Source organism: Rhinoderma darwinii, chromosome 6, assembly GCF_050947455.1.
Source record: "Rhinoderma darwinii isolate aRhiDar2 chromosome 6, aRhiDar2.hap1, whole genome shotgun sequence".
Taxonomy (NCBI): Eukaryota; Metazoa; Chordata; class Amphibia; order Anura; family Rhinodermatidae; genus Rhinoderma; species Rhinoderma darwinii.
In genome coordinates, this window is record NC_134692.1 from 134,829,169 (window position 1) to 135,092,650 (window position 263,482).

The 263,482-nt window shown below is 42.9% G+C and overlaps 4 protein-coding genes and 1 long non-coding RNA gene across 10 annotated transcripts in view; 2 read left to right on the forward strand and 3 right to left on the reverse strand.

Annotated features, from left to right (window-relative positions):
• The first annotated feature begins 6,808 nt into the window (after positions 1-6,808).
• LOC142655869 (uncharacterized) lies at positions 6,809-42,441 on the forward strand. The gene is made up of 10 exons (XM_075830511.1): positions 6,809-7,160; positions 21,390-24,899; positions 27,174-27,265; positions 27,353-27,411; positions 28,270-28,427; positions 30,138-30,300; positions 30,966-31,157; positions 32,714-32,944; positions 39,826-39,967; positions 42,038-42,441. Exons 1-10 carry the CDS (start codon positions 7,118-7,120, stop codon positions 42,110-42,112), a joined length of 4,665 nt encoding a protein of 1,554 aa, XP_075686626.1. The 5' UTR covers positions 6,809-7,117; the 3' UTR covers positions 42,113-42,441.
• A 782-nt stretch (positions 42,442-43,223) lies between these two features.
• Positions 43,224-104,936, reverse strand: TNRC6A (trinucleotide repeat containing adaptor 6A). 3 transcript variants are annotated; one of them, XM_075830505.1, is made up of 25 exons: positions 104,794-104,936; positions 100,802-100,849; positions 86,768-86,855; positions 84,171-84,192; positions 72,654-72,965; positions 66,540-66,587; positions 59,413-61,968; positions 59,089-59,253; positions 58,681-58,844; positions 58,035-58,115; positions 57,897-57,948; positions 56,273-56,409; positions 55,100-55,246; positions 53,983-54,111; positions 53,687-53,824; positions 52,775-52,855; positions 51,865-52,063; positions 51,629-51,754; positions 51,319-51,477; positions 50,482-50,622; positions 50,288-50,395; positions 49,955-50,176; positions 49,630-49,700; positions 49,399-49,538; positions 43,224-48,149 (listed from the first exon to the last, which is right to left on the reverse strand). In XM_075830505.1, the coding sequence occupies exons 1-25, from the start codon at positions 104,796-104,798 to the stop codon at positions 47,783-47,785; spliced, it is 5,706 nt and encodes a 1,901-aa protein (XP_075686620.1). In that variant the 5' UTR covers positions 104,799-104,936; the 3' UTR covers positions 43,224-47,782. The 3 variants fall into 3 exon arrangements, with proteins under 3 accessions (XP_075686620.1, XP_075686621.1, XP_075686622.1); XM_075830506.1 differs by lacking the exon at positions 66,540-66,587; XM_075830507.1 differs by lacking the exon at positions 55,100-55,246.
• On the forward strand, positions 104,817-172,228 carry LOC142655870 (uncharacterized). Of its 2 annotated transcripts, XR_012849563.1 has the most exons (4): positions 104,817-105,056; positions 107,270-107,435; positions 165,525-165,620; positions 171,777-172,228. It is a non-coding gene; the product is annotated as an uncharacterized LOC142655870 (long non-coding RNA). The 2 variants fall into 2 exon arrangements; XR_012849564.1 differs by lacking the exon at positions 165,525-165,620 and having other exon boundaries at positions 104,822-105,056.
• On the reverse strand, positions 149,860-192,356 carry RBBP6 (RB binding protein 6, ubiquitin ligase). Of its 3 annotated transcripts, XM_075830508.1 has the most exons (17): positions 191,442-192,356; positions 179,988-180,087; positions 176,971-177,007; positions 166,407-166,451; positions 162,658-162,746; positions 162,460-162,556; positions 162,024-162,163; positions 161,763-161,935; positions 161,101-161,201; positions 160,341-160,678; positions 160,098-160,191; positions 159,939-159,999; positions 158,523-158,586; positions 157,594-157,959; positions 156,553-156,654; positions 154,513-156,246; positions 149,860-153,401 (listed from the first exon to the last, which is right to left on the reverse strand). In XM_075830508.1, exons 1-17 carry the CDS (start codon positions 191,605-191,607, stop codon positions 151,646-151,648), a joined length of 5,463 nt encoding a protein of 1,820 aa, XP_075686623.1. In that variant the 5' UTR covers positions 191,608-192,356; the 3' UTR covers positions 149,860-151,645. The 3 variants fall into 3 exon arrangements, with proteins under 3 accessions (XP_075686623.1, XP_075686624.1, XP_075686625.1); XM_075830509.1 differs by lacking the exon at positions 156,553-156,654 and having other exon boundaries at positions 191,442-192,355; XM_075830510.1 differs by lacking the exons at positions 149,860-153,401; positions 154,513-156,246; positions 156,553-156,654; ... (9 more) ...; positions 162,658-162,746; positions 166,407-166,451 and having other exon boundaries at positions 176,618-177,007; positions 191,442-192,343.
• Positions 192,357-231,617: 39,261 nt separating this feature from the next.
• Positions 231,618-263,482, reverse strand: part of CACNG3 (calcium voltage-gated channel auxiliary subunit gamma 3) — a 57,363-nt gene continuing 25,498 nt past the window's right edge. Inside the window, exons 2-4 of the mRNA XM_075830513.1 lie at positions 238,083-238,166; positions 234,219-234,359; positions 231,618-233,480 (exon numbers count right to left, since the gene is read on the reverse strand). Coding sequence (XP_075686628.1) covers positions 232,963-233,480; positions 234,219-234,359; positions 238,083-238,166 — 743 coding nt within the window. The 3' untranslated portion in view covers positions 231,618-232,962. The remainder of the gene's footprint in view (positions 233,481-234,218; positions 234,360-238,082; positions 238,167-263,482) is intronic.

Sequence of the window (263,482 nt, forward strand, 5' to 3'; positions counted from 1 at the left end):
TCTAGAACGGGGCCCCCTAAACCCCATTCTAGCTTACTCTGCTCGCTTTCGCTGCCTCCCGGCCACTTCCATAGAAGTAGATGGGAGTTACGGAAACAGCGTAGCACGGCGAGCTATGCTGTTTCCTTGGTTACCAAGTTCCGGAAGCAGCGTAGCTGTTCAGGAACTTCTATGGGACCTACGGAAACAGCGTAGCTCAGCGAGCACCCGGCTATTTCCGTAACTCTCGAACATCTAACCAGGAAGTGGCTGGGAGGCAGCGGGGCTGAGGAAGCTAGAACGGGGTTTAGGTGGCCCCGTTCTAGAGATAGGTACGGGTTGCAGAGGCGGGATCCGCATCAATTGGTCTCTTATGGGATATCCTGTGGATATGCCATATATGTCCAAGATGGGAAAACCCCTTTTAAGCTTTAGCCATATTAGTCACCTGAAACTGGCCTCAGTCTCCAGTCGGCTGCAATGCGGATGTATTTTGGTGTGTCTATCACTGCTGCAAAATCAGGACTCCCACAGTTTGCGTTATCCAAACTCAGATCACCATAGGGTTTGATAGTCATCTAAGTTTGGTCCTCTTGAACTACAGGGGGGGGTCTAAGTATTTCTCCCATTATATGGGTGCATTGTGGCTGTCTGAATGTGGTCAATGAAATGGTGATAAGAGTGAAGACTGTAACACTTGGACTTATTGGGCGTATGAATTCTAGAGGTAATCACAGATGGCGAACTAGATTGGGTTATTGCACAGATTCCAGTACCGGAGGGGTATCCCAGCCAAAGTTACCCTAACTTGAAGAATGTACAAGCTCGGCGCAGATGTCATCCCAATATTGGAAGTCAGAACGCCAAGTCCCGTTCACCAGCATGAAACCTATCCGACCAGCACTCCTGGATGTGTACTGCTATTATAGTAACGTTTCAATTAGAACTTTGTATGGCTTTAGTACAAGTTTCGAGAACAGCGCCCTCTATCTGTGCACACTAAAAGGGCCACATTTGAATGGCACGGAGCCTGTTTTACTCAATAAACGTAGTCTACGATGGGCAAACCTCCAGTGCGAAGAGCAGAACTGGCTAATAGGTTGACGTATTTATATATATATATATATATATATATATATATATATATATATATACCACAAGAGCATTTACATAGGGGTGTGTAAAAATGACGACCCCCTCGTAATTATGCATGCCAGAAATTTGCTTTGTGGGTGTTAGCCCGTAAGGTGGGACCCCCCCCACCCATTGCATGCCCTTGTGGATCACATACCTCATTGGGTTTTAATGGGCAAGCTAAAATCCCGGAGCATGAAACCCCAAAGAATCCTGGGCCTGTTTATGCGATTGATGGGAGTCTCAGCTCACGGGCCCTCCTTAATGCAACTTTTTAAAATCTCAGTAACTAAGAACATAGTTTAATGGACTTCCCCTTTAAGAAGGGGTTAATTCTGTAAGGTCTGTTTTATTTCTGACTACATTGTGTGAATTTCAGAAGTAGACAAGGACTTTGCGCGTGGTAGACGGTTTGTCTTTTTCTTGCATGTTGTACATTTTTGTTCCGCAGCTTCATGTAAACACTACCGCGCCGGCGCTCGTATCCATACACGGAGGTGTTACACCAGCTTCCCCGGATGTGCTAGACCTTGACTTGAGAAGTCACACCATGCAGCTCTGATTATCTCACTGCTGGTAACGCCGTTACATTAGCAGGTTTTTGTTTTGTTTTTGTGGAAAATGAACAGAAGGATAAAGAGTCTAAAGACGCGTTTTACGCGTAGAAACTACTGCAATGCAAAAGCGACCGCACGTAACGAGAATGCTCAGAATGATAAACCACAAAATGATATATATTTTTATTCCTGACACTGTATACAATATCTCCTGACACAACCCCTGTTCATATGCCCTATTAGTCCATCAGGATGTAATACATTAACGGGGTCTTTCTCTGTATTTTCACCCATACCCTAAAATTGTCCTATTACTAAACCAGAAGTTAGAGCAGCAGTCCGTTAATGCCTCATGCACATGGAGCGTTGGCGGGGTCCTGTCCGTGATCCGTGGAAAGAGAGGACCTGTCCTCTCTTTCCACTGTACGGAGAATCTGGTCAGGTTTCACAGACCTGATTCACCCGCTGAAGTGAATGGGTCTGAAAACGGGTGCTACTCGGATGCCGTGAAAAAAAGTCATTGTATACTAGATAAATAGTAGTTTTGTTTTTTTTACTTTTTGTGGCGGAACAGGAAGTGCAGCCTTATTGGTTTTCATCTTTGACTTAGCTTCGTAAATTGTCACTTTTGTTTTTGATAGAGCGTGCTGATAAAATAACCATCAAATTCTGAAATACAAATTTAATCCACGCCCTATCAAGAAGGCGCCATGCACACGAACGTGCTTTTGCGGCCGCAATTCCCCCGAAAATCCACGGGAGAGTTGCGGCCCCATTCATTCCTATGGGCCATGCACACAACCGCATGTCTTATTACGGCCGTGTTCTGCGGTCCAGGCTCATAGGAAATAATGGACGCGGCCATGTGCATGTCCTGCGATTTGCGGGTGACACTCCGCCCCTGGCCGACCCGAACATCACGGCCGTGCACATGGCTACGGTCGTGTGCATAAGGCTTAACAAAAGTGAGAATTTACTAAGCTAATTCAAAGGTGAAAAACAATATGGCTGCACTTCCTGTTTATTGTCTTGCGTCTTGAACATTTCGTTACACAATGTGAGACCACTAATAATTTGAAGATTGTTAATACTTGGCAAGATATTAATCACTAGACATGATGTATGTTTCTGTAGCTATTCGGAAGGGCGTAGTGAGAAAAATGGGAAAACTGAGGATAAAGATGTAGACTGGCCGTGTTGCCGATAGCAACCAATCACAGTGCAGCTTTAATTTTCCCAGAGCTGTTCCGAAGATGAAAGCTGAGCTCTGGTTGCTATGGGCAACAGACTTTTTTCTCAGACAGTTGTGATACAGGAGGCATATCGGCGATAAAAGCATTTTCGCAGTCCGTTCATTAGAAGGGTTGTACAGGATTAGAAAAACATGGCTGCTCTCTTCCAGAAACAGCCACGCAACCAGTCGACAGGTTGTGTCTGATATTGCATCTCCTCTCCAACGAAGATTAGCTAAAATACCACACACAACCTGTGGACAGGTGTGGCACAGTTTTTTGAAAATAGCAGACATGTTTTTCTAATCCTGGACAACCTTTTTAACATTGAGGGTATGTTCACACGGCGGGGGTCCGTAACGGCTGAAATTACGGGGATGTTTCAGCCTGAAAACATCCCCGTAATTTCAGCCGTACCGGCATGTGCAGGCACTTGAACGCTGCGTCAATTACGGCCGTAATTAGCGCTGCTATTCATTGGAGTCAATGAATAGCGGCTCCAATTACGGCCAAAGAAGTGACAGGTCACTTCTTCTACGCGGGCGTCTATTTACGCGCCGTCATTTGACAGCGGCGTGTAAATATACGCCTCGTGTGAACAGACAAACGTCTGCCCATTGCTTTCAATGGGCAGATGTTTGTCAGCGCTATTGAGGCGCTATTTTCAGACGTAATTCGGGGCAAAAACGCCCGAATTACGTCCGTAAATAGGCCGTGTGAACATACCCTGAGTGTGAGGAAACACATATTGGCGGCCAAAGAGCACGCATACGTGCTGTGGGTGGGGATTACAAATTGTTAGTAAATGGCCACATGATGGTGCCCGCATTTATCAAAGACTCTGGTAGTCTGGCCTTGTTGCCCATGTCAGCCAATCACAGAGCAGCTTTAAATTTTCTAGACCGGTTTAAGAGATGAAAGCTGAGCTGTGATTGGTTGCTATGGGTAACAATGCTACTATTGATAAATGAGGCCCAATGTGCTTAGTTCTATGCAGGGCCCCAACCAGGGTACAGTTGGGTGTGTTTGGGGAGCCAGCAATCGGGCCTTCTGCAAGTGCCTCTCGACCAATCGGGTTGTGAAATTGGCATACAGCGCTTACTTCTGATTGGCGCTCCGAACGCTTTTATTTCTGTTTATAAACTGACGTCCGAATTGATCGTGAGGGATCTTTCAGACGTTTCTTAAGTATATCTAATTCTGAGAAAGCTGGGTAACAGCCAATAAACTGCTGATATGCGCCATTCCTATATTATTATTTTTTTCTACAAAAATGACAATTGTGCAAACGCAATCTTATGCCTTATTCACACAAACGTATTTCCATTCAATGGGGCTTTTTCACGGAGCATGTATCTATTGCGTGAAACTCCCCGCATGTCTTATTCTGGTCTGTTTTTGGGTATCACGGACGTCTGTGTTTTGTCCGTTTTTCACACATCAGTTGGTAAAGAAACGCAGAGGGGAAAAAAAAAATAGGCAGTGCTTGCAGAGGAGAAACAAGGACGAGAAAAAAGGATGACACGCTGTCGCAACACGGACAGCTATATGCATGAAAAACTGGCCTTTTTTTGTGGACGCAAATCGGACACGCTAGTGTGAATAACGCCTTACAGTCACCAGAGGGATCATCACTCAGCTTTCCCAGGCTCCTGTGTGTCAAATTAGTCTAGTCATGTAGTGATACATCCCCTGCTCCCGTATTACCACATAACTAGGCACAGTTCATGATAGATAATAACTACTGTGGTATCAGTAATGGCGGTCATAACGCTTAATATCCAGCTTTGACAGGAGCAGAGTCATGGTTTTGTAACTAGTGATTATTTTATTTTGAGGGAAATGTTCCTTTAACTGGTCAGCGGCCATTGTTGACGGCTGTATAATGACAGGATTTGGTCTGCCAGTCAGGTGTTTCTGACATTTTATTCTTGTCAGCTCTTAAATGGTGGATCCGCTATACAGGTATTCTCTCCTGAAAGGTTTTTAGCCTCCATTTTAATCAACTTCCCCTGGTAGTATCTGTTGCCATGGTAACCAGGGCTCGCTCGCTGGATGTGAGTGACAGTGTCCATTATATTTTTCCCAGTGTGGAATTTGTTGTATAAAATATCATCGCCACAGTCCCCAAAATGTAATCTGGGTCAAGCTGCGCCTGGTGACAGATGGTCCTCAATAATCACGGTGCAAGATGCCAAGGTTGATGCAGCGTTCACCTACTAACCCACCTACACCGGCACCTCCGAGTAGAGGCGGCTATATATAGCCTGAGCGATTCTTATTTCTAACCTGTTCCTTCCATCTCAAAGTCGGAGGCGGCTGTTAACCCCTTCACTGCCATCTGTTGCAGATTAGAAAAATCCACAGAAACCGAGGGATTGCTGTATTATTTATGTATTTGATACGCGGATGGAGTCTTCATAAGCTTTAAAACAAAAAAAAAATCACTGTCCTCAAAATAATTTAACCTCCTCACTGCCAGATGTTGAAATTCCACATTATATTAGTTCTGTGCTAGAAACGGATTGTGGATTATCAAATGATGGATTAAAGGAATCTCACTGTAGTTGCAATAGTTAATAGGTTTCTTAAGCCTTTTACACCGATCTCGAAAACTAGGGGATCATCACCCATTGACGTGGGCCCAAAGGTTTCTCTATGTCCTATTCAATTCAATATAGAGTCTTCAAGCATGCACGACTACCTGTCCACCAAGGATGGGGCTCAGGATCCTTTCATTCTTGGGATCATGGGGGACCAAGTGGTTGAACCCCATTAATCACAGCTTTAAACTTGACCTACATGGCGACTAAAAGTTGTGGTGTGCAAAACGCAATAAAATTTGACATCAATAATCCATTTCACCCATATACTGATAGTCTTTGAGAACTGATGCTACCTGGAGTTTGTCATCAAGCTGCTGTTGACGGATCTTTAATCCTCCTTCTTTACTATTATTAAGTACTTTGAATGCCAATGCAAGTATTATGTGTCATAAGTTAATCAGGGCCTTTGGATTGTCCTAATAAACCTCACATATTATTGAACTGAGGTGGGCAAAGAACAGAAATAACGTCATAATAAGATCCATCCACAGCAGCTAGCCTTCTTGTTTATGGTTTCCAGATGCACAAATAAAAGGAAACTTAAATTGAAAACCACTGTATCCCCAGATCCGAAACCTCAAATCAGCTACCCCACCTCTTTGCCATATATTGCAGATGCTTGCAAAAAAATTATTGCATTTTGCTTTGCCCGGTTTAACCAAATATTGTCCACAGTAGACAGATGACAAATGGCCAAAAAACTGATGTGACCGATGATGTCATCAGGCGCATCAGTTTTTCTATCTCTTGTCCCATTCACTTCATGGGATAGAGAAAACATTATATTCAGTTTATCCATTCGTGTTTTCCATTGCGGACATAAAATTAATTTGACGGGTTGATGGTTAAAGTCGTGTTACATTTTACATGCCTTCACCGCGGCAGCGGCGGAAACATCAGACACATTGGACGTGAATTTCAAGATATATTTCTACGTCTTGGAAGAAGACGAAAGGAATGCAGATCCTAAGCATGCGTATCACGCACCCCAAGGATTTTACAACACATATTAACCCCCTCACTGCCAGCTGTTGCCTGTCTTTGCAAAAACCGGTCGATTTTTACCAATGTTTTACCATATACAGTCATGTCAAAAAATAAATTGCCTAGACTTGGAGAAGTTTTCTCTCCTCATTTGCCAATATTAGGTCTGTGCAGGCTTTGAAGATGTTACTAAACATAATACATAAGGTTTCTATTAAATGCAGAGTGTGTGTAACAGCTAGGGGTGGTGATGTGCAGCCTGTGGGGGGTGACACTGCTATGTAATGCAGGAGGAGGAGGAGGAGGAGAGGAGGAGAGGACAGCTACAAGTGACAGCAGCAGAGAATAGAGACATCCAGTATATGAGAGTGAGTGAGCAGAGCTGGGGAGCAGCAGGGTGACCTGAACATGTGCTGCTGCTCTGCACCGCCCCCTGGCGGACGTGCCCCCCACATTACACTGGGGGAGCAGAGTGGGGCTCTAGCAGCAGCGGTAGTCGTGGGGTGCAGGGGGGCTGTATACTGGGGGATCTGACGCTGAGCAGCATCGTTGTACCCTCCACGTCTGGCACTGATCGCAAACCACAGCTTGGCATCACCCTGCATCTGAGCTCCATGGCCCCAGGATGATCCGCTTCCTTCTGCTGCTTTTGCTGCTACCCGGGGCCGGTGAGTACCCGCTGTGCCCGGTGCTGATAAAAAAAATAAAAAAATCAGGGGGTTGGGCAAGGTCATAGGCATGCATGCACTGAGTATATATCAGCTCTGGCTGTATACTGGGGTGACTAGACAATGTATATATATAGAGAGATACAATGTATCCGTGCACAGCCCCCACTCCATGAATATGGAACATTTGACATACTCTGTATCATCAGCAGCATCTGGGCATCATCCTGTATACTGCAGTATATACTGTACCCACATGTAATGATATATGATGTCTGGCACACATGGGGCAGCTGTTGAATGCTACTGACATGTATATTACTAGATGTCTTCTGGGTTGTATTGCATATATATTGCCTTTTTTTTAATATGTCTGTAGCGTGTTTGCATATGTAGCTTTGTCAATGTGTGCGTGTGTATGTAGGTATATATTATATATGTGTGTATACCGTCTGTGCGTGTTTTTATAGTGGTTTTTGTATGTTTGAACACTGTATTTGTAGGCGTTTGTAGAGGAGTGTGTCTTATAATATGTATATAGATGAAAATGGTATATTATATATATATGTGGGTATGTATATTTGGACGTACATATGCATAAATATATATATACTCAGGCATATAGACTGTTTGGTTGTACACTGACTTCGTACATCTCTCTACAACGTGTGCCACGGTATGGTGCCTCCGTAAAGCACCGTATTAGAGACATATTTAGTCCTAGAAGCTTTACTTGTAGAGGAGAATAGCTCTGTAATATGGCATCTGTATGAATCCGAAAAAAAGAACAGCCTCTATATGTCTCCATATGGGATCGAAGGCATACGGAGGTACAGTATGACCACATAGACTTCTATGGGTGCTGTATTAAGGTTCCCCACACATATATGCAACTCACAACCTACATATAGTATATATACAACTCCCAACCTACATATAGGATATATACAACTCCCAACCTACATATAGGATAAATTCAACTCACAACCTACATATAGTATATATACAACCCACAACCTACATATAGGATATTTACAACTCACAACCTACATATAGTATATATACAACTCCCAACCTACATATAGGATATATACAACTCACAACCTACACATAGTATATAAACAACTCCCAACCTACATATAGGATATATACAACTCACAACCTACATATGTGATATATACAACTCACAACCTACATATAGGATATATACAACTCACAACCTACATATAGGATATATACAACTCACAACCTACATATAGGATAAATTCAACTCACAACCTACATATAGTATATATACAACCCACAACCTACATATAGGATATATACAACTCACAACCTACATATAGTATATATACAACTCACAACCTACATATAGAATATATACAACTCACAACCTACATATAGTATATATACAACTCACAACCTACATATAGTATATATACAACTCACAACTTACATATAGGATATATACAACTCACAACCTACATATAGGATATATACAACTCACAACCTACACATAGTATATAAACAACTCACAACCTAGATATAATATATATACACAACTCACAACCTACATATAGTATATATACAACTCACAACCTACATATAGTATATATACAACTCACAACCTACATATAGGATATATACAACTCACAACCTACATACAGGATATATACAACCTACATATAGGATATATACAACCCACAACCTACATATAGGATATCTACAACTCACAACCTACATATAGTATATATACAACTCACAACCTACATATAGGATATATACAACCCACAACCTACATATAGGATATCTACAACTCACAACCTACATATAGGATATAAAATATATATACACACACTATATGGACAAATGTATTAGGACACCTACACATTACACCTACCAGAGCTTTTATGACATCCCATTCTAAATCCGTAGACATTAATATGGAGTTGTTCCCCCTTTGCAGCGAAAACATCTTTCACTCTTCCCGGCTTTCTACAAGATTTTGGTGGGTCTGTGGCAATTTTTGCCCATTATCCAGTAGGGCATTTGTGAGGGTAGACACTGATGTTGGGGGAGGGGGCCTGGCTTGTAATCTCTGTTCTAATTTACCCCATCGGTGTTGGATGGGGTTGAGTTCAGGACTCTCTTCTGCCACACCAAACTCCCCCAACCATGTCTTTATGGACCTTGTGTACTGGGGCGCGGTCATGCTGGAACAGAAAAGGGCCGAACCCCAAACTGTTCCCACAAAGTTGGAAGCTACAATTGTCCAAAATGTCTTGGTATGCCCAAAAATTAAGATTTCCCTTCAATAGAACTAAGAGGCCTAGAGCGAGCCCTGAAAAACAACCCCATATCACTATCCTCCTTCACCACCAAACTTTACAGTTGGCACAATGCAGTCAAGTAGGTAACGTTCTCCTGGCATTCGCCAGACCCAGACTCGTCCATCAGACGGCCATAGAGAAGTGTTAGGCTATGTTCACACGGAGTATTTTGGGGGAGGAATATCTGCCTCAAAATTCCGTTTGGAACTTTGAGGCAGATATTCCTCTCCCTGCACGCCGATTTCCGCGGCAATTATCGCGCCGTTTTTCGCCCGCGGCCATTGAGCGCCGCGGGCATAAAACAGCGAGATATACGCTTTCTCCTGCCTCCCATTGAAGTCAATGGGAGGTCGGAGGCGGAAGCGCCCGAAGATAGGGCATGTCGCTTCTTTTTCCCGCGAGGCAGTTTTACTGCTCGCGGGAAAAAGACGCCGACGCCTCCCATTGAAATCAATGGGAGGCGTTCTCGGGCCGTTTCTGCCGAGTTTTGCGACGCGGTTTCCGCGTCAAAAAACTCGGCAAAAGACCCCGTGTGAACATAGCCTAATTATTCCTTCCACAGAACACGTTTCCATAGTTTTTGTGCTGATGTTAATACCAGAGGAGGTCTGTATTCTGCAGTTATTGAGTCAGCAGCGCGTTGACGACTTTTATGCACTATACGCCTCAGCACTCGGCGACCTCACTCTGTAACTTTACGTGGTCGCCACTTCGTGGCTGAGGTTCCTAAACGCTTCCACATTGTAATAATATCACTTACAGGTGATGGTGGTAAATCTAGGAGGGAAGAAATTTCAGGAACTGACTCGTTACATCGGTGACGTCCTATTACAGGAGCACGCTGAGATTCAGTGATCTCTTTACATCGACCCATTCTAAGGCCTCATGCACATGGCCGTGCCCGTAATCATGGCCAGCGATTGCAAGCACGGCCGACTGGGAGGACGGCCCGTAAAAATTGAAAAGTAGGACATGCTCCATAATTCCCGGCACGGTTCTACGGCACGGACACCCTTCCGTAGCAGTACGGAAAGGTGTCCGGGGCCAATAGAACCGGGCGGGTCCGTAATTGCGGATCGTATTGCGGTCCGCAATTCCGGAGTTTTTTTTACGTCGTGTGCATGGGGCCTTACACAAATGTTTGTGAAAACGACTGCATGGCTGATGCTGGATTTTATACACCTGGCGGTATGGGACTGAATGTAACACCTGATTTCAATGATTAAGAGGTGTGTCCCAATACTTTTGTCCATATACCGTGTGTGTGTGTGTATATATATATATATATATATATATGTATTATTTCTCTCCCCGTCCTGTACCTGGCGTCCTCCGGACGGATACACACCACTGTGGGTTTCCAGGCTCCGTTCTTAGTACTGACGCCAGCTGAGGGGGTGTTGTTGTAACTAGACTGGTTAATTGTATGTGCCATGGTTCTTCCAGCCTTGATAGAGCGTTTTATCAGTAAATATGATCCACAATATCAGGGGGGAGGGCTCAGTGTTTGGATGTGGATGATGGTGGTTGTAGTTAGTCTGCCCTTGCTTGTTTGAAGGGGTCACTGAACTGGTAAATGGCAATGCACTGGTGTATGGAAATGAACTGGTATTTATCAATGAACTGGTATATGGAAATGAACTGGTATATGGCTATGAACTGGTATATGGCTATGAACTGGTATATGGAAATGAACTGGTTACTGGCTATGAACTGGTATATGGAAATGAACAGGTATCTGGAAATGAACTGGTATATGGAAATGAACTGGTATATGGCAATGAACTGGTATATGGCTATGAATTAGTATTTGGCTATGAACTGGTATATGGATATGAACTGGTATATGGCTATGAATTAGTATTTGGCTATGAACTGGTATATGGATATGAACTGGTATATGGCTATGAATTAGTATATGGCTATGAATTAGTATTTGGCTATGAACTGGTATATGGCTATGAACTGGTATATGGAAATTAACTGGTATATAGCAATGAACTGGTATATGGCTATGAACTGGTATATGGCAATGAACTGGTATATGGCTATGAACTGGTATATGGCTATGAACTGGTATATGGCTATGAACTGGTATATGGAAATTAACTGGTATATAGCAATGAACTGGTATATGGCTATGAACTGGTATATGGCTATGAACTGGTATATGGCTATGAACTGGTATATGGCTATGAACTGGTATATGGCTATGAATTGGTATATGGCTATGAACTGGTATATTACAACGAACTGGTATATGGAAATGAACTGGTATATGGCAATGAACTGGTATATGGCTATGAACTGGTATATGGCTATGAACTGGTATATGGCTATGAACTGGTATATGGCAATGAACTGGTATATGGCTATGAACTGGTATTTGGAAATTAACTGGTATATGACTATAAACTGGTATATGGATATGAACTGGTATATGGCAATGAACTGGTATATGGCAATGAACTGGTATATGGCAATGAATTGGTATTTGGAAATGAACTGGTATATGGCAATAAACTGGTATATGGCAATAAACTGGTATATGGCAATAAACTGGTATATGGCTATAAACTGGTCTACGGCAATGAACTGGTGTATGGTATATGTTGGAATATATACAAGCTGCTCTATAAACATATATGTGAAGAATTACCCATTGAAATCATTAGGGGTTTATTACTTTCAATGACCTCATCTATTTGCCTATAGGATATATGGAAAGGGGGTGTCAAAACTATTTGTAGGATTTATAGTTATTTGACAATAAGGGTATGTTCACACGGCCTATTTACGGACGTAATTCGGGCGTTTTTGCCCCGATTTACGCCCGAAAATAGCGCCTCAATAGCGCTGACAAACATCTGCCCATTGAAAGCAATGGGCAGACGTTTGTCTGTTCACACGAGGCGTATATTTACGCGCCGCTGTCAAATGACGGCGCGTAAATAGACGCCCGCGTCAAAGAAGTGACCTGTCACTTCTTTGGCCGTAATTGGAGCCGTTCTTCATTCACTCCAATGAATAGCAGCGCCAATTACGGCCGTAATTGACGCGGCGTTCAAGCGCCTGCACATGCCGGTACGGCTGAAATTACGGGGATGTTTTCAGGCTGAAACATCCCCGTAATTTCAGCCGTTACGGACGCCCTCGTGTGAACATACCCTAAGCCGTCGTCCTTATAACTCAATTTATTTGCAACCTACTGTGAGGCCATGGGCTGTGGACTGATCAGATTTGTTTCAGCCCTTCCAATAAATTCAGTTTGTCAATGACCGATAATGTATTTTTGTGGTGCTTTGCGTCCAACTTGGTGCATGGGACGAATTTTTCACCAAGTCTTTGGATGTTTAGTCTGAGCCTGGGCCCACAGATGCCATAAAACACAGAAACAAACATAATAATAAAAAAAAACACAAGAGACTCAGGGCCTGTTCACATCCGCGTTGCGTTTCCGTTGAGGGGTTCCGTCGAGGGAACCCCTCAACGGAAAGGCAAACGGAACCATAGCTTCCGTTTGCATCACCATTGATCTCAATGGTGACAGAGACTTTGCTAATGGTTTCCGTTTGTCACCGCTCCGTAAGGGTTTCGTTTTTTTGACTATGTATTGTACGTGTGAATGATATGAGCAGCTAGTTGTATATCCGCCCACTCCCCACCCTATATTTCATGATTTCGCCATATTACATTTTACCGTCCGTATCAGTTTCATTCCAGCTCTGTCGCTCTCAGATATCGCGGTTTTGTTGACTGCAGGCATTTACTGGATAAACTAAAAATGGCTGCGCAGATCTGCTGGTAATTAAATGTTACGGTTGAAATCGGATTAGGGTTTCAGCTGACTTCATCTAATTTTCAGTCCTATCATCTGCTGACTGTTAGATCTGTCAACATCTTAAAGTGACCCTGACACCTAAAATAGTTATATCGCAGCAAAATGGCGTAGTTATTGCCGCGGTTTGCAGCAGTAACCACGACGTGTAAGCACAGCCTCAATGGAAAGTTCCCAGGAGGATGTAAACAAGCCACAATGCTGCAGACCTATCATTTATGAGGGGGGGACGGACTGCTTAGTATAAGGCTGCGTTCACACTGCGTGTTTTTGGTGCCTTTTTGGCATTTCATTCATTTTTTTTTTTTTTTTTGAGGATAAACTTCCATGTATCTCAATGGGAGTACATCAACCCAAAACAAAACAAAAATCATGCCAAAAATGCACAGTGTGAACCCAAATCTATAATTGCACACAGATAAGTCTTCTATAATGTGCCAGTCGCACTGTTACGTGTAGTGCACCATTCTGGGTTAGGGATTCCGTCACAAAATTACGCCTCCCATTCATTTCAATGGGAGTCAGAGGCTTCTTTTTACCGCTAGCGGTAAGTTCAGCCAGCGAGAAAAAGAAGCGTCCTGCTCGATCTTCTGGCGGATTCCGCCTGAACCTCCCATTGATGTCAATGGGAGGGAGGAATCTTCCTGCCGACGGCAGGAATAGTTCCGCGGGGGATTTTGCGGCGGAAACCGCTACGCAAAATCTGCCGTGTGATCTAGCCTTTACACACTATTCTCCCCCAACATTACAAGGCTCCTGCAAAAATAATCATGATAAACATGAGGTAATAGTTTATATTTTGGCCAAAATAGGCTTGCGACCTACGTCAAGGGTCATCACGTCTAGCAAGTTCCTACACTCATATTAAAAACAAATCACTGAAAATGGAAGTAAATTTTCTTAAAATCACAGAAAAAGGCCATACTTAGGGTATGTTCACACGGCAGCGTCCATTACGGCTGAAATTACGGAGCTGTTTTCAGGAGAAAACAGCTCGGGAATTAATACGTAATGGCATGTGCAGGCACTTTTCGCTGCGTCCATTACGGACGTAATTGGAGCTGTTTTTCTATGGTGTCAATGGAAAACGGCTCCATTTACGTCTCAAGAAGTGACAGCCACTTCTTTGACGCGGGCGTCTTTTTTACGCGCCGTCTTTTGACAGCTGCGCGTAAAAAAAATGACCGTCGGCACAGAACATCGTAAAACCCATTCAAATGAATGGGCAGATGTGTGCCGACACTTTGGTGCCGTATTTTCGGACGTAATTCGAGGCTAAAACGCCCGAATTACGTCCGTAAATAGGGTGTGTGAACCCAGCCTTAGGGTCCATTCACACGTTGCGGTTAGAACCGCATTGAAAAACGCATTAAAAAAAAACAGGCATTTTTAACCGCGATTTGGTGCACTTTTCTATGGTAAAATTGCAACCGCATTGATAAAGAGGACCAAATCGCCGTAACAACGCATGTGGTTCTCTCAATGTGGTTCTAACTGCACCATAACTGCAACATGTGAACGGACCCTCACTAATAATACAAGGGCAGGGTAAAACACCAGGTCTCAGCAGGATGCAAACAAGCCACAATGCCACATGGAGGGAGATCGCACAGGTGTAAAATACTGATGAACATCCCCTCACACACCTGTGCAGTCTCCCTCCATGTGGCATTGTGCCTTGTCTGCATCCTGCTGGAAACTGCTGCTTTGCCGGCCCTTGTATTGGTAAGTATGGCCTTTTTCTGTGATTTTATGTTGTTTATGTGGCATAAAGTGGTAACCCCAGACACGAGTGCACTATTCATGAGGTGAGGTGAGAATTTTGCCTCAGGTTGCACCCTACCCTGATTAGGTGGGCAGTATTTTGGCAGACATACTGTCCTTCCATGAGGCTGGCATTATGGTCATTATTATGACTCTGGGAGTGGCTGGCACTGTGGGGTCTACCATGAGGTTGGCATTATCGTAATTTCAATGACACATTGGTACTATGTGGACTACCATGAGGTTTGCATTATGGGAATTACTTTGAGGCTGGTACAATGAACTACCATGCTGCTTGTACAATGGGCCTTCATATGAGGCTGGCACTTTGAGAATACTATAAGGCTGGGTTCACACAGGGCAGATTTGCTGCAGATTTTGCATGCGGTTTTTTTTTTAAGCCAAAACCAGAAACTGAACCTAAACCTAACAACTATATAATGAAAGGCCTTGTAGGTCTCCTCTCCTGGATCCAATTCTGGTTTTGGCTTAAAAAAAAACCTGCATGCAAAATCTGCAGCAAATCTGCACTGTGGGAACCCAGCCTAAGGATAGCACCCTGACTGCAAATAGGGCGCATTTTGGCAGACATGCCATCCTTCCATGAACCTGGCACTGATGGGTCTACGCTAAGGCTGACTATATGGGCATTTTTATGGTGCTGGCACTCTGTGACTACTAAAAGTCTGTCAGGCTGGCACTCTGGAAACTACCAGGAGAAGCCATGTTGTCTTCAGAGTGGTTTAGTAGGTATAACAGAGTATCGAGCAGTGTTCACACCTGAAACCGCATGCCACAACAGGCTTTGTTCACCATTTGCCTACATTTTGAATTTGAGGAGTCGCCATTTTACTTTCTTCCTGAGGGAGCAGAATGGCTGGGATGATCCTTGACTCCACGTGTCAGAGAATTGGATTTCTCCTATTTGGGATTTCTGGATAATAAGATAAACACTTTTTTTTTTTTTTTTTTAACTTTTTTTTGAAGAATAATTGAATACACCCATTTGGACAATGTTCTCACTTGCTTTGGATTGTGAATTACGTATTTCGGCTCTGTGTGTGGACTTGTCTTGATTCTGTAAGCCAAGACACACCAGATGTGTAAATTCCAGACCAATAAGCATTGTTGTTTAATGATTCCCTATAGACTATAACAAGAACGTCCTCGGACAAGCATGACACATAACACGTGGCGTAAACGCCGAAACACGTGTACAGCGCAGCCTCTAAGGACGGCCGCTATCCTTATTGTTAGAAGCTCCGATCGTATTTGTTTTACAGCAATTGCAGAGAAAAGATGATGCTGTTGCCCCTAGCAACCGATCAGTGGCCAGTTTTCTAGTGTACTGTTGGAAAGTGAAAGCAATGACCTGATTGGTTGCTATGGGCAACGTCTCCACCCTTCACATGCACTACTGACCATTACAGATTTTCCAAATGGAGAGCTTACAGTACTTAAAGGGAATGCCCGCACTTAGCTGATTCGTTTGTTAGGGTATGTTCACATGGCTTATTTTTGGCCGAAAAATCGGAAGCAGAACGCCTCCAAACATCTGCTCATTGATTTCAATGGGAAAAACGGCGTTCTGTTCCGACGGGGCGTTTTTTTATGTGGCCGTTTTTAAAAAAAGGCAGCATAAAAAAAACGCCCGCGAAAAAGAAGTTGGAGACCTTTTTTATTGACGCAATAGAAAAACAGCTCCAAAAACGGCCATAAAAAACGCCACGACAAACGCTAGTTAATTAAAAAACGGCTGAAAATCAGGAGCTGTTTTCGCCTGAAAACAGCTTCCGTATTTTCAGAAATTTTTTAGTAAGCGTTTTTCGCTGCCGTTTTTGGAGCTGTTTTCAATAGTCAATGAAAAACGGCTCCAAAAACGTCCCAAGAAGTGTCCTGCACTTTTTCGCAGCCGTTCTTTTACGCGGCCATCGGAACAGAACGCTTTTCCCATTGCAATCAATGAGCAGATGTTTGGAGGCGTTTCAATTGGCAGATGTTTCTGCTTCCAATTTTTCGGCCGTGTGAACATACCCTAACAGCAAAATGGATTAGATTTGAACAAGTCTCATTTACACGGTATAGAAAAAAAAAATCATAAATACATAAAATGACCTTCGGTGCGTATTTTTTATTTATTTATATTTTTTTTAATCCGCAGCGTGTTTTTGCCGCGGGAGCGTTGCACTTTTGTTGCAGGTTTTTCCCCATTGAATTCAATAGGGAGGTATAAGTCGCAAAAAAATGGCACATTTTGCGATTTATTTATTTATTTATTTTTGCAGCATAAAAGCGGACCCGCCTGGTTCTATTGGCCGCGGACACTTTTCCGTATCGCTACAGAAGGGTGTCCGGCACGTGCCGTAGAACCGTGCCAGGAATTATGGAGCATGTCCTACTTTTTCAATTTTTACGGGCCGTGCTCCCATACTTTGTAGCACGGCATGAAAATGCGGCCCTCGGCGGCCGGCCGTGCTCCCAATCACAGTTTTTTTTTTTTTAATGGTCGCGTGCATGGGGCCTTATTCTCGCCCTCCGTTCCTGAGACACGCGGCTCATAAAGTCGGGTGTGTGCAGATTATCATTCCCCGTTTACAGAATATTGAAATATGCGACAACAAATCGAAAACATTGTAGAAGGTGAATGTTTTCAGGGTGTGAATTACTTTGGCGATCAGGGAATATTTTTTTACTGGTTTATCTACAAATCGCAAACTCTCGATCACCAAGTGGTTCCTATGGAGTGAATGGCCTTCCCCTCGGGAATCTGTGCCTCTACCACCGTCCCCCTCCCCTTGATTCCTCCATCTTATCGGGACAGGTCTTCCGGCTGATAAGGTCGTAGTCCTGTGTCCAGGGGGATCTGCGGAAACAGAACAGGAATCCTATCCGGCCTCAGGAAACAGAAGGACAGGATGCTCCGGCCTCTCGCTATCCAGCTCTTTATGAACATCAGCTTGAGAAGTCATCAAACTTTCACTTACAATGTACTCAATGCCAAAACCTCTCCGGGAGTCTGGGCTCTCTACGAATAACCCGTGATAATAATGCAGGGCGTACGTTCTCCTGCGCACCCTCTGGTTGCCAAACTGTTCAGGTTTCCTTAATAAAGGTCACTAGATGTTCCCACAGCCAGAAGTCCGCTGCTTCTTGGAGGCATCTTTGAAATGCTGTCAAGAAAAGTAGAAAATGAAAAATGGGCAGAGCAATTACTGCGTCCTCCGGTGTCCTATAAAGCGTGGCCTCGGATATCACTTCTGGCTTCCTGTCTTCCCGCGGGTCACACAACGCAGCTTTCCCTCCTTGTAGCAAATTCTTTAGGTTGGTAGTAAACTTGACTACTAGTTTTTTTTTTATTGGTAGCAGGAGTGAATGTGGGGTGTTCAAGCAATTCTACAGCTTTTCTTCATTACTACCGTATATTCTTGGTTAAACAGGTCCATTTATAGGATTTGTACGTATTACAAGTCATCGTGACGGCATTACAACCTTGAAAAAATACTAAAATAAAAAAAAAAATAGACAAAACTCTAAGGCTTCGTTCACATCTGCCCCAGGGTCCCGTTCCGTAGGAGCTTTCCGTTGGAACGGGGCCCTGACTGATACACAGGTTTCAGTTTCCATCACCATTGATTTCAATGTTGACGGATCCGGTTCTAATGGTTTCTGTAGTTAAAACGATGGAAACCTTGCACAACGGAGACAAATGGAAACCATTGGCACCGAATCCGTCACCATTGAAATCAACGGGGATGGAAACGGAAACCTATGGTTTCCGTTTATGTCAGTCAGGGCTCCATTCCGACGGAATGCTCCGATGTTCTGTTGGAACGGAGCCCTGGCGCAGATGTGAACGAAGCCTAAGTTTAATTTAAAAAAATCTGCATTTAATTTCTAAACTTTTATGCACCCTACTGCCAATCTTACACCAAAAATGTCACCATCAAAGTTTTTTAAAACTTTTTTTAAAAATGAACTAAATGCTGTTTTCTCATTGTGCAGATGTTTACGTTTTTCGAGGCGTAAACGGCACAAAATACGCCTGAAAACACTGCGTGTGAACATACCCTAAGGTGTTTTTCTCCTGCTCGTTTTTGCTTCCATCTTGATGGTAATATAGGAAGCTTTAGGTGGTTCTCTATCGGAAAAAGTGGTTACGGCACAGGGAACAATGGGGGGGTTGGAGCAAAGCCATGGAGTAATACTAGCATGATAATACGTATGAAAATATGTGTTTATGGTATTTTTCTCCCCGTTCTTCTATTCGGTCATACAGATCACACATGACTGCGACCCCTCCTAAGCCATGACAGTCTTTATAGGGAGATGTTAAATTTGCAGGGTCCTCTTGCTGTCTTCTCTGCAGAGTCACAACCTATGCAGCTGTTTTTTGTAGCTGCTCCTGTAGCATTGCCCTGGGTACTGTCATTATACCCATTCCCTGCAGATAAATGAGTTCTGCAGCGTGCTCTGAACTGTTGCCTCCCTTTTTACACAGCTGGCTGGAATAGGATTTTGTAGACCCCAAAAATATCTTACCGGTTAGTGCCTACAGCTCCTATGCAGACCTATGTGTCTCCATGGTTACAGACTACAAACAAACCCTGTGGAGCCTAATCCTGCTGTCATACTCCCATCCATTTGTCCCCTACTTTTACTTACATACTAAGTGTAACAGATAGATGGAAAGAAGTATGACTACAAGATCAGACTACACCTGGTTTGTTTGTAGTCTGTAACCATGGAGACACATAGGTCTGCATAGGAGCTGTAGACACCAAACGGTAAGATATTTTTGGTCTGCATGGGAGCTGTATACACAACGTTTTGTTTTTTTACTATTTGCAAAGTTACTTTTTCTTTAAGGTGCAGTGAAAGGATAATATGGTTGAAAAAGTATACATAAAAAAATCTGTGCCCTCCAGCTGTTGTGAAGTTACAACTCCTAGCTGGGATAAATAATATTTTTTCTAGGCCTATTTGCAATTTACGACGCCACTTAGCCTCACCCCTTTTTATATACCCTTACTTGAAATATTTTGTGTAACGAGTTGTAGGCTGCGATCTTACCAGTACAAACAGATAGATATGAACATGAAAAAACTTTTCGTAGATTATCAAAATGGAAAAAAATGAGGGGAAAAAATTGGAAATTTATGCAACATTGACTCTTAAACACCCACTGCGGTATAAAGCCAATTTCTGTTTTTATAATTAGCAAAGGGAGCCAAACATTTATACAATATCGTATAAAATACAGGGATACTGTGTCTGTATTATGTGATGGTCTACTCTACATCTACTCATGTGCCTCCAAGTTTCTGGCCCAGTGGGTAACTAAACGTTCAACAAACTTCTGACATGTCTTAGTGACATGTCAGACGTTTTGATTGGTGGGGGTCCGAGCACTGACATTTCAGAAGTTTAGTTACCCTTTAAACACATGGTATGGTTATACGTATGCAGTGCACACAAACATACTAGACGCCTGTGTCCTTATTATAAAGGGGAAATACTGTCACCATGCAGTGTACATAGATAATGCTGCCATATTGTACACATAACTAATGCCACTGTACAGTACACATAAATAACACTGCCATACTGTACAAATAAATACTGCTATATAGTGCACAAATAACATGCCTATATATAACGACAGCCAAAATGCCCCCAATGACAACATCACCATACCCCCATTAATAGTGCCATCATAGACAGCAGAAGGCCCCCATATACAGTGCCAGACTAGTGTCCCATCAATACAGTAGTATCAGCTGTCACTGTTTATAGGGGACAATCTGCTGAGTGTCACCCATACACTATAGTTCCAGCCTAGTATAGTAGTGTAATATGTGACGATCTTGTATACAGTAAATTGGTTAATGTGTACATCCCTAGCAGTCTGATGTGGTTAGTGCCATTGTTATTTAGTTCTATTCATTTAAATCGATCCAAATTTCTGTGCTGACTACTCTTATAATTTATATTTCTAAGGGTCAGAGCTCTCTCTAAATCATCTTCCTACCTAGAGGGATTGGCCCATGAAAACCATTTAAAATTATTTATCACATGATAAAATTCGGGCTACTTACAGGTGCCACTAGAGGGAGCTCACTGCATATGGATGTATACAAATGTATGAATATATATGTGTCCTGCTCTTACTAACGTACAGGCATTCTGCAAAGATTGAGAAGTGAATGGATGCGGGGGGCGGGGGGGGGGGGGGTAGGTGACAATGACAGACGGTTTGGTGTTCCGTTAAATGATTCCCTTCCTTTTTGTACCTTCTAGAGCTTATTGCCAATGATACTTATGAAGTTGAAACTGTCACAACTACTTTGGGGTCTCAGTTTAACATGGCTGTGACTACTCAGACCACCCTCCTCCGAAAGCCATCTTTATCCCGTGCACCCACCAAGAAAACAACTGTGCACGCTACAGCTCCCAAAAATGGAGAAATGCTCCATCCTCCCCCGATGGATTCTTCTGTAACGACTGACAAAGCCCAACCGGTACAAGGGGGCGGAATAATGAACACCACTAGTTGGAAACACAAAAATTCCACCCATGTATACTCCACACAAAATATTACTGAATGGCATCCAACCAAAATACCTGTTACTTCCAAGAGCCATTCACAGAGCGAGTCCTCTATAAGGAAACCCATCATCAAGAAAGTGACAACTCCTCCTAGCAAGATGAAAAGTGTGAAAAACCCATCTGCCAGGTATCAAAGCCCACCACACGTCCATCATAAGAATGCTACAATGAAACCTGGAATGGGACATTTTCATCACTCAAATACTAGTGCTGGTGCAGCAGAACTGTCGAAATCCCATCGAGCTGTAACACCACCATTGAGAAACAGTCTAAAACTGGGTCAAAGGGAGGTCTCACCAGTAGGCAATAGAGTAAAACATCTCCCATTGGGTTCCCAGCTCCACAAACAGCTGAAAGACAAAGCAAATAGCACTTCAGAATGGCTTAGTACTGTAATAAACAATAGTTCTAAGTCAGACACTCATAATATCAACCATATTACTCACCCTTTTCCAAATTCCAGTTTTGTACATGGGAAAAAGACCATTTTGTATGAACTGAATTCTCTGAATACATCGGAACATGTATGGAGCGCGCAAAACATGTCCATGGTACCTCAAATCGATAGACGAAAACACTTCTCAACACCTGGGTTATTGAAAGGTGTAAACTTGCCAGGAGTACGACAATCCAGAGTAACGCAAGAGTTTAACGCAGAAGTAAATATAAGGGTACCAGATAGGGATGTCCTCTATAACCATACAAAACAAAACTCGAGAGACACCACACAACTTTCTGGACTTGGTCAAGATGGGACAATTCGCCTACAACCAGATAAAAATATTCCGGTCGGTTTTACTGAGCCTGTAGGCATGGGCATAATGGTCCACAACGGGACCAAAATAACTTCTAATACACAAAGCAGTCGAAATATTCAGTCACGTGTGGGGGCAGCTGCGCAGGTTCAGACTCAAGTATGGACAACAACCCAGTCCGAAATACCAGCGCATAATAACGTGGAGCAGCAACACCAGCCAAAGACAGAATTGACAACAGGTGGACACATTCATCACAACCAGACACATATTCATAGGCATCATAAACACTCTGAACATCAAAAATCTGATAACACTGTGTCTCAGCATACGGTAACATCTCTGGGAAGGTTAAGTGGTACTAATAGACACCATCTTAAACATCTACACAACTTCACACATCGACATGAGCATAATGAGCACTGGGTGCAACATCAGAGAAGTTCTACTCAAGTCTCCTTAGATCAGCTAAGCAGACAGGGGCATCCAAGCCCATCGCCAATACAAGGAGAGGAGACAAGCTTCCGTGAAGGTCAAGCAACTGTTTTGAATGGATCAGATGTACTGAGCACCCAGTCTCACCTAAGAGAGAACATTTCTGAGCCTGAAACCACCACACAAAGTCCTTTAAAACCTTTCGCAACAATAGAACCAAAATTGACTACCCAAAGTTTACAGAACCGAAATACTGAAAGTCGGTTTCAACGAACATCGCAGACCCAACGGGGGCTCACAACTCTTCATGAACCGTTAACCGATAATAACTCAAGTCCACACGATCCCAAGGAGAAACATTTTACAACACCATCAACCCCGTATAATACAACCGAAGAGTTTCAGACGGAACTTGACACTCAAACACAGCCAAAGTTGACCTCACATCAGAAGACGGAGGTTACGGGACACAGCAGTCAGGAAGTTGCCACATTAATGGAGTTAACTACACAATCACTGCTTAAATTAGTTAAAGAGACCCAAACCGGGGAACCTACAAAGAGCCAGCCAGATCTGACCACACGCATCTCACCATATCTGTCCACACAGACCTATCCAGATCTGCACACAGAGACCCAGTCTATAAACATCAGGACAGGAGCATCTACAGAGCCTTTGTCTGACTCCGTAAGAAATAATCTATTGAGCCCAACCATAGAGACTCACAAAGTGACCGAACCTCCGTTGACCACACGTAGCCCACCAGACCTTGTAACATCAAAAAACTTTGATGAAACGCAAAAACAAACATTCTCATATAATCAGTACAATGAAAGTGAGCCAAGCACAGCTCCACGTAGTAGGACAGAAACTTCCAAGCAAACAGAACAAACGAGAAATGGCAGCAAAGAGTCACTGACGCAAAAAGATTCAACCACACAAACTGATCCAATCGTAAAAGGCATCTCCGAATCATCCACCCCTATTACTAGCATAGAACCAATCAGAAGGAGGCAAACAGAGTTGTTCTCTCAAAAAGAACCAACTACAAAAGAAAAGACCGAACCAATTACTCACGAAGAATCAATCACACGAACAGAGTTAATCACAAAGACCACTACCGGTTGGCTTGAAAAGACTGAAACTGTATCACCGTTTCAAACTGAACCAACTACAACCAACAGCAACTCAACATTACCAATACAAAAAGAAATGACCACAGAAAGTTATACAGATCTACCCACAAAAACAGAACATATCAGAAAGGGTACAACAGAGCCAACTAGCGAGCCTATAAGAGTGACTATCGCTCCTAGCAGGAGAGTCCCCAAGAATGAGACAGAATCTGCTACATATATGGAATCAATAACAACAAAACATGTACTACTTAACCAAACCACTACAATGGGATATGGTAGGGATGAAAGAGAATCCACCAAGCAAGCCGAACCAACTTCTAAGGTTCCTCTAAACCCAAGTACAACCTATGGTCACGTATCACCAACTCATAAAGTTCAATCAAAGTCAACTCAAACACAACCCGATCTGGGAGCTCGGACATATACTCAACACGCCACAAGGGCTAAGTCAGAGTTTACTCCTACAGGAGATCCTGACATGCAAACCGCAAAAAAACCTCTAACTTCACTACCGGAGATACCAGGCGATATCCATTTTAGGTCACACACCATAGCAGGACCTCGGAGTGCACTATCTAACCCATCATTGACTGGTGGGCATCAAAGTCAAGATGGTTTAGGGTACTCGGGAACAACTTTGTCTTCGACTGTGCAAACATTTTACCCCACAACAAGCCATACGTCAGAAGAAGACCATGTCAATTGGCTTACAACCGTGAGAATCTCGGAAAATGAAGCTTCTCTATCAACCAAGACGGTAACATCACCACAATCAAACACGCTCACCACCCAGACCCTTAGTGAGCTGATGTCAGTGCAACCTGGAAGAGACAGGATCTTCATTGTAGACGAGCAGCAACCAGTCTATAAAGGTCAGTCTTGAATGATCGCTAGACTAGAATAACGTCTTCGTCTTGGTAGACCTTGTTTTCCTCTTGATTTGTCTGTAAATGTTTCTTAAAGTATTCTAGAGGCAGCACTCGCTGATTGACCTTTTCAGAAAGAAAAAAAGATCGCTCATAAAGATATCAAGGTGAATTTTCTGCTACTGCCTTAATACAAAATCCAGGGTATCAAAAGATCAAAGGCCTGAAAATTGGTATGCTACATCGTTGAGGCAAAATACACCGTTGAATTTTGTCTTGGTGAGCAAAGGGGTTAATAAGATCTCAGGTTATTTATGCTAACATGTCTACTCCTGGATATAACTAAATAAATAAATTGAGGCCTTGCTCCTGGGACAGACCATACCCATGCCCGGTCTTACTAAAAACCTAGAACCTATTTTACATTAGAAACTAAGTTCTTATGATGAAAAAATTATATACATATTATAAAAGAATTTCAATCTGGCATCTATGAAAGTTGACAGGTTCTAGATCTTTCTATTATAGGGCATAGAGTAGAAAAAAATAACATAAAAACCCAATGTCCACCCTTGAAATTTTTTACAAAAAAATCGAATTGAGCCAAACTTTTGTGCTGATTTTTCTTTTCTTTATAGGGTACGGAGCTCAGTATTTCTGCTGCCTGCAGCCACCCCTATGGGGCGCTTAGGAACTTACTGCATACGATGTATACGGTAAGCTCCTAAGCTCCCTCTAGTGGTGACTATAGGCAGCTAGGACTTTATTATTTGGTCTATGCAAGGGATTTGGAGCACTGTATTAGTGAAAACCGAACTCCAACCACTAATGAGAAAGTAATCAGCACAGAATGATGGACCTAAAAAACAACATGATGTTAAAAGGTTCACGTTTACTTTAAAGATACCAGTGGGTCCCGTAATTGGCTTCTGGCCCTTGGAGGACTATAGGCTTCCATTATATCCTGGATACCAATTAATTTCAGTGGACACCCTGCAATACCTCCTTTTCATTTAGGTATTTTTATTGTATTTGACTCGGAGATAATATTTCTTAGGCGGGATTCACACGGGGATTCCGCTCCTTCAAGGAGCTAAAGTGCGGCTAGCACATAGCAGAGCGGGGAGATACCTCCCCGCTCTGCTATAGTGGCGTCGCTGCAGTAGTAGCAGCCGCAGCAGCTGCTGCTACTAGCGGCGCCATCTAAGGTGTCGCCGAGCCAGGGTGCTTTTAACAAGCAGGGGAAGGGAGCCAGCGCAGCGCTCCCTCCACCTGCTGTACACCCCGGCCCTGCAACACAGTGTGCAGCGATGCCATTCGTCAGAATGGCATCAACTCCTCCTCCTCACATGCACTCTGCGCTGTGAGGAGGAGGAGATAGAGCGCAACCGCCGGGAAACCCGGCCATCACTCGGAACACATTCCGGTGATGGCCGTGTAATACCCGGCCCCATAGACTTCTATGGGAGCCGGGCGGCCGGGTGCCCGGGCAAAGATAGAGCATGTCCTATTTTTTGACGGCCGGATTTTCCGGCCGTCAAAAAATCGGTCGTGTGAATAGCCCCATTAGGGGACTATCATTCCTCATGCAGCCGGGTGCCGGCCGATTTATGAACGGCCGGCACCCGGACGGGAAACCCTGCCGTGTGAATGAGGCCTTACACTATAGTATTGGTGACAGCCACTATAATGAAATATACCTCCTCTATAACCTAATGGCTATTTTTCATATTCTTTAATATGGTTTCCAGAGGCAGTGTAAGCCATTTTTGCTTTTAGATAGGGACAGTCAGAGTGGCAAAAGGAGTCTTGTTTCACAAAGGGTAGAGGTAATTGTATTGATCTATGTTCCTGTCTTGACAACCTGCTCCTCCTTGAATGGAGAACCATTGGGTAACTCTGCAAAACAGAAGGATTTGGGCGTCCTTTTTAATGATAAAATATTATAGCACTCAATGCCAGTCTGCTGCAACAAATGCTAACAAGATCCTGGTATCTAGAGAAGAAGGTATTATTGTACCACTTTATAAAGCGCTGGTTCGCTCTTTACTTTCCCCTGGATGAAATGGGGCTTGTGGCTATAGAGGGTTGAACTTGAAGGTCTGTTTTTATCCCATTACTATGTATTTATGTAGGTATTGCCAAAATCTACGACTAGAATAACATTCATTTGAAAGCTTCTCACCTGTTTTACAAAGAGATGTTTATTTACGTATACATTTTCAGTCTTTACGGCATATCTTTCCCAAATATAATAATCTTAATTGTCTCTTCCATCAGTGCAAACCATTAATGTCACTTACAAAATGATCATGACCCATCACGCAGCATGTGAACGGCTGGACTCCTGCAAACCACTTCTCCTACAAGAGGTCAGTGTCCCTGCATGGGACCAGTTCGGGATTTGCAGTCTGCTTGTTCATATAAAGCATGTCCTGACTTGTTCTGTTCTCTTTCAGTTGACTTCTGCTTACAAGTCTACCCCGGGATTTGATAAAATTGAGATTCTGAATGTGACGTAAGTGACGCAACCACGGCTGGGACACGGTCCTTGTTAGGTGGATAGGATGACGTGTGAAAGCGTGACCGGCACAACTGTGTCTAGGATGGATAGGTTGACAAAGTAATATGGACGTCACTAATATAATACACCACTATGGAACATACATTGTACACAGTTTCTATGTTACTTAGTAACCACTTGACTTCCTGTCTGGGTGACCACCATTTAAGTACATATTGCTAACTGTACAGAAGTGGTCACAGGAAGTTCTGTCTGCTATACAACGTACTGCCTCTCCAAGCTACACAGGCTTGTTATAGGTTCCTCTAACAGGAAGCTTCAGGATAAAAACCGACAAGGACAGGAACAACGTGAAGAACAACATGAAGACCGCGTCTTTTGCTAATAAAGTGACTGGCAATCAGGTGATCACTGTGGCAGGAGCATAGCTGGGGCTGGCTACTAGGGCATGTATGTCAGGTGCCAATGGGGCTGCCAACAAGCTACTTTGTCTCAGCCAGGGTATTTAGATACAGGGCTAGGGTAGCAAACAAAATCTTTGTCCTCCGGCGAAGGAAAGCCCAGCTATGGCTCTGCACATCCGGTCTGACTTGAGAAACAGCCGGTGATCATCAGTTATTGCCCGGTGAAGCATCAGCGGAGGATGTTCCTGCCAGTCACGGCATCAGAGAGCCATATCACCTGCCATGTGCACCCCTACCCCTGCCCCTTCCCCCATTATTATTTATACAATCTCACCTGCTTAGTATGCTCGATTCAGAATAGGTTTTCAACCCTTTAGTATTGCAGGATATTTTTAATGCAGTTAGTAAATCTGGCGTCCTGGCAATAGCCTCTCGATTGTCGTTTCAGGGTGGCTGGCACTGCCTTGGAATACAAAGTGCTGTTCAGCGTTCGCCCAGGGAGCCTGATGTCTGCTGCACAGGAACTTATCCTTTCCAAGCCATCTATGCTTTTCGGGTCCTCGGAGAACCCCTTTGCCTATAGACTTCTTAACATATCCCTGACAGGTGAGGAGACCCCTGGTAAGACCGCAGACGTTGCGTATTGCGGCAGTCGGGATGATTGGAACTTTGATCTGTTCTCTGGTTACATGTGACTCGGGGTTGGTGAAATCTTTTCTTCCTGTAATAAATAGGTATTACTCTGCAGGGAGGTGACCCGGTGACCCAGTGACCCGTCCCATGATCTGTGCCTCTCCCTCCCACGGCTTCCTCTATAAACGCCACTAACAATAATCCGTACATTCTACCCGTCACATTTGATGCGCCCTAAATATAAGTTGCACAATGTCATTTATTGACGTCAGGCGTATCCCATCTGTTTCTCTGCAGAGCCAGATAGAAATGGTGTAGTCCCTCCCGCTTCATAGACTGAATGTTGGCCTATTGCTTTATGTTATCAATACACTAAACTAAACCAGTCTTCAGGCCAAAAGGAGGTGTTGACCAGTGAGTTCAAGGTTTTATCTGCCGGTGTTACTTTTAGGGTATGTGCACACACACTAATTACGTCCGTAATTGACGGACGTATTTTGGCCGCAAGTCCCGGACCGAACACAGTGCAGGGAGCCGGGCTCCTAGCATCATACTTATGTACGATGCTAGGAGTCCCTGCCTCTCTGCAGGACAACTGTCACGTACTGTAATCATGTTTTCAGTACGGGACAGTAGTTCCACGGAAAGGCAGGGACTCCTAGCGTCGTACATAAGTATGATGCTAGGAGCCCGGCTCCCTGCACTGTGTTCGGTCCACTACTTGGGGCCGAAATACGTCCATCAATTACGTACGTAATTAGTGTGTGTGCACATACCCTTATTGTCCAAGTCCCTGGTATCTAGTGGTTTGTGCCCAAATCCCATGGTCCAGTAACTTCATTCTCCAGTCTCTAGTAAATAGTATTTTCTGTGTCCTCACCCTTGGTTCACTGTTCTAGAACTCCAGTCTATGGTATCTATTAGTTTTAGTGCCCCAGTTTTGGCACCGCTAGTGATTTGGTGCCAAAGTTACTGATTTGCAACAGTTTAGTGTCCCAGTCCATGTTACCCAGTGTTACAGTGCCCCAGTCTCTTGTTGCCTCTGGAAATTAGTGCTGCCCCAGTCATTTGTGCCCTTGGTTGTAGTGCCCCAGTCATTTGTGCCCTTGGTTGTAGTACCCAAGTCCTTTGTGCCATTGTTTGTGGTGCCCCAGTCCCGGCATACTAGTAGTTTAATGCCACAGTTCCTGGCTTCTAATGGCTTAGTGTATCAGTCCCTGTTGTAATGGAGGTTAGTGCCCCAGTCCCTGATGTCCATTGACTTAATTTTGTGTTCCCTAGTGTCCTCATTTAATGCCCTTGTCTCTTGTATCCAGCGGTTTAATATGCCAGTCCCTGGTGTCCAGCGGTTTAATATGCCAGTCCCTGGTGTCCAGCGGTTTAATATGCCAGTCCCTGGTGTCCAGCGGTTTAATATGCCAGTCCCTGGTGTCCAGCGGTTTAATATGCCAGTCCCTGGTGTCCAGCGGTTTAATATGCCAGTCCCTGGTGTCCAGCGGTTTAATATGCCAGTCCCTGGTGTCCAGCGGTTTAATATTCCAGTCCCTGGTGTCCAGTGGTTTAATATTCCAGTCCCTGGTGTCCAGTGGTTTAGTGCTCCATGTTTGGCATCCTGGTCCCTGGATTTAGGATGTGTTAAGAATTTAGTGTCATCTATCGCACTTCGATATCTCCTCTCCACAGACAACCATGCCGATCCATGTTCAGACTGGTTCGCTTGTCCTCGGAGTTTCCAGTGTGTGCCTCTACGGATGTTTAGCGCCCTCTGTTTATCACCTTGCCACAGTATCTTCTGCCACAATAACGGCATCTGCATCCACCGGAGAGGGCAGGACCCTGAATGCCAGTGAGTAGAACTGCTTGTATTTTCATACGCCATGGTAACAATAGAAGTGCAAAGGATGTTCATTTATAAAAGCGTGGGAGTTGTCCAGTCTTCTTTAAATAAAGCTTAATCATTGTATAATAAAAAGTTCTGCAACTGACAAACTTTGTGTTTCAATTTCCTACCGGGGTAAAGAGATCTGCTTGCTGGCATCGTTTACATTCAAAAGCTAAAAACCTGTAGAGACAGAATAGTTGCATGGCTCGTTACAGTGTGTCAGAGCACTTTATTTCACAATAAACAGAACACCTGTGGAAGTTGGATATGATCAGGGCGGGTTTTCAGCCTCTGGATGTAGGCAAAAATGCTTCCACTGGCTGACAGCAAGCAGACGTCTTGAAACATAAAATATATTAGAAAGTTGCAGAACTTTTCATTATACAATGATTGAGCTTTATTTACAAAAGACTGGGAAAAACTTTTACATTGTAATTTCAGAAAAGAATAGCATCCAGTGTCGCTCCTTCTACAAGATCCAGCAACCCTCAGCTGGTAGTGTATACTGAGACTTATAGTTCTTCAGCGGCTGTGGACTCATTATTTGCTCGTTTACTGTTAGAATTGGATAGGTTTCCTGTCAATCACCATGGATTGTGCTCAGTTTGTATCTGTCCTGACCCCATCAGGTGCCCAATTGGCAGAGATTTTTGGTACATGGGACAAACCTGTGACTACAGAATGACTCATCATCGCCTTGCCGCCATCGCCTGCGCTGTCGTTTTTTGCATTATCATTTGTGCCGCAGCCGCTGTTTTCGTCCTGGTTCGGAGGTTTCAGACACAGATCCTCCAACAGAAAGTGGCTCAGACTCAAAGCAGGTAAAAAGTATATAACTTGCGGTGTCTTCATCATTAGGGGGTGATGTACAAAAGGGTCCGTGTTACAAAACGGGGGAACTGAAGTTAACGCCTCATGCACCCTTAAATATTACCATTATCTATGTTGTACAGCACCTGTAGAAATATATGGACCCATACTTTACCTCTGTGCTCCTTTTGATTTTATGCAGATTTTTTTTTTTCATGTATTGATCGAAAATCTGTGGAAAAAAATAATTTGTGGCATATTCCACGGCATGCCCTAATACTCTATTTTAGGGTATAATATGGTGCCGTACAGAGGCATCACACTTCACACAGTCCCTACAGCTGTTATCCAGAACTGTTGGGACTCTATAGTGCCTCCTATTCAGGCTCCGGAGCATTAGCATGCAGCCTTAGAAAAAAACTGCATTGTTCAACTCCTCTGTTGTTCCTCATGGAAGTGTAAGACTAAATAGACAACTGGGTGTTTCCGTTCCCCTTGTGCCGGTCCCAACACTGTCCTCACTATTTAGACTGTGTAGGGACAGACGCTATTGACAAAGGGAATCGTAACACCCAGTTGTCAATTCAGTCATATATTTCCAGGAGGTATAACAGAGGGACCTCACAATGCAGAGTTCTAATAAAAGATGCTCCAGTAATGTTATTTTGTAGGAAATACAAATATTTAGTACAATAAACATGTCAGGAGAGGTGATCAGTCCTTGTTCTGTGATATGCACCAAGATTTATTCATGGAGGGTTTTCATACTCTAAAGAGTTCATGTCACCAGGACAGATTATAGTGACCCATATTTACTAATGACCATCCACGACGGCTCCCCTTCCCTCTCTGAGGCCTTTTGCCAGTCACCCCTTTTGTTCTCTTGGGGGAAATTCACAAATTCGGCCAAAAAGAAAAACTGGTCTTTGTTGCCCATAGCAACCAATCACCGCACAGCTTTCATTTCTTATTGTGCCTTTGGAAAATGAAAGCTGTGGTGTGATTAGTTGCTACGGGCAACACAGACCGTTTTCATGTATTGTATTTCTAGGACGTCATGGGGGCAGGAATGATACCTCAGACTCCCCCACACTTTGGCGGGCTTAGTGGGTACGGTTGTGTCCATTATAATAGGGACCTTGTCCTGTTTAATGCTGCCAGCAATCTTTAGTAGTGCGGCCTCCGCTCTCACCATAGCATTGATCCTGTCCTCGGACTTCGCGTTCACTGCTCGCCTCCTGCCGGCTGGGAAAGACTTAGACACTTGCTCAGGTTGCGAGGAGGAAGGCGGCCGTGGAAGCGGCCCGGGTATCTGTTGCCATGGTAACCAGAAATGAGAGTTGATATTCGCAATCATTTAATAGGGTTTCTTGAATTTCATGCAATTGACATGAGACCCTCTCCCGCTTTAGGATGTTTAGACGCAGCAACAAGACAAAATAGAAAATGTATTGTATAAAAAAAAAGCTGATGTGTAAAGTGTCGGTGGTAGAAATTACCCATATATATATATATAATCTATTACACCATACAGATGCCACTTTAACAGCAAATTTCCTGCCCTTAGTTACAGGAGGTTTAGCCGCTTTGACGATGTCCCCACTCATTTCTGGTGTCCTTCTCAAACATGGCTGACAGCCTCGGCGTCCCTCAATTCCCTGGATAACCCGGCATTCAGCAGCTCTGAAGAGGTGTTTCCCCTGCAGGCCCTGGGGAGCTGCGTGTGCGGCTGTCAGGACGGTGTGCGGAAGGGCCCCCAAACAAACCAGCCCCAGCAGCCCGCCGGGGCGCCACCCAGGTAACGGAAGCTGATCTGGAAATAGCGCTAAGGCTTTTACTATGATGATTTCAAGTATTGGGAATCTCATTCACTAAAATATGAGATCAATCATTACATACATTTTTTTCTGAGATTTTTAAAAAAAAATTGTTTGCTATTTGACAATTTTTTTTCTCTGCATAATTTCATTTTTGGGTTAAAAATATGGTTAATGTAGCCATAGCAAGGCTTAACTTTAGTGACAATTCTGCCCTGAGCTGAAGGTCCGAGTAATCGGAGATTGACTGGTTGCTGGGGATGTGCTTCCTGACAACCCATTGTAAAGACTCTGGTTGTTAGGCAGTGTGTCCCTAGCAACCAGGCTGTCAGACATGACTCAAATCCAAGCCGGATTAGCGTTGTGCCAACAGTGGAGAATAGGAAAATCAGCTTGGCAGTAGTCATTGGCTGCGATATTAATTCAAGTTTCTAGACATTTGGGTGAGGAACCCCTATACAATAGCAGTAAAGAAAATCCTGGATTGAGCATTGCCAAGCCTCCTTGCGCTCGTATTAGTGCTGGTTCCCCTTCATTATTCTCACTGCTCGTACTGCGAATCGCCGACACACTTGTTGCGCCAGTTCACAGTATTACTGCCTTATACCATTCACTTGGAAGGGAGAATGTTGTAATACTGTGAACCGCTGCTACAAGTGTGTCGGCGATTCCCAGTATGAGCAGTGACTGGAATGATCAATGTTTTATGACTTCTTTAACGTTACTCTCCACCTATTATCATGTTGCTTTTGAGGTCCAACATGCTGATATCTACATGATGTTTTTCTGATACAGAGCTACAAATTTGTGCATGGACAAAGAGTTACAAGATAAAATTCTGTCTACCTGCAGCCACCACTAGGGGGAGTTTAATGTATAACAGTATGCAGTGAGCTCCCTCTAGTGGTGACTGCAGGGAGCCAGAAATGTAGCTTTTAACTCTATGATTTTGCAGTGCATTTGGCGCTCTGTATCAGAAAACTGGGCCCCCTGACTCCTTTAAGGACCCATTATGAAATGAATCCGTACAGAATATTGGACCCATTCAAGGTTAGACATTCACTTTAAGGCCTCATTCACACGACCGTAAGGGTTTTTACAGTCCGCAAATATGGATCCGATGGCTACGGTTACACATCCGTGGACGTGCCCATAGACTTAGGAGAGTCCGTGCCGCGATCGCAGACAAAAATAGGACATGTTCTATATTTTACAGATCATTTCTACGGCACAGACACATATACGTAAATATACAGAAAGGTGTCCGTGGCCAATAGAAAGGACATTGTGCCTGCCTCTGTTATTCCTCCTAGAAAATAATGAATGAATTAACATCTGGGTGTTACTAGTTGGGGAGGGCGTGTCCCAACACAGACTGACAATGTCCAATCAGTGCTGACACCGAGACTGTGTAGGGACACGCCTCTCTGACAAGGGGAATGGTAACACCCAGTTGTCAATTTATTCATACATTTCTAGGAGGAATAACAGAGGAATGACACCATGCAGAGTTCTATGAAAGAATGTTTCAGAATTGTTATTTCAATCGGGAAGTATTTACTAAAATCCACACGTCAGGGGAGTGTACAGGTCCAATCGGATTAATCTCTATAGAGAACTTCTATAGTCCTGACATCTCCCCCTAGTCCAGAATAATACATGGGGGGTCACATAATTGTCTTTGTGAATGCCATAAATCTACCCATGCCTGTAAATCATTACGTCTATGGCGCTTAAACAATCACGTATGCTCATTAGAAGTCTATTATATTACACATTAGTGTTGCTCATTGATCACTCTTGTATAATTATGGCGTGTATTTTGGGGCCATTAGCAATTGCTGATACTGTAGGGTTAAAATATTTTGGGTGGCACAGCCAGACAGAGACGGGTGATTTGCATGTCTGTCTATAATCGGGCACTTGCGCACATAGGACGTCTGGAGAACATGCAGTGAATATCTAATCAGGCGGTTACTCGTATATGATTGCATCTCTCCCACCGCTCCAGCACTGCAGGGGTTACTTAAATCCTGGAGCAGCTCCGAGACCCCATTACCTTAGCCGTGAAGGTATTTGGAACGTGAAGAATGCAGAGCTGTGATTGGGCGAGCTGTTGTCATGGTTACACTGGTCTGTGCACTGGGAGGGCGTCGGTGGCTGCCGCAGGGAGGACGCTGTGGGCAGGATTACCAGGGAGCAGGACAGGGCAATTAGTGTGGCGGGCATCACAGTGAGTGGACACGTGTAGTCCCCTCCGCACACTATAGTGTGAGGTAACGGGCACAGGCCGGGCATTATCCTCCATGGTGTTAATAATAAGGGGAGAATCCCGACTAAATAAAGCTACGTCATTGTATAATGAATAATTCTGCAACTTTCTAATAAACTTTGTTTTAATAATTCACCATTTTCAAGATCTCTGTCTGCTGTCAGTGAATGGGAACATTTACAGACCGAAGTTGAAACGCCTAGAGACCTAATACTTCTCACAGCTGAGGGTTTGCTACAATCGTATCCAGTCTAGACAATCGTAAAATCCGGACTCATACATTTGTCGCCTCTCCTGACATGTCTGTTTTAGTTTATAATTGGATTCCCCATTAAATAATAATTCTGGAACATTGTTTTTTAGAACTCTATTTGGTGCCGTTCCTCCGTTATTCCTCCTAGAAACGTATGAATAAATTCACAACTGGGTGTTACCAGTTGGGGGGGGGGTGTCTTTACACAGATTGGCACTGTCCAATCAGTGCACGACTGTGTAGGGACACGCCCCTTTGACAAGGGGAATGGTAACACCCACTTGTCAATTTATTCATACATTTCTAGGAGGAATAACAGAGGAATGGTACAACAGATTTCTCTGAAAATATGTGTAAGAATTGGTATTTCAAAGGGGAATACAAGTCTTTAGTAAAATAGACATGTCAGGAGAGATGAGGTCCTCTTTAATACTGATACAGTGTAGCAAACCAAACCAGAAAAAAGACACACAGAAAAAAACATATAACAGTTATACATAATAAAATACCATAGACCCTCAAACAGAAACAGAATCCGAACATAAAAGCAGAGTGGCCCCCCAGATGTACAAATGGTCCAATACCTCCTATACATGGCTAAAGTGCATACATATAGATTACTGAGCAGGTGCTAGGCGTGGTACGCCCTGCACAGATGGACACATAAGTGCAATATAAAAAAGTATATATAAAGTGCAGTCCTAAGTATACATAACATGCAAGGCAATATAGTATACTTACACCTACGTAGCAGGAGATGAAAATAGGAGACCAGGACCGGGAGAGGGGACCTCTGCTTAACCCCTCTCCCGGTGACTCCTAGCATCGTACATAACTATGATGCCAGGAGCCCGGCTCCCTGCAGTGTGTTCGGTCCGGGACTTGCGGCCGAAATACGTTCCGTCCATTACGGACGTAACATGCTCGTGTGAACCCAGCCTTAGTAGACTACGGTCACGCCGCGGTGTCACCTGTAATTCTCAGTCAGTAGACTTGTTCTACGGTCACACCGCGGTGTCACCTGTGCACTCACATTTAACCTATTAGCAGCAGACACAGATCGTTAGAAATAATGAATAGACTATTTTTGGGGGAGGGGTGGCGGTGGTAACTCTGGTCTCTGCAATGCGTCCCTGGCAGAGGTTGGTGTAATGGACTGCTGTGACTCTTACTGGTTAATTAAAGGTTCATTTCCCTGCTGTGTTTTTCCATCCTGTGCTCCATTAAGCAGACATCATGGAATCAGGACGAGCGTCTGATCATGGAAGCAAACAAATCAATCAGCACTCCGCATGCAGCGCCCTGGACCATGTGCGGCCGTGGAACCCCTCAGGCCTTGTGTTGTGACAAGGTGACACAGAGGATAGCTGATGTATTTATCTCAAGGAGGAAAGTACATTATTCTCGTAACTTAAAGGGGCCCTTTCCTATTCGGGCATATGGATGTAATAGAGAGCCACTCCACTCGCTCTGCCCTGTTTTCACCCAAAATGGAGAGACACTGCAAAGCAGCTTATTGCCCTGGAGGGCCCAGCCCCTTCGCGTATTTTGTAGACCTCCATTATAGTTACATGTATATTTTCTGTTTCAATATGTCTTTATGAAACAGTTGAGACATCAGAAAATATATGTCAACAGTTCTACACGCAGGTAGTAAATAGTTAGTCTTAAATAATAATTAAATCGTTAATTCCTATGAGTTTTAACATTTTGAGAAAATGGGATTCAAAATAATATGGATAATAATATAGTAATACTATACTTTACCTGTAGTGGCCGCTGCAGGGTAAATGAATGACATTGTAGCTTACCCCAGTAATTAACGGCTAACCGCTGAAAGTCGGATCCCTCAATGATCGGCTGATCACTGGGTCGGCTTCAATCAGATACATAATTAAAATGAGATTGATGGGGAGCCCATTCCCTGCTTTCTGTAAAAAGGTTGCCAAACAATTGAGGGTTCTTCTCCACTTATCAATAGGGGGTTGTAGAAACCTGAAAATAGAGAATGGGTCCCCTTCAGCTCAAGATAAGGGAGGGTCCTTTAACTGCAACAGTTTGAAGTTTCCCAGTATAGACTGAAGGACAGGGACAATCCCTGAACTATGAATGCAGCCCTCGTTACACTGGGCCGAGGGATTAACTCCATGAATTGTGATGGAAAAGTGCAGACTTCATGTGTTACTATAGAAAGTTGCAGTAGACCTGGTCACTTCTCTATTATGTATCGCTGGGCAAGTGGCACAACACACTCACCTGCCCTGTAAGGCTATGTTCACACGCAGTGACCAAAAACGTCTGAAAACACGGAGCTGTTTTCAAGGGAAAACAGCTCCTGATTTTCAGATGTTTTTGAAGCCACTCGCAATTTCCACTGTTTTTTACGGCCGTTTTGAACTTTTTTTTCGCTAGTCAATGAAAAACGGCTCCAAAAACGTCCCAAGAAGTGACCTGCACTTTTTTCACGGCCGTTGTTTTACGCGTAAAAAAACGCCGCGAAAAACGCTCTGTCGGAACAGAACGCCGTTTTCCCATTGAAATCAATGGGCAGATGTTTGGAGGCGTTCTACTTCCGATTTTTCAGCCGTTTTTTGGGCGTTTACGGCCCGAAAATAGGTCGTTTGAGTATAAAGGTATGTTCAGTGCCCCTCAGATTTATTACCTTACCAAACTTTGCCCCTTCCAGTAGACCCGTCACCCCACAGAACGCACGGGAGTGAATTACAAAGAGGATTCACCTTAGGAGCAACTTTCAATGCCACACTCTCGTGGGGTGTCCACAGTATAGAGCTACTTTACCTGTCCATGTCAATTAATTATTTACAATCTCTACCTGTAATCCTAGTGTTAGACACAAGGGGGCAGCAGTCTCACAGAGATCACTTCACTAAAAGGGGTTTTTACACAGGGCGATTATCGGGCAGACAAGCGTGCATATAACGCTCCGATCAGCAAATGAACGAGCAAACGCTCAATATCTGCTGGTCGCATCGTTTTAAAAAAGTAAAATATTATCGTTGTCGGCAGCGCATGTGTAAACGGAGCCGCACTGCCGACATGATGATAATGTATGGGGACGAGTGATCTGAATAACCACCGCTCGTCCCATCCATAGCTCCGTGTGACAGGAGCAAATGAGCGCCGATCAACTTGTATTTTCAAGGGAAAACAGCTCCTGATTTTCAGCCGTTTTTTAAGCAAGCTCACGTTTTTTTATGGCCGCTCCAAAACCGGCTCAAGAAGCGACATGCACTTTTTCGTAGGCATTTTTGTATGCGGCCGTTTTTAAAGTAACGGCCTGTCGGAACAGGATGCCGTTTTTCCCATTGAAATCAATGGGCAGATGTTTGGAGATGTTATGCTTCCGTTTTGTCGGCTGTTTACGGCCTGAAAAACGGCTGAAAATAAGCCGTGTGAACATACCCTAAGAAGTAAGGGGACAGGAAGGGAGTATGACAACACGATCTACACACCAGGCTTGCTTGTAATCATGGAGAGACAGTTCTGCATTGGAGCTGTGTACGCAAAACGGCACATTTTTTCATTTTAAGACTTTGCAAAATGACTTTTTCTTTTAGATTCAATGGAGCAATAAAATTGCTGTGAAGGCGGACACAGCCTTTAATTTTTATTTGTCGTAATCTAGATAGAGACACAAGCTGGTAGCCAGACTGCAGTTCGTGACATTACGAGGGGAGGGGGGGGGGGGGCGGACACTCTTGGACGCAGGGTTTGGTTGCGGTTTTCTCGCTGATTCAGCGTTGTGCTACATATCACATATCTCTGATCAGCAGGAGCGTGTTTAGCAGCCAGTAGACTAGGGCCTGGTTGGGATCTAGAATTATCTATAACCAGTGCTTGATGAGTTATACTTGGGGCTTATTCAGATGAACGTACACGTAGTCCATGCGCTGGATGTTTGTTTTCCTTTTTTTTTATGACCGTCACACAGACTGATATATTTCTATGGGGCTGTTCAAGCGGCTGTTTTAACGGACCGCGTGCAGGGCCCGTGAAAAAAAGGACATGTCCTATTTTTGTCCGTTTTCACGGGTCCCCCAACAGACAAGTCTGAGGGATCTGTGAAAACCGGTGCGACACAGTTTACACTCGTTCATCTGAATAAAGCCCTACAGTAATTTTTTTTTCAGTCCATTGTAAACCTGAAACCGGCAAGAAACGGAACAGTTGCCCATCACAGCCCAGTAAAGGACGTTCTACCCAGCTTAAAATTTAAAGCAGTGATCTGATTGGTTGTCACCCCTTCCAGGTTTCATATTCTGCTTGTAGAGCCCCTTTACGTACCGGACCAGTGATAACTTGTTTTGGTCTTCTAGGCTGGAGACAAGTTGCAGCAGTGTCAACGACTTGATGATCGACTCTGGGAAAGCAAGCGACGTGTCTGTGTGCAGCTGGCCTATGGAACCGATCCACTGGACTCCCTTCCCCATCCTACACCAGCTGTCCCTGCAGTCTCCGGTAAGCGTGAGTTTGTTGGGCTATGTTCATACTGCTGCGCTATCCTTCTACTTGGTCATGGAAACCCTTTAATAGCCGAGATTCACATGAGCGTGTCGTTTTGCAGGCATAAAAAACACATTTTTACTGCATTGCAGTTCCGTATGGCATCAGTGTACGGTGCGTGTCTGCATTTTTTTTATGCACGTATGTCACGCGTTTTGTTTTGGAGGGGTTTTATTTTTTTAATCAGTTTCTTTAGCAACTGGTGTGTGAAAATCACGGACAGCACACGTTAGTGTGCTGGCAGTTTGTTTTTTTTCCACGCACCCATTTACTTCAATGGCTGCGTGGTGCGCAAAAACACTGCATGTCCTATTTTGGTGCGAGTTCCATGCAACGGACACACGCTGCATGGAACACAACGCATGTCTGAATAGCCCCATTGATTTTCATAGGTCCGCGTGGTGCTTGTGAAAAAAAAACGGACAGCACACAGATGTGAAAAACGCTCGTCTGAATAAGGCCTAATGCCTCATGCACATGACCGTTGTGCCACTCGGGGCGTTTTTGACGGCATCCGAGTGGCACCCGATAGTCTTCACGGACCCATGCGCTTTAGCTGGTGAATAGAGTCCGTGAAAAATGGTCCGAGTCTCCGATCCGAGGAAACATAGGACATGTCCTATCTTTCCTCGAATCACCGACAAGACAGCACGGCACACTCGGTCGTGTGCATGAAGCGCAAGTCAATGGAGTCTGTTGGGTGCCAGAGGCTTTCTATTCCAACTATAGAAACCTTGCCAGCACCCATTAAAAGTAGATCCGAGTCAGTCGGGTGCGGAATCTGGCAGAGCATTGATGCTTCCATTAGGGTGCATTCACACATGCAGATTTTTGAGGCAGTTTTTGAAGCCAAAGCTAAGTGTGGATCATAAAGGGAGAGAAGGTATCAAGGACACTTACTGATCTTCCCTTGAATCCACTGCTGGTTTTAGCTTTAACCAAACTGATCCAAACCTGCACGTATGAATACATCCTTATGAACAAAAATTACAGCGCAAAAAACCTTAGGTCTAATGTACACGACCGTGTGTGCTGCCTGAGTCCTGTCCATGGAAAGATAGGACTGTCCTATCTTTTCGCGGATCGGAGAGTCTGGTCCATTTTCACAGACCCGATTCACCCGCTAAAGTGAATGGGTCTCTGAAAACCATGGGGTGCCACTCTGATGCTGTGAAAAACAGCACTCGTGTGCAACTGGCCTTAGATCCCAGCATTATAGGCAGAGCTGTTGGCCAAAAGCAACCTTTACCTAGGAAAACAGCCATGGATATTAAACAGGCCTTGTCAATAGCAACCAATCACAGTGCAAGAAATTAAAGTGGCGCTCTGATTGGTTGCTATGGGCAACAAGGCCAGCTTTCCTCTTAAACAGTTTTGATAAATGAGGCCTGATGTTTTAGTGCAGGGCCTGAGGGGACGGGACATGATTGGTGTACGTTGAATCCCTCTGAGAGAAACAGTCATGCTTCTTCTTCCTTGGACCCTGCACTAGATATAACAGTATCAGTTTGTACTGCAGTGTTTCTTTAAAACATGGTTCTCAAAACGCAATCTCAGGGACTGCAACTTGACGAATGAAGTAGTTTTACACATGCTGGTACATATTGATATTAAAAGGAGCTGTATGGGTTAAAAAAATATGGCGGCTGCTTTCTTCCAGAAACAGCGCCACACTTGTCCATGGGCTGTGTCTGGTATTGCAGCTCAGCTCTATTCAAGAAGATACTGTAATACCAGATGCAGCCTATGGTCAAGAGTGGCGCTGTTTCTAGAAAGCAGAAATGCTTCTCTTTTTATACAACTCCCTTTAAATAACCTTGCGAGCTGGTATCCGGACAAATGACGACCATGTAGTACATCCCCCCCCCCCCCCCCCTCTCTGCTGTCCATAGGGCATATGGACAGGGGTTGCCCAATTAGAACAACTTACTAGACTTAAAAGGAGCACGAATATAAAATATCTAAATACAAATTTGTGGTCTCCCATTAGTAAAAACTTTAAACTAGCGATTTTTTTTTTTTCAGTTTCACGCTCGCAGACCTCATTCATACTTTGAAGGGATGGAGCTGGTCAACACAGAGAGGAGCTGGACTGCGTAGCCATTGCCATTCTGACGGGAGAACCTTTCAAGAAGGGCTAGTGAACGCCATCTTATCAAGGACACTTATGACAGTGCCTACAACGTACAGAACTTGTCAGTCCCACAAGACGTGGGTCAGGAAACGGACCGTGCACAGACTATATACTGCGTGTAGCACTTGTGTGTGGTGTTCATCATCCCATGTGATTGCAGAAACTCCCATGTCGACGGCTCTGGACATCTACATCACATCATGGTCATCTGACTTCATCTACTACTGTCTTGCGGATTGATTCTCGCAACAGATAAACCACTTAAGGTATTACCAATAATAAAGTGTTGCTCTGCCGGGGACTACAAATTACTTGAGGGATCCAAGACATTGTGGCTTATATATAATGAGAACTGCGCAGGTTATGACTCAATCCCTGCTCCATTGTAGGGCACAGCAATGTCACTCGCGATACCAGTCATGACTTCAGTGTTTCGGGAAAAGATGTCGCCGACCACCATTGCAAAGTTGCCTCCTATTGGGCGATCTTTACGATCTTCATAGTCATAAGCTGCCGTTCTGTAGCTGGGCCTGACTTTCTATCTCTGAGTCCACCATTGGAAATAGGGGTATTTTAGAATCTGTAACTTGGCCGCAATACCTGGACCTCTTTTGGTTGGACCATCATAGGATCATGTCCGGTTTAGTAGAACTGTAAGAGGTCAGGGAATTGCGATCAATATATGGAGGCGGTGATGTACGTAGTTAACCCTTCCTATTAGATTACATTGGTGCTATAAATCGATGTGTGTTAAATTGCCTAAACAGATTATTGCACTTTTAGGGATTGTGCACAGGGCGGATTTTCCGTTTCCCACCGCAAATTCCGCCGCGGAACTATTTCTGCCGACAGCAGGAAGATTCCTCCCTCCCATGGAAATCAATGGGAGGTTCGGGCGAAATCCGCCTGAAGATTGAGCAGGACGCTTCTTTTTCCCGTTAGCCAAAATAATCAGCGGGGAAAAGAAGCGTCAGACTCGCATTGAAAATAACAGGAGGTGGAATCCGCTGCAAAATTCCTACGTGTGAACATATTAAAAAAACACACAAAAACAAAACAAAAACCACATGAGCGGAGTTAAGAGCAAACGTACTTTATTACATAACAAGCTTCATAAAACAAAAATAAAACAGGAAGCATTCAAGCATTGGAACAATACAATAAGAGGCTGTAAAAGAATCGCTCCATTCAAGTGTTTGGAGGGCAGCTAAACATTGAGATACTTTATACCTTCTCCTGGGAAGCGTCACAAAGCTAGCTTTGGTAGTTTTTTTTTTTTTTCCTTTTTATGATTTTTTTTTTTGTTACTAATTAAGCCCCCAGAAAGTGTGCGAGGCCCGACAATACATCTTATTAGAGAGAGAGGCCTCCCGACACGTTGGGGGGGGGGGGGGGGGGGGAGGTAGGGCGGTGGGTCCTGCAACACATTGTGTAATAATACCATGCAGGTGACCCCCCCCCCCCCTGCCCCCACCTTCAATAAGAGCGGGGCCAGGATTCACTACAGTACTGTTTGTAATAAGTTACAGATAAAGTGTTTGTCTTATTGAAATACAGAAGGCGGACTTGAAATGACTACCGTACGAGGATCACAGCGCACTCATTGGCAGATTAGACCAACTTGTCTAGCTACACAATACAAAACACCATTGTGCTAGTAAAGCACCGGGGGGGGGGGGGGGGGGGTAAATGCAAGACGAATGTGCTAGGTACAAAGAAAATACAATGCTATTTAGTCACTGCTGGGTGTTTCTTTAACTGAGGTATAAAGGCGGTAAAAAGCATACTCAAGTGTTAATATCAAATGTCATTTCCAAGCGGCTGTGTCCTGTATATATATATTTTTTTCAAGTTATAAGTTTAGTGCAGGATAGTACAGTTAGAAACATATTCTGGCGGAGTCCTCCTTAAAGCAGACCCATATCTCGCAGTGGCGGCAGCCATTTTACAGATGGAGCAGAGCTGAGTTTGTCATTTAGAAATGTATTTTGTGCATCGCGATCGCTCAGTGGGAAACCACAGATGACACGTTGTCGTATCCGCGTAGCAATAACCTGTGTAAATGGCTGCCCGCGCTGCACAAAAGGTGTCGGGCCGCTTTAAGGTTTTCCCAGATAAACTAAGGCTATATGTTTATATACCAGGAACAAACGCTGAAGTGTTTGCCTCGTACATTACGAATATTACACTTCTCCTCTGATTATTCAACACGTTTCACACCACTAAAATGCAGTCCGACCCACGTTTCGAGGTTTCTATTAAAATCGGACTGCACAAAAAAAAACAAAAAAAAAAAACAACAACAACATTAACGAAGGCTAAGCAGCGAGAAGTACATGGTTCACTAATCTCAAACTTCATCAATCAAAAAAATTGTAAAATGTACAATCATTTTCTATTTGTAAACAGTTAAAAAGCCACAAGTTTGATCTGTATCGTCTGACACAAAACAATCAGAGTCAAGGCAATGAGCAAATGGCAATGTGTGCAGAGTGTAACGGGCCGCGGGGTTAATAGTAGGGACACGAAGCTGCGCCAGTTTTGGGGGGTATAAACCTGGAATTGGTTGAAATATTAATGCACCACGTGTTCGATTTTTTTTCCGTCTCTTTCATCAATTAAACAAAAAAAAAATAATACATAAAACTGGCTTTGGTTGTCCCAAGTATTTATAGAGCCCACAGTAAATCCTGCTCCGATCATCCCCGCCAGCAGTGGCTGGATTAAGTGTTATCCCACAGGCGGGTGGGGTTATAAACATATGGGCTCATATTAGTGGTTTGTATTCCTGGCAGATGCTTGGCATAAGGTGTATACATATATACACTTAGCAGAGGCAGCCACTTTCTGGACTGATGTGCAGAGGAATGCCGGCAATCCAATTACTTAAGATGTTAAAGGGGCCGCGTTGGTTTGGAAACACATGGCTACTCAACCCCATTCAATTGAATCAGAGTGCACTGCAATACCACATAAAACCTATGGACAGGAGGGGCAGTGTTTCTGGAAATAGCCATGTCTTTCTAATCTCCTACAACCACCTTTAAAAAGGCTCGTAATGAACCAATCACAGTGATCGCCCGAATGAATTGCTGCATTCTCAAGAAGGTAATAATGAGCGGATAAAAGTGGCTGCTTCATTGATGTAGTTATGGTGACAATTCATACAGTAACACTTAGGTGCTTAAAGTAGAACTTTTAATATATGTCAGAAGTTTTGATTGGCTGGGGCCCGAGCACGGTGACCCTCACCGATGGCTAAAACGAAATCAGCAGAAGCGCTGAGCCTCTTAGTTTCTGATCAGATTTCCTCAGCACGGAGTATGGGCTCAAAAGAAAGTCTATGGGTCCGTACACCGCTCGCTCAGCTTTCCGAAAGAAATCGGAAACTAAGCAGCACAGCGCTCACCAGAGCGCTTCTGTTTCGTTTTAGCGATCGGTGGGGGTCTCCGTGCTCGGACCCCAACAAATCAAAACTACTGACATGTCAAAAGTTTTTTTAAAAAAAGTTTAGTTACTCTTTAAATTATTTGGCGAGCGTCAAAACAGGAAAATAAGGGGCCTGTACTGCAAGAAACGGACTTACGTGCCGCATCATCCATTAATATGAGACGCGCAGCATATGTTTACCTTGGACCCAGCAATCCAGTATTGATGCACTCCTGGCTGTTGTGGGAAGGACAGGAGCAGGCTTGCTGTACCTCCCCTGGAAGAGGAAAGAAACCTAGGGAGAAGAGGCAGGAGAGTAACTGCTGGTAACCCCTGTCCCCCACTATAATGTGCGGTGGAAGGGTCAAAAGGTCAGGATTTACACTTCAATATATATATATTTTTTTACCCTTGTTCAGTGTTTTTTTTTTTTTTAATTCTTTCACCAAACAAGCAGAATACCATTTATGGCAACAACATATTATGTAACTTGTTCCTTTTGCAATTTAAGTTTTTTTGCAATCATAATAAGTCTAAACATTTAAAAAAAAAAAAAAAATATATTTTTTTTTTCCATTTTTTGTTGTTTGCGCAATATACAAAGAAATTGATCAGCCCAGTACTCGGTTACAATGTGCATAAATGTGCATAGTTACTAAATAATCGGCTTAAAAAACAAACACATTGCAAAACATTAATAAAACACTGTCACAAGCAAAGACACATAATTAAAGTAACATAAAAAAAAAAAAAAAGGAAAAACTCGTTATATCAGCAAATCTCCAGACTACTCACTAAAAGACACGGCATCAAAAGCAAAACCATCTCTTTATCTTGGCTTTAGAAAGCTAGAAAAGAGCTGGGGGAGGGGGATTGTTTTTGGCAGAGAGGAAAAGTCTTTGAGAAATTAGCACAGTTGGTGCTAAAAAAAAATAAATTGCATTTTCTAGTGATTTTCTTTCGTTATATCGGGGAGGAGGAACGCTTACCTATCTTATTCCTGAGAGTCACGATGTTTTCCCCATTTTTGATTTAAGAATTCAAGAATCAAAAAAAACAAACACACACACGAACACAATTGGACTCCCAGAGATAAAAGCATCTTCAGCATATTTTCTCTATTTTTTTTTTTTAGAATTTTTTCTTAATCTAATGGAAGAGTAAACATTTGAAAAAATAATAAAAAAAAAATAATTCCCTCCCACCCTCCCAAAAATATCGACTTTCCCAAAAGGGGGAGAAAAAAAAATAAAATAAAAAAAAAATTATGTAAACAAGAGGTTCCTGGTAAGTCACCTCTAACACAAAATGCAAAGCCTTTGAAAGTGCTGCCCCCTACTGGCACACATAGGGTGTATGTCACAGCTGTGGCCACTATTTTTTTTATTACTTTTTTTTCCATTTTTATTTTTTTTTGTACTTTTAATGTTATATATATTTTTTTTTTATTTATTAAAACCGTAGAGCTAAATTCTATTAGGTTTTAGTCATGAAAACCTGGTGCAATACTTTTCATTATTTTTTTTTAATTCTTAAAAACTAAGTTATAACCGTCAGTTATTTTAACCCCCTTCAGCGCTGGAGGCGCCAGTCTTAACGCATTGCTCTGCAACGGGCAGCTGTGCGTCACTCGGGAGCTAGAAGGCAGTTAAAAACGTAATACCACAATTACGTAGGTATGTCAAGGCATCTTAGAAATAACAAGCATTAAATCACTTATGTGTTGTCTTAAGTACACGCTAGAGTAAACAGTTACACTTGAGCCGTTTCTGATCGTTACAAGGTAAAACAAAATGTGACGCACAATTCAGTGCAACAGAGAAAACGGGGGGGGGGGGGGGGGGAGACGTAGGGCAGACGGGTAGATACCGAGCTTGGAAATTACAAACTGGGTTCAGGACATCGAGGGAAAAAAAAAAAATATAAAACTGGAATTGAAAACAGACAAAACAGCTCAATAGACGCAGTAAGTATCAATAGCACTAATGTGGAAGTGTAAATATAGATTATTTTTTTTTCTCTATTTCACATTATAATATTGGCCTGCATGATTCAAGTATTTCAAACTGATATGTTGTGGGCGAAAATAAAAAGTGGGAAGTGTGCAGAAGAGCTATCCCCGCAGTGCAGCCTGCAGAGGTTTCACACTAACAAGTCCAGCCAGGGGCTGATCAGTAACAATCATCTGAGGTCATGGGTGACGTAAGCTACATGGGCTCCCCATTTAAGTGATCGACAGGTAGAAAAGAGCCGACAGGCGATGAACTGCTCAGACCCCTGCTCTCGCTGCTTGGGTTACCCCATAAGCTTGTGGAATAGTTTGGAGTGCCCCACAGAGAAGTGCCATGAATATCTCCCGAGCTGGAGCCAGAAGCACCTGGGCTGTTCCAGTGATTGATATCTCCGCGGGTAGAGATGCTGTGTGGGCTATCCAGAGAACCTAGCCGGGAATGGGCAGAGCCCAGGGACTGCCAGCCCGAGGAAGGGGTCATTGACTGGCCTTGTGCAAAGAAACGACTTATCTCCTCTTCACTAGCAAACTCGGCAAGGATAGTAGTGTTCCCTAAAACACACCTGTGTGGGGGAAGGAAATAAGATGAATTAATAAGTCTGTACATCGCTGCAGAATAGGTTGGCACTATATGAGCAACACGAGAAAAAAAAATCCTGTGTGCGAGTTATAGAATCATGAAGTAACGTACGCAGCTAGAAATATTCTCTACCATTCGTAGGAGTTTGGTTCTCGAGATTGATTGTCGCATCATAGACCCTGGGGGCATATTGCTAATATACGCCACCAATGTCCAGTTGGCATAGGTCAGACAGCAGTAATACCTGCTAATCACTAGGATAAAGGGTCAGCGGTACTAAGAAACCGCCATGCCACTTCATTTTCTGCTGGCAACACTTTTTGCAGTCAGTTGCATGGACAGTCAAGGACTACAACGCTTTCATAGCATCGCTCTTCATTCTAGTGATCAGCGGGGGTCACAGCGGTTGAATCACTATCAATCAGACATTGGGAACATATCTTGGCAATAGCCTATGCCAGTGGTCCTCAACTGGCGGACCGCAATACGAATCCGGACAAATCTTGATGCAAGTAGCTCTACTAAGTTTGAGAAACTTTACCAAGACGATATCTTTACTGTTAGTGTTCAGTTTGGACATTGACCTGACCGTAAACCCAGGTAAGTGGACCTCTACTAAAACTAGTAAAGTAACCATGTCCTATGCCACCAATGTCTATGATGAGATAAGCCAAGCAGCCCACAGGAACAGCTTTGAGGATATTAAAGGGATTGTCCAACAAAACACATGCATGCTTACAAATCCGACCACTGGGACTCCCAGCGATGAGAAAGGGGGACCGAAAGTCCCACGAAGTGCTCCATGAGAGAAGCATAGGACATTTGGGGTCTGTGTCCGACAGCTCCATAGAAGTTAATGGAGTGCCAGTCGCACTTTGGAGCATGCGTGACCGGCACTCCATTCATTTCTATGGAGCTGCCAGACACAAGCCAGACACAGACCCCGGATGTCCCGAGCTTCTCATGGAGCACTTTGGGGGACTTTCGGTTCCTCGTTCTCCTGATTGCTGGAGGTCCCAGCGGTCGGACCCCCAGTGATCACACATGTATCCCCACTTATGTGAATAGGGGATACATGTGTTTTGTGGGACAACCCATTGAAACGTTTTCCATGCCTCTACAGCCATTATTTGCAGATCTGATCATTTCTACAGCAACCTTGCAGTATAAGGCACATTCTTAAGTTTAGTTAAGAGCCTAAACTAATGGGCCCCCAAGAGATCAATACTTACATGTGCAGAGACTTTTGTGCCTTTACTACCTCTTCCTTGGAACTGTAACGGACCAGAGCAGTACCATGGGGCAGGTTCAGATGGAATGTAATCAGTGGCCCGTGCTGCATGCACAGAGTACGCAGGGTGGAACCATCAATCTGAAGAAAAATACCAGCAGGTGAGTAAAAAAGGTATAAAATAGCAAAAAAATACACTATTAATAAATACAAATAAGATATCAATACTCACTTGAGGTGTTAAGTTTTTCAGTACTAGCCAATTTGTTATTCTCCCTGAGCTATTATCACTCCAAGTGGAACCTGAAAAACACGTCAGCAATATTAGAAATTAGTGAGGGCAGTGGTCTCCATCCTCAAAAATATCAGAAAAAATAACCAGCTTGTTCACCATCCCACTCACCTGCCAGGTGGTTGGGTGGTAACCATTTTGCTTGCCCTTGAAGAAGTGTTGATTCATACCCTGAACTGCTATTTCCAAGTTCACCACCAGGAGGCAGCAGCCAGCTATTAAATACTACAAGTGAACAAGACCTACCACAGTTGGGTTTTCTTACCTGGCGTGTATCTGGAATCAGAAGCTCCCCACCCACTACCGAGGCGCATGGAGCCGTTATCCCAGGCAGATAAAGGCGGCTTCTGTCCAGTGAGCCCGGGGGGAGGCCTGGACGGAGCACTGATGCTTTTAGATGGCAAAGGGACTTTCCACAGCTCATGAGCCAGGGAGGTGTTACCGACGGAACCAGGGGACCAAGTTGGTTTGGGATCACTATTTCTAACTGTACACAAGAAAGGAAAGGATTGAGTTAATTCAGTAATGATAAAAAATATAGCACGACTATGACTTGTCTACATTTCAAGCTCAGATGTTTGTTTTTAAATCGTCGTACCTGAAGTGCTTTGTGCGGTACTGCTGTGGGAGACATTGTAGTTGGAGGCACGAATGGATGACCAGGCACTATTTGAAGGCAGCGTGGTGTTCAAAGATGAGGATGACCCTGCAAAAGTCACGAATAACATCTCAATGACACGTTCGAGTCAGTCCCAGTGACAACCGTGTGAAAAAAAACGTAAAAATACCTACCACTGTTTCTGTCCCTGAGGTGGTCAACACCCCGCACAGTACTAATGGACAGATTATTGAGGACACTGCCAGGAGTGACATAGGGGTCAGTTTCTGGGTCAATGTTTGGATATCCTTTCCATGGCTCACCAGGGCGAAATTCTAAAACAAAACCATCAGAAGTCTTAAGGCAAGAGACAAACAAATACAAGAACAATCTTGCAAAGCTCCTATGAAGAACAGGCTCGTCACTCCACAACAGCGCTGTAATGCTGTACCCCATTATTAGTCATACACGTACTTCCCAACCATCATATCAAGTGTCAAATAAATTCACTCAGACAAGTGGCACAGGTCACCAATAGGGCACGCAGAGCTATAAAAGCTCCTATGGAATTGTAAATCTACAGATTACTCAACCATGCAGCTTATATCTACATGACTTCAGGGAGGCTGCTCCGCTGAGCTACAAGCATTAAAGCTCTAAACGTTTTTGCGACCTACACATCGCATGTTAACATTGGGAATAGGCATTTTAACCTGCCCTTGGATCGGTTTTATGTTAAGTGATATGCAAGTGAATTTTGATCCTTCTTTCAATGATTTGTTTTTCCTGTTGAAGTATTGATTTAAGGGGGTTCTCCAAGAATTAATGGGGTATGGCGCTGGCAGAAGTGCCGCAACCCCTTTATTGCGCTCATTGGTGGAGGTTGGATTTGCATGATCAAATAATAATGGCCTATAGAGAGGAGAGGCCATTGAGGTTAAGGTCCCAGAGAGCCCTTTTAACATTCTTTAACAACCACGGCCAAGACTTCATTAACTTAATACAGGGAGCAGCGGAACAACGTAACTCACCTGGTGGCCAGTTGACACTGCTGGAGCCATTTGGCGATTTGGCACTGGGCCAGCCATCCCCTATAGATCCTGGAGGGCTGGATGGAGAGTTACTGCTGTTCATGAAGTCATAAGAACCAAAAGGAGAGTCTTCAAGCCTAAAACCGCTTGATAAAGCACCTGTTCAGACAATAAAAAAGCTTTTGCATCAAAGACAAACAGCAGCAATGTCTTCTAGATCACACGACAATGAGAAATCATTCTATGCTGAATGTAAATTGTTAGCCGTCTGTTAATGTATAGGAGTAGCGATCAGCTGGAGGCCCATTACCATGTTTACTGGAATTCTGGTCCAGTGAATTATTGGGAGACATGTTATCAACTGTAGTCCACTTCCTCAGACGGGATTGTGGTTCCTTCATTCCCCCAAGATCCATATTTACATTCGAGGTCAAGCCTAAAAGAAAATAAAAGCTTAAAAAACGCTCCACGATAAATCAAACACCAGGTACCGTGACAGGTGACGAGATATTTACGGAGAGAACCAGAGAAAGGCAAATCACTCACCTAATGAAAAGCCATTGAAAGCATTGATGGGTGAAGGAACTTTTGGAAGTTCTGGGGTTGAGTGGGGGAGAACATTGTCTAGGTAAGACTTCGCAGGAGGCTGGTGAAGCATTTGCTGTTGAGAAGGAGGCATCGCTTGCTTCATTAGGAGATTGGGGTCGAGCTGGCGGGACTGCTGCTGCATACTAAGGGAGCGGGCCTTGAAATGAAAGACAAGATTTCATCAGTAAGTCACTACATACATCAAGAATACTCAAAATTAATTCCAAGAATAAAACTTGCTGCTGCAGGAAAAATGTAGTATTACATGGGGTCCATCCAAACGAACTGCTCACTATGTGATACCCTACAAAAAAGCTTTTTTTTTTTTTTATTAGTTCCCCCATTCTGGCTTACGGAGGGGGATCTCCTGTCTAGGACACACATATGCACTAACAGGGGATATGGAAAGGAGTGGTCTCCATGAGATCACCTGTTTAATATGAAGGAATATCTCAGATAAAAGTAACAATATTGGACCTGGTACAATATTGAATGTTTTAAAGGGGTTTTCCAGCAAGTATAGATTGATTGCCTATCCGCAGGCCATCAATAACCCTTGGGTCGGGGTCAGACTCCCGGGACCCCCACCGATCAGCTGTTTTGAAGGGGAGAAAAGGCTGCAATACCTGCGAATCATCGCGAAATGCGTGTCGAAAATTCACAGTGGGCAAGTAGAAATTAAGAGGAAGCAGCGCTCGTACGAGCGCTGCACCCGCTTCAAAGCAGCTGATCGGCATGGAGTCTTGGGAGTCGGACCCCAACCCATCAGCTATTGATGGCCTTTCCTGAGGATAGGCAATCAATTTTTACTGTCTGGAAAACCTCTTTAAGCCTACTAAAAATATAAAAATGCTGTATTTTTCCATACCTGCTGTTCCTGCTGCTGGCGTCCTCCTTGGGGCATTCCTCCCCTCTGGTTCTGCACTTTCTGTTGCTGAGCCAATAACCTCTGTGAAAAGGTAAAAGATATTTAAAAAACAGACCAACTAATTGTTGGTATAAACCTCTGGTGACTCAATTATACCAATGATCTTTGTTCAAACAAAAGGCACCTGAAAGATGGCGAATTGTACACAACTAGTCAGTCATTAAAAGCTTTATAACAACAGTAGCAGCTTCCAATGTACTTCAATACAATCACATGAAAAATACGTTTTGTGGGTGACTTTCAGTCTATAGTCACACAACAGATATGAGTCAATTAAAAATGTGTAATATGTTAAAGGGGTTGTCCAGGTTCGGGGCTGTTTTTTTTATACTGATGACCTATCCACAGGATGGGTCATCAGTATTTGATTGGTGGGGGTCAGACACCTAGACCCTACACTCATCAGCTGTTTTGACTGCCTCCAGGTGCTGGAAGATATGCAGTGGTTGGTGCCGGAAGCAGATGGCTTCATACACTGTATAGTGGCCTATACACTTGTATAGGAGCAGAGCTGCAGTACGACCACTATACTATAATCGGAGCCTTCTGCTTCCGGCAGCGACCACTGCATAGCTTCTGGTGCACGAAGGAAGCTGGGCTGATCAGTGTGGGGTCTGGGTGTTAGACACCCACCAATCATATACTGATGACCCATCCTGTGGATAGGCCATCAGTATAAAGAACAGCCCCCAAACTGGACAACCCCTTTAAGTGCAGAGTGACATAAGTACGGGCACTCAGTAAAGATTAATTTATAACATGACTGTGTATACGGCATTGACACAGTATCCACGTTAACATTCTTAATAACTACAAAGGTGGCCGTCCAAAGAGTTTTCCTATGTCACTTACCTGTAGCTGGGAGATTTGAGAGAGCTGTGAAAGTTGGGTAAGTTGAGAAAGTTGGTTCAACATGGCTACTTGCTGGGGACCAAACAATTGATTCAGGCCCGTATTATTAGGTGGATACTTCAGTAAGGAAGGAGGAACCTATTAAAATAAACATAGTATATACATTTAAAAAATTAAAATAAAAATAAATGATAAACCCCAACATAAGGGCATATAAACTAAGGATTAACAGGAAGCATTCATTGGCGGTCATTGTTTTTAAACAGGTATAAAGTTTCTGCTGCCCCTGAACATACCTGAGGGGGCATAATATTAGGAGGCACTTGCGCACGGAGATTAGACTGAGATGAGTGGATTGCTTGAGGCTGCTGTGCGCCCCGAGCTTGTGCTGAGTTGCCAACGCCATACATATTGGGATTGCCATTCTGTGAAGAGAAAAATAAATGATTAATGATAAAAAAAATTATACAATGCAATTAAAAGCTTCAAGATGCCCTTTGTAAAAACCTATTTTTATTGAGCACCTCCTTTTCCCCTATAACTTGGAAACTGACCAGGGAACAATTTAGCAAGTGCTCATTTTCCCTGAGGAAAGTGAAGCATTAATAAAATCAATGGGCGTCCCTAAAATCCCCCAAAGTGAGAGCTGCTCTTTGCAGCGGTTCTCTGTATTGGATAATAGAGGACTGTCCTGAATGGTGGATCCCCATATAATTACCACAAGTCCTAAAGAAGGCAACCCCTATAAAACCACATAAAACATGCAAGAAGAATAGTTTATGCTAGATTACGGTTAAAGGCTCAATGAACACAACGCGTATCACGTGGGGTTTTGCCGTGCGTATTTGCGTGCGGCAAATCCGCAGCGTAATACAGTACCAGCATAGTCAGATTGCAGGAAATCTCATGTACACGCAGTAGTATTTTTCAGGACGGAAAATGACCTGTGGTGCGGATTTCTAAATCTGCAGCATGTCAATTTATTTTGTGTTTCCGCTTGTAAATTCTATCTTCCTAGTGCAGAAGAAAATCGCACCAAGACCTGCAGCATGAAAACGAGCCGCGTTACGCATCAAAATGTAAAAACCATTAAGAAAACTGCATCGGAAAAAACCGCGCGATCTGGTGTGCGGATTTTACCTGCAAAGTTCTGCGGTTTTGGTGCGGATTTTCCGCAGCAAAATACGCAACGTGTGCATGTAGTATAAGAGTCATTTACATGTTCAAAGGACCCAAAATGTGGCCTAAACCAACATTCAGTCCAGTACGATCACAATATAACAAATCATCAAAATAGCAGACAAATCCATCTCACAGCAAAGTGCATAAAATAAAAAATAATGTCACTACAGTCCCCTGTGAGATTGTTCGATGCTAGGAGGGTTCAGTGATAAGGAGCCCTGGCTGACTCACCTGTCTAACAGAACTGACATTTGGCATGTTCAGCCCTGGGAAAGAACCAAGGGATTGAGTAGGTAGTGCACTATTTATAGGGGGAAGCTTCATGTTCTGATTGGCAATAAATTGCAGATTTTGTGACTCTTCTGCTACAATGCCATCCTGATGAGGGGGTGCAATAGGGAATTGGTATGCAGACCAGGAGAGAAGGATGTAGAGGCAAGACGATTTCAGGATCCCGCAGCAAAAGCACAGAAGAAAGCGGCGTAATGACAGCAAGGAGAGATACAGAAAACAATGGCAGTTAGTGCAAGTTGCAAAGCAAGTACCTCAAAATAAGTAGGGGGGGGGGGGGTGGACGACACAATTACTGCAAGGGCTCAATAAAAAAAATAAATCAATGATTGGGGGGGGGGGGGCGTAGGGATGCATTCTGTAATATGCCCAGAAAGCGAGGCTGGACAAAGGATCACTCCACAATAGGTCTATAAAAAAAGTGGACATAGAGATACTCCATTTTTAACTACAGGTAACCCTGGACCATTTTACGGCCTAAAGGAGGACAGACAAGGGGCCTCTGGACTCCACCCTATGGCTGGGCCAGAATTGGAAAGCTTCACAAGAAATAATTCACACATGAGAATTTTAGAAGTATAGAATAGCATTAGTAAGAGGGTACCGTAGTGTTATATATTAAAGAGGTTTACCATAATTCATATTTATCACCTATCTACAGGATCTGATCAGTGGGCGTCCAACTGCTGGTACCCCCCCATCGATCACAACAGCAGGTGTACTTTACCGTCCCGGTGAGCCCGATATGAATGGAGCGGTACTGCGCATGCACGGCCTCCGCTCCATTTGTTTCTATTGGGCTGCCGAAGATAGTGTTCAGCAGCCCCATATAAATAAATGGAGCAGTGGCCGAGCATTCCCACTACCGCTCCATTCATATGAGGCTCGCAGAAAAGCCCCTCCTCATGATCGATGGGGGTCCCAGCGGTCAGACTCCCACCGATCAGATATATATCACCTATTCTGTGGATAGGGGATAAATATCTATTATGGGAAACCCCCTTTAAGTTCGGAATAGAAGCCTTCAGGCACCTATATACTAGTACAAGTCCAGCAGCTTATGGAGATAGGAAGTCATTGTCTCATACGAATATCAACTATATGTGCACCAACCTTATCGAAGTAAGAATTGTGATCCATGGAAGACTCTTTGGAAAGGTGCCGAGGCCCAGGGCCTTTTCCAATCACCCGGCTGTAATCCCCAACAAGGCTTGATTTATCCAGATCCATCCGCTTGTCCGGTAACAACCCTGAGGACACAAAAGGTATCTAAAATTACACTGAAATATCAAGATCTGTTTTGACAAAGAGCAAGGTAAAAACAGTCTACATAAATAGTACACACCTAGAAAACACCAAGGATGCAAATGCAAAATAGATGTCCTATGTGTATATAAGATAAAAAGATATCTAGGGCCCGACATGCTGCAAATACTTGATTTATACTATAAAGATGGAAATGCTTGTGCCTAAAAGCATAACCGGGTGTGAGGAATCACGAGCCATTAAGTGTTAAGGGAATAACGTAGGTGTATCATATCTTAGATCAGGGCTAGGAAATCTTTTTCTACTTGGGTCATTGGTCGTAGTCCATGTAAAAGTATTCAAAATTACTTTAAAGGGACTCTGTCACCACATTATAAGTGCCCTGTCTCCTATATAAGGAGATCGGCGCTGTAATGTCGGTGACAGTAATGCTTTTTATTTAAAAAAAACGATCTATTTTCACAACGTTAGGAGCGATTTTGGTTTATGCTAATGAGCTTTCTTAATGCCCAAGTGGGCGCACTTTTACTTTCGACCAAGTGGGCGTTGTACAGAGGAGTGCATGACGCTGACCAATCGGCATCATGCACTCCTCTCCATTCATTTACACTGCACTAGCGATATAGTTATATCACTATGTACAGCCTCATACACAAGCCCTAACATTACTACAGTGTCCTGATAATGAATACACATGAAATCCAGCCTGGACGTCATGTGTACTCAGAATCCTGACACTTCTGAATCTTTTGTGAGATACCGGCAAGTGAAACCAAATCTCGTTTAGCTCCGTAATCTCGCGAGATTTCGTTTCCGTTGCTGTAAATCTCACAGAAAAGATTCAGAAGTGTCAGGATTCTGAGTACACATGACGTCCAGGCTGGATTTCATGTGTATTCGTTATCAGGACACTGTAGTAATGTTAGGGCTTGTGTATGAGGCTGCACATAGCGATATATCTATATCGCTAGTGCAGTGTAAATGAATGGAGAGGAGTGCATGATGCTGATTGGTCAGCGTCATGCACTCCTCTGTACAACGCCCACTTGGTCGAAAGTAAAAGTGCGCCCACTTGGGCATTAAGAAAGCTCATTAGCATAAACCAAAATCGCTCCTAACGTTGTGAAAAAATATCGTTTTTTTTAAATAAAAAGCATTACTGTCACCTACATTACAGCGCCGATCTCCTTATATAGGAGACAGGGCACTTATAATGGGGTGACAGAGTCTCTTTAATATATTTGGTCTCTGAACCCAGAACATTAAAAAAAGCACAAATCGGAGTCCGTAAAGGCGCTAAACCAAAGATGGGCGCAACCATAGAAAGGTCTGTGCAGAATATAAATCACTTCTGCCAAAACTGCCTCCCAGCATCTAAGGGGTCCTGATAGATAACACACGTCCATGGCAGGACTTCTCACACTGACAAGCCAGACTAAAACCTGCAAAAATGTCTATCTTTTTCACGCACCTCCAGAAATATCCATTTTATTGCTCTGTGAGGTGTCATCTGGCGACTCTCTCTGCGGGAAAAGAAGTGCAAGTATTAGAATCTAAAATTAGATGGTATAAAATGTAAATCCTGCAAAATTCAGAATATAAAACTTACTGAAAATCCCAATGAATTGAACTGCTTAACAAATGGGGTCATCCAGCTGTCCTCGTGTTTATTCCCGTTTTTCAAGTTTCCCTAAAGAAAATGAAGTTTGTGAATTTTTCATGGTTTATGAGAGATGAGCTGCAATACCAGACACTGCCCATGGACATCAGCAGCGTAGTTTCTGAACAAAAAAAGCAGACTTTGGGGGGGGGGGGGGGGGGGCAGCCACATTCAAGCCTTCATCCTATATTACGTTTGTACATAGAACAGCAGGGAGGGTGAGTGCGAGTAACTATCCTGACATATCCAGGCCTCCAGCAATACAATGATGCTGTCATTAAATCTACCTCCCTCAAATGATATGAGAGGACTCTCCTTATAGAGAATCTCAATAGTCAGGCTATTCTGTCCGCTCTAGTGGCTAGTGTGAGAACTGCAACATGTCAAGACATTTTTTTTTTTAAATATATATAAATCATTAAAAAATAAAACAAAAAAGGTCTGATCGCAACTGAGCACTAAATCGCTATAACATTAAGAAATGAATCTGTAAAAAATGTTAAACCTATCTTACAAAAAAATAATGTTCAGCTCGTGAGGTGACTAGAAAAAGGTGGACGCAAGCGAAGAAAGCCAAGTAAAGCAGTGAGCTAACCTTTGGAGGCATTTTCTTCATATATGGTGGCCAGTTTGTTTCCTGCGAGGAATTGCTGTTCCACATTCCTATTTCCACATCATCTTCATCCCATCCGCCGACACGGCCCCCAGTCCCAGTCATTTCGTCTCCACACCAGCCACCGTCTTGCATAGATTTAGGACCTGAAATTTTAGTAATGAATAAAATAAACTGAGGTTCAGAATTAGCATGCACATAACGAAATGAAGAATTATACTAGCTGCTGGCAAGTAGCTTCATCAAAAACCTGACAGATAATAATGGCGATCAGAGAGACCCCACCCAATCACGCAAGCGCAGAGGGCTTTTTTTTTTTTTGTGTAGATGAATTCAGTAATAAGGCCAAGTTTATGCAATGGAGGAATACAAAATCTGTAAAGTGCTTACCGGGTTTGCCTGGAACTGGTTGACCAATGGGAGTGTGGCTCCAACCAGATGACGCCACATCTGAATTTTGTTCCGCCCAGCCACCACCAGTATTTATGGCTTTTCCCCATGCAGCGGTACCGTTATCCACAGGAGCGGTGGGCTCTGGCCAAGATGTTCCCCAACCTAAAATATAACACAAAATAAGAAACAGTTTCAAAGTCACAGAAAATAGAAGGTGGTTACATATAAACAGGGCGTCTCCATAAAATGCCTACGGGGGCAGAGAGCCACTAAGCAGATGCCAAAACACATTTAACAACTGCACAATGCAATGCTACTTACCAGAGCCGCCGCCTCCACCGCTCTCCTTGTTTGGCACTGCACTCGTGGGGGAGGGCGGATGATGCACTTGGGTTGGATGCTCTGCCCCACTGGTGGCTGTATTAGATGTATTTTTATCCCACATATTCACATTCTTGTATTTGTACTTATTGGGATCTCCCCAGGCCGCAGTTCCATCATCTATTTCCATTTTGCGTCGAATAGACTCTGGAGAAGGCTCTTCCCAACCAGTTGGCTCCTCCTCTTTAGTCGGGGTCGCTGGGGGTCCACCAGACCAGCCGGATGGTTTATTGTTGGCTGATTGGCCACCCCATGACTCGCTCTCTGGCTTCTTCCCCCATTCTGAGGAGTTATTTGATTGCAGGTGATCACTCTCCATTTGAGATGGACCACATTTGGAAGCATCTCCACCTCCTTGGTTCAACTTGGTTGGTTCTACCCATCTTTGGCTTGCATTTGCTTTAGATGGTTCAACCCAACCAGAATTGTTATTGGCATTCCCACTACCCCAGGAGCTGGATCTTTTATCTCCCCATCCAGAGCCAGATTTGTCACTGTCACTGCTAGAACTAGACTTTGTTGCACCCCAATGATTATTTTTGGAATTTTCACCCAAACCATCATTACTGTGCCCACCCCAACCTTGTTTGACCTTTTGTGCATCGTTCCAAGTGGATTTGTCCTCTTTACCATTGCCCCATGATTGATTGCTCTTGACCGTTCCAGTAGTAGCAGCAAATTGATCCCCCCATTCCCCTTGGCTTACTGAGCCTTTGGCATCACCCCACCCTGTAGCAGGCTTTGGATCTCCCCACCCAGATACTGATGAGGTATCGTTGCTATTAGGGTTGGGTTTCTCCACCCATCCCCCTGAGTTAGAAGTCTTTGACACAGAGGCCCCCCAAGCTTCTGTTCCATTGTCAGTCTTTCTGTCGCCCCTGGACGACGCAGCTTTAAAGTCCCAGGCAGTGTTCTGTTTAATAGGAGTCTGTCCCCAGCCAGTGTTGCACAAGACCCGAGGGTCCAGGTCACCTCTATTTACAATACTTTGGAGTAACGTTTGTTGGTCCACTTTCCTTCTGTCGACAGGCTGTAGACCGTCGACCTGCTCACTCTGGCTTCCAGTGCTGTCTACGCTACCTTCACTTTCCCCTGTACCTGTAGTTTTGGCCCACACATTACTTGTCTCATTGCCCCTAGACCCTGTTGGATTTTGTCCTGCATTCTCTTCCTCGGCAGATTTCCAGGTGTTTGATGCTTTTCTGCCAATTTCTGAATTTTCGCCATCGTTGGAATGCTGATTATTAGAAGGTTTGTTCCAATCTCCATTTGATATATTAGTGCCAGTGTTTTGTGCTGGGTTTCCCCATCCTCTGTGATTCCCACCAGAAGTCCCTCCATTTCCACTTCCCCAATGCATATTTTGGGAGTTTACAGTCCCCGACTCCCATGATCCTCCTTTATTCCCATTGATTTTTAAGTTTGGGCCATTGGGCCCGTTCATACCCGGCTGCATTATTGTCGCATTCACAGTGTCATTAGCTTGCCCTTTAGGGACTGAACTTTTATCTCCGGAGTAATTTGAGCCGGAGGTACCCCATGTAGTACCGTATGATCCGCCATTTGTTTCCTCGCCATTGCTAACGTGAGGAATGGAAGTGCCGTTTGTAACTGAAGGGGTGTGAAGTGGAGAATGATTCAGGTTACTCACACTCCAAGCCCCATGCCCTGTAGAATGAGGCAGTTCATTTGTCTGCATTAAACCAGCAGAGTTTGGTAAACTAGAGGTCATAAAGTTAGTAGTGTTATTTGGTCCAGTCATTTCAGTGTTAAGGTTTTGAGGTTGTCCACTATAAGAAGCCTTCCGTGTACCATTGAGTTCACAATCTCCATTCTCCTGAATGTTTCCCCAGGAGCCAGGGTTAGAGCTTCCCATTATTTTAGGGTTAATACTCCGATTGCTAGACACCTGACCTATAGTACTACTTGGAACATTTGTGCCAGAATTATTAGACCCTTTATGGGTATGTCCATTGCTGTCCAACACAGGCCAGGCACCGTGGTTGCCATTCATGTTCAAAGTGCTTGGATTTAGAACTCCGTTCACTGAATTGTTGACGGTGCCCCAAGCGTTAATCTTGTTGTGCCTACTGTCTGATTTGCCATCGGGACCATCTTGGCATGTGCTTATCATGGGTCCATGAGTTACACCCCAAGGCCCATTAATACTTCCATTGCCTGCATTATTGCTGTTGCTGCCGACCAAAAGCTTGCTTTGAGAACTATGCCCAATGCCATTCCTTATGGTATCCATTTCCCCTACGTTGTCTCCAAATGGCACGATGTGGCTGTTTTCCAGCCCACAGATTGTGGTGGATTCAATATCCATACATTCTGACGCTAACTCTGGGCTGCTTCCTGTGATAGATGGCCACGCTTCTTTGTCTGTGCCGTCTACAATAACCTTATCCCAATTTGTGCCTGAATCACCGTTGGAAGAGACTGATCCCCAATGTGAACTTTCATAGTGAGATCCTAGACTACCGTGATTGATATCTGAGGAAACAGAAGCAGAAACCACGTACATCAGTATAGTCACCATAAATACATTTTTCATTGGCTTTGATCCATTTCTATAATTGATCACATGACACACAATATTCCCAGTTTCTGTGATGCATTAATGTTGACCTACGGCTATTCTAAAACCAAACTGGATCTTGGCACAATTTACAAAATAGAAAAGAGCACGGGTTATCACGTCAAAATTGCTACTGAAACCAAAGCATATGCAACGGGGATCGTGTAATGATGCCCTGATAGGATTACTGTGGCACCTGTCCAATTGGGTAGTGCTTTTCGTACGAGATTGACAACCATTGATGTTACTCAACGACTTCAGCTGTTTAGCACAAAGCATGTCGGTCCATTACGGTTACACAAGAGATGCTCGTTATTTAGATACATTATTCCTGGTCTTCTACTTGTATTGCATATAAAATAGATTAAAAAGGGTGAAAACAAAAAGTAGAATAAATGGGAGACATCAATACCGCGTTTACTGGAAGATGATGTGTCTTATTTATGCCTAGTACAGGGCTTGAAGGGGCGGTGCATGACAACCATAAGGGAGAGAATTCCGTTGTCATCCCGGGACATGCAGCAAGCAGAGCAGAGTTTTTCAGCTTTGTCCGGAGGGCTTTAACCCCGCAGTGCATTACTCTGTAGTATTGGAAACAACCAGTGACAACCAGTATGAGGACCCTGCCAAACACCCCCTCATAGGGTTGATGAGTATAACTGGGGAGAGATACCCAGGTTACTGTATTCACACTTTATTTTTTTTAAGTGCAGGTTTTATTATTAAAAGGGGTTTTCCCCACAAACATGTACCCCCTTTATCTACAGGATGGGGTATACATGTGCTCCACACCAGAACTCCATTTCAATGGAGCTGCCGGAGACAGGGGTTCTGAAGGTCCCATAGAAATAAATGGCGCTCCGGCCGAGCGTGCGCACAGGCGCTACGTTCTCTTGGATCACTTCGAAGGACTTTGTCCCCCATTCTTCTCAATGCTGCGGGTCCCAGCGGTCAGACCCCCAGCAATCACACATATATCCCATATCTTGTGGATGGGGGATACATGTGCTTTGTGGGAAAGGTACAGTCCAAAGCATTGGATGGAAAGCAAGCAAAACGAGGGTGAGCCACACTTATATTAACAAAAGATTGTGCTGAAAAGCTTTTTACATCTGCACTCAGGCCACGGATGGAAGAACATGGCGGTCCACAGAACGAACAAAGATTTCAAACAAAATACAAAGAGGACTAATGCTACCAAAGTATTAAATGAAAGCCATAGAAATCATAGCCCAAAATAAAGGATTTGACTGCCTATCTGCGCTCTCTAAATCTATAAGAGGAGGGAGGGGGGATGGGAGAGGAGGGGGAAGGGAGCGAGACGATTTCTCTGGAACAATCCGGAATGCGTACCTAGAAAAACATCCAAAAAGCTCCTAGCAACAGGTCTTAAACTGCAGTCGCCAGCTATTCATGTAACAAAACACAGATTCCAGCCGCACTAAATCATTGAGTAAAAATAAACCCGTATTGTAAACAGCAGCGGTGACGCAGGACGGAGAAGAGGGGAAGCGAGACGGCGGGCAGATTCATCCACAACTCCAGATCTCTGCTCTCCAAACTTCGAAGAAAGAAAACGAAGAAGAGGATGGCGCTAAATAAAAAACACACCATTGAAATAAGCTAGTGTTGTATAAAGGAAGCCATGAGATTTTAACCCTTTCCTTACGTATCAAACAACGACCGTCTGTTACAACAAGTTCTCCTTTTGGTTATTTTTTTAAAAAAAATTTTATGAGTCTTCCTACACTTTTCATCTGATCTTCAAAGAGATCCACAATTCTCCTCTCCAATGTTTTTCAAGCCTTTTTGCAATCGAAACGGCAGAATAAAAGGTCAGCCTGAAATGGCTGATAGAGGGGAACAATAGCTGTCACTCCAATGCACAGCACGCAGGATTACCAAGAATAATTTTACTCCTGTGGGACACAGGTCTGATGTGCTATGCAGTGGATTTGCCTGCAGTGTAGGTTTGATATTCACTAATGTGTCTACAGCAATAAGGAATCACTTTGCGCATACTGTAGACCGTCAAAACACAATTTATTAGAATGATGGGTTAAATCTCTCCTATGGGCTCATGCACACGTCTATTACAGCTCCATACAACCTGCGAGTTGTAATCCTGCACCTGTGTCAGTCTATGGGGCTGTACTGTACACCTCCATATGCCTCCGATGTCAGAGAAATGGTTTTTTCTGTGTGATTCATTTGGGATCCAACAGAAAAAATAAATTATGCCATTGTGCATTCATTGGATGCTGTATTGCAGAGCTATTCTCCCTCAGAGCAGAATCTCTCTGTAATATGGTCTGGGAGCTCTATACAGCAGCTCTGCCATGTGCTAAACTACTTCACGTATTTTCTACGCCGCTGTTCTTTGCCGTCTATTGTAAAATGCGTGGCTATGAGCACTGACCGTCCATATTGGTGACCCAATGTCTTATCACAAGCTATTTTTATTAGTGTCTGGTATTAAAGTCAATGAGCTGAAATACTAGACGCAGCCCATGGATAAGACGGTTGATGGAAGAGGCGGCTTTTTTTTTTTTCTTCATACTCTAAGACCCAGTAGACTGGTCGGCCTGCAGAACTGAAGACAAGACGTGTCAACATCTTCGGTGTCTTTAGGCGCTACTTAGGAAACGGACTGAGTAAGAAACCAACAAACCGCTCAAGAGGAAATGCCTAGCCACAAAATGAAGGTATCCATAAATGAAAAATATATGCACAACTCATAAACCCGGCTTGTACAAACAGGCCTGACTTCTGATAACCACAGTCACAGTTTCCTCAGAAACATGCACACACAGAGCCCAGAAACGGTCCCGGAAACTTTAACAAACCCAATGCCGAGTCTTGTTGTCAAGACGCTGCAAACAAGAAACATGCAAAGAAATGATAAAGATACTGTTAGGCTGGGTTTACACGACCATGTTACGTCCGTAATGAACGGAACGTATTTCGGCCGGAAGACCCGGACCGAACACAGTGCAGGGAGCCTGGCTCCTAGCATCATACTTATGTACGATGCTAGGAGTCCCTGCCGGACACCTGTCCCGTACTGTAATCATGTTTTCAGTACGGGACAGTAGTTCCACGGAGAGGCAGGGACTCCTAGCATTGTACATAACTATGATGCTAGGAGCCCGGCTCCCTGCACTGTTTTCGGTCCGGGACTTGCGGCCGAAATACGTTCCGTTCATTACGGACGTAACATGGTCGTGTGTACCCAGCCTTATGTTGTAATTTTTATCTATTAAAGCAACACTCCGGTCCCAGGACAAAATTATAAATAGGACGGGGTATATGGAGTAATATTAGCTGGGGCCCTCCAGTTGTGCCCCTCTGCTGTGGCTCCACCGCTTTGGTGTCCTCTCTGTGCTGCTCAAATATGGCCGCAGCGGTACACAGACTGTCTTAGACACACCCACTGTTCTCTGGATTGGCCAGAGCTGCTCACGTTAGCAGCTCTGGCCAATCTGAAATCAGTGGGAGTGTCTAAAACACAGTCTGTGTAGCGCTGTGGCCATTTTGGGCCGACGCAGAGGGGATCCCAAAGCGGCGGAGCTACGGAAGGGGGGCATCGGGTAATATTACTCCATATACCCGGTCATATTTAAAATGTTGTCGCGGGACCGGAGGGTCGCTTTAAAGGGAACAGCTCGATGACTTTGTGCTGCCCTCACTGGAGGTCACAGAACAGATAATCCCAAGATGAAATTCTACATTTTGAGTGAAATCATCTAAAGTAAAATCAGACACCAAGACAGACCCTGTTTTCAGATGCCATATAACCATGGACCATTGGGTGCAATGGCTCAAATGGCAAATAAGAAAGTTGGAATAAAGCGAGCTACATTTGCAATAAGTACATGTACTAGTCTTGTATAATCAGTAGCAAAGGATTTTTTTAGAAGAAATTTCCAAGAAAGCCTAGAACCAAGAAGGCACTCTGGCACCGAGAGGTTTTGTAAGAGAAACAGATAGCCACTGAATTTAAACGGATGCTGTAATGCTCCATTCCCCCTGTGGTGGTGCTACAGAAAAAACAAACACTTGCAGCTGAGTTCCCCTGCCGATCACTAGGGGTTCGGTCAGCAGGAAACGGATATGTGATCAGGTTATCAACGAGGGACCCTTCTGGTGAACAGGTATTGGCCAAAGCCCTTTAAAACCAGCATTAATACGTTAGCACTAGTTGTGCTCACCTCATTTACAGCAAGATATAAAAAAAAGGATTCTGCATTTCATTTACAAAAGCTACACCTGAATCACAATTTGCAAACCCAATGCTATTTGTAAAATGCGTACAGAAACATGCAAGCAATTTACAAGCCACAGGTAGCGGGGAGGCTGCTAGCACACAGGGCACACTGACGGCAAAAAAACAAGCAGCGATTCAACCACAAGCAAGCGGCGCACAAAAATTACTATAAAAAAATAAAAATAAAAAAACAGGCTTGAAAAATAAAAAAAAATTCACCTAGCTGATTAGGGGAGTGGCTGACCAAATCCCGAATGGGAGGCATGCCTATGGGAAAGCAAGAAATTAAAACAAAACATTATTTCTTTATCCAATCTGTGGAAGTGATACAACTACTATCACCTAATGAGAGACAGGGAGCTCTGTATTACATTACAGCGGAGGCGGCAGTGGCCTATACCATTACCAGGTCACTTACAAAACATGACAATCAGCAGCAAATACATGTATTGTTTTGCCGGGAAGTGGACGGTGCGTTATGCGCAAAATAAAACATAAGCCACGTTACTATTTCTGTATGAACCATGGTCACTGTATGGCCACTTACCTGACCAAGTCTTGGTACTAATGAATCTTTATGGTAATGTTTGAATGGGGCCAGTCTACGGCACAATCTACACATCCTCGGCAGGGGGGGGGGGGGGGGGGAGCGAAACCCTCTGCTTTTTACCATGGATGTGGCACACCAAAAAAAAAAAAAAAAAACGACGTGTATGTGAATTTGCCAATGGCAATCTGACCGGTTGAACGTAGCCTTAGGGTTCTTTTACAAAAACGAGCGCCGATCGAGACAGCTTGTTGATCAACGCACCTTTGCTTCTTTCACAAGGAGCCATGCTTGGTTATGTATGGGGGCGAGCGATTAGGCTGGGTTCACACACCCTATTTAATTCGGGCGTTTTAACCTCGAATTACGTCCGAAACTATGGCTCCAATGCGTCGGCAAACATCTGCCCATTCATTTGAATGGGTTTTACTATTTTCTGTGCCGACGGTCAAAAAAAGACGCCCGCGTCAAAGAAGTGCCTGTCACTTCTTGAGACGTAATTGTAGCCGTCTTCCATTGACTCCATAGAAAAACAGCTCCAATTACGTCCGTAATGGATGCAGCGAAAAGCACCTGCACATGCCATTACGTCTGAAATTCCAGAGTTGTTTTCTCCTGAAAACAGCTCCGTAATTTCAGCCGTAACGGAGGCTACCGTGTGAACATACCCTTACTCTGATCGCTCGTCCCTACATATTTCCATAAAGTCGAGCGTTGGTAGTCAAGTCGATTAGTAGTCAAGTTGGTACATTATGGCTTCATTAAAGGAGTTTTTCCACCAGGAACATTTTTTGACATATCTACAGGATATATCATAAATGTTCGATAGATGCGGTTCCCACCTCTGGGACTCGCACCTATCTCTAGAACGGGGTCCCCTAAACCCTGTTCTATCTTCTTCTGCTCTCGCTGCCTCCCGGTCACTTCCTGACTATGGTCTGGAGTTATGGAAACAGCGTAACTGAGCTACGCTGTTTCTGTAACTATTTAGTTCTATGGGTCTTACGGAGACCGCGTAGCTCACGCTGTTTCTTTCCTTATGGTCGTAATTCACCGGCTTCTGCCGCAATACAGAGCAGCAAAACGGGGTTTAGGGGGTCCCATTCTAGAGATAGTTGGGTGTCCCAGAGGTGGGACCTGCATCAGACATATCCTGTGGATATGTCATAAACGTCCCTGGTGGGAAAACCCCTTAAAGTAAACGTAGAACCATTTATTCTACAAAGAACAAGTTTCTGGTATACTTTCTTATTCAGTTCCCAAACGTTTTCAAAATATCCGTCAATCAATAGGAATCTTCATTGTTTACCTGTTCTGTCCTGGTTATGTGATGGACATACAGGCTCTTTACAGGACACAGCAACGAACTGTGCACCTGTGTGTCCATCACATGACCAGAACTGATCTTTATATAAACAATGAAGGTCGCTTTTGAATGACACCAAGAGGAGCTCTGGAAAACAGGAGAATATGATACAGAATGTATATTGGAAAATTGAATAAACTTTCATTATACAAAGAGCTTTTATTTGCAGAAACCCCTTTAACGACTTACAATCACGATGAGATGGGGAGGCAGTTTGCCAAAATGTGACAATCACAAGTCCGGCACATATCCTATCCCTTAGAGGCTGGAAAAATAAATTATCCCTGTATGAATTTAATATCCTACCCTCTATTACTTGCTTTAATGAATTTAGGGAAAAAAAATTTTTTAAAGAACGTGACGGCTCCGAAAAAAGAAACCAAACTACTCTCATGATTACAAGCTTCTGTAATATATGTAACGACCACTAACTGCACACCCACCGGAGAAAACGAGGCATTTTCTTAAACCGCTGGTATCCAATCTTATCCGCCGAGATAAAAAGCATTTCCAGGAGATGAGATGCCGTTTATTTCAGCTTCCGGGCACTACACAGATTACATGCCAAACTTGAAGCCTATATATTATTTAAATGTTCATTTAAGCTGCAACAAGCTCCCCTATGATGCCGGAATCTTGTACATCAGAGCAATGTTATATCTTATGGAAGAGGAGTCTCACCGGCTGATCGAACCTTCTGCCCACACTCTGAAGACCCTTGTAAAGAAAACCAGGCAACTACTTTGAGGTTGCCAGCAAGATGCGGAAGGCTTAAACCGATATCAAACATTGTCCTATTGGTATTGAAACTGCAAGAGATTGCCAAAATATATATTTATTTTTTTTGATTTTTGCAATGGGCACAAGTTTTCTTGTGGCTATGATAAAAAGTTGCATTACTGTAAACAGGCGGCGACTCCGTGTGGCCATGAAGCCCTAACCTTAGTATTTATCTTTCTGAATATTATGGCAGAAGCCTTATGTACCAAAGCGGTCTCAGATATCAAAAAGAAACTAAGAAATGGTCAAACAGCATTTAGAAACCTCCTTGAGGCCCAATTAGAATTCATGTTCCATTTCTACAAGCCGCTATGCACATTTATTTTTTTATTTATGGTTCTAGATAGAAGAACTTAATCCGGACTTGCCAGAGGCCCCTGCAAGATCAGGTGTTTAGTCTGCATCACTTAGAAAATACAGATTCTTCTTGGAGATCTTATTAAACTGATGACCTGACCACAGGATAGGTCATCAGTATATGATCGGTGGGGATCGACCATCTGGACCCCACACCAATGAGCCGCTACGGAAGTTTTGCAAGGGTCGGTGCCGGAGGCAGAAGGCTCCGTACACTGTATAGCGGCCGTTCTGCAGCTCTGCTTTTTTTCAAGTGAAGTCGAAACAGCTGATCAGTGTGGGGTCCGGGTGTCGGACCCCCACCAATCACATGCTGATGCCCTAGCCACAGGATAGGTTAACAGTATAAAAGAAAAACAGACCAAAAACCGGGTACTAAGCATCCAGTCGCTGCAGCACTTCTCAGCAATATTTTCAGCACTGGGTTTATCTACAAAGACCGGAACACAACCCCCTCCGGAAGTGAAAAACCCCTGGGATAAAAGGGGGTAGCATCTAATCACAGTACAATTGGTACTGCTTTACATAGTGTGAGGTGCACGTATTGCTTAAAGGAACAGTGTCACCACAATTTTTTTTTTTCATATGTTAAAGATGTTAGTGCTTTATTAAAAACGTTTGGATTAATTTGTGTGTTTGTGTGTTACTTTTTCTTATTTTTACACTTTTTCTTCCCTATGGGGGCTGCCATTTTTTTTTCCATTTCTGTATGTGTCGATTAACGACATATACAGACATGGAATACGGCAGCTCCAGTCCCATAGGGACTGCGAACAGGGCCCGTTCCATCCACTAACATGTACGCCGCTGTGTGGGAACGGCGCATGCGCCGCTCCCACACAGTTCAATTTGAAATGCGCGCCGTCCGGCGCCATTTTCCTGTGGACCGGAAGTTGCGGCCGGACAGTAAGATTACTACTTCCGGTCGCGGCTTCCGGACTTGTGCACATGGAGCAGCAGCAGCAGACGGAGCGGATGGACCGGCGGCGACTGGAGCAGGTAAGGGATTTCTATGTATGTTTGTGTTTCAGTGTGTTTACTACTGTATGTAAACCTTCTACACTGTGTGTTAGCTCAAAAAATGGCGACACACAGTGTAGGAGGTTAGACCGTTCAAACCCCTCGTTTCTCCCGGCACTAGCCAGGATAAATGAGGGGGGGATGCTGAGAGCTCACTAGAGCGAGGGCTTTTTACCCAATTTTGCAGCATAAAGCAATGTGGTTGCTTTACCACATGCAATGCTGCAATTTTGGGAATGGCTCCATCTAGTGACCAGCAATGGGAAATATTATAAATTGGATTCTAATTTATAATATTTCCTGACTCGTGAAAAAAAAAATAAAAAATTAGAACAATGTCTAATCACCTACACACTAATTGTTTAACTAAAAAATAAATAAAAAAATTGTTACATTGACCCTTGCACTAAACCAAATAAAGAAGAGGCCCATGGTGAAGTACCCGATCATGTGTCAGTGAGATCAATGATTGATACAGGATACACAAAAATGATGCCAATGCTGTTTACTTGTAAACCCGACTAAACAGGTATGCCATTTTTATGGAAGGAGATGAGCAGCTGTCACACATCTGATGCCGCTAATTTTATATGAAAAAATAGTAACGTTTAAATGTCCTATTACACCTGGCAATATGGGCCATGAAAATGAGCGCCAATCAAGAAGCTCGTTGATCGGTGGTCATTTGCTCCTTTCACAAGGAGCAATGATTATGTATGGGGATGAGCGATCGTTAGTCCCCATACACTTCCATCATGTTGGCAGCACATCGTTGTTTACACTGGGAGATGTGCTGCAGACAACGATAATATTTATTGCTGTGTAAACGATATGATCAGCTGATGAATGAGCGTCTGCTAGTTCATTGGCTGAGAGGTGCCCTTGTTTACACAGGAAATGATCATATGAACGCTCGTTTGCTTGATCACTGGCCTGTGTAAAAGGACCTTAAGATTTTCCCCATAGAGACACAGCAGCTCCAAATGGACCCAAAAATGACAATCTAAAGGTTTACATTGCTAACCAAATGGTGTGAATATCCAGGCAGGGAGGATCCAGATGTTTAAAGAGACTCTGTCACCACATTATAAGTGCCCTATCTCCTACATAATATGATCGGCGCTGTAATATAGGTGACAGCAGTGTTATTTATTTAGAAAAACGATCATTTTTTATGGAGTTATGACCTATATTAGCTTTATGCTAATGAGTTTCTTAATGCCCAACTGGGTGTCTTACTTTTTGACCAAGTTGGCATTGTGGAGTGAAGTGTATGACGCTGTCCAATCAGTGACCAATCAGTGTCATACACTTCTCTCCATTCATTTATTTTGCACATAGTGATCCTGCGTTGTTCACTATGTGCAGCCACATACACACACACATTAACGTTACTACAGTGTCCTGACAATGAATAGACATGACCTCCAGCCAGGACGGGATGTCTATTCAGAATCTTGACACTTCGCGAACGTTCGTGGTTGATTTACAGCACAGCAGGCGTAGTTTCCCGAGACTACGCTGTAAACTGTCATTTACAGCGAGACTACGCCTGCTGTGCTGTAAATCAACCACAAACGTTAGCGAAGTGTCAGGATTCTGAATACACATCCCGTTGTGGCTGGAGGTAATGTATATTCATTGTCAGGAAACTTGAGTAACGTTAATGTGTGCGTATGAGGCTGCACATAGTGATTTAGCTAGATCACTATGTGTAGAATAAATGAATGGAGAGAAGTGTATGACGCTGATTGGTCACTAATTGGTCAGCGTCATACACTCCACAACGCCCACTTGGTCAAAAGTAAAACACGCCCAGTTAGGCATTAAGAAACTAATTAGCATAAAGCTAAAATAGGTCATAACTCCGTAAAAAATGAGTTTTTCTAAATAAAAAACACTGCTGCAATCTACATTACAGCGTCGATCACATTATGTAGAAGATAGGGCACTTATAATGTGGTGACAGAGCCTCTTTAAGAGAGCAACCAAAAAACGACTTCTCTCTGAAATCATTATGTTAAAGGGGGAATTCCTGAAGAATCTTGCAAAATTGCATAAGGCTACTGCCAAGAATATAAAAATGACTTGGGTCTCAGGTAAAGGACTACAATATACAGTGAACTCCTATTGTACTGGACATTTTCCTTTTCTAATAGCACATCGAAATCCACAACACATCTTCCTATTCACACTGATGTACATGTAAAGTCAACAAACAAGAGCACTTTAGGCTCACAGGCTCGGTCATGTGATGCGTTACCTGGCTGGTTTTCAGGCGATGTGCGCTTCTGACACACTACAGTGCTGCTTTCTGATTCTTGGTTTAATACTTTAGTGGCTAAACCCAGACTGGCTGCTATGCCAGGAATCTGATGCCCACGCTTCACAAGAGGTTTCTGTTCCTGGTGTCGGAATCGCGGTGGTACTTCACGGGGAGGATAACGAGACGCCAGTTGCTGCTGTGGACTGAGTGCTGTGGGCCGCTTGGCATTATTATTCTGAATGCTGGTTACGGTGGAAATGCCACTGTTCCCGTTGACAGGCTGAGGCTGGCTTAGTATTTGTTCTGGCACTGCATGGAAAACAGATGAGGAAGGGTAAACAATTAGTGATCACACTGTACAATTATAACACTGTTAGGCATACAACTGTTTGGCTTGTTTATCGCATCAAAAATGTTAAACCTGTGGGGCCATACCCATTATTTGGCTGCATTCCCATGAATATTGCTCCTCTAGAATAAATAGCGGCGCGCACCGTCGAGCCGGCTTCTGGTTACACGGGACGTGGCTTTGGATTTAAAACAAGATGCTCAATTTCAAAGCACTACATCCACTTTACCGCCATCACGTAACATTTAGTCATTATATGGTCATCAGTTCTGACCGGTACGAGCATGTAAATAAATGGACGATAGTTCAGCACTCATCTCAAACTCAAACGAATTCCAGGGAATACTGCAGCAAAAAAAAGCGCGTCTGAATACAGCATGGGTGTAAACAAGCATACCGAGAGAAAAAGCCACAGACAGAAAACAAAGAGAGCGCCACACAATTATAAGCTGGAGGAGGGCCCGCAGGGCACGGCTACCCAGGATTCTGCGAGCTGAGAACCTATAGCTTCTCTCTACAGCTGATCAGACTCTCACTGGTCACCTCTGTGACAATTTCACAGCCGAGTGAGATCTAAAAAATGAAGTGTCCGGAAGGACATTACACTGACAGTCCATCAATAAGCCAGACGAACAAAACAAAAAGTGCAATTGACACTAAAATATTCAGTCTGGTATGTCAAATCCGATGCCTACCTTTATATATTTTAAGTTTTGGAGCCTACGAGTACATGGTATAATCAGAGTTGAACTGCACAAATAAGATTTCTCAAAGCACGCGAATTACGTGGTCTTATAGGCCAACACTGAAAGCACATTAATAGGACCGATTTAAAAAAAACAAAAAAAAAAAAAACCGTAAATTTGTGTCCATGCAATGCAGCCCCCACCTCCAAATACAGAACGGCCCAATACGAGGCATGGATAAACCGTTGCTTTGCAAATTTTTTTTATAATATACCCTTACATTGTTTACAAAAACTGCTTTAAAAAAAAAAAAAAAAGGAGCCGTCCAAGTTCATGCTGTGCAATACAACTCACAATTTATACCTAATGAACATATACCACAAACAAACCAACGTCATCCATGCCATGTTATATACCAGGCCTTTTGGCAGTGTGAGAGGAAACACTTTTTAGCTGCCATGACATATTCCAATATTCCTTCAGACAAACCAAACCGGACCCAAACCAAGACTGCCGAGAAAATTTACTATTGGGGGTTACATACATCATACAGCGGCTGCTTGTGTCTAGATAACTGGTTGCTATATGCTGACAACTGCTCATAACATGATTATTTTTATCTCTTTAAGGTCAAGTCAACGCCCAATAAATTTGGCAATATCAAAGTCCCCTGCTGTGTTAAAAAAATAATCAAGAAACCAAGTGTGACAAGTCCAACGTTGTACGTATATATAGAGCCACCATGTCATTGAATTAAGGATAGGGTGAATTGAACGCAGATTCAATGATGTGCAAGCCATTATGAAACTACAACTCCCAGCATGCCCTGACAGCAACGGGCTGAGGTTCCGATCTTATGATCGGCAAGCTGTGGCTCTTCAGCCGTCAGGGCATGCTGATAGTTGTAGTTTCACAACGGCTGAAAAGCCACAGCTTGCAGATCACTGCTGTACGGGGGCTGTAGGTAAACACCAAACTTTGTAAAGGCACTGAACTACTTGCAGCTAATTCAAGCCATACCGTAGAGTTTCCATATCCAGCCAATTATGAGTCACTGGACAGGCATGTACACAGCAAAAACTTATCTGAAGAAATAGTCCAGCATCACTCCCTGCTGTTAGGACTGGTGTACAATCTCCAGGAGCCATTTATCTGCATGTAAAACCTCATCACCCTGCAAAAACAAACACCCTAAAGCTCCACCATTCAACGTGGGGACATAAATCTACGACACAAGCAAAATCTAGCCGTTCCGTCTGTCGAAAAGCAGGCAAATCCCTTCACAACAGCACAAGCACAGCAAACAAGCTGCTCCCTGCGGAGTTTCCTATGTTACTGGGATATGCCATGCCAGCTAGGCTTTACCTTATGCAAATGAGAGAGAACAGTAAGACATTGGCAGCAGGACTGGCATTACGCAGCATTGCACAAAGAATAAATTACAACTTTACGGTTCCATAGGACGAGGCTGCCAATTACACCCTTATTATAATTACGCCTATAGACATGAGCACAGCGCCGGCAGCACCCGCCCACGATGCACATCGCTCGCAGCGTCTGCCTTGCCTCATTCTGGCGTTTTGTTTGCGTCCTGCCAAAAGCTTTGTGAACGGCATTCGTGCATTTGCTCCGGCAGCGCAGACAATCCAAGAAAGAAAAAAACCAAAAACAAATACAACTGAACGGAGACAGACAGAGGATAAGGGGAAACAGACACAAACCTGACGGAAGTCCAAAAAGGAAGCCTCTAAGACACTAAACAGCGGCGATCCAAGGAAAGACATTTCCAACTCCTGTTGCTTTCCCACTCTGCAGATTTCATGAGAAAATGGAGGAGAAGCATGGTGTCATTTTACGCCTGTGAAAGCCCTGTTTGCCAACTCCTCCTGATGGAGGGGCCCGTTTGGACAAATTCTCCCTCCCTTCTAATAAATAACGGCAGCTGTCTGAACATTAATACTGCTGGTAAAAAGAGCTCTATCAGGAATACGCAGGCGATGAGCACAAACTGCAGCAGACTCGCTGCGCTGTAACGCCACGCTCCTACATTCTGCCTTTAAAAAAAAAAAAAAAAAAGCGACGACGGTATAGGAATGCTGAAGGGCGCACGTAGGAAGTCTGGCTTTAAAGCAGACGCATGTAATCTGCTGCACTAGAAATTTCGCTGCAGAAAAAAATTAAATGGCAGCACCCCTGGTCCTAGCTCTCCGCTCTGGAAAATATCTTCGGTGCATGCCAAGTGATTAACTCGCTGAAGCCAGAACTACAGAGACGGTCTACAGGCGGCCATTGTCATGAATGTCGAGCGGTTTAGACCCATTTCCCGCAGACCACAGAGAGAATTTAACCCCGTGGCAGCCAAAGTAGCTAGTCGAGCATTTCAGAGTACATCACAGCTCGTGATGCTACGAGCGACGCTGACAATCCTGACTGCTCAGAGAATGCCACAATGGCCCAGGAGGCAATTAACTAGCGGCTCTTCATATGCCGAGTACTTAAATGTTTTACTACCGCTCTGTATTTCATAGGAAGACAAAAAGGTCAACAATCCTAAGTGCAGCAATCTCTACAAAGCAACAATGAGACACAAACCCAACAATAACTCGCCGAGTGGATGTATCAACTATTTACACTACATGTATTTTTCAACATCACCTTATGATACAATTGAAGTTCAAAGAGTTATTCCCATCTTATAAAGTATTTGCAGGAAGAAAAAAAATTGGTGGACCATATACGGGGCTGCTGGTAATAGCAGTGCCAGTGTATTGAAATACAAAAATAATTTATTGTATAAGATTACGCGTTTCAACGCTGAACCAGCGTCATCAGGCCTGAGGAGGATGCTGGTTCAGCGCTGAAACGCGTAATCTTTTACAATAATTTATTTTTGTATTTCAAAATACACTGGAACCGATTCTACCTTTATTACAATTGGTACACCAATTTTTTCTTCCTGAAAATACTTTACAGCGGTAACCACCTCCAGTTACCGGATAGGACCTGGCTGCAGCGGTCTAATGATACCTATTTCATTGTAAGCCTACAACAGCGTTGCGCCTGTGCTAGCACAACGCCAAGAGGTTCGCTCACTTGACCTTCCTCTGTTTTATTCTATTACTTTTGGTGATCTGCACAATGTGGCGCCGTGCGTTTTTTGCTTTCTTCTCCATCTTAAAAAGTGATGGCATATTCTATTCTAGCGATATGCAATCACTTTATGATCTGTGGGGGTGTCCGACCGCTGGGACCCCCACTGATCATGAAGGGGCCGCAGCAATTAGTGCTGTGTCCAATTTACAATTTTTCCCTGCAGTGCCCTGTGCTCAAATCCTAAAAGAAGACACCAAACTAAGGCAAACTCTTTGGGTTAACATGATCCAATGACCACTATACAACAAAATAACGGGTATCTAAAGACATCCTTTAGACCCCCTAAGAAATACAGTGAAACCTCTCCAAAACACCACTTTCATGAGAATACCACCCAAGACCTAATCTAGAACAGATTTCTCTGTGACAGGTTTTCAATTCCCTTATATCATATGTAAATGGACTCTTCTTTGATAGGACCACTTCTCTAGAACACTATTTTCACTGCAATTTTGGGTGGTCATCTCAGAGAGGTCCTAAGTGGCCCCCTGTTTGTCAGAACTGGTGAAAGTGTCACAAGTGTCAGTATGGAGGGAGTCGGGGGCGATCCATCAGAGTACTTGATCATCCCTGCTGATGTTTCCTCTTATCAGGTTTTGCCGGGAGGTTCTTCTGTAAACTTTGCTTTGCTTATTTGTTTTAAGGTTTTGAAACCGTGTAGGAAGGAAAACCTTATTTCAATATTATGTGGTCACCCACGCTTTTTATTTTCTTGCCTCACAACTCTATTTCCTAACTGACCTGTAAGTTGTTGACAACATCTGATGAGCAAACCACGCAGTGATCCTGGAAACTTTCATAGGACGGCTGGCTGCTCTAGACCACATTATTCCTGTAAAGTAGCTGCGGAATTAAAAATAGATTTTCCTAGAGAACAATAGCCAGAATGGCGGGACGAAGGAACAGCATTTAAGTCTAGGGGTCATGCTAGCAGCGCTCTGCATTTTTCGTAACTCTTATAGACTTGAATGGACGGTGAGGTGGGCAGATGCAGCCACCTCTCCAATGACTTCTATTGGAAGAGTGGTCAGCCTGTATTGGCGATCAGGGTTCACAGGTGAGGCTCCCAGGAGGGAATACACCTTTAAGGCCTTAGTAACATATGTATACTATGGGACTAACTACATTAGTCATTTATGATCATGCATGCAATTGCCAAGCATAGCTGTGTAAAGCGTAATCGCCACAAGTTGCTCGTACTTCAGAAAGCAAGTCTCTGTATTCGCAGTTCCATAGTTCAGTGTTCAGATCTCAAATCCAAGGAGATGCAAGAGCGGAAATACCTTATTGCAGTAACATCCTATCAATACATTTATCTGCATGAGGCACACTTACATGGTCAGCAACAAATTAACCTCACTCCCAAAACGGAAGTATTGCAGGACATTGGCCAAAGGCAGCAATATTCACTCCATTAATAAAACGCTGACAGCATCAAAATCTTCCCCCTCCCAGAGGAGTCTACTAAGACGTCTGTTTAGGGCCCTTTTATACGGGTAGATCCCTGCCCAGTAACAAGCGCCGATTGACAATAATGACATGTTGATCGGTGCTCGTTCGTTGGTCCATTTACATGGAGCAGTGATACCAGCGACTGTTTACACCGGGAGACGTGCTGCCGACAAATTATTATTTTTAAAGAGGCTCTGTCACCAGATTTTGCAACCCCTATCTCCTATTGCAGCAGATCGGCGCTGCAATGTAGATTACAGTAACGTTTTTATTTTTTAAAAACGAGCATTTTTGCCCAAGTTATGACCATTTTTGTATTTATGCAAATGAAGCTTGCAAAAGTCCAAGTGGGCGTGTTTAAAGTAAAAGTCCAACTGGGCGTGTATTATGTGCGTACATCGGGGCGTTTTTACTACTTTTACTAGCTGGGCGTTGTGTATAGAAGTATCATCCACTTCTCTTCAGAACGCCCAGCTTCTGGCAGTGCAGACGTCACTCACAGGTCCTGCATCGTGTCGGCACCAGAGGCTACATTGATTCTGCAGCAGCATCGGCGTTTGCAGGTAAGTAGCTACATCGACTTACCTGCAAACGCTGATGCTGCTGCAGAATCAACTGTAGCCTCTGGTGCCGATGTGTCCTCGCTCGTCCGACACGATGCAGGACCTGTGAGTGACGTCTGCACTGCCAGAAGCTGGGCGTTGTGAAGAGAAGTGGATGATACTTCTCGTCAGAACGCCCAGCTAGTAAAAGTAGTAAACACGCCCCGATGTACGCACATAATACACGCCCAGTTGGACTTTTACTTTTAAACACGCCCACTTGGACTTTTGCAAGCCGCATTTGCATAAATACAAAAATGGTCATAACTTAGCCAAAAATGCTCGTTTTTTAAAAATAAAAACGTTACTCTTATCTACATTGCAGCGCCGATCTGCTGCAATAGCAGATAGGGGTTGCAAAATCTGGTGACAGAGCCTCTTTAAGGCAGCGTTTGTCGGCTGATCGCTGGTCAGAAACGAGCGTTCCTAGGTCGATCATTTGGCCTATACACAAAATTTACAGGAAATAGACGACAGCTCAGATATCCGGACAAGGAAAGATACATTGGCTGTCAAACTGTACAAAGATAAGGCCATTTTACACAGGACAATTATTGGGCAAACGAGCGTTCATCGGCTGATTGTATCGTTTATGTTGCCAGAAAGTTTATCCTTGTCGGCATCACATCTCCCTGTGTTAACAGGTAGACGTACGGCCGACATGATAGAAATGTATGAGAACGAGCGATCGTAGAAACAAGCGTTTGTTCCCAAACATAGTTCCTTGTGAAAGGAGCAAACGAGCGACGATCAGCAAGCCGTCTCGTTGACTGGCACTCGTTTATACGGCCCATGTTGTGCTGTGTAATAGGACTTTTAGCGTGATCTTACACGTGGCAGAGTGATATTTTACAGTACAATAAACGTGGATGGTGTTTTTCGAAACCCCGGGAACATGCAGCAGAATAACTCCATGTGGATTTCAGGGGAATGCTGCGGATTTTCACAGCAGATTTGTCACACGGAGTATTTTGCAGGAGGAATATCTGCCTCAAAATTCCGTTTTGAAGTTTGAGGCAGACTTTCCTCTCCCTGCACGCCAATTTTCGCTGAGTTTTTCGCCTGTGGCCATTGAGCGCCGCGGGCATAAAACACCGTGAAATACGCTTTCTCTGCCTCCCATTGAAGTCAATGGGAGGTCAGAGGCGGAAGCGCCCGAAGATAGGGCATGTCGCTTCTTTTTCCCGCGAGGCAGTTTTACTGCTCGCGGGAAAAAGACGCCGACGCCTCCCATTGAAATCAATGGGAGGCATTTTCGGGCCATTTTGCAGAGTTTTGCGACGCGGTTTCAGTGTAAAAAAAAACTCTGCAAAATACTCCGTGTGAACATAGCCCTAACACTTCCCGATTTTGCCGAGGAAAATCTGCCACCTCTGGTCTTGGCCTAAAAGTGAACCGGTCACGTTCTACATGTTTCTCTCTGTAGTAACGGCTTATGGAGCAAAGGGAGCTGAATAGATGGATTACCCTGCTTCCTTTAGGCTTAACGATCCAGTGGACGGTCTTACTCCGTGATTGACAGAACAGGCACAAAGCAAAAGGTAATCAATCACCGAGTAGGACTGAAATCAATAAATTATACTGAATCTATTCCCACAAAATTATAAGTCAATCTGCTCCGTTAATGTTCTATAACATGATATCTGCAGATAGGACAATGTCACATTCTTTAAAGGGACAATAAACAAACAAGATCATATGAAGATGACAAAATGTGCAACAATAATTGTCCCACCTGTAAAGATCTAGGAGTATATATCTACCTATAGCTAACTACACACATTCATTTGTTACATGCGGACAGACCCAATAGTAATAAATGAGACATTGATTTCCATTATATATAACGGTTTACTTCTTACAACATTGTAACTGGATATTACAAGGCGTTGCACAAACAGGCATGGTTCTGATTTATTGCAAGCTCTTATTGTAACTAAAACCAATCTGTCATACCACAAACTAAAAGCCTTTCATGTAAAGTCAAATACAGTAAGCCTCGTACTATTATATAACACTATATAACACACAAGTTGTTTTTTTTTTTATGTATTACACAATAGGTGTCGTATTCTTTCATAGAAGACAAAGTATAATACAGTTAAGGTGGACATACCCAGTAGATGTATGTCGGCTAAATTTACCGATTTCAGTGGGACAGGCGGACCATCTAACGTGTATGGTGGAGTCTTATTTCTCAGGGGACGGTAGAGGTCAGGAAAGGGAAGGGTCGGCAATGTTAAAATGCCCGATCCTTTTGTTCGTTAGTAGATAAGGCTTCGTACACATCTGCGTCGGGACTCTGTTCGTGGGTTCCGTCTGAGCTTTCTGTCAGGGAAACCCATGAACGGAATCCAAACTGAAACAGGTTTTCGTATGCATCACCATTTATTTCAATGGTGACTGGTGCGGTGCAAATTGTTGTGTAAGGGTTCTGTCGTTTTGACAGAATGAATAGCGCAGTTGACTACGGTATTCACTCCGTCAAAACGACGGAACTTTTAAACAACGGTGACAAACGGAAACCATTTGCACCGGATCCGTCACTATTGAAATCAATGGTGATGCATACAAAGCTCTGACGGAACCCATGAACAGAGTCCCAACGCAGATGTGAACGCAGCCTAAGCTGCTGGAAGAGAAGTCTGGCAGTGGGTTTCTAACATCTCCCTACCGTCCGAGCATGCATGGGAAAGACCGCTATATTAAGTATATGGCCGGCTTTAGATTATCCCAGTCCATAAGCCGACCACAGATACACTGCTAATTCTGCAGTTACAAGAACGCAATGTGACGATTGTGTTTTTAAAAGCAATTACTATTGAATTATATTAGACATAACATTTGCTGATATTTTCTGAACACATTTTCATTAGTAAAAAAAAATATAAACATTGAAAAAAAATATGGTTCCAAAGAATATAAATTTAATTCACATGGTAACTTGAGTATATTTGTAAAAACATCACTTATCTTGTAAGGATTCAGGGTTACTGCCGGTATTGGGCTTCATTCACATCTGCGTCGGAGGCTTCGTTCGGAGCCTCCATCGCAGATCCTGCAGTGTTTACCGAGGATTACCGGAGACAATAGAGCAGTATGCTGCGCTATTGTGTCCGGTAAAATCACAGACACCCCGACATAATCTATTAAAGTCAATGGGTTCCATCGGCAACCGGCGGTGTCCGTTGTGCAACAGAACCATTGGTTCCGTTATCTCCTTGTTCTGCTCCTCTGACAGAGCAGAACAGAATGGCACAACGCAGGTGTGAATTAAGCCTTAAAGAGGCTCTGTAACCAGGTTATAAATGGTCCATCTCCTACATAATCTGATCGGCGCTGTAATGTAGATAACAGCAGTGGTTTTTATTTTGAAAAACGATCATTTTTGAGCAAGTTATGAGCAATTTTGGATTTATGCTAATTTGTTTCTTAATAGACAACTGGGTGTTTTATAACTTTTTACCAAGTGGGCGTTGTACAGAGGAGTGTATGACGCTGACCAATCAGTGACCAATCAGCTTCATACACTTTTCATTGTTCCAGCCCATTGTTACAGTGTGATTGTGCAGTGAAAGAAGCTGGGCAGGAACAATGAGAAGTGTATTATGCTGATTGGTCACTGATTGGTCAGCGTCATACACTCCTCTGTACAACACCCAGTTGGTAAAAAGTTATAAAACGCCCAGTTGTCTATTAAGAAACTAATTTGCATAAATCTAAAATTGCTCATAACTCGCTCAAAAATGATCATTTTTCAAAATAAAAACCACTGCTGTTATCTACATTACAGTGCCGATCAGATTATGTAGGAGACTTATAATCCGGAGACAGAGCCTCTAAACTGGATTTACACTGCGTATTTGTTGCAGATTTTGCAAGAAACGTGCTTGCGTGAATCCAGCTTTAAACTCCAGAGCCGCATTTACAATTCTGCTGGTTGTGATTGGAAAGTCTTTGTTTATAAGCAAAACATTAAAGGAAAGGATTAAGCTCTGTTCATATCTGCGTTAGGGGCCTCGGTCGCACAGGCGGCAGAGACTACCGAAAACGATAGCGCAATATGCTGCGCTATTGGTTCCAGTAAAATCACGGACACCCCGACGGAACCCATTAAAGTCAATGGGTTCCATCAGCCGTCGGTGGGATTCGTGGTGCAACGGAACCTTCGCTTGTAGTTCGCTCTTGTTCTGCTCCTTCGACTGAACAGACCAACGAAAACCCATGACGCAGACGTGAACAAGCCCTTAACTTTGCAAAATTTTTGTTCGCGACGACGGACTGCATTTTTATAAAACTATGTCAATCGCTGCATCACTCCATTTACTAGTTATAGATTTGAGAGTCGATAATGGGGAAGTGCAGGAGTAAAGATATCAAACGCCCCACAGTTACTCTCCACAGCTAAGGCTTCTTTCACACTATTGTTACTATACGTTTACCTCTCTTCCCTCAGAGGAAGAGAGGATCGAAAGATTAAATGGAAAGCAACGGTTCCGTTAGAATTACCATTGATTTCAATGGTAATTCTGTTTGTTTCTTTGTTTGTCTCCGTTTGCTACGTTTCAGTTTTGTTTTTCTCACGGAAGCAAAAGTGCAGTCTGAAGAACTTTTGTTTCTATTTTAAAAAAAACCAGAAACCTAGCGAAGACAAACGGAAAGAAACTGAAACAAAAGAATTACAATTGAAATCAATGGTAATTCTAACAGAACCGTTGTTTTCCGTTTAATCTTTCGATCCTCTCTTCCTCTGACTGGAGAAATAGACGTAGACCAATGTTAGTGTGAACTTAGCCTAACATGGTCATAAGAACCTCTCCTCTCAGAGAACACATGCACTGCAAATAGAACCTGAATTCGGCTGAGCACGCTAGGGACAGGAGGTGTGGGAAACTTTATTTACCCTATTACCTGCATTGCTCCCCATTATTATGGAATATGTATACATTAGGTGACTGCTATAAATGCAACAGCTTCGCTTTACAGCCAAGCTCCTATAATGGAATCTTCTGTGCAGAACTGCATTCTGGGAGAGTGCCTGCTCGAAGACTACAAGACTACACTACCCAGACGTTAAACAAGCAGGGAAATACAGGGTGATCTGAAGTCAGCAGCCTGCAGAATTGTGAATGCAGCTGTGGATGAGAATGGGCTAAGAACATGTAAATCAGGAAAAGCTTCTCACGTTTTCGACTGGATTAGAGATATATATATAAATTGTGATAATAATGGCACTCTAACAGAGTTTTGTAGTAGATGAAACAGGGCTTACCTTTGTTTTTTTGATCAGATGCCTGCAACAGAAAAAAAATACTAATTACAACTGGTAACAGAGAATGCTTGAGGAGTATCTACTAAAGGCCGGTTAAAGCAGTGTTCACATCTGCGTTAGGGGGCTCTAATGCAGATTTCACCAAAAATCCCAAACAAAAAAAACAAAAAGGACATGTGCGGGAAAAATGGATCTGTCACTGCTGTCAATTTTGTGGTCTTGCTATTATGACAACAGAAGAATGGGAAGATGTGAATGCAGATGTGAACATGGCCTTACAATTAAGGGATTAATATGCTTCCGATCGATTTTGAAACAATTATTAGATCATCAAAAAAACACACCACTGTCGTTCGTGGTTTCGGTAAATGTTGTTCGGCTGACATTAAAAATACAAACGCCTCTACAATATAACCGGTGTCAGAAAATGTACTGATAGAAATGTCCATCAGATAGTAAAGGGTTGTCCGGGCATGGGGCGATTATTCATACTGATGACCTATCCATAGGATAGGTCATCAGTATTTGATTGGTGGGTGTCCAAGACCGGAACCCGCACCCATCAACTGTTCCGGCTGCCTCTGGGCGTAGGAAACTATTCTGTGGTTGGTGCCAGAAACAGGTGACTCCGGTCACAGTATAGTGGCCGTGCTGCAGACAGCAGCTCTGCTCACATTTAAAGGGACTCTGTCACCACATTATAAGTGCCCTATCTCCTACATAAGGAGATCGGCGCTGTAATGTAGGTGACAGTAATGCTTTTTATTTAAAAAACGATCTTTTTTCACAAAGTTAGGAGCGATTTAAGTTTATGCTAATGAGCTTTCTTAATGCCCAAGTGGGCGTACTTTTACTTTCGACCAAGTGGGCGTTGTACAGAGGAGTGCATGACGCTGACCAATCGGCATCATGCACTCCTCTCCATTCATTTACACTGCACTAGCGATATAGATATATCACTATGTGCCGCCTCATACACAAACCCTAACATTACTACAGTGTCCTGATAATGAATACACATGAAATCCAGCCTGGACGTCATGTGTACTCAGAATCCTGACACTTCTGACTCTTTTTTTGTGAGATTCCGGCAAGTGAAAACAAATCTCGTTTAGCTCCGAGATCTCGCGAGAGTTCGTATCCGTTGCTGGAATCTCACAAAAAAGATTCAGAAGTGTCATTATTCTGAGTACACATGACGTCCAGGCTGGATTTCATGTGTATTCATTATCAGGACACTGTAGTAATGTTAGGGTTTGTGTATGAGGCTGTACATAGTGATATAACTATATCGCTAGTGCAGTGTAAATGAATGGAGAGGAGTGCATGATGCCGATTGGTCAGCGTCATGCACTCCTCTGTACAACGCCCACTTGGTCGAAAGTAAAAGTGCGCCCACTTGGGCATTAAGAAAGCTCATTAGCATAAACCAAAATCGCTCCTAACTTTGTGAAAAAAGATCGTTTTTTTAAATAAAAAGCATCACTGTCACCTACATTACAGCGCCAATCTCCTTATGTAGGAGACAGGGCACTTATAATGTGGTGACAGAGTCTCTTTAAGTGAATAGGAGAAAAGCTGCAGTAACCAGCACGGTCAATATACTGTGATCGGAGTCACCTGCTTCCAGCACCGACGACTGCATAGCTTCCAGCACCCAGAGAAAATGAACTCTGCCTGGACAACCCCTTTAAAACCAGCAATGAAGGCTTAGGTGGAATTTGGTCTCAAATCAAGGAATGATAATCTACAAAAAAAATAGAATGTGTTTTACACACAGGTAATAGTAGTCGGGATTGCAGGGAAGGGAGGAGGTATTGTCAGCAGAGTACGCAGCTGTCTAGAGCGCTATTGAATTCTTTAAAAAATTTAAAAAAGCTATTAATTTTTGTTTTTCCATTACCGCATTCCGATAGCCATAACTTTTCATTTTTCTGCTGACAGTCATAAAGGCCAGTCTTTTGCAAGTTGTAGTTTTTAATGTACCATGTAAAGTACTGGGAAACTGAAAAAACCACCAATTCCCCCGTTTTTATGGAATTCACCGAGCAGTAAAAACAACATATTGACTTTATTCTGCGGGTCAATCTGATTACATTTTGGGGTACATGTGACTTTTTGATCACTTTTTATTTCATTTCTTGTGGGAAGCGAGGTGACTAAAAAAACAGCAACGCTTGCATTGTGAGTTTTTTTTTCCCCCCCTACAACATTCACCCGCTGGGCTAAAGAACGTGATATAATAGTTCAGACTTTTACGAACGTGCCGATTTATCTGTGCTCTACTATTAAGCCTTGCCTTTGGCAAGGCTTATTAGATCACAGAAGGCAGACCTTGAGGCCGGGGGACAGTGTGAGGGTTTAAACAGCTTGGGTTGGTTGGAGTTCGCTCCTGAGCCCTCGCCATTTTGTGATGACATACACCTGACGTAACAGTACGTAGGATGTCGCCAAGTGCTTAATAAATTGTCGATCCGACAGCAATCATGCTGAACACTTTAATGACCAAGGGCTGAGAAGAGGAGCATTCTGAAAAACCTGCCATGGTCACGATGAGAGCTAGTCTTCTCGATGTGGGGGAGGAAACACCAGGTTACCTTCTTAGAGGCTTCCTTCTTTTTCTTATCGTTTTTTCGATTCTTCCTTTCTTCCATTAACCGTACTTCCTTCTCCTGTGCTGTACCCCTAAACAAACATTACAAGCATCATATACACTGTACACAAGGATAGCCAGATATTACATTAAAATAGGGACGTACAAATAACGGTAGATTATCTCATAAGAACCACTTGAAGTAGGAGGCAGCTTATCTAACCTTGGAAATCAGCGGCCACTGCAGAAGAAATGAATGACCAACCAACTATATAATGCGTGCACAGGCTGCGTCCGCCAGAGTGGGAGCTGTTCTCTCTTCTGGCTCAGAGGGGGCTCCCATCTATGACGTTCATGTGCCCCACTAGGGCATACGGAAAGGTTGTTTTTTTTCTCGTGAGACAGCCCCTTTAGGCTACATGCACATATCGCATAATTTGGTGCAGAAAATCCACATCAAAACTCCAGTTAATGCCGCACCTAATAGAATGTTTGTTTGTTTTTTTTATGCGTTTTTTACATTTTAAATCAGTAATGGGTGCGTTTTCATACGGCGGATTTTGGTGCATTTTTTCTATAAACGTGGCAGATACAATTTGCAGGCGGAAACGCAAGATAAGTTGACATGCTGCGGATTTTAAAATACGCACCGCAGGTCGATCATCGTGCAACATGTAGATATGAGATTACGTGAAATAATACGCATGGTGTGCACTTAGCCTTAGGGTGAATTTAAATGCTGCTGAACTTCTGTTGATCTTGGGTTTGGATTCCACAATTTATAGTACAGCGTGGATGATGTTTTACAATATTCACTGTAAGCTGCGGATTTTCAGAGCGCACACTCAAAAAAAGTCCACAACCTGCGTACCATAGTTCGATAACTTCCCAAGAAACAGTCTGAAATTTCTTATAACCCAGTCGCAAAATTTAAGTATAAAGGAAGTGGATTACAATAAAAACTGCGACCAATTGTAGACACAAACATAAATGTCCTGTTAAAGCTGCGGATAATTTCGGAGGAACTCCTCTACCACGTTTGCCTATTTTTCTATTCTTTGCTGCATTTGGCAGCATTTGCTATAGAAAGATCACAAAGAAAGCAAATGTCAGGGCAGGATTCACCCAAATTAGCACTTCCCTCCTGTGTCGGGGCTCCTGAGAGCTCGACAAACACAAGAGGATCTGTGCAGCTGAAATAATGACACGGTCTCCACTTCTCTGTACTGCAGATCTAATAAAATTCTCCCTTCTACTTATTTTGCAGTTAATAATAAAAGGAAAACATCTTCATTACACAGCCGAGCGCTCATAGGAGACCATTCCTCTTTAATTATGAGCTCCTCTAAATTGCCAGGCTCCAAAACCCAAATTGTAGAAAGATTAAGCGTGCCCTTTGATAATTCCCTCCCCTCCATTACCGGCCGGTCTCTGGACCACTACAATAAGACAATTGTTTCGTCGTTCCAGGCAGATCAGTGTAAATACTCGCATTTAACCACTTGCTGCAAACACTGCTCATGGGAGATTACAGTGGAATTACTGCACACGTCGCAGCCTGAAATAATTTGTATTGGATTTTCTACAGCCGGCCATAGACATTGGATGGAAGTCTGCCGTCAGATGGACGACCGTTCCAATATCCGAATTCTGCAAACATCAGATATATCCCTGGAGACAGAACAATAAGCTTTATTATAGCGTCCAATCGGCTACTATTGGATCCTATTTTCATAAACTTGAGATAAAAGGAGCATTCATACACGGTACAAAAAATAAATCATTCATGCTTGTAAAAGAAAAATAAAATAAATTCTAGGTACATTTTCCTGGAATAGTTTCTTTAAAAAGGCTGCAAATACGATCACGAAATAACCCGCAGCACAACCCACATTTTTTTACATGCAGTTTTGTCACTAGTTTATGCGGTTTCTCTTATGTGAGCGGGTAGGTATCCGGGCAGAATTACACCCCCCACTAACGCTCTCATACGGTGTCAGTCTTTACTGGAGTTCTCTCATTCTATTCATGAATCAGGAAGACTTTCATGAAAAGTGCTGCAGTGCATGGAAGTGCGAGATGAAAGTTTACACAGAAATTAAAGAGCTATACCTGGAAGCCTCCATAGAATGCAATTACATAATCAGCATGGCTTACTGATGCATATTATTATTATTTAAAGAGGCTCTGTCACCAAGATTATAAGTGCCCTATCTTGTACATAATGTGGTCGGCACTGTAGATTACAGAAGTTTTTTTATTTAGAAAACGATACATTTTGACGGAGTTATGACCCATTTTAGATTTATGATAATGACTTTAATGCCCATCTTGCGAGATCACACTTGCGGTCATTAAGTCCCACACAAACGTTACCGAAGGGTCGGGATTGTGAATAGACATCGCGTCCTGGCTGGTAGTGATGTCTATTCACTCTCAAGACACTTCAGTAACGTTAATGTGTCTGTATGTGACTGCACATCATGATCTAGCAAGATCACTATGTGCTGAGTAAATGAATGGAGAGAAGTGTATGACGCTGATTGGTCACTGATGGGTCAGCGTCATACACGTCTCTCTACAACGCCCACTTGGTCAAAAGGTAAAAACACGTCCAGTTGGGCATTAAGAAAGTCATTAGCATAAATCTAAAATAGGTCATAACTCCGTCAAAATTGATCATTTTTCTAAATAAAAACCACTGCCGTAATCTACATTACAGCGCCGACCACATTATGTAGAAGATAAGGGCACTTATAATGTGGTGACAGAGCCTATTTAAGGATGATGCTCCTATCTGTAAGGCCTCGTTCACATCTGTGCTGGAGGCTCCGTTAGGGATCTCCGCCGCAGATAAGGCCGAAAATACTGGAATCGACAGCGCTATTGTATCCAGTAAAACCATGGACACCGACTAAAACCTGATGGAACCCATTAAAGTGAATGGGTTCCATCGGCGATGTCCGTCATGCAACAGAACCAGCGCTTCCAATATTTCTGTTGCTTTGACGAAGCAGAACGGAAAGCCGAACGGAGACGTGAACCCACCATAACCTGCTATGGTTTTCCTTTTAGTATAAGATTTTAGACAGCGCTACTTGATTTTAGTTGTGTTCATGTTAGATGTATTTACACCCCCAGACAGCTCTTCAGCACAGCAGTCATATCACCCCCGCTATGCGCTCCCTCTTTGATGTCCAGAAACCTGGAGTCTTATCTGAATTCATGGTCACAAAATGCATCTCCCACAGTGTGATATAAATGGCATTGGCACTGTCAAAACCACCGGTCAGAGCTTAGCAAACACCAAAAAAATCAAGTGTGTAATTTGCTGTCATTTTCCATTTGACCTGCAACTTCCAGTCTTTGCTTCTCATCGGCGCGGTGTTAGCAGCCACATATCAGGATCAAAGCCTCAGCGCCTGCACGCTTCTCAGTGTGGTCTCCTGGTGTCAGATTTTGTTGTCTATGTCGGTTCTAAAGAGTCTAACAGGGCAAAAGGCCATAACAGCCTGTATTCCGGATCATAGACACAGTATATGCACTTGAATGGCAGTCACAACGTGAGTGAAGTCTTATAACTTTTCCTTCTCTGGAGAACAGCGTCACATGAAGTCTAGGGGTGCTATGTTGTAGGACCCTCAATGTTAGATATTGGTAGTGCTTATAATAGAAGGACACATTGTAAAATCCATCTCCCTTTATAGCAGCTTATGGAAGAAAAAGTATTAGGAACAATTCCTCGAAGTAATATATGTATGGTCTCTTTCACAGGGCAGTATTCGGCATCTGTATTTTGGAGCCCAAATATATACATTATACTTCTTCCACTTCTGGTTTTGGCTTCCAAATGACCGATGCAAAATACTGACCAGAATACTGCCGTGTAAAAGTGGCCTATATGTGTAGTCTATAGCATGGAAGTCAGCAAAGGGGGAATAAAAAAATAAAAAAAAAGGATAAACACCTCTTTGATGACCAAATATTTTGCAATTTTTTACATGTGCTTCTTTACTTCTCTTTTTTTGTTCTGTTCGCAACATTCATTGTTGAGCACTGGATTTAAAGCAATTGAGCGGGACCATGCCTTTGTGCACCCAGTCCCTACAGACCTGTATTATGGGCCAGTCCGCTGCAGTATGGTGCCTAGAAACATTGATGGAACACGTCATGCTTTTTTTCCCCTCACAGATTCATACGTAATCCATGAAGAAAAAAAAACAAAACGCCGAGTCTCTTTAAAAAGAATCTGAGGTAATAATAATAATAATCTTTATTTTTATAGCGCCAACATATTACGCAGCACTTTACAATTTAGAGGGAACATGAAACAAACAATATCAGACATTACATAGTGACAAAGTTCATTTACAGTTCAAACATGGAGAGTGAGGACCCTGCTCGCAAGAGCTTACAATCTATGAGGACATAAGGGAGACACAAAGTGTAACAGTGTTTGTTCTGTACAATAGTCCGGCCATCTTTATACACATGCGGTGGTAACATAAAGCTGCATGAGCCGGTCACCAGCCAGTATCCGTGTATGACGGACATAAAGAGAAGGAGTGTGAGGGAATCTTATTCTGATGACTAATCTATAAGGGGGGCCATGGAAAGGAGTCAGATTAGGGAATGTTATAGGCCTGTCTAAATAGATGTATTTTCAGGGCACGTTTAAAACTGTGGATATTGGGAATTAATCGGATTGTCTGGGGTAGCACATTCCAGAGGACGGTGCAGCACGAGAGAAATCCTGGAGACGGGAGTGGGAGGTTCGGATTATGGAGGATGTTAATCTAAAGTCATTGGCAGAACGTAGAGTCCGAGTAGGGTGGTAGACAGAGATGATGGAGGAGATGTAAGGAGGTGCAGCACTGGGGAGAGCTTTGTGGGTGAGAGTAATAAGTTTGAATTTTATTCGGAAGGGGATGGGCAACCAGTGCAGTGACTGGCACAGATTAGAGGCGTTGGTGTAGCGGTTGGTCATAAAGATGAGCCTGGCTGCTGCATTGAGGATAGATAGGAGAGGGGAGAGTTTAGTGAGGGGAAGACCGACTAGTAATGAGTTACAGTAGTCAAGACGAGAGTGAATAAGAGCAACAATGAGAGTTTTGGCAGTTTCCTCCGTAAGAAAAGAGCGGATTCTGGAGATGTTTTTGAGGTGAAAATGACAGGAGCGTGAAAGTGATTGTATGTGAGGAGTAAAGGAAAGATCTGAGTCAAAAATAACCCCGAGACAGCGGGCGTGCTGCTTAGGAGTTATGATAGTGATAGAGACAGCGGGCGTGCTGCTTAGGAGTTATGATAGTGATAGAGACAGCGGGCGTGCTGCTTAGGAGTTATGGTAGTGATAGAGACAGCGGGCGTGCTGCTTAGGAGTTATGGTAGTGATAGAGACAGCGGGCGTGCTGCTTAGGAGTTATGGTAGTGATGGAGACAGCGGGCGTGCTGCTTAGGAGTTATGATAGTGATAGAGACAGCGGGCGTGCTGCTTAGGAGTTATGGTAGTGATAGAGACAGCGGGCGTGCTGCTTAGGAGTTATGGTAGTGATAGAGACAGCGGGCGTGCTGCTTAGGAGTGATGGTAGTGATAGAGACAGCGGGCGTGCTGCTTAGGAATTATGATAGTGATAGAGACAGCGGGCGTGCTGCTTAGGAGTTATGATAGTGATAGAGACAGCGGGCGTGCTGCTTAGGAGTTATGGTAGTGATAGAGACAGCGGGCGTGCTGCTTAGGAGTTATGGTAGTGATAGAGACAGCGGGCGTGCTGCTTAGGAGTTATGATAGTGATAGAGACAGCGGGCGTGCTGCTTAGGAGTTATGGTAGTGATAGAGACAGCGGGCGTGCTGCTTAGGAGTTATGGTAGTGATAGAGACAGCGGGCGTGCTGCTTAGGAGTGATGGTAGTGATAGAGACAGCGGGCGTGCTGCTTAGGGGTTATGGTAGTGATAGAGACAGCGGGCGTGCTGCTTAGGAGTTATGGTAGTGATAGAGACAGCGGGCGTGCTGCTTAGGAGTTATGATCGTGCCACACACAGAGATGGAGACATCAGGTTTAGGGAGGTTAGTAGATGGTGGGAACACAAGGAGCTCAGTTTTAGAAAGATTCAGTTTAGTCTCGGCCCATAGCAGTCTATAGGAACCATATTACAAACCTGTACAGCATGGATCTTTAATATGGCTGCGTATATGTCACCAAAAAACTTCTGCCTTCTCTATGTGGCCTCCTACCAGCAACTGGACGTCAGAATTATTTATCTAGTGACAACCCCCTTGCACAGGTTATGCAAATGTTGACGGACCTGTGTCTGTAAAAGAGTTAATGGGTTAATTTCCTGGCCAGCTGCCCCCCTATTATGTTTGCCTAGTAATCCAGTGCTTTATGACAGGCACAGATAGAAGTCCAAAGGTCCCCGTTCACTGTCTAAGTCCTAGTGTGAAACGTTCATCGGCAACAACATAGATAACGGCGAGGAATTTAAAGAGCATTTCCACCATTTCAAACGCCAACCAATAAATGTAAAGAATCGACAATGCGAGAACAATTATATTTTAGATTTCAACCTCAATTCAATTAACGAAAAATATCATTTTCCCCAAGATTAAATAAATGTCTTTTTAGGGTTTAATAAAGTGGTGGCATCCCCATATAGTAATTTAGATTGACAATATTGCTTCAATAATGGTTTACTAACAGAGCTGATCATATACAAGGTCCAGCAGCGGACCAGGAAACATGTCACTTCAACCACAGGATCCCTTCAGCAGCATTATAGTTGTATAAATGTCTTCTACAGCTGGCATGGAAACTACCAACATCAATGTCCGCTGGGCTTGGCATGGAGCCTGGGCTTTTCTAGTCTTGACATTTGTACACATGCATGACTACATTGCGGCTAAGAAAAGACGTTGCGAGGCTGCCACTAAAATCTGAGTCTTCTGTCAGGATGTTACTAATTCTGTTCCGCCATTTCTGTTACAAAGCTTGGTGACAACCCACGGGACCACCATCGCTGCACCCACAGGTGGTGTCACCCAGACTGCTGAATGGCAAATCTATTTAGTTATACAGTGTGACACCAGCCTATTCCCCCCAATATCTCTGCATAACAAGGTAAGCCTAGTGGGGGCTAGAGCAGAGGCCCCTTTGGTGATCACTCAGCTTTCCCAAAAACAGATATAAACTGGTTAAAAGTTTATTAGGCTCTGTTCACATCTGCGTTGGGGTCCCGTTCTGATGTTCCGTCTGAGGTTTCTGTCAGAAGAAGACCCTGAGCAGACACAAACGGACACCGACGAAAACCAGGGGTTTCAGTTTCCATCACCATTGATTTCAATGGTGACTGAGGTGGTGCCCCTGGTTTCTGTGTCTCTTTTGTGCACCGGACTCGTCGTTTTGCCGGAAGCAATAGCATATTCGACTACACTATTGCTTCCGGCAAAACGACTGATCCGGTGCACAAAAGAGACAAACGGAAACCAAGGGCAGCAGCTCCGTCACTATTGAAATCAATGGTGATGTAGATGGAAACCTCTGGTTTCTGTCGGTGTCAGTTGGTGTCTGCTCAGGGATTTGTTCTGACGGAAACCTCCGACGGAACGTCAGAACGGGACCCCAACACAGATGTGAACAGAGCCTGAAGGGTAAGTGCACACAGGCCAAAAGTACCCGTCCTGGAAGCCACATGGGAATTCCCCCAAAAAACTGCACGATGTTGTGGTGCAGTTTTTCGGGCAGAATCTCCACTGCTAAAAATAAAAAAACCTCCAGAAATTGTTATTTTTTTGTTTTGTGACGAATTAGTAGCTTTTCCGCTACAAAAATCACAACATGTGCCTATTTGTTGTGGGTTTTAACACCCCATTAAATTCAATGGGAAAAACCCGCAATTCCACAGCATGATGTGAATTTTAAAAAAATGCAAATTTATGAAGGTTTTCTCATCTGCTTTTATTCTGCTGAGTGTGGATCAGAATTATTTAAATCTCATCCACACTGCTGTGGATTTTCCGCAATGAAATCCATTGCGAAAAATCCTCAGTGTTTACACTGTGTCCCCACCCTATAGGTGCCGTCACGAAAAAAAACATCCATGACTTGTTCAAATCTCGTCCACTCTACGGTTACTGTACTAAGCTGCGGATCTTGTGCAATGAAACCCGTTGCGGAAAATTTGCAGTGTTTATGCGATGTGTGAACATACCCCTAAAGGAATTTATTTTTAATTCCTTAAAAGCGGAGTAACACGCTCTCCTGACATGAACAATGCCGGGTCATCTATTCTTAGACTTCTGCATTGTGTTGTTCCTATTTACGCCTGGAAACTTATGACTAAATAGACGTCATTCCCCTCGTTAGTAGCGTGTCTCTATAGTCGGATACTGTCCGCACTGATTGGATTGTGTCGGATTGTGTAGGGATAAGTTATTGACAAAGGGAATGGAACACCAAATTTACTCATACATTTCCAGGAGGAATAACACAAGAACGGCAAACATCGATTCTAAGAAAAAATAAACCAGAAATTCTGCATACTCTTGTATATGCCACAAACCATATAAAGGGTTAAGCACAGAACTAGTGTAGAGCACTAAATGCTGACAACAGACGAAAGCCGGGCCCGGACATGACAGACGCTCGGCTGTACAACTTTTGTCTGCTCTATCCGAGGATAAACGTTTGGGATCAAATGCGTTTTAGAATTCAGCATGTGACAACACTGGAGAGGCTTCTACACCGCGAGCACCAAGGATGGTCAGACTCGCTGCAAAAGCCGAAATGGCCGGGGGATGTAGCTGCAGCGGCACGGATACTTCCCTCCTCTAGGCAGAGAATTCAATTTTCAAGCTGCCACCAAGCGATAATATCCATGGGTCAAACTCTCGGCGGCCCCCGGTGAGATCACCTGCTTAAAATGAGCAGTCAGGATGCAGAAGCATCCAGCCTGTCTATTCTAAAAATGTCACGCCGTGCATTGTTCATGTAGAGAAAAAATGGAACAAAGTGAAGGTGACAAAAACATATCCTGCATTACGAGTAGATTGCATCTCCCAGATTGGAGGCAATTACATGGCACAATTGGCGCCAGCTAACTTTACTCTGTCCCCTTGGTAAAGGCATCCTTGCCACGGACAGGGAGCTGTAAATAATATGGGCAATTTGGATTTTTCCATTTTTCTATGGCTATGTTCACACGGCTGATCTTCGCACGTAATATGGCATGGAAAGCGTGCTTAATCCACGTCCAATTGATTTTTTCTAATAGGAATTGGAAAACATTTCGCAGGAAAAAAAAAAAATTGTCCATCACTTTGTGACACCGCTTCCGCACGAAAACTGCGTTGGATAGCCAGACTCGCGTTAGCCCCATTCAATGAGGCTAATCTGTGGCAAATTATAATGCAAATCCGCAACAGAAATCCAAGGGTCAGCATCAAATTTCTGCCGAGAATTCGCCAAACCCACGCCAGATTTCTCCACTTGAAATATCCGCCATGCGTGCATGGACTATGCTGCCAAACCCAGTTGGGCATTTATGTTTAAAAAAAGGAACATATCATGGTCTGTATGTTTGAACACCATTAAAGTTTTAGGAGTGACTTTACCCAGTGCTCCCCCCCCCCCCCACCATAGGGCTTTGCAGAGTGGAATAAAGGTCCTCTTAGGCTTTGTTCACATCCGTGTCAGGGTTCCGCTCTGGCGTTCCGTCTGAGCTTCCCGTCAGAACGGAACCCGGACTGAAACCATAGGTTTCCGTTTGCATCACCATTGACTTAAGTGGTGATGGCTCCGGAGCAAATGGTTTCCGTTTGTCTCAGTTGTGTAAGGGTTCTGTCAATTTGAAGGAATGAATAGTGCAGTCAACTACGGTATTGATCCCATCAAAACGACGGAACCCTTGCACAACTGAGACAAACGGAAACCATTTGCACTGGATCCGTCACCATTAAAATTAATGGTGATGCAAACGGAAACCTATGGTGGGAAGCTCCGACGGAACGTCAGAACGGAACCCTGATGCAGATGTGAACAAAGCCTTACACGGCCGGTCCTTGGCTGTGTAAACGAGTGCCGTTTGCTACTTTCACAAGGACCTAGTATGGGGACAAGCGCTCGTTCAAATACATTATTATGTCGTCAGCGCGTCTCCCTGTTAACACATGTGCTGGCGACAACGATCGTATTTTACTTTTTTTAAAACTGATACGATCAGCAATTATCGGCAACAATCGTTGGCCTGATAATTGGCCCGTGTAAAAAGGACCTTTAGTCTCTGTTCACATTACATTATGTGAACACGTTTGCCCTAACCTCGTTCTGTTGACAATGCAGGAATCCGCATCGGGGACAATGGTTTTCTATTTTACAGCTCTCTGTGGGTTGTTATTTAACTAGATACCAAGTTATTTTCCCATTCGAGATATCAGGTCTTCACTTTCTGCAGAAAAACAAACAGCTCTGCCCTTGAAGCTTATCTTTGTGATAGAGAAGAGATTGTAGAAGAAACTGCACTCAATTACAGCAGAGGTGATCCCACAAGATGTAATAACACGTGTATAGATCCTACACTTTCCCATAGACCGTGCCAAGGCCATTCAATGCCCAGTTTTCGATTATTTTAACCAGGATGAGCAGAGTAAAAAGGTGTCTGGCGCCTTCACCCCATTACATTCAGCCAGGCCAAATTCACGGACCCTGTACCGCAACAAGCCGAGTTCTTACGGCTTGTATCATGGGCTCGTGGGCAATCTGTGGGCACTGTGTTCAACCCTAGAAGCGATGGAGCATGACCAGTATAGCATGCTGCCCATAGCAGACCATGAATGCCATACTGCAGATCCGTACAACACTGATCGGTAATATGACTGTGTGCACGAGCAGCTACACAAAATACAAGATAGTCCCGTATACCTACGATACGCATACAAACAAAAACTCGACTCTGATAAGAGTAAAAAGAAAAAAACCCAGTATCAACCAAGGTGACGTACTGCAACTAGACTGAGCAAAAAGCCAAGAAAGTAGGGAATTACCTTTTCACAATGGTCAATTTTTCAATATGGACTATTCCAAAATGATAATGATCAAGATACATTGATTGATTTGATAGCAGCGGTCTGTATCTGCTCCGAACTGCAAATCACAGCCATATGCATGCTTGGAGGCGTAGTCTTAAAACTGCAAACCACTGTTCTACTTTTTTTCTAATGCAATTATTTACAGTAAAAGTGGTGAAAAATTTACCAGACTTCCTAAAATTCTCAGACAATTCAGCCTAATGCATTGTAAAATTTACATTTACATACGAATATCTCTATAAGACAGAGTGTGTGTGTGTGTGTGTGTGTGTGTGTGTGTGTGTGTGTGTGTGTGTGTGTGTGTGTGTGTGTAAAACCTACTGGAAGCCATAAATAAATGATTTTGTAAGTATGCCTCTCCGTATCAGATCAACTTTCACTTTCCTTTTTTTCTTTGCAACGTTGAATATTTTATGCTGGTGTCTGTGGCCGCTCAGTAGTCAGTGAGCGCTGGGAGGGGGGGAGGGGAGGACTGATGAACAAGTACACCCATCTGATTTCCATTTCTTTACCTTGCAATGCAACAAGACAAATAGGGAAGGTAGGAGGGGTGTCGAGGAGTCAATAAATATGCTAATAAATTTCAGCAGCACCACCACAGAGTATGTATACCAAACCAAAGCATTCCCAGGAGTACAAAGGACAATAAACAGTAGATACCCACACGAATAATTGTGTTTAATGCAAGGTGTCGTCACCAGGCCTATACCGTACAACAACCACAAGGAAACATCAGCTAATTACATAGGTGGAAAACTGGAATATGAGATGGAAGCTCCAAAGGTAATTAAAAGGAAACCCAAATGTAAACTGAGCGCGCAGCTATAACCAACACACCGCACTTCTCTCCTGCAGGCAAACAGAAGAAGCGCCAGCTCCCTGGACGTACATGCCTTTATCAGCACCTACTACAAACACACTGAGAGCTGCTCCGAAATATGAGCAAGTTACATATTTATCTATGAATGTGACACTGAACAAAAATCCATCATAAAAACAAAAATCAGTGCAAGTCTACGGTGATGCGTATTCAGTTCAGTAGAACCGCAGGGGAGGATGTCTGGGATTTGCGTTAAAATCCGGCTGTATACCCATTGCCAGACCTAGTCCTCCTAGACTTAAAGGGGTTGACCACATAAAGAAAAGGGGAATGGGGCTCTGTTTTGCATCCTGTGTGTCTGATGTTGCAGCTCGGTCTTGAATAGGGATGAGCAGCAATACCAAGCGCAGCCTATAAAAATACGAGTGGCGCTATTTAGAAGTTTAAAAAAAATAATAATAATTTACTAAAAACCTGGATAACCCCTTTAAGGCCTCATGCACACGATTGCATTTTTTGCAGATCGCACACTAACCCATTTCCTTCTATAGGCCTATGCATACAACAGTGCTTTTGCCTTAGCCGTTGTTCCATTCTGCAATTTTCCTATCCCTGCCCAGTTTTGCAGAACCGCGCAGCCATTCAAGTCTAAGCATAGTCTTAATACCACCCCTTTCCATTTGCCCCATTAGGATGTAAGGTAGTGATACAGTGGGGTACCCCGAGCAGACAGTCCCTGATGACCGTGGTCTGGAGGACTTCTGTTGACAATGCATTACACGGAGACTCCATTCATTTCAATGAGTGCTCTGTACTACCTTCCCTGCTGCAGGAAACCCCACTGATCCACCAGTCGCAGGGGTCCATCTGATGCTTTGTATTGTCCAGTTAAATGTCGGGGTACGTCCGGACTGCCATATAAGAGCAATGACATTCCTGCGTAGCACAGACTGCATTTTGTTCATAGGACTAAAATATTACAGAGAATGGACCAGTTGAATGTTTATTATAAGCCATACTTGCCATAAGAGACTCGCATCTATTCTGTCAAGTTGTCACAAACGAAGACATTTCTTACAGTGGTTTCTCTTCCAAGAAAAGCTGGGTGACACAAAAAAATAGGGTCACCATCACAGAGCCCCATGGAGTTGTGACCCAGCTTTCCAAGATGTCTGAATGGCAAACCTATCCATGCAGTGTGAAACAATCTTTATTACCATTATTCCACAACTAGGCAGATATGCCATTCAGCAGCCTAGGAAAGCTGGGTGATAACCCTTTGGTAATGGCAGCTGTAATGGTTGTCACCAAGCTTTCCCGCAAACTGGGACGAAAAATTTGCCGGGTCATAAAGTAAAACACATTAGGCCGATCTGACGTTCAGCATTCTAGGAAAGTATAATGGCAACCAGGGGTATAACTGTGCAGGATGTTTGCCAAAGTATTTAGATGCAGGGGATTGGGTAACAAACCCAATCTTTACCCCAGCTAAGGATCCATTGACGATAATTTGGTAAAACGAGCGACGATAAATCGAGTTCAAAAGACATGCGCAAATATATATAACAATGGTCGTTTTTTTTTTTTTCCGGAGCCCTGAGCGCTTCTGCCAACGTGTAACGTTACACGAGGCGATCAACAAACGATCGTTTTTAGGCCATGAGAACATTTTCGATTACCGCCAAGAAAGAAGTTTCTCGCTGATCGCTGATCATGTTAACACTAGTCAATGATGGCGAACTTCTAAATCGCCCTTTCGGAAAAGCTTCAAAAGACCAAGCCGCTATTTTACCCAGCTTTCCCAGGAACAGATACCAATACGAAACGGCTGAAGGACGACTCAAGGACTACTAGTGCCCGCTGATTTTTTTTTTCAAAAAGAAAAACATCGATACAAATTTGCAAAAAGACAAATAAATGTATCAATAATGTTTCACTTCATATTCCTCCCGCCAGCACATAACTAGTTAATAATAACGCACATAATGATAATGGCAGGCAGCGGCCGTAACCACGCACAACAAATCAGTGTGTTGACTCACGGCCGGGGAATGCGCGTCACGCCTATTCTGCCGCGGACATTATTAGCTGCTCTGCGCATTATACACGGCCTGGATACAAGAGAGGAAACACTCACCTCCTCAGACTTCCTTCAATGTCTTTGGTCGCTGCAGCTTCCAATTCTCTGTAAACAAAATCTACATTAGTCTCAGGATGACGACATTTCACTGCTGGAAATAAAACAACAACAAACCACTAAACGGGCATCGTGCAAAACATAAACATGCCCCTGGCACAATACACTGACGGCACAGACCCCCGCATCAGGATACAGAGGGCATGCTGGGACTTGTAGTTCTATTAATAGACGAGGGGCAGTCACTGACTGGGGGTTTATAATAACACAACACTGCGGGGGTCTACACCCTGGTCTACGAGGAGAGGATGCAAGACGGACTGTAAAACTGGGAGCCGCGGAAATCACAGGGTTAAATGTGTACGGACTGCATATATGTTCTATACATGAGAAGCATACATATATATGGGGCCATGAATATAGCATGCGTGCCAAACACCATCAATGGCATTGATCAATCTCCCCTATAGTCCATGTCTATATACAAATCAACAGCAAATACAACTTATATAACCGTGCACATATAGGACGTCTGCATATAGATACCTATATAACCGTGCACATATAGGACGTCTGTATATAGATATATAACCGTGCACATATAGGACGTCTGTATAGATATATAACCGTGCACATATAGGACGTCTGTATATAGACAGATAGATATATATATAACCGTGCACATATATGACGTCTGTATATAGATACATATATAACCGTGCACACATAGGACATCTGTATATAGATACATATATAACCGTGCACACATAGGACGTCTGTATATAGATACATATATAACTGTGCACATATAGGACGTCTGTATATAGATACATATATAACCGTGCACATATAGGACGTCTGTATATAGATATATAACCGTGCACATATAGGACGTCTGTATAAAGATATATAACCGTGCACATATAGGACGTCTGTATATAGATACATATATAACCGTGCACATATAGGACGTCTGTATATACATATATAACCGTGCACATATAGGACGTCTGTATATAGATACATATATAACCGTGCACATATAGGACGTCTGTATATAGATACATATATAACCGTGCACATATGACGTCTGTATATAGATACATATATAACCGTGCACATATAGGACGTCTGTATATAGATATATAACCGTGCACATATAGGACGTCTGTATATAGATATATAACCGTGCACACATAGGACGTCTGTATATAGATACATATATAACCGTGCACACATAGGACGTCTGTATATAGATACATATATAACCGTGCACACATAGGACGTCTGTATATAGATACATATATAACCGTGCACACATAGGACGTCTGTATATAGATACATATATTACCGTGCACATATAGGACGTCTGTATATAGATACATATATAACCGTGCACATATAGGACGTCTGTATATAGATACATACATAACCGTGCACATATAGGACGTCTGTATATAGATACATATATAACCGTGCACACATAGGACGTCTGTATATAGATACATATATTACCGTGCACATATAGGACGTCTGTATATAGATACATATATAACCGTGCACATATGACGTCTGTATATAGATACATATATAACCGTGCACATATAGGACGTCTGTATATAGATACATATATAACCGTGCACATATAGGACGTCTGTATATAGATATATAACCGTGCACATATAGGACGTCTGTATATAGATACATATATAACCGTGCACACATAGGACGTCTGTATATAGATACATATATAACCGTGCACACATAGGACGTCTGTATATAGATACATATATAACCGTGCACACATAGGACGTCTGTATATAGATACATATATAACCGTGCACACATAGGACGTCTGTATATAGATACATATATTACCGTGCACATATAGGACGTCTGTATATAGATACATATATAACCGTGCACATATAGGACGTCTGTATATAGATACATATATAACCGTGCACACATAGGACGTCTGTATATAGATACATATATAACCGTGCACACATAGGACGTCTGTATATAGATACATATATTACCGTGCACATATAGGACGTCTGTATATAGATACATATATAACCGTGCACATATAGGACGTCTGTATATAGATACATATATAACCGTGCACACATAGGACGTCTGTATATAGATACATATATAACCGTGCACACATAGGACGTCTGTATATAGATAGATATATAACCGTGCACACATAGGACGTCTGTATATAGATATATAACCGTGCACATATAGGACGTCTGTATATAGATACATATATAACCGTGCACATATAGGACGTCTGTATATATAGATATATAACCGTGCACATATAGGACGTCTGTATAGATATATAACCGTGCACATATAGGACGTCTGTATATAGATACATATATAACCGTGCACATATAGGACGTCTGTATAGATATATAACCGTGCACATATAGGACGTCTGTATATAGATACATATATAACCGTGCACACATAGGACGTCTGTATATAGATACATATATTACCGTGCACATATAGGACGTCTGTATATACATATATAACCGTGCACATATAGGACGTCTGTATATAGATACATATATAACCGTGCACATATAGGACGTCTGTATAGATATATAACCGTGCACATATAGGACGTCTGTATATAGATACATATATAACCGTGCACATATAGGACGTCTGTATATATAGATATATAACCGTGCACATATAGGACGTCTGTATATAGATACATATATAACCGTGCACATATAGGACGTCTGTATATAGATACATATATAACCGTGCACATATAGAACGTCTGTATAGATATATAACCGTGCACATATATGACGTCTGTATATAGATATATAACCGTGCACATATAGGATGTCTGCATATAGATACATATATAACCGTGCTCATATAGGACGTCTGTATATAGATACATATATAACCGTGCACATATAGGACGTCTGTATATAGATACATATATAACCGTGCACACATAGGACGTCTGTATATAGATACATATATAACCGTGCACACATAGGACGTCTGTATATAGATACATATATAACCGTGCACATATAGGATGTCTGCATATAGATACATATATAACCGTGCTCATATAGGACGTCTGTATATAGATACATATATAACCGTGCACATATAGGACGTCTGTATATAGATACATATATAACCGTGCACACATAGGACGTCTGTATATAGATACATATATAACCGTGCACACATAGGACGTCTGTATATAGATACATATATAACCGTGCACATATAGGACGTCTGTATATAGATACATATATAACCGTGCACATATAGGACGTCTGTATATAGATACATATATAACCGTGCACACATAGGACGTCTGTATATAGATACATATATAACCGTGCACATATAGGACGTCTGTATATAGATACATATATAACCGTGCTCATATAGGACGTCTGTATATACATATATAACCGTGCTCATATAGGACGTCTGTGTATAGATACATATATAACTGTGCTCATATAGGACGTCTGTATATACATATATAACCGTGCTCATATAGGACGTCTGTGTGTGTATATATATCCGTCCACATATAAGATGCTATGGTGTGCATATATATATACACACACACACACGTTTATATGTATGTATCCGTGCACACATAGAGGTCTGCATATATAACTGTGCATATATGGGGGTGTGTGTGTGTGTATATATATATATATATATATATAGTTGGGTGCACGTACTTGTACGTGAGTGCATGTATGTATGTATGTATGTATGTATGTATGTATGTATGTATGTATGTATGTATGTATATAGTGCATGTGTATATACAGGAGGAGAGGTGTGTTGCTGTGGTAGGGGCAGGCGCTGTGCAGCCATATATCTCCTCAGCTCCGCCGCGTAGTCCGCGGTAATAAGTCGGGCTTGCTCTAATGACGGGGTACGCAGGAGTGGGGTCTCCCCCGGGGCGCACTCACCTCATGTATGTAAAGTGCACTGCGGAGACATAGGGCTGCGGTCTCGGAGCGCCCCTCAGTCTGACAGAGGCTGCACTGCAAACACGGTCAACACATCCACCGGCGCCATTTCCTCCACAAAAATCTCATTCCGGAAGAGGAGGCCGCGCTGTGCGGGCATTTCCGCTCTATGGTCTCCTACCACTTTCCAAAATGGCCGCCCTAGCAACCGCCGCTTAGCAACCGGACTTGCACGGAGGATTAGGCGGTCTAGTCAATAGCAGGTAAAGCAGGGAGGTGTTTATGAAACAGTAAAGAGTATTCTTCCCCAAAATGGGGGCACACAGGTTATAAGTGAATATAAATGTGTCTAATTTGCCAAGTTATGAACTATTCTATTCTAGTTTATTGGTTATGGCTGTTTCTGCCGGTCACCCAGCTCTCCTAGAATCCTGAATGGTCAATCTGCTTACTCTAAAACTGACACATCCTCAATATATCATCACTGTATTAGCAAAGAAATTAATTTATTCAGGAATGTAGGGAAGCTGGGTGAGCTGTAATGGCGGCCATATTAGATGTCACCCAGCTTTCCCAGATGCAGATATAGGCACGTATGAATAGAATGCGTATTCCCTCAACAGGAGAAGACGACACAAGGCCTTTCAATGGGGATAATCTGCGTGCGGCTGCTTTTGCGGAGGAATACGCGGTGGAAACCTTGTCAGGAAGCGACATGGATGAACAATGGGGCGGTTTCATATTATAGACAACGGGAGGCTTTTTTTTTTTGCAAGCGTTTTTCACGCTGATTCCAACATGGAAAATATGTCGTAATCAGCATGACAATTCTGCAGTGTGAACAGCGCCTGGTATTGTTCACCTCTGGTGGTGGAAAACTGCTATTAAAGGTGTATTCCAATCTCGGAAATTTTTACATGTCCGATAGATGTGGGTCCCACCTCTGGGACCCTTGCCTATCTCTAAAACGGGGCCACCTGACCCCCCGTCCTACTGTCTCCCACTTTCGCTGGGCTACGGCTACGGAGTTACGAGGCGGCCGGTACCGTCGGCCACCTTGTAACTCAGTGGAGAAGGCAGGATGGGGATCGGGGCCCCATTCTAGAGATAGGTGCAGGTCCCAGAGGTGGGACCTGCACCTATCGGACATTTATAGCCTATCCTATGGATGTTGCATAAATGTCCGAGAAGGGAATAGATCTATGTAAGGGCAGCATATTACAGCTACAGATCCATATACTTAGTAGCCCAAACATTTTTTTGGACTAATGGGTACGCTGAAACAATACACCGGACTCCTAGATAAGAGTCCAGTGTATTCATGAGGGTAGCGCTCCCCTCGCCCTTTAGGCCGATGATTGACAGGCTGGCATGTATACTCGCATACACCGCAGCTTGTCAGACCCCACGGGAAGGAGCGCTCCTCTTGTGTATACACCAGACTCGTAACTATGACTCGTAGCCAAACGGCACAAGTTTTTTTTTGTGTATTTTGGCTACCAGGAGTACGGACCTGTAACTGTAATATGCCACTCTTACATAGCTCTGTTTTAAGGGGTGCAAATGTTAAACCCCCATCCTGACCCATCATGAAGAACGCACAAAACTAGCACGTATGGCATAAGTCACACTTAATTTAAAACAAACTTCACCCGACTCATGGCGGCATCCCAAATACTGGGCCCAGGCCACCTGGCACCTTCAGCAGCCGGGCACGCAATCCTACTGCAAGAGCTGGTGGTGCCCACCACACAGCCACATGCACCGCCAATCATCCAATGGCCCTCTCTGACCAACTTTTGTAACGACCCAGTACTAACCCACCGCACAGCCTGTCCCCTCCACTGACAGGGAACCCTGCCACACGGTATACCCTACAGATATATGGCGATATATCTTAGGTTTAGGACTACACGGCGTCTTTGGCCGCAACACAGGTAATGAAAGCGAATGTGGTCCCAAGTTACTGCGACACCACAGTCCCAAGGACTCCAAACCCGATGGACTTCTTGCAATGGTCCTTTTAGGAAAGTTGGGTGACCACTCCCTGTGGGAGCTGTAAAGTTTCCATATTGGTGATCACCCAGCTTTTCCATAAGCAAATATAACTGACTAGAATTGTTATCATCGTAGGCCCCACGCACACGACCGTAGAATTCATCCGTAATTACGGTCCCGTTCATTTCTATTGCCCACGGACACCTTCCCGTATAGATACGGGAAGGCGTCCTTTACCGTTAAAAGTCTACGGAAAAGATAGGACATGTCTTATTTTGTGCTTTTTACGGAACGTGCTCCCATACTTTATATGCCCGCAAATACAGGTGGCTGTCCGCGGCCGGCCGTGCCCGTAATCACGTGATTAGGGGCACGGTCGTGGGTAGGGGGCCTTATAGAAGAGGACTTCTATTTTTTGGAGATTTCTTGATTTCAGGGAGTATTTACTAAGATAACATATTTTTATGACATTTTTTAGTAGGAACGCATCCGAAATATGTTGATCTCCGTTAATCGTCAAAGACGTCTAGGATAGACTCCATGGCTGGGAACGACACCAGTTACTGAAGGGTCTGAAGCCTCTCATGTGAATGAAGACATTGGAGCAAGGACTCTTTTGTGGCTCCACATAACATGCATGGAAGGTAAGTCAGACAGTACATTGTACGCGGGCGACGTGCCAACTACTGACACTCGCCACTAATGAGCTCCTCTTGGCAGGTTGGTGTTTAGTTGTGGAACAGCAAGTCATTAATATTTGAATACACATGATCACAGTGTGAGCATCTAAATGTTCTACAGAGAGGAATCATTACTGTTTCCTATTAACCAAGACCTCGGGTAACGCTGAGATAATATTTTAGAAAATTATACACAGCGTGTCCTATGTAAACACGAAGTGAGCGCTCATTTCAAGTTATGCAAATACATCACCGCTTTAATCCAGCCGACTGGGCGCTCGTACTAATGGACTGCAACTAAATAAAAGAAAAGATACAGACAACCTGCGGCTCTCCTGTTGTTGCAAAACTACAACTCCCAGCATGCCCAGACAGCAGCAGACTGCGAGTTGATTCTGTATTGCTTTCCAGCTGTTGCAAAACTACAAGGTTCGTTCCTCCAATAATAGCCGCTAGGGCAGATGGATGAGCCGTGTAACAGTGATTCCCTGGAGTGGCGACTTTAAAGGAACTGCTTTTTTGTCCAGAATCAGTGTCAGTTTTGTCCATGGGCTGTGTCTAATAGGGGCTTTTGGGGCTGAGCTGCAATACCAGACACATCCTATGGACAAAAGTGGCGCTGTTTTCGGATCCTGTCTCATGACTTCCAGAAACAAGCTCTGTCAGGAGATCAAGAAACAATCAGATTCTTTCGTTCTGCCCGGTCCCTCATCTGCCAACCCTTAATGTCAGACTTGAAATAGGGGTATCTGTATTTGGGCCAAATCCTTGCACTCGCTCCCCCCCCCAGACCACGATATCTTACCTCCTTCAGCAGCCCCACTCATTAAGGTAAGGCCTTATTCACATGAACGTGTTAAACGTTTGTGCGACGGCCGTTGAAACAATGGCCGTCACACAGACCTATATAATTCAATGTGGCCGTTCACACGGCCGTTGTTTCCACGGACCGTGTGAAGGGTCCGTGAGAAAATAGTACATGTCCTATTTTTGCACGCTTCTTGCATCCCTCCATAGACTCTAATCTATCGGGGGATGCGTGATATCGTGTCCCGCAGCGCAGAGCACGGATGCACGTCGGACGTGAAAAACTGCCGTTTTTCACATCTGAGATGCGCAACGCCCTTGTGAATCAGGCCTAAATTTAATACTGAGCATTCACTGCATTACCTTGAACCATATGCCACACCTTACCCTCTATCCCTCTGCTTAGGTGGGAGGGTGGCACATAACACACTTAGGGCCCATTCACACAAACGTGAATCTCGTCCGTGTGCTGTGCGTTGAAACAGCGCACAGCACACGGTCCCATTGATTTCAATGGGGCTATTAACACATGCGTTAGTTTTAACGCCGCGAGAGTCCGTTGCATGTTCTATATTGGTGCGTTTTCCTATGCCCCTATTGAAGTCAATGGGTGCGTGAAAACCATGGATAGTACATGGATGCAGAACACTGTGCTGTGCGTGATTTGCGCATCAATTCCATTGACAAAAAAAGAAGTGATTTGCGAGTGCGTGAGAAACACATGCCACACGCAAAGCACACTGATGCAAGAACGCAACGCACATAGACCGTAAATCTGCCACGCTCGTGTAAATGTAGCCTTAAAGGGTAACTAAACTTAAAAAAAAAAAGTTGACATGTCATAGTAAAGTCTTGATCGATGGGGGTCCGAACACTGAGACCCCCACCGATCGCTAAAACGAAGCAATCAGGCAAGCGCTGTGCCGCTTCGTTTCTGATCGGCTTTCCTCGGAGCAGTGTACGGACTCACTAGAAAGTCTATGAGCTCGTACACCGCTCGCTCAGCTTTCCGAGGAAAATCAATCAGAAACGAAGTGGCACAGCGCTCACCCGATCATTTCTGGCGCTTTGTTTTAGCGATCGGTGGAGGCACCACTGATCAAAATGTCAAAGTTTTTTTGAAAGTTTAGTTACGCTTTAAGGTCTGATCCCTACAACGCTGGGAGATGTTCTGGGTTGGGGAAGTGCCGCAGAAAACCAGTTGTAGATTGAAGGTAAGACAGCGTGGTCTGGGGGAGCGAGCGCCAGATTTCAGGACAAATATAAATGCCCCTATTTCTGCAGCTGTCTCATAGCCATATGCATCAGTGAATCGTATTGGGATCCCCTGACAATTTAATGTGCATGGGGGCAGCTTGACCATCGGAGGAATCAAGGATAAGCATGTTGGATTTTAACATGCCCAATCCTTTGTTGCCCTGGAGATCAGCGGCTAGCAACAGTATGTGGCGGCAGCTTATCCCCCTCTACCTATGGCAGGACACATGTACCCCAGCCGATCCAAGCATGCCTGTTAATGGAGACGTCAGGGGAGATAGCTGTGGTGCTCAGTAGGGAGCCAGATTATGGTACTTTAACCCAGGCCATAGTTTGGGTATGCGGTGCCAGGCCAATTCCTGCAAGGAGGACACATTGCATTGCTTTACAGCTGGGAGGGACCCCTCCATTTTCATTTTTCTAGCATTGGCATATAAGTCACAAAAGGGGCCTCTGCTGGATGATGCCATCATTCCCACCCATCCTGGGACACTGCCTGTCACTAGTTGCTTCCTCCCGGACCCTCTTACCATCTTTTGTAGGGGAGAAAAGGGCCATTCTGCCTCCCCTGGACTGGTTTGGGTCTAGCCTGACCAGAGCCCCCCTTTCTCATGGCAGCCATATGGGCCAAATCACAACTTACATGGAGAAAAATTTAGCTCTGAGATCCGGGGGTCTCGGGAATTAATAATGTAGTCGCATATAAGTCCTGACCCCCGTCACTGCCCGCTAACAAATACCAACCTGTTGACCAGTGGATACCTATAGACGCGTAGGAAATGCATGTCCGCTAAATGTGACAGCCTTCGAGCAATGGGAAAATGGCCACATGTCTGATATATGAGATCTAATCATTGTTTGTATGCGTATCATTACCTACAGCCTGTTACTACGTCGATTTTACAGCCGAGGACTGGATCCGTTAACTCATTGTAGCCTGGGGGGATTGCCTGATTTGCTGTGCCAACGCTTCTGCAAACAAATATTGTCCTTTTTCTAGACATGAAGGTTTCACTGACGGAGCACAAACATTGTGTGTTGAAATGCTTTCATAGGAGATTAACATTGAGGTTCGGCAGGAGGATGACGCCCGGTGAGGTTACGAGGCTGAGGGGGTAGAGCGCTGCTAGGCTTTCTCTTCTAAACCTTATTTGGGAAATCTGCCAGCTGTAAAATGCAATCCCTGTGCTTGGAGCGGTGCCGAGCTCTGCTATTCCCAGTCCTCAGGAGGCGCAGAGCTCTGCTATACCGTACATTCTGCTTCCACTTTACCCTATATGGAAAGATCACTTCTTTTTTTTTTTTCCCTTTCCACCTTAACAAAACCATATCCACCTTAAATCTAAAAAATCACACCAAAATAAAATGTAAGGCTACATCCACACAACCGTTGTTTTCGTCATTGTGCTATCTGTTTTTTTAATGTATAGCACACTGACCCGCTCATTTCTACGGCCGCATGCACACTTCCGTGTTTTTCACGGATCCGTGTTGGGGGCCGTGGGACCGAGCTGGGCCAAGCCAAGCAAAAATGCAAGAGAAAATGGCGCCAGGGCGATCATGTGACCTTCTCAGGGTGCGGGGACAAGCTATTGACATCATTCCCTGCCTTCCGGTTATTGCGCAGATCTGTGAATACGGATGACATATGGATGCAATACGGACAGTGTTTGCGGACATACAGAACGGAGGCGGAGGAGACACTGATGACACGCAGACCGCAAAATACAAACGCTCGTTTGGAGGTAGCCTTAGGCTGTATTCACACGTTGGGGACATATGACAGTTTTTGCTACAACTATCGCAAAACAAAACACAAAATCTTGTGAAAATTGCAACGAAATTTTCTGTACGACTACAACGCGTGAAGACCTCCTAAAAAACAACTGTTACTTTCTTTTGGTCAAGTTGTACATTTTTGCAGTGAGTTAGTTATATATTTTTCTGGGAAAGATCGGTGGAACTATTTCGGCCACCATTATAGCTCTCACAGGGGTTGTCACTCTCCTGTTCAGGGCTCTAGGAAAGCGGGGTGATGTCCCTTGTGGGAACTGTAATGGAAGCTATATTGGTTGTCACCCTTTCCCAGCAACGGATATCATTTAGAAAAAAGGTTGAACAGATTTCGGACTTAAATAATCAGCAGAATTCTTAGGCTGGGTTCACACGACCTATTTTCAGATGTAAACGAGGAGTATTATGCCTCGTTTTACGTCTGAAAATAGGGCTACAATACGTCGGCAAACATCTGCCCATTCATTTGAATGGGTTTGCCGACGTACTGTGCAGACGACCTGTCATTTACGCGTCGTCGTTTGACAGCTGTCAAACGACGACGCGTAAAATGACTGCCTCGGCAAAGAAGTGCAGGACACTTATATACATTATATGCAGGACACTTATATACATTATGTGCAGGACACTTATATACATTATATGCAGGACACTTATATACATTATATGCGGGACACTTATATACATTATATGCAGGACACTTATATACATTACATGCGGGACACTTATATACATTATATGCGGGACACTTATATACATTATATGCAGGACACTTATATACATTATATGCAGGACACTTATATACATTATATGCAGGACACTTATATACATTATATGCGGGACACTTATATACATTATATGCGGGACACTTATATACATTATATGCGGGACACTTATATACATTATATGCAGGACTCTTATATACATTATATGCGGGACACTTATATACATTATATGCAGGACACTTATATACATTATATGCGGGACACTTATATACATTATATGCAGGACACTTATATACATTATATGCAGGACACTTATATACATTATATGCGGGACACTTATATACATTATATGCGGGACACTTATATACATTATATGCGGGACACTTATATACATTATATGCGGGACACTTATATACATTATATGCGGGACACTTATATACATTATATGCAGGACACTTATATACATTATATGCGGGACTCTTATATACATTATATGCGGGACACTTATATACATTATATGCAGGACACTTATATACATTATATGCAGGACACATATACATTATATGCGGGACACTTATATACATTATATGCAGGACACTTATATACATTATATGCAGGACACTTATATACATTATATGCAGGGCACTTCTATACATTATATGCGGGACACTTATATACATTATGTGCGGGACACTTATATACATTATATGCGGGACACTTATATACATTATATGCAGGACACTTATATACATTATATGCGGGACACTTATATACATTATATGCAGGACACTTATATACATTATATGCGGGACACTTCTATACATTATATGCGGGACACTTCTATACATTATATGCGGGACACTTATATACATTATATGCGGGACACTTATATACATTATATGCAGGACACTTATATACATTATATGCGGGACACTTATATACATTATATGCAGGACACTTATATACATTATATGCAGGACACATATACATTATATGCGGGACACTTATATACATTATATGCAGGACACTTATATACATTATATGCGGGACACTTATATACATTATATGCGGGACACTTATATACATTATATGCGGGACACTTATATACATTATATGCGGGACACTTATACATTATATGCGGGACACTTCTATACATTATATGCAGGACACTTCTATACATTATATGCGGGACACTTATATACATTATATGCGGGACACTTCTATACATTATATGCAGGAAACTTCTATACATTATATGCAGGACACTTATATACATTATATGCGGGACACTTATATACATTATATGCGGGACACTTATACATTATATGCGGGACACTTCTATACATTATATGCGGGACACTTATATACATTATATGCGGGACACTTCTATACATTATATGCGGGACACTTCTATACATTATATGCGGGACACTTCTATACATTATATGCGGGACACTTATATACATTATATGCTGGACACTTATATACATTATATGCGGGACACTTATATACATTATATGCGGGACACTTCTATACATTATATGCGGGACACTTCTATACATTATATGCGGGACACTTCTATACATTATATGCAGGACACTTATATACATTATATGCGGGACACTTATATACATTATATGCGGGACACTTATATACATTATATGCGGGACACTTCTATACATTATATGCGGGACACTTATATACATTATATGCGGGACACTTATATACATTATATGCAGGACACTTATATACATTATATGCGGGACACTTATATACATTATATGCGGGACACTTATATACATTATATGCGGGACACTTATATACATTATATGCGGGACACTTATATACATTATATGCGGGACACTTATATACATTATATGCAGGACACTTCTATACATTATATGCAGGACACTTCTATACATTATATGCGGGACACTTATATACATTATATGCGGGACACTTCTATACATTATATGCAGGACACTTCTATACATTATATGCAGGACACTTCTATACATTATATGCAGGACACTTCTATACATTATATGCAGGACACTTCTATACATTATATGCAGGACACTTATATACATTATATGCGGGACACTTATATACATTATATGCGGGACACTTATATACATTATATGCAGGACACTTATATACATTATATGCAGGACACTTATATACATTATATGCAGGACACTTATATACATTATATGCGGGACACTTATATACATTATATGCAGGACACTTATATACATTATATGCGGGACACTTATATACATTATATGCAGGACACTTATATACATTATATGCAGGACACTTATATACATTATATGCGGGACACTTATATACATTATATGCGGGACACTTATATACATTATATGCGGGACACTTATATACATTATATGCGGGACACTTATATACATTATATGCGGGACACTTATATACATTATATGCGGGACACTTATATACATTATATGCAGGACACTTCTATACATTATATGCAGGACACTTCTATACATTATATGCGGGACACTTATATACATTATATGCGGGACACTTCTATACATTATATGCAGGACACTTCTATACATTATATGCAGGACACTTCTATACATTATATGCAGGACACTTCTATACATTATATGCAGGACACTTCTATACATTATATGCAGGACACTTATATACATTATATGCGGGACACTTATATACATTATATGCGGGACACTTATATACATTATATGCAGGACACTTATATACATTATATGCAGGACACTTATATACATTATATGCAGGACACTTATATACATTATATGCGGGACACTTATATACATTATATGCGGGACACTTATATACATTATATGCGGGACACTTATATACATTATATGCAGGACACTTATATACATTATATGCAGGACACTTATATACATTATATGCGGGACACTTATATACATTATATGCGGGACACTTATATACATTATATGCAGGACACTTATATACATTATATGCAGGACACTTCTATACATTATATGCAGGACACTTCTATACATTATATGCAGGACACTTATATACATTATATGCAGGACACTTATATACATTATATGCGGGACACTTATATACATTATATGCGGGACACTTATATACATTATATGCAGGACACTTATATACATTATATGCAGGACACTTATATACATTATATGCAGGACACTTATATACATTATATGCGGGACACTTATATACATTATATGCAGGACACTTATATACATTATATGCGGGACACTTATATACATTATATGCAGGACACTTATATACATTATATGCAGGACACTTATATACATTATATGCGGGACACTTATATACATTATATGCGGGACACTTATATACATTATATGCAGGACACTTATATACATTATATGCAGGGCACTTCTATACATTATATGCAGGACACTTATATACATTATATGCAGGGCACTTATATACATTATATGCAGGACACTTCTATACATTATATGCAGGGCACTTCTTTGCCACGTAATTTGAGCCGTTCTTCATTGAACTCAATGAAGAGCAGCTCAAGATTTACGAGCGTCTCAGACGGCTCGCAAAATGCGAGGAGGAGCATTTACGTGCGAAACGAGGCAGCTGTAAACAGTCTGTCTTTTCACACGTAAATGCCTCTCATCGTGTGAACATACCCTTAGGGTATGTTCACACACAGTGTTTTCAGATGTAATTCTGGCGTATTACGCCTCGAATTACGCCTGAAAAAATGGCTCCATTACGCCTACAAACATCTGCCCATTGCTTGCAATGGGATTTACGGTGTCCTGTTCCCACGAGGTGTCATTTTAGGCATCGCTGTCAAAATACGGTGTAAAAAGACGCCCGCGAAAAAGAAGTGCATGTCACTTCTTGGGACGTTTTTGGAGGGGTTTTTCATAGATTCTATTGAAAACAGCTCCAAAAACGGCTGTAAAAAAATGCAGCGAAAATCGCGAGTGGCTTAAAAAACATCTGAAAATCAGGAGCTGTTTTCCCTTGAAAACAGCTTTGTATTTTCAGACGTTTTTGGTTACTGCGTGTGAACATAGCCTTATCCTTTCTACTCTGCATTTATATTGTCGTAGTGTCGTGTGCAGACGTCTCTTCATCAGATGTAAATGTTGTAGATCTCCGTACAGCGCTGAAGAATATGTTAAGGGTACGTTCACACGCTTAGCAAAAAATATCCGAAACTACAGAGCTGGTTGCAGAGAAAGCAGCCTCTGATTTTCAGGCATTTTTGAAGCTGAAAATGACATTTGGAGCTTCTTTTCAGGCGTTTTTTTGAGGCGTTTTTCAGAGTGTTCAATGGAAAATCAGGTCAAAAAAACGCCTCAAGAAGTGACATGCTACTTCTTTTTACGGAGCGTCTTTTTACAGAGGCGTAAAAAGACGCCCCATATGAACTAAATGTTGTTTTTCCCATTGATTTCAATGGGCAGATCTTTGTAGGCGTTCAGCTTCCGTTTTTTCAGGCGTTTTTCGAGGCGTAAAAGCCCCAAAATACGCCTGAAAACACTGCGTATGAACATACCCCGACACTATATCAGCAAGGGAAATAACCAGTGGGGACAGAAGGGTGAAATCTTGCTAATCTACAATTCCTAGTATAGCAATTGTTGGATGGCCAGGAAATTGGTCTGGCACAGATTTAGGCATCATGCACACGACCGTTGCCGTTTTCCGGACCGCAAAACACGGTTCCTAGTGGCTTCCATGTGCTGTCTGTTTTTTGTGGACCTATACACTAGAATGGGTGACACGGACCGCAAACACGTACAAGAATAGGACCTGTTCTATAATTCTGCGGAGCGTAAACACGGATCCCCAAAAAAAAACGCATGTGTGCACTACCCCATGTAAATGAATGGTTCAGTGTGTTATCCGCAATACCAACGTACAGAACACTGAAGAAAACAACAGTCGTGCGCATGAGCCCTTGGCGTGCAGGTGGATGGGGTAGCCTAAGGGGCTGCCATGTTTCTTCATGACTGTGTACCTGGTTGGGATTGTTATTGCATCTCAAGTGCAGGGTCTAAACACAGAAGACATGGGTATTTTGCTAATTTAAAGGGGGTTTTCTAATCTTACATATGCATAGTATATGCCATAGATGTCTGATGTAGGGTACCACCTCTTGGACCCCCACCAGTTGGAAGAATGAGGGTCTCCTGGACGCTGTAACCAGCAGGAATATACCTCACCTGTGAATATACCATAAATGTCTAAAGCTCTGTTCACACCTCCGAAGCAGATTCCCTAAAATTTGACTGGAAAAATAGCGCTGCATGTCGGGCTATTTTACCTGTGAAAACGATAAACACCTCGGAGGAACCCGACAGGCCCCATTGTAAACCAATAGGGTCTGTTGGGCACCGCTGGTATCCATCATGCGATCCGACTATGCGTTGTGATTTCTGTTACAAACCACGATGCAAGTGTGAACAGAGCCAATGATGTGCAAACCCCTTTAAATACAGACCCGGGTCATTCTGTTTGAGGCTAAACTGCCAAGTACCGGGGCAAACCGGTGGTCTGCAATATAGGATAATCCTGAAAATCTTCCTACTTACACGTTGACACATCCCGGCTGTTCAGGACTCTAAGGGTCAGTCCACATAGAGTTTTTCGGCGCTGATTTTGATGCAGAAACCGCCGCTGAATCAGTGTCAAAAATATGGCCAAACCCCCCCCCCCCCCCCTATTGATTTCAATGGGAGGCAGATGTGTTTTTTTGCCCTGCCCTGACTGACCGCTTACAGAATAAAAAAGTGGCGTGATCTTTCTTGCCATGGCTTCCACGTCTGACCTCCCATGACATTCAATAGGAGGCAGAAAAAAACCTGCGGCGCTCATTTGAGTGTTTTTCGCTGCGTTTTTTGCCCGCGGTCCTTGCATTAGATTATTCAATGGCCGCGAAAAATCTCAGGCAGTTCAAAATCTGCCTCAAAATTCCTGAAGGAATTCTGAGGCAGATTTTTTCTGCTTGCAAAAAAAACTCAGTGTGAACACTGCCTAACAAAGCTGGATGACTTCCCAGTGGGAGCTGTAATGGCGTACGATATATCAGTTGTCACCCGGCTTTCCTAGAAAGAGAATTGAATGTTTGACACATTGACAATAGTTGAGCGCTCTTCCCATGGCCCGGCGTTTATTGACATTTGTAAACCTTTCTATAAACGACTAGATCTCAAGGCATAAAAGAAGCGTAACACCTCCGTCTAAACAAAGCCGCAACGCGGACCCCCCCCCCGTCCTTTCATCTCCCCTCATCCATATTTATCAAGCAGCAAAGATTCCCGACAAACACAGAAGCAGATAGAGAAGAAATAAATAAGACGTCGCCTTCGCTATCAGTACATTACGGCCCTGGAGGTGAGATTGCAGGCTGGGAATTAGGTTGTCAGCGCTGTCAATGTGTATTCCAGTCAGGCACACAGTTAGTGACAATAGGCTGTGAGCGCGCAGGAAGCTGCGGCTCAGGGGACACCGCACAGGGACGTTCTTCAGCGCTTATTCTTCTTTTATATGACATTTCTCTCCCTCCACGATACTATAGGAAGCTGCTCTGTTTATATAGGACCTTATGTGACTTAGTGGACGATTATAATATTCAAGCGGGCAAATATAATGCCATAGAGCGATCGCTCATGATCCACGAACCCATGTGTAAGACATATCCGGGTGTAGACCCGCGCCGTGAATGTCTGATCAGTGGAGGCTCCTCTGATCCTGATCAAATCCATAGATCATAAATGTGATTCGTGTAAAAACCTTTTTAAAGGGATTCTCTCCTGAAGACAGCGCGATAGATGAATTGCGTTTGGCGATTCCGTCATCTATAAAATCATTAATTTTCCCCCGGAGTTTACCTGCGATAAGATCAGAAAAAAGCAGAACACTGCGAGGTTGCAGCCTTGGGCGCTCCTTCTCTCCTGTCACGTTAGATATAAATACTACGTTTTCTTGCTTGATTACATTGAGTTATTCGTCAAGGGAGAAACTCCTTTCACTTCCTCTCTGTGAACGCATTGTGGTTTGTATTGTCCTTGAAAACGTCTTTTTTTCTTTTGCTTTGCTGTTTGAAGCCTGCATTACTTAGACATCCATTGTGGGTCAGACCGCGGGACAAGCTGAAAAAGGCTGAGGTCAGGCTAGGGTAACACTTTTTATTTTATTTTTTATTTTATGCTTTTTTTATGTTATTTTTTTTTACAATAGATTTTTTTTAACAGACCCGTCCCATCACTGCATTACTTGGACAGCCGCTCATTTACATGGCCGCCATGTAATGCTTTATTTCCCCCGTAGCGGCCACTGGAGGGGAAATGTCTGGCTCGCAGGTAGACTCACACGTCGTAAATACTGTATCGGTAGCACACACTTCTATTGTTAGTGACTGCTGCTTTGGACAGTCTTCCTCCTGTACAGGGTGTTCGGGGTGAGGCAGGAAGTCTGGACCCAAGGAGAATAGCATGTGATTGGACGCAGACTACACGAAGCCAGGTGTCCGCCATCAAGTGCTTCCTCTTCGAGACAAAAGAAAATAGACGTTCTCCGAGGAGTTCAGCGTTCTGTTGACATCGAGCAATTATAGTTCGATTCTAAGCGTTGGTAATAATAATTGCTCCGTGTAAAATGAGCAAAGCGAAAACATGAATGATTCATATACACTATATGGACAAATGTTTTGGGACACACCACTTAGTCATTAAATTCAGGTTCATTCAGTCCCATTGTCACAGGTGTATAAAATCCAGCACACGCCATGTAGCCGTCTTTACAGACATTAGTGATGGAACGGGCCGTTGTAAGGCGATCACTGAATTCCAGCGCGGTCCTGCAATAGGACGACATCGATGTAACGAGTCGGTTCCTGAAATTTCTTCCCTCCTAGATTTTCCACCATCAACTGTGAGTGATATTATTGTAAAGTGGAAGCGTTTAGGAATCACAACTACTCAGCCATGAAGTGCAGAACTCGTAACGTTACAGAGCGGGGTCATCTAGTGCTGAGGTGCATAAAAGTCGCCGGCGCCCTGCGAAACTCAATCACTGCAGAATTCAAGCCTCTGCATGCCAGCCTTACATCACCAAGCACAATGCCAGGCGTCGGATGGAGTGGTGTAAAGCCGCCGCCACTGGACTCTGGAGCGGTGGAAACGTGTTCCGTGGAGTGATGAATAATGCGTCTCTATCTGGCAGTCTGACGGATGAGTCTGGGTTTGGCGAATGCCAGGAGAACGTTACCTGCCCGACTAGCTGTAAAGTTTATGCTATGGGGTTGTTTTTAAGGGGTCGGCCTCGGCCCCTTAGTTCCAGTGAAGGGAAAACTTAATTCTTCAGTATACCAAGATATTTTGGACATTTGTAGATTCTATCTTTGGGGTTCGGCTCTCTTCTATTCCAGCACGACTGTGCCCCAGTGCACAAGATCCATAAAGACATGGTTGGTTGGGTGGGTTTGGTATAGAAGAACTTGACTGGCCGCACAGAGTCATGACCTCATCTAACACCTTTTGAGATGAACTAGAATGGAGATTAAGAGTCGGGCCCCCTCCCCCAAGATCAGTGTCTGAACTCACAAATGCTTTTCTGGATGAATAGGCAAAACTTCCCACAGACACCCCAAAATCTTGTAGAATGTCTTCCCAGAAGAGTGGAAGACGTTTTAGCTGCAAAGGGGGGGGGGGGGGGAATAACCCCATGTTAATGCCTACGGATTTAGAATGTGATGTCATAAAAACTCCTGTAGGTGTAATGTGTAGGTGTCCCAATACTTTTGTCCATATAGTGTAGATTCAATATGGCATCAAACATGCATGATTGTGACAGGAAACAGAATCCCACAGAAAAAAAAAACCCAAACCTGAGTTAGAATAACATTACAAAAGCTGATTATATCCTAGGGCCTTTTGCTACAGCTTTAGGAGGTTGGTCTCCCATGTGACCATTTAACACCTTAGCTTCCTTATTATAGAAATGTAATTCTAAAAGGAAGAAATTGAAGTCCCTGCCTATGTTTCTGACATAGAACTACACTATGTGGGGTAAAGGACGACTCTAAATAAGTATGACAGCGATATACAGTCACCCAAAATATAATGGTGGGGAGCAGGCTTCGTGCGTCATGGTCTTCCATGCCATCACATTACACAAAAAGCCATAATTAGTAATGAGATGATGGGTGCAGAATCCGTGAGAAGGCACTATGTACTTACTGTCTTAGTGTTACACCGAGCAAAACAAGTGACAGGTGCAGGACGGATACTTTCACCAAACACAATGACTTGTTCAGCACGGAGGAGCAGATTATAGAAATGGAGTCATACTCTGACCTCAAGTGCATGACCTCTGCTCTGCTGCCAAATGTGGAGCTGGTTATTTGCTGCGTACTTTGAGCTGCATGCACTGATATGTGCCTGGTAGTTTGGACCGGTTTAGTTCACACTACTAGAGAGTGCCCCCTTCTTAATGTCACAACAACTTTGTCCCTGTTGCTTCTTTCATCACAGCCCCAGTCTTACTTCTGGGCTCTGAAAATAAAGTGTCAGTAAAGTAGGATACTGCGGAGAAAAAAAATATCAATCATGGGGAACTGGTGACCCAGTGGATGTGGGAGCTGTAGGAAGTCACCTTTGATGGGGGTTCCCGACCTCTATCTATGCGGGAGGTTCCTTTACTGAAGCCAAGAGACCCTCTGTTTTACACTGGGCAATTATCAGACAGAGAAGCGTTCGTTGCCGATATTTGCCCTGTGTAAAGAGGGCAGTGATCAGCAGATAAACGAGCAAACGCTTGATCATCTGCTGATCGTGCCTGAAAAGACCTTAATGACCAGCTCAATTTTTCTGTTTTTGCCTCTCTGCGTTTCAGCAGCCATAACTTTTTTATTTTTTCATTGACGTGGCTGTATGAGGCCTCGTTTCATGCGAGAGAAATAGTATTTTTTTTTCCCCCAGTTTGGGGGTAAAAAAAAAATTTTTTACGGCGTGAATATAGGAAAAAGCAATTCTCGGAATAGTTTTTTTTGTTTATTTTTTATCCCGTTCACGTTTCATGCTAAATAACCCGTTAGATTAATTCTTCAGGTTATTACGGTCGTGTAGATACCTAATATGCGTAGGTTTTTTGTTTTTATTTATTGTAGGGGCAATAAAATGTATTTAATGGAAAATAAAGACTCTTTTTGGGACTTTTTTTATTTATTTATTTATTTGTTTTGTTACTTTTTTTTTTTTAATCCCATCAAGGGATAACTTTATTTGTAACTTTATTTTTTACTTGTAATGTATTAGCATACTCCTGTACGCCAATACATTACACTGTGTCACTATGACACAGGCTGCTGATCGGGCAGCACATAGTGTGCCCGAACAGCAGGCACATGGAACAGACAGCCCTGGGGTCCTTTGTAGGTCCCCAGGGCTGACTGCAGAGGGATTCCCCATTGTTTGATCGCATCACTGGAATCAAAGGGTTAAACAGCTGGGGTCCGAATGTGTGCCGACCCCAGCTGTGTTCAGGAGGCTGCTCTAAGATCAGGAGCTGTTAGTAACAGCTCCTGCTTAGAGGATGAGCGCTCACACGAGCGCTCATCAGCCTGATCTGCAGCGACTCCAAAAGACGTCTCTGTAGATTAAGCACCCGCACCGCCTGACGTCAAAAGACAGTGGGCGGTCGGGAAGGTATTAAAAAAGTAAACTATTATTGTTGTCGACAGCACATGTGTAAACGGAGACGTGCTGCCGAAATGATAATGTATGGGGACGAGCGATCGGAGTAACGACCGCTCGTCCTCATCCATAGCTCGTTGTGACAGGAGCAAACGATGTCTCGTTGATCGGCACTCGTTGCACCGGCCAAAATTGGCCAGTGTAATAGGGCCTTTACTGCCCCATATCTCTTCATTTAGTCCGACCAGACAAACTTCATGCCGGGAAAGGCGACTCCATTTAATCATAGCTGCTGCCGGGGATGTGCCGTTCCTTGATTTTATACTCTCCTTAGACACCTGCAAGGCTTTTGATTCTGTTGAATGGTCATAATTATGGAAACTCCTATCCAGACTCGACTTTGGCCCTCACTTTTGGAAATGGGTGCATTTGTTATAGGAGTCTCCTAAAGCCAAGATTCGGACAAACCTGGATATCTCCAAATCAGTTTACCTATGGAGGGGTACAAGGCAAAGTTGTCTCCTGTGATTACTTATATTCTCCCTTGCCATTGAGTCCTTGGCAGTGGTCGATCTGACACTTGTAATCTTTTGAGGGTATATCTAAAGTTTCCCTTGTTCAAAAAAGTCTCGTTGTATGCCGATGACATCATAGCGTATCTCGATGATGACGGTCTATCCCTGACATCACTTTTCGCTCCAATTTTTGGTCTTTCTTGAGTTTAATAGTGAATGGTACTAACCCTGCCTTCTTCCACTTGGTACCGAATTATCACCCTATGTCACCTTTACCGATGGCTCTTCAAGTTGTTACCCAAATTAGATATTCAAGGGTGGTGGTCACACTAAATGTACGTCGCTTCCTTGAAACCATTATTGTTCTACAATAACTATAAACTAAAAGTATGACATCACTTGCCCCTCACGCTCCTATGACGCATAAACCTATTTAACATTATGTAAAGTTTCTTTATTTGTTTCTCCAGGTTTCATCCCAATTTTTTTTTTCCCGCCTTGTGGATAGTATATTGTATTCTCTTTACCAACAGGGCCAAACACCTGGCTACTCTACAAGCCCCGTGGTGGTTAACTTCCCCTAGTATATATCTTTATTTCCTGGCCTTCCCGCTAGTATATACTCACTGGTGGATCAATCTTGATTTGATCAATGCCGCCACCGCATCGGCGAGTTTCTATGAAAGCCTGACGAACTCACTTTACCGATTCAAGCCTCGAGCTTCAAGCCTCCCTCTTCAGATTGTTGCTCAGGTATGGTCCGTAGCTGAAAGGCGGGGATGGACCCCTATTTTTCCCCTGGACTCTTCGCTGACCTTATCCTCACCTACCTTGCGTGTGACCTGTCCATGTATGCCCAGAGAATCATGATTTGCCATCCTTTTCTAACCGCATGGATAGGTATGGGGTTCCACAAATTGTCTTCTTTCATTATTTCCAGCTTGAAGCTCTTAAATGGAATCTGTCAGCAGCTTTGAGGCTTCAATACTTCTGACAGCGCTATATAGGGGGAGGGCATTGTAACGATACCTTTTGTTTTGGTCATACAAGTTGCATGAACGAGAAATCAATGTTTAATTCCCAGGATGTTTACACCCTTATTACATCTCGCAAAGTGACGACATATGGCTAGGAAATGACATCACTTTGCCGGGACCCCCCCCCCCCTCCCGATCCCGAGAATGAAGGGGCTGCAGTTCTGATTTGGGCTGCGTCACCTCAGTTTTTCCCTGCAGGTGGCACTCCTGCCAGGCTCCACCTGGCTGTGCAGGATACTGCAACCGGCCCCGTTCACTTGAAACTCAGGATGGCTGGGGGTCCCGGCAGTCGGACCTCCACTAATCGCAAAGTGATGGAATATCCTAGCAATATGCCAGTACTTTGCGTGAAGAGAAAACCCTTTTTAAGGCTTGTAAAATTATTAAGCCTTGTAAAAATGTCGGTCCTGGTGGCTGGAGGTGAAGACTACCATTATGTAGTCCTGACCCTATTTATTTGGCCAATTCATTTTGATAAATTTAGTGCCAATTTTTATCGACTACATTTAGGCATCGTACAACACTATGGATAAATCTCCCCCGGTTTTTATATAACTATTGCCATTCAGTGTGGTAAAGCCGGGGCGACAACGCTGGATAGTCGAGTAAATAGGATTTAAGCCGCAATTTTTCTGTTATGGGTTAATGCACCTCGCAGAGTTCAGCAGCTACTGTCGTTTATAGGGAGGATTGTGCTCCCACTCCCGATCAGTCCTTCGCTCAGCAGTTCAGGACAGATATGTTTTAGCAGGTGCAAATACCCCAGCAGGGTCTATTTATACAGAGTCGCCTCTGAGCATAGCAAGTCACAAGCCTAATAGTCTGTCTGCGACTGAGAGTCTGCAGGTCAACATCGTACCGACAAATGCAGCTTGTTTACTAAGGAGGAAAACACTTCGAGTATGTTCACACGGGCTATTTTCGGCTGTAAACGTCCCGAAAAACGGCTGAAAAATCGGAAGCAGAGCGCCTACAAACATCTGCCCATTGATTTCAATGGGAAATACGGCGTTCTGTTCCGACGGGACGTTATTTTACGCCTCATTTTCAAGTAACGGCATATAAAAAGACGCCCCATAAAAAGAAGTGCATGTCACTTCTTGAGCCGTTTTTGGAGCCGTTTTTCATTGACTCAATAGAAAATCAACTCCAAAAATGGCCGTAAAAAACGCAGCAAAAAACACTAGTTGCTTAAAAAACGGCTGAAAATCAGGAGCTGTTTTTCTTTGAAAACAGCTCAGTTTTTTGTTAAGTGTGTGAACATACCCTTAGAGGATAAAGTCATGCCCAAAGACTGTGCTCACACTCCTTAGAAACCTCTTATATTACAATATATCATATATGAAGAGCGTGGTATATAAGCACCAGGCTCACCAAGTAAAACATAAGCTTCAGATCTCTTGGCTTTTAGGGATTTTTACCCAAAGAGGCAAAATTAAATAAACTCCATAGTCCTCCATATGTTCCCATACACATGGCTGCTTGTTAGATCTCATTCCGGGAGTTGGAGGTGAAGCAGTGGTTGCCCAGTTTAGAAAACCCATTTTTAATATAATCTATTAGGAAATTCCGAGAGGGTCCCTTGTTCAGGATCATCACCTCCTGGTCGGTGAGTGGAGAGCGGTTACAAAGAGCGTCTCTCGCTCTGGAGGACCTGTCCTGTCCTGCATTACACAGACAACCCATTGATATGAATGGGCACAGTGTAATGCTTCATTTCTCCTGTGGTGGCACTGCAGGAAAACTATACACTTATTGCCAGGTTTCCCAACAGATTACAGCTGATCACTAGGGGACACTTTGTGATCTGCTTATTGGCAAGAGACCCTTCTAACAATAGGGATTGTCAAAAGGAGAAAACCACTTTAAAGGGTACCTCCAATGTTTCTAGCCTTTTTGTCAAACAAAAGTTTACTTTTCACCTGTATAGGAACTTTGCAGTAGAGGCTTTGGGTGCCTCTGCAACAGTTTCATCCAATTTTCAGGCTGTGTCTCATGCCATTAGATACTTATGGAGGCTTCTGATGGGAGAGGAGAGAGTCGGCAACATTGGAAGTAGCCTTCGAAGTCCACCCAAAGCTAAATTTCAAGGTTTCGGTAGGAACTTTAATTAATATCTTTAATGCCAATGTACCATTATTATTAGAGCTATAGAAAGGTTCCCTATGGGATGGACACCTATAGGGTATCAAAGCGTGCATATGTTTTCAATGAAAACAGGAGAAAGAGTCACTGCCAGGCAACCGACTTTTGTCTTATGTCTAAGGGTCAGTTCACACGGAGGAATATTCCGTTGCCAAATTCTGGTTCCTATTCATTCCAATGGGAGCCGGACGCTTTTGATTCTCGCTGGCTGATTTTTTTTTCAGCTAGCGGGAAAAAGAAGCATCCGGCCCGATCTTCGGGGGGATCCCGCCCGATCCTCCCATTAAAGTGAATGGGGGAGGAGGAATCTTCCTGACGACGGCAAGAATAATTCTGCGACAGGACCCGCCAAGCAAAATCCGCTGTGTAAACTGACTCTAAGCCCCAATTTTATGCTTGTTATAGTTCTGGATATCCATAATCTCACAGATTTTTCCTTGTAATTGGGATTGTAATTTTTAATAGATAAATCACTGGAGTTTTACTAAATGGCGGATCTGTAAGGGTAGGTTCACACACAGTGTTTTCAGGCGTATTTTGGAGAATAAACTCCTTGAAATAAGCCTTGAAAAAACACTAGCGAAACGCCTACACCTAGCTTCCCATTGAAATCAATGGGAAATACAGCGTTTAGTTCAGACGAGGCGTATTTTTACACCGATGTTTTAAAAAACGGCGCGTAAAAAGACGCCGCGTAAAAAAAAAGGAGCAGGTCATCTTTTGAGGTGTTTGTGGAGCTGTTTTTCTATTGACACTATTAAAAAAAGCCTCAACAAATACTTCAAAAATAATTTTCAGCTTCAAAAACGCCTGAAAATCAGAGGCTATTTTCCCTTGAAAACAACTCCGTAATCTTCAGCCATTTTTTATTGTACGTGATTATCGGCTTTCGGGCCAGGGGCGGCAGTATTTCTCACATAGCGCAGTTTGTCTACTGTTCGCGTGCTGTTGTGGTGACAGTGTATCGTGAGTGGACAAATGGTAGCATTGGGAATAACCAACGTGGAAACGGCGGAGCACCAAGTGCCATTGATGTGAGAAGTGAACGTCGACTACGAAGGTGCACGAGGGCCGACCGACTCGCTACAGTGGAGCAGCTCACCGTAAAAATCAACCAGGCGGTGACCAGACGTGTGTCTAAAACAACAGTTCTGCGAACCCGACTGCGTATGGGGCTCCAAAGCAGACGAATGGTCACTGCTCCTGTGTAACAAAGGTGCATAGCAAAAAAAGGCTTCAATTTGCTCAGACGTATCGGAATTGGACCACCAATGATTGGTAAAGCAATGTCTTCTCCGATGAGTCACGTTTTCTGCTTCATGGACGTTGGCGAGTCAGGCGAGAAACATCAGAGAACAAACACCCGGCAACCATTGCTGGAAGAACACGAGCTGGGGGCGGCAGCGTTATGGTCTGGGGATTTTTTTTATGGCATTCTCTGGGCCACTCATCCATGTGGACGGCTTTGAACCGATCTGGGTATGAATCCATCGTTGCAGCTCACGTCCCCCCATACATGCTGTTTGTCTTCCCTGGGGCAGATGGAATCTTCCATAAAGACAATGTGAAATGTCACCCGGCTCGAAATGTCCGACAGTGGCTGGAAGAGCACGAACAAGACCTCCAAGTACTCCCTTGCCCACTAATACGTCAGACTTGAACCCAATTCAGCATCTGTGGGACCTCGATCGTCTTGTTTGCTCTATGGCTCCTCCCCCACACACCCTCCAGCAAATATGGGATGCTCTGCAGTCAGCACGGCGCCAGATACCGGAGACCACCGACCAGCACCTTATGGAGTCACTGCCCGCCCGTCTAGTGCTGTCCGAGCTGCACACGGCGGTTACTCTGGATATTATCTGCTGGTCATAATAATGGGACTCGACCCTGTATATATATATATGTGTGTGTGTGTGTATCTATATATAGTTTATTTAAATACCAACCTCACCCACAGCACCAGTAATTTTGCATTGAAAATCATTATATAAAGGACTTAATTGCATGCCTGGTAGGATCATATAACACAAAGTACAAAGCTAATAAAAGTTCAGCTAAAAAAAGAACTGGTAATATAATTTAGAACTATTGTCCTCTGTTATCAGTCATGACCGATCGGAAAGAGGCGATGAGTGACGGTATCACCACTTCATGTCGCATATCTCCAGTGCTGAGAAGCAGAGGCGTCGTTTGAAGCCTGACCTGGGCCCAGCAACTAAGGTTCCTCTTACACGGCCCGACATGGACAGTGTAAACAAGCGCCGATAACAAGATAGATCGTTGATCGGCATTCGTTTGCTCCTTTCAATAGCACACGGCCCTATTGATTTCAATGGGGTTAGTCACACAGGCAGGAGTTTTCAAGCAGCGTGAGTCCGAACTCACTGCATGTCCTACATTGGCGTGTTTTCACGCACCTATAGTCAATGTGCGCGTGAAAACCACGGACATCACACGGATGCACATCCGTGCATGTGTTTCACGCATCAATTGAAAAAAAAAAGAAGTGCTTGCAAGTGCGTGAAAATCACATGCCACATGCAAAGCACACTGATGCACAAACGCAACGCACACGGACAGATTTATGTTCGTAAAAATCTATCGCGCTCGTGGGAATGTAGCCTTAGGGTACCGCGGCCGTGAGTCACGGGAAAATTGCAGCATTGCGTGACTTACCACCAACAAAAAGGTTGCGTTCTTATCACAAAAATTCTGACATGGTCCCATTTTTCCCACAAGTCGCAGCAATACACAAAAAAATACCTAAAGTCGCCTAAGAACGCAACAACTACTTCACAATCTGCCATATGGGATTTCATCATGCTATATAGGATCTATATACAATATAACACATATTACACATATTTATAATGAGATATCAGTATAACACCATTACATCACTGTGCCGTTATTACACGTCATTGTGCCCCCACAATACCCCAATATACCCCAATATATAGGGTGTTCTTATATAGCATTGTGGCCTTATGGAATTGGGGGCCCGATTGTGACTGCTACGTCTGATAAGAATCCTCATAAACATTTCTACATATGTGTAAATAATAGTATCAGCTCTTTCTATAAGCCGCTGACTTTAGGCGGAGACTGGGAGGGTAAGTGGCTGCCAGACACCTCCGACGCCTCTTATCTCCAGGGAAAACAAAGAGAATTGGTTAAAATCCAACTCGATGATGATATGTTTTTTTTCTTATAAGAACTGACTCCCAAGGGTGTCTGACGGCCCCTGTAAGACATTAGAGCCCGTCAAGCATGTTTACGGGCACCTATAACGTCTCGTGTTATGCCTCCACGGCGTGCAGGATCAACATGATGTGCATTATAGTAATGAGACCTTCATTTGTATAGTGAGATATCTCCACATCTCGTGTCATGACATCATTGTGCAATTAGCATGATAAGTCGCTGCGCCCTCACAATGCTTTTTTCATGTTGCAGGGGGCATCTGCACCCCCCCAGGCATGGGTACCCTGGGTGCCACTGTAACCTTCCGCTATTGCTACGCCCCTGGCCTCCCAGACTTGTTTTCTTCTTTTACACTGCATTGCTGCTGACAATCCCACACAGGCGTTCTATTCAACCTTCCTATGTTTATATAGCTGCAGTCTCTCAAGGACGCTATGGTGAGGATGAGGGGGAGGAGGAGAGGTGTCCCCGCTTGCCCTGGTACTCCGCCAGACTTTTTAATGAAGGAGAGGCGATTAAAGCCAGAGCAGACTGGGTAGGACTCGATTCAGACTGGCAGGCAGGATCCAGCCATCATTATTCCAATTTCCCTCAATCGCTTATGGTATGCTATCAGGCTCTCGGACACGTCAGGGGAAAAATGCAACGAAAAAGAATTCTGCCGTGAATGTTGTCACAAAATAAAAAATAATTATTCTGGGGTTATTTGGAAATTTACAGCAGTCGTGTTATTAATACTGAATTCGAGTGCAGCTATAATGGAAATACCTCAAGGGAAATTAATTGTGAGGATGATATATACCCATGAAAGCACAGGCCAGATTTATTCTCAGGTGCAGGATATAATCATCCGTTACCTTGGGGTTATAATTCTATATTTCAGCGCGATGTTGTACGAGCGGCTGGCAGACCGGGCACTTTATTTATCACGGTGTCTCTATGTGATAAGTCGGCCATAAACATTATATTTTTTTTCTTTTTGGCAGCAGACCCCGACCAATCTTCTGTTTCTTTACTCCCTGATGAGCGGCGCTATGGAAGTCAGGTATATACTCTCTACTCCTCTCTCCGCAGAAGTCTTGTACATGTTAACGGATGGATCGGAGGAGACGGTTACATTACGCCTATGGCCCAAACACACGGATCTGCTTTCTGTGGATCTGTAACAAGGCACCCATAGAAACCCATGCGTCCATGCTGTACATCCGTAAGCTGAAGATTTCTTATAGAGGCATTTTATACGGATCATTGGAGATTCTTAACAGGGTTGTCTTACTAAAACATCTCCTTCTTTAAATTAAGCCAAAGCGGTGATCAGCTGATCGCCGCAGATCTGGCTTCTCTAATCCCTGGTCATCAACTGTGATTGCGGAAGGGACCTGCGCCTACTGACTACTCATGTAGCACTACATGGCTGCCATTTTTAAATAAATAGTCATCCATGGACAGGCTTGGTCTGCCAGAGCCGGAGCTGTTTTTACAGAGTGGCTCAAAGAAAGGGGGTCCTGAATGGAAGACCCGCTCATTGACATTGGCATAGGCATTGGAGTTGACATAATGAGACAACCCCTGTAATATAACAGTCATGGAAATCTATGGGCCCATAATTACCTTCCAATGGCGCCAATTTTCTATGGAGGCATACATTGCTTCTTCCATTGGATGCAGTATTATGGAGGTATTCTACCTCCATTGCTTTGAGGTGAGAATACGGTGGAATACAAAGGCATGCGTTAATACAGAACACTAGGGACTCCGTGTGCCGCCATATTGGCTCTGTGCACGTGCATGAGGCCTACATTGAGTTGAGCAGATCTCTATCTTCTGTAAAACCACAAGTCCCAGCTACCGGAAGCTCAGGGGGTCTATAGATTCACTAAACCGCCAGTGATGTTTTTGTTCTTTGGAACACACCACCTAGAAAATCTGACTGTCAAGCAACATTTCCTTCCATAGAATAGAATTGAGGATAGATGTCCAAAAATTGATCTTCCTATAAGCATACATGTTATTTCTGAATATCTTCCTGTGTTTACTGGGAAGGACTTTTGTGACTACTCCATAACAAGTAGCTACATGTACTCAAGTGGTAGTCATCCAGCACGGAAGTGAGGTGGTTGCTAGGTAACCTGAAGTAGTATGGTCTGCAGAAGGGGGCAGATTCTCCAAGAAGCGAAACATGAAAGAAATAAATGTGATATTATTTAGCGGACATAGGCTTTAAAGGCGGTTGTCTGATGAAGACAACGCCTGTTTATATGTCCTTTTAGGGCATATGGATGTCATGGTGGGGGTTCCCACTCGGGATCTCCCCACCACGAGCCAGTACGGGGAGCCACTCTGGCAGACACGAGCCATCCATGTGTACTATAGATGGCCATTCATCTGAATATCCGCCGTATAATACGGTCTCTTCTGAGGAAATGGCAAAATAAGCGCCGACTCCCATACGAAAAGGTTGTCTGTGGTTAGACAAACCCTTTAAAAAATTCTGCCAGACACTTCTGCGTTTTACATTCACAATAAAGTCCTCCAGTTCTTTAAAGATCTCCCGATACTTTAGTGTTCTGAGTTCTTTCTACGTAAATCTCAATTAGCGTTGTAAGCTGCGGATTATAAGAGAGTCGGCCCCTCGTCCCAGGAGTATTATTTCACCAGGTTACATAGTTTGGTTGATAAAAGACACATGTCCATCAAGTTTACACTGGGCCCCGGGCATTCATCCTTATTATACCTCAGCTCTGGATGGGATCCAGAAAATATACACTGGTGATGAAGCCCGGAGACAAGTATGAGAGCTACAAAAATACCAGTGTCCGCAACAAGCGGAGATGTCCTTAGTGGACGGGGTAACCAGTAACTTGTAAAACCGTGAGCTCAGTTCAGAGAATAGGGGGTTAACTTATATACAGAATGGCCCCTTATATTAAGGCATCTATAACACGTAATAGAAATAAGACAGAGGTTTCAATAACGCCCACTTAATGGCCCGCCACTGTGCCGATAATGGGCAAAAAAGTTCACTAAGACGTCCTGGCCGATCAGAATTGTATGTCTTGTTGGGCACTTCATTGATAGGCCGGATTCACACGTAGCGTAAATACTGCGGATTTTCCGCAACGGATACAGTAGCAGCAGAGTGGATGAGATTTGAGAAAATCTCATCCACACGCTGCGTAAAACCGCTCAGAAATTGACCTGTAATGCGTTTTTTTTATCCGCAGCATGTCAATTGTATTTGTGTAATCGCTGCTTTTTTTCTTGCGGGTTTTCCCCATTGAATTCAACAGGAAGGTAAAACCCGCAACAAATAGCAGATGTTCCGCCACAAAAATCGCAGCTCAGGAAAAAAAATAATCTTATACTTACCCAGAATTCTGTGCTTCTTCGTCCTGGCCGGCCTTCAGGTATGATGTTTCATCCCATGTGACCGCTGTAGCCAATCACAGGCTGCAACGGTCACATGGGATGAAACGTCATCCCAGGAGACCGGGCTGCAGGACGGCAGAGGGATGAGTTGCCATGGCTACTGGTAAGTATGAAACTTTTTTTTTTTTTTACGTGCAGTTTTCCACAGCGGACATTTGGTGCGTTTTTTTCATCCGGAAACCCTGCGGAGACCAGGGCAGATACGCTGTGTGGTTTTATGCAGCGTATCCACCCTATGTGAACATACCCTTATAGTGTGTAGAAATAATACCTAGTTTTATGTGTAGGTGGTCGGCCCAGGTCTAAAATTTACACTGGAACCTTGAATCTTTTTCCAGGGGCCGCATGGTTGGCCTTTTACTCTCAATGGACAACCAATTCTGGCAGAGCCAACAGGTCATCAATTGGATCCCATGATCAGATTGGTATGAGATATCTGATCATCATCTAATATGTCATAAATACAGATAAGAAGATCATATCGGTGAAAGCTGTAATCTGGGACCACTACTCAGAATTACTTAAGGCTGCGTTCACATGCGTCGGACTCCGTTCATTGGCTCCATCGGAGCTTTCCGTCAGGGCAACCCATGAATGGAATCCAAACTGAAACTAACGGAAACCATAGGTTTCTGTTTGCATTACCGTTTCTTTCAATGGTGACGGATCCGGTGCAAATGGTTTCCGTTTGTCACCGTTGTTTAAGGGTTCCGTCATTTTGACGGAATGAATAGCGCAGTCGACTACGGTATTGATTCCATCAAAACTACGGAAACCTTACACAACGGTGAAGAACAGAAACCATTCGGACCTCATCTGTCACCATTGAAATCAACGGTGATACAAACGGAAACCTATGGTATACGTTAGTTTCAGTTTGGATTCCATTGATGGGTTCCCCTGACGGAAAACTCTGATGGAGCCAATGAACGGAGTCCGACGTATGTGAACAAAGCCTTAGCTGGACGCATACATAAGATGGAAGTCAGACAAAAAAAAATATTTGTCTCCGGCTGAAATTAGTTGTGCATGGCATGATTGGCAAATTCCGAACGATCCGACGTACACTTTACATCAGTGGGAAGTCCCCATCATTTCCCCATGGGGAAGCCACCAAATTAATGAATTCGCTGTCCAACGGGGACAAAATGTGGAGGTAGAATGGAAATGAGAATAGTTTGTGGCTCGCGTCTGCATATTTCCTACAGGCTGTAGACCGTGTGGGCAGCTGTGGCCGGTCCATATTAAGCCTCATGCACATGACAAAACTGTGTGCACAGAACCTGTAAGATGGCGCTTGGAGTTCTTACAGTTCGGTATTACAGAGCTGTATGGACTCTGCGTGCCACAATTCAGTGCCACCTTATAACGGGAGACTATACGTACATTCCCGTGCAGAGGCACAGTATGAGTCCACACAACACAGATAATATGCGGTGCAGGAGCCCTAAGGGTATGTTCACACGCTCCATTTACGGACGTAATTCAGGCATTTTACGCCTCGATTTACGGAACGAAAAAACGGCTCCAAACCGGCTTTTTTTTATGCAGAAGACGGAGCTTAAAAACACGCCCGCCTCAAAGAAGTGCATGTCACTTCTTGGGATGTAATTGGAGCCGTTTTCATTGACTCCATTGAAAAACAGCTCCAATTACGTCCGTAATGGACGCCGCGAAAAACGCGAGTACGAGCAATTACGTCTGAAATTCAGGAGCTGTTTTCGCCTGAAGACAGCTCCGTAATTTCAGACGTAATTGGCGTTGCCATGTGAACATACCCTTACGTTGTCTTGCAGATTAGGCGATCAATGTACCTAGTCCTGCTCACTGAGCAGCAGAGCTTGTTATAGTTGCAGCTCTATGTTCTGGACTAGTTTGGATACGTTTTAAAGAGGTTTTCCAGTCCTAAGAAATTGATGGCATATTCTTAGGATAGACCATCCATACCTAATCGGTGGGGGTCTGACTCTCGGCATCCCCGTCGATCAGCTGTTTTGAACGGGCCGCGGCACTCGCACAAGTGTTTTCCTTTACTGCTCTCGCCCATTCACTTCAATCGGAGAAGGCTGTGATACTGTGAATCGCCGCTACAAGTGTGTCGGCGCTTCACATTATGAGCAGTTTGAAATGAAGGGGAAGCAGCGCACGTACGAGCGCCGCAGCCCCTTCAAAATAGCTGGTCGGCGGGGGTGCTGGTAGTCGGGCCCCCACCGATCAGGTATTGATGGCCTATCCGGAGGATAGGCCATCAATTTCTTAAGACTGGACAACCTCTTTAAGCTTTTGGATAAAAACAGGTGCCAATACTTCCATTCATTGACAGCAAGCAGAGATCTTGAAACTGGGGAGGAATTAAAACACAATGTATATTTGGACGTCGCAGAACTTTTCATTATACAATGATTTACATAAAACCGGAAAATCCCTTTTTTGAGGCAGACGGCCATAATATAGCTGCGTTTTAGGGTCAGTATTACAGCTGTTACAGCCCGACCCAGCGCAATTCTTCCGAACCCAATCAGTTTGATTCAGTAGAACCATCCGGGGTAATGCAGGCTCTAAAACATGGCCGTATTTTGGCTGTCTGACGTGGTCTACATGTACAGCACCGCAGGGTACGTGCCGCAGCTCTGGGCTACAGGCGCAAGACATCCCCATCAATTACCGAAAGCCCGTTTTTTTATCTTTTGGACGCCCTCCCTGAATAACGCAGCCCAACACTTTACATCACTCAATTAAATCTTCTGAAAACAGCAATTAAACCCAATCTCATACAAGTCATCCCATGAGATTATTTCTCCCCCTTGTAAAAAATCATCCAGTATTTTCTATTCAAATGAGTATTTGGAAAGCATCTCGTGGGACGGCTGATTAATTTCCTATCCCATTAAACTCTATGGATGGGATTAATTGCCCAAAGCTGATGTGAAGAGATTACACTGTAACGCAGGGCAGCTGTAGATGATCATTACACTATGCGGTGAGTACAAATCCTTCATTGGAAACAATTAGGTACAAATCGCTGTCAGTGTCGTGGAATTAATCGTTTCGTGTAATCTAGATAAAAATCGCCTGTGTAGCCCGGCCCATAGGCCGAAACGAGTCGGGCACCTGAACCTTGAGGGTACGGTCCAGTTTATATTATGGGGAATCCTCTATCAAAATTAGTGCAGGCAGAAAGTGGAAATATTAGGCCATGTTCACACGCCATGAAAATCCACGCCAGAAATCCGCAGCTATTTTTTGCCACGGTTTGGCCGGCGGATCCGTACTTGGGTTAGCCCCATTGTCTTTGAATGTGGAGCTAATTTGCGGCTTTTCAGCACAGAATCCTTTTTTTTTAACCGTAAATTGCTGCCGTTTTGCACCTGGTTTCAATGTCTATCACCTGTACAAGCCATTCACGTATCGCAAAATGATGGCAAATTGCTGACGGCCGCTATGTGTACCGGCAGCCTCAGGCTCTATTCGCAGGTCAGCTTAAAATTCGATGTGGATTTCTGCAGCGGATTTTCTGCAGATACGTTGTTGGTGTGTGTACAGCAGATATACGTACAAGGATTAGCCTATCCGTCTGAAATATGTAGCATGTTATTTTAAAGAAAAAAAAAAAACAGCAAATATATTTTTTTTTTGCATGTCAACCGGGTTCCGGAAACTACACTCCTTTGCATGGGATGCCGGTTTCGGTGCAGAATCTGCACCAAATCCAACATGTGTGAGGGTATGTTCACACGCACTAATTACGGACGTAATTCTGGCATTTTTGCCCCGAATTACGTCCGAAAATAGCGCCTCAATAGCGTTGACAAACATCTGCCCATTGAAAGCAATGGGCAGACGTTTGTCTGTTCACACGAGGCGTATATTTACGCGCCGCTGTCAAATGACGGCACGTAAATAGACGCCCGCGTCAAAGAAGCGACCTGTCACTCCTTTGGCCGTAATTGGAGCCGTTATTCATTGACTCTAATGAATAGCAGCGGCAATTACGTCCGTAATGGACGCGGCGTTCAAGCGCCTGCACATGCCGTTACGGCTGAAATTACGGGGATGTTTCCTCCTGAAAACATCCCCGTCATTTCAGCCGTTACGGACGCTGTCGTGTGAACATACCCTGAACAGGGCCTCAGAGGGGTGGCCCAGCTGGACAATTAGCTGATGTCACTGTGGGAAGCTGGCACCTCAAGGGAAATGTAGTATTACACAGTGCCCTTTGAGTGGGTAACCAGGGCCAGCTTAAAGGTTGGTGTCCTGTGCAGTATGGATGCCCCACCTTATGGTGTACCATATAATACCCAACTAACAGTCCAATCATCCATACACCAGAGGTTTGGACACCAAATGTGGTATCTGGGGAGCAAGCTCTGTGTGCCAAGGCCATTGAGGTCAGCGGCGCCCCCTACAGTACATATCGCAAACCCCTAAGGCCAGTGATGTAGTGTAACCATGTAATACATGTCTCTGCTCTAGCTAGAGGGAATCTCAGGTGGGGGACCCATCTATGGGTCAGTTCACACTGAGATTTTGACGCGGAAACCGCATCGGATGGGCGCCAAAAACGTCCTAAACGCCCCCCCCCCCTCATTGACAGTTTTTTTTTTACCTGGGCGGCTTTTGGTTGCGCGCAGGAAAAAGTAGCATGCTCTTTCTTCGAGCGGTTTCTGCCTCTGACCTCCCATTGAAATCAATTGGAGGCAGAAAAAACCTGTTACGATGGTTTTTGCATTAAATTCAATGGCCGAGGGCAAAAAAATGGGAAAAAAGCGTCCAAAACCTCTGGCAATTAAAAATCTGCTTTCAAATCCTGAAGGAATTTGGAGGCAGATTTTTTTTCTACCTGTCAAAAAGCTCTGTGTGAACTAGGCCTATGATGTTCATCTGCCATAATAGGGCAAATAGAATAGGATTGTCTATATCCCCCGCTGCATGTACAGTAGAGGTATTCATAGATGTAAAGATTTCCTGCTGATCAGAGTAGAACTGACCTGCCCCAGGGATCAGCTGTGAACAATCTGATGCCAAACACTAAAGGTTCTTTTACACTGGGCGATTATCGGGCAGACAATAGTTCATATAACGCTCGTTGCTGATAATTTCCCTGTGTAAACAGGGCAGCGATCAACAGATGAACGAGCAAACGCCCAATCATCTGCTGATCGTATCGTTTTAAAAAAGTAAAATATTATCGTTGTCGGCCGCACATCCTGGTGTGTAAACAGGGAGACGCGCTGCCGACATGATGATAACGTATGGGGACGAGTGATCAGAGTAACGCTCGTCCCCATCCATAGCTCCGTGTGACAGGAGCAAACGGGCGCCGATCAACGATGTCTCGTTGATCTGTGCTCGCTGCATCGGCCAAATATCGGCAGGTGTAAAAGGCCCTTTACCTCTCCTGCAGGGGGCGTTGCAGAGGAAATGTAGCCTTACATGGCACCCATTAGAATGAGTAGGCGGCCATGTAATACAAGGTCTCTTTGAGTTCGCCGGAGCAGGAGCAACTCTTTGCAACGGCTCTCTACTCTGGCTAACTGAAGGGGGTCTCGAGAAGGGGACCCCTCTATGATTAATAATAAGGCATATGGAAAAGAGTTGCCCAGGTGGCCCATGCTGAGGTAGGCATATATTTATATACAGACTTGCTATTCACCATTCACCATACATACAAAGATATTTTGTCAAAATTAGAAGAATTTTCCAATGGTTGCCATTTCATTGACCCATGGAACAATCCCCAGCCAGTCGGCGTCAATGCTGTGACTGCAACGTTAACGGCTAGCGAATATTTTTCTGCACGTCTGATAAATTTCTATTTGTCCACAAAAAGTTGATAGTTCCGGCTGTGATTTAACCAAATGAATCTGGCTACCGTAGAGCGACGCGGTTTTATCTCCACACCAGACAGAGACGGAGGTGGACCAGGGTGTGTCAACAATTATTAGACTTCATGGATTCCACCCTCATTGTGGCTGGATCCCAACTAACAATCGCCCAGCGTGACGGATCCCTGGCAGCTGTCATTAGGTGCAAACAAGGGAAATCTGCATAAGCGCCATGCAAATGAGGGCCGTTTTGGCACAGAGCCCCGGGAAACATCAACCTACCTCTAGAGGATAAAGATGCATGAGGGTTCCCAGACACAGAGCTGACGGAAGAAGGCACGGTGTCACCGGCAGCAGCAGCTGGACGTGTTCCTGGGAATCCCTGCCGAGGCCGACATGTGCTCTGGAGATGGAACAATGGGAGAAGCCGTTAGTGCGGCGGAGTGACTGACTGCAGCATAGTCACCTTGACAAGTCTCTGGAGGGCTCTGCTGCATGTCCCCTCCTGAGTGCAAGCTAGAAAGGATGGAGACGTCCTCTGCTCGTCCCTCGTGTGCTGTTGTTTTCATGCACTGACGACATGTGATGTCTCAGCCGCAGCGAAACACTGCGCAGGGAATTCCATAGCAATTACTATTACAGAGGGATGGTGTGACTTTTAGCAAAGCAGGTACACCGGTACATTTAAAGGGGAGCTCTATTTTGTGTTCATTTGTATAGGGACTCGATGAACATTTATCCCTTTTCAAAATCACCAGTAAATATAAGTCCTTGAGTTGTCCTCTTCTGTCAGGATGTTTCATATTCGACTCAGCCGTTACATAGTTATATCTGTTTCTCGGAAAGCTGGGTGACAACCAATATGGCCACCATTATAACTCACCCAGCTTTGCCAGATTCCTTCCTTCTTTCCTGTATCACTGCATAAAAAGATGGATTTGATATTCAGGAGTCTGGGAAGTTATGGGAGCCATAATTAAAGAAGCACTCCGGCAATTCCTTCCCTCTCCCATTGAGATGGAGAGGAAAGTTCCTCACCCCTGCTACCTCTCTCGTACATTTATTTCATTCTATTCATGAACCACTTTATGATCGGTGGAGGTCCAACCTCTAGGAGCCCCACTAATCCGAACAAAGGGGCCGCAGCACTAATTTAGCGCTGTGTCCCTCTCTGATTTTACCTGCACAGTGGCATCCAGCCACCTGCTGTGCACGGAACTACAGCATGGCCCAATTCTCTGATACCCCCACCGATCATAAAGTAGTGGCATATCCTAGCGATATGCCATTACTTTATAAGATGGAAAAAACTTATACCTTGGGGAGCTTTGCCAGCGCCGGAATACCGAGGAAGAGCATCAGGGAGTGCTTAGCCCAGGGATTCCGGCCCTGGGTAAGTCCTGACATCACTGTCCCTGTATGAATAGTGATGTCATGGGCTTTCAACTACGGAGTCCCCAGCCAGAGCATCGGTTATCGCCCTGGCCGGGCTACTCCTGGACTGGCGAAACCCCTGATGTTACTGTCCATATATGGACAGTAACATCAGGGGCTCTTCCAGTCCCGGAGTCTCTGAGTCTCTAGCCAGATTGTGTCCCATACTCTGGCCGGGGATTCCATAGTTTAAAGCCCCTGACATCACTGTCCATATATGGTCATCAGGGGCTCTCTCTTGGAGCGGAGTCCCCGGGTCAGAGCGTTGCCGACACTCTGGCCGGGGATTCTAGCCCCACAGGGCCCCTACATCACTGTCCATATATGGACAGTGACGTCAAGGGCTTTCTCAAGACAGAATTTCCCGGCCAGAGCGCTTGCGATGCTCTGGTGCGGGACTCCATAGTTAAAAGCTCCTGAGATCACTGTCCATATATGGACAGTGACGTCAGGGGTTTTCCTGGGCTCAGCGCTTAAAGTAGCGCTGTTCCCAGGGAGTTCAGGCGACGTATCCCAGTGTATGTCTATACAGTGAGATACATCAGAGGTATAGGCCAGGCCTCTTCTCGACATATACTTGAGACGGAAGTAAAGAACACAATGTGAATAGGCCCTTACAGGTGGAATACCAGTATTTACTAAACCAGACAAGTTAGGAGAGCGGACTAGCTTTAGAGTTGGTGACCACCGTTGACGTCCTTGGTAACTTTAGGCTCATCCATGATTTGACATATACACCACATGTGGTCATGGATTGGAGGAGTTAGGCCTCATGCACACGACCGTGTTCGGTCCGTGATATACGGTCCGCATGTCGGCTGCATGTCCCGGACCGAACACAGTGCAGGGAGTCGGGCTCCTAGCATCACACTTATCTATGACGATAGGGGTCACTGCCTGTCCGCGGAACTACTGTCCCGTACTGTAATCATGTTTTAGTGTGTGACAGTAGTTACGTGGATAGGCAGTGACACCTAGCGTCATAGATAAGTATGATGCTAGGAGCCCGGCTCCCTGTACTTTGTACGGTCCGGGACAAGCGGCCGACATGCGGACCGTATATCACGGACCGAACACGGTCGTGTGCATGAGGCCTTAGAAGTCTTTATAGTGAACACTGAACTCCAAGGTCAAGAAGTGAGTGGTGTGTGTGTTTACATAAGATACCAGATTGCTCTGCACAAGTTAATCATTACACGTCTCCTTCTATACATAAACCTTAAAGATCGAAGAAATATTTGCTCTATGTTTTCCACCTGTACCTGTCACCTATTGTACATCATGGCCTCCGAGACACAAGTTATGAGGATTCAATCACAAGACCCAAAGATTATGACTTCTAATTGTACATCAGTGTAAGGGTATGTTCACACGGCTTATTTTCTGCCGTTTTTCAGGCCGTAAATGGCCGAAAAATCGGAAGCAGAACACCTCCAATCATCTGGCCATTGATTAGCCAATCAATTGGCCAATGGGAAAAACTGCGTTCTGTTCTGATGGGCCATTATTTTACGCGGCCGCCATCATTACGTCTGATGAAGGGCCTGGGTATAACTTTTTTCCAAATACGGCCCGAGACGGCATCTGTAAGAAGCCTTCATAACACCAGTCTTGTTGCAACCACTAAATGGCCTCCTGAAGGGCTGTTTGGGGGTCCACAATGAAAAGCTCTACATCCCTATTCATCCAATTATCAGCAGGTTATCGTTCCCAATAACTACTAAGCAGCGTGGACTCTTCAAAATGTCTACGAGTTGTCTGGAGCGCCACATGAATTTCTTCACAGGTACAATGAATGCAGCTTCCCCTAGAACTGCCAGACAGCGACATGTTAATGTTCAGTACCATTATTATTTATAGTAAAATCTTCCGCCCTGTAGTATGAATTTTAATTTATGGGTCTTACAGCCATGGTTTGGTTTTTTTGGTCTGCCTTGCTTCTCCATTAGCATGAGAGACTAAAGCATGTCTCACCACACAGGAGAGATAGGAAGGCAGTACTATCTGTACCTTCATCATATACAGGGAGACAGTACTATCTTACCTTCATCATATACAGGGAGACAGTACTATCTGTACCTTCATCATATACAGGGAGACAGTACTATCTGTACCTTCATCATATACAGGGAGACAGCACTATCTGTACCTTCATCATATACATGGAGACAGTACTATCTGACCATCATCATATACAGGGAGTCAGTACTATCTGTACCTTCATCATATACAGGGAGATAGTACTATCTGTACCTTCATCATCTACAGGGAGACAGCACTATCTGTACCTTCATCATATACAGGGAGACAGCACTATCTGACCATCATCATATACAGGGAGATAGTACTATCTGTACCTTCATCATATACAGGGAGAAACAGGAAGGAAACACTACTTGTCATCATTTACAGGAAGAGACAGGGAGGCAGTACTATCTGTACCTTCATTAGAGGCAGGGAGGCAGTACTATCTGTACCTACAACATTTACAGGCAGGCAGTACTATCTGCCCACATCAGAGACAGTGAGAGGCAGTACTATCTGTACCTACATAATTTACAGAGAGGCAGTACTATCTATACCTACATCATTTATAGGGAGAGATAGAGAGGCAATACTAGCAGTATTCTCATCATTTACAATAGGAGACGGGGCCAGTACTAGCTGAAACAACGTCATTTATAGGGGAAAAACTGAGGCAATACGATCTGTGGTTACATGATTTACAGGGAGAGAAAATTATTGGTACCTACATTATTTACAGGGAGACAGTACAATCTATACTGTCATCATTTACAGGAGACAGGGAGGCAGTACTATCTGTACTTTCATCATTTATAGGGAGAAACAGATAGGCAATACTATCTGTGCCTATTTCATTGACAGGGAGGCAATATTATCTGTGCCTATATCATTTATAGGTAGAAACAGGGAAGCAGTACTATCTGTACCTACATCATTTACAAGGAGAGACAGAAAGGAAGGATTATCTGAGCTTATATAATTTACAGGGAGAAACACGGAGGCAGTAATATCTGTGACTACATCATTAACAGGGAGAGACAAGAAAACAGTACTATCTTTACATACATCATTTACAGTGAAAGACAAGAAAGCAGTACTATCTGTACTTATATCGTTTACAGGAAGACAGTACTATCTGTACCTACATCATTTACAAGGAGATACAGGGAGGCAGTATTATCTGTTCCTACATCATTTACAAGGAGATACAGGGAGGCAGTACTATCTGTACCTACATCATTTACAGGGAGAGACAAGAAAACAGTACTATCTTTACATACATCATTTAGGGTATGTTCACACGCTGAGAGGCAGTTACGTGTGAAAAGACAGGCTGTTAACAGCTGCCTCGTTTCACACGTAAAAGCTCCTCCTCGTAATTTACGAGGCATCTGAGACGCTCGTAAACCTTGAGCCGTGCTTCATTGATTTCAATGAAGAACGGCTCAAATTACGTGGCAAAGAAGTGCCCTGCACTTCTTTGCCGAGGCAGTAAATTTACGGGTCGTCGTTTGACAGCTGTCAAACGACGACTCGTAAATAACAGGTCGTCTGCACAGTACGTCGGCAAACCCATTCAAATGAATGGGCAGATGTTTGCCGACGTATTGTAGCCATATTTTCAGACGTAAAACGAGGCATAATACGCCTCGTATACGTCTGAAATTTGGCCGTGTGAACATACCCTTACAGTGAAAGACAAGAAAGCAGTACTATCTGTACTTATATTGTTTACAGGAAGACAGTACTATCTGTACCTACATTATTTACAGGGGGAGACGGAGGCAGTAATATCTGTACCTATATCATTTACAAGGAGATACAGGGAGGCAGTACTATCTGTACCTACATCATTTACAAGGAGATACAGGGAGGCAGTATTATCTGTACCTACATCATTTACAAGGTGATACAGGGAGGCAGTACTATCTGTACCTACATCATTTACAGGGAGAGACAGTATTATCTGTGTCTACATCGTTTACGGGGTGCCATGTGTTCCTAGATCTGTGCCATCATTTGCAGGGAGGGAATGTTATCAGTGCCTACGAAATTTACAGGGAAAACCTGGGAGGCAGTACTATTTGTACCTACATTATTTGAATTGCAAAGACTGTGCTGTGGCGTCTAGATGAAGAGGTCTGGGTGAAGTCATATACACAACAGATAGTGAACAACATCAAATACATCCCTTGTTTTTATTCTGTATATAAGTAGTGGAGATTCCCGAATCGGAGTGATGAGGGACATAGATCCTACCCAAACCAGAGCTCTGGCATATTATAAAAGCTGTGAAGTGATAGCACCCTCTGCTGGTCACTGTATTTATAGCACTTGTTATTTACATGGCTCTGTGTATAGCAATTTGTATTAAAGTGAGTACTAGTGATGTCACTGAAGCACAGCGGAGGCAGCCATTTTGTAGAAATTCAGATGAGCATTCAACAGGTCAACGATCCGTCACAAAGGATTTAGTTCCACCCATATTTAGGAAGTGATGCTGCAATTTTATTTTGTAGACTGCAAAAAAAATAAGAATAATTGACAATTCTGCAGATTTCAGCAGATTTTGATACGTTGGTATGCATGGATCCATTAAAAAAACGTATCCACCAACTCAGAGCTCTCCAGAATATTGGGTAAAGTTGTATCAAATAGACTTTCCGCTTTCCCCAAACCTACAGCATCAAAGATCCATCTATTCAGAATACAGATAGCTAAAACGAGGACAATACACCCGTCTGAATGAGACCTCCTCCTACATTTTCTACGCTCACGGTTTCACCACCTACAGGGACACCCCCAACCCTTTAGATTGCGATATAGAACCGAAAAGGATCACGTTAAAGAACGGCATCAGTCCGCGTTGCTGGATTTGTATTTTTTACTTGAATAAACTCCACTTAAATGTAGAGCATCTTTTCTAAGAACGCTGCAATGTGCCATTCCTCTGTTATCCCTCCTGGAAATGTATGAATAAATTGACAACTGGGTGTTACCATTCCCCTTATCAATAGGGAGTGTCACTACAGTCTGATTTTGTCAGCACTGACTGGACAGTGTTAGGGTACCCACACGTAGAGGACTGTTGAGCCCAAAAAAATCCACCGCAGAATCTGCACGTTATGCGCAGATTTTGTGGCAAATTCAAAGCGGATTTTACCCCATCTATGTTGAAACCCACTGTGAACCTCCTCAACAGAACAAGCATGCTCTGATTTCCGTGCAAAAAATGTTGCGCAGCATGTGATTTATTCAAATCTCATCCACGACTGGTATGAAATCAGCTGCAGATTTTCTGTCCCGTGTGGACGCAGCCTTAGACTGGGTTCCCACATTGCAGATTTTGCATGCGTTTTTTAAGCCGAAACCAGAAACGGAAGATAAACAGAAAAACTATATAAAGAAAGGCATTATAGGTCTGCTCTCCTGGATATAATTCTGGCAAAATCTGCACTGTGGGAACCCAGCCTTAGACTGCTTAGGCACACGCCGCATTTGCAAGAGGAATGGTAACAACCACTTGTCAATTTAGTCATACATTTCCAGGAGGAGTAACAGAGTAACAGCACAATGCAGATAAGGTGCTCCAGAATAGTTATTTAACGGGATTATAAGGGTATGTTCACACGCTAGCTGTCATTTACGTGTGAAAAGACAGACTGTTTTCAGGAGAAAACAGCTCCATCGTTTCAGACGTAAATGCTCCTCCTCGTATTATGCGAGGCGTCTGAGACGCTCGTAAATCTTGAGCTGCTCTTCATTGAGTTCAATGAAGAACAGCTCAAATTACGTGGCAAAGAAGTGCCCTGCACTTCTTTGACGAGGCAGTCATTTTACGCGTCGTCGTTTGACAGCTGTCAAACGATGACGCGTAAATGACAGGTCGTCTGCACAGTACGTCGGCAAACCCATTCAAATGAATGGGCAGATGTTTGCCGACGTATTGGAGCCGTATTTTCAGACGTAAAACGAGGCATAATACGCCTAGTTTACGTCTGAAAATAGGTCGTGTGAACCCAGCCTAAGTATTTACAAAAAAAGACAAGTCGGGAGGAGCGGACTGGTTCTTAGGCCCCACGCACACGACCATAATACGGTCCGCAATTACAGACCCATTCCGTTCTATTGGCCGCGGACGCCTTTTCCGTATCGCTATGGATAGGTGTCCGTGCTGTAGAAGCGTACCGAAAAAGATAGACCATGTCCTATCTTTTGCGTTTTACGGGCCGTGCTCCCATACTTTGTATGGGAGCACGGGCTTAAAATGCGTGCCCGCGGCTGTGCTCGCAATCGCGGGCCGTGATTACGGGACGGCCGTGTGCATGAGGCCTTAAATGGGAAAATTAACCGTTCAATGGATGACATGACCCGCAATCCCTCTCCAGGACTCTCGTACTCAGGTTGAGGGACTTTTCACAGCCACTAAATCTTCTCTCTCGGTCTTCGCACTGGATAATAAATCATTCACTGATAAACTATTTTTTTTTCCAGAAATTGTTTTATTAAATGTTTTTATCGTAGAGACAAATCATGAGATTAATAGCAACAGATTTATTCCTGGATTACCCGCTATGGCTCAGGTTGAGGGATTTTCTGGTATTCCTGTGTGAGGCTGTGGGGCTCAGCGTTCTCCGTAGATTCATCTACTTTTTCTTCTATTCATGACTGATAGATTTCGTGCCATGGGTGGGACCGGATTGACATTTTGTCTTATTTCCATGGGTACCACAGGCCACAGCTGCTTTGTTACTTCCCTTGTACCGGTTTATAAAAGGGATATTCTTCTATTTCCAGCTCGGCCATTGTACGATAAGTTATCCAAATTTCCTATGTACTTTGTGTCTCAATGCCGAATGGTTTTTAAGATCTCTGCTTGCTGTCATGCGGTCAGAACCTTCATAGTTTACTTCCAGTGGATAACAATCTGTTGTAGTCATGTGATGGACACAAAGGTGCTGGGCTCGTTACAGTAGCTGTGCTTTCTAAGGCTACATTCAGACGAGTGTGTAACTCACCCGTGTGACTGCCGTTAAAACAACGGGCCGTTCACACTGCTATAGTTTCAACAGAACGTGTGACGGGTCCGTGGGAATATAGGACACTTGCGTTTTCAGGCATCCCTCCATAAACTCTAGTCTATGAGGCATCCGTGATGACGCATCCCGCACGGGGGCACCTCAGACGTGAAAAACTTTCACGTCCGAGGTTGCACACGCTCGTCTGTATGTAGCCTGTGTGATAACATGACCAGGGCAGCTTTAGCCACTGGATGTTAATGTAGATTCCTATTGGATGACAGCTAGCAGAGATCTTGAAACTGAGGAATTGATACACAATGGGTATGAGCAAATTATATAATTTTACACTATACGATGAATAAGCTTTATTTGCTGAAACAGGAATACCTCCTTATCATGTAGTTTAATAGGCAATTGCAACAAACAGACTCCTCCGGAATTGTGAAGCTCCTGTTACGAGAGCAGTGCATTGTGGGAGCTTAGGGTACGGTTATGTCACATGAGTGACATCATAATGGAGCAAAACTATTGTTTGGTCCAAAAATTGGTATAAAAAGTAGCATGTATGGACTCTGCACATCGTGAACATTTATTTCCAGGCGTTGTGCATCTTAGGGACAGACTTTTAGCCACAAACATGAATTTGAAGGAATTTTTAACAAAATGTTCCTTTGATGCAAAATTGCATAAAGGTGCTCACAAATGTAAAGTTCATGGGTGACATCACAATACGTCGGGTTTTTTTTCCAGAAAATATGGGATTTATTTAATAATGCAGGTTTGTGTGCGCCAAAAAGTGTGAACATTGTCCTGGCAGCCAAAGCGTAAAAGAAAATGACCAGTATTAGGGCTCGTTTACACGAGCGTGTGCATTTTGCGCACTCAAAAAACGCAGCGTTTTGTGTGCGCAAAAGGCACTTAACAGCTGCGTGTGTCATCAGTGTATGATGCGCGGCTACGTGATTTTTCGCGCAGCCGCCATCATTATGACACTCCGTTTGGATGTTTGTAAACAGAAAAGCACGTGGTGCTCTTCTGTTTTCATTCAGTTTGACAGCTGGTGCGTGAATCACGCACGTCCCACGGGAGTGCTTCCGTGAGGCATGCATGATTTTCACGCACCCATTGACTTCAATGGGTGCGTGATGCGCGAACAGTGCACAAATATAGGACATGTCGTGAGTTTTTCGCAGCGGACTTACGCTGCGCAAAAATCATGGACTGTCTGCACGGCCCCATAGACTAATATAGGTCCGTACGACATGCATGAAAATCACGCGCGTTGCACAGACGTATATCACGCTCGTGTAAACGAGCCCTAAAGGACATGATAAAAGGTGAACAGAGTTTTGTTTTCTGATACAGATTCAAATCCGCTGCATGGACGTAGAACTAAAATAAATTGGTCACCTGACCCTTTATTAAAAAGAGTCAATAAAAACTAAAATATATATATAGGATTTCTAAAATCACAAACATTAAAAGTCGTTGTCCAGGACGTGTAAAACCAGGGCTACATGCAGCATATGGGCTAAAATAAGAAAACCAGGCATACCCCCCCCCCTAAATCTCCAGCTCCGATGGTCTCCGCCGGCCTGTTTACCTCTACAGGAAGGGACGACATCCTGTTCGGCTGCAGCCAATCACTGACCTCATTGATGTGACGTTCTTGCCAGCATAACGGCTGAAGCCCGTGATTGGCTGCAGCCGAATGGGACATGGTCTCTGCTGGTCTGTAAACTTTTACAGGCAGTGACTACTACAGGAGCGGCGTTGGCTTTTAATAGGGGAGCATGCCTTGTTTTGTTATTTTAGCCCATACCCTGCCCGCAGCCTGTGTTTTACATGTCCCCAGACAACCCCTTTAACTTAGAGCTTCGGAACTTACTGTATATACATAGACCTCTATTAAACAGTATGCAGTGTGTAACGAGAAGAACACTTTAACCTAGAAGTCAGTAGAAAGTTATTTCTCTCCCCCATATTATGTTTAAGGGGATGTCTTTGTTAAAAAAACAAAAACCATTTTCATATACTCTATTAGGGGGGTCCACTATTCAGGATTCTCATCTCTTGACCAGAGTGGAAAGCGGTGACAGAGAATCTCTCGCTCTGGAGGACCTGTCCTGTATTATACAGACAACCCATTGATATGAATGGACACTGTAATGCTTCATTTCCCCTGTGGTGGCGCTGCAGGGAGATTGAAGATTTCCCCACAGATCAGATCGCTGGGGGTACCAGCAGGAAGAAACTTTGTGATCAGCTTATTGTCAAGTGACCCTTCTAACAAGCCGGGATTGTCCAAAGTGGAGAACCCCTTTAAGGCCAGTAGACACTATACCGAACTTCGATCTCCTCAGATCCCTATTGATGAACTATCTTTGGTTAAGTAGAATCAGGAGGTTGAACTTTAAATGAACACAAAACAAATGAAAACTGTTGGCGTTGATACTTTAAATTCATTGTCATTTATTCACAGAAGAGAAAAAAAATATTTTACACGGCTTCATTTGAGGTAGGGTCACTCTTGTTTACAACTCTTTTCAAACAAGGGGACATCATGTTAAATTACCTTCTCTGCATAGTGCCAATTTTTATGAGAATAAAAAAAGAAAATGCACAAAAAAATTCTGAAAAAATCCAGTTAAAAAAAACAAAAACTGTACAGCTGGTAAAAAGTGCAAAGGAAGCCATCGCGGGCAGCGTACGCAGGGTTAGATACGACGACGGCTCGTCCTTCAGCATTTATCTATACAACAAATCCAAATTGATGGTCTCCTCCACATTTGGGATAGAATATTACTGCAACATGCAGCAGCCGAGGCTTGGCCCACGTATGTTAGCTGGTACTGTAAAACAAGGTTAGGGACTGTTTACACCGGTAATGGATGAGGGAGAACGATCTTTCCTTCGTACGTCAGACGCGGTAGTGTACACGAGCCCTGTACGCTTCTCACATCCCGAGTCTGCAGCGCCTCGTCCTCCACTGTTAATTATATCCTTGAAGTAAAGACGCTGCCCTGTAATACATTCTGTTACCAGCTTATCTACACCTGGTACCCATTGATAAGGTTCTGTACAAGGGATACCCATTTAGTTGCCCCCCATGATATACTGGCAGCATGAGGGGGTACAGGGTTCCGGCCATTGTGCAGCATCTGTGCCATAAAGCTACCACAGGAACTTAATCTTGTAGTAAAATGCCCGTTTTAACGGACCAATGATCGGTATATATACACATTAATGTATTTTGCTTTAACAGTAGCAGGGACTATAAAGCGTGCCTCAACCTCACAGTATTTCATAGTATAAATCTACATCAAATTTACATATCTTATCTTACATCCAAAGCTTCATTCAAAATTCTGTTTCCTGTTACCAGTGCATTGTGGGAGCTCCGAGGACAGCTAGACAGAAGCTATTTCGGATATATAACTCGAAATCAGCACAAAATATCGAAGTTTCTGCAAAATTCAACATTCTACGTAGATTTAACGTGAAAAAAAAATGACGATAAAAACACTTTCTGGGAGAAACTCAAGCGCCTTTCTACTCCGTGCACTCACCAATCACATCATGGCATGCCAATATCCTTGCCCGGTTGGGGAAAAAAAATAATTCTCCTTTGTTGATCGCTCATATCTTATATAGAATTGGGAAATATTTTTTAAAAAATGGCTTCCATGACTATATACAGTATAGATTTTGAGCGGTCATGCTCCATTCACCTCTATGGCGAAAAGGGCAAAGTTACTAAAGTGCAGGCTCAGGCTTTGGAACTGAGAGTAGGCCTGGCTCCTAATTAGTTAACTATATTCACATATGATTGGGTTATATGGGCAGCATTCAGGAGATTGGCACCTGCAGTTTGACATATTAACCCCATCAGGGCAGGCAAGTGGTATCTGGGTAAATTCAAAAACAACCGGCACATCCCGTCATCCAACGCCACAGATTTTTTTTTTTTCCTCACATTTCCTTAATTTCCATCTAATTCTTGGCTAAATGCCTTGTGGATAAAATAAAAAGAACCAAAGTATTTGCAATGCGGTCACAACGCAGATTTCTGTACAAATATTTCCTTTATAAAACTCTGATGTAAAAGTCAAAGAATCAATATATTAGGTGTGGCACAGTTTTCCGTTATTTACACAGCGAGATCGCTTACATTACATGGAAAAAACAAATGAACACGGGTGACGGGGCGAGCTCTCGCCCTCCTGCACGGAGCAACATTAAATGGTCGGGGGAGGTTTGGCTTTGGCCTCCTCCTTTTCAGTCTCTTTGTCTTTACTTTTCTTGGATTTCTTTTTTTTGTGTTTGTGTTTTTGTCCCTTCTCAGTCTCTGACTCGTTGCCCGTGTGCTTCTTATGCTTCTTGTGTTTCTTATGCTTCTTGTGTTTCTTCTTTTCCTTCTTCCTTTTCTTTCTGTCTGGGCTGCCCGTTGAGCTGACGCTGCTGCTGCGGCTGCCGGAATCTCCTGGGCTGTGGCTACGGCTGCCGGCCGGACTGCTTGGGCCGGTGGCCGGCAACTGACTACTACCTATTTCTGTAGCATCCACGTGTTCTTCATCCTTGTTTTTGGTTTCCTGAGGGTCGTCTGGTTTGACAGAGGCCTCGCTATCACTTTCATTGTAATCCGGCACAAACGAGGCTTCATCAGTCTCTCTGGTCATGTCTGTGGAGGGCCGTGTTGAACGGCTTTGAGGAGCCTTGGTCTTGGAGTCTCTCTCAGGGGCTTCCTTGCCGGTTTTGACCTCAGGCGAGGAACGTTTAGAGCGTGATCTTTTATCACTCGCGTCTTCTGAAACTTTTGATTTGGAGGAGTTTTTCTCTTTTCCTCTTTCACTATTTCGGTCAGATGACACGTGGTCATTATTGGGGTGCCGCTTGGATTCTGATGACTTTTGCTCAGTCCTTGGTTTGCGCTCTTGGCCAGGGCTGTGGCTGCTACTTTTAGACTCCAACACTTTCTTAACCGGTTCTTTAGAGGAGTCTCTGGGTCTCGCTTTTTGGGAGCTGGATGATGAATCTTTGTTCCTGGGAGGAGATTCCCTTCTCCGCTCATCTCTTCTCCTGGAACCACTGTGCTCCCGACTGTCATGATCGGACTTTTTATCTTTGCCGTCATTGTCTGGCTTCTTTGCCTTGCTATCGTGCTCGGGCTTCCTCTCTCGATCTCGGCTTTCATGCTCTGGTTTCCGATCCCGTTCTTTGCTGTCATGTTCTTGCCTCCTTTCCCGATCCTTGCTGTCGTGTTCAATCTTTCTGTCCCGGGAATCATGCTCTTGCCTCTTGTCCTGGTCACTCTTTTTGTCTTTGTCTCGGCTGTCATGTTCGGTCTTCCGGTCTCGGTCGTGTTCTTTCTTCTCCCTCTCTCTGCTCTCGTATTCTGGTTTTCTTTCTCGGCTGTCCCCATGGTCAGACTTCTTCTCACAAGTGGGAGTAAAGTCCTTGTTGGAGCTGCTACGTCCCGATTCCTGCTTTTCAGATGACCTGTCTTTCGAGGACTGTTGGTTGCGCTCAGAACTGCTATCATTTTGGGAACCTGCTTTTCTTTTCTCAGACGATTCTTTTTCATTTGCAGGGCTCTCTTTATCTTTTGGTCTATTCTTGGTCTGGGAAACGGAGGCTTCCTTGGTGGAGGCGGCATCTTTTGGTGTTCCTTCACTTCCCTGCTCTGTGATAGTTTTGGATTTATCTGAAGGACTGGTTTCTTTTTCTGGCACAATTACAGTAGATGCTGGTTTGGAGACAACACTCACAGGCTTCCCAGTATTGGATGCTCCCTGTGAGTCCTTTGCGTCATCATCTTCAGACTCAAATTCATCCTTGTCCCATTTTGACTGTGGCACTTGAATCATTATGATGACATCCTCTGGTGGTGCCGTACTGTCATTGTTATACTCCTCTAAGGTTTTAATAACCGTTCTTTTGGCGTCTTGTTTTTCTTCTGCTTTCCGGACAGGACTTCCACCTGTGGAGCTGGTGCTGTTGAAAGAAAAATGTAATAATTATTTCAGCCCAAGTAAAATAAATGCTTTAATCTCAATTTGCAGCTTCTAAAACAGGACATCACTACTACATGAATTAGTACGGTGTGTGGAAGGATACCCAAACACTAAAAATACAGTCAACACTTCCGAATAAGGGATGTGACTCCCTCAAGAAGTTTATACGAGTTGACAATTAATGTTTCTGTAAACGTACCCCACGACCATGTGTGTCTTTGTAGCAGCTACCTGGCATTGGTTGCAGTTCACCAATATCAACTTTTCTATGTGCGTTTCATCTACAAGATAAGTGATTTCTGATCACTGGAGGCTCTACCTCTGGGACCCCCACTCCTCACCAAAACAGGTCCAGAGCACTGCCTTTCTCCTCACTGGAAAGTGGGAGGAATGTGGTCAAGCATGCGCCCAGCTGCTTCATTTAATGTCTATGGAGCCAACGAAGACTGCGGTGGATATGTGAAAAATGTCCTTCGTGGGACAACCCCTTTTATATGTATTCGTGACATTTATAGTCCTATCTTTCCTTACAAATACCGGTTACATTTTAATGTAAATAAATGTATTATGACATTACGTTGCTTAAAAAATCCTGGATAGCAGCCCTTAGAGGTATTTAGACATTTATGGCATATCCACAGGCTATGCCATAAGTGTCTGATAGATGCAGGTCCCAGCTCTGGGACCAGCACCTATCTCCAGAACGGGGGTCCCCTTACTCCGACCCGTCTTGTGGCGGCCGCTGGGTTTACGGAAACGGCCGAGCTTGCTTTGCTAGGCAATTTGTATAACTCCCTTAGAAGAGAATGGTCGTGGGATCCCCATTCTAGAGATAGGTGCGGATATGCCATACATGTCCAAGGTGGTAATTCCCATTTAAGACCCCCTTTAAACCGGTTTCAAATTTGCCAACAGATACAAGGAGCTTTGCCATGGATAGGACAGACAGCAATAATTCTTCACAACGACCATTTACTTACCCCACCTTTGTGGAGTTAAAAAAAACAAAAAAAAACAACAGGTAGAAAAGTAGTTTGACATTTTAAAATAGAAAAGTACTGATGTCAAAGATAAACCAGAATCATTCTTACCTGGTATAGTCCACCAAAGTGGACCCAGATCCATCAGGAGCAGGAACCTTCTTTCGTACTTTTCCCTTGACGCGTTCCGGCTTTGCTTTGGCTGGAGGTGTCGGCTCATTTTTGTCTTGTGCTTCTTCTGTTCCACCAACAGAATCCGTGTTTGCAATTTTTTTCCCCGTTTCGCGGTTCAGTTTAATCTTTTTAACAGTTGCCGTCGAGGTCGTAGTTTTGTCTTTCTCGGGAACCTTCTCGGGTTTAACAGCCTCTACTTCAGATTTCACTTTAGTAGCCGGAGGCTTTGGATCCTCAGGGGTATCAGTTTTTATAGTTTGAACCGTTTTTTCCTGTTCCTTTTCTGCAGATTTGTGGTCATCGGGTTTTCTCTTGCGTTTTTCAGGTTTGGACTCGGCCGTTCTTGGTTTCTCTGTAGCCTTTTTGGACTTTTCTTCTTTGATTGTTGGCTTGTCCAACTTTGAGTCTTTTGCATGGTCCTTTTTATCTTTCGACTGTGTGTTGTCCTGATTGTCTTTTATTGCCTTGAGATGGACTTTACGAGGCAGCATAGTTTTATCATCTTTTTGACTCGAGTCCTGTTTTGAATTTTCGTTCTTCTGAGATTCTTCCTTGACCTTCTTGACTGGTGGCTCGATGCTCGCTGGTTTAGCTTTCTCTCCGTCTCCTGCTTTTTCAGTCTTGATGACTTTGGAAGACGTCTCCTTCTTGGGCTGGTTAACATCAGCTCTACGCTTCGTCTTATCAGCTTTGACTCGGAGTTTCTCTCGTTTGTCCTTGTCAGAGAGAGTCTTCAGAGCCAGAGACTCTGCACTCACGGGTTCGTCTCGAACTGGGGTGGCATCTTTGCTGTTGGGCACAAACATATGTTCAGTTCTTTTTCCATCATCTCCATGCTGGTCTCGGTGTTTTCTGGATCCCTCACTTCCAGTCTTTGAAACGCTTTCACTTTCTTCTTTCCGTCTCTTGCGATGTTTCTTATGTTTGTTTCCCCTGGAGTCACCAGATTGGATAACGGGTTCTCTTTCCTTTGATTTTCTAACCTCCTTTGTGTGTGTTTCACGGGGTAGCAGCTTTTCTTGATAACCACCACCAACAGGGCGCAGTCGGGGTAGTAAAGGTGGAGGATAATTGTCTCTCTGGCCACGATTATAAGGAGAGTGATCTCTTCGAGTCTGAGGTGGAAGCAGAAATCTGTTTTCAGGGAAATTTTCCCTATTGATAGGCGACCTCTGTCTTGGAATGGCATTCATTGCACATCCTTTATAATACTTTTCATACCAGTCCCTATAATTACGTTCCCACTCTCTGAATGCTTCCTTTTCATAAGGATCTCTTAGATCAGGCTGTCGACCATACATTGCTTTGACATCATATTGCGGGAGTTCACGGTACCGTTTTGCATAATCTCGTTCCCCTTCGACTTGCTGAAGTAGTCTCTTATTAGCAGGAGAAGGTGGTCTGTATGGTGGTGATCTAGATCGGGAGTGGAATCTCCTATATGGAGATCTTGACCTAGACCGAGGATATCCATGAGACCGGGATCTGGACCGGTAAGCACGGCCCTTTCCATGGGCTTTCCTCTGGTACGTAGGAGATCTTGAGAAAGACCGAGAACGCGATCGGCTGAAAGACCGAGAGTAAGAACGTGACCTCGAAGAGCCAGATCTTGATTTCGAGTAAGAGTAGGAACTTTTAGAGTAAGATGATCCAGAGTAAGGAGATTTAGACCTATCAAAGACAAGCGAAACACAACATGAAAAAATCAAGAGCATATATTATTTTTAGAGTTTCCATTTAAGTGTAAACCTCAGATGGCAAAAATGCAGTAATTACGTCTATTAAAGCATGCATTATAGGTGTATTCGCACAATAGTCAGGGCATGAAAAACTGATGTTTTTAAGCAGTGATAGACAAAATCCTGAAAATGTACACAAACAAAAAAAAAAAAAGAAAGAAAAGGATGGCAAAATTCTAATACACCCCGACAAAAATATAGAAACAAAAAAGGTTTCATATTTTTATATTTTTCTCACCTTGAATAGGAACGCTTCCGCTCATTTTGAATTTTCTTGTATTCCAACAGTTCTTTTGCAAAATCATTTGCAAATTCTTCAAGTTTAGATTTCTTCTTCTCTCTGAAGGAAAATGTAGGATTACAAAAAAAAAAAAAAACAGAAAAAAAAACAAAAAACAAGGAAAAAAAAGAAAAGTCAACATGCAAGTTGCTGTCTTTATGAGAGAAAAGAGAGCTATGCATAGTTGCCTCAAGTGTTCGGTTTCAGGATCTTGTCTTATCACAGAATCGCTTGATAACTGCTAATTATTAATACGTGTGTATACATACAATGTGATTTATGATCTACTTTTCTTGCTTTGTCACACACCCATGTAAGAGTTGGTCTTTCACCCTTAGTATACTGGAATAAGGGCCAATTTTCCAGTACTTAGTGTTCATACTGCAAATATACTACAACACTTTTGTAGAATACCATTATTGCTTTATAAGGCTTGTCCAAGCACGGGACAGTTTTTCATACCGATACCCTATCCACAGGATAGGTCATAAGTATATGATCGGTGGGGGTCCGACACCCGGACCCCCGCACCTGTCTCCGTGCTGGAAGCAGACGGCTCCGGTCACAGAATAGCGGCTGTGCTGCAGTTCTTCTCCTATTTAAGTGGACAGGAGCAGAGCTGCAGCACGGCCGCTACACAGTGTACGGAGACATCGGCTGCCAGCACTGAACACTGCATAACATCCAGTGCCCGGAGGCAACCGGAATAGCTAATCAGAGTGTGGTCCCGGGTGTTGGACCTCCAGTATATTATAGGTGATTACCTTTCCTGTGGATAGATCATCAGTTTGAAAGACTGTCCCGTGCCCGAACAATCCCTTTAAAACTTGACCATAAAATGTGTTGAAACTCTGCACCATTTATCTAATACTGAAGCATCCCAAACAGAAATAGGCAATAACTAATTCAATAACTTAATGATTAACCAGTCTTTTATTAAAGTTATTTACAATTTCTAGCGCTTTTAATTGAACTAAAAAATAAATAAAGCATACTTACTCATCCTTTAGTCGTCTCTGTTCTCTATAGAACTCTTCTTTAGAAAGTGGTGGTGCCAGGGACTGTGCAGGCATGGCGTTTGCGTGTGCTGCCTGAACTGCTGGAGTAACCCATGGGGCAGACACCGTAGAAGGAGCGGAGGGGAAGCCTGGAGGAGGAACATTGTAGCCGGAAGCAGGAGGCTGTCCAGGTGGGAACTGTGGCGTAAACTGTGGTGGCGGCACACCAGGAGGCAACTGTAGACCATGGGGTGGTGGAGGAAAGAGGGGTGTTGGTGGTGGAACATATACAGGACCCGATGATGTCAAAGATGGGACTTGGTTTCTTGGTGGGCGATCACTGTGAGGGTGGCGGCCACGGTTATGACTAGAAAAAAAAAATGAATACAATTTCTGAAAACATAATTGCACTTGAAGTACCATGCAAATTAGTAAACCTTAAGATAATAATTCTTAACTCGAACTTAAAAAAAGGATTCTCTACTTTGGATAATCCCTACTTGTTAGAAGGGTCCCTTGACTATAAGCAGATCAAAGTGTCCTCCTGCTGTGACCCCCAGCGATCAGTAATCTGTGGGGAGAACTGGCAGTAAGTGTTGAATTGCCCTGCAGCGCCACCACAGGGGAAACTAAGCATTAGATTGCCCATTCAGATCAATGTATTGTTTGTGTAATGCAGGACAGGAAAGTTCCTCCAGAGTGAGACACGCTCTTTATCCTGAACAGCGGACCCCCCTCTATTTACTCAGAATTCCCTAATAGGGTGTGTGGAAATGGATTTTCAAAACGGGACAAACCCTTTAAAATAAGAAACTGCTCCAGAAAATGTGGCGCTTATATGTGTTTTTTTATGCCCACTAATAGAAATTGTAAGCTTAAGAACAAAGCTACAGCTTTTATATTAAATTAGAATGACGAGATAATACTAACCCATCCCATCCCAGGTGCGGCCTTGGTCCAGAAGGTCTTGGTATATTGGCTCTCATCAGTGGAGCTGCAAAATTTAAATAAAAAATAGCAATTGAAAAATTCTGAAAAGCAGATTGTAGAATTGCAAGCTTGGGTTATTAATAGCAGTAAAACAGGCCAGGACATACCATCATGGTTACTACGGTATTTCGCATTTGCTGATGCCATCCACTTGCATACATTTTTTCTTTTGCTTACAGTCAGCAGTTCAAAAGACTAAGGAATTTTGCTTATATCCGCAATGCCCAGACCTCCTGCAGTACAACTGAACTTATAACCATAGGATATATGATGATCTCCATTTGGTTCCCTTTAAACCTAGCAGGTCATTGTGGCAGTAACAGATGCTAAAATGCACCTATTATGGCCGTGTTAAAGGGTCTCTGTCACCACATTATAAGTGCCCTATCTTGTACATAATGTGATCGGCGCTGTAATGTAGGTGACAGCAGTGTTTTTTATTTAGAAAAACGATCATTTTTGATGGAGTTATGACCTATTTTAGCTTTATGCTAATGAGTTTCTTAATGCACAACTGGGCATGTTTTACTTTTTGGCCAAGTGGGCGTTGTGGAGAGAAGTGTATGACGCTGACCAATCAGTGACCAATCAGCGTCATACACTTCTCTCCATTCATTTACACAGCATATAGTGATATAGCTATATCACTATGTGCAGCCACATACACACACTATAACATTACTGCAGTGTCCTGAATGAATATACATCACCTCCAGCCAGGACGTCATGTCTATTCAGAATCCTGACACTTCGCTAACACAATCCCGACACTACAGCACAGCAAGCGTAATCTCGTTTTAAATGACAGTTTACAGCGTAATCTCGCGAGATTACGCTTGCCTTGCTGTAGTTTCGGGATTGTGTTAGCGAAGTGTCAGGATTCTGAATAAACATCACATCCTGGCTGGAGGTAATGTCTATTCATTGTCATGACACTGCAGTAATGTTAGTGTTTGTGTATGTGGCTGCACATAGCGATATAGCTATATCACTATGAGCTGTCTAAATGAATGGAGAGAAGTGTATGACGCTGATTGGTCAGCGTCATACACTTCTCTCCACAACGCCCACTTGGCCAAAAAGTAAAACACGCCCAGTTGTGCATTAAGAAACTCATTAGCATAAAGCTAAAATAGGTCATAACTCCGTCAAAAATGATAGTTTTCTAAATAAAAAACACTGCTGTCACCTACATTACAGCGCCGATCACATCATGTACAAGACGGGCCACTTATAATGTGGTGACAGAGTCTCTTTAAAGGGGCCTGATGCCGCAAACCACAAAACGTTGGCACATTCACCTGGCAATATTTGCACTAGGCCTTTATTGTTAATAGTCTCTTAAGCTGTACTTACTTGGAGGAGGGAGGCAGTGAGTAGTAGGTGGCATCTGTCCAAGCACTGGAACATGGTAGCCCTAAAAAAAAAAAAAAAATGTGATTAAATAGTAGGACTATTTTGGCTATTCCAGAATAATATAACGCCAACGTTCGTGCACTGGATGTAAATACTCACTTTGTCTCCCAGCATGAGATTGTTGGGCAATGATAAGCTGCTCGACGATGTGACAGGAGCAGAAGTAGCACGTGAACTTTCACGCTTTTCCTGACTAATAAGTGACAAGATAAAGACAATGAGAAAACTTATAATAAACCGAACCTAAAACAAACAAGACAGTCATCTTGTATATTTCAGACGCTATATACACGAAGAGCTAAAGGTTTTATAGTGCACAACCATTTTCCAACACAAACTTACTGAAACGTAGGCTCTGGTTTCTCTCTCTCCTTTTGGACCGGTACAGACAATGGCGGCTCTGTAGGTGGGGCGACAGGTTGAGGCTGTGAACTGGCCTCTGTGGTGGTGGCTGTGGTAGATGTGGTAGGAGCAGTGCTTTGAGGTGTAGAGGTTGGCGCAGGAGCTGAAGTAGTGGGAGCTATAAGAGGATCTTGCTGTCGGGACTGCACTGGACGCGTTGGCTGAGGGGCGCTACGTGCGGGTTGAGCAGCTTGCGGTTGTTGCCGCTGCTGAGAAGAAGCCTGTTGCTTACGAATACTCTTTGTATAACCAGTTTCATTCTTAAAGTTGTTCACAGCCTAAAAACAGCAAAATCATAAGCGAGGGGAGAACTAAAGTCAAATGCAATGACATGTCAGAAGCTTTGATCAGTGGAGGTTCGAGCATGGAGCCCCCCACCGATCGCTAAAATGAAGCGGCAGAAGCACTCGGGTGAGCGCTGTGCTGTTTAGTTTCTGTTTGGCGATCCTCGAAAGCAAGTGGTGTACGAGCTAAATAGAAAATCTATGAATCCGTACTCCGCTCTGAGGAAAGCCGATCAGAAACGAACCGGCACAGCACCCATTTTAGCGACTGGTGGGGGTGTCAGTGCTCGGCCCCCATCGGTCAAAAAAAAAAAAAAAAAAAAAAAAAAAGAAGTAGTTACCCTTTAATTATTTGTGTAAGTAACTGCTGGACATAACGATACCATTAAACATTCAACTATAAAAAAAAAAAGTACCTGACGTAGGAATTTATTGGCAATTAAATTATCCGGAGAAACTTCCTGATGACAAGTAGGGCATATGTGATCCTCCGAATCCAGTAGTGAAGTGCGGATACCTAGAGGGACGAAAAGGATTCTGTTTTGAACTTTTCACTTTGTCAAAAAAAAAACAACATCTCAATGAATCAGTGTCCAGGAATAGAAAAACATGGCTACTGACGTCCAAAAAAACAAACAAAAAAAACAGTGCCTCACCTGTCATTACTTTCCTAGTGAGACAGGAAAGCTTTAAAGTGGCGCTGTCAGGTGTTCTATTCCGAACAGAGGGCAGCAAGAGGGTCACTGAGCAGGAGGCTATACATCGTTTTCTATCATTTGTTTCATGTAAAAAGCTGTGTAAATGCTGCCAGGACTGAGCTTGTCAGTCCTGCGTCCCCCACCAGTGATTGTATACAGGGGGAGTTGTCAATCTCATACAAGGAAAGTTGTCACCATGTGAGAGGGGAGAGCAAGACTCACAAGCTCTTGCTATAAAAGGTAAACTAATATATATATATATATATATATATATATATATATATATATATACACACACACATATATACACACACATTCTATGTATCTATATATCAATCTCCAAAGTTTACCCCCCCCTCCATGACTGCACCTATACTCACATTCATCACAGTAGCTGTTTCCACAACAAGGAATGACAACTGCGTCGCTCATCATGTCTTTACAAATCATGCAGAGCAGCTCATCGGGGATGGGGTCTTCCTCCTCAGAAGAGGACGACTGAGCATCAGGAAGAAACGGAGGCTTTTCTTTCTTGCCCATAGCATACGCCACGCTGCAATACAAGGAGGATGGTTTAATATAAGGCCGCCATGAGTTGGCGCTCGCTCTCCTTCATTGACATCCTGCATAGAGACACTTACGCATCAATGGTTGGTATGGCATATTTTCCAGTGTTGGTAAGCATAGCCCCCTTCATATTGGGATCCTCAACCTCCACCATAAAACTGCGCGGAATACCCGTGCTCTTTTTTATCCTGGGAGTAGACTCAAAACTTTTGTCCTGAAGAGGAGGAATATCAATGGTTCAATAGGAAACATAAGCAAAGGCATCAATACAACAAAACTAGGAGCAGGTTAACCATATGAGAGCTGGAATCGGAGCTATAGATTGATAGGGAGGTAGACCGCTCCAGGCATGCATTTCGTGTTTTTCTAATATTTCACTATACTTATAAATCTGATGTACTTGGCGCTCAATTTGACCAAATGAGCTGTGCAGCAGAGCGCCTGGTTGGTACCACGGTTTTAACCCTTAAACCACCAGATGGTTGAGTGATCCCCATAGTATAGACTTACCCCATTAGTAGGACAGTTCTTGATATAATGACCGGGCTTTAAACATCGAAAACAAGTGTATGATGGAGGCGGTGGCCCCAGAGGCTTCTTCATGTAGCTAAGAAAATAAAAAAAGACGGAAAACACCATTGTTACCTCAACCCCCATAACATTGTCTGTTCGGAGACACGTGGGCGAGAACGATTGCTGTGAACTTACTTGCTAGGGTCATAGTCATGGCCGGACTGAGACATCATTGCTCTGATTTTATCCTCTTCGGAAGCATTGGCTTCAGCCAGGTTGGCGGTCTGTTTAACCGGGAATTGTTTGGGGGGGGGGGGGGGAGGAGAAAAAATGAGTCAAAACAGAAATGAGGACGCGGAAGACCCAAACACAACCAGGCACTCACACATTCAATGCTGTCGTCTATGCTCCCAAGTCCCAGGTGAGCTGTGGGAAATGATCAGGCTCCTATATGCAGAAATGACATTACCCCCTGTAACGCGGACGACCGTCAGCATTAGAAGGGTTAAAATATTTAGGCCATGTTTATACCAGATTGAGAATTTAAGTATTATAGTCAACGTCTTACATGGGGTTCAGCATGCAGTGTGTTAAATGGCAAAAAATGATTCTCTGCCGGCGTGACCCGCATAGGAAGTCTATGCAGAACTCGTCCGACAGAACAGAAGCAAAAAAGATCAATGAGGTGCCGGGGTGTACAGCTTAGTGGTAAAAAAAAGCCAATGAGTAGGTGCGAGGCAATGACAATCCTTCACAGCAGTAGAAAACAAATCCGGTTATCCACAGACCGTCTGATGTAACTTCCAGTGTATTGGACAATTATCAATCTAAAATCCCCAAAAAAGTTTAAAAAAAAAATAAATAAATAAAAAGTTCTGCTGATCCAACCCATCCACCCCCCAACATTTGTAAAACATGTCCTTGGTACTGACAGAACTACAATGCATACATCTCCCAGAATGCAATGCAGCAAGTTAGTGTTATAATCTTCGCTAACATATCACGGGGTTTGACAGTCGGCACAATAACGACCAACGCTAGTAACTCTGAAGTGAGAACAGCACAATGTAAGTAAAGCGAGGAGGCGATTGTAATGTGTCGCTGCGGAGACCACGGAACTGCTTAACAATAGTCACATGTGAAGATCTATATTGATTAGAATATACAGTTTAGAGCCACATTACAGAGGACATTAGTGAGTTACTGAAATAGCCACCCCCCAAAGGGTTACCAGAACGGCTCCCTTTAGCTATGGGAACAATGCAGTAACGACAAGCACGCTGTAGAGACCAGACATGACTAATATACAGTAACGGGCCCCCTTAGGTTCAATAATTTGTGAAAATTAATTTCTTAATATCTTTATAGTGGTCAGACTTCCGCTTAGTCTTTATATAGCATTGAAATCCCTGCTTAGTCAAATGATGGTGATTTTACAATGAAATCAATAAAACAGTATGCAGAAAGCTCCCCCTAGTGGTGGCTGCAAGCATCTGGAATTTTATCATTTAAGGCTTTATTCACACAAACTTATTTCACGTCCGTGTGCTGTCCGTTTAAACGCCACAGCACACTGACCAATGCAATTCAATAGGACTAGTCTCGCATGCGTAAAACGCGTGTCTGTTGCGCAATCCGTTTTTGCAGGAGAGACTCATTGATGTGTATGGGTGCATGAAAATCACGGACAGCACACGGACAACATCCATGTGCTGTCCGTTTTTCATGCATCAGTTGGTAAAGAAATTTAGAGGAAAAAAAAAATAAATAGTAAAACCAGGAGGAGAGACACTGACGCAACATGGTCATATGCATAAAAAATGCTTTCTGCAAAACGCAAATCAGGCACACATGTGCGAATAAGGCCTAACCCTAACCAGGGCATTAGGAGCTCTGAACGAGAAAAAAACCCAAAAATAATTAATGGTGGTGAAGAGTGGACATTTACTTTAAAAAGGGGGCTATCCCACAAAAAGGATTGCTGATCAATGGACAGAACATTTAAAACTCACAGCTAAAATGTATATAAAAAAAATATTGTATGTTTTGAGAACTTTAAAATCGGCGTCAGTATCGCCCACGAGGAGAATGCAGCGGTGCCCTCTGACAAGTAAAGGAGAAGACTGCAAATAACATGGCCACCTCGCAAGGGATTCGTGCACAGCACCGAGCTGGAGCTTCACAAATCAGGCTAATGGTGCATACATGACCACAACTGCTGGGTGCACTAGGTTGGCCGCAGATGTCGGTGGTCAGGAAATGCCTAGGGGGCGCTACCAATCACACCAACGTAAGTTATCCCAAAAACACAATTAAATTGCAGAAATGTCCTATTTTCACATGTTCTGTCCATGGATTAGTAATGTTCATGTAAGATACCCCCCTTTCAAGCAGCATGATACAGAATACAGACTGTCATAAAGCTGCCCTCTTCTCATCAGATGCCTCCTGGCTCTATAGAGTGCAGAACTGGCGATTTGAGTTACCCCCTAATAAATTCTGCAAAGTGGCTCCAAATAAGAAATTATTGAAACAATTACTTCCGTAGTCTGAGGTCAGTGCAGACATAGCCAGTGGTCTCCCCCCTACCCCCCCCCCCCCATGTTATAATGGTTGCACCAATTTCTATTTTAAGGCCTGTTCACATCTGCGTCGGGCTTCCGTTCTACTTTTCCGTCAGGGGAACCCATGAACGGAAAGAGACGGAAACCATAGATTCCGTTTGCATTACCATTGATTTCAATGGAAACCATCGCTTCCAATACTAATGGTTTCCATCCATTTGTTTCCCTTTTTTTTGGTGGAAACAATAGTGTAGTCGACTGCGCTATTGTTTACGCAAAATACACAGAAAACCATACGGAACGGAGACAAAACGGAAACCATTTGCAACAGAAGCATTACCATTGAAATCAACGGTAATGCAAACTGAAAGCTATGGTTTCTGTTCATGGGTTACCCTGATGGAAAGGTCTGACGGAACCCACGAACAGAACCCAGACGAAGATGTGAACAAGGCCTTACTTGTGTATTTTTTTTTTTAAAATATATAAAAAAAACAGGTATAAACATGGACTAGTTCACAGCAACATGGGGTGTATGCCTCCAAACATCTCTAAACGTCACCGAGAACGCGGGCCGTGGCTAGAGGATAGATGGTAAGTAGAACTTGTTCCATTGTCAGTATCAAATATTAACCGGCACACAGTGGATGGGCTCCGCATTCACTCACAAAACAAGCAAACAGTTCAATTTTTTTATTACAATAAATATAAAAAAAGTTACATTTATGGATATGAACGTTGAACATTAGACCATTTTTTATGCATCACACAAGTATTAACTATTAGTAAAATCGTAGGAATATAGCAGAAACGTAAGAGCATAGATACATGTATCACAAGGAATAGGTGCAAGGACCAAACTAAATACAGAAAATTCCTTCACTAGTCAAAAAAGGACGGAGGTTATTGCCACAGTGTATTCTCAGGCAAACATTCCAGCATTGCGGAGCGATAATCATAACATTTCATGGCAACACGATGGCGAGTGTCCATCAAAACCCAGCACAAGAAAGGTTAAAGTCCGTCAAAGACAAACGCTAAACCAGATTCTCTTCTGTAGTTTTAAGTCTTCAAAGCTTCCAAAAAAAATTTTTTATAATTAATTTTTTTCCCAAAAACATTACAAGCGAAAAGCCAATGTCTTCTCGTGAAGAACAGCTCAGTTTCTTCTTCTTGAGACCAACTGGTTGGTATAGCGTTGAGGCATATTGAACTTGGCAAATATCCCTTTCCAAAATTGGAGATTTTTTTTTTTGTGAAAATACTAAAAAATTAAAAACCTGCAGCGGTCGAGGTAACTTTAGAGAATACAGAATAAAAATGCTAGAACGGCAGAAGGCTGTAAAAAAAGCAAGTGAACGGTAATACGTATACATATACCTTAGCAAGCTGGGCCATAGATATAGATGCAGAAGCGTCATCAATCTGTTTATGGAAAATTAAATAAAAACGTTCAAGTATTAAAAATCTAAACACAACGTCAATTAAAATGTTCTACAGTAATGACAAAATCTTTACGGTCATATAGGGATTAAACATTGACATAGAAAAGCCATGACATACAGCTGCGTCCATATACAGAACTCAAATCAGTTTAGTGGATCAAAAACAAACAAAAAAAAAAAAAAACACGACTTCATGTAAAAACATAAAACTAAATGAAAACATGAAAAACATTTGAGAGTTTACAAAACGTCATTGAATGTACATTGTATGAATGATACACTTTATCATGTAGGATTGGTAGAAATAGAACTGATAAAGACCGCATCACCCTCGTGTATGTAGAATACGTAGAATGGGCATATTGGAGTTTACATGGCATCAGAAAATATAATAAAAGGAGCAAAAAGTGATTGAGATGTTGTATTTTTCTAACATTTACATGTGTAGAATATCCAAGAGCCGGAAGGTAGAGGGATGTGACCATTGATTATAGATGAACCACTTTCTGCCACAAATTTGCCAAAAACCACAAGGCAACATCAGTCCTATACTAGGGTTCGGCTTTGCTGAATAGATTGGAGCAGAGCTGAAATAGCAATTCCCTGATGTAACCAATATCCACATTTGGTTATGGGCATATTTTGTGATTCTCCTTGTGAAGAATTTTCCTGTTTTTATCTGATGGGATCTCAATATATTTTGATCCCTATGATCGGCGTATGCACAGGGAAAGCTTCCGCGGCACACGCACACACCAAACTCGCCAGATCCCCCTAGGGTGTCCTTTTGGCATCCACCGGGCTGACATTTGGTATAACTTATTATTTTAGCTGTATAGAAAAAGGGGAGGTTGACCACACTTTAGTATAACGCTGGGTAGAAAATTCAATGAAAGGTTAGAAGAGACCCGGACGTGGCGCTTTATACATATTTTCAGACTATAGTTTTCTCCTGTAACTAAAAAGGTACGACCTCCGCTCCAATGAGAGAGGGGAAACAGCCGATATTGTGCTGCCCATTGACAAGAATGGCAACATTTCTAAAGGGCAGATGTGCCCATAACCAGCACCAATAATTAAAGGGCAATCGGCACTAGTTTAAAGGGCCTTAACAGGGGCCAATGTAAACTGTATGGGGACAAACGATCATTAGGCCCCCATACAATTCCCATAATATCGGCAATACATCAGTTTATACAGGGAGATGCGCTGCAGACGACGATTTTCAGGGCAGCATAAAAGATTAAATCAGCCGAACAATCGCTTAAACAAGGCAATGATCGGAAACCAGTGTTCATACGACCTCGTTTGCCCAATCACTGGCTAAATTGGGATGGTTAACTGGATACAATTGGTCTAAAGCCACTAATTTCAGCAGACGTCAGGGGAAAGAATAGGAAGGTTGGATTTCGAGATGCTCCAGTCTTTGGTCCTGGGGGAGATAAGCGGCTACCAGAGGTGTCTGACTGGGGTTTATTCTCCTCTACACGTGTGTATGGTGGAGTCAAGCGCTCTGGATACAGCTCTCATATTTACATGTATGATGAGGATTTCCCAGTCAACCCCCACGAATACTCCTCCTGGCAGCCCTGCTGTATTATCAGTTTCCTTGGGGAATTGTTATCAGATCATCAAGAAACTGACATTTATGCAACTCCAATATATTCAGCAGAGTACAGACTTCACTTGTGGCAATGATCCGCTTAAGAGGATTTTAAGCAAAAATTTAAAGTTAGTAATTGAGAAAGTAAATGACTGAAAAGTGAAGAGAAATTATTGAAACTTCAGTCTTGTTGTGGCGGCCATTTTTGCAAGGAATTGGAAGTTCCGCCATATTGGGTTTCGGACTCCTCTTCCCACCAACCATCATTTTGTCTCCGAATGATCTCTGTATCAGTGACCGTTTTAATATTAGTTGCCGAGAAAAAAAAAATTTACTTCCAAAAATGGCCAACAAAAAAAAAAAAAAAAAGAAACCTCCCTAAAGCAGGAAATACAATAGTGGGAAAACAAATGGCAGAAAAGGGAACGCTAATAATGTGCATTCGGCATGAAAAGACCTTAGTTATAATTGGAGTAGTTAATTGTGCATTTAGAAGACAAAGAAATAGTGTCCCCAAAATTATTCAGAGGAAATCCAAAAATATTTGGAGACATTTAAAGGGGGAACTGGAATTTTAAAGGTCAATATGCCAATCATCTGGAGACCAGGGGGAAACTAACATATCTGAAGATGGGATAACAAAACCAATGTGTGACCCCCAATTTGTACACCAGATTTATAATACTCGGTCTATTTTTTCTTTAGTTACCTGTCGATGTGACATGACTAGATGATCGATGCAAAATAAACTTGACTAGAAATAACCCAATATATACAATCTGCATATCAAGGCAGAGGAGACTGATCAGCCATAGAGCAGAAAGTCTGCATTGAATGTACACGATGTGTTTGGGAACGTCATTGTCGCCATTCTTACACTTTCAGTAGCACAATTCCTCCTGCAGAGTCACAGCAAACAACTAGGAGCAATTCTGCCAATGAAAGTCTATCAGGGAATCGCAGATCATCCAGCTCCATATTATGTCAGGGCTCGTACACAGCTGATTACAGCTCCATGCACAACCCAGATAGTCAGTGCCTAAGACCGGATCCCATCCTGTGAGAAGTAAAACCACCTATGGTATGGGAAAGGGGCAGAATTGGACGGCACCAAATATACAGCTCGTGCCTGGAGCTGCAATGTGTATTAGCGAGAGCCCCAGCAGCAGGACGTTCCAATATAACATGTACATAAATTGTATTGATCAGACTCGTCACTAGATGTTATTTGTGCCCTGTGGACAGTCACGTTACTGCTGGTGGAGGGGCTGCACCCTGCACTTTCTGCACAAGCTGCTGTGAGTCCATCTTAGCAAATTCTTACAATGCCAATTGTGTAGGAAGTGCGGGAGACGTCCACTCCCAGGCAGTAGGTTTAATGGTATCTGACAATATCTGAACGATAAAGGATGTATTCAGATCGGCCAGTGTCAAAATCCGCACGCATTTTACGGCAAATGTACAATTTTTTGGCCCCACTGTATTAAACATGTTTCACCTGCAAAAGCCATGCAGCCAAAAATAGAGTTGCAAAACTGCACCAACTCATGGTAAACCACGTGGGGTTATTGACAAGGCGGCCCGACACCCTAAGGGTTTTCTGACCAAACATTTGAGAACATTTATCAGACATGCGTCACAGACTGGTGGAGAGACACCCTTTTACATGATTTCAGGGGGGCCCCCCACCAGTTTTAGGACATGCATGACACTAAAAATCCTTCGGCTAAAACGCCTATAAGGCTCCATGCACATGGCCGTATTATGGTTCTGAAGTGTATTTAGCAGTAATATGGCAGACATGGAAGCCTATGGGGCCTAGCGTACCGCAATATGCCTCTAGCATGCTCCATCAAAGGCCATAATAGGGAGATATTCTTCCCTAGAAATAATGCTTCAAGTAGGGGGAATACCACCATGATCTGGTGCTGTACAGAGCAAACTGAGTACCTATGGCTCTATAGTATGGATTCCATGTTCCGCCATACAAGACTCTGCCGTGTGCATGACGCCTAAGGCCGTGATCACAGGCATGGACTGCCGCTGACAGCCACCCGCATTTTCGGCCGGTGCTCCCATACAAAGTATGGGCGCACGGTCCATAAAAAGATCGGACATGTCCCATCTTTTGCGGCAGCTTTCTACGGTCCGTGGTCAATAGAAACCAATGGGTCTGTAACTGCGGACCGCAGTTACCGACGAATTCTACGGTCGTGTGCATGGGGCCTTAGAGCAACATTATGCAGTTAATGACATACATGACAATCCTTCGCTATAACAGTTACTAATACATACATTTTTAACATATCTGAAACCTTCCCATAAAGTAAAATGTCCCGATACATATCTGGTAGTCAATTTGCAGTTCATTTTACAAGTGTTGACTGGCGATGTACCAGATTTGGGTGTTACGGCTCAAAATTATTGTGAATTAGCAATCAGAAATTATTTAAGAAAACAAATATCACAGAATTGCTGCAGCAGTTTTTCAATTACTCTCAAATGCAAGACATTCCAAGGAACACAAACGGCTAAAAAAAATGTAATTTTATTTTATAAAAAAAACATGTGACTCATTTTATACACATGCTAACAAAAAGAAAAAAAAAATGTCAACTTAAATGTAGGGAAACAGAACTGCATAGGAACCGTCAAATACTTGCACAATAATGCAAATACAATAGCCACTCATGTCAACAGGTTAAATCAAAGTTAAAATTGGGACAGCGATACAGAAAATTGTTCTTAATTCTAATATCATAAAAGCAATACAAATAAAGACTTGTATGTTTTATCTCAATGCTAGAAGAGTTAACTTATGTCCACACAATACAAGAAGTATCAATCAAACATGCGGAAGTCAGAGAATGACAGATGAACGTTTAGTAAAGTGGCAACTGGGACGTTACTGGAAACCATGTACTGGTTCAAATAAACTGGAGCATGGATGTTGGTGTACTAGAGGCATCTGGCGGGGTATTATATGAGGTGGCGGACAGACCAACCCCACTGAAAAAATACTGGACTCTTGAGTTAGCAGGAAGATCTGCAATCCAGTCGGCATGGGTTCTCTTTAGGATGGTGTCACCAACTGGCACCACTTAAAAAGGAGTTTTCCCATAAACACTGATCGCCTATCTATAGGATAGGTGATAAATATCTGATTGGTGGGGGTCCAACCACGAGAACGGGTTTACCTTGCCTTTCCTAGGAGCCCCATAGGAATGGAGCGGCAGTGCACATGCTCGACCACCGCTCTATTCGTTTCTATGCGGCTGTCAAAGAGATCGCTCGGCCGTCCCATAGAAAATGAAATGAGCGGTGGTCGAGCATGAGAACTACCGCGCTATTCCTATGGGGCAACCTGGTACGGCAATGTAAGCCGGTTCTTGTGATTGGTGGGGGGGGGGGGTCCTAGTTCTGTTGGTCCTGTGGGTAGGTGATAAATTATTACTATGGGAAACCTGTTTAACAGCAAAGTGGTCATCATGGGGCAAGAAGGCGGTTCTCCTGTCGAAGACAAAACCATTCCTAGTTCTAAGGCGTCACGGCTGCAGCAAATGTCATGCGGCACCTCTTGGCTTTGCCATGGGCATATTTGGTAATTAGAGGATTTGCACAATATACAGATTTTACAGTATTACATTTATACAATGAGAGAATTTATTCTCATATCGCAAACATGGAAAATTCTACCAACAGGGAAACAATTTGCTGATCTGAGGCACGCTACTGTCGGAAGAGTGATCCAGTGAGTGGCCACCCAGCTGGTCAACTTCAGAACTAGAAAGCATTACAGCCCTACAAGAACCCAGATCCTGTTCTGCTGGATGTACTTGGTAGAACTATCGTAGCGTCAGTACCATAGTATTCAGTAGCATAATATGGAATCTGTTCTTTAAGAATAAAGGCAGCCAAGATCTCTGTACTCATACAGAATATGTACAATTTGTATGTATACAAGTATGATATGTATTGTTATAAGTGGCAGTGCTGTGTACTCCTGGTCAGATTTGCTCTGGAAGATGGGGGGGGGGGGGATTTAGCTTGATTTAATCTTTCTTTGTATTGGGGTGATGTGTTGTAACAAATGTTTTTTTGTTTTTTTTTTTTGCAATAATAAAAATGTACTTGATACAAAAATGAATAAAAGGCAGCTGGAAAGTTACATCTCAATTGGTGATAAATCTTTCCATTAAAATGTCCTTGGACCAAACACACTGGTGTGAATACGGCCTGTGATATATGGTCAGCTGCATTTCCCGGACCGAACACAGTGCAGGGAGCCGGGCTCCTAGCCTCAGTTATCTATGATCCCCGCAGAACTACTGTCCTGCACTGAGAACACGATTACAGTACAGGACAGTTTTCCCGCAGCGAGGCAGGGACTCCTGGCGTCATAGATAACTCGGAAACATGGCCGACATGAGGACCGTGCATCACAGACCGAACACGCTCGTGTGAACCCGGCCTTACACACCTGTATATTCCAGGTGCCAGACAGAGAAACGACACTAAATGTACCATAGAGGAAGAAGAGCGAATGAAGGGGTGGACAAGACATGGAATTTAGGCACTGCAAAGTAAATTCTAGGAACAAAAGGACAATCCTTGACAGAAGTGGGGATCAGGTGAACATAGTACTGGATAATAGCACCATGGATATTTCATGCAGATTTTCCAGCAGCAAATCCAGTGTAATACAGTACCAGCAAAGTAAATGAGATCCAAAGTAATCTCATCTACTCAATACGGAAATTTAAGTGTGTGAATTTACCGGCGGTGCGTATTTCAGAATCAATTTATCTTGCGTTTCCGCCTCAAAATTATGTCTGACAAGTTTGGGAAAAAAAAAAAAAAAGGGCACCAAAATCCACACCTCAAAAATGTATTAAAAAAGAACAAACAAAACTATCTTCATTATGGAGTACAGGTTTTACCTGTAGAATTAACTCCAGTTTTGAAGCGGATCTTCCGCATTATATTCCACATCGTGTGCATGTAGCCATAGAGAATGTCCCCCCATCTGGTTACACAAACACGATTAGACATTAAAGTTAAAGTGTCTCTGTCACCACATTATAAGTGGCCTATCTTGTACATAATGTGATCGGCGCTGTAATGTAGATTACACCAGTGTTTTTTATTTAGACAAACGATCATTTTATGATTTTACAAGTTATGACCTATATTAGCTTTATGCTAATGAGTTTCTTAAACTGGGCGTGTTTTACTTTTGGGCCAAGTGGGCGTTGTACAGAGGAGTGTATGACGCTGACCAATGAGTGACCAATCAGCGTCATACACTTCTCCCCATTCATTTATATAGCACATAGCGATATAGCTATATCACTATGTGCAGCCTCATATACACCAACATTATTGCAGTGTCCTGACAATGAATATACATTACCTCCAGCCAGGTCATGATGTGTATTCAGAATGCTGACACTTCTGTAGCATCTGATATTTACAGCAAGTCAAGCGTAATCTCGCGAGATTACGATGTAACCGGTCATTTCAAACGAGATTACGCTTGCCTTGCTGTAAATATCACTGAGACGCTACAGAAGTGATCAGGATTCTGAATACACATCACGTCCTGGCTGGAGGTAATGTATATTCATTGTCAGGACACTGCAGTAACGTTATAGTGTGTTTATGTGGCTGCACATAGTGATAGCTATATCGCTATGTGCTGTATAAACTAATGGAGAGAAGTGTATGACGCTGATTTGTCAGCGTCATACACTCCTCTGTACAACGCCCACTTGGCCAAAGTAAAAGACGCCCTGTTCATTAAGAAACTCATTAGCATAAAGCTAATATAGGTCATAACTCCGCCAAAAATGATCGTTTTTCTAAATAAAAACACTGTTATCTACATTACAGCGCTGATCATATTATGTACAAGATAGGGCACTTATAATGTGGTGACAGAGCCTCTTTAAGGGGTGTCCGGGCACTGTTTTTTTTACTACTGATGACCTGTCCACAGGATAGGTAATCAGTATATGATCGTTGAGGGCCAACACCCAGACCATGCACTGATCCGGTGCCAGGAGGCAGATGATGCAGCAGTCGGTGTTTGAAGCAGATGGCTCCAATCCCTGTATGGCGACCGTGCTGCAGAACTGCAACGCGGCTCCTATTCACTTGAGTAGCAGCACTGGTGCAGTAGGCAGCTGTACTGTGACTGGAGCCATCTGCTTCCATCACAGACATCCGCTGCCCAGAGGCAGCCGGAGAAGCTGATCGGTGCAGAGTCCAGATGTCGGACCCCAACCAGTATGAAAAAAAAAAAAAAAGTCCCGTGCCCGGACAATCCTTTTAAAATGCATAAAATCCTGCCACGCAAGACTCCATGCCCCTTCTCTGCCCAGAATTCATGGATTATGAACAATCTAACAGATTGTTCGTTATGGCCACGCAGCTGGACAACCTGTGTCTTCAGTGGGGGCCAGATGTGGCCCTGCACAGCCAATAAGCGAACAAGATGCTTAATTGACAAACAGCCCCCCCCCCCCCTAATCAAGATTCCCTTTAATGTGAAGCTCTAGCTTAGAAACACGTTGCATACGTTATGGCATTGTAACCTGAGCAATACCCAAATAGATAAAAATAGCTCCCTTTGCCAGCAGAAAGCATGCACGATAATCCTGTAGGAGTGTGACTCCTGCACCCAGTTATCCTCATTTCCACAAAGTCAAGCGTCGCCATAGGGTCCACCAGAGTATGGGGGGGAAAGCCCACAGTTTTACCTCAGGATGCCCTAACAGGACAAGTGGAAAAACTTGTCCGAACCAGACACCTTTAAAAGAAGCCTGTATTCTGTAAGTGGACCATTAGGGAGGGGAGGCTACTACTACATACAAAACTCTGCAAGAGCTCATTTAAAAGGAGCACCTGTCATTGCAGGCGACTTCAGAATAAGCTGCTATGTACACATGAGAAACAACACTATTTCTGACTATATGATTGTATCTGCGATTCTTAGGCCCCATGCACACGAACGTGTTTTTGCGGAAGCAATTCCCCCGAAAATCCACGGGAGAATTGCAGCCCCATTCTTTTCTATGGGGCCACGCACACGACCATAGTTTTTAACAGTCCGTGCATGGCCCGGGAACCCGCACTGCAGAAAGAACAGGCATGTCCTATTACGGACAACTTCTGCGGTCAGGGCTCATTGAAAACAATGACGGCAGCCATGTACATGTCCCGCGATTTGCGGGCGGCCCGCGGCTGACAGTCCGCAGCCGGCCGACCCGAAAATCACAGCCGTGCACACGGCTACGGTCGTGTGCATGAGGCCTTAGTCTTCTGCTCTGCAGGCTGTCAATGGTCTCTGAACTCTGCTCTAGAGGGAGAGTAGACTAGCTGCTATGCACAGCACAGGAAAAAAAAAAGATCCTGCTCCCTGATCTCACATACACAGGAGGACATTATACTGCAGTACTAAGCAATGTTGCTTGGATTCTAGCTCTGGGGTGAGAAAGTAGAATACTTCCTAAAAACGGATTGCTCAGTACAGGAGGCTGAGGGGGAGAAGAGTCTGATAAGTGGTGGAAGAGGCGTTTTCTGTAATAAAATATATTACAAGGTTTCTTATCTAGGCTTGTTCTACTGATTTATAGAAAGTTAGTTATGGACAGGAAATTTAAATAAAATATGATATAATATGCATAATTTTCGTCAATGGAACATTTAAGGGAAGCTCCACTTTTGGACAATGCCACGCTTCCGTTATCAAAACATTGATCAATTGCTCTATCAACAGAAACCAGGCAGAAGTTCTTTTGACACACAAGCCTCTTCCCCGCGCCCGTTCAGAATACTGATCAGATACGCAGAGCGAGAGCAAAGCCAACTAGAAGCCACGACGCTGTGACGGATCAGTCATAACAGACACCCGCCGCTCCGTCCACTTATAAGGGGTTCCGCCAAAGTGAACGTCTCTTTGAAGAGAAAAATAGCACTTCACGCGTTGCTATTTTTCCAGTCAGGAAACAATCTGCAACGGAGCCTCCAACAGATGTGAACATGGCCTTATCCTCATTAAATCTTTAACTAGAACAGGCTGCGGTGTCCTAAAACAAACTGCAATTAACACGACCCTCCCATCCTGCTCTACAGTACAGGGGCTGTGTTTGGAAATATTTTATAGCAAAAGTTTAGCCTACACAGGAAAGTTTCATCTCTACATGCAAATTCGTTACTGGAAATGTCAGCTAAAATAGTTGGGGGTGCACCATACGGATTTGTAGTCCTATGTAGATGTAAGAAATAAAATGACTTGTGACATGTCAAATATGACAGACAATAACAGCGCCACATTTTAGTGTAGGGGAAAAGTGCAATGAATAAAGTTAGCTGTAAACTTGGTATAGATTATAGTTACAAACACTGCAGCAAAGAATATTTCATATAGAAAAAGGCAATTCAAAAGTCTGAACCATTAAAAACAATACAAATGTAATAATGTCAGGTAGAAGTATAAACATTCCTTTGCAAAAATGTAATTTTTATACTCTGCGAAAAACTACAAATCACATGGAATACTTTATTGCAGTAAACAGTACAAATATTGTAGTAAAAAACACAACAGAACATGACATCATGTTCACAAAAGTGACCGATCATACAGACGGTACAAGGTCCTGTGTAACAGGATAGAACTGAGCATTCAATATGAAATACAGTGGCACAAGGAGCACGCACTTTCACACAAAGTGCTAATCATTAGCAGTGTGCAAAATACATAGTATTCACAATTCAAAAACTGAACAGAAGAACTTCAATGGAAAAAAAAAAAAAGACCAGGTCAGTGCCTGCAGCCTAAAAAGGCTGGAGAAAAAGAGGTATAAGGAAAAAGGGTGATTGTGGGGTTACATACTGATTTCGATGTTCCACTCACGGGCTCAGCACGACTTCTGGAAGGCAAATCGAAAGCAAGAAAAAGACGTAAATTAGTATTTCGATATGATGGCTCTTGTGCAACATCAAAAAAATTTTTTAGAAATATATAACCAGCCATTTTTATTTACATGATAAAGTGGTATTCTTATAGCAAATGGGTTTTCCCCACAATGAATATAACTAGGATACAGTATGCAATCACTTTGATAGTTAGGGGTCCAACTGAAGGGCCCCAGGGCTACTTAAAGAGGCTCTGTCACCAGATTTTGCAACCCCTATCTGATATTGCAGCAGATCGGCGCTGCAATGTAGATTACAGTAACGTTTTTCTTTTTTTTTTAAACGAGCATTTTTGGCCAAGTTATGACCATTTTTGTATTTATGAAAATGAGGCTTGCAAAAGTCCAAGTGGGCGTGTATTATGTGCGTACATCGGGGCGTTTTTACTTCTTTTACTAGCTGGGCGTTCTGACGAGAAGTATCATCCACTTCTCTTCAGAACGCCCAGCTTCTGGCAGTGCAGACACACAGCGTGTTCTCGAGAGATCACGCTGTGACGTCACTCACTTCCTGCCCCAGGTCCTGTATCGTGTCGGACGAGCGAGGACACATCGGCACCAGAGGCTACAGTTGATTCTGCAGCAGCATCGGCGTTTGCAGGTAAGTCGATGTAGCTACTTACCTGCAAACGCTGATGCTGCTGCAGAATCAACTGTAGCCTCTGGTGCCGATGTGTCCTCGCTCGTCTGACACGATGCAGGACCTGTGAGTGACGTCACAGCGTGATCTCTCGAGAACACGCTGTGTGTCTGCACTGCCAGAAGCTGGGCGTTAACGAACAGAAGTGGATGATGCCGATTCGTCAGCATCATACACTCCCATTCCGAACGCCCAGCTAGTAAAAGAAGTAAACACGCCCCGATGTACGCACATAATACACGCCCAGTTGGACTTTTACATTAAACACGCCCACTTGGACTTTTGCAAGCCTCATTAGCATAAATACAAAAATGGTCATAACTTTGCCAAAAATGCTTGTTTTTTAAAAATAAAAACGTTACTGTAATCTACATTGCAGCGCCGATCTGCTGCAATAGCAGAAAGGGGTTGCAAAATCTGGTGACGGAGATCATAGCTTTAAAGGCTTAAAGAGGCTCTGTCACCCACTTTGTCAAAAGGGACCTCGTTCTGATAGTCCTTGGGATCGGTAGGGGTTCCAGAGGTCAACAATGTTATGGTATACCCAAACTATAAACATTTGATAGAACTACCCCTTTAAGAAGGTGAGGACATTTCGCTGGGAGTACGGCCTCTGCGAACTCCTGCTGTTCCAACAAAAACAGCAGAAAATGCCTTTGGGCCTGTTCACATCAGCGTTTGCTTTCAGTTGAGGGGTTTCAGTCGTGGAACCCCTCAACAGAAAGGCAAACGGAAACCTTAGCTTCCGTTGGCATTACCATTGAGATCAATGGTGAAACATTGCTAATGGTTTCCGTTTATCATTCCAGCAAGTTTCTGTTTTTACAGAATAGCGCAGTCGATTGAGCCATTGATTGTCGAAAAAACGGAAACCTGCCGGAATGGTGACAAACGGAAAGCATTAGCAATGTTTCAGTCACCATTAATATCAATTGTGATGCAAACGGAAGCTAAGGTTTCTGTTTGCCTTTCCGTTGAGGGGTTTCACCTGACGGAAACCTCAGACGGAACCCCCTCAACGGAAAGCCAACGCTGATGTGAACAGGCCCCCAAGTCAGTTTCTCGACACTGCAAAAACTATAAAGCTAAAACCACCCGTGGTGGATTATTTCCATGAAAAATCCACTCAATCTTACAAATGTTATTGCAGATTTGCCTTCTCCTGCAGAAAACCGTGCAGATTTATCACTGCAGAGTTCATCTAGAAACTTGGGGGGGGGGGAATCAAGATTTTCCAGTCAATTTAAATCTGCAGCCGCAGACCTTGATGCGGATCCACAGGTTAGTCCGCAGCAAAATCTGCAATACTAGATTGGCTTCAAAATCCATAAGAAATGTGAAAAATCTGCAATGAATTCGCAGAATTAACATGCTGTGGATTTTAAAGTCTGCACCGCAGGTCAAATAACGTACCGAGAACTCTACCATGCGTGAACTTATTCGAAGATTGTATAGAGTCTACATTTTCTGCAAACCTAAGGGCTTCTGGCTGCAACATCTATACAATTAAGAATAGACTTGTGACAAGAAAAAAAAAAAAAATAGGCAACATTGGATTTGATAGTCATTTCACGCAGACTTGTCAGGGCTCACGTAACCCCAATATCAGAGGGCAGCATTACACAGACAAGATCTGCTTTTGATCACAAACCACATAGTAAATGGTAGTCTAAAGTGCGCCTGTTCACGCTGGTATAATGAAAGGATCCAAAACGAATCCATCAGGTAGACTTTTAAAACCAGGTAGGATAACACCGCAGATGGTTGTGACCATCAGTGGCAACAGAAACTCTGCAGAATGGAAAAGCAGATCACGATGGAAGAGTCAAGTGATCCGGAACAGATACCAAAGAGCACCAGTTCTGTCGAAATCAGATTTTTTTTTCTTTATAAATCATTGATGTCAATAGATGACGGATTGAGGACAACGGCTGGGTAATTTATCAACAGTTTTTCAATCAATGTAGATCAGTAGCAGAGCAAAAAAACCACTGCCAATACAGCTGATTTGAACCCACAATAAGGCTCTGTTCACATCCGCGCTAGCAAACAGTCAGTCAAGGATAATTAATTATGCGTGATTTTTTTTGTTCAAAAGTGTCAAACCATGCGGAACCCCTGATGGAAAGTCCCAACGCGGATGTGAATAGAGCCTTACAAATACCTTCCATAATACAGTATAACACTACATACACCGTCAGAGAAAATACAAACAGTCATTGTAGCTGGCTAACGATCAATACCAAACTACAGTTCTGTACAATGGCGTTATAAACACGTTACAGGAGAACTTACATGACATATGTCTTGGTTGTGGTTTTCACTCCTCCAATGGGAATTCTCCGGACAATGACAGATGAGTTCTTGGGAATAAGAGCGGTCTCGTCTGTGTACTCTTTAAAAAAAAAAAAAAAAAAAAAAAAAAAAAGGGCGGATAAGACAAGTCAGAAAGGAGGGGGGGATACAGATAGTTAAATTGTAAGAGATGACTGCAGTGCATGGAAATAGTCTACAAACTTTGAAGGCGCAAAAAAAAAAAAAAAAAAAAAGAATAAATCTGCTGTAGGTTTTCTTTACCCTAGAGGGATGTACGCAGCGACTATACAAGCCTCACCACAGCACATCCAGATGTGGAGATAAACCAGAGGCATACCTTTTTTTGTTGTTGGATAGAATAGCGTAGTCTACAAAGTTATTCCATCCTCAAGAGTAAAACGTATACCAGTCCGACGGAGGCCAAAAGGACACTCTCGGTTTCCGTGTGGCTAACGGAGCCCCATGGAGACATTTAGCACGTACGCAGGTGGATTTCCCAACTTACATGCTAGATGTAGAGGCTAAGGCTACATTCACAAGACCGTGGCCAACCTCGGATGTGAAAAACTGCAGTTGTTCATGTCCAAGGTGCACCCGTGCGGGACACGTTATCACGCATCCCCCAAAGACTAGAGTCTACGGAGGAATGCGTGAAGCGCAAAAAAATAAAATAGGACATATCCTATTTTTTCACAGACCCTTCACACACTCCATTGAAAACGGTCGTGTGAACGGCCTCGTTGAAATACATGAGTTCATGGGACGGCCGTCACACTGACGTGATACACGCTCGTCTGAATGAGCCCTAAAACAATGTAAACCGGGCTTAAATAATAAATAGTTGGAGTCAGGGTCTCTGGCACTACTTTACGTTGCCCTCTGATAAGGGCAGTATAACCTGGTGACAGATTCCCTTTAATTTTACAGTCTATGCAGGGGATTTATAGCTCGATACTAGAAAAACTGAACTCAGATCGCTATTAAAATATATTAAGAAAGTAATGCAAAACATAATTTAGGAGAATACACACACACACACACACACACACACATATATATATATGGAGTTTAGTCGCTACTGAGTGTTTTAAAGAATCATGTGACCATTACATCCAATCAGGTAAATAAGTACACAATGTTAAAGGGGATGTATCACCTAGATTTTTTTTTTTACTCGTTAGGAACAGAGTGGAATAAACGTTCCTGTACATGATTATGGGGGCAGCCGCTATGATAGCAATATTTGGAGATGTGCTTTACAGCAGCCACATGGACCACTGGAAACAATAGTCTAGAGCGGACCATTGACTTCTATGGTAGTCTTCTAGGCATGCTCTGTGAGAAGGTCACTATGCTGAAAGGTGGAGGAGGGGAGCTGCCCCATCACCTATTGTCAATGGTGGCTCCTGTGGGGTCTATATGGAGGCGTTACCTTTCATTGTAATCCTGCCTGTGATAATGACTGCCCCCGAGTCATCTACAGAACAGGAGGCTCAGGGACCAAACGGCAAGATTTCAGTTTATATCTCTCCCAGCAATAAATCCAGCAGCACGCCGTTAATCAAGGTGAAAAAAAAAAAGTGGTTTATTGTGCCAACATGGCAAGTGCAACGTTTCCGTCCCACCTTGAAAAAGATCCCAAGGTGGGACAGAAACATTGCACTTGCCATGTTGGCACAATAAACCACTTTTTTTCACCTTTATTACCGGAGTGCTGCTGGATTTATTGCTGGGATATCTACATTGTCTTTGGATCAAGACTATTAGCTGGCACCCTTTACTATTGGACTATTCGGTTTGAAAACAGAGTGCTGCTGTCTCTCTGCGGATACATATATATTAATTAAACATTAAAAAAAAAAAAAAAAAAGCGAGGAATCAGTCAGTCCCTTGAGACCGAGGTAATGGTTGTAATTCTCTATTGAAGGTCCCAGTACATTCACTCCCTTTCTATTTGACCATGCTGGAAAAGTCACTATACACGAGCTGTATCCTGAACCCTCGATAGAAATCCTACTAGATAAGCCTAGATCATAGAAAGCAGCAGCTGAGGGAAGTATGCACCGCAGGGGCCTCAACAATAGCTGGCCCAAACCCACCAGGACGGCCGTCACAACACAGGCAGATCCAGACGATCGACAACAGTTCAATAGTTAATGACATCACATCCCACATTGTCTAGATGCAACTCAATCTACATTATAATAGGGGGGGGGGGGCATTGACCCAAAAAATAGTGGGTCTTGTTTACACATTAAAGGGAACCGGTCACCAGCATTTCACCTATTAAATTCCCCTCACCCGTCGCTGGCCGCTGCAGTCATAAGTTTATTGCAGTTATCCCCTGTCCTAAACGCCTCCTCCGACCGTAAATAACGGTCTTCAAACATTTTGAGCTTTTTTTTCCAATAATCCAGCAGTCTCATTCGTTCCTCTATTTATGCCAGCCCACCTCCAAAAATGACCCGCCCTGAATGCTGTCAATCAAAAGTAAGAGGAGTATGTGATCGCAACACAGAGCGTCTTGCAGATGCCTTATACTCTTACAAGCTCGTCCTTCTCCGTGCACAGCGACAGCAACAAAGGCCTGAGAATGTCTCGATTTTAGTCGCGTGTAATATATATATATATATATATATATATATAAACTTAAGAAAATATAACAAATAAAAAAAAAACATTGCATCAAAATAATTCTCATTCTGTGTGTGCTGGGTTAAATTTTGTGACTTACGGGAATCTTCCCCAACCCCAAAGCACCACGCCAGATTCTTCTACTAAATTAAAAGTAAGGAGGCAGGGTAAACCCTGAAAGGATTGAGGAATGAAGATATGACTAAGGCCTCATGCACACGACAGTAGTGGTGTGCACGGCCCTAATTTACGGCTCGTGCAGCCGCGGAGTGTCACCTGCAGTCGCAAATCGTGGGCCGTGCATTTCTATGGGTCTGGACTGCAATAAGGCCGTAATAAGACCTGTCCGCTCTTTTCGCGGTCCAGGCTCCTGGGCAACACACGGACCGTGGAAACCAGTGGTGTACATTGGCCCATTGAAATGAATGGGGCCGCAAAAAATACGTTCGTGTGCATGGGGCCTTAGGCAGTTTTTCCACATCCGAGATGCACCCGTGCTCTGCGCAGTGGGATGCGACTAGTCTATGGAGGGATGTGTGAAAAAAATAAATAAAAAATAGGACATGTCCTATTTTCTCACGGACCCTTCACACGGACTGTTGAAACGGCTGTGTGAACGGCCACATTGAATTATATAGGTCTGTACGGACAGGGCGGATATGCTGTGTAGAAGCATGCAGCGTATCAGTCCTGTGTGCTGCAGGGAATTCCGGGCGAAACACTACAACAAAGTGGGAGTTTCACTCAGGTCCGCTGCAACCTGCCGGCCTGCTAGCAGACAGCTGCAGCCTATGATTCATCCCAGGAAGCTGTGCTAGAAGGAAGGAACACAGACTTCTGGGTAAGTATCAGGCTTCTTTTTCCTGAGTTGCATTTTTGCGGCGAGATCGTTGCAAACCCATCACAAAAAACACAACTGCTATTTTCTGCAGGATTTAGCTCCCCATTGAATTCAGAGGGGAATTGCCACAACAAATAAGCGTTTATGCAAATACATTTAAATAAATTTCTGCTCCGCAGGTCAATTTGAGTGTTTTTCTGCTTAATATTTACGCAGCGTGTGGATGGGATTTGTTCAATCTCATTCACTTTGCTACTGTGTTGTGCTACATTTGCAACGCAGAAATTCCACAACGTGTGAACAAGCCCCTATGATTAACATACGGTGCAGGAACACTAAAAAGGTACAGCGCCGACTTAGAAGATAATTATAGGTCACAATGAATTTTCACCCACTACCACCAGGTATTGCTGGTTGAATAGGTCAAATGCTGGTGACAGGTTCCCTTTAAATACAGAAACAATTAGGGTATGTTCACCGTTTTACGCCTCGAATTACGCCCCTAATACGTCTACAAACATCTGCCCATTGCTTTCAATGGGAATTAGGATGTTCTGTTCCCACGAGCCTTTATTTTACGCGTCGCTGTCAAAATACGGCGCGTAAAATGACGGCTCATCAAAAAAAGTGCAGGACACTTCTTGCTGTTTTTCATGGACTATAGAAAACAGCTCCAAAAACGTACGTAAAGACGCCATGAGAATCGCGAGCGGCTTAAAAAAAAAAACGTGCGAAAATCAGGAGCCGTTTTCCCTTGAGAATAGCTCCGTATTTTCAGATGTTTTCTGCTAAGCGTGTGAACATACCCTTAGTTTTCACATGGACAGACAGTTTACTTAAAATTAGGGCTAAGGGCCTATTCACATCAACCTGGCTTTAGTTTAGGATTTCCGTTCATCTGTTCCATCAGAGGAACAGATGAACGGAAAGAATCGCTTCAGTTTGCATCAACATTGATTTCAATAGTATTTTTTTTTGCTTTGCCTCAGTTCTACTAGGTTTCCATTTTTTTCACGGAAGCAATAGCGTAGTTGGCAGCATATTGCTTCCGTGAAAAAAACAAATACAAAACGGAAACCTAGCGGAACGAAGGCAAAAAAAAAACCAAAAAAACAAAACCCATTGAAATCAATGGTGATGCAAACTGAAACGATGCTTTCCGAAAATCTAAAAAACGCCTGTTAAATCTGTCAGTGTGCGTTGCATTATGCATCAGCCTGCTTTGCGAGTGGCATGTGTTTTTTTTCACGCACACGCACTTTTTTTTCCAAATGTAATTGATGCGTAAAACACAAACAGCACACCGGTGTGCATCAGTCTGCTGTGCGTGGTTTTCACACACCCATTGACTTCAATGGGCGACTAGGTGCGTGAAAATACAACGATATAGGACATGCAGCGAGTGTCAAGCAACACATGCTGCGTGAAGAAACAACGCATGTGTAAATAGCCCCATTGAAATCAATGGGGCTGTGCCTTGTTTCAACGCACAGCACACGGACGAAAATCACGCTAGTCTGAACAAGCCCTTAGGGTCAGTTCAGATGGCGGATTTTGCGTGGCAGGTCCAGTGCAAAATCTACTGAGGGAATTATTACTGCCGCCAGCAGGAAGATTCCTGGGCGGGATCTGCCAGAAGATTGGGACGCACGATATCCCCCCCCCCCCCACTTGAAAAAGAAGCATCTGACACCCATTGAAATTAATGGGAAGTGGAATTTTGCAGTGGAGTCTGCTGAAAACATTCCACCGTGTAAACAGGGCCCAAGAGTGGTTTTACACAAGCAGATTTTTATTGTACGGAGTGCCGACGAACAACAGCATGTCAAACAGCGCTTGCTTGCTCCATTACACGGAGCAATGATTGGGAGTATGGGTATGATCATCCATACAGTTTGCATATTGTTGACAAACTAACATTTTTAGGGCGTCATAATTGACACAATTCGCTGCCAAGTGAGAATTTGATCGCTTTTAGTTTGATCACGGCCATGATGAGTATGTATGAGGCCTTTATAGTACAAGCTGTGGTGGGATTTTTGAGCCAAACAGATGTGAATCCAATAGAGGGAAAACAAATCTTTTCTCTACACATTTCCGTCTTTTTGGATCCACTAAGGCCTCATGCACACGACCGTATTTTTTCCCACCCGTAAATACGGGTCCGGTGTCACACGTATTCAACCCGTTTTGCACCAGTATTTACGAACCCGTGCCCGTAAATATGGGTCCGGTGTCACCCGTATTTACGGGCACGTTTTTGGCGGCAAAATAGCACTGCACTAATCGGCAGCCCCTTCTCTCTATCAGTGCAGGATAGAGAGAAGGGACAGCCCTTTCTGTAATAAAAGTTAAAGAAATTGATGACGTGGCAGTCCATGTGACCGCTGCAGCCTGTGATTGACCTGTGATTGGCTGCAGCGGTCACATGGCCTGAAACGTCATCCAGGACGTCGGGCCGGATGTCGAGAGGGACGCGTCACCAAGGCAACCGGCGGGAGACCGGACTGGAGGAAGTTCTCTGTAAGTATGAACGTCTTATTTTTTACAGGTTTATTCTGATCGGTAGTCACTGTCCAGGGTTCTGAAAGAGTTACTGCCGATCAGTTAACTCTTTCAGCTCCCTGGACAGTGACTATTTACTGACGTCGCTTAGCAACGCTGCCGTAATGACGGGTGCACACATGTAGCCACCCGTCATTACGAGAGCTCCATAGACTTCTATGGACTGTCCGTGCCATTATTACGGCCTGAAATAGGACATGTTCTATCTTTTTCAACGGCACGGGCACCTTCCCGTGAGAAAACGGGAAGGCACCCGTCGCCAATAGAAGTCTATGAGCCCGTTATTACGACCCGTAATAACGGGAGTTTTACGGTCGTGTGCATGAGGCCTAAACTGCACGTTTGATTCCAGCTTCAAGGGGTCGTGTCAGGATAAACATTGATGTTATTAGAATATTTGGAGTCCACATTGTCGGCTCTTTTTAGTAAACAGCTGTTCATGCCTCCCAGAGCCAAGACTTAAAGGGGGTTTCCATCTGACATATCCACAGGATGTGTCAAATGTCAGGTATCTCTGGGACCTGCACCGATCTCTAGAACGGGGTCCCCTAAACCCCGTTCTACTGCTCTGTTGTATTTGAAGCGTGTGATTTAGGACCATGAATTACGGAAATGGCGTAGCTCACTGATCTACGCGGTTTCCATAACTCCCATAGTAGTGAGTGGAAGTTACGGAAGCAGCTACTCTGTTTCTGTAACTACCATTCAGTTCTATTGGGCTTTGGGAAACAGCGTAGCTCAGTGAGCTACACCATTTCCGTAATTCATGGTTCTAAATCACACGCTTCAAACACAACACAGTAAAACGGGGTTTAGGTGTGGGGCCCACATCTACCTGACATTTATGACAACCTGTGGATATGCCCTAAGTGCCTGATGGGAAAACCCCTTTAAGGTACTTTAAACCGGCCAATTTTGGCCGTTGCGACAAGCGCTAATCATTGAGACAGCTCGTTGATCGGCGCTTGTTTGCTGCTTTCACAAGGATCTAGTATGGGGACAAGCGCTCGTTACTCCGATCGCACGTCCCCATACATTTGTGTCATGTCGGCAGCGCGTCTCCGTTTACACAGGAAGATGTGCTGCCGACCACGATAATAGTTTTCACATTTAAAACGATACGATCAGCAGATGAACAAGCGATCGCTCATCAGCTGATCGCTGCCCTGCTTACACACAATGATCGGGAAGGAGCGGTCACTGAACGCTCGTTTGCCCGATAATTGGCCAGTGTAAAAGGGCCTTTAGTAGCACAACCCTTTTCTATCGCCGCTGCCACTTAATTCTAGCCATGGCGGGGGGGGGGGGGGGGGAATACCCCTCATGAAATTTTGTTCCTTGGAACAGTACAGTACTTCTGATACCTGGGGCCATAAGCAACAAAACATCTAATCCTTCGATTGTGCAAAAGCTGAGATTAGGCAATTAACAGAAATGTGTCAGTGGTGGAACCTCCCGGTTAAACACGTGAAGTGATCGTGTTAAATTAACAGGCTTATGCAGTCTCAGTTACGTGAATCACCGCACAGAAGTTAAGAGACTGTAGTCACGTATATGAGCGTCTGTAAAGCAATGTCTACCGAGTATTACGGGAACACAGTTTAAAACCTATAATTATTGTATTAAAAGGTAACCTATATAATAAGGACAAATCACACAGCAACACTTCTTGTGCACTGGTTTTGATAAAGTGCCTCAATGTCTTCTGCTAGGTGCGGACTCTTTACAGGAGTCATTGCTGCATATACACACACCTCAGTCCTGGGGTCAGACTGCCACGACACAAACAGATGTTTCGCTTTAGTACCACAAAGACCACTTCTTTGCATGCGGATGTGAGAACGAGCAAAGGCGGCACAAGTTATTTCAATAAAGACAGAACAGCCGCTTATCTCCAGAGTAAACACCAGACAAGACAAACAAAATTACACCGGTCTAGTCCCTGTTCCATTCAGAATCAACCGATAGCCCACACGGACCAATTGACAGGACTAGTCGGTTTTCCTGACATGTCAGTATTAGTAAACTTGTATTCCCCATGAAATATGCACCATTCTGAAGCATCTTTTCGTAGATCTTTGTATTGTCCCTGTTATTCCTCCTAGAAACTTATGAATAAATTAACAAACGGGCGTTACCATTTCCCGCACAGTCTGACACAGTTAGAACTTTTTGGACAGTGTCTATGCAGGGACAGACCCCATTGACAAGTGGAATAGTAACACCAATTGTCAGTTATTCAAACATTTCCAGGAGTAATAGCACAAGAAACTAAGAAAATAGGTTTAGATTTATTTCATGGGGAATACAATGTATTTACTAACACAGACACGTGAAAAGTGCTGAACGGACCTCCCCAAAATAGTCAAGAACCAAAATGTAGGATCCTATTAAGCCCACACGAATATATCAACATGTAGAAATATGCACGGAAGGTCGGCCATAGACGCAGCAATATCTCACATTACACGACCAAATATGCCCACCAAGAGCAGTTACCAATGCGGCAGATCAAAATAAAAGCCGTTGCCCATAGCAACCAGAGTTCAGCTTTCATTTTCCAAGGTGTTTCTGGAAAACGAGTGCTGACGACTGCACAACTTTTCCTTTGCACCAGTTTTGATAAATCTTCCCCATTAGGTCTGTGGTAGCAAAATAACTACTATTAGTTTCCTAACAATGAGTGGTTAGGAAAATTGATCAACTGAAAACGTAAAACAAGTTTCTGACCAAGTATAAAGTTTTACCTGCAAAAATTGCATAAACAAGAAATCCAAAACCACACGCCGGGGAGGTTCTTGCCCACGTCACGGCCGCAACATAGGATTTCAGCAAGGGCTCATGCATGGTACAACGCCCCTGTTCTGTACCGAGCGCCTCTATATTTATGTTTTATGCCTCAAATCATTGTGACACCAAAGCTTAACGTGGGAAAACCCCTTTAAATAGGCACTCAATGGTGTGGTCTCATCACGAGACGCCTGTCTGGCTTCAGAATCCTAAACTGGCCATACATGAAGTATTAAAGGGAATCTCAGCAGTAATGAGGCCATAAAACTGCTGATGGCGCTATAGTGGAGGGCATTATAGAGATGCCAGTTAGCTTGGTAAATCAAGTTGCATGACCAAGATCATCACATATTCCCCCTGGCGCCAGTTTGATTTCAATGGGAGACTGTTTTTCCCGCAAGCAAAAAAAAAAAAAAAAAACACGCGCCGGAAGCAGTGGCATGCCCTTTCTACAGGTGTTTCCGTCTCTTTCCGTGCCAGACATCAATGGGAGACAGAGTGGTTTTCGATGCGTTGTTTTTTTTTGCCCACGGCGCTCAATGGCCAGTCAAAAAACACAGCGAAATATGTCGCAAAGAGTGCAGGCGGGTCGAAATCTGCCTCAAAATTCCTGAAAGAGTTCAGAGGCAGATTTTTCTGCCAGCAAAAAACTTAGTGTGGACATACCCTAAGGCCCTGTTCAGAGTTTTTTGACTGGGAAAATGGCAAAGGATTTGGCGGTTCCTTTGACATTTATGCTCCATCTGAACTGGGCCAATCATTACCCAGTGTTGTGTATATATACACACAAGCTTGTTTTAATACATTTTTATGCCTGATGAAGACGCTAGTTCGACGTCGAAACGCGTTGCTACCTACCGCAATAAATATTCATTTAATATAGAAGAGACTACTCGTTTCTCCACCGACTTGGACCACGCAGCAGAGCCGTTATAGATCCCTTTTTCTACATCCACCTATTATCTCCTATTGCTGCAGTGTAGATAACAGTAAAGTTTTTTTTTTTAAACGTTCATTTTTGGCCAAGTTATGAGCTATTTTATATATATATGCAAATGAGGTTTGAAATGGACAACTGGGCGTTTTTTTTTCGTTATGTCCAACTGGGCATATTGTGTTTTTAACTGGGCGTGTTTATGTGTATGACGCTGACCAATCAGTGACCAGTCAGCATCATGCACTCATCTCCACAGCAGCATCACGTTCTTACTAGAACGATGTGCAGCCACATACACAAGTGTCCTGATAATGAATACACATGAAATCCAGCCTGGACGTCGTGTGTATTCAGAATCCTGACACTTCTGACTCTTTTCTTTGAGATTTCTAGCAAGGGAAACGAAATCTCGCGAGATTACGGAGGTAAATGAGATTTCGTTTCACTTGCTGGAAATCTCACAGAAAAGATTCAGACGTGTCAGGATTCTGAATACACATGACGTCCAGGCTGGATGGTCATGTGTATTCATTATCAGGACACTGGATTAACGATAATCTCTGTTTATGTGGCTGCACATCGCTGCTGTGTAAATGAATGTAGAGGAGTGTATGACGCTGACTGGTCACTGATTGGTCAGAGTCATACACGTAAACACGCCCAGTTAAAAACACAATACACGCCCAGTTGGAACGAAAAAAAACGCCCCGTTGTCCATTTGAAACCTCACTTGCATATATATAAAATAACTCATAACTTGGCCAAAAATGAACGTTTAAAAAAAAAAAAAAAAAAGTTAGCGTTATCTACATTGCAGCCCCAATCACATGCAATAGGAGATAGGGGTTTGAGAATCTGGTGACAGAGCCTCTTTAAAAATAGCGCATCAGTGGGGGTCCAGGTGATCAAGACGTTATCACCTGTCCTGTTTATAGGTGATAATTTCGCTTTTGGTAAAACCCCTTTAAACGAGACATGCCTATGGAAGGAGTCAGGAACCGCTACGAATTATTTTAGTCATTTTTAGTCTACAGGATACAATATTTTACTCATTTAAGTGACAATACACACAACGGTCTGAAAACATTCACAGTAAATGATCGGTAAGATTGTCTAAAACATTACAATCAGACCAACACACATTTGCATTTTCCCTTAAGATAAAAGGAATTTCACCCTACTATAAGCATTTGCAGTATATTGATCAGCATCTGATCATTGGGCCGCACGGATACCTACAACTAAGGAAGGGGGTCATACATCCTTGTGACATACCAAAGGATTTTCCACGACCGGACAACTGATGACCTATCCACAGAATGATTGGTGGGGGTCCGACAGACGCCGCACCGATCAGCTGCCTCCGCGCACCGGACATCCATGCCAGAAGCAGATGGCTCCGGTCACGGAATAGCACATCTGAGCCGCAGAACGGCCGCTATGCATTGGTTGGAGCCATCTGCTTCCGGCTCCAACGACAGCATACCGGCGCACGGAGCGGCTGATCGGTGCAGAGTGTCGGAACCGCACCGATCATATACTGATGACCTATCCTGTTGATTGGTCATCAGTTGTCTAGTCGTGGACAATCCCTTTAAGATGTATAGTAAGTAGTCATTGATCACAGGCGGTTGTATCGGTCACATTGGATACATTGTAGCATTACCTTCCTGGGTCTGTGCGTTGGTGATCTGCAGGTCGCAGTCGCCCGCTTTCAGCCTCTCCCGGCCCATGATCTGCTTCTTCAGGTCGGCCAGGGAGATGTGCAGCCCATCAAAGGTCACCGTGTCATAGTTGAGTTTGGAGGAGAACTTATAGTGCACACACGACATGTTATTATAATATTATAGGGTTATGCAATGCAGAGAAGAACACACAGGCAGCAGCAGGCGGCGGCACACACACACCACACAACACACACAGAGGCCTCAGCACATGAGGGAGGCCGCGGACACTGCACCAGGGAGCAGGAGAGGAGCCATGGGTTGCTCTCACTCTCCACCACCCGGGCCTCCGCCCCCCTACCCGGTCACAGTCCTCCACACAGTCCCCTGATGAGAGAGGAAACCCCACAAAGGGGAAGCCCTGTGCGGGCAGTCCAGTCCAGTGTGAACCCCCAGGCAGAACAGTCCGTAAGGATTCCCGTCACAGTCCGTAAATGAAGCCCTCAGTCCACGCAGGTTCAGTCCGTACAAGTCCCTTCCAGGCGAAGAAATTAATCCCTCCTAGGCCTAGGACACAATAGGAGGGGGTTGCGGCCTAGTGCAGCTCCACCAGTTCCGCTCCGGAAACCTGTGTCCGCAGCCGCCGTCAGAGACAGGAGATAAACCACGCGTCCGGGTACGAAACTAACGATAATCCCAATCCCGAGTCCTGCGGTGGCCGTCACCGGTAATCTCGTCGTCCTCCTCGTCGTAGTCGTTCTATTCTTCTCCTCCTCACGGCAGCTAATGGCGAAATGACCGTGTCTCTCACACTTCACGGGGTTTCCAGGCAGTTCAGCAAGGGCGACGCTCATGCGTCAGGGACGAATGGGCGGGGAAGAAAGGCGTATCACGTGGGGCTGGCGTAACCCTAACGGCGGCCATTTTAAAAGTTGGCAGTTACAACCGTGTTTGTATTCAAATTTTCCAGTGGAGCCACGTGGTGCTTCATGTGTATACACCAGAGACCTCATGTATGGAAATGATGTCTGTATATCATAAACTGTCACCCATAGCAACCAAGCAGATAACAGGAATACGCCCTCCTAAGGTATTATAAGTCCCCGGCCGAGACGTGAAACAGCCACGACCCCGGCCAAGACACGAAACAGCCACGACCCCAGCCAAAGCAACTATTACCCCGGCTGAGACGTGAAGCAGCCATGACCCTGGCTGAGTTGCCCAGCAGCTATGAGATGTGAAGCAGCCAGGACCCCGGACTCTAAGCAGCCAGGACCCCAGCCACTACCTTGGCCGACACAAAATCGGCCTGGACCTCGGCTTAAAGGCAAAGCAATAAATAATGATCCAATCATTTCTCAGGGCTCCATAGGTCCAACAAAAAAATATCCTCATTCGGAGCTGACTTTGGAACCAATAACTTGTCACTAGGGTCAATTTCTTATGGGTTGATGCACAACTAAGGCTCTGTTCACACCATATCAGAGCCCTACGCTAGGCATATGTGCCAGCGATAATGCAAAATGTATCCATAGGCCCCTATGGTATACGACATACCTTGTTTTTTGCGGAATAGTGTATGTAGACAAAGATATACAGTAAAAAAAATGTATATTGTGTGGTCTTATGGGCGACGTATCGTCATACAGCGGGATACGTCGCAGCCTTAGATTGGAGGTATATGTTGAGAAATCCTCCTGACCGATGCCTCTAGTGTAGGGCTCTGATGTGTCCTATAAGACCTAATGGATGATATGTGCTACGTGTGCGATAACAAAACAGATTACAAAAAAGTGGACGTGCACATGTTCTGTATAGATGGGGGCACTAAGGAACCCCAGTAGGACCCAATATTACTTGTCAGTATTGTGAGAAACTAGACATGGACCGCACATCCACAATATATACGTTGATCTGAGCCGCTAGGCATAATTTATGAACATGAGGTTCTTTGTTAACATTGTGATGAAACTGTATAAGCCACTTCACGGCGACCTCTTTCAAAGTGGGTCCATACTCTATCGGTTGCAGCACCGCATGGTGGCCACTGCCACCGCAGCACCTGCATAGGGAGCAACCCAGAGGCCCAAAAGCACCCATGCTATAAGGCTGTGCCAAGCCTCCTTGGCTCTGGGCCACGTCCCCCCATAAGTGCAGCACTACAGCAACAGACCCCACAGCACCACAACATGTGAACAGATGGAATAAGCTCACCTTACCATGTGCCAAGTAAAAGCACAAGCAGTGCTGCAACTGATAGAGTAGAGACCCACTTTGAAAGACGTCGCCGTGAAGTGGCAAGTGGCTTATACAGTTTGATGACAATGTTAACAAAGAACCTCATCTTCATGTTTACATATAGTTGCCAACAGTCCCGAATTTGCCAGGACTGTCCCTAATTTACGGAGACAGTCCCGGCAAATTACTGTCCCGGACGTGTCCCAACAACTGCCTTATTCAATTGTATCTGCGTCCTCAGGATGCAGATACAATTGAATATTATGGCAGAGCAGGAAACTATCTGCTCTCTGCTTTGCCATTCACTCCCCCAGGAGAGGAATTCCCGTCCAGAGAGTTGCCGAGACTCTGGCCGCTCCTAGAGGTAGCCGCTGACATCACTGTCCATATATGGACAGTGATATCAGGGGCTCCTGCAGTAGAGGAATCCCCATCAAGTGCATCAGCAATGCTTTGACTGGGGATTCCACTACTTGAGGAGCCCCTGTCTAGGAGCGGAATCCCTGGCCAGAGCGTTGCCGATGCACTGGCCGGGGGATTCCTCTTCTGAAGAAACATAGTCAGGGGCTCCTCCTGGACCGGAATCCCTTGTAGATAGGGCCACACACACACCCTGTAGATAGTGCCACACAAAGACCCTTGTAGATAATGCCACACACCCCCTGTAGATGGTGCCCCACACTCCCCACCCTGTCAACCGCACTACACCCCCCTCCCTGTAGATAGCTCCATTGGGGCTCCCTCAAGGAGTGGAATCCCCAGCCAGAGAATTGAGAAAGGCTCTAGTGTGTGGAGCCAAAAAGTTGCACCTGGGCTAAATAAAAGCTCTTTATCTTTCACCTTCTAAGGCCTCATGCACACGACCGTATTTTTTCCCACCCGTAAATACTGGCGTAAATACGGGTCCGGTGTCACACGTATTCCACCCGTTTTGCACCAGTATTTACGAACCCGTGCCCGTAAATATGGGTCCGGTGTCACACGTATTCCACCCGTATTTACGAGCACGTTTTTGGCGGCAAAATAGCACTGCACTAATCGGCAGCCCCTTCTCTCTATCAGTGCAGGATAGAGAGAAGGGACAGCCTTTTCTGTAATAAAAGTTAAAGAAATTCATACTTACCCGGCCGTTGCCTTGGTGACGCGTCCCTCTCTTCACATTCAGCCCGACATCCCTGGATGACGCGGCAGTCCATGTGACCGCTGCAGCCTGTGATTGACCTGTGATTGGCTGCAGCGGTCACATGGCCTGAAACGTCATCCAGGACGTCGGGCCGGATGTCGAGAGGGACGCGTCACCAAGGCAACGGGCGGGAGACCGGACTGGAGGAAGCAGGGAGTTGTCGGTAAGTATGAACGTCTTTTATTTTTATTTTTTACAGGTTTATACTGATCGGTAGTCACTGTCCAGGGTGCTGAAAGAGTTAGTGCCGATCAGTTAACTCTTTCAGCTCCCTGGACAGTGACTATTTACTGACGTCGCTTAGCAACGCTGCCGTAATGACGGGTGCACACATGTAGCCACCCGTCATTACGAGAGCTCCATAGACTTCTATGGACTGTCCGTGCCGTTATTACGGCCTGAAATAGGACATGTTCTATCTTTTTCAACGGCACGGGCACCTTCCCGTGAGAAAACGGGAAGGCACCCGTCGCCAATAGAAGTCTATGAGCCCGTTATTACGGGTCGTAATTACGACCCGTAATAACGGGAGTTTTTACGGTCGTGTGCATGAGGCCTAACTTGTAGTGCTGACTATTTTTGGATTTCTATATTGGATTGGGAATAATGGTTAAGTCCCTGGGATGTGCATCCGCTCTCATTACCTGTGCTAACGATAACATTAAAACTACAGAAAAATGAAGTTAGTAACATCAAGAAAAATGGGTAGATGTAGGTGTAAGGATCTGAGAGACTTTAACAAGGACTAAAATGTGATGGCTAGACAACTGGGTTAGAGCGCCTCTAAAACGAAATGCAGTGGTTAGTACCTACGAGAAGTGGCCCAAGGAAGGACAACTGGTGACAGGGTCATGGGTGCCCAAGGCTCATTGATGCACATGGGTAGCAAAGGCTAGCCTGTCTGGTCCGATCCCACAGAAGAGCTACTGTAGCATAAATTGCTGAAAAACGTACTGAGTTATGATAGAAAGGTATCAGAACAGGCAGAGCATCGGAGCTTGCTGTTTATGGGGTCGTGAAGCCGCAGGCTGGTCAGAGTACCCATGCTTCCCCATGTCCACCGCCAATGGGCACGTGAGGAACAGAACTGGACCATGGAGCAATGGAAGAAGGCGGCCTAGTCTGATGAATCAAGTTTTCTTTTATGCAAGCCGGCGGAGGCAGTGTGATTCTCTGGACAATGTTTTGCTGGGAAACCTTGGGTCCTGGCACTCTCGTTGATGTGACACGTACCACCTACAGTACCTTGTTGCAGACCACCTAATGGCAGTGCCCTATTTCAGCAGGATAATGCACCCTGGCACACTGCAAAAATTGTTCAGTAATGGTTTGAGGATCATGATAAAGACTTCAAGGTATTGACTTCTCTCCAAATTCACCAGATCTCAATCCAATTCAGCAAGTGGGATGTGCAGGTAATACAAATCTGATCCATGGCGGCCGCACCTCACAACTTACGGGACTTAAAGGATCTGCTGCTGACATCTTGTTCCAGGTACGACAGAAACCTTCAGAGGTCTTGGGGAGTCCAGGCCTTGACGGATCAGAGCTGTTTTTGTGGCACGAGGGCGACCGACATCATATTAGGCAGGTGGTTTTAATTTTATAGGTGATTGATGCATATATTATAGTATTTTAGGTTGCCCCTAAGTAGAAATGTTTCCAAACAACAGAGTCAATGGGGAATTACCATAGAGGTGTAGCACATTCCCCTAAGGCCAAATTGGATGTTAGTCTACAATCTGATGGGTTCCAATGGGGGCAACAAGTACAGTTTTGATACCTCAGGCCTCGTGTGTATGGAAATTCATAAATAGAATTTCCTATCAGAGGTATTCAGTGGTATGGAGTTTTACTGTGGTAAGTAAGGCTGAGTTCACACTGTGCATTTTTGTTGTGTTTTTAACATGCATTTTTGGGAGAAGAACTCCCATTGAGAGACATGGGGGTTTATCTACCAAAACAAAAAAATGGCATAATAAAAATGCACAATGTGATCCCAGCCTTATAGTTGTTCTGTTTTACTCATAGAAACCTTGTCTGTGTGACCCCCACATGGCTCTTGCTTAGGAACCCCTGCGTGTAATGTTTTGGTCGGCAGAGGTAAACTATTTCTGCTGGAGTCCTTCCTGGTCCCATTGGACTGAAACTTCTAAGCAAATTACAACCTTGATTCTCCCTAAAGAGATATCACAACCTATAATTGGCACCTGGGTTATAATGACAGGTTCTATTCTGTATATAGGTGCCGTTTCTTGCTTAGCTTTCCATATTATACATCAGAATAGAATTTTCCATAAAGAGGCATACAGAGAAAGAGAAGAGGAGGGCAGGATTGCAATGATAACATTTCGCCCCCTTTCGGGCACTTACTGACAGACACCACACGCTTAAAGGGAAACGGTCACCAGCATTTCACCTATTAATACCTGGTGGTAGTGGGTGAAAAATCATTTCTATATAACCTATAATTAACTTCTAAGTACCCGTACCTTTAGTATTGCATGTTTTAGTGTTCCTGTGCCACAGATCCTCGTCTCCCCAGCACACACAAAATCCAGCGCACAACGTGACACCATAGCAACGCATGCGCAGTAGCTAGATTTGAGGCCCGGACGAAGCATGGAAGGGTATTGGACCATACATGACGGGCACATGCTCGCTATCTCAGACGAGATTTTGGCATTCAGAGTGGGCCAGTTTTCAGCGGGGGGCGAGCATAAGAAGAGCAACGAATGAGACTATTACAATAAAAGTGCGGGGGTGAGGAGAGTTCATATGGTGAAATGCTGTTGACAAGTTACCTTTAAATGAGTTTTTCCAGAATCACAAATTACCACCGATCCACAGGATAGGTCATAATTTTCTGATCGCTAGGGGCCACACCACTGGGACCTCCACCGTTTGCAACTACTGGGGTCCCGAACCCCCCGCTCCTCCTCATAACTGACCACAGTGAGGAGGACATTGAATGGAGCGGCGGTTGAGCATGTGCTCGCCGCTCCATTCACTGTCTATGAAAATGAAAGAAACAGAGTGTTGTACTCGGCTGTTTCCATCATTCCCATAGACACTTCTCTATTCAATGTCCTCCTCACTAAGGTTGAGCAGTGAAAAGGAATGGGGTTCAAGTCCCCCGTTCTCACGCTCGGTGGGGGAGCCTGGATAGATGATAATTTATTATTCTAGGATAACTCTTTTAACTACCTGCAGCAGGTCCTTCTGGTGCCCCCATGTTTTTCTCATTACTTCAGTACAATTTCTACTTTTTTGTTTGCTAACAATGAAGCACCTTTGGAGACAACATCCCTGTTCAAGTTCTCAATACCCATAAAAATGTGGACAAGATCAGCCTAGAATAAGACCCCTTTCTCCAATGCCCCCATAGCAGCTGTACGGGCTGCCTGTATAGTACTTATGGCTTGTTATACAAGTAGCTGTTTATTAGAGGTGGATGTAGTGCCCATAACGGTACCTTGTCAATGTAGTAATATTTAATAAGTCACCAAACCTGATTGCTGGGTAAGAATGACTATATTTAGATTAGAATAGTAATATTTTGTGAAATCATAGCAACCAATTAAAAACAGCAGACCAAAAAGTTAAAATTGCCCATTATGATCAATTTATATTGAATGTGTATGGACACCTTAAAGGGGTATTACAGCCATCAACGTGGCATAGACGTTAGCTTGGGTGTGTTACTGATGAGACCCTTACCAATCACCAATGAAGGTTATCACGACCATTGCATGACCCCCAAAGTTTCCTTCGCAGGCAACCATGTTGGAATACTGGCTATTGCTATGCAAATTTTCCCCCGTTGGGAGACTTTTCTTAACAGCCACCATTTTACTGCAACTACCCTACCAGCAAAAGTAACTGTGGAGCCTTAGCCTTATTTATCCAGTAAAATAATATCAGACCACATAGGAGTGATCATTAATCATAGCTACTTATCTCATTTTGTGTCTGTCCCACCATGCTTTACACTGCAGCTCTACTTGTTATGTCGACCTCTGGCACCAGGGCCTGGGTGTGATTGCTTCTTCTGTACCCCCCTAATGCTATGCCCCACCCTCTTGCCATAATATATCAAGGAAATTATTTCTCAGTAAAGGGGAAGCCTGATGATCTGCTTTAAGGAAATACACTCTTACTGCCATACATTTAATATTCTGCACTCATATCTTGAAGGTTTTTATTACTTTCCTCCTCTCTATTTCATTCAATATAAATGCCAGCGTGGAGAGGTCAGTTGCTTATTACGGTTCTCATACAGTAAACCAAGCAAAACTATTTGAATCAATTATTCATAGATGTACGCAGCTCCTATACCGCAGAGATGTGTTTATTGCTGCTGCTCGGGGTTCGGCCCGCTCTTTACACTGGGTAATCGTAACATTAAACACCATTTAATCAGAACGTTTTCGGTCTTGTCTCGCTCTTATGATGTTCCCAGTGTAATGAAAGTTTGGCTGCTGGAAGGCACTGGAAATAGAATTCACTTCTGCCGGTGACAGATCTGATTACAACAAGTAATGGCGGCATTATTACTACTACAGACATGATGGCAGCGTCCTGTACAGAGGAGCAGAGCTGTCTATTTACAGGAGGACAGATAAGGTGATTTCACGTATTACTTCAAGAATTTGCGCCTTGCATTGTCTGCTGAACTATCTATCTATCTATCTATCTATCTATCTATCTATCTATCTATCTATCTATCTATCTATCTATCTATCTATCTATCTATCTATCTATCTATCTATCTATCTATCTATCTATCTATCTATCTATCTATCCCATATCTATCTATCTATCTATCTATCTATCTATCTATCTATCTATCTATCTATCTATCTATCTATCTATCTATCTATCTATCTATCTATCTATCTATCTATCTATCTATCCATCCATCCACACCGATAGAGTTTCTGGGTGCAAGCCCTAAGACTGTGTGCACACCGCTGATACCCCCATTTGGCTATGGGTAAATAAGTAGTCCTATAACAATAACACAACGAGGCTTACTTTATTTAAAACGTGGGTTGACACGAGGGTCGGCCACAGCTTTATTATATTTATATTTGTTTATTTTCTTGCTTTTATTTATAACAATAACCGATTGTAACAAAGTATTCCTAAATTATTACCCGAATGCCAGCCCGCCTAAGGCAGGGCATGAAGGTCAGCTCTCTACCCAACACCGCCACGAGGAGGGTGTACACTCACCACTGCACACACCTACTCCCCACGACCCCCGTTCAACCTCCTCATTGCCTCCTCCATACCATCCTGGAGCCCAGACTAAAATATGTCCAAACCGATATCGGTCAAGTGCACCCCGTCCTGCAGTAGCAGACACCTGTTGTCTCCCTCTAGCTGTCTGTGCCTGATCACCACGCCACCACCAGATCTAACAAACCTCGAGACCCTGGTATTCAAGAGGCGCCTGCCCCGCTCAATGGCATGCATGTCTCTGGCCCCTTGCCATACCGCTCTAGGTATTACCTCCGACCAGACCAAAACGAAGTCCTGGAAAAATGACGTGAACCTTTCCAAATCAGATTGTATGGGAGCGATCAGCTCCCCCAAGCGGACAGAACACAAATCATTACCCCCAACGTGGATCACCAACACTGTAGAAATGGAACGATTCCTGCTGATAGCCACCACCTCGGGCAAAACATCCAACCATCTCAAGCCGCTGAGCCCCCTCCAGCGAACATCGACCCCCATCAGACCCAGCGAGAAACCTCCTGGTCGTATGGCCGCTCTCCGCTCTGCCCAGAAAACATAAGACTGCCCGAGTATCGAAATTGTGGGGCGTGAACCTGAAACAAGGAACACAGTTTAATGCAAGACCACATCAGGGCGGATATATCCGGCAAAGCAATCAGACCGCCAACGACCAATACGGCGGACTTCGTCGTCGGGCAAGCCCAGGCCTCTAGCAGTGGTAGTCTCGCCAATGCTGAACGAATGTGTCCCAAATTCTTTGGGCGGGAGGCCCGAACCCGCTAGTGCTGATCTAAACACTGACAAAAATTGAAACCTAGTAAGGGGTTTTCCATCAACGTGTGACAGGAATTGCGAACCCGCTGACCTGGAGCGCAGGTAACAGGACAGGACACGGCATCCACTGGGCATGCAGGCCCGGGTACGGGTCGCAGGGAAACCCAACAACCTCTGCCAAATACATCCGTCTTAGACTTGCGTATGCGAAAACGGACCCCCTAGCTGGACAACGCTACATCCTCAAATAGCAAACCCTCAGATCGTGAAGAGCTAATAGCTATTAGTTCCGAAATGCGCAGCGCACCAAAAAAGGCTAAGACGAAGGCTGCAGTAAACAGGGAAACCTCAAACGGGGAAGAACATGTGTCCGGGAGGACCGCTAACAACTTAAGGAGTATAGGGTAAGAGACTGCCCGCCTAGCTTCCCGCCTTACTGCAGACTTTTTCCACCCCTTCAAAGCCTGGGTAATGAAAAAGGATTTCGTGACATCTGGCCAGGAGCGCAACTTAAAGGAACAGTGTCATCACAAATTTTTTTTTCATATGTTAAAGATGTTAGTGCTTTATTAAAAACGTTTATATTTATTTGTGTGTTTGTGTTTTACTTTTTCTTATTTTTACACTTTTTCTTCCCTATGGGGGCTGCCATTTTTTGTTCCATTTCTGTATGTGTCGATTAACGACACATACAGACATGGAATACGGCAGCCACAGTCCCATAGGGACTGCGAACGGGTCCCGTCCCATCCACTTCTGTGTACGCCGTCTGTGTGGGAACTGCGCATGCGCCGCTCCCACACAGTCCAATTTGAAATTGGCGCCGTCCGGCGCCATTTTCCTGTGGACCGGAAGTCGCGGCCGGACAGTAAGATTACTACTTCCGGTCGCGGCTTCCGGACTTGTGCACTTGGACCAGCGGCAGCAGACGGAGCGGACGGGCCGGAGGGAGCCGCGGCGGCAGGAGCAGGTAAGAGATTTCAATGTATGTTCGTGTTTGTGTGTGTTTACTACTGTATGTAAACCTACTACACTGTGTGTTAGCTCAAAAAATGGCGACACACAGTGTAGGAGGTTAGACCGTTCAAACCCCTCGTTTATCCCGGCATTAGCCAGGATAAAGGAGGGGGGGGATGCTGAGAGCTCACTAGAGCGAGGGCTTTTTACCCAATTTTGCAATGCTGCAATTTTGGGAATAGCTCCATCTAGTGACCAGCAATGGGAAATATTATAAATTAGAATATAATTTATAATATTTCCTGACTCGTGAAAAAAAAAAAAAAAATTTGAACAATGTTTAATCACCTACACACTAAATGTTTCATTAAAAAAAAACAACATGTTTTTCTGGCAACACATTCCCTTTAAAGAAAAAGGCCGAGGCGGCGCTGGGCGCATATGCCGGACATGCCCCGGGCTAACAAGAGAGACAGATATTTAAATACATATGACAACAAGGGGCCTGCAGCCGGACCTAATTCGCGCAACCCCACCACATCCAGCCATTCATTCCACACTTTACCGTATGCCGCCCAGGTAGACGGGGCAAGAAATGACCTCACGAGAGGGACCAGCTGAGATCCAGCATTCTCCATAACGCATCCGGGCAGCTGGCCCCTTCCACATCTGCTTGAGGGCAAAGCGAGCAAAACACCTGCCAATTAAAGCGTGACAAAGCATCAGCTATTTTATTTTGCACACCTGGAATGTGGCGAGCCCTGAACTGGATATTGTGCTGAAGACACCTAAGCACCAAGCGTCTAATCAACACAACCACCGGCCCTGAGGAAGAAGATAAATGGTTAACAGCATGAACCATACTAGCGTTATCAGACCAAAATACAACAGAAGAATTAGAGATTGCCACCCCCCATAGCTCAATAGCCACTATAATGGGAAACAGCTCGAGGAGTGTTACATTTCTGCACCACCCACGCGAACGCCACGAATGGGGCCATGGGGCCACGCTGAGCCCAGGAGTGCCCCGAACCCAGTGCTGCCAGCCGCGTCGGTGAACAGCTGTATCTCCTTGTTGGATGCCGTGGGTGACCTCCAACACCTACGCCCATTGTAATCTGCCAGGAATGTGAGCCACACCTGAAAATCACAATGCAAGGCTGAAGTGATCCGCACATAATGCAACGGGGAATGGACACGGGCAGTGGCTAGGGACAAACGGCGGGAAAAAATTCTGTCCATGGGCATGACCCTGCTGGCAAACACCAACAGGCCCAAAAGCTATTGGACCTGTCGGAGCTGCAGCTTTTTTACCGACATAGCAGCTATTAAGTGGGAACGCAATTTAATTACTTTATCCTCCGTTAATCAAAAAACCATCTGCAGCGAATCAATTTCAATGCCCAGGAAAGACAAGACCGTGGTAGGCCACTCGGTTTTCTCAGATAAAAGTGGCACGCCAAAACGTCTGGCTATCCTACGAAAAGAGTCTAACAACATTCGGCAATGAGGTGAGGAGGCAGGGCCAACAAAGAGAAAATCGTCTAGTTAGTGTGACGTGGGGGACAAGCCTGTGACATCCCTTAACACCCACTCAAATAATGAACTGAACACTTCGAAGTAGAAGCAAGAGATCGAACACCCCATGGGAAGGAACATATCGTAATAATAAAGGCCATCTACCTGACAACCCAGGAGGTGGTAACAATCGGGGTGAACTGGTAACAAACGAAAAGCGGATTCTATATCCGACATGGCCATAAGGGCCCCCTGTCCAGATCGGCAAACCAAATCAACTGCCCTGTCGATCAACACATACGACACTGCGGCGAGGTCTTTCTCAATCCCATCATTGACGGAATTGCCTTTAGGGTAGGACAGGTGATGGATTAGACGAATCTTGCTAGGCTCTTTTTTTGGGGACAACTCCTAGAGGAGAAACGCGCATGTTAGGGAATGGTAGATCAGTAAAGGGGCCGGCCATCCGGCCTAGCTCCAATTCCTTGTCTATTTTTTCTGCGATAACCGACGGGAATTCCTTGGCCGATTTCAAATTGCATGAGAACGTGGGCGAGGGGTTATAAACAAACGGGATAAAGAAACCAAAGGAAAAACTCGTCTTAAGCAATGCGGCTTCCCCCATCTTGGGGTACCTGTCTAACCATGTTAGCATCTCTAACACGCGGACTGGAGTCCTCGATCCTACCCGTATTGGGACGGGGGCTACGGCAGTCCAGTGGTTGCAACGTACTGCGGGGTGGGAGCCACCGCAGGATGAGCACTCGTGTTTGAACTTGCAGGAACCGTAAAACTTGCAGTGGTCCTCGTTGAAGAGCCAGCAAGTCCTGGTCCGCCTCTTGCTGAGGCCCCCAGCCCCAGCGGCCAAGCTGCCGGACACGGGAGGGGGCCCCCGGCTGAAAGGGGCACTGCGACATCATAAGCCGCAGCCATACGTCCATCGCTTTAGTATTTCACCCTACGTCTGGTTTTTGTGCCATGCGTCTGCGGAACACTTCGTCATACCGCCAAAATGCCGATCCACCATTGGAATTGTACGCACTAAAGATGGTGTCTAGGTAGATGAAGAGTTGGAAGGACATATCTGGGAACTTTTGGGATACTACACAACCTAAAACCGCGAAGGCCTGTAACTAATTATTAAAGGATTTAGCAACCTTAGGCTTAGAGGGAACGCCTCTTTCAAATCGGCGCTCCTTGTCGATTGTCGCCGAATCCACCGACACCAAGGACCAGATATCAATGTATTCATTCCTTGCTATCTTTTCCTTGGTATCTTCAGACAAGTGAGTACCGAGAGGGGCTATACCGCAAAAATACGTATCCCTGAAGGTGGGCAGGGAAGGAGTAGCGGTGGACGTGGATGCTTCCACTAACGTCTTACCGGCCTCCGCCTGCGAGGCCGGTGCCACTGGAATGGACGGGGCGCCCGCCAACAGGGATCGTAACACAGACAACAATTCTGCATCAGTAGACCCCCCTGTGCCCCAAGCTCGAAGGCAATCCAACTCACCGTGTCCAGTAGCTGAAGTAGGAACCAGAGCCGAAGAGGGTGGAGGTGGAGGAGGAACAGGTACTGAAGCTGTTACTGTACCGTCCTTGTTCCGTAATCCCGTCTGATGACGACCATGAGATGAGCGGTGGCTATGGTGCCGCCTGTCGCGGCTGTGTCGCGGACTGCCGTGGGTAAACGAACCAGTGCACGAGCTCGTGGACCTAGAGCTTGAAGAAGGTGATCTCCTGTGTCGGGTACGACGACACCTGGACCGGCGTGAAGAACCATGCCTAGAAGAACGCCGTGAGCGGGAGCGAACCATACGGCTAGTGTCCCTGGAGCATACCGATGAACCACGTTCTACATGCTCAGCCAGCACATAAGCGGAGCCCAGACTGGAAGGTATGCCCACTGCAGCATGGGGAGCAGAGGAAGGGTTCTGCCTCACCACTGATAGATCCTGCTCGCAGGGGAAGAATTTGTCGCTGCTGTCCGCCAAGGACCTATCTTCGTGGTCGTCCAGCGGTGGAGGTGAGGTGTCATGCCAGCCGCCCGTATTTTTTTTTCAAGCCTGTTTAATGGTGACATCTCCTCTGAAAAACGCAGCAATTCAGTCCACTTTCCGAAGCAGGAATGGACATGCTGCGGAACTTAAAATACGCAACGCAGATGAATTTCTAATCGGAAATTTTACGCAGAGTGTGGATGAGATTTGTTAAAGGGAATGTGTTGCCAGCAAAACATGTTTTTTTTTTTTTAGTTAAACAATTAGTGTGTAGGTGATTAAACATTGTTCTAATTTTTTTTATTTTTTTCACGAGTCAGGAAATATTATAAATTGGATTCAATTTATAAGATTTCCCAGCACTGGTCACTAGATGGAGCAATTCCCAAAATTGCAGCATTGCATGTGGTAAAGCAAATATAAACGTTTTTAATAAAACACTAACATAAAACTGATATAAAAAAAAAAATGTTGGTGACACTGTTCCTTTAAATCTCACCCACTTTTCTGCTACTGTATTCTGCTGCATATTTTCCATCCACAATTCCGGATGGAAAATACGCAGCAATTATTCCGTTACATATGGACGAGCTCTGACAAAGAATGGGAAGGAGGTTTGGGGTCAGGTGAACAAGCTTCAGGCTCTCCTAAATATTAATCTGGGGCATGTGGTTGTATGAGCAAGCACATGGAAGGGCCCCGTGGTAATGTTTGCTGTGGGCCCTTTTTCTACTATGTAGTGAATCTATCTAGATGCTGAGTACAAGGAAACCTACATACAAAGAATATTCAGAGACTATACGTCCATTAAAGGAGTTTTCCCATGAGGGACATTTATAACATCCACAGCATATGTCATAAATGTCAGATAGATGCGGGTCCCACCTCTGGGACCCGCACCTCTCTATAGAACGGGGCCCCCTAATCCCCCTTCTAGCTTTTTGTGCTCACCGCTGTTTCCGTAACTCCCGACCATGTAATCAGTAAGTGGCCGGGAGGCAGCGTGAGCACAAAAAGCTAGAACGGGGTTTAGGGGGCCCCGTTCTATAGAGAGGTGCGGGTCCCAGAGGTGGGACCCGCATCTATCTTACATTTATGACGTATCCTGTGGATATGTCATAAATGTACTTCATGGAAAAACCCCTCTAAGTGAATTTGAATGGAGTCTTCACATGTAATATGCAGTATGCCAAATTGGGCAGCGCCTTAAATTTTCACATTACGGGGTAATTCATTGCACCCCTCTTTGTCCTTATCAGCAATTTCTTTAACGTAAACCTACACTTATCTCCCTACAATTTATCTCACTGCCACTAGAGGCCAGAAGAACACCACATAATCCATGTGGAGTGCCGACATAATCCCATATGTGATCCTTGCCCCCAAAAGGAGCACAGGGATTAATATAAGGTCACTTACAGGTTAACACATCTCAGAGAACTTTAATTCATTTCACTATAGAACAGGGGTCACCTTATAAGAGATCCACCTTGTCTAGAGTCATGAATAATGTTGAACTATGACATAATAATAATAATAATAATCTTTATTTATATAGCGCCAACATATTACGCAGCACTTTACAATTTAGAGGGAACATGAAACAAACAATATCAGACATTACATAGTGACAAAGTTCATTTACAATTCAAACCTGGGTAGTGAGGACCCTGCTCGCAAGAGCTTACAATCTATGAGGACATAAGGGAGACACAAAGTGTAACAGTGTTTGTTCTGTACAATAGTCCGGCCATTTTTATACACATGCGGTGGTAACATAAAGCTGCATGAGCCGGTCACCAGCCACTATCCGTGTATGACGGACATGAAGAGAAGGAGTGTGAGGGAATCTTATTCTGATGACTAATCTAAAAGGAGGGCCATGGAAAGGAGTCAGATTAGGGAATGTTATAGGCCTGTCTAAATAGATGTGTTTTCAGGGCACGTTTAAAACTGTGGATATTGGGAATTAATCTGATTGTCTGGGGTAGCACATTCCAGAGGACGGGTGCAGCACGAGAGAAATCTTGGAGACGGGAGTGGGAGGTTCGGATTATGGAGGATTTTAATCTAAGGTCGTTGGCAGAACGTAGAGTCCGAGTAGGGTGGTAGACAGAGATGAGGGAGGAGATGTAAGGAGGTGCAGCACTGTGGAGAGCTTTGTGGGTGAGAGTAATAAGTTTGAATTTTATTCGGAAGGGGATGGGCAACCAGTGCAGTGACTGGCACAGATTAGAGGCGTTGGTGTAGCGGTTGGTCATAAAGATGAGCCTGGCTGCTGCATTGAGGATAGATTGGAGAGGGGAGAGTTTAGTGAGGGGAAGACCGACTAGTAATGAGTTACAGTAGTCAAGACGAGAGTGAATCAGAGCAACAATGAGAGTTTTGGCAGTTTCCTCCGTAAGAAAAGAGCGGATTCTGGAGATGTTTTTGAGGTGAAAATGACAGGAGCGTGAAAGTGATTGTATGTGAGGAGTAAAGGAAAGATCTGAGTCAAAAATAACCCCTAGACAGCGGGCGTGCTGCTTAGGAGTTATGATAGTGCCACACACAGAGATGGAGACATCAGGTTTAGGGAGGTTAGTAGATGGTGGGAACACAAGGAGCTCAGTTTTAGAAAGATTCAGTTTCAGATAGAGAGAGGACATGATGTTAGAGACAGCGGACAGACAATAACTGGTGTTCTGTATTAGAGCAGGGGTGATGTCACGGGAAGAGGTATATAATTGGGTGTCATCAGCGTAGAGATGGTACTGGAAGCCAAATCTGCTGATGGTTTGTCCAATAGGAGCTGTGTAGAGAGAAAAGAGGAGCGGACCTAGGACTGATCCCTGAGGAACCCCGATATCAAGGGGAAGAGGAGAAGAGGTGGAACCAGCAAATGACACACTGAACGAGCGGTCAGAGAGATAGGAGGAAAACCAAGAGAGAGCCGCGTCCTTGAGGCCAATAGAGTGGAGCATGTTAAGTAGGAGTTTGTGGTCTACAGTGTCAAAGGCTGCAGAGAGATCCAAAAGAATCAGGAGAGAGGATTTACCGTCCGATTTAGCCGCCAAGAGATCATTTGAGACTTTAGTAAGGGCAGTTTCTGTGGAGTGTAGAGTGCGGAAACCAGATTGTAAGGGGTCAAGAATGGAGTTAGCAGAGAGATAGCGGATAAACTTTAGTGTGCAACTGGACATACATTAAGGGTATGTTCACACATAGAAAAATACTGCAGATTTTCCACACGTATTTTATTGCAGAAAATCCGCAGCACAATACAGTAGTGCTATTTATACTTTTGCAGTCCTTTGGACCCTCTCAGGCACATGAGTCCAGGAGCCGCTGCAACCTCTGTACCCCCTATAGGCTGGGGTTCCAAGTCGACTCTTGGTTGTGTGACAAGCGCTTTAAAGAGGCTCTGTCACCACATTATAAGTGGCCTGTCTTGTACATGATGTGATCGGCGCTGTAGTGTAGATTACAGCAGTGTTTGTTGTTTAGAAAAACGCTCATTTTTGACGGAGTTATGACCTATATTAGCTTTATGCTAATGAGTTTCTCAATGGACAACTGGGCCTGTTTTACTTTTTGGCCAAGTGGGCGTTGTACAGAGGAGTGTATGACGCTGACCAATCAGTGACCAATCAGCGTCATACACTTCTCCCCATTCATTTACACTGCAGATAGCAATATAGATATATCGTTATGTGCAGCCACATACACAAACACTAACATTACTGCAGTCTCCTGACAATGAATATACATTACCTCCAGCCTGGACTTGATGTCTATTCACAATCCTGACCACTTCCCTGCATGTCTCTGTGATTTACAGCACAGCACAGCGCGATCTCACTGTAAATGACAGTTTACAGCGTAATCTCGTGAGACTACGCCTGCTGTGCCGTAAATCGCAGAGAAGTGGTCAGGATTCTGCATACACATCACGTCCTGGCTGGAGGTAATGTATATTCATTGTCATGACACTGCAGTAATGTTATAGTGTGTGTATGAGGCTGCACATAGCGATATTGCTATATCGCTATCTGCAGTGTAAATGAATGGGGAGAAGTGTATGACGCTGATTGGTCACTGATTGGTCAGCGTCATACACTCCTCTGTACAACGCCCACTTGGTCAAAAAGTAAAACACGCAAAGTTGTCCATTGAGAAACTCATTAGCATAAAGCTAATATAGGTCATAACTCCGTCAAAAATTAGCGTTTTTCTAAATAAAAAACACTGCTGTAATCTACATTACAGCGCCGATCACATAATGTACAATATAGACCACTTATAATGTGGTGACAGAGCCTCTTTAAGTTCCTCCGCTGCAAGCCCGTGACTGTCGATTGGCTTCACTATTTCCTTACAAGCAAAAATGCTGTGGGCGACATCCACTGATTGCAAAAATTCCCGCCATAACCTGCAATTTTACCCAGACAGAAAGTCGCCATGGAGCCCCACTCTGCCCTATTCACTTGAATGGACTGAGCTGTAGTACCAGGCAGAATAAAAGGGCCACAGTGCTCCAGCGAGTGCCACGTCCCCTCTGTTCTGTTAATCGGTGGGAGTCCCATAGGTCGATCATACATTGATAGCTTTGATCTGAGACTAGGCCTTAATATAAAAATCCTGGTCAACCCCTACAATCTGCAGTTGCACAATTCTTCAACATTATTTTCAATAAACTCAATAAACTCTGGATCTGGAAGCTTCGGAGCGATTAAAGGAACACTCCGGCCAAAGCTAATACACATCCCTAGTGCAGAACCTGAGGGGGCGGTGCATGACACAGAGATTCAAAGAGAGAATGCCTGTGTCATGATCCGCCCCCTGAGGCCCTACCCGATGCATAACACAGTGTATCAGTTTTACCCAGGGTGTTCCTTAAAATGTCCTGAAGGGTCTGGTGACTTGTGGAGGACTTCCACGGAGGTCATGATGATCGCAGAAGTCATAAAATCCCACAATTTCCAAAACTTAAATTTGATACATTTTCCAACTACACCACTGGTGCAGAATGGGGTGTGTGGGCCCCCGGCCGCTATTGATCCCTCAGGCACTGCCTTATTACTTAAAGGGGTTGTCCACTACCGGACAACTAAGGACCTATACACCGTATAGGTCATATGATCGGTGCGGGTCTGACACCCAGACCCAACACCGATCAACTGGTGGATAGGTCATGAGTTGTCCGGTAGTGGAAAACCACATTTACCACCTAGTGCCTTTATGTGTCCTATAAGGGGTGCATTACTTTTGATCAGGTTGTCACATAGAACGTTTGTAGGGTTTTCTTCTTCTTTTTTTTTTTTTTTTTTTTTAGCAAAGACCAAACGAAAAAATAAAAAAAAATTCCTTTGTCCGTAATGATGCAATTATCTTACGGGAATAGAACAGACATCTTGCAGTTATTTCATGGTGCGTTACCCTTTCACAGCCCATAACTAGCACCTTGCAGTAAACATTACGGTTCAGCCGCGCTCGGCTCAAACGTTATTTACTGATAAAATCAATCAGGTTTTCAATTGTTCCTCATTATAAAACTGACATCAAAAACATTTTCACAGTTTCAAGCAATCGTCTCATGGATTCTCCAGTCAACATTTCATTATATGATGAGCGATAGAAGCAGATAACAGGAAAGCTGATAAAAAAATCAAGAACAAAGCGAGAGTTTTGGAGAAGATCATTTAAAAGTAACAACCAATATGGCAGCACTTCCTGTTGTCAACTTAGCAAAAATGGCCGTCACAATGAAACAAAAAAAAAAACCCCATCAACATCTGACATAATGAGCAAACTTTGGTCACTGCTCTAACTTCTTAACTTTTACCATATGGACATTTTTTGTGTTTCGGGTGAAAATCCTCTTTAAATGGGTTGTTAAGGAAACACCTCTTGTCCATGATCTATGTCTGGTATTAAAACGAAGGTTATTTCCAGTACAAAATATCGAAATACTGCAGAATGTCTGAGTGTTGATGTTAGAATAGATAATGAAGGACAGGTGGATATAAACCAAAACCATGTTATAAGGTTACCGGACCATCTTCTTTTCACATCTAGAATAGCAAACCATACCCAAGATGCCCACATTTCTTACCTGGAGCCCCCTACTATTCACATCCACAGCATCAAACCATACCCAAGATGCCCACATTTCTTACCTGTATCACCTACTATTCACATCTAGAACACCAAATAATACCCAAGATGCCCACATTACTTACCTATATCCCCATAATATTCACATCTAGAACACCAAACCATAGCAAAAGATGCCCACATTTCTTACATAAATCCTATTACTATTTACATCTAGCACATCAAACCATACCCAAGATGCCCACATTTCTTACCTGTATCCCCATAATATTCACATCTAGAACTCCAAACCATACCCAAGATGCCCACATTTCTTACCTGCAGCCCCCTACTATTCTCATCTAGAACACCAAACTATACCCAAGATGCCCATATTTCTTACCTGTATCCCCTTACTATTCACATTTAGAGCACCAAACCGTACCCACATTGCTTAAAAACTATGCCTCTATCTTACAGGTCGTCCAGTAAAGTACAATCATCATCATACAGTTTTTCCAATCACATCCCAGGATAGTGGAGAGGCTTTATTTTTTTTGCAGAAGATGGATTACAACCCTGTGAGAAATATTTTGCGTTCCAGCATGTGTAGGAGATGTGGGATCAGTTGGTACTGGTGGATTTAGGTGTTTTTGACCCTTACACTGTTAAAAAACAAACCAGTAACTCTTTGTAGGCTGTAAGTTAGAAGTATCCACAGGTGACCGGGTGACCGAAAAATTAGCTTTTTGAGTGCTAATATGGATGACAGGAAGAGGCTGTCAGACAGTTACATCCTGTCCCTTAAAGGTGCATAGACCAGTTTTCATTTTTGGCTGGAGGTACTCTTCATCCTTTTCCTTTATTCCATGGACGTATCTATAGTCAAGGGCAGAAAATAAAAAAAAAAACAATAATTTAAGATTTTTTTTCTGCAGACATGAATAAATCTAGTTCTTAAGGAAATTACTGTTACGTTTACTAACTTGATTATTCCTGGCCATATGCAGGCTCCATGGCACATGGGCAGTTCCTGGGCAAGCAGATGCCAGCACAGGACCTTGGTGCTATAATGTATAGACCCATAGCAGGTTCTCAGTAAGGACAGACGTCTGTGTTGACCATGCAGGGAGCTGCAGGAGATCAGCGAGGACACTGACAAGATCTAAAGTGAAATCTATGTCTTGGGGATGGGAGTGCTGGCCCCAGCAGAGCATATGGTATTCTCCTGGCACTTAAGTCCTTCTTCGAACTGTAGGGCAGAGGAAACATTTGCTACAGGGAATACTCGCTCTCTCTGGCTCTTGCTTCTCATACGTATCTGGCCATAAAAACAGGTCTCAAGTGGATATCCGTCTATTCTAGTCTACCTACCTCATCGTACAAGTACAGGATGGGACCCTGAAATAATCAGACTGTTCATCTAGAATCAATTACTGGTAAATGAGATGGATGAGATGGGGCAACTTTCCAAATCTGCAGAATTATACCCACATCTGTCTCTCTTATTAGACGCAACTAATTTAATGACAAGGAGGAACATTTATAAAACTGGTGCGACTGATGGAATTGTGTGTTCTGTAATATTGTAATTGATCAAATTAACATGTCAATAAAGTAACAAGTAATAAGCTATAAAACACCAAAAGCAATAGCAGTGAACTATAAAACACCATGCTTAATTTAGTGCCCCAGTTCTCTACAGTACAGAGGGTTTTGTGTCCAGTCCCTGGTGTCTAGTGGTGTCTACCCCACTCCAAATTGTGCAGTAATTTAGTGTCCCACTGCTCGGTGTTTAGTGATTAAGTAACGCAATCTTTGTAACCCATTCGTTCTCTTCAATAGTCCCTGGTGTCCAGTGGGTTAGTGTTATTGGTCTATGTGTGCAGTCACTAAAGGCCCTTTGACACGAGCCAATGATCAGGCAAACGAACGATCACATGATCGCTCATTCCCAATCACTGCCCTGTGTAAACAGGGCAACGATCAGCAGATAAACGAGCTCCTTCATTGGCTGATCTGCTCATTTATGCAGCCAATGTGATGGCCGCTAGTCGGCAGCACATTTCCCTGTGTAAACAGGGAGATGTGCTGCCGACATGATGGAAATGAATGGGGACGAGCGATCGTAGTAACGATTTCTCATCCCTATACTTAACTAACCACTGCTCCTTGTGAAAAGGGCAAACGAGTGCCGATCAGCGAGCTGTCTAGTTGATCGTCGCTCATTTTCACGGCCCATATCACGCTACGTAAAAGGATCCTTAAGGTAATATTACACGGCCCGACGTGGGCTGAGTAAAGGAGTGCCGATCAACGAGACAGCTCGTTGATCGGCGCTCGTTTGGTCTTTTCACAAGAAGCTATGTCTGGGGACGAGCGCTCGTTACTCCGATCGCTCGTCCCCATACATTTGTATCATGTCGGCAGCGCGTCTCCCTGTTTACACACCAAGATGTGCTGCCAACAACGATAATAGTTTCGGCATTTAAAATGATACGATCAGCCGTTGAACGAGCGTTTGCTCGTTCATCAGCTGATTGTTGCCCTTTTTACACAGGGCAATTATCTGGAACGAGCGTTCTATGATTGTAATTGGCTCGTTTAAAAGGACCTTTAGAGTCTTAATCCCTGGTGTCCAGTAGTTTGGTACGCCAGTCACTGGTGTCCGCTGGTTTAAAGTATTAAACCTTGATGTCTGGTGATTTAAGGTACACTTACACGGCCAGGTATGGGCCATGAAAACGAGCGCAGATCAACGCGGCCCCTCATTGATCGGCGCTCCTTTCACAATGAGCAATGCTTGGTGTTATGTATTGTCACGGTGCGGGGTGTGGATCCACTGGGGCGTAGCGGGATAGCAGCTGGCCAAACAGGTACAATGCAATGACTATAGTACAGAAAGGGTACCTGAGGCAATGTAAACAGTAGCTGTAGATTCAGGCTAAGATGAGGCTCCGACAGTAGACAGACACCCGGCGGGGTGCGACACAATAGATGCAGCGGAGGGCACAACACGACTCCAACTCTTGACGGCACGGTAGCATGGGATACAGAGTACAGGCAGCACGAACGGGTAACACTGGGGACTGGAAAACACTAGGAGACCATATGCAATGACAAACTTTAGGTAACACAACAATGCTCAGGCAAGGATCGAGAGAGCAGAGCCCCTTTTATAGTCCCGAAGCATTCTGGGCTGATTGCAGTATTCTGCAACTGTGCGCGCCCTGCAGGAGGCAGTGTCCGGACCAGGAAGTGAGTGCCGGCGTCTCTCAGGAGGGAGATGCCGCCGGGAACTCACTCGTCCATGGCCGCAGCCATCAGAGGGTAAGATGATCCGCGGCCATAGACGTTACATGTATGAGGACGAGCGATCGTTACTACAATCGCTCATCTTCATACATTTCCATCATGTCAGCAGCGCGTCTCCCTGTTTATACATAAAGATGTGCTGCCGAAAACAATAATATTTCTTAGCGCATAAATTATACAATCAGCCGATGAACGACCCCCCGTTCTCGCAATCAGAGGGGCCCCCAGCGATCAGACAATTATCACCTATCCGGTAACTAGGTGTCATTCCCCACCCCCTGGTATTACTTTTTTTCCTCTTCATTGAATCAGGTGTTTTATTTTGGGAGTGGAAAGGGAAGGCAAATTCAACTTACGAATTTTCCATTTTGTCGGAGGAACTGCTGTTTAATTTTTCATATGGCTAGAAGCGATGCAGAAGGACTATGAGGACACATATGAGAGCACTTCCATTTTCCTTTAAGACTTTTGAGCATTATTTGCAGTTCAGTAACACAGAAAGAACGCACTTTGCACATGGCTTGCTCTCTGCCATGCATTATTAAATCTCCCTATGGTGTAAATGCTGATTACCACCTTTTCTGAATACGTTGCTGTGCATTTTCCATGACATCGCTGCCGTCCACTTCCAGCTTTTCTGTGATCTGGCTGCTGATTTTGGTTAATTTGCGTCTGTTAATTGTGGTGTGAGTTTATTCTCACCAGTAAGAGGTAACAAATACGTTAATTACAACAATGGGATTTGGTTTCTATGTATAGTAAATCACTGCGACAGCAGCCGGGGCCGCAATGACACCCAAGATAAGGACACACCAGTGCAAACTAAATTCTGGTCTTAAATGAAAAAATTCCATTAACTTGATATTTGATTTTTTACTCCAATCAATCCAGATTTTTTTTATATTATAGAAGATTAAAGTCTTGAACTATGTGTGCACCATATGCCTCAATGTGACCTCCATTTGGCACTATGTGGGCACTATATGGCTCTATGTAGTTACAGTATATGTGGGCACTGTTTAGTTTATGTGGGCACTGTATGACTCCATATGCCTCAATGTGACCTTCATTTGGCACTATGTGGGCACTATTGGCTCTATGTAGTAACAGCATAGTTTATGTTTGCACTGTATGACTTCATATGCCTCAATGTGACCTCCATTTGGCACTATGTGGGCACTATTGGCTCTATGTAGTCACAGTATCGTTTATGTGGGCACTATATGACTACATATGTCTACATGACCTCCATTTGGCACAGCTCTATTTGGCTTTATGTAGTCACTGTATAGTTTATATTGCCAATGTATGACTTCATATGCCTCAATATGACCTCCATTTGGCACTATGTGGGCACTGTTTGGCTCTATGTCGTCACAGTATAGTTTATGTGGGCACTGTTTGGCTCTATGTAGTCACAGTATAGTTTATGTGGGCACTGTATGACTTCATATGCCTCTATGTGACCTCCACTTGGCACTATGTAGTCACAGTATAGTTTATGTGGGCACTGTTTGCCTCTATGTAGTCACAGTATAGTTTATGTGGGCAAAGTATGACTTCATATGCCCCTATGTGACCTCCACTTGGCACTATGTAGTCACAGTATAGATTATGTAGACACTGTTTGGCTTTATGTAGTCACAGTATGGTTTGTGTGGGCACTGTATGCCTCTATGTAGTCACAGTATAGTTTATGTGGGCACTGTATGATTCCATATGCCTCAATGTGACCTCCATTTGGCACTATGTGGGCACTATATGGCACTATGTAGTTACAGTATATGTAGGCACTGTATAGTTTATGTGGGCACTGTATGACTGCATATGCCTCAATGTGACCTTCATTTGGCACTATGTGGGCACTGTTTGGCTCTATGTAGTCACAGTATGGTTTATGTGAGCACTGTTTGGCTCTATGTAGTCACAGTATAGATTATGTAGGCACTGTTTGGCTCTATGTAGTCACAGTATAGTTTATGTGAGCACTGTTTGGCTCTATGTAGTCACAGTATAGATTATGTAGGCACTGTTTGGCTCTATGTAGTCACAGTATAGTTTATGTGAGCACTGTTTGGCTCTATGTAGTCACAGTATAGTTTATGTGAGCACTGTTTGGCTCTTTGTAGTCACAGTATAGTTTATGTGAGCACTGTTTGGCTCTATGTAGTCACAGTATAGTTTATGTGAGCACTGTTTGGCTCTATGTAGTCACAGTATAGTTTATGTGAGCACTGTTTGGCTCTATGTAGTCACAGTATAGTTTATGTGGGCACTGTTTGGCTCTATGTAGTCACAGTATAGTTTATGTGGGCACTGTTTGGCTCTATGTAGTCACAGTATGGTTTATGTGAGCACTGTTTGGCTCTATGTAGTCACAGTATAGTTTATGTGGGCACTGTTTGGCTCTATGTAGTCACAGTATAGTTTATGTGAGCACTGTTTGGCTCTATGTAGTCACAGTATAGTTTATGTGAGCACTGTTTGGCTCTATGTAGTCACAGTATAGTTTATGTGAGCACTGTTTGGCTCTATGTAGTCACAGTATAGTTTATGTGGGCACTGTTTGGCTCTATGTAGTCACAGTATAGTTTATGTGGGCACTGTTTGGCTCTATGTAGTCACAGTATGGTTTATGTGAGCACTGTTTGGCTCTATGTAGTCACAGTATAGTTTATGTGGGCACTGTTTGGCTCTATGTAGTCACAGTATAGTTTATGTGAGCACTGTTTGGCTCTATGTAGTCACAGTATAGTTTATGTGAGCACTGTTTGGCTCTATGTAGTCACAGTATAGTTTATGTGAGCACTGTTTGGCTCTATGTAGTCACAGTATAGTTTATGTGAGCACTGTTTGGCTCTATGTAGTCACAGTATAGTTTATGTGAGCACTGTTTGGCTCTATGTAGTCACAGTATAGTTTATGTGAGCACTGTTTGGCTCTATGTAGTCACAGTATAGTTTATGTGAGCACTGTTTGGCTCTATGTAGTCACAGTATGGTTTATGTGAGCACTGTTTGGCTCTATGTAGTCACAGTATAGTTTATGTGAGCACTGTTTGGCTCTATGTAGTCACAGTATAGTTTATGTGAGCACTGTTTGGCTCTATGTAGTCACAGTATAGTTTATGTGAGCACTGTTTGGCTCTATGTAGTCACAGTATAGTTTATGTGGGCACTGTTTGGCTCTATGTAGTCACAGTATAGTTTATGTGAGCACTGTTTGGCTCTATGTAGTCACAGTATAGATTATGTAGGCACTGTTTGGCTCTATGTAGTCACAGTATAGTTTATGTGGGCACTGTTTGGCTCTATGTAGTCACAGTATAGTTTATGTGAGCACTGTTTGGCTCTATGTAGTCACAGTATAGATTATGTAGGCACTGTTTGGCTCTATGTAGTCACAGTATAGTTTATGTGGGCACTGTTTGGCTCTATGTAGTCACAGTATAGTTTATGTGAGCACTGTTTGGCTCTATGTAGTCACAGTATAGTTTATGTGGGCACCATTCGACTCTATGTGGACAAAGTGTGGCTTCCATTTGGCACTATGTGCAACAGTTGGGCAGCGCCAATAAACATAACATTTATGGGGGATCCAGCTTCCCCAGAAACAAATATTCCACAAATAAATATGTAATAGATTACTACAAGTTTTCACTCTTAACAGAAGGGCGTGTGACTATTTTGGGGAGAAATGTTCATTACAGGAGTTGTCGAGGCTTAAAAACCTCAAACAGGATCATTGAATGATTTGGGGCAGACTTAATACCACTGCCGTTTCATCCGCCAGTCTTCCGCCAGTCCGCTGGAATAAGATGCAACACATTTATAAAGAGGTGCACGCATCTGACTGCGGCCATGTGCCATCCGTTCCCACTACCCAATCGGACAAAAACAAAAAAGAATTAGACTCACCTCAAGGCTCCTCTTCACTTCTCCCCTCTAAGTCCCCTCAGAATCCTGGCGCGGCTGATATAAGGTGCTGAGCCAAGCAACGTCTGGGTCTTATATGTGACGCAGCTCTCAACGTCATCAGTTCTGCTCCTCATACAACATCCTGATGCTGCCCGGTGTCCGTGTGTTGTAGGAGCTGAGGAGATCCGGAGGGAAGAAGAGGATCGGGGAGGTAAATATCATTTTTTATTTATTTAATTAAATGTCTGAATGGGGAAATGAGGGTTGGGGGGGGTAGTCTGATGGGGGGGGGGGGCGAGGTACGAGGCCTATCACAAACCCCTAGCTTGCTACGCCCCACAAAGTGAACTCTACGCCAGTTTTTTGGAGTAAATTATAATAAATTGTCCAGCCCCCTTTTACAAAGCCACGCCCCTTTTCATAAAAAGGGCAGCGTAAAACGTAATTGCGAATTTGGGGCCCTTTTGTGACTTTTCTATGCCAGACAAAGGTTGATAAATACCCCCCCCCCCCCCCATTTGTGTGTCAATTCCTCATCCATTTCAAGATCTCTGTTTGCCTGGTCCTGCTCATACAGCTGCAGGATGCTACAATGTAGGCAAATCTCTGTCCTGGACTCAGACTCCGTCAGATCTAAGACTAAATTCACGGTCCTGCTGAACATATGGCCAGGCGTATGCAACTGTATACATCTGCCACAAAAAGTGTATAGCGCAAACTATGTGTATTTTTTTTTGATTACAGTTGTATTGAAAATTGCAGTGGACGGTCGTGGGCTACGGGTACCCAACAAATAGCATCCAAACGTATACCTTTTAGCATACATCTGGTCATTAAAGTCCATAGGCACGTTGGCGTAGACATTGGAATATTTTCCTGGTATATGCGCTGACAGTGCGCCATAGATGGGGTATAAATCAAGACTTACACTGATACATTGTAACAAATGTTCAGGTTTTTTTTTAGCAGGACTAGGCAAGAGTGAGTTTTCAGAATCTGAATATAAATAATGATGTAAGTTTTTTCTTCCATTCACCGACAACAAGCAGAGATCTTGAAATTAGTGAGTATTTGAAAAACAAAAGATATTAAAGATGATGACGTTTTATTTACATACAACTGTGAATAATACAAAAGCGAAATAAAAACATGTAAAATATAGAAAACCAAAAGCCGTATCATTATCTCGCCGGGGATTGTGGCGACATTTACGTCCTTTGATGCTTTTCCACATTGACCTGAGCTGATGCTCTCATAGCAGGGAAGGAAGGATCAAGGTGCGGCGGCGGCCTCGCAGCTCGGAATAATAGGATTCAGAAGATATCTCCGAGCAGCTGAGCCAAACAGAGAGCAGAGAAAATCTCCTTGTTTTTGTATGAGGCAAATGATGCACTTATCTCCCTGAATGGCAGACGATCGGCTTCCTCTTTGAACATCTCTTGATGAGTTCCTGTTATTACTGTGTTTTTCAGGATCTTGGCTGCCTCCTCATATTGGCTGTGGGAAATAAGATTCTGAATATCTCTTGTCAGTGTAGATTTCCTTTCTAATCACAGCAGCTGCAGACAAAAGGGACATGTTTATTACTGCATTGTCAACTGTGGGGGACGCAGCCAACTGAAAGCTACACAGAGAAGGAGTGGAGTCCCGAATAAACCGATTGACGGAGCTCGACCCGGTTATATTCTCCTAAATAGGGGGCAGTATTATAGTAGTTATATTCTTGTATATAGGGGGCAGTATTATAGTAGTTATATTCTTGTATATAGGGGCAGTATTATAGTAGTTATATTCTTGTATATATGGGGCAGTATTATAGTAGTTATATTCTTGTATATGGGGGGCAGTATTATAGTAGTTATATTCTTGTATATAGGGGGCAGTATTATAGTAGTTATATTCTTGTATATAGGGGGCAGTATTATATTAGTTATATCCTTGTATATAGGAGCAGTATTATAGTAGTTATATTCTTGTATATAGGGGGCAGTATTAGGCTGGGTTCACACGTGGCGGAATTTCACTTAAATTCCGCTGCGGACACTCCGCAGCGTTAATCCGCAGCGGAGCCGTTTGTCCATTGACTTACACTTTAATTTAGCAGTGTTCGTTTAGACGAGGCGTAAAATTCCGCTGCGGAGCATAGGCTGCGGAGCGGAATTTGGTGTCCGCAGCATGCTCTGTCTGTTGCGGAGCAGTGGCGGACTCATGGCGGAATTTCTCCATTGACTTCAATGGAGAGTCAAAATTCCGCAATGAAGTCCGCAGATCTTATGTGTGCTGCGGAGCGTATTCGTTTTACTACCATGACATTTCTTCATTCTGGCTGGACCTATGTATTTCTAGGTCTACAGCCAGACTGAGGAAGTCAATGGGGCTCCCGTAATGACGGGAGCGTTGCTAGGAGACGTCTGTAAATAGTCACTGTCCAGGGTGCTGAAAGAGTTAAGCGATCGGCAGTAACTGTTTCTGCACCCGGGACAGTGACTACCGATCTCAATATACATGTATCTGTAAAAAAATAGATAAGTTCATACTTACCGAGAACTCCCTGCGTCTGTCTCCAGTCCGGCCTCCCAGGATGACGTTTCAGTCTAAGTGACGGCTGCAGCCAATCACAGGCCAAGCACAGGCTGCAGCGGTCACATGGACTGGCGCGTCATCCAGGGAGGTCGGGCTGGATGCCGAAAGAGGGACGCGTCACCAAGACAACGGCCGGTAAGTATGAAAATCGTTTACTTTCACTAGGGAAAGTGCTGTCCCTTCTCTCTATCCTGCACTGATAGGGAGAAGGGAAGCACTTTTCCCGCAGTCCGCAGCAGCTAGTCCGCATCAATGTACTGCACATTTTGTGCAGATCCGCAGCAGAATCTGCAACGCAGATTCTGTGCGGCATTGATGCGGACAGTTGCGGAGGAAATCCGCCACGTGTGGTCATGCCCTTATAGTAGTTATATTCTTGTATATAGGAGCAGTATTATAGTAGTTATATTCTTGTATATAGGGGGCAGTATTATAGTAGTTATATTCTTGTATATAGGAGCAGTATTATAGTAGATATATTCTTGTATATAGGAGGCAGTATTATAGTAGTTATATTCTTGTATATAGGGGGCAGTATTATAGTAGTTATATTCTTGTATATAGGGGCAGTATTATAGTAATTATATTCTTCTATATAGGGGGCAGTATTATAGTAGTTATATTCTTGTATATAGGGGGCAGTATTATAGTAGTTATATTCTTGTATATAGGGGGCAGTGTTATAGTAGTTATATTCTTGTATATAGGGGGCAGTGTTATAGTAGTCATATTCTTGTATGTAGGGGGCAGTATTATAGTAGATATATTCTTGTATATAGGGGCAGTATTATAGTAGTTATATTCTTGTATATAGGGGGCAGTGTTATAGTAGATATATTCTTGTATATAGGGGGCAGTATTATAGTAGTTATATTCTTGTATATAGGGGCAGTATTATAGTAGTTATAGTCTTGTATATAGGGGGCAGTATTATAGTAGTTATATTCTTGTATATAGGGGGCAGTGTTATAGTAGATATATTCTTGTATATAGGGGGCAGTATTATAGTAGTTATATTCTTGTATATAGGGGGCAGTATTATAGTAATTATATTCTTGTATATAGGGGGCAGTATTATAGTAGTTATATTCTCCTACATAGGGGGCAGTATTATAGTAGTTATATTCTTGTATATAGGGGGCAGTATTATAGTAGTTATATTCTTGTATATAGGGGGCAGTATTATAGTAGTTATATTCTTGTATATAGAAGCAGTATTATAGTAGTTATATTCTAGTATATAGGGGGCAGTATTATAGTAGTTATATTCTTGTATATAGAAGCAGTATTATAGTAGTTATATTCTAGTATATAGGGGGCAGTATTATAGTAGTTATATTCTTGTATATAGGGGGCAGTATAAGGGCATGCCCCCATGTGGCGGATTTCCTCCGCAACTGTCCGCATCAATGCCGCACAGAATCTGCGTTGCAGATTCTGCGGCGGATCTGCCCAAAATGTGCAGTAAATTGATGCGGACTAGCTGCTGCGTACCGCGGTAAAAGTGCTTCCCTTCTCCCTATCAGTGCAGGATAGAGAGAAGGGCCAGCACTTTCCCTAGTGAAAGTAAACAAATTTCATACTTACCGGCCGTTGTCTTGGTGACGCGTCCCTCTTTCGGCATCCAGCCCGACCTCCCTGGATGACGCGGCAGTCCATGTGACCGCTGCAGCCTATGATTGGCTGCAGCCGTCACTTACACTGAAACGTCATCCTGGGAAGCCGGACTGGAGACAGAAGCAGGGAGTTCTCGGTAAGTATGAACTTCTATTTTTTTGACAGGTTGCTGTATATTGGGATCGGTAGTCACTGTCCAGGGTGCAGAAACAGTTACTGCCGATCGCTTAACTCTTTCAGCACCCTGGACAGTGACTATTTACTGACGTCTCCTAGCAACGCTCCCGTAATTACGGGAGCCCCATTGACTTCCTCAGTCTGGCTGTAGACCTAGAAATACATAGGTCCAGCCAGAATGAAGAAATGTCATGTCAAAAAAGCAAGACGCATCCGCAGCACACTTAACATTTGCATGACAGCTGCGGACTTCATTGCGGAATTTAGAATCTCCATTGAAGTCAATGGAGAAATTCCGCCATGAATCCGCAACCAGTCCGCCACTGGTCCGCAACAGACAGAGCATGCTGCGGACACCAAATTCCGCTCCGCAGCCTATGCTCCGCAGCGGAATTTTACGCATCATCTAAACTAACACTTCTAAATAGAAGTGGAAGTCAATGGAGAAACGGCTCCGCTACGGAGTGTCCGCAGCGGAATTCAAGTGAAATTCCGCCACGTGTGAACCCAGCCTTATAGTAGTTATATTCTTGTACATAGGGACAGTATTATAGTAGTTATATTCTTGTATATAGGGGGCAGTATTATGGTAGTTATATTCTTATATATATGAGCAGTATTATAGTAGTTATATTCTTGTATATAGGAGCAGTATTATAGCAGTTATATTCTTGTATATAGGGGCAGTATTATAGTAGTTATATTCTTATATATAGGGGCAGTATTATAGTAGTTATATTCTTGTATATAGGGGGCAGTATTATAGTAGTTATTTTCTTGTATATAGGGGGCAGTATTATAGTAGTTATATTCTTGTATATAGGGGCAGTATTATAGTAGTTATATTCTTGTATATAGGGGGCAGTATTATAGTAGTTATATTCTTGTATATAGGGGGCAGTATTATAGTAGTTATATTGTATATAGGGTGCAGTATTATAGGAGTTATAGTCTTGTATATAGGGGGCAGTATTATAGTAGTTATATTCTTGTATATAGGGGCAGTATTATAGTAGTTATTTTCTTGTATATAGGGGGCAGTATTATAGTAGTTATATTCTTGTATATAGGGGCAGTATTAGAGTAGTTATATTCTTGTATATAGGGGGCAGTATTATAGTAGTTATTTTCTTGTATATAGGGGGCAGTATTATAGTAGTTATATTCTTGTATATAGGGGCAGTATTATAGTAGTTATATTCTTGTATATAGGGGGCAGTATTATAGTAGTTATATTCTTGTATATAGGGGGCAGTATTATAGTAGTTATATTGTATATAGGGTGCAGTATTATAGGAGTTATAGTCTTGTATATAGGGGGCAGTATTATAGTAGTTATATTCTTGTATATAGGGGGCAGTATTATAGTAGTTATATTCTTGTATATAGGGGGCAGTACTATAGTAGTTATATTGTATATAGGGTGCAGTATTATAGGAGTTATATTCTTGTATATAGGGGCAGTATTATAGTAGTTATTTTCTTGTATATAGGGGGCAGTATTATAGTAGTTATATTCTTGTATATAGGGGCAGTATTAGAGTAGTTATATTCTTGTATATAGGAGGCAGTATTATAGTAGTCATATTCTTGTATATAGGGGCAGTATTATAGTAGTTATATTCTTGTATATAGGGGCAGTATTGTAGTAGTTATATTCTTGTATATAGGAGCAGTATTATAGTAGTTATATTCTTGTATATAGGGGGTAGTATTATAGTAGTTATATTCTTGTACATAGGGACAGTATTATAGTAGTTATATTCTTGTATATAGGGGGCAGTATTATATTAGTTATATTCTTGTATATAATGGCAGTATTCTAGTAGTTATATTCTTGTATATAGGAGCAGTATTATAGTAGTTATATTCTTGTATATAGAAGCAGTATTATAGTAGTTATATTCTTGTATATAGGGGCAGTATTATAGTAGTTATATTCTTGCATATATGAGCAGTATTATAGTAGTTATAGTCTTGTATATAGGGGCAGTATTATAGTAGTTATATTCTTGTATATAGGAGCAGTATTATAGTAGTTATATTCTTGTATATAGAGGCAGTATTATAGTAGTTATATTCTTGTATATAGGGGGCAGTATTATAGTCGTTAGATTCTTGTTTATAGGGGGCAGTATTATAGCAGTTATATTCTTGTATATAGGAGCAGTATTATAGTAGTTATATTCTTGTATATAGGGGGCAGTATTATAGTAGATATATTCTTGTACATAGGAGCAGTATTATAGTAGTTATATTCATGTATATAGGGGGTAGTATTATAGTAGTTATATTCTTCTATATAGGGGGCAGTATTATAGTATATATTTTTGTACATAGGGGCATTATTATAGTATATATATTTTTGTACATAGGGGCATTATTATAGTAGTTGTATTCTTGTATATAGGAGAAGTATTATAGTAGTTATATTCTTGTATATAGAAGCAGTATTATAGTAGTTATATTCTGGTATATAGGGGGCAGTATTATAGTAGTTATATTCTTGTATATAGGGGCAGTATTATAGTAGTTATATTCTTGTATATAGGGGGCAGTATTATGGTAGTTATATTCTTATATATATGAGCAGTATTATAGTAGTTATATTCTTGTATATAGGGGGCAGTATTATAGTAGTTATATTGTATATAGGGGCAGTATTATAGGAGTTATAGTCTTGTATATAGGGGGCAGTATTATAGTAGTTATATTCTTGTATATAGGGGCAGTATTATAGTAGTTATTTTCTTGAATATAGGGGGCAGTATTATAGTAGTTATATTCTTGTATATAGGGGCAGTATTATAGTAGTTATATTCTTGTATATAGGAGGCAGTATTATAGTAGTCATATTCTTGTATATAGGGGCAGTATTATAGTATTTATATTCTTGTATATAGGAGGCAGTATTATAGTAGTTATATTCTTGTATATAGGGGCAGTATTATAGTAGTTATATTCTTGTATATAGGAGGCAGTATTATAGTAGTTATATTCTTGTATATAGGGGCAGTATTATAGTAGTTATATTCTTGTATATAGGGGCAGTATTATAGTAGTTATATTGTATATAGGGGCAGTATTATAGTAGTTATATTCTTGTATATAGGGGCAGTATTATAGTAGTTATATTCTTGTATATAGGAGGCAGTATTATAGTAGTCATATTCTTGTATATAGGGGCAGTATTATAGTATTTATATTCTTGTATATAGGAGGCAGTATTATAGTAGTTATATTCTTGTATATAGGGGCAGTATTATAGCAGTTATATTCTTGTATATAGGAGGCAGTATTATAGTAGTTATATTCTTGTATATAGGGGCAGTATTATAGTAGTTATATTCTTGTATATAGTGGCAGTATTATAGTAGTTATATTCTTGTATATAGGGGCAGTATTATAGTAGTTATATTCTTGTATATAGGGGGCAGTATTATAGTAGTTATATTCTTGTATATAGGAGCAGTATTATAGTAGTTATATTCTTGTATATAGGGGGCAGTATTATAGTAGTTATATTCTTGTATATAGGGGCAGTATTAGGGCGGGTTCACACATGGCGGAATTGCACTTAAATTCCGCTGCGGACACTCCGCAGCGTTAATCCGCAGCGGAGCCGTTTCTACATTGACTTTCACTTTAATTTAGCAGTGTTCGTTTACACGATGCGTACAATTCCGCTGCGGAGCATAGGCTGCGGAGCGGAATTTGGTGTCCGCAGCATGCTCTGTCTGTTGCGGAGCAGTGGCGGACTCATGGCGGAATTTCTCCATTGACTTCAATGGAGATTCAAAGTTCCGCAATGAAGTCCGCAGCTGTCATGCACATGTCATGTGTGCTGCGGATGCGTCTTGCTTTTTTTACTTGACATTTCTTCATTCTGGCTGGACCTATGTATTTCTAGGTCTACAGCCAGACTGAGGAAGTCAATGGGGCTCCCGTAATGACGGGAGCGTTGCTAGGAGACGTCAGTAAATAGTCACTGTCCAGGGTGCTGAAAGAGTTACGCGATCGGCAGTAACTGTTTCTGCACCCGGGACAGTGACTACCGATCCCAATATACATGTATCTGTAAAAAAACATATAAGTTCATACTTACCGAGAACTCCCTTCGTCTGTCTCCAGTCCGGCCTCCCAGGATGACGTTTCAGTGTAAGTGACGGCTGCAGCCAATCACAGGCCAAGCACAGGCTGCAGCGGTCACATGGACTGGCGCGTCATCCAGGGAGGTCGGGCTGGATGCCGAAAGAGGGACGCGTCACCAAGACAACGGCCGGTAAGTATGAAAATCGTTTACTTTCACTAGGGAAAGTGCTGTCCCTTCTCTCTATCCTGCACTGATAGGGAGAAGGGAAGCACTTTTCCCGCAGTCTGCAGCAGCTAGTCCGCATCAATGTACTGCACATTTTGTGCAGATCCGCTGCAGAATCTGCAACGCAGATTCTGTGCGGCATCGATGCGGACAGTTGCGGAGGAATTCCGCCATGTGTGGTCATGCCCTTATAGTAGTTATATTCTTGTATATAGGGGCAGTATTATAGTAGTTATATTCTTGTATATAGGAGCAGTATTATAGTAGTTATATTCTTGTATATAGGGGCAGTATTATAGTAGTTATATTCTTGTATATAGGAGCAGTATTGTAGTAGTTATATTCTTGTATATAGGGGGCAGTATTATAGTAGTTATATTCTTGTATATAGGGGGCAGTATTATAGTAGTTATAGTCTTGTATATAGGGGCAGTATTATAGTAGTTATATTCTTGTATATAGGGGCAGTATTATAGTAGTTATATTCTTGTATATAGGAGCAGTATTGTAGTAGTTATATTCTTGTATATAGGGGGCAGTATTATAGTAGTTATATTCTTGTATATAGGGGGCAGTATTATAGTAGTTATAGTCTTGTATATAGGGGCAGTATTATAGTAGTTATATTCTTGTATATAGGGGCAGTATTATAGTAGTTATATTCTTGTATATAGGGGGCAGTATTATAGTAGTTATATTCTTGTATATAGGGGCAGTATTATAGTAGTTATATTCTTGTATATAGGAGCAGTATTATAGTAGTTATATTCTTGTATATAGGGAGCAGTATTATAGTAGTTATATTCTTGTATATAGGGGCAGTATTATAGTAGTTATATTCTTGTATATAGGGGCAGTATTATAGTAGTTATATTCTTGTATATAGGGGGCAGTATTATAGTAGTTATATTCTTGTATATAGGGGCAGTATTATAGTAGTTATATTCTTGTATATAGGAGCAGTATTATAGTAGTTATATTCTTGTATATAGGGAGCAGTATTATAGTAGTTATATTCTTGTATATAGGGGCAGTATTATAGTAGTTATATTCTTGTATATAGGAGCAGTATTATAGTAGTTATATTCTTGTATATAGGAGCAGTATTGTAGTAGTTATATTCTTGTATATAGGGGGCAGTATTATAGTAGTTATATTCTTGTACATAGGGGGCAGTATTATAGTAGTTATATTCTTGTATATAGGAGCAGTATGAGGGTATGTTCAAATGTGCACGTCCGTTACGGCTGAATTTCAGACGTAATAGCATGTGCAGGCGTTTTTCGCAGCATCCATTACGGAAGTAATTGGAGCTGTTTTTCTCTGGATTCAATGGAAAACGGCTCCAATTACGTCCCAAGAAGTGACAGGCACTTCTTTGACGCAGACATCTTTTTTACGCGCCGTCTTTTGACAGCGGCGCGTTAAAAAATGACCGTCTGCACAGAACATCGTAAAACCCATTCAAATGAATGGGCAGATGTTTGCAGACGCTTTCAAGCAGTATTTTAAATAGTGCGTGTGAACATACCCTTATAGTAGATATAGTCTTGTACATAGGGGCAGTATTATAGTTGTTAGCTAGGGGGTCAAATAAAGGGGTTTCCAGCTAATAAGTGTTATGACGTGTCAATTAGAATGAGCTCTTTCAGATGTTTCTACATCTCCCGTTCACGTCTATGAAGGGTGACTGTGACTGTCTAGCTCTCTGCTGAGAGCGGGACCCTGGGACCACTCATTGCCATGATTAGTGGGGGTCCCAGTGGTCAGACGTCTACTAATCATTATGATAAACCATAAAACCCATTTCAAATAGTTTTTTAATCCCAGCAAATAACTCCCTTGCAGCTTCTTGCAGGAAGAATAAAATATTCCAGACTGTGGGGAAGATCTCCACTGAGCCGGTGTTAACGAAAGATTGCAAGACAGAGATCTGATGAGTTGGAACAAGAGATAAACAGCTGCCCCCCTCCCCCCAAAAAGTATCCAAGCTGAACGTATTTGACGTGACGATAACTGCGCTGATCATAAGACGCTCCCACAAATCCTCGCCGCTTTCATCAGAAAACAAAGCTCGGAAAGAACAACAATATCAGTGATAAGTAAAAATCAAAGTATTGTTATGTGGCACAAAGACAGATTGGCAGCTGACAGCTATCAAATACCCAGTGCTCTGCCTGGCAGGAAGCCGTATGGGATGGCGTGGAAAAGAAGGGGGAACCTGTGGGACAGTCATCCCTTATCTACAGTACCCGGTTTATATCCCAGGACCCCGCAGGCCCAAAACGTGCTCTGCTAGCATAGACATAAAAATGTAGCCACAACATAATGAGTCTTCGATTTTTTTTTTTTGGAACGGTGGTCAAGAAGGAATCGTACACAAAAATTATATTTCCCCCAATGGAAGTTCCTTGGTCTAAATGCAAAATCTGTAACAGGGCCCCCCATATACCATTTATAATAGTGGTGTCTTAAAGGGGTTGTGCCGCAAAACACATATATCCCCTATCCACAGGATGTATCCCCTACATGTGTGATCGCTGGGAGTCCAACCACTGGGACCCCCAGCGATAAGGAGAATGGGAAACCGAAAGTCCCATTCTCATGGGAAGATAAAAGAATATGTGTAGTTATTTACGGTATCGGCGTCAGGCAGGTAGGAAAGGATAGTATGTATGGATATATACCTGACGAAGGGACCGGTACGGTCCAGAAACGCGTCGTCATTCGAATAAAGAAAAATCCTTCTAAAGAAATCATCTCGTATTACTATACTTTCCTACCTACCTGGCGCCGATACCGTAAATAACTGCACATATTCTTCAATCTTCCTATACTAACTTGAGTCGCGCCAGGAGGATTCGTCTTCCCGGGGAACGCAGTGGGTGGCAGCCGGCTCACAACACGGAACGAGAAAGATTTCTGATTTTATTTCTCTACCTTGGATCAGTCTCTCTGACTCTGTCATTTGCATTTTTTGGCCCAGTGTGTACATATTTAGTATACCATTAATTCTTGAGGTATTTTTTGGACAGCATTGTCAATATCTTGACAATACACTGCTTGATCGTATGGATGTATAATATGATACATTTACTGCTCCTTGATACCACTACCACATTTTTATTCTGTGTTGTTTTACATTGTATGTGATGGTCTATGTATGTTTTTTATATTTTCCAAATAAAGATATTCAAGGGAAAACAGCTCCTGATTTTCAGAAGTTTTTTAAGCCACTCGCAATTTTCGCGCCGTTTTTCGTGGAGTTTTTTACGGCCGTTTTTGTAGCTTTTTTCAATAGAGTCTATGAAAAACAGCTCCAAAATTGTCCAAAGAAGTGTCCTGCACTTTTCATTTTCGCGGCCGTTTTTCCCATTGATTTCAATGGGCAGATGTTTGGAGGCATTCTGCTTCCAATTTTTCAGCCGTTTTTGAGGAGTTTACGGCCCGAAAAACTGCCAAAAATAGGCCGTGTGAACATACCCTTACTCCAAATTATATTTCTCGAAGGGTATGTTCACACGCTGAGTCAAAAATATCGAAAATACGGAGCTGTTTTCAAGGGAAAACAGCTCCTGATTTTCAGAAGTTTTTTAAGCCACTCGCAATTTTTGCGGCATTTTTCGCAACGTTTTTTACGGACGTTTTTGGAGCTGTTTTCAATAGAGTCAATGAAACACGGCTCCAAAAACGTCCCAAGAAGCGACCTGCGCTTCTTTTTCGCGGCCGTTTTTTTACGCGGCCCTTTTTCAAAACGGCCGCGTAAAAAAACGGCCCATCGGAACAGAACGCCGTTTTGTCCTTTGCAATCAATGGGCAGATGTTTGGAGGCGTTCTGCTTCCGATTTTTCAGATGTTTTTCTGCCGCATATGGCCCGAAAAACGGCCGAAAATAGCCTGTGTGAACATACCCTTACACTGGACAAGGGCACCATCATAATAGATAATTCGGTGGATCAACTGTGATTAGCTTTACTTATGGGTTCCCCAACTTCACCGAAAAATCATCAGGCACCTTGGCTCATAAAGATGAAGGGACATGGTGCTCGCAGGAGCGCCACAGCGCCTACATCAGGCTGACTAATGGGGGTCTCAGCCTTTAGACCTCCACAGATCAGACATTGATGGCCTATCCTAAGGATAACACCTTTAAATCATGAGGCACAGGTTACAGATATCGTGAAAGTTGGTGTAGGCCACGAAAGGACGGCCATATTCTTCTTCTTCTGTGCACTTTATATCAAATAATCAAACCAAAATGTTTGCTATTATTTATTATAATTAGTTATATAACCAAAAAATATTGGAATGTTGACTTGGAGCCCAACCAGGAATCTCGCCCACTCATAGCTGTAATTATACTGGAGATCTGCTTTGTAAATTCACATGTTCCATGGAAATGTATATACGTTCCAAGTCTACTTGACATCCATTAGAAGCCATTGCACACGCCATGGTCCTTTATTGTCTGTGATTTTGTATACATCCAATTTGTTAAACTTCACTACCATGTATTAGGACTACAAACATCTGAGGAACATGTATGATCCACCTTCTGCTGACAAAGTCTCGATTCCATTTCGATGTGTTCTCCAATCAAACTTCTGTCTGAAGACCTTCACAAAAATTGTTGACGTGCGTTCTACGCACTCTGATTGGCCCGGCAAGTTTTTATCTGCGCCACCCCCACACTTGTCAAAACAGCACTTTAAAACCCTTTCAAAAGTTGCGTGGGGGAGATCTCCTATCATTACATTTCTCAGCGCAGTTATTTTCTTTTTTTTCTTTTTGGGTTTAAGAAAATAAATGGAATTTTGAATATTGATAGCACCAATTGTGCAACGTATTGTAGGATTCTTCACGCTTGCATCATCGTGTATTTTTGTACCTCTAAGATACATAATAATATATTCTAGACAGGCACTACACACTCCCTCATGCAGTGCCATTCACCGCGACTCATCTCTTTCTCAAAAATTTGGCTATACAATCATTAGGAGGATATTTTATAGTCCCGGTTCAACCTCTCAAAAAGTAAGCAATTTAGGAAAAACCTTTTTTGGTGATTTATCCCATTCCTTTTCGGTTTTTCTGCAGAATTCCCCATAAAACAGCATAAATTATGCACAACTATCTATCACATTGAACTTTCTCATAGCTTGGAGGGTTGTCTTGATGTCCAAGCTCTACCCTTTAGAACCTCGATGTCCCCCTTCGAAAGAGTAGATTTCATGGTAGATGTATAAGGTACCTTCAAAACATACCAATAGATTCTTAAAAAATGTTCCTATGTCGCCCTAAAACACAAACACTTATATAACATACTGTAGGCAGTCTTCCCAACATACTACAGGTCATTAGTTACAACATACAGGTCATCATAGAGGCTCTGTGCTTAGATCCCGAGATTGTTGTAACATTCCGTACAGGAAGTGACATCCCAAACAGGAAGTGACACGTATTGTGTAATTATTTTTGATCCTGCAGCTTTGTGGTTTGTGGTTTTAATGAAATAACATGTAAAGAGTAAACAGCTCTGTGACCGTCTCCGGTTGCCACCATATTTATTTTTGTTTAGGTCACATTTCGCCTGTAACATAGGCCTCAGACTGGTGTAGTGCGCCTGTTGGAAGGATTGTTGTGTAAGGACTCCTTGTAGTCTTTGGGGATGGAGTTGTGAACTTGAAGAAAGTTATGCTCCCTTTCAGAATTCAGTAAAGAACCAACAGTCATCTTGGTAGGGTCTCGGGCGGTTAATGTGTAGAGGGAGATATCGCTGGTGGGAATAGCGTTGAAACTTTTGCCTACCGGGGAAGGGTCTCTAGAGCGAGGCTCTGTAGAACGGGAGCTGGAACGTCTGCGGAATCGATACCGGTAGCTTGGTATCCGGGTAAAGGCAGATTTCTTGAAGAGGTCAGAATGGGATTTAGCTCTTATTTGCCGATGCTTTTCAATAAACATGTGTACGGCTAAAACTCCAACCATTTCGGCAATGATGAAAGACAGAGCCCCGAAATAAAAGGACCAACCATAAGAATAGTTACTCTTCTTGGAGTCACTCTGGCCAGGGTCTCCGGCATTGGCAGAAATGTAGACAATTATTCCAATAATGTTGCTTAAGCCTGAAACAGAAAAGAGTTATAAGGGGATTGTTTTTTATAATGCAAAAAAGTACCACAAAAATCCAAAAACATTCATAGCGTGGGTCTTAACAGTAACAATATTTTACTACCAGACACCAGGCGGCTCATGTCTCTCTGTTGGACTCAGTACAGCCTATTTGTACTCCTAATAGGACCTAAGGTCTGTGCGCATTACAACCCATGATATAGTGCACAATATGGGACCATCTTATTGACTGCATTATTTTCCCGTGTCATATCTCGAACCGCGTTCTTATATGGCAGTGTGCATGGCCCCATTGAAATGCATTACTACTGTATTCGGGATTCATGTGATGCGAATGCCAAATATGCCTGTGCCCATAAGGGACTGCCATTGAGTTACAGATTTATTATTAAGTTCAATGGAAGATGTGTCTTCAGTAAGCTCCCCCTAGTGGTGACTGCAGGCAGCAAGAATTTTTTTTAACTTTAGGTCTGTGCAGGGGATTGCTAGATCTTTAACAGAAAAATCGCACTCCGATTGCTCTTAAGATATATTAGGAAATAAATCAGCACTACATTTTTTACCTAAATAAAAAAAAATATATATTTATAAATTAAAAATAATAATAATAATTTTATATATATATATACATATATATATATATATATATACATATATATATACATATACACACACTGTATATATAGGTACACGTTTTGAATAATAGATCACACTGGAATTGATATACTCACCTGCAGAGACAAAGAAGATCCCTGCGCTGAGAATAACATTGTGCTTATTTTTATAAAACTCGCTGGCTGCAACACAAAGACCCCCTAAGAATAGAAGACCAACACTGACGATCGGGAAGATGCTGGAAGCTCGTACCGCACCTAAATGAGAGAGTGGAGATAAATAGTCATACAAAGACCAAAAAATAGAGCAATATCACAAACTATCAGCCAAAACCTGCCAGTTAAACCATAGGGATTAGATTGTCAGCAGATCTTGATAAAATTGCCATCACATGTCCATCCTCTAAGACCACCATAAAGTCTAGATCCATCTGTCAGCAAATTTGCATGACATTAAAAAGCGCCTCGGTTGCTCCTTATTAAAAGAGGACGAACGTTTCTTTGTCAACATTTACTGGTGATTATAATGCAGTAGATGTTAGTGTCTTGTTAAGGATCAGCTAATAGAATTTCCACATGGCAAATATTTAGGATCTCTGCTTATGGTCTGTGAATGGAAAGATTTTGGTGTACACCCAGCGGCTGACAAAATGCCCTGATCATGACCAAATGACACAGGTGCAGACAGTGCTCATTACAAGGTAGAGCTCTGATACACTGTACCGAAATGTGCACCTGTCCAATACCGATGGAGAAGGGTAGACGTGGCTACTCCTCACCATCTATGAAGAAACTAATGGAGATAACCTGCTTGAGCTTTAGGCTTGTCATAATCTTGGGCTGACAGAAGTTGTAGGGGATGTCCCTGTGTTATTTATACCCTTGATTTCATGTATAGAGGTATTTTAGGTGAAGATCTATCTATCTATCTATCTATCTATCTATCTATCTATCTATCTATCTATCTATCTATCTATCTATCTATCTATCTATCTATCTATCTATCATCATCTTTTCTATCTATCTATCTATCTATCTATCTATCTATCTATCTATCTATCTATCTATCTATCTATCTATCTATCTATCTATCTATCTATCTATCTATCTATCTATCTATCTATCTATCTATCATCTTGTCTTTCTCCTAAGTATTTAGATACTGGTTGTTACAATCATGAAATGGGTGCACTTGCCCTTTAATTGCACTTCCACTACAAAACAGAAGATTCTTCTGAGAATTCCATCGTTCACCTGGGTGACAGGGATAAGAGCCCCGTCTCTTTGATTAACGTTTTCCAGCTGTGAATGTGCTACCTGCCGGCGGTCTGTTCTTGCAGGTTTTTCTTTTTTTTTCCCACTGTAACAATTGTGTATCTACTTCTATGCTATCTCTAATGAAAGAGAACAGGTTCAAAGTTCCCAGGGTATAAAAAGACACAAAGAAAAATAGACGTCTGTCTCTCAATAAATAAAAAGCTATCTACCCAGGCCGAGAAATGCCCAGGGCATCCAGATTGCAAGAAACTTGTTACAGAGTATCTTTATTTATACAGAATCCCAGCGAGCATCTTGTTCCGATCAGCCGGCTAGCTCGGGGCACATAGAGCGCGCATAGGATTGGCTCGCGACCGGCGAGCTACATTGACATGGATGTCACTGATTATTGACCGCTGGGTGGCTGAGCTCGGGAGCGAGTTGTCTGTTTTGCTTGGTTTTATTTAAATGTAGGCAATTCAATAGCGACAGAGGAGGATTGATCTGAATATTAATGTACAATGTCCTCACTGCCATATTAATCAGTCATCCTTGCACAATTAAAATGCACACATCTCCGGGGGGCTGTCATGTGGCCATAATGTGACCACGGCTGTATTTAAAGGAACAGAAGACGTGAAGTATATACAGGGGTGTAGCCAGGGGAAAGGGGGCTGACGGGGCATGTGCCCTGGATGCTGGGTGCCAACAAGCCGCTCTGCCTTGGCTAGGGTATTTAGACACAGGGCTGGGGTAGCAAGTTGAATCTTTGCCTTAATAGATCTGCAATAATAAGGCCTCATGCACACGGCCACATTGGTTTCGCGGTCCCCAACACCACGGGTCCGTTGGACCGCAAAAAACCCTTGTTGTGAATCCGTGTGTCATCCGTACTCACGGATCCACAACAATTCACCAGTGTTGGTGAATCCACAAATCCGCACCATAAAATGACTTGACCTACATTTTTGGGGTCCAGATTTGCCGCGCCTGCACCGATCCGTGTAATCACAGTTGTGTGCATGGGGCCATAGAAAACAATAGGTTCGGAATTAATCCGCACAATGCGGATAAATTGCAGCCGCAAAAATATGGTCGTGTGCATGAGGCCTAAATTTATTATATTGCTCTAGAAGGGGTACAGGTGGTTCCTAACTGCATTTTAGCCCCCTCCTCCCCTTGTGCATTATCACATGATTTCTTGCTCTTTGATATTTATAGGTTGCTCCTTTTTTTTTACATTTTTTGTGATAGTGTGATAACTGATCAGCTCCTGGGACATTAGTCTTGGATATTTACCTATTATACCTTACAAGCCTTCATAGACCAGTGAAGTGTAGAATTTAAAAAAAAGACATATTAGTATCTCCAGTTAGTACCTACTTATATTTTGGTTGCATAAATCACTAGTACATGTGAATATATAAAACTGCTCCTCAGTCCTTAAAGGGTTTTCCAGGACTTTTATATTAATGGCCTAGGGAGTCGGACGGCCACCGATCTGATATTGATGACCTATTCTAAGGAAAGATCATCAATATAAATGTCCCGTAAAAGACCTTTATAGGGTAACTAAACGTTCAACAAACTTCTGACATGTCATAGTGACATGTCAGAAGTTTTGATCGCTGGGGGTCTGAGCACTGAGACTCCCACCAATCGCTAAAACGAATCAGCAGAAGCGCTCGGGTGAGCGCTGAGCCGCTTAATTTCTGTTTGGCTTTTCTTGGAAAGCCCATGTAGCGGTGAAAAGCCGAACAGAAATTAAGTGGCTCAGCGCTCACCCGAGCGCTTCTGCCGATTCGTTTTAGCGATTGGTGGGGTCTCAGTGCTCGGACCCCCAGCGATCAAAACTTCTGACATGTCACTATGATATGTCAGAAGTTTGTTGTATGCTTAGTCACCCTTTAAAAAAATCTCTCTAGTGTACAAAAGTAAATAATAGCTTGGGAGAAGAGGAGAGGAGGGGGATGCAGCTGCAGTTTTTCCTGTAAAACAGCACAAGGGAGACAGGGGAAGGGGAAACAGCAAGGGGAAGACATCTGATTGGTTTAGAGCACACATCACAGCTCAGACATCACACTACGAAGAACCCACCCACTCAGCAAGCAAGGAGAGAGAGAGAATACGAACCAGGAGATCAATATTCCAGATATATCTGATTACTTATGGCTGATTCCACGTGATGGTCACCCAACCTTTATACCCATAAGTATGCATTGAAATATGTGCAACCCAATGCCAGGCAAAGTCCTGGGCAAGATGCAGTTGACTGTAACTTGACCACAATATCAATGGTCAATGCCTTTATATCTGCTTTTGCCCGGGAATTATTGATCCTGCCACAGGAGATTGTGAAAGGCCACGTAGCATGGACCTCCTCTGATGGCACTAGGGGTGAAGATGGCTTCTCATCTTTTTAGCAGGCCAGTGTCCTCTAATCTAGTATGTGTAATTTATATCTAAACTAAGACCCACCTTCATACGGTGGGACCATCCTATTTGTACACAGTCCATGTGCATTGGCACAAAGACCAGTTCTCCTAGTAGTTATGTCTAGATGTTTGTGGCTGGCTATGCCCTTCCACCCACCACCTTCACGTTCCTCCATTCTCTGCCACTCTTCTGTCAGTAGAGAAATTGCTGAGGATGTATTAGTTGACCGTGAATAGTGTATTGAGGTTGAACAGCAGACAGTGAGATCACTTGAGGTAAAGTCCTTACGTAGTAAATACTCTGCCGTGTCCTGCTCATAATCTGCGTCCTCCGGAAAATGATCAATTTTCTTGCACATTCCTCTGAAGGCTCCTGCGGGAGAGAGATAACTAGTTACACAAAAGCAGTGACTCTGCCAAAATAATATTGGGACTTAAAACGCTCTCTTCAAAAATGAAGGGTCCTTCAAGGGATTAAAGTGGAGAAAGACAACACAGACGTGATCTTTTACTTAAAGAGGCTCTGTCACCACATTATAAGTGGCCTATATTGTACATAATGTGATCGGCACTGTGATATAGATTACAGCAGTGTTTTTTTATTTAGAAAAACGATTATTTTTTACGGAGTTATGACCTATTTTAGCTTTATTCTAATGAGTTTATTAATGGACAACTGGGCGTGTTTTACTTTTTGACCAAGTGGGCGTTGTACAGAGGAGTGTATGACGCTGACCAATCAGTGACCAATCAGCGTCATACACTTCTCTCCATTCATTTACACAGCATATAGTGATCTTATTACATCACTATGTGCAGCCTCATACACACACTATAACATTACTGCAGTGTCCTGACAGTGAATATACATTACCGCCAGCCAGGACGTGATGTCTTTTCACAATCCTGACACTTCTGTAGCGTCTGTGTGAGATTTTCAGCAAGGGAAGCGTAATCTCGCAAGATTACGATGTAACCTGTCATTTAAAACGAGATTACGCTTGCCTTGCTGTGAATATCACACAGACGCTACAGAAGTGTCAGGATTCTGAATAGACATCACGTCCTGGCTGGAGGTAACGTATATTCACTGTCAGGACACTTGAGTAACGTTATAGTGTGTTTATGTGGCTGCACATAGTGATCTAGCTATTTCGCTATCTGCTGTGTAAATGAATGTGGAGAAGTGTATGACGCTGATTGGTCACTGATTGGTCAGCATCATACACTTCTCTCCACAACGCCCACTTGGCCAAAAAGTAAAACACGCCCAGTTGTCCATTAAGAAACTCATTAGCATAAAGCTAAAATAGGTCATAACTCTGTAAAAAATTATCGTTTTTCTAAATAAAAAGCACTGCTGTAATCTACATTACAGCGTCGATCACATTATGTACAAGACGGGCCACTTATAATGTGGTGACAGCCTCTTTAACTCTTTTTACTGATGTCACAACTTTACGTCCTACCCTACTATTCTAAGGAGTGGTCAACTCTCAGCAGCACAGGGCGTAACATCTTGGATTGCTCTTACATTATATACATACTTTATGTTATTTTCTTTACCTTATTTCCAACTGGGTTCCTTGTCGGCCCCAGAACCTCCTTGTACCCAATACTGAGACATGAAACACAAAGTTCCTCAACCATTGTTGACCTACTTATGTAAAATACATTTGTGTCTAGGGGCAATCGCCCACTCCAACCAAATCTTGGGGTCCAGTGATATAGTGATCTCTGGGACTCCTCTGGTCTGATCATGACAACATAAGGACTTGGAAAGACTATGTCATAGATGGTCCACCTGGTCATCCGTATAAAGAAATTCTCACTATCTGAGTGTAATACTCCTTGAGAAGTGAACCTTTGAGATCTTACAAATACAAACTCTTGGCATATCTGAGGCTGAGTACCAATATGCTTTCTATATGGATATGTAAAATTTACCCTTTGAGCTCCATATGGCTTGCTGTATTGGTTACATTTTGCTCCGGTTGACCTAACACCTCCATCGGCTACAAAACACCAGAAGAACCATACAAAGTTCTCACCAGCCAGGTTCCTCCATGGTTCTTTCCGAACTAATCTCCGGGAACCTACCCAAAGGCAACATCTTTCTCTTCTGGACTCATCACTCTCTCAGGACGTCCCCTTCCTCTACCTTTTTCAGGAATTACCTTGGAGAGGACATCACTTTAAAGAGGCTCTGTCACCAGATTTTGCAACCCCTATCTGCTATTGCAGCAGATAGGCGCTGCAATGTAGATTACAGTAACGTTTTTATTTTTAAAAAAACGAGCATTTTTGCCAAGTTATGAACATTTTTGTATTTATGCAAATGAGGCTTGCAAAAGTCCAAGTGGGCGTGTTTAAAGTAAAAGTACAAGTGGGCGTGTATTATGTGCGTACATCGGGGCGTGTTTACTACTTTTACTAGCTGGGCGTTCTGACGAGAAGTATCATCCACTTCTCTTCAGAACGCCCAGCTTCTGGCAGTGCAGACACAGCGTGTTCTCGAGAGATCACGCTGTGACGTCACTCACTTCCTGCCCCAGGTCCTGCATCGTGTCGGACGAGCGAGGACACATCGGCACCAGAGGCTACAGTTGATTCTGCAGCAGCATCGGCGTTTGCAGGTAAGTCGATGTAGCTACTTGCCTGCAAACACTGATGCTGCTGCAGAATCAACTGTAGCCTCTGGTGCCGATGTGGCCGACACGATGCAGGACCTGGGGCAGGAAGTGAGTGACGTCACAGCGTGATCTCTCCAGAAAACACGGCTGTGTCTGCACTGCCAGAAGCTGGGCGTTGTGAAGAGAAGTGGATGATACTTCTCGTCAGAACGCCCAGCTAGTAAAAGTAGTAAAAACGCCCCGATGTACGCACATAATACACGCCCAGTTGTACTTTTACTTTTCAACACGCCCACTTGTACTTTTGCAAGCCTCATTTGCATAAATACAAAAATGGTCATAACTTGGCCAAAAATGCTCGTTTTTTAAAAATAAAAACGTTACTGTAATCTACATTGCAGCGCCGATCTGCTGCAATAGCAGATAGGGGTTGCAAAATCTGGTGACAGAGCCTCTTTAAGCTTCCAAGTTTAACTATAAAGGGCACCACTTCAAGTTGAAGGTAATCTGCCACAAAGCTTCTCTTCAATCACTGTTCTGGAATTAGCTTAAAGGTGGCACCTATATGTTTCCCTACCCCAACTCTTTTTAGCTAGACTATTAATTCTAAGATCGACCTAACAAGCGGACTCAATGTCTGGATGAAGCAGTAGACCTCAACCTCTGGAGCTCCAGCTGGAACTATACAAACTCTTGTCTCTATTCCCTGACAACATATTCTGCAGCTCTAAAAATCATACAAAGAAGTAAATAAAACGAAAAATATGAAAAAACATCAAATTTCTATTAGCAATGAAACAAAAGTAGAGCAGAACCCTGTCCAGAAGAGCTTACAATCTAGGGCTGGATCTGTGTCACTGCCCTCACTGGAGATGAGGGTAGTGACGCAATAGATACAATATACTAATCCTGTGCAGTAGACCAATCACAATGAGGAAAATATATGTAATGATGTATGAGCCGGTCACCCTACCACTGTCTGTACATAGTGGATTGTGATGTGAGGACTGTCGAGGTGTAAAGGAAAGCAGGGAGGAGTTGTGTGCGTAAATAGTTAGTCCAGAGAACAGGTGCAGCACGAGAGAAGTTTCACAGATGGTAGTAAGTGGTTGAGATGATACTCATACATTACAATAAGTAACTAGCAAACTAAAAATGAGATATAAAATTATGTGGGTAGTGTCCAAAACAAGAGCCAGCCTTACCCTCCTTGGCACACTGTGGGAGTTTGTACTTTGCCCTCTCCATATTCCCCATAGGACCCAAACTGTGGGTACCTAAATAGTAACACATAGCAAACAGACAGCACCCATACAAGAGACATATAAAAATGTTCTATACAAGACAGTGGTACTCTAAGGACAAAAGCATTCAGCATAAAGAACCCACACATAAGTAAGTACACCTTCTGGGAAAGTTAGATCTGGTGCTGCCTATTGACGGAATGAGGAAAGCTTCTATAGTTACTATGGTTAAAGATAATTGTTGATATATATCATGTTTTATATGGCAGTAATATTCGGGCTGAAAAAAAAATTCTGTTGTCTGCCACTTGGAATCTGTCAGCACTGTGTTGTCAGACACACCCCTTACTGCACAGGGCATGTTGGTAGTTATAGTTTCACAACAGCTAGAGAGACACAAGTTTGGGGCCACTGCTCTGTACAGACATTGAGCCATTTGGGAGCAGCAGTGATATGTCAGGTCATGCAGAGTGTCCTGAATGCAGCTCTGGATGTAAATGGAGTATAATATATTCAAAGTATTTGCAAAATTACTCAACATTATATGTATATTTAAACAGCAAAAATTGTGAAGTCATGAATGAAGCGTGGAAAATTCTAGCAACCATTTCAGAAAAATGTGATCCAAATATCATTAAGCTTCCTACTGTAACACCGCATTACTGGGGTGGGAATGGTTAACACACATGATCACACCAGTATTAGAGTATGTGGGCACCTTCCATTGTGTATGAGGGAGGAAGAGAGGAAAATCGATTCTTTGCCAGAGGGAAGGGCAAACGTAATGAACCAGACAGAATTTCCGAGTCCCCCGCATTTTGTTGTATTAAGAGGAAGTGTTTACCTTGTGCGGCCGCTGCTACATCTGTGTGTGGAATTATGATCGGTGCCCACAGATAATAACTGAAGTGTCACTACTTGTATAATCTCTTCACGCACCACATGCTGCAAATCACTGGTCTGTGGTGATAGTAGAGTAACAGTTTATATAGGTAAAAGTAATGTATACAAAGACGTTTCTATCTATCTATCTATCTATCTATCTATCTATCTATCTATCTATCTATCTATCTATCTATCTATCTATCTATCTATCTATCTATCTATCTCATATCTATCTATCTATCTATCTATCTATCTATCTATCTATCTATCTATCTATCTATCTATCTATCTATCTATCTATCTCATATCTATCTATCTATCTATCTATCTATCTATCTATCTCATATCTATCTATCTATCTATCTATCTATCTCATATCTATCTATCTATCTATCTATCTATCTATCTATCTATCTATCTATCTATCTATCTATCTATCTATCTATCTATCTATCTATCTATCTATCTATCTATCTATCTCATATCTATCTATCTATCTATCTATCTATCTATCTATCTATCTATCTATCTATCTATCTATCTATCTATCTATCTATCTATCTATCTATCTATCTATTATCTATCTATCTATCTATCTATCTATCTATCTATCTATCTATCTATCTATCTATCTATCTATCTATCTATCTATCTATCTATCTATCTATCTATCTATCTCATATCTATCTCATATCTATCTATCTATCTATCTATCTATCTATCTATCTATCTATCTATCTATCTATCTATCTATCTATCTATCTATCTATCTATCTATCTATCTATCTATCTATCTATCTATCTATCTATCTATCTATCTATCCCACCTGTATTTTTATATTCTTCTTATTATTTTTTGCCATTTTATAACCATTATATCCATTAAAAAGTATCTCATCAATATGCATTTCAGCAATCGACTTTGTCTTCATGTCGGTGAGAAGCTCAGACATGAACTGTACCTTTTTGCCATTAGCTAAATAGCTTTGCAGACCAATATAAATGGCATATCACAGAACGTGGCTCCCTCATATCGCTGCAACCATTACTTGATCTGCAGATGCTGTAGTAGCTCCGGGAGGCATGTCACCAAGCATCGGTGCCTCTCATCTCCCCTCTAATTGTGCCCTCAATGCAGAAAGGTAGAGAGGAGACTGAGCAGGTCTCAGTGCACTTGTTATGTATGGCATACAAGACATCAATGGAGACAGATAATCATAAAATACTCCTGATTACATGCGCTTGATGGGCAGACTGTACCAGGAGTCAATGGACTGACCCGTCTGTGGGCCTCCAAGGGAGGGTTATTGAAACCGTCCTACCGGCAATGTCTGATCATCTCGCTGTCTTTGGAATTGTGGGCAAGCTTCTCCACTGAGATGTGGCCTAATGGGTTGCATAGGGCCCAGACCTGCAGGGCATTGCATGATCGCCCAGCCATCAATCTGGCCCGATCACTTAAGAAAACACTCCTAACATAAACTCTAAAATCTGCAAAAATTCTGGACATTCGATGCTAAATAGCCAGGCCTCTTGATGCTTGTAATTCAAGAAAACAATTTTTTTCTTAAAATCCAAAAATTCTGATACTGTGGCACCTGCTTGGTCCCGCAGAGATATAAATTACATATGCAGCATGAAATGTGACGGGTTAAAGGGAACTTTCCCCCAGGAGGCGCCGTTGAGATTAGAGCATGTAGTTGATGCCTTATTAATGGGTACAACTGTGCCTAGAAAATGGCCCTCAGCAGTGTCAGTCAGAGGGCAAGAAGATGTGAGCGTCACCACTTGCAATGCTGTAAGGAGGTGAGTCATGTCTTGGCTGAGAGGGGCATAACTTCATAGAGGTGCAGAGGTTGCAGCAGAGCTCTGATGCCTAAGGGAGCCCAGTGGCCCATCTGCCACACAAAATGATCAAAAAGCATGCCAGTACTATAAGAAGCACATGAGAGTTGGGGGAGGGGGATACCCGATTCTGTATCAGGGTTCCTGGAGTATCTAGTGACCCTTCTGCTGAGCAGTAGGGGCAAGCTATTATCTAGCTTATTGATTGGCACCTTATTGGGTGCAGTTCAGTGTTATTAGGTTTGTTAGAAAATTAGAAAAATGGAAAAACCTATAAAATAATGAGCTTAACAGGTTTTTCTGGTTTAGAAACCCATTTTCAAACATGGTATTCTGAATTTCCTTCATCTATTAGCTAAACCATAGAGCAGTCACAAGGATTATTTGCCCTGGAGGACCCGGCATTTCTCTGCATATTGATTTCAATGAGAGCTGTGTAATATTTAATTTCTCCTGTGGTGGCACTGCAGGGGAATTGAACACTTGCTGCTGGCTTTCCCAACAAATTAAAGCTGATCGCTGGGGGTCCCAGGAGCAGGAAATCACGTGATAAGCTTATTGTCAAGAAAAAGGGATTGTGCAAAGCGAACAATTCCTTTAAATAGGCGTGGCTACATGATGTGGGAGGGTCTAGGACATATTTCCATTTATAGTGATTGAACTTCTCCATGATGACAGTGATATCCGGATATTACTTGTTATCAAGGGATCACTGGTTTGAAGCCATTTACAATCAAATATAATGAAAGAACCAAATGGGGGAAAAAAATATTTCTAAAATAAAAAAATAAAAGTGGGAACTGCAACACTTTGTAAGACTAGAGCTGATCTGTAGGACCGTCTCTGCAGGAGATCAGTGTATTTCTAGTACCCTCTTCATAGACAAAACTGTACAGAGCCATTTATGAACGTCAAGTATAGGGACAAGCCCTTGTTGCTTTGGGTTGTCCCTCATGTGACCATCATAGGGAATCCCACACTGTCAGATTCCCTCCAACAGTCACATTATAATCACATTCTCACAGGATCTGGATGCAATTTCTGGGCATGTATTTGCCAACTTTTTATAATTTCTCTCACGAAAGTCTTTTGTACATAAGCCCCACCCTCAAATACTAGCCACGCCCCCACAGTGGCAGACGAAGCACTAATTTTTGACAGTGTCAACGTACCTGAATATTCGGTGAAAGGGCGACCACATCCACAGTGCCAGTCAGAGAGTGCCAACATAAAAGAGGAGCAGCCAGAGTTCCCACATAAAAGAGTAGCAGCCAGAGAGTTCCCACATAAAACAGTAACAACCAGAGAGCGCCCACATAAAAGAGTAGCAGCCAGAGAGTGCCCACATAAAAGAGTAGCAGCCAGAGAGTGCCCACATAAAAGAGTAGCAGCCAGAGAGTGCCCACATAAAAGAGTAGCAGCCAGAGAGTGCCCACATAAAAGAGTAGCAGCCAGAGAGTGCCCACATAAAAGAGTAGCAGCCAAAGAGTGCCCACATAAAACAGTGGCAGCCAGAGAGTTCCCACCTAAAAGAGTAGCAGCCAGAGAGTTCCCACCTAAAAGAGTAGCAGCCAGAGAGTGGCCACATAAAAGAGTAGCATCCAGAGAGTGCCCTCATAAAATAGTAGCAGACAGAGTGCCCACATAAAAGAGTAGCAGACAGAGTGCCCACATAAAAGAGTGGCAGCCAGAGAGTGCCCACATGAAAGAGCAGCAGCCAAAGAGTGCCCACATAAAAGAGTAGCAGCCAGAGTGCCCACATGAAAGAGCAGCAGCCAGAGAGTGCCCACATAAAAGAATGGCAGCCAAAGTGTCCCCATAAGTCTATGTTCACATAGCGGTTTAAATCTATATTCGGCGTATGCGCCAGAAATGCTCCCTGCGCATACACTGGAGGCGTAACTTGTAGCTCCTGCGCCCCAATGCAAAATCTGTGACAGGCCCCCAACTATAACCAGTCATTGATATTACAGGTCTCCTCATTATGGGCAGAGGCTTTTTGGGCACCAGAGCCTGAGTGCAACTGCAATCTCCGTATACTCTATAGTAACTCTACTGGCATACACCAAACGCAGAGGTAGGGCCCCAGTGACACAACGCATTGAGTCTCCATTGGGCATGCGTTGAAATGTTGTATGGAATAATGTAGTTAAGCTGTTTTCAGGGCAGATGGATCCCACAAAGAAACATATATAGCACGGAATGCATTGATTTTGCATAGGTTCCTATAGGAGAAGATGTGTTAGTCGGGGTAAAGACAGACAGTGCTCTCATAAATCATTCCCAGCTAAAGAGTGCATTTATAAACAGTGCCTGTCTGAGAGTGCCCTTATAAATGTGTCATCCATAGAGTGCCCCCATAACAATAGCAATCCAAGAGTGCTCAAATAAAAGAATCGTAGTCAGAGAGTGCTCCAATAAACAGTGCCTGCCTAAGAGTGTCCCCATAAAACATTCCTAGCCAAAGAGTGCCCCCACAAACAGTGCCTACCAGAGTGACCACATAACAGTGGCAGTCAGAGTGCCTCCATAAACAGTGGCAGTCAGACAGTGCCTTCAAAAATCAATCCCGGCCTAAAAGTGCCCCCACAAACAGTGCCTTCCAGAGTGACCACATAACAGTGGCAGTCAGAGTGCCTCCATAAACAGTGCCTCCATAAAATAACTATGCCTTACTCCTAAATTCTTGCATTACAAAGCTGATTTGTTTTTCAGGAGCCTGGGAAAGCTGAGTAACAACCAATATGACTGCCATGATAACATAGAGAAGAGTTATCACCCAGTTTTCCTATCTATATTGGTATATACAGCTGAATATAATTTTTTGCTACTTGATGACTCCAGGATCTGAGATTTTTGGAGAGAATCGCTCTCATCTGGGAGTCGGGTTTGCTACCTAACACTTTGAAGAGTCTCAGCTGGCGGAGTAGGCTTTGGTGATACAGCGAGGGCATGGCGCGCTTGTTGAGGTCCTGTTTGTTAGTGATGGCAGAGATGACTGTTGAGGGGAATTGTACTGGGTATAATTGGGTTCAACATGTATGAGATGGTACAAAGAACGGCGTCTCCTCTCTCCTGCTTGTTCATTGTTAAAATACAATGCCCGGGGTCCGCTTCTTACTTCCAGTCACCGAAAGCGGAGAAACACGACATGAAAGGGCACGCAGGCGAGTATTTAAGAGGAGACAGGTAACAACCCAGCGGAGAGGAAAGATCACAATATTAATTAAAATATGCCGAGTCCGTCAGTGCGCGGGGAGTTAACGCTGCATCTGTAACGACTGCCAGTTTCCATAGTAACCGTGGCGGTGGCACTATGTATTAGGGAAGACTCCTGTGCATCTTTCTTGCATGCAAACTACAAACAGACCCTGACAGCTATACACACGAGGACCGACAACTCCAGGACTACCCATCGGCCCGCTTATCCAGACTCAACCAATCAAGTCATGAAATGCAGCCTGCATGCCACTAAAACCCGGACCGGGGCACAGCGAAAGGCCAGTGGTCTCCAACCTGCGGCTCTCCAGCTGTTGCAGGACTACAATTCCCAAGATGCCCTTGGGAGTTGTAGTTTTGCAATAACTGGAGACTGAGGGATGCAGAGGTAGCAATCGCACCTGGGCCCTGGTTCCTAAGGGGGCCCACAGGCCCCTCTGCCACACAAGGTGATGCCAATATTATAGGTGGCACATGGTGGTGGGGGGGTCGGTACAGATTTTGCATTGGGGCCCCGGAGTTTCAATCCGGTTACAATTAAATGTTTTCAACTTATTAGTTACTCAGGGTTCAGTCTTAAAACACAATGGAAGATATCTTTAAAAACGGTCTAGCATTAACCCCTTCCCGTCGCAGCCATTTTTTTTTTCATTTTTGTTTTTTCCACCCCGCCTTCCAAAAGTCATAACTTTTAAAAAAAAATTGGCGATATAGCAATATGAGGGCTTTTTTTTTTTTATGGGACGAGTTGTAGCATTAATGCTGTAGTTTGTATTAATACCATTTTGGGGCGCATGTAACTTTGTGATTACTTTTTATTTCTATTTGGGGAGTTAAGGTGACGAAAAAGCAGCAATTCTGGCGACTTTGTTTTTCTTTTTACGGCCCTCACGAGCCTGATAAATAACGGTATATTGGAATAGTTCAGACTTTTACGGACACAGTGATACCAATTATTTTAACTTTTTTAGTTGTTTACATTACTTTACAGTGAAATATTTCATTTTAATATTTTTATTTTCCGATGTTCCTAAAAATGTAATTTAATTTTACATATTTTCCCACTAGGGGATCTGAGCATGTGATCGTTAGATCGGTTGTACAATACACCTAATACTTATATTTTGCAGTGTATTGTCACATGCAGGGGGAAGGGGGGCAATGGGGAGAAAGAGGGCCCCATATATGTCTAAGGGCTATTTTACCATAGTTGCGGCATCTAAGATGTTAAACTGCTGGGAAAATGTCAGTAAGGGGTTAAAACTGTCCTTGTTTCCCATAGCAGCCAATCCAAGCTCAGCTTTCATTCCTCTATGCATGGAGCTGTTATTTATGGTGGTATTATTTGAGCACTGTATGGCGGTATTGGCTCTACTACTTAGGCACTATACACAGTAGGTATTATAGGTACAGTATATTATTTTTGCATGGTGTATGGTTGTGGCAGCACTATATAGGAGTCTTATAAGAAGTGTTATTTGGGCAATGTATGGCACTGTTACTTGAGCACCATTATAATAAGATACTGTATGGTATGGCTATGTGCACACTGTATGACTGTATACTATATAAATTGAGGCAGTGAAAGGTACCGCACTGGGACCCATCCAACATCAAACCGGTCCTGTATATGTATAATCAGTGGCGTAGCTATAGCGGTCGCAACCGTTGCAGTTCCCCCGTTGCCACATATTGGCTCCCCAGGACGCAGATTTCAAGCATGAATTCAATGCAGGAGCAAGGAGTTGGCGGCTCCTTGCTCCGGCATTCACTGTGCTGTGAGCCATGAGCGGCTCGGCGCAGACAGGAACAATGTAGTGACGTCATCGCGCCTGTCTGCGCCGAGTCACTTATAGCACAGGCTATAACATCATGGGAACGGGGATAGGTAAGTAATTATTTTAATAATTGTCTATTAGGCACATATGGGGGCATTATACTGGGTATGAGAGGGGGGCAGCTATAAGAGCATTATACTGTATGGGGCAGCGATGGGTGGCATTATACTGTGTGGGAGCATTATACTGTATGGAGGTCTTTATACTGTATGGGACAGCTATGGGGGTCATTATACTGTATGGGAGGCATTATACTGTATGAGGGGCATTATACTGTATGGGACAGCTATGGGGGTCATTATACTGTATGGGACAGCTATGGGGGTCATTATACTGTATGGGACAGCTATGGGGGTCATTATACTGTATGGGAGGCATTATACTGTATGAGGGGCATTATACTGTATGGGACAGCTATGGGGGTCATTATACTGTATGGGAGGCATTATACTGTATGAGGGTCATTATACTGTATGGGACAGCTATGGGGGTCATTATACTGTATGGGACAGCTATGGGGGTCATTATACTGTATGGGACATCTATGGGGGTCATTATACTGTATGGGGGGCATTATACTGTATGGGGGGCATTATACTGTATGGGGTCTATTATACTGTGTGGAGGGCATTATACTGTGGAATGAGCTATAGAGGGGCATTATACTGTGGGGGCATCCATGGGGGCTGTTGGACAAGGTGGCTGGGCATAGGCGCGCGCAGAGGTCTGGTGGTGATGGAGAGGGGGCCCAAGCTGAATTCTTGCACCTTTAGCTTCGCCCCTGTGTATAATATTGTGATTGGTCTCGTTTCCTTTGCTACCAGCACCATCCCAACCTCTGGGTTAACTATACATTGCTAAGTGCTCGCCATAACCCGGCTCTCTCTCGACAGTGATACAGCTTGAATTTCCAGCATAGGTTGCCCCAGGGTTATTTTATTTTAAATCCTCTAATGTGGCTGAATCATTTAAAGGTCACAGTTCTGAAACAAGGAGCTTTGCTTTAATACGTCAGCTTTATGGAAATCTCACACTGATGTGACAGGAGGTCACGCGTGTTCACAGGCCGCATGCATCCTGCCCTGTGTCCCTAAAAATGTGTTAATGGGCTCTTGTGAATGAGACATTAGGGATGGCGGGCAGCCGTGGAACATATGCGGGCGTCATGATGATACATGAGTACACGAGGACACCGATGTGTAAACCTGAGAGAGCAGTCAGAGATTTAAGTATATTACATTTATTATATAGTGATTATTTAATGGTGGTATAGTTTATCACTTTCAAGTGTTTTAATTGTTATGTAGCTTTGAAGACCCTATAACTACTTTGTTTAGCACATCTCTTAGCGTTCCTGAAATGTCTACATTCCCCATAAAAAAAATTATTCTGGGGCATCTTTTGTTAGAAATTAAATTGTACTATTCCTCTGTTGTTCCTCCTGGAAATGTGTGAATTAAGTGAAAATTGGGGATTACCATTCCACTTGTCAATATGGCATGTCCCTGCACAGCCTTACACTATCCAGTCAGTGCTGACAGTGTCAGACTGTGTAGGGACACACCCTATTGACTAGGGGAATGGTGACTCCCAGGAGGAACAACAGAGGAATGGTACATTGCAGAGACAAAAAAAAAGTTTCTCTAAAATAGTGTATTCTTTGTTAAAAAATAGACTTAAGGAGGACAGTCTGTTTTTTTTTTACAACTTCTCACCCTAAAACAGGTCTCCTGACCATGAGCTGATCAATAGTGTCCGGCTGCCAAGAACCCCTACGATCAACTGTATTAATCTTTTTTTCATATCTGTATCTGTACTACCTATCACTACCTGTCTAAATAATGACAAGCTCTGTAGGGTTCCAGTAATTTTACGGTTCTCCTGGCCCCTATAGAGACTAAGACTCTGTTCACAATACAGTAATTTATTTTACGTCAGGTTTAATTAAACTCAAAATAAGTCTATTGGCTCCGTCAGGATCCATTAGAATCTGTTGCAAAACAAATCTGTCATATACGTTATGGCCCCTGTAAAAATGGAAGCCATTATGCTAATGTGAATAGAGCTTAAAGGAGTTGTCTGAGATTACACAATGAGTCTGCTTTTCTCCAGAACAGGCACCCCTCTTGTCAGAAGGTGGTGTTTGGTATTGCAGCTCATTGTTCTACTCATGACACTGTATATAGTACTACTAATTACATTGTACATAACACTACTCATTACATTGTACATATCTGCTACGCCGCTGGTGATGCTCAAGACCGCAATACCAGACAATCGCTGGACGAGCGGAACCGAACACTGAAGGTAGGGTAAGACAACAGCTTGGCAGCAGATAAAATGCACAGGAAAGGCAAACAAACCAGTGGAACTACCGATCCCAGGATACACATAAAACCACTATATAAAAACTAGATCTCTCAGAGGACAAACAGGACCCACAGGAAAAACAAACACATAGACAGACAAGGAACAAAGTCACAAACAAGAATCTGGAAAGAGTTTAGCACATGCCAGAAACAGTATAATCAGCACCTGAGTAATCCGGGCCTGAAGTTTATATAGGCCAAATAAAGGTACTCTGCCCTCATTAACCAGGCAAAGCTAAATGATGAACAAAATCCAGTTTTAGATTGGCTGTATGAACGGCTCTTATCAATCTATCAGCATGGATGTTTCTAGTTAGTACCCTGGACTTTTTCTCTAGGCCATAGCCCCGTCAATCAACAAGAAAATGGAGTGGTCTGCCATGCTACTAAGAATCAAGGATCCTCTAGACCACATACTCAGGCTGACCATGGACCAAAGCAGGAGGAGGTCTACAGATCGCACTTCTGAAACTGAATTAAATCTAGACCCCAACTTGCCACATGGTTGTCTTAATCAGATTTTTTTTGTGAATAACCACGTCTATCTGCCACTTTGAACTTATGCGGCCTGCGGTGGTGATAAAACTTGCGCTTAGCAAGAAAGGCAGCTGAGCCCAAAGCCCCATGGACCTTACTCCACACGGACTTCAACATCTTAATCCTCAGACTGAGCAATCGAATGTCAAAACCCACGCTGCCGCTAAATGAAGATGCCTTGGGGTGAAAACCAAAATTACAGAAAAACTGAAAGACATTAGTGGATACATGACACGAATTGTTATAAGCAAACTCTGTCCATTGCAATAACTGGACCCAATCATCAAGTGGTTCTGAAACATAACATAGAGATATTGCTCTAATGTCTGGTCCACTCTCAGTCTGACCATTGGTCTGTGGATGATAGGCGGTGGAGAAACCCAAATCAATACCTAAATTTGCACAAAAGGTCTTCCAAAATCTAGTCACAGACTGTGAACCCCAGTCAGATACAATATTTTCCGGAATACCATGAAGTCTCATCACTTGTTGAACAAAGTGAGTAGCCAGCTTATCAGTAGAGGGTAAAACAGACAAAGGTATAAAATTGTCCATTTTACTGGACATGTCTACATAAGGCTTGACCCACCATCTAAATTCTGCTGAATATTCCTCAACTATCCTGTCTCCCTGTTTCAAAGTTCGAAGATGAGCAGCCACTGAAGTAGCTCCATCAGGGTCATCATCGAGAACCCCCAAAGCTCACAGGAAAACCTCCACACTTAGAAATGCAGGATCCCCAGGCCTAAGACTAAAAGCCCAAGACTGTGTATCCCCTTGAAACAGAGTCTTAATAATTCCAACTCTCTGAGTCTCTGACCCTGAAGATCTAGGCCTCAAAGAAAAATGCAATCTACAACTCTCACAAAACTATCTAAACTGAGAACGATCACCGCTAGTGGTGCTCAAGACCGAAACACCGGACAATCGCTATCACATGGGTGAAGTACGCATCAAGACTGACAGAAAACAAAAGGCACAAGTAACTCCCCACTGGACGAACGGAAGCGTACACCAAGGGCTGTAGAAGTTGGAGACGAAGCATAAATGGAGTGGATGGTAGATGAATAGCATGCAAGCATTTAGCAAATAAAAAGTGAAAAATAATTTACAGCACTCACTGACCCTATCTGACTACTATCCCACAGCAGGGTAAGACAACAGCTTGGCAGCAGAACAAACCCGAACAAACTCACAGCAAAGGCAAACAATGCAGTTGAACTACTGGTCCCCGGATACACATAAAACCACTATACAAAAAGTAGATCTCTCAGAGGACCAACAGGTCCCATAGAAAAAACAAACACACTCAATATATTGTACTCAAAAGCCATTAAATATAGGCCAGAACACGGCTCCACATCTACAGTACGCGCTACTTTACAAATTTGGAACAATTTTACTAAATATAAACATCTTGATATGCCTACCAAAATAGAGAAAATCCCATTCCAAATCTTGAATGACTTTCTTCCAGATCTAGACATAAACAGCTGGATAAACGCAGGCTTAACATATATAGATGATCTATATGTGGAAAATAATCTATGTTGCTTCTCTGACTTATCATTCAGATACAAACTAGATAAAACTCAATTCTACAAATTTCTGCAGATAAGAACGATTATGAGAGAAATTCCATATCCATTACTCTCCCTACCTATGCCGGCTTCTACGTACTTAAATAACCAATTAAAAACAATTAAAGGTATTCACACGTTTTATCGGATTGGTTCCCAATCACTTACCTTTGAAAATCAAACACATATATCTAAATGGCATAGAGATCTGAACGGCCAATTTTCAAGAGACCAGTGGTTAAGAGCGTTCTCCATCTCTCTTAAATCCTCTTCCTGTACTAATCATCAAGAATTATATTATAAAATATTCTATAGATGGTATCTCACTCCGTATAAACTTTCCAGAATATATAGTGATGCATCGCCCCAATGTTGGAGAGGTTGTAACCATTTGGGATCCATACTTCACATATTTTGGGAATGTCCTTTATTATTAACCTTTTGGCAATCAAATGAGATTACAACTCAAAATATTAACCTCACGCCGGAACTTGGGTTACTACGGCTTGGAATTGATGTTATTCCCAAACAATTCCAAATTGTAATATGTCATATATTAATATCTGCCACATCAGCTGTAGCGTTCAGATGGAAAACATGTAACGTCCCGACCATCACAGACATCATTAAAAGAGTCAATACAAACTATCAATATGAATATATTTATGCCTGTAGTATACAAAGACATGACCGGTTCTGTACAGATTGGATGTGCTGGAATAATTCTGTATATGCCGTACCACTCCCTTTCTAGTGGGAGATCATACGTTGTCTATTGTATACATTTTATTTTTTCTTTATCATGACCTGTATACGTTCTTCACAACATTTCTTTTATTTACCTTTCTTTTATTATCCATATTATTTTGAATCCCATTTTCTCAAAATGTTAAAACTTATAGGTTAATTATTATTTGAGACTAACTATTTACTTCTACCTGCGAGTAGAACTGTTATACACATATATTTTATGATGTCTCAACTGTTTAATAAAGACATATTGAAACAGAAAAAAACAAACACACAAACAGACAAACAAGGAACACATTCACAAACAAAAATCTGGAAAGAGTTAACACATGCCAGAAACAGTATCACCAGCACTTGAGTAATCCAGTCCTGAAATATATATAGGCCCAAAAAAGTTACTCTGCCCTAATCAGACAGGCAAACCGAAATGGTGACCAATTCCAGATTCAGATCAAAGGCATTGCCTAGCAATGCCCAAACACAGAGATAAAAGAATCATTCATTAGCAGCAGTCCTGCTGCTAATCGTAACAATATCACTTACTACATTGTACACAGCACTAATCGTTACATTATACATATCACTACTCATTACACTATACATAACTCTACCCATTACATTATACATATCACTACTCATTACATTATACATAACTCTACCCATTACATTATACATATCACTACTCATTACATTATACATATCACTACTCATTACATTATACATAACTCTACTCATTACATTATACATATCACTACTCATTACATTATACATAACACTACTCATTACATTATACATACCACTACTCATTACATTATACATATCACTACTCATTACATTATACATAACTCTACTCATTACATTATACATATCACCACTCATTACATTATACACATCACTACTCATTACACTATACATAACACTACTCATTACATTATACATATCACTATTCATTACATTATACACATCACTACTCATTACATTATACATATCACTACTCATTACATTATACATATCACTACTCATTACATTATACATAACTCTACTCATTACATTATACATATCACTACTCATTACATTATACATATCACTACTCATTACATTATACATATCACTACTCATTACATTATACACATCACTACTCATTACATTATACATATCACTACTCATTACATTATACATACCACTACTCATTACATTATACATATCACTACTCATTACATTATACATATCACTACTCATTACATTATACATACCACTACTCATTACATTATACATATCACTACTCATTACATTATACATATCACTACTCATTACATTATACACATCACTACTCATTACATTATACATATCACTACTCATTACATTATACATAACACTACTCATTACATTATACATATCACTACTCATTACATTATACATATCACTACTCATTACATTATACATATCACTACTCATTACATTATACATATCACTACTCATTACATTATACATATCACTACTCATTACATTATACATACCACTACTCATTACATTATACACAACACTACTCATTACATTATACATAACACTACTCATTACATTATACATATCACTACTCATTACATTATACATATCACTACTCATTACATTATACATATCACTACTCATTACATTATACATAACACTACTCATTACATTATACATATCACTACTCATTACATTATACATAACACTACTCATTACATTATACATATCACTACTCATTACATTATACATATCACTACTCATTACATTATACATATCACTACTCATGACATTATACATATCACCACTCATTACATTATACATATCACTACTCATTACATTATACATACCACTACTCATTACATTATACATACCACTACTCATTACATTATACATATCACTACTCATTACATTATACACATCACTACTCATTACATTATACATATCACTACTCATTACATTATACATAACACTACTCATTACATTATACATATCACTACTCATTACATTATACATAACACTACTCATTACATTATACATATCACTACTCATTACATTATACATATCACTACTCATTACATTATACATATCACTACTCATTACATTATACATATCACTACTCATTACATTATACATATCACTACTCATTACATTATACATAACACTACTCATTACATTATACATATCACTACTCATTACATTATACATATCACTACTCATTACATTATACATATCACTACTCATTACATTATACATATCACTATTCATTACATTATACACATCACTACTCATTACATTATACACATCACTACTCATTACATTATACACATCACTACTCATTACATTATACACATCACTACTCATTACATTATACATATCACTACTCATTACATTATACATATCACTACTCATTACATTATACATAACACTACTCATTACATTATACATATCACTATTCATTACATTATACATATCACTACTCATTACATTATACACATCACTACTCATTACATTATACATATCACTACTCATTACATTATACACATCACTACTCATTACATTATACACATCACTACTCATTACATTATACACATCACTACTCATTACATTATACACATCACTACTCATTACATTATACATATCACTACTCATTACATTATACATATCACTACTCATTACATTATACATAACACTACTCATGACATTATACATAACACTACTCATTACATTATACATAACACTACTCATTACATTATACACATCACTACTCATTGCATTATACATATCACTACTCATTACATTATACATATCACTACTCATTACATTATACATATCACTACTCATTACATTATACATATCACTACTCATTACATTATACATATCACTACTCATTACATTATACATATCACTACTCATTACATTATACATATCACTACTCATTACATTATACATATCACTACTCATTACATTATACATATCACTACTCATTACATTATACATATCACTACTCATTACATTATACATAACACTACTCATTACATTATACATATCACTACTCATTACATTATACATAACACTACTCATGACATTATACATAACACTACTCATTACATTATACATATCACTACTCATTACATTATACATATCACTACTCATTACATTATACATATCACTACTCATTACATTATACATAAGGCTGGGTTCACACGTGGCGGAATTTCACTTAAATTCCGCTGCGGACACTCCGCAGCGTTAATCCGCAGCGGAGCCGTTTCTGCATTGACTTCCACTTCTATTTAGAAGTGTTCGTTTAGACGATGCGTAACATTCCGCTGCGGAGCATAGGCTGCGGAGCGGAATTTGGTGTCCGCAGCATGCTCTGTCTGTTGCGGAGCAGTGGCGGACTCATGGCGGAATTTCTCCATTGACTTCAATGGAGATTCTAAATTCCGCAATGAAGTCCGCAGCTGTCATGCACATGTTATGTGTGCTGCGGATACGTCTTGCTTTTTTGCCATGACATTTCTTCATTCTGGCTGGACCTATGTATTTCTAGGTCTACAGCCAGACTGAGGAAGTCAATGGGGCTCCCGTAATGACGGGAGCGTTGCTAGGAGACGTCTGTAAATAGTCACTGTCCAGGGTGCTGAAAGAGTTAAGCGATCGGCAGTAACTGTTTCTGCACCCTGGACAGTGACTACCGATCCAAATATACAGCTATCTGTAAAAAAATATAAGTTCATACTTACCGAGAACTCCCTGCTTCTGTCTCCAGTCCGGCCTCCCAGGATGACGTTTCAGTCTAAGTGACGGCTGCAGCCAATCACAGGCCAAGCACAGGCTGCAGCGGTCACATGGACTGGCGCGTCATCCAGGGAGGTCGGGCTGGATGCCGAAAGAGGGACGCGTCACCAAGACAACGGCCGGTAAGTATGAAATTCGTTTACTTTCACTAGGGAAAGTGCTGTCCCTTCTCTCTATCCTGCACTGAATAGGGAGAAGGGAAGCACTTTTCCCGCAGTCCGCAGCAGCTAGTCCGCATCAATTTACTGCACATTTTGTGCAGATCCGCAGCAGATTCTGTGCGGCATTGATGCGGACAGTTGCGGAGGAAATCCGCCACGTGTGGTCATGCCCTAACACTACTCATGACATTATACATAACACTACTCATTACATTATACATATCACTACTCATTACATTATACATATCACTACTCATTACATTATACATATCACTACTCATTACATTATAAACATCACTACTCATTACATTATACATATCACTACTCATTACATTATACATATCACTACTCATGACATTATACATAACACTACTCATTACATTATACATATCACTACTCATTACATTATACATAACTCTACTCATTACATTATACATATCACTACTCATTACATTATACATATCACTACTCATTACATTATACATAACTCTACTCATTACATTATACATATCACTACTCATTACATTATACATAACACTACTCATTACATTATACATACCACTACTCATTACATTATACATATCACTACTCATTACATTATACATATCACTACTCATTACATTATACATATCACTACTCATTACATTATACATAACACTACTCATTACATTATACATATCACTACTCATTACATTATACATAACACTACTCATTACATTATACATAACACTACTCATTACATTATACATATCACTACTCATTACATTATACATATCACTACTCATTACATTATACACATCACTACTCATTACATTATACATATCACTACTCATTACATTATACACATCACTACTCATTACATTATACATACCACTACTCATTACATTATACATAACACTACTCATTACATTATACATATCACTACTCATTACATTATACATAACACCACTCATTACATTATACATAACACTACTCATTACATTATACATATCACTACTCATTACATTATACATATCACTACTCATTACATTATACATATCACTACTCATTACATTATACATATCACTACTCATGACATTATACATAACACTACTCATTACATTATACATAACACTACTCATCACATTATACACATCACTACTCATTACATTATACATATCACTACTCATGACATTATACATAACACTACTCATTACATTATACATAACACTACTCATTACATTATACATATCACTACTCATTACATTATACATATCACTACTCATTACATTATACACATCACTACTCATTACATTATACATATCACTACTCATTACATTATACACATCACTACTCATTACATTATACATATCACTACTCATTACATTATACATATCACTACTCATTACATTATACACATCACTACTCATTACATTATACACATCACTACTCATTACATTATACATATCACTACTCATTACATTATACATATCACTACTCATTACATTATACATATCACTACTCATTACATTATACATATCACTACTCATTACATTATACATAACACTACTCATTACATTATACATATCACTACTCATTACATTATACACATCACTACTCATTACATTATACATATCACTACTCATTACATTATACATATCACTACTCATTACATTATACACATCACTACTCATTACATTATACATATCACTACTCATTACATTATACATAACACTACTCATTACATTATACATAACACTACTCATTACATTATACACATCACTACTCATTACATTATACACATCACTACTCATTACATTATACATATCACTACTCATTACATATACATGTCACCACTCATTACATTATACATAACACTACTCATTACATTATACATATCACTACTCATTACATTATACACATCACTACTCATTACATTATACACATCACTACTCATTACATTATACATATCACTACTCATTACACTATACACAACACTACTCATTACATTATACATATCACTACTCATTACATTATACATAACACTACTCATTACATTATACATAACACTACTCATTACATTATACATATCACCACTCATTACATTATACATATCACTACTCATTACACTATACATAACACTACTCATTACATTATACATAACACCACTCATTACATTATACATATCACTACTCATTACATTATACATATCACTACTCATTACATTATACATATCACTACTCATTACATTATACATAACACTACTCATTACATTATACATATCACTACTCATTACATTATACATATCACTACTCATTACATTATACATAACACTACTCATTACATTATACATATCACTACTCATTACATTATACATATCACTACTCATTACATTATACATATCACTACTCATTACATTATACATATCACTATTCATTACATTATACATATCACTACTCATTACATTATACATAACACTACTCATTACATTATACATAACACTACTCATTACATTATACACATCACTACTCATTACATTATACACATCACTACTCATTACATTATACATATCACTACTCATTACATTATACATGTCACCACTCATTACATTATACATAACACTACTCATTACATTATACATATCACTACTCATTACATTATACACATCACTACTCATTACATTATACACATCACTACTCATTACATTATACATATCACTACTCATTACACTATACACAACACTACTCATTACATTATACATATCACTACTCATTACATTATACATAACACTACTCATTACATTATACATAACACTACTCATTACATTATACATATCACCACTCATTACATTATACATATCACTACTCATTACACTATACATAACACTACTCATTACATTATACATAACACCACTCATTACATTATACATATCACTACTCATTACATTATACATATCACTACTCATTACATTATACATATCACTACTCATTACATTATACATAACACTACTCATTACATTATACATATCACTACTCATTACATTATACATATCACTACTCATTACATTATACATAACACTACTCATTACATTATACATATCACTACTCATTACATTATACATATCACTACTCATTACATTATACATATCACTATTCATTACATTATACACATCACTACTCATTACATTATACATATCACTACTCATTACATTATACATACCACCACTCATTACATTATACATATCACTACTCATTACATTATACATATCACTACTCATTACATTATACATATCACTACTCATTACATTATACATATCACTACTCATTACATTATACACATCACTACTCATTACATTATACATATCACTACTCATTACATTATACACATCACTACTCATTACATTATACATAACACTACTGATTACATTATACATATCACTACTCATTACATTATACATATCACTACTCATTACATTATACATATCACTACTCATTACATTATACATATCACTACTCATTACATTATACATACCACCACTCATTACATTATACATATCACTACTCATTACATTATACATATCACCACTCATTACATTATACATATCACTAATCATTACATTATACATAACACTACTCATTACATTATACATATCACTACTCATTACATTATACATATCACTACTCATTACATTATACATAACACTACTCATTACATTATACATATCACTACTCATTACATTATACATATCACTACTCATTACATTATACATAACACTACTCATTACATTATACATATCACTACTCATTACATTATACATATCACTACTCATTACATTATACATATCACTACTCATTACATTATACATATCACTATTCATTACATTATACACATCACTACTCATTACATTATACATATCACTACTCATTACATTATACATACCACCACTCATTACATTATACATATCACTACTCATTACATTATACATATCACTACTCATTACATTATACATATCACTACTCATTACATTATACATATCACTACTCATTACATTATACATATCACTACTCATTACATTATACATATCACTACTCATTACATTATACACATCACTACTCATTACATTATACATAACACTACTGATTACATTATACATATCACTACTCATTACATTATACATATCACTACTCATTACATTATACATATCACTACTCATTACATTATACATATCACTACTCATTACATTATACATACCACCACTCATTACATTATACATATCACTACTCATTACATTATACATATCACCACTCATTACATTATACATATCACTACTCATTACATTATACATATCACCACTCATTACATTATACATATCACTAATCATTACATTATACATAACACTACTCATTACATTATACATATCACTACTCATTACATTATACATATCACTACTCATTACATTATACATAACACTACTCATTACATTATACATATCACCACTCATTACATTATACATATCACCACTCATTACATTATACATATCACTACTCATTACATTATACATATCACTACTCATTACATTATACATATCACTACTCATTACATTATACACATCACTACTCATTACATAACATTACGGTATATACCACTCCCTGGAAACCTTTTATTATTATTTTTAACCTCTATTTTATAGCAGACGTAGAAAGCTATTACTATGAGATGACAGATTATATATTATAACCCCCTGAGTTGTCATTATTCTAATATAGTTTTCATGGGAAATTTGCTGCCTAACTGTTGTAGTCTATTAGGTGCAATTCTGTCAGATAGATCCGCACAACATCA

Bases quoted from the DNA above. Each gene is read 5' to 3' on its own strand.
- RBBP6 (XM_075830508.1), bottom strand. From the start codon at position 191,607: ATGTCGTGTGTGCACTATAAGTTCTCCTCCAAACTCAACTATGACACG. The intron at 160,000-160,097 runs GTGAGTATTTAC...TTTTTTTTTTAG, and splicing joins ATCTCATGCTGGGAGACAAA to GGCTACCATGTTCCAGTGCT. The intron at 153,402-154,512 runs GTAAGAATGATT...TTCTTTCAACAG, and splicing joins ACTTTGGTGGACTATACCAG to CACCAGCTCCACAGGTGGAA.
- LOC142655869 (XM_075830511.1), top strand. From the start codon at position 7,118: ATGATCCGCTTCCTTCTGCTGCTTTTGCTGCTACCCGGGGCCG. The intron at 27,412-28,269 runs GTAAGTGACGCA...TTGTCGTTTCAG, and splicing joins ATTGAGATTCTGAATGTGAC to GGTGGCTGGCACTGCCTTGG. The intron at 30,301-30,965 runs GTGAGTAGAACT...TGACCCCATCAG, and splicing joins GGGCAGGACCCTGAATGCCA to GTGCCCAATTGGCAGAGATT.
- TNRC6A (XM_075830505.1), bottom strand. The intron at 66,588-72,653 runs GTAACGCATCAC...GCTTTCCCATAG, and splicing joins ATCGCCTGAAAACCAGCCAG to GCATGCCTCCCATTCGGGAT. The intron at 51,755-51,864 runs GTGAGTGATTTG...ATTTTCTTTTAG, and splicing joins TTTCAATGGCTTTTCATTAG to GCTTGACCTCGAATGTAAAT.